This window comes from Cricetulus griseus, chromosome 7 (assembly GCF_003668045.3).
Source record: "Cricetulus griseus strain 17A/GY chromosome 7, alternate assembly CriGri-PICRH-1.0, whole genome shotgun sequence".
NCBI classification, from domain to species: domain Eukaryota; kingdom Metazoa; phylum Chordata; class Mammalia; order Rodentia; family Cricetidae; genus Cricetulus; species Cricetulus griseus.
Window position 1 is genome coordinate 99276613 of NC_048600.1, and position 232778 is coordinate 99509390.

Here is a 232778-nt window from a genome sequence, read left to right on the forward strand (position 1 = left end):
GGCTCCGAGGAGGAACTGACGAGTTCGGACTCCCGACCGCGGCTCCAGGAGACGTCCTGGTAGCGTTTGAAGCCCTCGGCGTGAGGGATTTGTACTTTGAACTTGGGAAGCCCTCGGCGTGAGGGATTTGTACTTTGAACTTAGATCTATGACTGGACATTTTCCCAGTCTCTTTGGAGAAGGCCCTCGTCTTGAGGGATTTGCGATCTTTACTGGGGACAAAGAAGGAGGGCCCCCTTCTTCGACCCCCTCTCAATTCTTACTTTCGACTCTCTGTCGAAACCGCGCTGCGAAAGTCTGTTCTGTGTTATTCGGTCTTTGTCTTGTAGCTATCATTTGTGTCCTCCTAAGTCTAGAAACTATGGGGCAAACTGTCACCACTCCTTTGTCCCTAACACTCTCGCACTGGAGAGATGTACAGGAATATGCTCATAACCAATCTGTTGATGTGCGTAAACGCAAATGGATTACTCTTTGTTCTTCAGAATGGCCGACCTTTGACGTAGGCTGGCCGCGAGATGGTACCTTTAACCCCCAGACTATATTCCAGGTAAAAGAGAAGATTATGGATCCTGGACCACACGGGCATCCCGATCAAGTGGCTTATATCGTCACTTGGGAGGCTTTGGTTCAGGACCCCCCTCCCTGGGTACGTCCTTTCTTACATCCCAAGGGCCCCTCTCTCCTTCCCCCCTCTAACCGCTCCGACCGACCCATTCCCTCGGCCCCTACACCTCCCACTCCTTTGACACCATTCCTCCCAACCCCCCTTCCCATTCCAACCTTTACCCTACCGCGGTGAAAGACACTAAGGCTAAAGAAAAGAAGACACCTAAGGTACTCCCCCCGGGAGAAGACCTGTTGGTTGATCTATTAACTGAGGAGCCCCCGCCATATCCGCCACTGCCGCCCCCACCAGAGGCAGAAGCGGACTCCGCCGCCTTGGCGGAAGCGGCCCCTGACCCTTCACCAATGGCTTATCGATTAAGAGGTCGCAGGGAGCAGCCCGTTCCAGATTCAACCACTTTGCCCCTCCGAACTGGACTGAACGGCCAACCTCAGTATTGGCCATTCTCAGCATCGGACCTCTATAACTGGAAAAATAATAATCCTTCTTTTTCTGCAGACCCCGTGAGGCTGACATCTCTCATAGAGTCGGTCCTCACGACTCACCAACCCACCTGGGATGATTGTCAGCAGCTGTTGCAGGTCCTCTTAACCTCGGAGGAGAAACAGCGCGTGCTACTAGAAGCACGAAAGAATGTCCCAGGAGCCAACGGGCAGCCCACCCAGCTGCCCAATGAAATTGATGCGGCTTGCCCTCTTGAAAGACCTGAATGGGATTTTACCACCGAAGCAGGTAGGACCCATCTGCGTCTCTATCGCCAGTTGCTTGTAGCGGGTCTCCGGGGGGCAGGACGCCGACCCACTAATTTGGCCCAGGTGAAGCAGATAATACAGGGTGCGGAGGAATCACCTGCCGCTTTTCTAGAGAGATTAAAAGAAGCGTACAGGATGTATACTCCCTATAATCCGGAAGATCCAGGTCAGGCCACCAACGTTTCTATGTCCTTTATTTGGCAATCAGCCCCGGACATAAGAAACAAGCTTCAAAGGCTAGAAAATTTACAGGGATATACACTCCAAGATTTGTTGAAGGAAGCAGAACGTATTTTTAATAAGAGGGAAACACAGACAGAAAGAGAAGAACGCTGGAGGAAGGAAACCCAGGAGAGAGAGGAAAGACTAAGACAGGAAGCAGAGGAAAAAGAGGTTGCGAGAGACCGTAAGCGGAATAAAGAAATGAGCAGGCTATTGGCCACAGTAGTGACAGGCCAGAGACAGAATAGACAGAGGGATGACAGAAGGGGGCCCCACCTGGACAGGGACCAATGTGCTTACTGCAAAGAAAAAGGACATTGGGCAAGAGAATGCCCTAAGAACCCCCGGGCCAAGCTTCCACGGCCAAGGGCTTCTGACCTCCTGAACCTAGAAGATTAGAGGAGTCAGGGCCAGGAGCCCCCCCCCCTGAGCCCAGGATAACACTGCAAGTCGGGGGGCATCCGGTCACCTTCCTAGTCGATACAGGGGCACAACATTCCGTTCTGAATCGGTCACCCGGACCCCTGAGTCACCGGACTGCATGGGTACAGGGAGCTACAGGCGGAAAGCAGTACCATTGGACTACAAATCGGCAGCTCCAGCTCGCGACCGGTAAGGTTATGCATTCTTTCCTCCATGTGCCAGATTGCCCCTACCCCTTACTAGGACGGGACCTATTGACCAAATTAAAAGCTCAAATACACTTTGAGAGGTCAGAAGTCAAAGTCACAGGGCCAGAGGGAATTCCCCTTACCATCTTGACAATGTCCATAGAAGATGAATATAGACTCCATGAAAAGAGGACTAACTCGAACAATCAGGAAACCCTTGACCACTGGCTTGCGGAATTTCCCCAAGCCTGGGCTGAAACAGGAGGAATGGGCCTTGCCATTAACCAGGCCCCAATTATAGTAACCTTAAAAGCTGCCATCCTTCCTGCATCCGTCAGACAGTATCCAATGCCTAAAGAAGCCCGCGAAGGAATTCGGCCACATATTAAAAGGTTACTTGAACAAGGGATTCTGGTGCCCTGTAAATCTCCTTGGAATACACCCTTGTTACCCGTTAGGAAGCCGGGAACTAATGACTACAGGCCAGTGCAGGATCTGAGAGAAGTCAATAAAAGGATAGAGGACATACACCCTACTGTCCCCAACCCTTACAATTTGCTGAGTGGATTGCCACCTAACTATACCTGGTACACAGTCTTAGATCTTAAAGACGCTTTCTTCTGCCTCCGCCTGCATCCCACCAGCCAGCCTATATTTGCCTTTGAATGGCAGGACGCGGCCCTTGGAATCTCTGGGCAGCTGACTTGGACTAGGCTACCTCAAGGGTTTAAGAACAGCCCTACCCTTTTTGATGAAGCTTTACATCAGGACCTGGCAGAATTCCGGGTTCGGTACCCCGCTCTAATCCTCTTACAATATGTAGATGACATTCTCCTGGCAGCCAAAACCAAAGGGGAATGCAAGGAAGGCACTCAAGCCCTCCTCCAGACTCTTGGGAGCCTAGGGTACCGGGCATCCGCCAAGAAGGCCCAGATATGTCAGAAACAGGTGACCTATTTAGGATATAAGATAAAGGATGGACGTCGATGGCTAACGGAAGCCCGTATGCGAGCCATCTTAGACATTCCCACCCCACAAAATCCCCGCCAACTGAGAGAGTTCTTGGGAACGGCAGGCTTCTGCCACCTATGGATCCCCGGGTTTGCCGAAATGGCGGCTCCCCTCTACCCCCTCACTCGGCCAGGGGTTGCTTTTAAATGGGAAGAGCCCCAAAAGAAAGCCTTCACCGACATCAAAAAGGCTCTCCTTGAATCACCAGCCCTGGGTCTACCGGACTTAGCTAAGCCATTTGAACTCTTTATAGATGAGAAAGAGGGCTATGCTAAGGGAGTCCTCACCCAAAAACTGGGGCCTTGGAGAAGGCCCACTGCATACCTCTCCAAGAAATTGGATCCTGTGGCATCGGGATGGCCACCCTGCCTTCGAATGATTGCCGCTATAGCCCTGCTGGTAAAAGATTCTCACAAGCTAACCTTGGGGCAGCCTTTGACCATACATGCCCCTCATGCAGTTGAGGCAGTCATCAGACAGCCTCCAGATAGATGGCTTACTAATGCCCGAATGACTCATTACCAGACTATGCTGTTGGACAAAGACCGGGTCCACTTCGGGCCTTTGGTGACTCTGAACCCAGCCACCCTGCTCCCCCTCCCTGGGGAGCCCGAGGCTCATGATTGCTTACAGGTACTGGCCGAGGCCCATGGGGCGAGACCCGACCTGACTGACCAGCCTCTACCCAGCCCGGACCACATCTGGTTCACGGATGGAAGCAGCTTTTTGCATCAAGGAGAACGAAGGGCGGGCGCGGCAGTCACCACAGAGAATCAGGTCGTCTGGGCCCAGGCACTCCCCCCTGGAACTTCCGCGCAGAGGGCAGAACTCATAGCACTCACGCAGGCTCTAAAGTTGGCAGAAGGTAAGAGGCTCACCGTGTATACAGACAGTCATTATGCCTTCGCCACTGCCCATATACATGGAGAAATTTACAGACGGAGGGGGCTGCTTATCTCCGAAGGGAAAGACATTAAAAATAAGGAGGAAATCCTCGCTCTCTTAAGGGCTCTTCATCTGCCCGCCGCCTTAAGTATCATACATTGCCCCGGACACCAAAAAGGGGATTCTTTTGAAGCAAGGGGCAATCGAAGGGCAGACTTGGCTGCCCGAGAGGCGGCCCTGACCACAGACACCACTAACCTCCTGGCTCTAGAGCCCACCAACGACCATCCCTCCCCCTCATGGGACTATGAACAAAGAGACATCCAAACCCTAGAGAAATTGGGAGCCACCAAGGAACCAAACGGGGATTGGACTTATGAAGGAAAGACTGTCATCCCCTACCGGGTAACCAAGTACCTAGTGACATTTTTACATAAGATGACACATCTGAGCTCCAAGAAGATGCGGGAGCTCCTCGAACGAGAAGAGGAATTCAATTTCCTTTTGGGGAAGAATGATATTCTAAAACAGGTAACTGAGCAATGTGATGCGTGCGCCCGAGTCAACGCATCCAGACTGAAGCTTCCTCCCGGGAACCGGGTCAGAGGCTACCGGCCCGGAACACATTGGGAGATAGATTTCACTGAGATTAAACCAGGTAAATATGGATACAAGTATCTATTAGTTTTTATAGACACCTTTTCAGGATGGGTTGAAGCCTTCCCTACTAAACATGAAACAGCCAAGATCGTTACTAAGAAATTGCTTGAAGAAATCTTTCCCCGTTATGGGATGCCTCAGGTACTGGGAACAGACAATGGGCCCGCCTTCGTCTCCCAGGTAAGTCAGTCAGTGGCCACCTTGTTGGGGATTGATTGGAAATTACATTGTGCTTATAGACCCCAAAGTTCAGGACAGGTAGAAAGGATGAATAGAACAATCAAGGAGACTTTAACAAAATTGTCGCTTGCAACTGGCACTAGAGACTGGGTCCTCCTACTCCCCCTAGCACTCTACCGCGCTCGTAATACCCCTGGACCACATGGGCTCACACCCTTTGAGATCCTGCATGGAGTACCGACTCCTATCATTAACTTTCTTGATCAAGATGTCTCAGATTTTGCTAACTCCCCTTCTCTCCAAGCTCATTTACAGGCCCTCCAACTAGTACAACGGGAGGTCTGGAAACCCCTTGCTCAAGCTTATAAAGACCAGAGGGACCATCCTGCCATTCCCCATTCCTACCAGATCGGGGACACAGTCTGGGTCCGGCGTCACCAGACCAAGAACCTCGAACCCCGCTGGAAGGGACCCTACATCGTTTTGCTTACCACCCCCACCGCACTCAAAGTAGACGGCATTGCAGCTTGGATACATGCTTCTCATGTAAAACCAGCCCGACCCACCGATTCAGCCACTGCATCAGAATGGACCGTACACCGCACTCAAAATCCTTTAAAGATAAGACTCTCTCGTACACCCTCCTATTGATTGTTTGCCTGTTTACTCCCCATGTAGCAACCAGCCCCCATACCATTCATGCGTTAACTTGGCAGGTTCTTTCCCAGACAGGGGAGGTCATTTATGAGACCACCAAAAACCATGCCCTCGGTGTATGGTGGCCTACATTGACACCCGATTTCTGTGACTTGGTCGCTGGTCTAGATACCTGGGACATTTCACATTGTTACCCTAAGGCTTGCAGCAATGGCAACAGTTTGCCACGAATGCGCAGGTCACTCCAAAGTTCGAGAGAAACCACTCCTGGATGCAGCAGTCAATGGGCCAAAGACCAACTGTCGGGCAAGGACTTTTATGTCTGCCCTAGAGACGGACGGGCCTGGAAGCAGACTCAGACTTGTGGGGGTCATGGACAATTTTTCTGTGCCGCTTGGGGATGTGAAACAACAGGGGATGCTTACTGGAAGCCTTCATCCTCATGGGACAAGATTCAGGTAACCAGAGGATGGCAAAAGGGCTCCACCGGTACCACCTCTATGCCTCTCCTCATTTCCTTTACGGATAAGGGTAAGAAAGCAACAGAATGGCAGAAGGGATATGTTTGGGGCCTTCGCTGGTACCTGTCGGGACCAGACCGGGGGGCCATCTTCAAAATTCGACTCAAAATAGAAACTATCACCAAAACCATGGGCCCAAACCCAGTTCTGACAGACCAGAAACCTCCCACCAAGCCTCATGGGCTTCGGCCCCATAGGCCTCTACCCCATCTCCCACCCTCGCCAACGCCCTCATCCAAAACTACTACTCCAGTTCACATCCCCACATCCCCATATCCAGGGACAGGGGACAGATTATTTGAACTAGTACAAGGGGCTTACTTAGCCCTCAATTTCTCAGACCCCAGCAAGACTCAGGAATGCTGGCTATGCCTAGTTTCCCAGCCCCCATATTATGAAGGCATAGCAGTATTGGGTAAATACTCTAACCAAACCTCAGCGCCTACCAATTGTGGAACTGCTATGCAGCACAAGCTCACATTGTCTGAGGTCTCAGGAAAGGGGCTATGCATAGGCAGGGTTCCTCCCTCATATCAAGAGTTATGTAACCAAACAGAGCCATTATCTCAGGACAGCCGATACCTTGTTGCCCCCTATGGAACTTATTGGGCTTGCAGTACTGGTTTGACCCCCTGCGTCTCTACTACCGTTCTCAATGCCACTATTGACTTTTGTATATTGACAGAACTTTGGCCTAGAGTCACGTATCACCAACATGAATATATTTATAGGGTACTAGAAAAGTCAACCCGATATCAGAGGGAGCCAATGTCCTTAACCATGGCCCTGTTATTAGGGGGAATAACTATGGGAGGTATAACAGCTGGCATAGGGACCGGTACGGTTGCCTTACAGGAAACTAGTCATTTCAAACTTCTACAGCAAGCCATGCATACTGATATCCAGGCCCTAGAAGAGTCAGTAAGCGCACTTGAGAAATCCTTGACATCACTCTCTGAGGTAGTCCTGCAGAACAGACGAGGGTTAGATTTGTTATTTCTACAGGAAGGAGGACTATGCGCTGCCCTCAAGGAAGAATGCTGTTTTTATGCAGATCATACAGGAATAGTTAGGGACAGCATGGCCAAACTTAGGGAAAGGCTAAAACAGAGGCAACAGCTATTTGAGTCTCAACAAGGATGGTTCGAAGGATGGTTCGCTAAGTCCCCCTGGTTGACTACCCTTATATCCACGCTCATGGGACCTCTGGTTATTCTATTTTTGATCCTCATATTTGGTCCCTGCATTCTGAACAAAATGACTCAATTCATCAGAGAACGACTATCTGTTATACAGGCCTTAGTCTTAACTCAACAATACCACCAGCTAAAGCAAATAGATCCAGAGTATCCAGAGACCTCTGAATGAAAGATTCCATTCAGTTACAAGAGAAATGGGGGAATGAAAGACCCCTACCCCTTAGCCCTTTCTTTCTCAAGTTTGTCTCCTCTTCCTCCTGTTGGCGGCTTCCCTGATCCCCACCCCCGGCGGCTTCCACTTCCCCCCGCCACCCGCCGCACGCCCGGCCCGAGAACGAGCACCAGGTGGGCTGGCACGAGGGCGAGCACCAGGTGGGCTGGCACAAGGGCGAGCAACAGGTGGGCCAGCACGAGAACGAACACCAAGTGAGCCGGCCTGGAGCCCTGCCCCTGAGCCCCCGCCCGATGAGAAACACTCCGTCCCAAGGTCTCCGCCCCCAAGGTCAGCCATCTGGACGCGGAGGGGGGGAATTGAGTCTGTTGCACCAGACACCAGACCTTGAGAATATACTGATCTGGAATGGCTCTGTGTCTCATTTGAACCATCCAATAGAAATGATTCTGTATTTCGCCTCATTTGAAAGACTCTGTGTTTCACCTCATTTGAATAACTCTGTACTTCGCCTCATTTGAATAACCCTGTATAGCGCCTCATTTACATTGACCAATGAGAATAGCTCTGTACAATGCCTCATTAGAATTATCCAATAGAATCCCTGCACCTAGCTTGCGCCTTTTTCCCTATATAAGGACCCCTTTCCCTTGGCTCGGGGCACTTAGCCACACAGAAGCTAAGTCGCCCCGGGTACCCGAGTCTCTAATAAAACCTCTTGCGGTTTTGCATCCAAGTCTGTGGTCTCGCTGATTCCTGGGTGCGGGTCTCCTTCTATGCAAGTACCTCTTTGGGGGTCTTTCAACATGTTGCTGTCCTCGTAGAGGTAGGTCATGGAGGATTTCAGTGAGGGCTGCAGAGTGGGGCTGATGATACTCAGAAGAGCTACAGCACAAGTCCTCAAATCACTGCAGTGTGCAAGGGGAACGGGTCCCACCTGAGCTTAGGGATGTAGCCCTTCTCCATACCCAGGTGGCACAAGGCAAACAGGACATGTTGATCTGGATATTGATGTTATTGTTCTTTCTAAACACCAGGAGGCCCTTGATGAAAGCTGTCAGGAAAGAGTGCATCTGGTGGGTCTCGCCTTGCGCATGGGACTGTAGGGCATACAGACTCTTATAGATGAACACAAAGCAGGCCAGGTTCCGAGAGTGGGTGTTTGTGGCTTTCAGGATGGCCTGTAGCTTCTCAGAGACTGCCACTCCTGAAGAGAAAGTGCATGAGGCGCCAGATTTTGACTCCATAGCTCCTAAACAGCTGTGCTGGATTAAAAGTGTGAGCCATTGCACTTAGCCAAATTCAAATTTTTAAAGAACTTAAATCTGGTATAAAGAAAGAAAAACCTAAATGCCTACCAATAGGTGCTCAGCACTCGAGAGGCAGAGGCAGGGAGATCTCTGTGAGTTCGAGACTAGCCTGGTCTGTAAGAGCTAGTTCCAGGACAGTCTCCAAAGCTACACAGAGAAAACCTTTCTCAGAAAAAAAATCCAACATATTAAATAACAAATTAATGGTTATTTATGTGTGATTTAATTATTTCTGAACTACCATGTCATCACTGAGACCCAGGCTAGGGGTGCAGCGCAATGGTGGGACACTTGCTTAGACTGTACAAACCCTGGGTTCAACCCCCAGCACTGGAAAGAAGAGAAGAACAAAGAAAGTTGAGATCAGCATATGTTGACATGGAAAGACATCCATTAAGTGCTAAGTGGCAGTTTAAAAAGTGCTACAGGGAACTGGGGTGGTGGTGTCACTCTCCTTTAATCCCAGCACTGAGGCGGCAGAGGCAGGTGGATCGCTGAGTTCAAGGCCAGCCTGGTCTACAGGCTGAAAAAATTAAAAACAAAATTCTATCTGGGATGTATAGCAAAGGGTTAACCATGGCGACATTCCATATGGAATTTCTGCTCTTGAGGTTTCTATAACATATGAGTTTTATGAAAGAGAAATTGTATCACTTTTAAGTGTGAAAAGTTAGTAGATGAATTTCATTTTGGAAAAAAAAATCTGGCTTAATATATCCATTAAGAATTTTTTAGTCAAATTCAGTCAGGCCAAGGGTTTTAAATAGTCTATTTTGTTCACTGAAAGCTTTTAGACAGTTTCTTCTACTGAAAGATCACGAATAACACTCTTGAATGGAGATTTTAGGCTTCACGGGCAGTGCTTCTTAGGCAAACAATACTGAGCATAAGAAGTACGAGATGTTGGACTAATATAAACGCCCCGAGTGAAACACATCTATCATCGCATTTCGAGATGACAACCCACTAAACAAACACCTGCGCTAGGAAAATTAATGGATAAACCAATATTGCAAGCCCAGGCTATGTTCATATATATTGCATTAGTTTACATCCTCATCATTATTCTTGTTGAAAAGCATTCCACTTAGTTTGAAAATTCACTTTTCACAATATATCGTCACATTTAAACACAGAATGAAAATGCTTTTCGTAGTGTAACACAAAACTTCAAGACCCCATAATCATGTTTGAAAAGATATTACGTAAAAACCAAACACATGGTGTGTTCAGACACGCAAGCCAGTGAGTACTCAGAGGAAGACTGATTAGTGGTTTGTCTGAAAGAGAACCATCTCCCAACCTGAACAATCCACACCGGGAAACACTGCCATGTGTGAGGAGTAATTAAAGACAGTGAATTATATATCAAACATTAATTGCCTCATTTCTCTGCACCAAATTTGATCACTGCTGCCCATGACAGTTTCAACACAAAACCCCCAAACACATCATAAATCACCTACTCCGTCCACACTCTCTTAAGTCAAACACCTACCGGGTGCACCATCAAATTAAAGCTGGGGGAGAGATTTATTAGCAGGGAGATGTTCCTAATTATTTGAAAAACTTGTCTCAGGTTCACTCACTCAAAAGCACACTTCAGTCTTAGGAAATGGAACCTAGTGAGCCCCAGCATGATCATCGGGAAGGTTAAATCAACATTCCAGGACAACGACCACCTTTGGTAGGTAGAGGCATCTGTGTTCTGCATCAGTCATGCCCAGCCTTGACCATTATCTAAGAGAGTCGCTGGGTTTAGGAGATAGAAAAATCCAGAAAGGATGGTGGAGGAGGGGCACACACAGGGAAAGGAGTGGGGAAGATTTATTGCCTTCAATTATTTTTGTTAAAGACTTTCCTCGGGGTGCAGGCACATAATATATTGTACTTTCCAATACTTAGTGCAAATGTAAAACATATCTAAAAACCACATTTCATCCTCATAGCATATTAAAACAACAAGTAGGATGTCGTGACGTTAATGTGACAGATGGACTGTCATTTAGCAACATTGTACAACATTAGTTAACAGTAAGTTAATATCATCATACCTATTTTTTTTAACATATAGAAACCATTCAACTGGGGTAAGATTCCTAGGAGGAATCTTGTATTTGTGTGCTAAACAAATGGAACAAGAGTTAGCTAAAAGTGTGCAAATGAAATCTTCACTTAATTTTAACATCCTTTAAAAAATGGGTAGAATAATCCAAAAACTCTGACCTTAGAACCTCCTTCCACCCAATTTACCCTCACTAAAATACTGATTTTTTCACAAGTTCACATGTACATTATGAATTGGCTCATAAACATTTTCAGCATATTGTACTGGGTTTATATAACCATCCTTGCTATATATTAAGACCAGTGTCTTTTCATCAACACCAGCTGTTAAGCAACATGCTAGATTCATGGTTAGTTCATAGGCAAGAGAGGAGCGCGACATAAATTTAACTTCATTACACTTTTTATACATTACCGACCACAAATGACTTCCCCATTGTAAAACATTCTTGGTCTATACAGTCCTAGAAGCAATGCCATTCATCACAATGCTAATTCTAGTCTTTGTATAAGGGTTTGATGTTAATACTATTACAGTAACTCGAGCAAAATTTCTCTGCAAATTTCTCTTCATCGATAAATTAAGCAACTCAGTTGGTCCTCCCTCCTAATATTTTCTTTGTCCAATGGAAAACAGACAGATGGGGAAAAGAACAAGGGTGTCTGTCTAGCTACTACCAGGGCTTGGATTAAAACAGCAGGATGACTTTCTTTTTCTGTTTCTTACAGTACACTCATGAAAGGATGCACAAACAAATCTTTAGGTGCTCCAATATAGGAAACATAACTGAGTAACATCACAGCATTGGAACAGACCCGCTTCTTCACACAAGGAGTTGTGACATATCACACTTGTTAAGCAAAAGAGCTAAAATTTTCTAATGGAAGCAGTGAGGAGCGGATTGTAGGAACGGCTGTGTGCAAAATATACCTCCTTTGAAAACTGAACTCTTTGTACAACAACACTATGAAAACTCGGGCCTCTTGATTCTTAATTGTTAATTTGTTCACATCTACTCATCTTACATTCTTTGAAAGTGAAGCTCAGGGCTTAAACTTCCTTCAGTTCCTTTATCAACATCCCGCTAAGCAGTGTGCATTTATAACATTGTATTTTTTTTTCCCCGAGACAGGGTTTCTCTGTGTAGTTTTGGGGCCTATCCTGGCACTTGCTCTGGAGACCAGGCTGGCCTCGAACTCACAGAGACCTGCCAGTCTCTGCCTCCCGAGTGCTGGGATTAAAGGCATGCGCCACCATCAAGTTATCTTAAGTTAATTTTCACCCCTAAAAAGAAGTTCCTTTCTTCTGATGGTGGTTCTACATATCCAAAACTGTAACAATGATTCTATGAATATCACATTCCCTGCTCAGGACATCTAATATCATTAGTTCTTTGTAAAGAATGCATCACTGTATTTGCCAATCCCATAGAAGAAAAATGGTTGTTACTAACAGGAGGATTTTTTTTTCTTTGTTTTTGAGACAGTCTCACTTTTGAGCCCAGGCTGGCCTCAACTCACAGAAATCCCCTTGCCTCAGCCTCCTGAGTATTGGGGTTACAGGCAGGAGCCATCAAATTCAACTACATTTTTTTAATGAAATGTAAAAGTCAAAATTTAAGTTGTTTATTTCATCTTCTTGTGGTGGTGTCAGCAATCTTATCTCAACCTAACTCCCAACCCTCTCAGAACACAGGACTTGAGACTTCTGAATACTGGGAACATTTATCTAGCATAAAAATTCAGATAGAGACCGAGGACTTGAGCCATCTCTCCAGCCCAGAGCATAAATGTATTTTAAAGTTTTGTTTCTCAAAGTTTGAACTATCCTACTGATAAGCACTTTTCATATGAGCTGAAACAAAGCTGTATTCTCTGATCTGAATTTTTGGCTGTATTAAGCAGCTTTCTGTCAGTGTAACAACAGGCCTGAGGTAATTATCTTAAAGAGAAGAGAGGTTGGTTCCTTTTGGCTCACAGCTGGTTTCTTCCTTTATTTGGGGCCTGCAGTAAGGCAGACCATCACAGCAGGAAGTCTGTGAAGGATGTAACTATTCCTCTCATGACCAGGAAGCAAAGATAAAAGGAAAGCCCCAACCATCCCTTGAAGACCTGAATGACCCAATGACCTGAAGACTTGCCTCTAGGACTCATGTCTCAAAAGTTCTATTACCTTACCACAGTGGCACCCTGGGGACCAAGCCTTTGAAATACATGCCTTAGGCGAGACAGCCAACATTCATTCAGACTATGACACTGGTACCAAGAGTGTGTGCCTGAAGAAACAGAGGACTTTACACTGGCAAACAGCAGTGACAGAGATACCCTGTGTCTTAGTTACCTTTCTCTGTTGTGATATGATGCCAAGGCAAATTATAGAAGGAAGACTTTGAGTTTACAGTTCCAGGGGATGAGTACATGCTTATCCTGGTGGACAGCATGGCAGCAGGCAGGCAGGCAGGCATGATGGTGGAGCAATAGCAGAGAGCTCACATCCTGAGGCAGCCATCACAAGGCAGTGAAAGGTAACTGAGAACAGTGTGCTCTTTGAAAGATGAAAGTTTAGCTGGGCGTTGGTGGCACATGCCTTTAATCCAGCACTCAGGAGGCAGGGGTAAGGTGGATCTCTTGTGAATTCTAGGCCAGCCTGGTCTACAAAGCTACACAGAGAAACCCTGTCTAGAAAGAAGGAAAAAAAGAAAGAAAAAAAGAAAAGAAAAAAAAGAAAGATGAAAGCTCACCCCCATGACACAGCTTCTCCAACAAAGCCATAACTCCTAATACTTCTCAAACAGTTTGTTAAACCAACAGGGGACCAAGTATTTCAAATACATGAGCTTGAGGGGGCCATTCTCATTCAAATCACCACACCCTGGGTGAAATTTGGCTATTGATAAATAAATTTCCCAGCAGGCAGAAGTACCCCAAATCATGTTTGGTGCTTGCTCTAAATTTAAGATTAAAAAAAAAAATAGAAAATAGAAATTGGAAATCAGAATGCCACTTTCCATTTCAAAGTAAGTAACTATTATCTATTTATTATGGGTCTTTAAGGCCACTTTTAATGTAGGAAATACTGAAACTCTCCCTAGAGACTTATCCAGTGAAACTACCTTTAATTTAGAGATAACCACTGAATATAAAATTCCCTTGCATTATATATGTGTGGGAGCGCGCACGCACGCGCGTACACACACACACACACACACACACACACACACACACACATAGTCTCTATTTTTTTTTTCCAAAATGAGAAGTATTTTTAATTGTAACCATTGTTAAGACAACTGTGGTTTTGAAATGTGTTTATGTAGTGAGGGGTGCACATTGCTTCTTTTCCCTCAATTTCTGGCTCAGACAATGCTGCCCCACCACCGGCCTTTCTTTTAAGAGACTATTTGTTGAGTTCATTGTATGACTGCTGGGTAGCTTCAGGATGAGGTGTGGTCATCAGAGAGACTAACCATTGGTTCAAAAGCTACACCTGCATGGTGTATATACCTGTAATCCTAAAAGGAGACAGGAACACCCTGCATCAGAGGCTCAGCCCTGGGATACAGATGGGGATGCTGTCTCAAAAGAGGCTGTAGCTTTGAACCACCCCAACCTTTCCGGAGTTGTGGAGGCAGCTGGAGACTGTATGCCAATGACCAATAGGTTCAATAAGTCTGTAATGGTTCAGCCCCGAGAGACGTGGATCTCCCAGCCTGTGAATTCACAGAGGTACCAGCGGCACACCTGGTTCCACAGGGACAGAAACTCCTGTACTCCTGACCCTCTTAGCCCCTGTCCCAAGCATCTCTTTCCCTGACTGGTCATTTGCACTCATTATAACAAAACACTACTTTAAGAGCAACGCTTTCCTGAGTTCTGCAAGCCATTCTGGCAAACTATGGAACATGAGGGAGGGGCTAGAGAGATGGGTTAGAGGTTAAAGAGCACTGGCTGCTCTTCCAGAGGTCCTGAGTTCAATTCCCAGCACCACATGGTGGCTCACAACCATCTGTAATGAGATCTGGTGCCCTCTTCTGGTGTGCAGAACATGAGGGAGTTATGAGGAGCTCCGTTTGCAGTTGATAACATCCCAGATTTGTGACTGATAATTAAGGCAAGGACAGTAAAGGACTTTGTTCTGTATCTGTTCATTCTAATGGAGCAGCCATAGCTCTCTTGGAGTCCTACAGGACTCCTGCTACAGAAGGGATGGAAGAACCACTCATCTTGTGTCACCATCACCCAGAGTCAAGTCAGGACTCTTAGGGTGTGTGTTGATCCTACACTCACTGTTAGTCCTGCAAGAGAACTGTCAGATTTCAGTACACCACCCACCTTTAACCACTCGGCAGCTGAAAGGCATGTTACCAACAAGAAGAAAAAGCCTAGTTCCAGGGCCCAAGACACTAGGCTCCCAAGCCTGACCATCTAATCTGATGGCCTCTGGATCCACATGACAGACACAAAGACCTGACTCCTGAAAGTTGGCCTCTGACCTCCATTCATGCAAACTCACACATGACAAACAAATGTAAAACCTTTTTTATTTTTCCAAGACAAGGTTTCTGGCTGTCCTGGAACTTGCTCAGTAGACCAAGCTGGCCTTGAACTCATAGAGATCTGCCTGCTCTGCCTCCTGAGTGCTGGGATTAAAGGCATGCACCGGCAAAACCTCTTTTTTTTTTTTAAGCCTACTTTTCAAAAACCCATTACTTACTTGGGATTCCTTAGACACGGGATGAAGAGACATCCTGTAGAATAGACTGAACCCATTTGCAGTTCGACAGCAACTCCAAGAGTGGCTAAGGCAGCTCCTGGGCACGGCAGGACTACACAGCACATGGAGCTCCATTCTGGCTTAATGGCAGAAGCCCCATATGAACACCTGCAGGGAAGACACAGTGAGCCTGGGGCTAGACTGGCATGTGTGAGCAGTTTTTAAAAAGCTCGATCATCAGGTTCTGCCAGGGTCTGTGAGGGGGTCCCGGGCTTAAGCTCCCTGAATTACTTGACCCACCCAGCCTTGAGAGACAAGCCATTGCCCAAGAGTGCTTACTCTAACAGGGACTCAGAGTTTGGATAGCAGCATAATTCTCAAAGTAACTAGGCCAGACATCCAGGCCTGGTCCCCCAGCCTGCAGCAGCTGCTGCTCCCACCAAACAGCCACTAAAGGAGGCCCATGAAGCAATGTTTGGCCAACTCACATTTGAGACACCTCATCAAGTTTCAAACATGCTGTTGAAACTATGGCTTGGTGCTATCTCTCAGAACTTCTCATTATCACCCACCACCATCAGCTCTCTTGTATGACCCTGCCCCAGCCATTTAAAGATTTACATGCATTGTTTGGAGGAGGGCCTATCTGCCGATCTTTGAAAGCTAGAATTAAATACTTTAATTAACCTGGAGATGACTTTAAAGACCCAGGGTGCACTGCTAAACTCAGCCCCTCACTCCTCATTAGGCTCCACAAAGTGGGCTACAAACCTGGAAGTTACTAGACAAATCTATTTGTATAGACCTCACCTTTTAAACAGCCCACTGATTCCTGCGGGGAGTACAAATGGCCCACTGAACCACAGATGGAGTAGCTATGTTTTGGAAGAGCAAAGACAGCGGGTTGTATGGTGTGATAATGGAGAAAATGGCTGATGCCAGGGCCTCCCCACAGAGACCTCAACACTGAAGATTCAACGGATTGCTCTCTGATGTGCTAAATAGGAGAAAGGGGAAACAGAGGCACCAATGGAGAGACCCATGGAAAATAACAGCAGGCCACGCACAAAAAGGGACTTCCGATGGTGTCTGTGTTTCTTCACCCCAAATCCTGGGACTTCCGATGGTGTCTGTGCTTCCTACACCCCGAATTCTTTGACCTATCAACCAACAAGTTCACACCGAGAAGGAAAGCAGAACCGCCCCGGGACTTAGAACAGCCGAAGCTCTGCGTGGTCTGGAGACCAGCATGGATGAGGGTTTAAAGCAACAGCCACCCAGGTTACCAAGGCAGCACAGAACACTTGGTATAGAAAGGAGGCACTGGACACCCAAGCCACACTTCTGTGACAACCCTTAACCACCCAAAATAGCACAATGGCCTTCAGAGAGCTGCTCTTCATGTCAAAGCAACTATCACCCCTCACTCTTTCGAAGCATCAACCCTGTCCAGGTAAGTGGCTTACCCAGGAGAATATGGTCAAGTTGACTTTGTGCTGCTGGGCCCTGGATCCCCAGAGACCTAGGGGACCTCCTGGTACTTAAGGAAGCTTTTTTCCAGATGGACAGAAGGATTCCTGACCTGCACTGAAAATGCAACTCAAGCAGCCTGGCAGCCGTTAAGATAGTTTGTCTTCCGCTTCCTGCGTTGCACCCTGGGATCACGTGTAGGTCGACTGGACATCTGGTGTTCCACCTGCAACTTATTTGTAGAGAAAAGGCCTCTCAGCTGTGTGCCCACCTCATGCCTCGGTGTTTGAAAGAAACCCCGACACTTGGAACGCAGACAAGGAATCTCCAATAGCTGGCTAGATCTCACTCAATTTCCTCCGTTCTTCCACTGATGTGCCTCCTCCAGGCTCGTGTGCCACCTGGGACCTCCAGCCTTCAGTGGTTTTTGTATATTTATCTTAGGATTGGGCATACAGCACAGAGCACTTACCCGTATAGTCTGTTAGCCCATTAGGCTTTATGTTAATCATCTGGGTGATAGTCCAGTCAACTGGCCATCTCTTGGCTACTGATATATCTAAACAAACAGCAGGAGCTACAGCTTGGTGACACCCATACCCAGGATGAGCCAGGGAGAAGTTTTGATCATTAAGTTGGGAAAGGATGGCACCTACAACCAGAGAAGATGGGCTATCACTTCCCAATGTCCCCCGACGAATGAGGAGAAAAGAGAGGAGGCGTTTGTTACCAGCTGAGATTACTAATCATTAATTGTCCCATGGACTGTTTTTTTGTTGTTGTTGTTGTTTGTTTTTGTTTTTGTTTTTTTGGTTTTTTCTTTTTTTTTTTGCTGGTAGGAAGCTACAGTGGGGGTAGTGAAAACCCAATACCCACAACTGCTCACCATCAACTATCACATATTTCCAAATGCCAAAAAGTTGGGGCTCCAGACTGGTTCGATCTTGTCTGGACCTCGTGTTCATACCCCAAATGACCCGGGGCTCATTATAATGCTGAAACGCACATCCACCAGTGCTATGCCAGATCTGAGCATGCTCAACTGGAGAGAGTAGAGGTGGCATCCTGATTCCTCCCTTCCCTGTAAGCAGTTCTGATGACAGTGTCCACATGCTCTCACAACCAAGCCCAAGCCCTGCTCAGGGAGCAGTGGCTTTTACAGTGTGAGTTCTCTCCATTCATTGGGCCTTTAATAAAATGTCCTGCCTATTGCTAGCACTGATGGGTTATTTGTCAACACTACAGAGTAGGAAAAGACCCTGCAAATTTGTTAAGGGCGTCAGAGTGTGACTGGAGAGTACCCTGTAGTGTCACAAAACTGAGGGATGGAAGGCAGCAGCAATTCCTGAAAAACTGTTAATGTTAGGATTGACTTCCATTCTGCCTCTTCAACATGTAATTAAACATTTCAGGATTTTTAGTGGGGATGGGGAAGTGGCTCGAGACAGGGTTTTTCTGTCCTGGAACTCACTTTGTAGACCAGGCTGGCCTCCAACTCACAGAAGTCTGCCTGCCTCCAGCTCCCATGTACTGGGATTCAAGGCATGTGCCAATACTGCCTGGCCATTTCAGTGTTTTTTGCTTGCTTGTTTGTTTGTTTTTTAAAATATATCAGAGTGATGTCACAGTCCTTATTGCATTTTCTCCTAAATGTTATTCTCATCTTTTTTTTGGGGGGGGGTTTCAAGACAGGGTTTCTCTGTGGCTTTGGAGACTGTCCTGGAACTAGCTCTTGTAGACCAGGCTAGTTTCGAACTCACAGAGATCCGCCTGCCTCTGCCTCCCGAGTGCTGGGATTAAAGGCGTGCGCCACCAACGCCCGGCGTTATTCTCATCTTTAATACCAAATATCAACAACAAAGTCCAATTAGTTACCAACATATGAAGAATGCACTGGACACACACACACACACACACACACACACACACACACACACACACACACACAAAGCCATTGGATAATACCTAGTGATCTTTATTATGACAATTTTTATGGTGGTCAGAAGTTGAGCCCAACAGACTATGATTTAGTGAGAAGGCAAGAGCTGTAATGACCCCAAAGGGAGACATTTTAAATTATGAACTTGTTTCATTAATGTCATTATAAAATTCTTTGTGCCAGATGCAATGGTAATTCTATTTAGAATAGAATTTACATTAAAACACAGAAAAAACAGTATTCTCTTAATTTATGTTTTTCATGTATAAAATGCACAGCCATGATAAAGATTGACTCATAAGTGAAGGGAGACTGAAGATAAGGCTATAGTGAGAATTAAAAATCATCATAAACACTTTGAATTCCTTACGTCTTAAAGAATTAGTGATTTTAGAGACGGATAAGAAACAGATGAAGTACACAGTAAAGCTGCCACTAAGGCTAAATAAAAGTCCTGGCCTCTATTTTTACTGACATTTAATAGTCAACAACCTTAAAGCATTTGGCTAAAATGGACTTTTCAGAAATGGAGCTAGGTGAGCGCTCTTGACAATGAAAAAATCTAAAGATGCTTTTCGTTACAATGCATTTTTCACAACTGAAAGACTTCGTGTGGTGGCAAGATTTGAAAACTACATTTCCCAGCACACCTTGTCCACTTATTGTAGTATAGGAAAGTAAGTGGATTTCAATTTGGTGACTTAGCCTATAGCTTTAAATCTTCAATAAACAAACTTGAAACCCCAAGCTCTAATAATGAAAAGGCCACAACTGAAATGATGTCAGAGCTGGCTATGAATCTCTTAGCAACACGATGAAAGCCCACTTGTAGAGCTGCACTTCTGGGCAGCAGCTGCATTTCTGTTTTAATAAACGGAGAAAGGGTACCAGCACGCCAGCACAGCCCGAGACATGGCTGCTGCATGAGTAGTAGGACTGATTGCTTTTCCAGAAAGCTGGAGTAAGCTCTCCTCCTTCCACTGTCCCTTCAGGGTCAGCTTCCATAAAATGAGTGTAATAAGATAATGTATTACACACGCTGGGAACTCCTACCAGCAGTACTCAGCTGAACAAAGCCAAACATGTGTACACCAATCAATAAAATTTCAGTACAGCATAGAGCTCAGAATCACACTTTACGTCTTTACTGTAGAGATAAGGGAGGCTATGGAGAATCGAAGTCTATTTCCTTATTCTCTGGTGGACCCATCCACCTTCCACTAATATTTTCTTATTTATGATATGATGAAAAATAAACATATATTAGGGATTTTGAAAAAGAAAACCCAACTGGGCTCCATAAGATAGATCTAGTACGCACATATATACACATAAAGACATACACATGTATGTCTGTGTATGCACACAACACACACACACATGCATACATACAAGTACATACATACACACATGCATACATATATACATACACAGACACTGGTACACACACACCTATAAACATTTTAATTAACATTCAAATGGTTAATGGATGATTTTGTGGTTGACGGGATTTGGATTATTTGATTATCCCCTTTGCAGCATGAGAAGGTACATTCGGGTTGAATCTTGTAGGTTCACACTATCCTTTTGAAGTGAGCACAGAGGGGAGAGTTATTTCTAAATGTAAGAATAACACAGAAGAGAGAGTGACAAAGGCCACCCTCCAAACAGAAAAAGAACTCTTTCCTTTTGGCTTCTAGGTCTGGAGCTTATCCACTAAATCACTTGGATGTCAACCTAAAATGTCCCTCCTCGAGGTGATATACGGGATAATCAAACGATCTCTCCAGAACCCATCAATCACAGTGAGACTATTGAAAAGCCTAAAGCCCATAGTAGACGGAGGTTCCTTTCACAAGTACAAGAACCCAAGGCTCATATTGAAAGCCTAGCCTCTGAGTGCCACACAGTTATCACTAGAAATGAGAGGTTTAGACGGGAGAGGGTTTTTTTTTATTTTTATTTTTTTTTATTAAAGAATGGCCCTTCATCTTTAAGTGGGTGGGTAAATTATCAGTGGCTGGAAATCTAAGCCAACCTCTTTATTCAAATGATGCAAGCTGAAGTCGGGTAAGCAAACTAAAATGGTGATATTAATCTGCACATTTTAAACTTTGCATGCCTCCTGAAAACAGTCTTAAAAAGACATTTTCATTTTTTCTCTGAAATTTTTTCATGATGGTTTTAGAAGCAATAATACTATGGAATATCATTTTTAAGTAAAGTCTTGAGGGGCTTAACTTCTAAATGCTAAGAGCCTAGCATTCCCTAAATTCTTAATGAGATTATTTTTTGTGACAGCCTTTACCTACCCTAAGAATAGCAAACAATAGTAGTCATCCTTCATTATGATGTCTCTGATGGTTTCCAAATGTTCCTCTGCCGTGCGGCTGTGTATGATTCCTGGTCCAGATGCTTTTAAAAAGCAATTCTAACAAAGAAACTTAATCCGAGCTGAATTTGGCACAGATTCCAAAAACCTATAGGATGATGTTTTGGAAGCCGCTCAAACAAAGACTGAAACAGAAATCTGCATCCACAACCGTAGATGCCTGGCTGTTGGCAATAAATGGAGGATGCAGACTTTTTCCGTCAGTGTGGGTGAGTAGCAGCTAATGCTTGTAAAAGACAGTTTAAGTATGAAAACAGCATTCGAGATTGATGCTTCTTTTCTTTTTAAAGCAGAAACATCCATTTAATTCACAAGAAGGTAAAAAGTCAAAGACATTGTACACTGATTCTTTAAAAGCTGTGCAGAAACTTTGGGGTCCATTCTTAAGTAAGGGATTGTTTTCTATATGATATGCAATATATCTATGGTATAATGGTCTAAAACATTAATATGGAGAGACAGGGGACCTTTGAGATGGGTTGTTCTAGTGAACATGGAGTGTGTGCAAAGTTCTAAGACTCCTGTAGAAATTCCAGAAGTAGAGAATGCAGATGGGCCACAAGCAGTATGTTAAGGGAAAGTCTGAGGATGCTCTGTGAGTGATCAAAAATATCAAAGTACTCACTTAGGAGGAGTTGTATTCCCCGAGAGCAATAAACACAAATAAATGGCAATAGTAACATCACAGTAAAAGGACTGAAAACTAAAAGCAAAGAGAAAAACTTAAGAGTAGCTAGAAGAAAGGACACACGACATTTCAATGAAAGCAATGGGAGTTGGCCAATGATAGAGTATTTTTAAAGTCAAGAGAGTCACTCCAAGATCTGGGGGTACAGCCCCGTGGTAGAGTGCTTGTCTATCATGTTCAAGGCCCTGAGCTTGTTCTTTTCCCAGCATTGAAAAAAAATGATGTTGATGATAACTTAAATCTAGATTTATTAGCTTTTTAATTTTTAAAAGTTTGTTTTATTTTGAGTTTGAGGCCAGCCTGGTCTCCAGAGCGAGTGCCAGGATAGGCTCCAAAGCTGCACAAAGAAACCCGGTCTCGAAAAACCAAACCAAAAAAAAAAAAAAAGTTTGTTTTATTTTATGAGTATGGGTGTTTTTCTTGATGTATATCTGTGTACACATGTGTGCCTATTGCCTGTGAAGGTCAGAAGAGGGCACTGAATCCCCTGGAACTAGATTATGGACAGTTGTGAGCTGCCATGTGGGTCTGGGAATTGAACCCAGGTCCTCTGCAAGAATGAGAAGTACTTTTAACCTTTGAGCCTTTTCTTCAGCCCCCTGCCCTATGCTACCCTTGACTTTAATACTAAGTGAAAATATACTTTTAAAAATGAACATAATGAACCAGGTGGGGGTGGCACACGCCTTTAATCCCAGCACTCAGAAGGCAGAGGCAGGCGGATCTCTATGAATTCGAGGTCAGCCTGGTCTACAGAGTTCCAGGAGAGCCAGAACTACACAAAGGTTCCTTGGGAAAACAAACAAGCAAACCCAAAAATCCCCCAGGAACTCTTAACAGATAGGAACTTGGGGAGCACCTCATCAGTTGGGAAAATGGGGAAGTAGGCCTCACAAACCCTTAAAGGATTAAAAAGAGCAAGGAAGGCCTACAGTCCACAGGGAACATAAGTAGAGGAGGGATGTCCCTAGGGCAGGGATGGGGTTGGGGACATTGGCACCTGGGTAGTAGAAAGATGGTTGTTTTCATAGTGGAAGCTTCCTTTATCATGGAATGTCAACAGGTAGGGGCATTTGACTTGGTAAATCATTCACACTATTGTTAAAAGTGATTTGTACACCAGTGAGATGCCTCATCCCATAGAGGTGCTAACACACAGGCCTGACAACTTGAGTTTGATCCCTGGTTCTCACAAGGTGGCAGGAGAGAACTCCTGAGAGTGGTCCTCTGACTTCCATACAGATACCAGATACTGAGGCATGCATGTGCCTGCCCGTGCATATGTGTGTGTGTGTGTGTGTGTGTGTGTGTGTGTGTGTGTGTGTGTGTGTGTGTGTGACACACACGTTAACAAAAGTGATTTGTTTTCCAGTGTAGTATTAACTAATATTCTTGGGACAAATCTATTTTCAACTTTAAAGAGTCTGAAACTTTATTTAATTCCTTTGGAATTTAAATAAGACCATATAAGACAGTTGTGTATCAGTTAAAAACAAAATAGCAGAGTCTATAGTGATGGCTCAGAGTTAAAAGTGTTGATACACCAGTGTGGTGGCTTGAATTGGAACAATGAATGCTTGGGCTATAGGGAGCCGCACTATAAGAGGTGTGACCTTGTTGGAGGAAGTGTGTCACTGTGGGGGCGGGCTTTTAAGTCTCACATATGCCAAGCCAGGCCCAGTATAGGACAGTTCACTTCCTGTTGCCTTTGGATCAAGATGTAGGACCCTCAGCTCTTTCTCCTGCCTGCATGAGCTGTGTTTCCCACCATGATGATAATGGACTAAATCTCTGAAACTGTAAGCCAGTGCCAACTAAATGTTTTCCTTTAGAAGAGTTGCCATGGTCATGGTGTCTCTTCACAGCAATAGAAACCTGAATTAAGACAACAAACCTTGAGGACCCGAGGTCAGGTTCCCTGAACCAACATAAAAGCTGGGTATAGTGGCACAGGCTTAGAATCCCAGAACTGGGAAGCAGAGACAGGTAGATCCTGGGAGTTTGCTGGCCAACATTCTAGCCCATGGCAAGCTCCAGGGTCAATGAGAGACCCTGACTCAAAAAACAAAACACAAAAAAGCAAAGTGATGGAGGACGATGCCCAAAGTCAAACTCTGGCTCCCACACATGCACACAAAGGCAGGTGTACACATACAGCATAGATTTACAGCATGTACCATGCCCTCCACCCCCACCAAAAAGAAGAGGTGAAGGAGGAGGAAGAGCATTCCCACAGACGTCATGCTTCAACACTTGGATGGAATAAACTTCCAACTGCCTTTGGGTCCCTTCTCCACCCTGGATCATCTTCTAGTCTTTCTCTGGCTTCCATCTGCACTCACACTGTTCTGTGTGATTTGTTCCCCACTACCCTCTAGCCATGTCCCCCGACAGTCAGAAGAATTACCCCACTGAAGGAAGGCCCCTGAAAACTGCCTAGTCATTTTGCATCAGCTGCTCCATATTAACAACTGTTTGTTAAAATATGCAACAACTCAGGGTTTAGTTCAAATTTTTAAACTTTACTTAATTTTTCCTCCTTCTAACAAGGTCTCACTATGTAGACCAGGCTGGCTCAATTATGTTGTTGCTGTTTGCTTTACTCTAATTTTTTGTGGGGTTTTATTTGTGAATTTCATATATGTATATGATGAAATACAATCATATCCATTTTTCTATTTCCCTCAGATTCCTTAGTCCTGTGACTATAAACATGCAACACTATGCATACTAGGCTGTCTAATTCCTAATTTTATCAGCTGTTTTATAATCTTTAAATATATCCTGATTTTTAATTTAATTTTATTTCTTGCTCAGAATTACATAACCCTCTCAGTTCAGGAAAGCAGAGACGGGTTAATACTCTAAAGACAATATGCCAAAAATATTTTAGCATTCTGTTGCAAGCTATATGTGACCTATTAAATTCTGTATGATAAAATTTAAAAATGAAATGAGCTTTGCTTTTTATTCCAATGAAATTGGATCATATCATAACTTAAGATATTATGAGGCAAAATTCATCAGCTCCATTTTCAAACAGTTTATAAAAATTTTATTTATAAATGAGTTTATAATGGTTGGAGCCAAATGGTGGCCCCAAGTACAACTATGTATCTACTAGCTAAAAAAAAAGGACATAAAAGTTTCAGTCAGAATATAATGATCAAAGACAAATTACATACATATTCATGCACAAGGTTTTTTAATATCCATCTTTTCATCTAGAAATCCCAAACAAATGGATATATAGTCATAATAACTGAGCTAAGCTGAAAGGGCCTTGCTAGAATTTTGAACGCTGGTCAAAACTGTTGATGTCTGGGTTGTATAGTATATATTTTTAGACAGTAATGGTTGTTTAGCGTACCAGTAAATTAACTTTACTCCTCATAGTTTCAGTTGTCTGTATAGTGAGGGATCTATGCCACTAAATTTGCCTTAAGTTTCTTAAAAGACAAAACAAAAACAAAGCATATCAAAGTCTTTGAATTGGCATAGTCTTTCGAAACTATACTTCTTAAGTGGACAGATGTAACTACTTAGAACATTCCAAAATTTGTGCTTCAGAAACTTATAAAATATTATACTTTGCCCATTTAGTATTTTGACAATGCTTATCTTATCAGCATTCTCAATAATCCAGTGTTGCTAATACAGATGATCTGGAATAGTGAGCTAGTTTGCCAGTTCTGGAATACAGGCCAGAAATGACCTTCTTAACAGTCTATATGGGATTTTGATTTATTTATTTCCCATAAAGAAGTGTACATAGGAGCTGGAGACATGGCTTAGACATTAAGAACACTTACTAGCTCCTGCAGAGAACCCAGATTTGGTTCCCAGTGCCCACATGGCAGCTTGAAACCATATATAACTCTCCAGTTCCAGAGGATTCAAGCCCTTTCCTGACCGGCCACAGGCACTAGCCACACATGTGGTGACATACTTAGGCAAATAAAAACTCACATAGAAAATTTTAAAAATATATTAAAAACCTAAGTGTACAGAAAGTATACCTAAAATCTAATAATCAATCTGTACACACATGATGCTCAGACACACATGCAGGCAAAAAACCTTATACACACAATAATAAAAATAATTTTAAAAATCAGATGATGTTCATCAGTTGTCTAAGTGTTATGCCCAAAATTACACCAATGAATCTGAGGACCAATTAGAATTGATCTTATGCATTGTGAAAACAGTAATATAGGTTTCCATTATTGACATTTGCATTTGTGAATATTATTTTAAACAGTAAAATATGGGTTCGGTGCCATGGACCCATAGTCCTAACTACTCAGGAGGTTGAAGCAGGAGAGTTGCTTTATTCTCAAAGCTTGAGGTCAAGTTGGGCAATTGAATAAAAACAAGACCAAGAAGCTCCAAGAAAATAAGAACAGGAGGTGGTTTGAGGTGTAGCTAATTTAGAGATAAAGAAGAGACGCTGTGGGTATGAAACTTACCTTGATACATGCTGAGTACCATCTATCTATCTATCTATCTATCTATCATCTATCTATCTATCTATCATCTGTCTATGCATTCATACATCCATCCATCTACCCACCCACCCAGCTACTTATCCCTCCGTCCTAAAGTAGCTGTTTCTGAGCCCCATGTCTCAAAGAGAGCAGAGAGCCTTACCATTTAAACCTGGAATTTAAGGCTGCATGTGATTAAGTTGTTAAATGTGTAGAAATCACAAAGGAGATGAGTTCACTAAGGAAGACAAGAGAGTTAAACAGAAGAAAAAGTATATCGTAGAGATAAACTTAAACAGCAACAAAACCTGTAAAACCGAAACAAGGGAACTTATTGAGTGGTATTTTGTTTAGACTATATTGACTAACATTTGCTTTGTTTTAATCCTCTTAGCATTTCATCAATTTTATGTACCATTTGCTAACCCACAGTGAGTTCTTCCAGCATCTTGGCAGCTAATCGCACTTAGAATCCAAACACAATATCCACACATTGGTTCTGTTAAACACAACTGTGGAAATGTTTGGTTCAGATAAAAACAAAACAAAAACAAAAACAAAAACGAAAACTTCAACGAGAGGGTGAATAGTCTTGCTTAAGTGGATATTATAGCAATAATTTTACAGTCTACAGTTATACTTTATAAGCTGATTGACAAAACCTTATCTGTGGTCCACTTGAGAGGATTTGGCTCCTTGGTAAAGTATAAAATCATAAATACCTTTCCTGGAGACTTACTGGTCAGGAAATAAGGATAAACATCTAAATCTGTCTACTCAGAACTTTTAAGCCAGATTATAAAGCTAAGCCTACCTGAACCCTTACTGGGCCAGGATTTCATTGCTAAGGCTGCAATAACTTCATCTATGGCCAAGTCTCAGCTCAGGGGCAGACAGATTGCAGAGACATTCTGGAGGTCACCATGAAGCACATCCCACTCAAACCAATTATGCTGGAATTGTTAGATCACTGGTGACAGTCAATTTCATGTATTGCATTTCCACCAAACTTACATAATTGCAGCAAAAGAAATAAAGCAAGAAAGATGTCACTACAAGTCAACTCTGTGGGGAAGCTCAAATCTTAAATGAGCATTTAGCAATGAGTATTTAGCTGTGAGGTTCATATCTAAGAAAGCTCAGCAGATATGGCCTTCATAAACATGCTTAGAGAAACAGGATTTAACAAGTGCATCGCTTACAGTCATACTCCCGTGGTTACTTCCCATTTTTCTATCTCATTGATTCATTTTATGAGAAAACCAACAAGTAACATATTTAGACTCACTTTCCCTGAACCACCCTATCAATAAAAGTAGATAACAGACTAATTAGAAAAACAATGCATATTTCTCACATTAGTACACTTTTAACTTCTCACCTCTAATGGTGTTCTGTAAGACACAGAATAACTGGGATAGTTTAATAATAAAGTTATAATTTCATATATCCTTCAGCGTAAAAGCTTTTCTTCAGACAATTCTCCATAGTGCGTTTGCATAATGAGGCCTAATCTGTTGAAAACCAAACAAAAGACAAATTAATATGGTCATCATTTTGGTCTAATGATGCTTAAAGCAGTTTTAGCAATCTGCTGAAGACAAATGGCGGTCCCTCAGACAGAGCCAATTATGCATTCGTGTAGCAGATGAAACCTTTAATGAGGAATCTGATTAACACTCCATAGTAAACAAGCGGGTAGAGAAAATGACCAAGCTAACCTCCTGCAAACACCATCAACTAGGGCTTTGTTCAAATCGAGGTCAGACTGGACTTCCAGACAGACGCATTAAAGGTCATCAAGTGTGTTAGCGTGGGTCCCTGGAAGCCTGTACAATCAGTACCTCACAAGGGCTACCTTCAATAGCTAACATGCCTGATCAGACGTGATGTTAACAGACCAAATGTTTTTTACAAGTTGCATGCATTTAATTGTTAAGGTAGCTTAAAAATGACTTGACTTGCTCTCCAGACACGGAGAGCATGGTAATACCGTGTCACAGACTTAGCAGCTGCATTCTCCAGACCTTCCATCAATGACACACTGTGAACAGCTTGAAGGGACTGTTTTACTTATATTCCTAGAGTATTTGGGATCTAATAGGATTTGAGAATAGTTTCCTATATAAATAAATACTACTTAATAAGGTACAAAGCCAGTTAGGCAAGACTATGACATGTACTTTAATCACATTTCACAGAAAACAGATAGATGGCTCAGCAGTTAAGGGCACTTACTGCTCTTGCAGAGGACAAGGGTTCAGTTCCCAACACACACATTGCGGCTTATAATCAACCAGAACTCCAGTTCCAAAGGATTTTATGCCCTCTTCTGTCTTCTGCAGGCACATGGTGCACTAGCATACATGCAGGCAAAACATTTATACACATAAAATAAAAATACATTTTTAAAGAATACAAATAATTTTGAGTTCAATGGATTTTTCAGTGAGTATACCTTCAATCCATAGCCAGATAAAATAAAAGAACACCAACTGTGTCCTGCAAGCCATTTCCAACTCTAGACCCCCACCTAGAAGCCCACTAACTCAACTTTAAATACTATACATTAATTTTGTCTATTTTTAAATTTGTATCACTCTTTTCTCAACATGCACAAGCATGTGCACACACACAAATAAATAAATGTAGTAATTCTTTTAAAGAAAGAGAAAACATTCAGACATTCTCTGCTTCTTGATGGACAAATATTAACAGTACTCACGAAGTCGTATTACTGAAGTCACGCATGAATCTAAATAATCGTCTACATTCTACCTGTAGCTATCAACTTATGAACAAAAGTTGTTAGAGTGTCCCATTGGTCAACAGACAGCCAGTTCAGATTGGCTGGAGTACACTATTCCTCCCTTACCTGCGGTTTTGCCTTCACCATTTTAGTGACTATATAAAAAAAAAAACATTAAAAAGTAAATTCCAGCAGTCAACGATTGATAAATCTCAAATTGCACATTAGTCTAAGTAATGTAAATGAATCTTGTATGGTTTCAGTGAGCCGTCTCATCCGTAGCTCAGTGTATCCATACCATACGCTAGCAGCCCACTGGTGACACATCAATCTCTGTTGTCAGATCAAGCATCACAGCATCACAGTGCAGAGTGCCAGTAGCCCTTCTTTTACCTAACAGTCCCAGAATGCAGGAGTAGTGATGTTGCAATGTAGAGACGTTGAAAAGAAACAGCATCTAGATTCCTTTATGTGAAAAGTCAAAAGTTCCCAACAGTAAGGAAAGGAAATTGTGTTAGAAATCAAACTTCTACATTAGTTTATCCTTCGATAATTAACTGCCTTTTAGAAGAAATCTGAAATGCTTCAGAGGTCTGATAGCAGAACAGAGTCTCTATAATATATTATCCCAATTTTCAGCATAAAATAAAAACATGAAAATAAGCTTCAAAGAGAAAAGAGATCCATGGGCAATCAAATGTCAGAATTACCAGACAAAGGCGTTAAATTAACACCTATAAATGAGTTACAGATTTTAAAGGATGGATATAATGACTGAACCAATGGGGGAATTTCAGGAAGTATTTCAGAGTGGGAGAAAATAGACCCACGGGGATGAATAATTTCTGAAGTGAACATTTTATTGGATGATCTTTGACAGCATGGCAAAAGCAGTAATGAGCAAACCTGAAGACAAGGTAATGGAAATTCAAGGAGAAAATACAGAGGGAAAATGAGCAAACCTTAGTAACCTATAGGATGATATCAAGTGCCCAACACATACTAAAGTAGAGTCTCAAAGCATGAGGAAAGACTAAAGTAGAAGAAAAATAATTTCAAGAAATATTCACTATGATGGTTTCAAATTTCACTTAAAATATCTACCATCAGTCGCAGGAAGTCCAACCAATCCCACAAGAGATTGCATAGAAAACCATACCTAGAAACATCATAGTCAAACTAGTGAAAATGAGAGGAGAGGAGAAGTCCTCCAGACAGGAAAACCTAAAGGCAAACACCATACAGAGAATAAGAATGACTGCAGACCTTTCATAAAAACAAGGACCAGAGCGGATGAGGTGGCCCAGCAGGTAGAGGCTCTTGTTGCCCAGGCAACGACCTGAATTTGATCTCTAGGGCCCACATGGAGGAAGGAAAGAACAGACTTCTGCAAGTTGTCCTCTGACCTCCACACAAATTACCTACAGGGCGGGCACACGAACACACACACGTACATGTACACACACACACACACACACACACACACACACACACACACACACACACACACACACAAATAAATAAATGCAATAATAAGCTTTTGAGAAAGGACCAGAAGATGTGTTTTATCTAAGTGTTAAGAGGGAAAAGTCTTGTCAAGGTAGAATTTTATAGCCTGTGAAAATGTCCTTCAAAAATGGTGAGACCAGATGCAATCCCAGCACTTTGGAAAGCTGAGGCAGGAGGACTGCAAGCTTGAGGTCAGCTTGGGCTAAACACAGCAAGTCTGAGTTTTTCAGTTTTGAAATCAGGAGTAAACTCTTCTTGTTTTTAAGTGTCGAGTTTTCAAGCAGTCATCATGAAACAGACTGAAGTTATCTGTTCTTACCAGGGCCTGCCTTTAAGAGAAAGGGTTCATCAACGTCTGTGATGGTTGCTTGGTTGTTATCCTCAAGAGAAACACACCTCTGCTTGTCAGTAAAGATGTTTCCAGAAAGACTGACATGTGGCTGGGTGTTGGTGGCCCACGCCTTTAATCCCAGCACTCGGGAGGCAGAGGCAGGCGAATCTCTGTGAGTTCGAGGCCAGCCTGGTCTCCAGAGCGAGTGCCAGGATAGGCTCCAAAGCTGCACAGAGAAACCCTGTCTCGGAAGAAAGAAAGGAAGGAAGGAAGGAAGGAAGGAAGGAAGGAAGGAAGGAAGAAAGAAAGAAAGAAAGAAAGAAAGAAAGAAAGAAAGAAAGAAAGACAAGCGGGACAGTAATGAGGGACAGTAATGAGGGTCCCAAGACTCACCCTGATGTGAGCAGTACCTTCCCACGGGCTGGTTGGTGGCCTTCGTGAAAAGGAGTTCTGGGAAGACAATGAACACGTGCACCAGCAAGCCCCTTCTCTGCTGAGCGAGTGTATGCGCCCGTTTCCAGGGTCTCCTTACACCAGACTCCAGCTTCTTGACCTCACAGCAGAGACTCAATGCTAGGGGATCTCCAGGAGCCTCCAGGTCTTCAGTGTCGCTGAGTTAGCACTGTGAGATGCCAGGCTCCTAGAATGGACAGCTACCTAGTTCTTTGCCTCTCAAGTGTGCAGTCAGCCATTGCAAGGTTACTAGCCACTTGTTGTGGAAGCCAATACAAGAAGGCCATTTTATAATGCATTCATGCATCCTTTTGGTTCTTGTGCAAGAAAAATATCACCACAGGTTCTGTTTCTCTAGAGAGCCCAACTTAATTTACTAAGCATGCTTTTTTTTTGAAATTGGAGCTTAGCTGATCTGTGGGGAGGGAAATATTGGACTATAACTCGTTCTAGCCTTCCTGGCTAACCCAATGGGGAAAGCAAAACAAGGCCAAACTGAGACCCACTTGTGAAGGCTGTGCCTCAGGGGTACGGCTTATTAAAGGACAAAGATTCATAAAACTGCAGTTATTTCCTTCCCACAGACCTTACCCTACTATATTAGCAGGGTTCCTCTTTGATAACAGGGAAATAAGAATGATAGCTGAATGATAGCTTACATGTATCATTTAAGAAGTCTAAAACCAGCCATGGTGACACACACTCGGAACACCAGCTACCCAGAAGGCTGAGGCAGGAAGAGCCCAAGTTTGAGGGCTGTCTGAGCTATACCACAATTTCAAGGCTAGCCTACAACTTAGTGAGACTCTATGTCAAAAATTAAAACACCTAAGAAGGAGATAAGGATGAAGTTTAGTGGTACAGCACTTGCCTAGGATATACAAGGCTCTGAGTTCAATCCTTGGGACCCAGAGGGCACAGGGGAGTCTACTGAGAAGCCCAAAAATAGCAGTGGAGACAAAACAAGGGCACTAAAGGCAAGCTGACCCTCTTAATATCTACAGTACAGCTATCAAAAAACACAGCCTGACCGTTAGCAACAGGAGCATGAAACCCTATTTATTCAATCCCTTTTGCCCAATATATCACATGCAATTTGCAATCAAAGCACCACAAAGAATATTAAATAATAATAAAAAGTTCTAAAACCACAGAGAAAGAACCAAAAGAGGATTCAGATGTGGCAGAGATGTGGGAATCATCAGATTAGGGATTTTAAAAGTATGTAGCTAGGGGCAAGAAAGTGACTCAGTGGTTAAGAGCACTGGCTGTTTTTCCCAGAGGACCCAGTTTCGATTCCCAGCATTCACACAGTGGCTCACAACTATCTGTAATACCATTTCCAGAGGATCCAATGCCCTCTTCTGGTCTCCCCGGGCACCAGGCACTCACACGGTGCTTTTACACACAGGTGAGTGAAAACCCCCATATGCATAAAATAATAAAATAATGAAAATATAATTAATATATGCTAATGGCTATAGTGTGAAGAGCAAAACATGCAAGGATAGGCCATATGCAGATGGATGAAAGTTCTAAGAAAAAAGAGGGATGACTGACACCAAGAGCACTACAAATGAAAACCGTTTTCGATAGACTCACCAATATAGGGGTCATAGAGGTGGGAAATAACCAGTGAGTTTCAGGAAGTGTTGATCCCAAACCTTTAAACCTGAAATACAAAGATAATAATGAACCAGGTGTAGGAGGAAAGGGCCAGCCAAAGAAACACATCCCGAACAGAGCCAAAGAAACACACTTTGGCCCTGCAAACAGGGCCAAAGAAATGTACCCTGACCCTGAACCCAGTGCCAAAGAAACACACTTTGGTTCTAGAATCAGAGCCAGTGAAAGAAATACACCCTGGCCCTAAAATTAGAGCCAAAAGGCTAAAAAGTACCAGTGAAAGAAACACACTTTGGCCCTGAAACCACAGCCAAATCTGCTCCTGACCTGAGCAGAAAACCAACCAGTCCCTAAGCACGAGATCTAGCCAACCTGAGCTCAGGGACTGAAACCTGACCAATCCCCACTATGGAAATCTTCTCCCTGGAAAAACTCTACCCCTAAGAAGCCCTATATAAACCCTATGCCTGTTTGGTTTGCTGTTGTCTTCTTCCACCCTGGCAGAGGCAGCCATTCTCCTGCATTCTTCGCTCCTAATAAATCTCTAGAAAGAGGTTTGGGTGAGACCTTCCTTTGCTGGAATGGAGCAGAGGAGAGAAGTAACAACTTTTCATGGAAGCCAGAGCAGAGCTGTAACACTTTCACCCCCTCCAACAAAGCAAGTGCAGCAGTCTTGGTTCGATCCTGAGTGCCAGAAATGAAAGAAGTTAAAAAATGAATGAAGGAAACAGAAAAGAAAACTCTGGGACAACTACAAGATATAACATAGGTGTAATGAACACGAGAAAGTAAAGGGAAAAAGAAATAGAAGAAACATTTGAAGCAATGATTGAGACCTTCTCAAGCTGAATGATCTATGCAGGAAGCTAGAACGTGGGTCAGAATAACACCAAAAGTTCTATAGCTAAGACATAATGTGTCCAAACTGTAGAAAGTAGATACAGTGGGAAGATCCTGTAAGAAATTGGGGTGGGTGGGTGGCGTACATTGCCTAATGGGGATGAGAATTTCTCCTCAGAAATCATGCAAATCAGACATATCTAAAATGCTCAAAGAATAACTCACAACTCAGAAATCTATATCCAGCTAAATTATCCTTCAAGTAAAAGAAAAATAAATACTTCCTCAGATTAAAAAAAAAAAATGGAATTTGTCACCAGGACACCGACCTGGCAAGGAATTCTTTAGGAAGAAGAAAATGATATAAATTAATATTAAATTGGATCATCCTCACAAAATCCTTATGTGGATCCCCAGTGTGCAAATGCCTCGGGATGTGACTATAATCAGACATAGGATCTTCAGAATTGATTAGGTTAAAATGAGGTCATTGATCTAATCTGATGTCTTTAGAAAAGGAAATTGAGATATGTTTGGAGACACCAGACATGCAGTCATATCAAAGTGTGACTACCTTAGAACATGGGGAAGACATGTGCACAGACGTATCAAGGTGTGACCACAATAGCACACAGGGAAAACACACACACAGTCATATCAAATCATGAGCACATTAGAACACGGGGAGGACTCATGCACAGGTGTATCAAAGCATGGCTAAGTTAGAACACAGGGAGAATGAATGGCGGCATCCAAGAGCAGGAAAGAGGCCTCCGAGGAAACCAAACTCACTAAAATGTTATCATGGATCTTTAGCTTCAGGAGCTGTGAAGGAGTGATGCCTATTACAAAAGAAATCCAGTTTGCGCTGATTTGTTATGAAAACCCCAGCAAACTAGGAAATAGTGGGTTTGAAGTGGAATAAGAGAAAGCCACGACTGAAAAGTAATTCTCACTAGTTTTCACTTCGAAAAGGTTATGTTTACCCTCTTATCCAAATTTCATATCAGGCAAGACAATGGAACAAAACCTTATTATGCATCTTTATTACATTTCCAGTTGGGAAGGGTAAATTTCAGAGAATGAAACACACAGCCCTATGAGAACATTTAAACATCCCACACTGCCAATTTCCCCTTCCTGGGAAGAAAGACGAGCTCCATTTTTTTTTCCCACAGAGAAGTATTAATTGTAATATATAATTCATCAACCCACAAAGGACTAGTACTTAATTGTGCTCTTCCTTCGAACACTCCATTAACTGTGAGCTTATAAACAGCATTTTCCCCAAATGTGTACTGAACCTCACTTTCTAAAAAGTCCCAGAAGTAGAGCTTTCCTTGTTGCTCAGGGACTATGATGGTCACTCACGATGTTAAAATAGGAGTATTAGACTTTAAATTGTTCATAGTCTAGTTATCAGGAGACGATTTAAGTATCGAGATGGTAAAATGCTCTAAACTTTAATTAGAGTATTTAAAGCTGGGATGGATTAATTCTGAACACTCTTAGGACTAAAAGGCTGAGTTTAAGGAAGTATCAGCAGTGATAATTACAAATCGCCACAGTCACTGTTGCTAGTAACTACAGAGCGATTGCAACACACCAGCGCTACTCTAAGTGGTTTCTATGATGAACTCTTGGAATCCTCATAACACTTCTGCTGAGGCATTATTTCCATAATTTGTACAAAAGTAAAGCAAAAAGTTAGCAGCCTCCCTACAAAGCCTTGCAGTCTATTAAAGGGCAAAGGCAGGAGTTTATCCAAGCAGTCTTACACACACTATTACACCCAGAAAGAATTTAAATCTTAACATAGGCAATGGTGGCTAGAAAGATGGCTCAGAGGTTAAGAGTATTGGCTACTCTTCCAGAGGGAGCACATGGCAGCTCACAACCAGCTGTAACTATAGTTCCAGAGGATCTGACACCCTCTTCTGGCCGCCCGAGGAAACCAGGCACACCAATGATGCATAAAGTGCAAGCAGGCAAAATAACCATACAAATAAATTTTTTAATTAAAAAAACATAACTGAATTTAGTGTCGTTATTCACAAAACTCTAAGAACAGACCCATTTTGTTTTTCAAGGCAGTGTTTCTCTGTGTAACGATCCTGGCTGTCCTGGAACTCACTTTGTAGACCAGGCTGACCTCAAACTCTCAGAAATCCACCTGTGCCTCCTGAGTTCTGTGACTAAAGGTGTGTGCCACTACCACCTGGCTTGAACAGACCCATTCTTATCCATAGGAAACATTGCCTGATGGACCTGTACTCATAACCAAATAGTTAACTACTATCACTTTGAATGTGCATATATATTGAATTGGAAATCTGATTCTTATTTTACCAAGCCAATCTTGGGTCACACCTTTGTTTCTTATGTATATTCAATCTCAATTAAGGTTAAATGAGCAGATTAAAATCTGCACACGAAGAAATGCCTGAATTATCAATGCAAGTTTTTTTCAAATGACGCTTTCATTTGGAGTACAGTAACTTTTTTTAATTTTTATTTATTTATTATGTATACATTGTTCCTGCCTGCTTACCAGAAGAGGGTGCCTGATCTTATTATGGATGGCTGTGAGCCACTACGTGGGTGCTGGTACTTGAACTCAGGACTTCTGGAAGAACAGCCAGTGCTCTTAACCTGTGGGCCATCTCTCCAGCCACCAATGCAGGTTTTTAAAGTATAATTTCATTACAGTGTAGAGGCATGCATCTAGATGTGTTATGTTGCCTCATGAGGTGGTTTTTTAGCTTTGACTTTGATAGTTATAGTTTAATTACAAATCCACTGAAGTGCTCTAGCTCAGAAAAGCTCCTCTTTATTAGTATGTTACACTCTATACTCCTTTGTACCAATAAGAGAAATAGGCCAGGCTAATGTACCGTATCTTGTCATTACATATAATAGCTATACATAAGTAATTTCATGTGAGACTTTGAGAACAAACATATATAAACTCACCTTTTGAAGATCAGTTATTTCAGCCCTGGTAAAAAGATACAGGATGCACAACTACAAACTGATTGATGCAATTTCTACACTGTAAGTGGCTATTCCATATGTCACTGAAAGATACACCTGTCTGCATACCTAGAAAATATTTTTAAAAACTTTTCATAATAGATTCAACAACTCAATTTCCCTTGTAATTGTTCAACAGAAAATGGATTGGATGGTAAAACTGTAAAATGTTTTTGTTTGTTTTTGGAAAAGCAGAAGCTTATTATATTTTAGTGAAAAGTTGTAAGAGGTTTGTAGTTTAACATAGCACAAAAGACTATAGACAGACAGGTTCTTAAAAATGCCTATTGTATAAATTTTATCCTCACAGTCACTCTATGAAGTATTTGGTTTCATTTTATGAATGAAGAAACTGTTCCAGAACACAAAAATTACAGTTACAAACTATTAGTCTGGGTTTAAAATAGACAAAGCTAAATTCATGCTCAGGTCCCTTTGATTTAGGAATTAGGGTTTGGGGGTTGGGGATTTAGCTCAATGGTAGATTGATTGCCTTGTGTCAGCTCTAGGAAAAGAAAAGAAAAAAAAGGAATTAGGGTTTTGTTGTTGTTGTTGTTGTTGCTGTTTTCAAGAGAAAAGAAATCTTTGTTTTCAAATAAAATTCTCCTAAAACTAACACATTCTAAAATAAGAAAATTTGTGCATATCGCTTACATATGAAATGAAATCTTTCAATGCTTTATTTAGGGGCTGGAAAAGTTGCTCGGTGGGTAAAGTGCTTACTGTGCAAATGTGAGTTTGGGAGTTTGAATCCCCAGAGCCCAGGGAAAGCTGGGTGTGGCAGTGTAGACCTGTAATCCTAGTGTTTCTGTAGTGAGACAGGAGGCCGAGGCATGAGAACATCCCGAAGCTCGTGGACCAGCTAGCCTGGCTCTGAGCACCAGCAAACAACAAAAAGACCCAGCCAGTCTCAAGCAAGGTGGAAGGTGAGGCTGTCCTGACCACCACACCCACCATGGCATGTGCATAACCAGTACTCATACACAGCAACACGCACACTCATACAAAGACAAAGACAGCAGTTTTTAATCAGAACTTGATCATATTAAAATGAGGAAGTGATGTTTCCCATGATAGAGGCTGTAATAGAAATAACAGATCCCAGAAATATGTCATCCAGGAAAAGTTTATTTTAAAAGAAACTTTAAAAATACCACTATTTCCTCGGAATTTAGAAACAGCTAAGTACTTTTGCTTAAGCATCCACCTGGGCACACATCTGTGGGAGCATCAGTTCCTCGACAATACTCACCCGACAGTAATGAGGATGACTGTTGGGCGTCTGGCTTCAACACAAGAAGTTTCTACATATTCTTTAACTGAACAGTTAACCACATGACTCAGGTTCCAAACGCACAATGACCACCTTCTCCATGTGTGCTCCTGTGTGCATGCAGGTAGGTGGTCATTTACATATGTGGGTGGGTATGGATGTGGAAGCCAGAGGTCAGCTCTGGATGTTCCTCAGGTGCCATCTACCTTGTGTCTTTTTGTTGTTTGTTTGTTTGTTTGTTTGCTTTGAGACATGCTCTCTCACACTCCCGAACTTGCCAAGTAGGGTAGACTGCAGGGTCTTAGCCCCACCACATAAGGCTGAGCTGGGCTGAGCAAGGGTAAGTGCGCTACTCGCCTGTTCCCCAGCCTCCCAGGATCCCAGAGACAATTAGACGAAGCAGGGAGTCTAGTCAAGCAGGAACTACTTGTTTATTGTCCCAAGGCAAGCATCTTTTAAAGCAAAAAACCGAAGAGCTGGTGGGGTGGGGGGAACAGCCAGCCAATAGTTTTAAAGGTCAGCCAGCCTATCACCCGCCTTGGCTTCCTGTGCTTTACCTAGTGAACATGAGCCGTTCATGTAGTGACCTCATCTGGTTCAATCTTGGTGACCAATCACCCTTTTTGCAAACATTTCAGGACTTGCCCTCCTGACTTCCCCTCAGCGCCATCTTTAACTGGCTTATGTGGCAGTAAACCTCAGAGACCTGTCTTCCTTTGCCTCCATAATACTGGAATTACAAGCACGTCACCACACCTGGCATTATTTACCTGTGTTCTGGAAAACAAACTCAGGTCCTTATGCTTGCAAAACAAGCATTTTATCCACCGAGCCATCTCGGCTCTTTTCCTACCCCCTCAGAGTCACCTTTTTTATTTGTGTAATTATAATCTGTTTTTGACACAGAGACTTGCTTTGTAACCCAAACTAGTCATCAATTTGTGACCCTCCTACATTAATCTCAAGAGTGCTAGGAGTAAAGGAATGCCCTACCAAAATGTTAACTTTAAAAAAATGATATGAGTTTTGTGCAGATGTTTGTGTCTGTGTAGGGATATGTGAGTATGTGAGTGCAGGTGCCAGTAGAGTACAGAAGGTTTTGAATCCCCTGGAAGTAGATTCCCACCCCCACCCCCCACCCCCCCTGCTTGCCCTGACAGAGTCTCACTATGTAGCTCTGGATGTTTTGGAATTCACAATGCAGACCAGGCTGACCTTGAACTCAGAGATCCACATGCCTCTGCAGGTCCCACCATGCCCGGCTTCCCTAGAGGCAGATTGTATTGTGAAACACTGGGAACCAAATTTTGGTTCTCTGGAAGAGCAGATTTTAACCGGTATTACCCTTATAGCCCTGGTGACAAGGATTCATGGGGATGTGAGCACTGCAGATACTGAATGACTGAGCGATCCAAGTGCACACTTGTGCAGCAATCGATGCAATGTAGAATGATAGCGCTCATGCAAGGGAAGAGACAACAGACCAATAGGAAACCTCCCTTATTTACACTCACCTCCCACCCCCTCCATTTCTTTAAGCTGGAACCTCCTTTATGTTTGGAAGTCACCCATGTATTGATTAAAAAGAGGAGTGGAAGTTCAGAATTGAAGGAGACCTTGGAGACTCAGAGAAAAGTTAACAACGTAGCCTTCTCTTCAAGCTCAAGGGTACACAGAACATGGGATGGATTTGTGTAACTATGAAACTGTGTAAAGTTGTAGGTCTCAGAAAAACTTCTTACAATCTTCCATATTGCAATAAACCAAAAATTCCTTACAACCACATATTCATTTTTTGATAAATGAGTACATTACCACAAGAAAGAATTCCCAATTCCAGAAAAAATATTGAAATTGGGCAAAGCTGCAAAGTACTAAAGAGAAAATGATTAGAACCATATGATCTGACCATATGTTTCTGCAGGCATTTGTAACCAAAGTAAACACTGAAATTTGTCATGAATGGGTCACTTTGGAGAGGAAGGCAGCAGGGAAAATTTAATGTTTTAGCTGAGTCTTTGATGTAAAGTGTCGAATGGTAGATAGTACCATAGAACTTGTTATGTTTGTTTAAATGGACTCACTGAGTTTTGAAAACTGGGACATAATAGCCACTAGACATGCATGGAATGTAGCATTGTATTTCAGGGTACACACAGGGCCTGGGGTCCATCACATTGCATCTCTTAATCACTTCTAGCCAACATTAGGAACTGGTATTAGCAGGATAGAAAGTAACATGATGAGCATTCTAGAAATTGGTTGGGAAATTACAAAAGGGCAGTAGGTGACGTGAAAAGTCCACATAGAGAGGATGAGGTCATTTATCTATAATCAGCAGTCATTGATTTTTCAGAACAGCTGTTAGAATTCCCTCCCTTTTCTGCAAGCTGTCTCCATGAGCTACTGCTCATTCTCCACCCAGGTTGAGCCTGCTAACTCAGGAGTGGATGCGCATGCTTTTGGAGTATTTTCTTTGCAGTCATTATCAGACGGACGGATGCTTGTCTGTCCCAACATGATGTAGGTATTTGTACATTTCTTTGTTTTGTGTAAACTGAGTTTGAGATTCTGTTCTGGCTTTTAACTTGAAATTCTTAAGACAGTGAAACTTGTTTTCTGTTTTAAAGATTTATTTTTACATGTATAGACACTTTGCCTGCACTGTGTCTGTGTACCATGTGTATGCCTGGTACCCGCAGAGGCCAGAAGAGAGTGTTGGAGCCCTTAGAACTGGAGTTACACATGATTGTGACTTGCCATGGGGGTGCTGGGAATCGAACCTTCTGGAAGGTTCAAAACCTTCAAAACCCAGCTCTCCAGCCCAGTGGAAATTATTTTGTAAGAATATCAATATTGAACTTGGTGACTTATTCACTTAAAGACTAGAAAATAATAAGCAATCTAGCCATTAATTTACCTCCAGTCTTCAGGAATGGCCAGGAAACAGCCAACACCATTTCAGGGTTTGAGCAGCCCCATCGCAGGTAACACACATTCCCTTCTGCTCTCTACTGACTCACTCCCGAGCTATGACAAAGGGACTTTGTTAAACAGTTTACCATTCAGGGACACTTTGAATTTTTATCAGTCTCAAACTCAGACAAAGCTTTAAAAATATTTCTAAAAATAAGGTTAAATAAGACTTAGAAAAGGTGTGTCACAGAAATAACCATATCTTCTTTAAAAGTAGTGCTTACTACATGTAGGTTTTGTTGTGAGACAGGGGGGCCTTAAATCCCAGGGTTCAAGTGGTATTTTTTTTGCCTCAGGCTCCTGAGTAGTTAGCAATATAAACAGGCACCTTCGTTCCTCAGAGTAATCTGTTAGCGTGTGTTTGTACATATATGTCCATTAATCAGAGAAAACTCTATAGTGGGAACAGTAAATAGGCAAATTATCATTAAAATTTATTAACAACATGCAATGCTTGTCACAATAAATTATGGCTATATGCCATCACAAAGAATGTGAGTGTCTTTATTAGTAGTGTATCAATTCACTTTTTGGTTATTTGCAATTGCACTTTAGCCTAATAGTGTCTTGAGAAAGCCACTATGAGGTAAACTACATTAAAAACAATGTGGTGTATTGCTATGGCTATAACTGTGGTCTAAGCATTAAGTCTCTCTGGACTCTGGTTACCTCAAATCTAATATAATAAAAAATCACCTGGGTTACTGATTCTGGCAGGCTGTTTCAATAAACAAACAAGCCATTGTTGTGAAAGTTTAGTATATCAGCATTTCTACAGGGAGGTGTTTTAGATGTCCTATTCTCCTGCTTTGTTCAGTGCAGTGGGGGCTACAAGTTCTGAAGGCAGAATCAGGGAAAATAGTGTATTTTGATTGGATTCAAGAACATATTGCAAGACTATAAGCACTATATTCAGTTTAAAAATTACAGGAAATTAAGGGCTGATGAGATGGCTCAGTAGGTAAGAGCACTTGTCAAGTCTGACAACCCCAGTTTGATACCCAGGATCCATACAATGGAAGGCTAGAGCTAACTCCTGCAAGTTGTTCTTGAACCGCTGCATTCCCAGCACCAAACACACACACACACACACACACACACACACACACACACACACACACAGGCGCGAGCATGCGCCCGCACCACATGCACACACACAAAAAAACATGTAACTAAATAATAAAAAAGAAAATCTGTTAAGACGTTTCCTATGTTAAATTGTTTACAGACCTAGTATGTATGTATGTATGTATATATATATACATATATGTATATATATATATATATATATATATGCCCACACTCAACAAAATAGTATGAATACCTTGTATTCATTACAACTTTCATCATGTTACTTCTATGTGAACTTCCTAGTAGAGATGATCATTTTTAACTTATCTTTGCTATTCTGGGTGTAGCGCAGCTTGAGATGCAAAATACATTCTCAAGATGGATGAGTGGATGGATAAATAAATGGCAGTCATATGGAAAGCTATCCATTAGGAGAAGAATCATAATATATAGGACAATTAATTGTATATCACACAATGAAATAATGAATTACATATCAAAATATTTTCAATATGTAAACTACAATATATGATATTTTCTTTGGATGTAAACAGGAAAAATTAATTTTGTTGCAGGGTAGTAATAGGAATGCAAAGCTTTTACAAAAAGGCTGGTATCATGGCTAATCAATTAGTTGAAATCCAATTCATAGTTTAGAATCCAACTACATCAGACTACTACTGTTTATCTCAAACAAACACAACATCCTTTTGTAGATACAGTTGATTTCTAAAGATACATTTTTTATTGTAAAGAAAATTATGGCCCACATTAAAGAGATAAAGTTTTAATATGTTTGGAGAAAGAGTCGAAGAATTAAATTTAGGGTAAGAAATCGGAAAAACAGAAAAGTTAAGATTCCAGATTTCTTTCAAATGAAGTAAGTACAAGCAAGAGGCAAGAAACGCATTATTACTAGATTCTTCTACTCAAGCTGGGTGTGGCGGCACATGCCTATCAACCCTGCACTTGCTACAAAGAGGAGCTCAGGAGTAAAGTCAGCTTGAGCTGCATGAGACTGTCCGAAACTACAAAACAGTAGAAGTCAGCAACATTAAGGAAAGCAAAACCATTGCGAATAATAATTAATAAAATCTTGAGAAGGAGAGATGGCTCAGTGTTTAAAAGCACCGACTGCTCTTCCACAGGATCCAAGTTCCAGTTCTAGCAGCCATGCATTTACACACACACACACACACACACACACACACACACACACACACACACACTTACACACACTTTTACTATACTTCTGAGTGCTGGGGATAGAACCTAGGGTTTCACATATACTCAGCATAAACTCTACCACTGAGCTACACACCCAACTCTGAAAACAGTGCATACCTGAGATCTTAACTCTTGGGAGGCTGAGGCGGGAAGATCCTGTGTTCAAGCCCAATCCAAAAATTTAGTGATATTTTGTTTCAATAAATAAATAAATAAATAAATAAATAAATAAATAAATGTGCTAAAACTATTAATTATTGAAAATATTGTTTTAGTCAGTATTTACTATTAGATTTTCAAAGATTCATTTCTGGAACAAGCAATTTCCTCTAATTTTCCATTCTAATACAATGAAACTTGTTTATTAGAGTATAATTTGGTATAAGATGGGTTATTTTAGATCTAGTCCAAGAGCACTGAGTTACCAAAGGTAAAAGGTGGCCTTTCTAATAAGGTGATCCAGTGGCTCAGATCCCATGAACATTATAAACTCCAAGTGAGACATAGGAAGCCAGGCCACTAATGGTCCCATCAAATGAAATCTTGCTAAACAACTCATATATATATATATATATATATATATATATATATATATTATATGTAAAACCATGACAATCACTTAAGCCTAGTGGATCACAGTGTTGGTCATTTTTGTAGCAAATGCATCTTTCCTGTATATTCTTTATTGTTTTATAGGATGGATATTTCACAAGACAGCTTTAGCTTCCTTACACATGCACTGTCTAATATAGCCTTACATTTTAAAAAATTATGATATATTTCATTAAAAATACTTCTTTACAAAAGCAATCAGTGCCTTTACCTGTGTAGATAGACAAGATTACCAAAAATTCATAAAAAAATCAAATTTCTGTTTAGCTCACTGAAAAAGCAAAGATTAAAGAGAGGTGAGGGAATTGTGTGGCATTCTAGTATAAAAATAATACTATTAGCTCCTGATCAACACAATAGCCAGTCCTTCAAGTGATGCCACAATGATCACCACAATAGCCAGTCCTTCAGGTGATGCCACAAGAGGCACTCTGCACAGAAACATCTATAAGCAGTTCTAAAAGATTACATACTTTGAGTGCATTTTATTATAAGTAGAAAACATGACAAAATCCTATTTTAGAAAAATGTAGAAATGGCTCCTTTTAAATAATTAATGTATTGAATAGAAAAATCATGAGAGAAATAAAGCCTTATGGAAACACAGAAACAATATCCAATATCAAAACCACATAATAATAAAATGCTCAGTAGGAATATAGTTAAGAGTTCTCATTAATTTCCTACACAATTTGAGAAAGCTTTAAGTGGATTGTCTAAAATTCTGCTATTGAGTCATAAAAAGAATCTACTTTCATGAACAATGGCCATTCTCCATCTGGTAGAGTTCATGGTGAATGGCCTATATTAGTATATATCTTCAACCCTTGAACAAATGCAATGTTAAATAATTTCTTCATGTATATTAAACATTTAAGACAAATTACTTGATAATTTCTATTACATATTTTAAAAAGTTTGAGTCTTTAACAGTTATTATTGCCAGCTGATTTGTCCATAGTCAGGGAAGACAGCAGAGAAGCCAGGGGGTGCCACAGAGGCACAGTGACCTTACTAATGACTGCGACTTGCTATGTGTTAGGTTCTCTTTTACATGACTTTCTATGTCTCAATTTTAACTTTGAAAGTATCTCTTGTTATCGCTAGCATAAATGGCCTACCTCTTACTCTCAAAAGTCCAGTAGCTTACTTTTAAGATGATCATCTTGTTCAGAATGATGATCTGAGGTGACCCTCTGATCTACTACAATGTTATCCTTATATAAAAATTTTCAACAGTTTTTGAAATACTGAGAGTTCGTGAAACACCTCTGAAAACTACTTAGTAGTGTGCAGAGAGTATTAGATTTTGGGAAAAAAATCATGTAGGGAAAAAGATGGTATTTGTGACTAAGTTGGGTACCTAACTGTAAAATGATTGGATGTTTCTCATGAAGTTTAACTGAGTGTGATATAGTACACTGTAAACACAGAGCTGGGAAGAGACAGGAGGACTGAGAGTTCAGGCTGGAGTGGAACACATGAAATCCTGTCTCAAAAAACAAACAAACAAACAAACAACAACAAAAAGGGAAAAAGGAGGACAACTTCAAAGATATTTAAAATATCAAAAATGTTTAAACTGAGCTGGGCGGTGGTGGCGCACGCCTTTAATCCCAGCACTCGGGAGGCAGAGGCAGGTGGATCTCAGTGAGTTCGAGACCAGCCTGGTCTACAAGAGCTAGTTCCAGGACAGCCTCCAAAGCCACAGAGAGACCCTGTCTTGAAAAACAAACAAAAAAATTTTTTTAAACCGCATCAGTTAAAATACATACCCTGGCTGGGTGTAGGTGGTGCCTACCTTTAATTCCAACACTCGGGAGGCAGAGGCAGGAGGATCTCTGTGAATTCGAGGCCAGCCTGGTCTACAGAGCAAGTTCCAGGACAGCCTCCAAAACAATACAGAGAAACCCTGTCTCGGAAAACAAAACAAAACAAAACAAAACAAAACAAAAAAACCATACCTGGCTTTCTAAGTCACTATACATACATATATATTCCCAGAATCTGACTCTAAGTTACTATTCATATATGCATGTTCCCAGAGTGTAGATAAGTCACCTCACCTTTTCTATACAATTGTATGCTTCATTTTAAGCATTTTGGAACAAAAACTGACTCAGAATAAAATACCAACAGATATTCCTTTAAATTACTTAAAGGGATTTGCAAGTCTTTATAGTATTAAAGTCCATGAAAGGCATGGTGCTGCCATGTAAGTATCAAGTCTGAGGCCTGGCCAGGATGGAGGCTGTGTTTCCATCTTTTACTGCACATTCTTTCCCAGGACCCGACTACTACCCTATCTATGACTTAAGATCCACAACAGGAGAAACGGCTTCTTTCAAAACAATGTAGAAATCACCTTCTAAATCCACAGATAAAATCCTTACTTGGTAAGCTGTCAATTCAAATTTCATGTACCAAATCTAAATGCTACCAAATGAAAGCAAATACATGCATACATGATAATTCACTTACTCAAAAGAACATAAAAATGTAATGACTGGGATTTTGACTTGATAATAAACCATGCAGAGTAGCTGAACAGCTTATGAAATTTCAGTTCAGGCTGGACACAGCTCAATGCTAGAACATCTGATTAGCATGTGAGGCCCGGGGCTTGATCTCCAGCTGCCCATACACACACTACCCTCTCTCAATTCAAATCACCATAAAAATCCAAATATCCATTCAGTGGATGTAATTTTGGAATGTCAGAGGTGACCATTTTTTATAAACATTTTTGATCAGATATACAGTTTTAGTTTCTAAAACTTTCACACACTCAAAATTCACACTAGATTCCTGTTCTTTAAGGGAACATATTTCAGAGACTGCTTTATATATGTGTATGTGGATATGCAACATCTGCTTATTTATTAAATTAACATACCAAGTTTCCCATCTTAATAGTTACAGAATTAAAACTTTATAGCAGAATGTATCACATCTTTGGCACTGCTAGGATCTGTGTATTATTTCTGTATGTGTGTACATGTATATGTGTACATGAGTGTGTGTGTACATGTGTACATGTTGTGGTCTGTGCATATGTGTATGGAGGTCAGAGGTTGAGGCACATCACTGTCTATGATGACAGTGAAGCTAAAAAATTAGAATTGAGTTGATATTTTGAGTATTTCAAATGGCATTCTATAACTGCATATAATTTTATTTTTGATATTTTAGTTTTAGAAAACAAAAAACCCTCCAATTTCAATGAAATATGCATACTCTTTCCTTTTGTTCTGTAACAAGCTAGTTCCAACCCATTTTTTTTTTCTTTTGACTTTGAAACAGGCCCAGAGCCTGAGTCTTCCATGTGCTGGGAAAGCAGCTGTGTGCACTATGCCCAATCGAAGGCAGTTTAAAGAGACAGCAAGCTTTTGGAGATAAACTATGATTTCTAAAAAACATCTTGTATAAATTTGAATTAAAATATACAGTATCATTTGGCTGAAGTGTGGCTAGATTCAACTGAGATTAATCTTTGTATATGAGTATGAAGTCACATTAAGTGAACCATAAAATATGAGTAATTGTGTGAAACTGGAAATGCACCAGGAAACTAAATATTAGAGGAAAGTACTTTGTATGGATTACTTAATTAAAACTCTAGAATAAAACTTGTATTTCTGAACATAAAATAGACAAATCTGACAATGAATTAACAATGAAAATATATCCAAGGAATTAAAATTACAACATTTACCTAATGTATAAATTATTTACACAAGGAGGCTTAACAAAATCCTGACAGCATTACCTAACATCAGGGAGCCCCTCCCACTACCGCTCATAGATCCTCATGTCTATGCAGGAGTTTCCCAGCTCTAATTTGCTTATACAAGTTGTCAGCTTTGTTCTCTTCCACTGGCATGACTCTGTTCAACTTTGTGCCTGTGCAACCTCTGACTTTCATTTCTGGCTGAAGTCAGTTACACTTTCAAAAAGGTCTTCAGATGAGAAACAATCTGAATTATTACTGGATCTATCAGTTTCAACTGGTTCACTGTTTTCTTCATCAGTATCAACAGGATCAAAGAGTTCAGGTGTGAGGCTCAGGGAGTCATCTCCTGCTTCTGTTTCTATAGCTGCGCTTGAACTGGAACGGTTGGCATCTTCACTTACTGGAGACGACTCAGTACCCGGATGCACGTCTTTCTCAGAGCAGAACAGCTGTTTGGAATGGTTCTCAGCAGGAGTAATGTCAACCTTCATCGACGATAAGCTTTCTGACTGAGGGCAAGGTGCGAATGGTGCATTCACTGTTTCCTTTGAGGACACGCGTTTACCTGTGTGTGGCAAAGCAGTGCTGTCTTCTGTTTTTTCTGTTTTGAAGGTGGAAGAGCCAGAGGCATGGCTCTTTGATGACCCGAGCACAGGTGTCTGATTCTTTACTTTCCTAGTAAAGTGCTGTCTCAGGGACTTGAAGACAGGCCAGCTGACTGGCTCTGTTTGCTTCCCGAAAGTTGGGCTTGAGGATCTGGAAATGACATTTTTCTCTGTTTTCATTGTTTGAACAGACTCCTCTCTTAGTACTGGATCACCTAAGAAAATAAAAACTTGAATTAGTGTTAACTCTGTGCTCCCTGGTAACATCACCTATTATGGTAAAATGGTTTGTTCTTAAATTAGAAATACTTTTTAACAGCAGTATAAAATACACAGTCATCACCTACCACCAGCAACATTGAACTTTCATCTTAGAATTTAAAGGAGAGACTGTCAACTCTAAAGAAGCAGTGGTTTTCCAGTACTTCCACAGCCTGAGTTATAATGCTATGTGCAAATGATCATATAAACACTATGGAGACCACAATACTGCACAAGAAGAGGAAGGGTAAAAAGGAAGAAGTGACCAAGTGGAGAGAGAAAAGGCCGTTGTCTTGTGAGTCCTGCAGTGTAGAGCACTGGCCCAGCATGTGCCAGACTCCAGCACTGGAGAGGGAGAAGAAAAAGGAGAAAGTTGCCATAGAAATCCACTAATGAGTGACCTATTAAAACACTAGTCCTCTTATTTGAAAAGCAAGGACACAGATGGTTGCAAGGCTATGTGTGCTATTTCTCAAATTATAAAACTGGTCAGCACACAGGACCAGAACTGGATCCTGGGGTTCCTAGTTACCACTGTAACAGCCCTGAAGTCACTCTAATGTTTATTTAAAGCACACAACACAAAAAATTTGAAAACAGGTATATTAAGCTATACTGATGATTAAAAATAAAATTATACCCAATCCAGAGTCTGGCTTTTTTTTTTTCCTGTTACAGGCCAGATGACAAATATTTTAAGTTTTATGGTCCATATTATGTCTACTTCCACTATTTAGGTAGGTTATTCTAGGATAAAAATACAATTACTCAACTTTGTTGTTTTTAGATTATGTAAACAAATGAGTATGACCTAGTTGCATTAAACTTCAAACATAAAACAAGCCAACAGGATGGCCAGGGTTCAATCCCCTAATAGAGTCCTGATGATTTCTTTCTTTCCTTTTTTTTTTTTTTTTTTTTTTGGTTTTTCGAGACAGGGTTTCCCTGTGGCTTTGGAGGCTGTCCTGGAACTAGCTCTTGTAGACTAGGCTGGTCTCGAACTCACAGAGATCTGCCTGCCTTTGCCTCCCAAGTGCTGGGATTAAAGGCAGGTGCCACCACTACCTGGCTTGAGTCCATGAATTCTAACATGTTAAAACATTATTTCTTATCATTTAGAATAAATGACTCACATTTCAGGTTCAAATAGGGAGCAGTCCAAAATGGGACCTTCCAATTACAGAGCCTTGCTGCAGCTAAGGCTGGCTGGCCTTGAGATTTTTCTTTTTTAATTTAATAATTCTGTGTTACTTTTATTCCTACTTCTAAATTTTATACTTATTTATTGTGTATATGGTGATGGGGTACATGCACACCAAACTTGCAGGAGTAGGTTCATTCTTTCCAGATTCTAGGGATCAAACTTGTCACATGACAAATACCTTTACCTGCTGAGCCAGTCCTGGCCTGGAATTCCTGATTCTCTTACCTCTGCTTCCAGCATGTTGGGATTATGGGGTTACAGGTCTGTTCCACGATACCCAGTTTAGCTCAATTTTTTTTTTTAAAGCCTTTAAAATGATGTCTACCATTTCTATAATTTTTTTTGTTGTTGGTTTTTCAAGACAGGGTTTCTCTGTACTGTTTTGGTGCCTGTCCTGGAACTCCCTCTGTAGACCAGGCTGGCCTCGAACTCACAGAGATTTGCTTGCCTCCTGAGTGTTGGCCGGGCAGTGTGTACTACCACTGCCCAGCCGAGTATTTTATAATGTTATCTTTATTATCTTATTTGAGTTTTACAATCCAACTAGGTGGGATAGGTAGGCACTTTTTCTATTATAACTTAAAAAGGTCAAGTAGTTTATTCACAATTACAATGTTAGGTAAGTGGCAAAGCTAATGGAAAACCAGAAAATACACTTTGGTATTCTAACAAAAGTTTGTTCCCATTCAAACATACTGTATTATCTTATGAACACTTCATGTTAATAACCAACATATTACAAGAAATTAACCTGTACCCAAAACATTATCATTTCCTTAATATATAATGAAACTGAAATGGGCAGAATTCAACATACTTTTCTTCCTTCTGGGGATGTCGTGACTCGGCACTGATGGGTTTTTAGCAGTCATCTGGGGACATTGCAGCTCCTGGACACACAGTTTTGCTTCTTCTTCTCTAGAATTTTCTGGCGATAGATGACTTGCTTTTGACACACCTGTAAGAGTGCTATCCTCCAAACAGGCCACGTTCAGGGTAGACTCCTTGTCTTTCTTGGATCTATTAGTAACTTTCTGGTGTCTTCTAGAAAACTCAGTCAGGGACTCCAGGGCACTTGCAAAGGTTGAGTGGTGCTGAATCTGTTGCCTCACCCATTTAGAAAGTCCTAAAATACAGTGGATCCAAGTGAGAAACTGGTTAGTTAGTTACCAAAATATTTATGCATTAAGATTAACTTTACTATTTCTAGTGAAACAATTTAGTTTGCATTTGAACATATGGAATAGTTTTCAATCTTTTATTCTATATACACATACATGTAATAATATGAACTATGAAGGTATCATGGCCTGAAAAATGCATCATTAGTTTCAAAATACTGAAAGATAAATATGCAGGCAATATACCTAACCCATCCACTCCGAGTTTAGCCACAAAGGGAGCTGTAGAGAACCAGCGGTCGCTGCTGAGGTCATGGGACACACTGGGGGCTGCAGCTCATTGCTGGTGCCAGCATCTCAGACACAGTGGTCATCAGCTGGGCAAAGAGCAAACTGCTTTGAAGTGCAGTTTCTGCTGAATGTCTGTTGCTTTCACAGCACTGTACATTGAATCACTGTAAGTTGAAAGTGTCTATAAATTTAGTTTTATCAAAATTCCTCAAAATTGGGCCAGTGGGTATAAGTGATCATGTAAGCCTGACGACCCAAGTTCAACTCCTGGAACCCATGTAAAGGTGGAAGGAGAAAGTGACTCTACCAAGTTGCCCTCTGACCTCTACACATGCACCAGAGCGCCCTCACTCACACTACATCATACATGCTCCTGTACAACAATAATGAATGAAATTAAATTAAAAATCCCTCAAAGTCTGCCTATTAATACCATGCAGGGTAAGAAGCTGTAAATAACACAATTTTCTATGCCATCAATCTAAATTTATTTCCTTTTCCAAAAATAAACTCAAGATTACAGTCTCAAAAGGTTTTCTTCTTTTTTTTTCTCCCATCCTCCACTGGTTCCTTAAACTACTCTGGGACTGGAAAAAGCAACACTTTCCTGGAGAAAATCATGTCTATCGAATTACTATTTATTTACACAATAATGAACACAAGAGATATGACTCTGATTGGGGCATGTTAAAATGAAACTGGATAAAATTAACCACATTAAGAGCTTAAGGTGTTTTGTAATATGGTTAGTTTTACACCAAAATAAATAACATTTGGATCTAAAAAATACCTGGATTATCATAAAACAAATATTCCCTGGATAACGCTGCAAAAAAACAAAACAAAACAAAGAAAAACCTGGCATTGTCTTTTGGAACAATTAGGTTTTTAAAAATCATTTGTGTATCTACTCGAGCGCCTGTGCATGTGCAGCACACACAGGTGGGTGTGGCTTGTGAGCTCATGAAGGTCAGAGGACAATCTGGGTGTCTCCTGTCTTATTCTCCACCTTATTTTTTTGAGACAAGGTCTCTCCTTGTTCAAGCTAGAGCTCACAATTTTGGCTACGTTGGTTGGATAAGCAAGCCCCCAAGACCTGCTTATATCCTTCCTGCATTTCTGGTATTACAATGTATGCAACTGAAGCTTGCTTTTACTGTATGCTGAGAACCTGCACTCGGGTCCTCATGCTTGAGCAGTAAGCATTTTTATCCACTCAGCCACCTCCTCAGCTCTGTAACACATAGCTTACAAAGTCACCATGCTTAGAGAAGATAAAACAGGGCTACATGTAGCCTATATTATTAAACTGTGATTTCAAGTACATTTCTTTAGTTTTCTTAAAATGGAATTTTTCTGAGTTACCTATGTAGGAAAATTAAATTTAAACAAAAAGTTGCCCTTGAAACAAATTTATGCATCATGTTAGTATTACCAAAGTAAAGAGACATTTCATAATTTATGAATGTCTGAAAATTAAAATAATCCATAAATTTGGGAATATTTGATTCTAAAACATTAGTAAATCTAAGTTATGAAATAAAAATTCGCTTTTAGTTTAAGAAAAGCACTAACGTTAACTTTATTTTGAAAAAATGATTGTACCAAATGAAAATGTAAAATTCTCTAAAACTGAAAAATTTTAGTACTATCATTTCTTCATGTTGATTTTTTTATAATCAAAGAAAGTCTTTTTAGGAAAATGTCATTGCTGGCCTTTGAACACTCGGCAGGGTCTGAGCTCCACCTGCTGACTAAACACTAGTACTTAGTATTTTTGCTTTCAGTTACTGCTTAATCTGAGCTTTGTTTAGACCAAAAAAAAAAAGTAGGGAAGAAGCCCTAAGAGCAATATGCTCTGCTTTAAACCTTGACAGCAAGTACATTTCTGGCACTGTCACTGCTGAATGAAAACCATAGCCTGTAAAGCCTGTTAAATGACCACCTACTTATCTTTCTGCCCACTGGCACTTTATTTCCTTTTAAAAAGTACTTGCTTTAACTAACATGTGTAGCCACTTCTTGCCTTTGAACCTGTAACAGTGGCCATACTGGTTTGGGCATGGTACAGGTGCAGACATGACCCGTTTAAGGTAGAGGAGCAGGGGACAGAGAACCCATTGTGTCTCGGAGAGCATGGGGAGGCAGGATCTGCAGCCTTGGAGCAGGAATGCTGTGACAGTTACTTATTGTTATCTGTGTAAGTTCATCCCCAATAAACACCTATTTATCATTCATCTTGGTTTGGCTAATTCATCATAACTCTACGCCTTCAAACATGAACTTTATTTTCTGTGTATGCATATTGTATATACATGTGCACACCTGCATGCATGCTAATGTGTGGATTCTGGAGATTTAAGTTAGGTAACTTCCTCAGTTATATTCTACTCTATTTTTTGAGACAGGCTCTCTCCCTGAACTATAAGCTCCAGCAAGCTCAGCAACCTGTCTGCCTCCCTTCCCTACAGCACAGGAGTTATAGAAGTGCTCCCCTGAGCCTGGCTTTTATGTGGGTGCTGGAGATTTGAACTCTGGCCCTAATGTTTGCATGACAAGCATTTACCAACTGAGCCATCTCCCTAGCCCTTTAAATAAAACTCAGAAGAATGGAATCATATTTAAAGAAACAAGTAAATAGATACAATAGCAAACTTGAAAATTAATCAGTCAAGTAGCCAAGAGATGTAATTACAAGTGAAAAACAATATTTATTGAAAAATTAATTTTTGAGAAAGAACCTTTTGACAATGATAAACAAAGTACTGCTACATTAAATTATGAACTACATTCTATAAAACTAAAAAGTAATAATTGATTTAAGAGTTGATGACTAAAATTTTTTTACTCATGAAGAATTTTTATAAACACATGAGAATTCAAAGACTAGCTTTCCAGTTAGTGGAAATTGTTCATGTTTGATCTCGTGATTCAAATTCAAATTCTAATTCTTCACTTTTAAAAATGAAGCTATAGAGGTCTGGCGAGATGGCTTAGTCAACACAGTGCTTCTTGACAAATATGGAGACTTGGATTTGGTCCTTAGGACTCACATAAAAAATCTGGGAGTAGACCCAGTGCTGAGCAAGTGGAGCAGGCAGATCCTGGGGACCTTGTGGCTGTCAGCCTAGTCAACCAGTGAGCCCCACAGAAAACAAGCTGATGGCTCTTGAGGAACCATGCATACGCACACACATGCACTTGTATGCCCCCCCACACACACACACAGAGGAGCCATAAAATATAAAAAGTTTATGATGGCAGAACAGGAAACCCCAGATCCCATGCTCCTCCTATAGAAGCATGGATCCAATAATTCATGGGCCAAGCCCCTTTATGAGAAACCCAGAGACAAGTTAAAAAGTTCTGGAACCCAGGCTAGAGCAAAAACAATTTTATCAAAGCAGGCAGGAAAATGTGTGGAACCTTCTCACCAGAGACAGTGCCACAAGACGAGGAGAGACATCTCTGGAAAGAAGAGTAGAGAATGGCCACAAAGTCCTGAAGCATTTGCTTCTGTCCTCTCTGACTTGAAGTGCTGGCAGCAGGCCGTTGCTGCAGAACTACAGTACAGGCCACCGAGGCTGCTCCAGCTTAGCGGCACTTCAGCAAAGAGAAGACTAGTGTGTAATGCATGCCCGCTTTTAAGTGAACTGCCTAGGACGGGATTGTCTTAGTCTTTAGGGAGCACTCAGTGAACTGCCTAGGACGGGATTGTCTTAGTCATTAGGGAGCACTCAGTGAACTGCCTAGGATGGGATTGTCTTAGTCATTAGGGAGCACTCAGTGAACTGCCTAGGACGGGATTGTCTTAGTCTTTGGGGAGCACTCAGTGAACTGCCTAGGACAGGATTGTCCTAGTCATTAGGGAGCACTCACATCACATTCTCCATGCCTAGAAGCTACTGAGAACAAAAGAGTTGGATGGGAAGCATGGTGTTGCTTAAGACGCCTCACAACACAAGAGACAGAGAAGCACACACAACAGGCTCTGATATCTAGGGAGAAAAAGGGACAAAGAAAGAAACTGCAAAGCTCTCTAATTAGGTATCCACATAGGGAATGCAGAGAAACTAGATCCATACAGAAGATCAGAGGGGCTACGAGCTGCCTAGCAGGGCTGATGAGTGAGGGTATTTCTGTGTGAAGCTGCTGTAGTAAGAACTATTAGAGGTGACTTTTGTCAAATGTGTGTAGAGATCAATTACAACATTACAAAGACACATGGGACATAGCCCCATCATAGAAACAAGCTAACTTTGAAGGATGAGAGCAGGAGAGGGGGAGAGGAACAAGTGAAAGTATGAGAATTAATCAACAACAAAAAAGGTTCAAATTCTGGAGCTGAAACATTCACTCACTAGAAGGGCTAGACCACAGATCTGATCACGCAAGGAAAACCTTGGGTTAAGATGATCTGCAATTACATGGTTAGATGAGAAAAAAAGAAAAAAAAAGAAAAAAAAAGTGAAGCAAATCTAACGGAATAATGGGACAACCATTAAGCAGAACAGGGTATTTTGGGACTCCTAGAAAAGGTGAAACAGTTAGGAAGCTTATTTATAGAAAAGTGAAAGAAGGATCAGGGATTTGAGACTAACCTTGGCTACATAACAAGTTTAAAACCAGGCTAAGCTTCATGAAGCCCTCTAAAACACAAAATAAAGACAGATGCATTCCTTTAATTAGAGCACTCTGAATGCAGAGTTGGGTGAGTGGATCTCTGTGAATTTGAGACCAGCCTGTTCTACATAGGGAGTTCTAGGCCACTCAGAACTGTAGAGTTAAGATCCTGTCTCAAAACAAAAACAAATAAACAAACAAAAAAAGTTTAGAGATGCAAAATGGCTTCATGCTTGTAATCCCAGTATTTGGAAAGCCAATGTAGAGAATACTCTTTCTTTAAAAAGGGATAAATTAAAATAAAACAAAAGATAGGTCATAGTCAAATTGCTAACCACAAAGCAAAAGAAAATTTAAGAGCAGCAAGAGAAAAGCAATCCATCATATACAAGTAAACTTCCAAAGACTGTCAGTGGATTTCTCAGGAGCACTCTTACAGGCTTCAAGGGAATGAGATGATATATTCAAAGCGATGAAAAGAAAAGCCCCAAACTACTAACTAGGAATGCTGTATCTGGCAAAACTGTCCATCAAAATGCAGGTGAGATAGACTTTCTCAGACTACAAAGGCTAAGGGAGTTCATGACTGCTAGATCTGCTTTATAAGAAGTGGTAAAAGGAACATAATAGCACGTGAAAGTGTAGCTTGCCCATAGAGGTAATTATACAGTTACCAAATATTTAAGTACAGAAATGACACCCCTCCCTTTTTCCAGTGCTGAGAATTGAAGCCAGGACCTATGCAAGCAGGGACATACTTGACCACTGAGCTATATCCAAGCACCACAAATCACTTTTAATTTTGAGACAGAATCAAGATAAAAGTATACAAAACAATAATTCATATAAAATATGTAGGTAGATACATAATTTAAAAGGGTAATTTGTGACTTTAACACCAATGTTGGTGACAGAAAAGTAAATATTTGGACAGGGGAGATGGCTCATTGGGTAAAGCACTTGCTATGCAACAGTGAGGAACAGAGTTTAAATTCCCAGAACTGATGCAAAAGCCAGATGAGTGATCCCAGTGCTCCTATAGGGATAATGGGAGGCAGAGAGAGGAGAATCCCTTGAAGCCTTTGGTCCGTAACCTAGCATACACAGTGGGATAACAAGAGAGATCTTGTTTCAAACAAGGTAGAAAGTGAGGACAGATATTCAAGGGTGTACTCTAACCTCTACACATGCACCATGTCATGTGTGTGTGCCCACGTTCATGAATCACCCCCACACACACACACACAAAAGCAAATGTTTAGTAAAGTGACAAGTGCTGTGTAGTAATTTCCTCAGAGATAAAACCTTCCATCTTGGAAGGAAGCTCATTAAGATATGATATGTTCTAAAGTAGTGGTTCTCAACCTGCAGTCATGACTCCTTTGTGGGAGTAGAACACCCCTTTCACAGGGTTACCTAAGATCACTGGAAAACACAGATATTTACATTATGATTCATACCAGTAGCAAAATTACAGTTATGAAGTAGCAATGAAAATAATTTTATGGTTGGAGGTCACCATAATATGAGAAACTATTAAACATTAGGAAGGTTGAGTGTTGAGGGATATTTGATCACATTGTGTGAAGATGTGTTTATCCTTCCTCACCTGCCTAAGGCACCTTCTGATTGGTTTAATAAAGACCTGGATGGCCCATAACTAGGCAGGAGAGGCTAGGCAGGATTTCCAGACTGTGAGAGGTGGGAGATTTGCCAGCAGGAGGCTAAGGAAGTTGGATGTACTGTACTGAGGAGAGGTAATGTGCCACATGGCAGCACTAGATTAATATAAACGGGTTAATTTAAGTTTTAAGAGCTAGTTGGGAACAAGCCCAAGCTAAGACCAAACTTTCATAATTAATAAGAAGTTTCTTTGTCATTATTTGGGAGCTGGTGGTCCAAATAAAGTGACTACAGTTGAGAAACACTGTTCTAAAGGGAGATAAAAGATTCCATCCACTCCAGAAGTGAACAACTCAAAGGCTTCTCAAAGTTCCTGAAACTGACCAGATACAACAGCTTCCTCCTTCCTTAAGTATATATAAGCAGTAAGGACTGCTGCAAAGTACTCAGAGCAGCCAAGCTGCCTGGAAGAGGCATAGCCCAGCTGAGCTGCTTGAAGAGGCAGAGTCCAGCCAATGTGCTTAGAAGAGGCTCAGACCAACTGAGGCACCTGGAAAAGACATTCTCCAGCCTGTTGAGCCACCTGCAGGCTATACAGTGTGCTCCAGCTTTTGTGTAGAAATAGAATAAGAAAAAGAGGGGAAATCTTCAAAATATTGATCCCTTCATAAATATCTGCTGGCCTAGAATTTACATATGATCCAGTGACTTCATTTTAAGTATGATAAAGTGTCCAACCACTCATGCTCACTGTAATCCCCAACAAGTAGAAACAATCTAAATGCCCACTTAGAGATGAACAGAGAAATACGCCCAGCACAAACTGTATTATTCAGCCATAAATAATAAGCAAGTCCTGTTGGATATTTCAACATGAATGAACCTTGAGGATAATATACTAGTGAAACGTGACAGTCCCAGAAGGACAGACACTACATGACTCAAGTTTACTTGCATTGTCGAAGCCGCTGAACTCAAAGGAGAAATGGTGGGTACCACTGTATGGGGGAGAGCAAAAAGATGGTCAATCAGTATAAAGTTCAGTTTTAAGATTACAAATTCTGGTGGCTCACGCCTTTAATCCCAGCTCTCAGGAGGCAGAGGCAGGCGGATCTCTGTGAGTTCGAGGCCAGCCTGGTCTCCGGAGTGAGTGCCAGGATAGGCTCCAAAGCTACACAGAGAAACCCTGTCTCAAAAAAAAACAAAAAATAAGATAAAATAAAATAAAAAGATGGGTGTTGGTGGCGCATGCCTTTAATCCCATCGCTTGGGAGGCAGAGGCAGGTGGATCTCTTTTGAGTCTGAGGCCAGCCTGATCTACAGAGCAAGTTCCAGGATAGGCTTCAAGGCTACACAGAGAAGCCCTGTCTCAAAAAACAAAGCAAAACAAACAAAAAAATTACAAATTCTGCCGGGAGATGGGGCACACCTTTAATCCCAGCACTCAGGAGGCAGAGGCAGGCCTGATCTATAAAGTGAATTCCAGGACAGCCAGGACTGTTACACAACAAAACCCTGTCTTAATAAACAAAACAAACAAGAAAAAGATTCCAAGTTCTACAGACATAATACACAATATTCTTTATAGTTAGTACTATATTACGCACAATTATATCACACAAATAGGCAGATTGTATGAGGCTTTTTCTTTCTTTTTTTTTTTTTTACCACTAAGAAAGAACAAAGCCTGTTAGTAATTCTTACTCTGACCTGAGAATCTTACCTGATATATAGCGGTTTGGATTGCTGTTGAAACGATCGTCCACCAGAATAAGAGCTCCCCAATCATTTTTGTGTCGAATACACCTATGAAAAAGGGGAAAATAAAATGTGTATAAAACATTGAAAATAACGCCAGATTTCCAGAGGAAAAGTTAAGAAAATGGTGTATCAGCTATGCATTACTGTAATCTATTCAGTCTGTTAAGTCATTTAGCTCCTCAACTGATTTTCAGTATTAAAAATGTGATGACATCTCTGCCTGCCATTCTTTCTTTTCTCACTCTGGAGTCTGGCGTTTTTACTCCTTCACTGAGATGGGATTTTGAGGGAATGAAGACAATAAATGTTCAGCTTTTACAACTTAGAAATTTTAATTTCATATGACACTCTTCTTTGACATTATGTTAAAGTAAGCTACAGATTCCAGGACAACAGATCATATAACATAAGGCAGAACAGGAAGAAGTTATATACTGTCATTATTCTAGAAGGGTGCTGAAAACCAATAGGAAGTCAGGGAAATCTATTTTGGGTTCACTTTGTGTTTAAAGTGGATTTTGGTAGAGAGGTATTTAAATTAATAAATCATTAAAAAGAAAAAGGATTCATCTTTTCCACTGTTTTTACTGCCTTGCTCACATGAATCATGCTTGCTTGAGAAATGATACTGTACTTCAAGTGAAGCAGACGGTGAGAAACTCTTACTTGTGACTTAGCTGTAAAACCATCTGGTGTATTTTTGAAGGCTGTTATTATATTCCACAGACTTTACTACTCCAGATAACTATAATGCCCATGTAGGCTTTAGAAGAGATGACAATGAGGGGTTGGAGAGGTAACTCGGGTGGTAAAGTGCTTATGGGGCAAGCATGAGGACCTGAGTTCAGATCACCAGAACCTAATTAAAAAGCCAGGGTTGCAGCACACTCCTGCAACCCCCGAGCTGAGGGGCAGGGCCAGGAAGATCCTGGAGTTCTCTGGCTGGTCTGTCTAGCTAACTGTAAGCTCCACATTCAGTGAGAGAACCCTCTAAAAGACACAGTGGGAGTGACAGAGGAAGACAAGTACTGCTGACCTCCACGTAGCCTATACCCTCATGCTCCCTGATGTGCATGCAAGACATTAAAACAAGTGATTGGTTTCTGTTCATTCCAGTTTTCTGCATGTGTCTCTCATAAGAGTGCTTCAAAGTACAAACACCTTTATATCAATTAGCACTCATGATACAAAACATTCATTTCATTGTTATTTTTCCATTAAAAACATAATTATTAAAAAATATGTTCTTTGTGACAAATTGCCATTTAATGATAGTGTCCCCGAAAATCAATAAATGACAATACAACTAATAAAATATCAAAGGTACAGTATTGTGTGCTGATATTTCAAATGCACGACTTTTGTGGTACTTTGGAAAAACATACTTTGAATCTCTAGAAGTTGGCTAGCAATGCAGAATGTGACAAAGCAGCAAACTTTACATTTTTCTTCATTTGCCGAGCAATTCAGAAGCATCCATGTCAAGCTGAGACACAGGAGTTTGGTGAGAATGCAGTGTATACATATGCCGGGAAGGGACACATACACATAAACAAGATGATAAAATATATGCTACAATAGAGAGCATGTACATAATCTGGGTTTACCAGGGTATAAACAGCTCTAGGTGAAGAAACAGAAGGGATCCACATAGCACACGACTCCAACCAGGTTGTAACTGTCACTATGCCATATGAATAGCACGGAAGCTTATTACCAAGGCAGAAAGGGCATGCCAGAGTATGGTAGGTTTCATGGTGAGAATGTTAGTGGATAGAGGTAGATGAAAAAGCAAGTTTGTGGTTTTAAAAGTGTAGGTGGGGCTACAATGTGAAGGGCCAATTAATAACTATCTGACCACAACCAGGTAATTTAGTTTCAGATTAACCAGTTTGAAAATGATTAAGAAAATTAAATTATGAGGTTCCAACTTGCACTGCTATTAGGTATTATTCAACTGAAGAATCAAACATGGTAATATGTGGAGTTTATAAATCATAAAGAATGCAAGTGAAATTTGTACTTCACAAGTTTTCTTGAAGTTCAATGTGTTATATTAATATACAAAAATCAACAGAGGTAAGATTACTTAATTTTATAAAAATAAGTATAACAAGTAAAAGCCAAGAATTTATAAAATATATATTCAAACTTTCCTAGGGACTATTAGCTGAATATTATACTTCAAACAGAAACAGGCAGTCATCAGGAAGAGAAAATGAAATGCCCAAGAAAAAGGTGCAGTGCAGTTGGGTGCCAAGGAAAATGGGATGTTGGACAGGATATGCAGCAAGACAACAGCAGCTTAACAATATAATTGGCTTGAAGAGAACAACAAAAATGCTTAAATTAAATTTTTTTTCAATTTTTTTTTTGAGATGATAATTTAAAAAGTTATCCCCCAAGCTGGGAATAATGATGGTTCAATTGGTAAAGTGCTTGCCACAATTCTTAACTCCCACTTCTGACATCTATGAAAAGCATACTTTCCTAGAGTTAAACTAAATACAATTTTAACACATAGATTTTTTTTTCTTCCCAAGGTAGGATTTCTCTGTGTAGCTCTGGCTGGAAATCACTGGTAGAGCAGACTGGCCTCGAACTTACAGAGATACAACTACTTCTTTCTTCCTGAATGCTGGGATTAAAGGCGAGTACCACTACTGTCTGGTTTTCCACATTGATTTTTAAAAGTATCCAACATTACTTTTTCTTCTTGGGCACAGGCAAAACTACACACAGTACACTGTAGACAATTTTACTTTACTCACCTGCCTAGAGCCTGATTTAGGGCTCTGTATGCTTGAATTTCATACCATTGACGGCCAGGCAAAAGGCCTCTTAATTTTGAGTGGTGGTCATTGTATTGTCGTTTCAATTCAACCTAATAATTTAAATATTAAAAATGTAGTGAGTAAGAAAGCTTATTTAAACATCATATGAATATCTAACATTTTAAATTTTATTTAGAGTATTTTGTTTTTCAGTTCTGAGTTTTTTCAGTTTATTCAAGTCTTATTCATTCTTACATTTCCACAATTCTCTCATGTGTATCATTATTTGTGTGACAACATTTCCATAAAATGAAATTCACATGTTCTCAGTGTATAACATAAGTTCTAGCAAATGTAACCATCAGGTTATTATAATATAGATCATTTCCTTCTTAAACTCCTGGCTGTAACAGCCACAGACTTGCTTGTTTTTGCCTTTTCTGAAATTTCATGTTAAGTGTTATTAGATATTCTGTACCCATTTGTCTGTACTGACTTCACAGCATATTATTTTGGGAATTCATCCATATCAAAGTACATAAATGAAACACATATATATTCCATTTATTTATACATGCTGCGTGTGTGTGGTTTGAAAGAGAACAACCCCCATAGGCTCATATATTTGAATGCTTCCTCACCAGGGAGTAGAACTGTTTGAAAGGTTTAGAAGGATTAGGAGGTATGGCCTTGTTGAAGTAGGTGAGGCTTTGTTGGAGGAACTATATCACTGGGGGTGGGCTTTGAGGTTTCAAAAGCCCATGCCAGGCCCAATCTCATTCTGCTTGTGGATCAGGATGTAACTCTCAGCTACTTCTCCAGTACCATGGCTGACTGCTGCCATGTTCTGTTCCCTGCCATGATGATAATGGACTAAGCCTCTGAAACTATAAGCAAACCCACAGTTAAATGTTTCTTTTATTAAAGGTTATGGTCTCTTCACACCAGTAGAACAGTGACTAATAAACACACACACCTAGCTCACTTTTTGGTATTTTTTTCCAGTCTCACGATCCTTGATTATTGAATGGAATGGTTATTCCATTTATATTTAATGTAGTTATGGTGATAATCAGGTTTAAGACTGACATACTGCTATTTTTCCTATTGTCCCATCTAGAATTCTTTTTTTTTTTGGTATCAATTTTTTTTTTTTTCCTAGAGAGGCCACCGGCTCTGTCATTACAATGAGCAAGTACGTGATGGAGAGATGGGTGATAAAAAGAAGTAGAATGATTTGTGCATTATGAAGAGAGGCGGAACTTGAGGTCTGGTTGGTGACGAACAGCCTGATATGAGCGGCCTGTGCTGCCACCTGAGGCTATGGTGATGTCTAGGCCTCAGGCATCCATGGCTGAGTTGCCATCTGTGAGGATATGTTGGTATCCAAGTGCCATGCTGAGCTGGCCCAATCCCTCACTAGGGCTATGTGGGAGAGCTGGCCCTGATGCTGTGAACAGGGGAGAGCTGGCCTTGGTGGCACTGGTGTGGGAGAGATGACCAACTCAGCTACCACCCAAGCTCAGATCCAGGGTCTTGAGCTGGTCCACCCCAAAATCTACCCTGACTATGAGCTTCTGAAGCTTGTGAAGGGGCTGGTCCTGTAGAACCAAAGCTGCAGGACCTCCATGACTTGGCAATAGCAGGATAACCGAGAGGAGTCTCGGTGAGGGTCCCGTAACAATGGTATAGCAGAAGCAGACCAATGACTCACTGCAATGAACATTTGCAGGTAAAGCTATTTGAACAAAAGGATATATTGTGTGATACACAGTGAGACACTGCAGCTTCCACAGCAAGAATTTTTTTGTTGTTTGGTCTTAATTTAATTTTTATTTTTTATTTTTGTGGGAAGGTTACAAGGGTGGAAAGCAGATATAGAAGGACTGGGAAATGAGTGTGATTGGAGTACATGATGTGAAATTCACAAAGACTCAATAAAAATTTTTAAGAAAAAATTTTTTCCTAGTGTTTCCATCTTTAATTTCTTCCCTTTTTAAAATTTATTTTATGTGTATGATTATTTGCAGTATCCCTGGAGGCCATAAGAGGGCATTCAATTCCCTGGAACTGGAGTTACAGATGTTGTAAACCATCACGTCAGGGCTGAGAATAGAACCCAGGTACTCTGGAAGAGCAGTCAGTGAGCTTAACTGCTGAGCCATTTTTCCAGCCTCTAGTGGTTCCATTTTTGTTTTTAGATATTGCTCTAGAGTTTACAACATATATCTTAACAACACAACTTACCTTAAAATAGTATTATACTACTTTACAAATGGCATAAGAACATACTACAATTTAATTTTTTCACAAATTTTATGCCATTTTAGTTTTTTAAAATTTTAGTATATGTTTTGGTTTACATGAAAGTAAAAACAAAAACAAAAACAGCCAGGTGGTGGTGGCACTCACCTTTAATCCCAGCACTCAGAAGGCAGAGGCAGGGGGATCTCTTCGAGTTCAAGGGCAGCCTGGTTTACAGAGTGAGTTCCAGGACTGCCTGCATAGCTACTGAGAAACCCTGTCTCAAAAAACAAACAAACAAACAAAAAAACAGAAAAAAAAGTACAGAAGTTTCATATGCTTTTTACTAAATTTTCCCCAATGTTAACTCATTATATTACTGTGGCACATACTTCAAATTCAGACACTAGAATTGGAATAGTACTTTATGTGCTTTTCTCAAATTTTTACCTTTGCAGTAATAAATATCTCTTTTTTCTAACTGTGTAGATTATTTACTCACAGATTTGTGGTTTCTGGCACTTCTTGTTCTCATCTATGGATTTAAGTTTCCAAATCACAACAAAGCAGAGAATGTCATGTGTGTGAAGATGCCATGAGGAAATCTACTGCTTTGTGTGCTAGATTACTTTAAAAAGGATTCTGCCCAGGAGTGGTGGCAAACCCCCTCAATCTCAGCATTAGGGAGGCAAGGGCAGACTGCTATCTGTGAGTTCCTGTTGTGAAACCCTGTCAATAGATGATAAGATAGATAGACAGATAGATAGATAGATAGATAGATAGATAGATAGATAGATAGATAGATAGATATAGATGATAGATAGAAAGATTTGCAGGGAGAACCACTACTTAATACAGGTTTGTGGGTAATTCATTTTAGCCAGCCTTCCTTGGGGGATGGGGGTTGATGACACAAGGTCCTTCAATATGTAGCCCAGGCTGGTCTCAACTCATGATCTTTTTGCCTTAGCCTCCTGAGTGTTGGGATTATAACTACATCTTCATTTTTGAGTGAAGAACTCCAAGTTGACATATTTTCTTTCAGTATGTTAAGACAGAACTAAGTTATCCTTACTGGCACAGGTTTAGATAGAAGTCCGGGGTTCTTCTTGCCCTCCCTATGACCTCTCGTTATTTTCTGACTTTGTGTTGAATTGCAGTGCACCTGTTTGTTTGTATCTTCTGCATGAGTGCAGGCCTGGAGGATCAGTGGGCTTATGGTTTCCTTTACATTTGGAAAATGTTTAACTATTACTTTAATTCTTTTTCTGCTTCCACCCTGTCTCTACTTCTTGGACTTTAACTGCACAGTTATTTAGCCACTTTATATTATTCTACAATGGCACTAGAGCCCTGTTCAGTTATTCTAGTTTTTTTCACACTATACTTCATTTTCAGTAATTTTTACTTCTGTGTTCATGCTCACACATCTCTCTAAGATGGTACCTGACTGACCCAGCACATCTTTTATCACAATATATTTTTCCATATCTGGACATGTCACAGAAGTACTTAATTTTTATTTCTCTTTCCATCATGGTCATGCTTTTCTCCATCTTCTTTGGCTATATGAAACAAAACGTAAGATATTTTAAGTCCTTATCTGCTTGCTTTTACATGTCATTTATGGTTTTGTTTCTCTAGTGTTACATTTTCCCTACACTAGACGCTGTATTTTTCTCTTTCAAGTCTGCTAATTTCTGATTGGATATTAGACATTGTGACTATTACATTAATGGTTATGAACTTTTGTTACAGCAATTTCCATAGTGCTGTGTTTTCTTAGGTTCAGACAGGTGACTTGGAACCAGCTGATTCTTTTGAGGCTTGTTTTCAAATGCAATGAAAACAGCTCCAGAGCAGCTCATGGTCTAGGGCTAATTATTTCCAGAAAAAAAAAAAAAAAAGGTGAAACTTTTTTATGTTCTACGCCCCATGTGTTATGAGCTGCCCTCCAACCCATGGCTAGTGAGAGCACAAACCAGTCCAGCATTTTATAAGGTTAAAGAATTGTCCACCTACTCCTTCCCTGACTTCAGGAGGTTCCACTCATGTCTGTGCCAACCACTATCCCTTTAAAGGTTCAAGGTGGTTCCTTTGCAGATATGTGGTGCTTTCTCCCTGCACAGTTCCATCCTCCCTGGAGCTGTGCCTTGCAAATCCTCATAGCAATGAGACATTTCACATCAGTGAGATCACTAGGCTCTGGCTTTATTCTTCCTACACTGTGTTCTGTGACCAGGGACTGCGGGGCTCATTTTCTTTTCTTTTTTTCATTTTTCCAGACAGGTTTTCTCTGTGTAGCCCTGGCTGTCCTGGAATTTGATTTGTAGACCAGGCTGGCCTCGAACTCACAGAGATCTGCCTCCTGAATGCTAGGATTAAAGGTGTAGTGTTGAATACCTAAAAGCAGTGTTTCACCATAACATTCGCTTTCCTAGTTCTTTTAAGCAGGTGGGCATACCTGGTGTGTTATTCCCTTGAGACTGAATTTTATATTAAAAAATTAAAGAAAGATTTGCCTATACGCCAGGAGAATTGTTTAATACGTCTCCATTGTGAAACCCTGAAAGTGTCCTACCCACCTTGCCCACTATGTAAACTGCGCAGGGTTGGTAACTTTGCCATCTGAATCCTTTCACCACAGATGAAGACACTCTGGTTAGAAGAGTTATTCTTTCTAGGATAGGAATTCAGACTCCAGTCTGTATATCACTAGGGGCCTAAAAGACTTCTGCAGTGTTGAAAGCTTTGAGTTACCAGAGTTCAGAGCTTCTACCCCACTGCACACCATCATCAACAATATAGTCATTTCTTTAAGTTACGTTGTTAGGAAAGTTTTACTGAATGGGATAAAATAACTCCAAGGTTAATTGTTAAAAATAAAAATCTATGCAATAATGACTGACCGTGTTATACCAACACAGGACCTGATAAATAATACAGAACAGAATCTGGAAACAGATCACTGTGTATTTGGCAGAATGAAGAGGGGATTTTAAATCCAAGGGAAAAGGACAAACTATCAAATACTGTTAGGGACAACTTTTGGAAAAGCAAGGAAACATGTAATAAAGTTCTATCTATTTATACAGATACATCTAAGACATTTTGAAAAAAAACTTATAAATAAACACAAGAAAACACAATAAATTATAATTCCTATGTGGGAAATGCCACCCCAACCCAAGCAAGCCTACAAAAAGAGGCCACAGGGGGAAGCCTTAACCAGCTGAGCAATCTTGCCAGCTCCTGGTTAAACATTAGTGAGTATTCAGGGTGACTCACCCACGGTTTACCACACAGCACCTAACTCAGGCTAAGAATAGAAAAGACACATAAATGTCCAAAGAACTCTTAGGGTGTTATAATTGCCAGACTGGTGATAGCTATAATTACTGGTTTAACCCCAACAGCCACCTGAGACGTCAAAAATGCCATTTGCCATGTTAATAAAGGCAATTCAAAGTAATGCCCATTCTAAATCAACTCCAACAAAGGATTAAGCCAAACTCTGACAAGGCCCCCAAATGACAGTTTAAAGTTTATGAGATCTCTGTATCAAATCATCAAATCACGCCCACACAAGTTCAGGATGATCAGGTGCTAACTGAACTGCCTATAAAAACAAAAATCAATATTCCACAGAAGAGAACAGGACTTAAAATTTCTATAATGCACCATCCATAATGTTTAGTATACAATTAAAATTACTAACAAAACATGACACACATTAGGGAAGGGGAAATACAGGCAGTCAGCAACAACAGTTGGGAAGCATGAGGGGAGCCTTGAGAATGACAGACAAGGACTTTAAAGCAGACATTGAAAACCTAGTTAAGTAGCACAAAACACACAGTTTAGGGGGATGGTGGCTCAGTGGTTATAAACACTTACTGTTCTTCCAGGGGACCTGGGTTCAGTTTCCAGCACCCACATCAGATGGCTCACAACCTCTTACAAGTTCAATTTCAGGGGATCTGACTACCTCAGACCTCCAGCAGCACCTACATCCAAGTGGTTCAAAAACCCCACACAGGCACACATGTGCATGCACCCTCACACACACATGAAAAGAAATCTTTTTCTTTTCATGAGAGTTTAATGAATGAACTAGAGATAATCTTAGCAGAGTTAAATTTTTTATTACTCTTTACAATGTATGTGTGTGCATGTGCATGTCTGGTGTATGTGTTGCAAACATGTGAGTATATAGGTTTGCACACCCATACAGAGACTACAACAAGACTTAAAGAGTCTTCCGCTACTACTCCATGCATCATTGCAAGAGGGTCTATTACTGAACTGAAGCATGACATTTAGGCTAGACTGGTTGGCCATACAGCTTGGGATCTGCCTGTTTCAACTCCTCAATACTGAGATTACAGACATATGAGTCCAGGCCCAGCTTTTTAGATGGATCCCGGAGATTCAAACTCAGGTCCACATGCTTGCAGAACAAGCACTCTTACCCAATGAACCATCTCCTCAACCCTGGAAGTAGAAATTTCACAAATTCAAATGGGAATGGTACAATTGAAAAACAAGGTAACAGCAATCAGCAGTAGGCACACCAGTAAGAGCAAAGTAAATACAGGCACACTAAAAAGACACTTGAGTAAAAGAATCAATGCACATAAAATCATTTAGTGACAGTCTAAGCAAACTACAGGGTTAAAATATTACTAATGAATTTAATACAATATACCATGGGCTGGCAGAGGGCAGCCCAGTGTGGAGGGCTTAGCTGACATTTGTGAGGCTCTTGGTTCAATTCCCAGTACTATTAACACACCCCACCATGTGCCTCATAAGTCTTCACTGCTTAATATTGGTATCAGCCCAAGAATGAACTGCTTTTTTTTTTTTTTTTTTTTTACACACAACAAAGAAGTTCTTCTTTGAAACAATTCAAGTCCAAAATATTCTAGGAGAAAGTTTTGTCCTTCCATACTGATACGTCCCAAGTGGAGCCAACCAACCACTGATAGAAAACATCTAGAGCAAAACAAAAGCACCCTGGGCTACCTGGAACATGTGCAACTTTTTGTCAATATCCCCCAAGTCCTGCAGTAAGACAACATACAGCATTTACACCACACTAGGTATTGTGAGTAATTTAGAGATGATTTAAAGTGCACAGGAGAACAGGCAGAGATTAGATGCAACACTACACTATTAAGGACCCTGAGCATCTGAGCATGTTCTTTCTCCATGTTTTCTGGAATCAATCTACCACAGATGCTGACAGGTGACTGACTGTATTACAATTTCAGAATGTTTACACTAATTGAGTGAAAAAAAAAGGAGCTAGTCTGAAGTAGCTCTTAAAGATGATGCAGAAATGTAATAAAAAAAAACCATTTAAAGTATGAAAACTGAAACAGTGCAGAGGAATTGTGGAAGCTGAAATACTGAATTCGGTTGAACATATGCAGTTTGGGCTGGTGTAAGCCATCATGCTAGGTGAGGAATGCAAAAGTGAGGTGGAAATATTTTCCAGCCTGACAAGAACTTAAAAAAACAGAAAGACTCATATATATTATATTATATATATTATATTATATATCATATATTATATATATTATATATATTTGTTTGATAGCACAAATGGCTATCAAACAAACATGCTAAGATGTAAATGTCGACTAATGTATGGAAGAGGAGAGCTGAGAAATGAAGATAGTTCATGAATGTGGTATGAAAATAGTGAGGGCCTGGCTTGGAGAAGTAAAAGAATAGAAAAGAGGTCTAGTTTGTAACACAGTGTCAACCTACAGGACTGGCATCACCAATTAGAAGTGAAGGAAAAATGCCAAGATTCTCTCTAACATTCCAGCTAGAGAGAAGTCCAGTAGTCACCCAGAGAAGATAAGTATGTTTAAGGAGTAAGATAAATTTGACTTAGCTCAAGTTAAATTTCTAAAAAAAAAAGTAAAAATTGATGGTAAGCCAGGTCCAGTAATGCACATCTGAAATCCAAGTGTGGGGATTGCATCAGTAGGATAACTAGAGGTAGGATAGCCTAGGAGTTTAAGGACAGCCTGGCAGCATTAACAATACCCTGTCTCAAACAAACAAAAGTGTAAGGAAGGAAAAAATTGAAATAAAAATTGACATTAAGAAATAGCTAAACACTCAAAATTGGAAACTCTGAGAGTCAAAGTTCTTAGTATAAAATAATAGCACTCAGTGAGTTTCTATATAGATCCATGCACAGTGTAATGACTGAATGACTAACAGATAACACACAACTCACTTCATAATTTTACAGGGAAGATAGTACTTCACGCTAAAGATAAGAAAATTAGGCATGAAAAGACTAATGTAGTGCTAGAATTCGGATCAAGTGAGGAGCCAGCTCTCTTAAAGAGCGAAAGCCACAGAGCTGAATACTTGCACACCTTTTCTGAATGACCTTGTGCCTTACTTTTCCTATTTAAAAACAGGAGTAAAGAAAACTAAGTTAAATGTAAAGTGTTCTAGAATTCCATCAAATGTATAATGATCTTGATCAAGCATGAAAACCAATGCCCAATTTAAAATGACACACAGCATATGTGAAAAAGCCAGTTTCTCCTGCCAGCAAATAGCCTAAATGCTAAGTAAAGCAAAGGCTGGAAGGGATTAGCTTAAATGTCAAAAGACAACCTTTTACTTTTACCTGCTCATCCTTACAAGCATTCTCATTCCCCAGGCATGCTTTCCAAACAAATAGTTTCAATCTGAAGCAGCACAAGGCCCAAGGCAAGCTCTGCCATCCAGTAACTGTCAAAGAGATTACTCTTTCATCTACTTGGGAGGTCATGCCCACATTCACATCAGCTACACAGCCAAATAATATTATACCTGTTGACCAATGCTTCTTCAATGCCTAATGAGACAGACAGTTTGCATTATGGATGTTAACTGTGAATGTTTTTTCTAAGTTTTGACAGCAAGTAAACACCATAAATTGAGCTCAAGTGTGGTTCGGAAAGATGACCTTTTATATCATCTACCATAACTTTTCAAATACATTTACAAGCCTTGCCCCAAACAGAAAACTACAATCAGCTATGTTATTTGGAAGGAGTGTAAATCACTCCCTCCCCGTTCTTAATAAATTATGTATGTGTAATTTTGGAAAAGTGGGTAAACAGAAGTGAGAGGGTCAGTTACTTTATCAAAGGATGCAAATTGAAACCCTATGGACAGACACACTTAGTATGTCTCTTAGTCATGGCTAAGAATAGTAATAACTATTTGCCAACATGTAAATATTTGGCTTTTTCACTGTTTTCTTCAGCTTGCTTAGTCATTTAAATAACCTGCTTATTATAGTTGAGAAAGTGTGTAACACACCAGGGTCAGATGCCGCATGGATTTATTATAATTATTATGATTATTATGATTATGATTATTATACTGTTAACAGATTTTAAAGTTCATTCAGAATGAAAGGTATCCTTATTTTGGTAATTATTAGAGAAATAAAAATGTATCTAAAAGATGTATGCATGTCCTCAAAATTTAACTGCCACAAGCAAGCGAATAGCAAGGCACAGCTTCAGATTTGTTAAACAGTGAAGGCACTGAGAAGCAAGAGTGGGGCGCTATCTACAGAACAGTGTAAAAGGTGCAGAAAGACAGCACTCAAGCACAAGTTATAAGATTTTGTGTTTTGATTTACAACATAATATACTCAAGATCAAACAATAAGTTCCTTAATTGTCCATGTCTCAATTTTATCAGAAGCAGCAGTAATTCACAATAAAAGAGCACTTAAAGCCTGGTGTGGTGGCACATGCCTTTAATCCCAGTGAAAGGCAGTCAGGGACAGGTCAGCCTCTAAGTTCGAGGCTAGCTAGTCTAAGGAGCAAATCCCAGGACAGCCAGGGATATACAAAGAAACACTGTCTCGAAAGACAAAAAGCAAACAAAACCCTTAATTAAAAAATAATTATTCATATATAGGATATCACATATCAAAAAGTTTCATCACAGTTTTGAACTTCACATTATTGTTCAATTTTCCATTATCCTCCAACAAAGTTAGTCTCAATAAATAAGCCCCGTGTAACAGTAATCTTCTATGAGATTTTTAGACTTATTTCTAAATTTTCATTTGTGTGTGTGTGTGTGTGTGTGTGTGTGTGTGTGTGTCCCTGCAGAGGCCAGAAGAGGGCACCAAAGTTATAGGAGGTTGTGAGCTACCCAATGTGGGTGATGGGAACTGAACTTGGTCCTTTGGAAGAACAGAACATGCTCTTAAATGTTGAGTCATCTCTCCAGCCTCCTTTTATTAGTTTTGTAATTAGTTTCTGAAGAAATAAATGGTTTGACAAAAATGAGTTAGAACTATAAATGCATCTCTTCATTTTACCACTACCCTACATGAAAGAGTAGATTTTATTCAAATTCACAAATACGTATATCATGATTTCAGCAATGTATGAATTCAGCAACCAATTCAAGTAGATTCTTTTTTCTTGTATGAAAGCTTGAAGACCAATGTTCAAGCTTCCAAGTGTGGTAGTACATACACACTTGGAATCTTAGTATTCCAGAGGCTGAGACAGACTTTAAGGCCAGGCTGGGCTACATGAGACTCTATCTCAAAAAGAAAGTTAAGACCTAATCAAATTCAAATCCTTCTGTATAGCAAAGGAAACAATCAAATAAAGAAAGCCTTCATGATGGGGGCAAAATCTTTACTAGCTATATATCCAGCAAAGGATTAATATGTGAAATACACAAAGAGCTAAAAAAAATTAAATAACAACAAATAAAAACCCCAGTTAGTAAGTGGGCTAAGAAAATGAACAGGCAGTTCTCAAAAGATGAAATGGCCAATGAAAATACAACACCCCCATCTTTCCAGCCATTTGACAAATGCAAATCAAGACTACATTGAGATTCTATCTTGCCTCAGTCAGAACACAAACCACAACAAATGTTGGTAAGGAGACAGATAAAAGGGAATCCTTATATATGGCTGGTGGGAATGCTAACTAGCTCGGTCACCATGAAAAACAGTGTAGAGGTTTCTCAAGAAAGCAAAAGCAGATCTACCATATGACCTAGCTATACAACTCCTGGGTATTTACCCAAAGGACTCTGAGTCAATATATCACAGAAATACTTGTGTATCAATGTTGACTGCAGCATAACTCACAATGACAAAGCTATGAAATCACCCTAAGTATCCACTGACAGGAATGAAGAAAGAAAATGTGGATATATGTACAATGCAACTTTTCCAGATATAAAGCAGAAAGAAGCTATGTTATTTGCAGGAAATGTATGCAAGTGGATAATCATATTAACTGAATTAAGCCTGTTTCAAAAACATATTGTATGTTCTCTCTCAGTTGTAATTTCTAGATTTTTATATACAGTTAAATAAAATCATAAATGCATATGTAAGATGAAAGTGGAAGTGAAAATGCCTATGGCAGCGGCTCTCAACCTTCTTTGTGCTGGGACCTTTTAATACAGTTCCTCATGTTGTGGTGACTCCTAACCATAAAATTATTTTCATTGCTACTTCATAACTGTAGTTTTGTTACTGTTATGAATCATGATGTAAGTTTTCCGACAGTCTTAGGCAACCACTGTGAAAGAGTCTGTTTGACCCCCCCTCCCCCCAAAGAGGTCATGATCTACAGGTTGAGAACTGCTGATCTATGAGGCCAAAGGAGACAAACAGGTAGAGGGAGGGATTAGAAAAGTCAGGGTAGGAGGTATGGGAGAATATATTCAACATATAATATTTACCTGTATGAAAAAGAATTCAAATTAAATTAAAGCTCAAACTTCTAAATAAAAAAGAACAATCACCCGAAGCCACTAATTAATAATATTAAAAAGGAATCCTTCAGGAAAATAAACATATTTTTCTGGTAAGGCTCTAGTGAAGGTAGGGCTTAAAACCATGGCATTTACAGCAAGCCCAAGCTGGAGACAAAGACAGTGCATAAGAGACATTTACTGTTCAGAGTTACACTGCAGTGTAAACACTTTTATCATTGTATCACAATATAAATTCCAATAGTTCAAGCTCTCAACTGAGCCTAAGACCTTGTAATGTGGGATAATTTGGCTAGATAAAAGGAGTGTAACTGATTTTATTTCATTTGGCATATTTTCAACATTTCTGAAACATCAAGTTAACCAAATATAGAACATTTTTTTTTAAATGAGGGAAAAAGTTTCTGCCAAGAGTTAAGAAGCCAGGCTCCCTTTTAAATAATAAAAATATAAAAAAGCACATTAGAAATGGTTTTCAATTGTTATTCTGTTACATTAGGACTTACCCACAATAACCTACCAAGAAACAAGAACTAAGACATAGTAGCAGCAATATAACTTACTTCATATGTGCTTCAAAACTGCTTTTGAATAAGATACTTTTTTTAGAGGAATGTACTAAACTTTGTGTCATAAATTGTAGCTGTTGAAAAAACAAAACAAAACAAAAAACACCTGAATAATTTGACATTTAAGAAACAGCTGGGCTGAGGCTCAGGGAAAGATGCTGTCCAGTATATACACAGCTCTAGGGTCAATCCCCAGGAAAGACACCAGAGAGAAGTCAGGTATCTTCTGTTCTCTACATAGCCACCACTGCTACTTAAAGCAACTTAGCTGTTGTTACTCCTCGAAATATTTAATTGGTTACTCCCAAGTAAATCTCTTGATAACGACACAAAAACATCCCAGATGGAATAGAAGTGAGATCTTAGTTTTTCATTATCCAAACAATTTGTCAAGATAAGAGCACAAGGCAAAAGAGGAAATGAATATTTTTCTATTAAAAGGAAAACAGCTAGTTCTTTAAGTCATGAAGGAAACTTTCATATGCCTGTTTTGGAAAGATCTTAGTTTTAAACTTTATTAGGGTCACAGGCATCATAGGCATTATGGCAATTTAGTAAGGCTATCCATGTTAAGATATTGCTTGGATAGACTTGCAAATGCTTCAGTCATCATCTTAGAAAGCTATTGTCTATTCTGAGGAGGGAAGCACACGGCCTGTAGTCCGTGTGTAACCACAGTTCTCCCTGCAAGCTTCATTTCTGAGGTTCCTCTCTATAAAAAAGAGGAAATGGTTTCTGCCAATCCTCATACCTCATACACTGATCGAATAAAAGGACAATAAACACGAAGCTGGAAAGCATATATGAAGAGTGAGTAGGCAAAGGGCCTGGTGGTGCAGGCCAGTAGTAATCCCTACTATTCAGGAGGCTTAGGCAGGAAGACTCCAGGTTCAAGGCCAATCTGGAGAGGTTAGCAAGATCTGTTGTATCAAAAGAAAAAGGAAAAGAGGGAGGAAGGAGGCTGGGCTGTAGTTTAGGAATAGAGTTCTTGCCCATGGTGTGTGTGAGGCCCTAGGTTCCATATCCAGCAATGAAAGGGAGGGAGGAGCATGTGGGTTCAAGTCTTTACTTTTCTTATATCTTCTAAGACCCAATATAGATATTCTGTGGACTTTACCATCAACTGTAATACACTGTTGCATGAACATGAAAAAAGTCATAGGACTATGTAGGTTATGTAGTCATTGCCTTACGCTCTTCAGCCCAAATCAGGATTTTAACACCTGGTTTTTAACTACCACTAATGAACACACACACACACACACACACACACACACACACACACACACACTCACTCACTCACTCACTATTTTAGGTGACTTATAAATTTCTTTAGTTTATGGCACTTTCATAAAAAAAATCAATTAAGTTACAGAGGCTTTATCCAGTTCAGTGGTCCTTCCTTCCTTCCTTCCTTCCTTCCTTCCTTCCTTCCTTCCTTCCTTCCTTCTTTTTTTTTTTTTTTTTTTTGAGACAGGGTTTCTCTGTATTGCTATGTAGACCAGGCTGGCTTCGAACTCACAGAGATCCACCTGCCTCTGCCTCCCAAATGCTGGGATTGAAGGTGTGTGCCACCAATGCCTGGCCAGTGGTTCTTTCATCTAGGTGATTCTATGCACTTGGCAGTTTGTGGTTACATCACATTTGTTAACAGGTCAAATACAAAACTTCATGAAGACCCTGACTGGCAAGATGATCACCTTAGTGGTAGAGCCCAGTGTCATCAAGAATGTGAAGATCAAGATCCAGGATAAAGAGGTCATCTTCACTCCCACCAGCAGAGGCTCATCTTTACAGGCTAGCAGCTGGAAGACGGCTGCACTCTTTCTGATTACAACATTCAGAAAGAGTCAACCCTGCCCCTGGTCCTCTGTCTGAGGGATGGCTATTAATTCTTCAGTCTGCATTCCCAGTGAGCAATGATGGCACTATTCTGCACTATAGTCATTTGTCCCAATTTAAGTTTAGAAATTACAAGTTTTAGTAATAGCTGAACTTCTGTTTAAAATGTTAAAGGTTTTGGTGCATGGTAAGAAAATAATCAATGAAAATAGGTACAACGGCAGACTATATAGAGAATACTGTTGAGTTCTGAAACATCTTTTTCTCAATAACTTCTGCAATTGATCACAAATATTCTAAGAAATTATGGTTTACATAACACTCTTTAATATGCTTTCTAATACTTTTTGATCACCTTGCAATCTATGATTTATTTTTGAAAGCAGCTACATAAAAATATAGGAATGGAGAGACATTTGAGAATGAGTGTATAATTAGCCTGTATTAATTTAAACATTGTTTCTTTTAAGTATTTTACATTCTAGTGTTTCTATAAAGTCACACTAGTGGAGAAAACCTAGCACCCACAGTCATGCAAAATGAAATCTTATGTGAGAGAAGTGGCTCCATGGTAGAGGGTATGCTTAGTTGAGGTGCATTTCCTCGCCAGCCCCTGCATTCTTCACACACACAAAATAATTCAGTAATGATACCTTACATAAGAAAACGGCGTGAAGTTGTAAAGATTCACAGGTTCTTAAAGTGAGGCAATGTTATTTGCTAAGGGAATGAGAGTATTTTACTCGGCGTGTTACAGAGACCTACATTTGCCTATATTCACAACTATTAACTGTCTGGAGGAAGGCAGGATCTCTTATGCAAAGGGCTTGTGAATACCATAGGATGCAGCAATGGGCATAATGAACCTGGGGAGTTCCAGTGACAACAGACCAAACCCAGAGTCACATTTTGCAAGAGCAAATTTTTAAGAACACAAGCAAGAAAAGATAACAAATGTAAGAAAAATATATTAAATGAATACTGTTAAACACTGAGGCTAGCAGCATCGGAGTTCACATCTCTAGAGGCTAGGCAGAAGGATTCTGAGTTCAAGGCATATAGTAAGACATTGTGCTCTCCTGCTCCCCATTAAATACACAAACACATTCTCTGAATATATTGAAAACTCGGTTTATGAACTCTATAGTCTAGGAGTTAATGAAGTAGAACACTGCTGCTATTTAGATCCCTATTATACACAAATTATTTTCTAAAATAAACTGGAGATACCACTCAGTGGGTAGAATAATTTGCCTGCAAGCCTGACAACCCAACTTTGAGCCCAGGGAGTCATAAAAGGCCGGATGCAGTGGCTTGTATCTGTAATCTCAGCACTCTCACAGTGACCTGAGGCCAGCAAGCCAGCAACCTGGAGTACACAGTATAGCAGAAGAAACAAGACAGATCCTGTTTCAACAAGATGCACAGTGAAAGTCAACTTTTGAAAGTTGTCCTTTGGCCTCCAACCATGTGCCATGGTGAGCACACATACGCACAAACATACACACAATAAGTAAAAATCAACAAAACTTTTAGAACCACCAAAACCCTGAAATGAAGGTCTTTAAAAAGTGTGAAAGTTTAAAAGTTATTATTTTCTATTTTCTGCCAGGAATGGAGGACTCAACGCTTCTTACGAACCCGTGAGTATGGAATAAGATATATAGAATTAGAGCATTTTGAAAACTTATGGTTTAGAGTAAAAGTAACAGAGACTGTGAGTTTTTAAAAAGTTAAAAATCAAAAGCAAAGCCAAAAATATTCTCTTCCCTTGTTTTTCAAAAACTTCAACTTAAGTTATGTTAAAATAAACCTCACGCCAAATCCCACATAGAAAATGCAGATGGGCAACTGATAAATGATTACATGAAGAAGAAGAAGTTCAAACCGATGCACCCTTAGAGCCCCTTCTAAAAAACAAGCCAGTAAAACCACAGAAGTGCCGATGGGACTGAAGGTTAAGGGACTAATAGAGAAAAATGTAAGAAAATGTATAGAGCACAGAGTTGTGAGAGAAGGTTGGGTACAATGCCACGAACTTAGCAGTTCTGTCTACTTGGAAGGCTGAGGCAGGAGGATTATGACTTCAAGGACATTCTGGCAACACAGCAAAAACCCTGTTCCTTATGGCAAAAATATGGGTGTTGTGAGCAAAGCTCAGTGGCATTGTACTTGCATGAGGATTAGGCTACATCCCTAGAAACGCAAAACAAAAGATACCAAGTTTAAGGTTAGCCTGGGCTATATAGTGAGACCAGTAAGAAATAAAGGGGATTGGTGTACGGGGACCGAAAATATCAATTATGGTATTTCAGATGCAGGCCTCTCAAATTGTCTTTTAGATGGCTTGGCCTCAGTGGAGAATGTCTCCTAGTTTACATAAAAAACAGACATAGGCCCTGGGTGGGCCCACACCTATTCTGAGGGCTTGTACCTAGGGACTGGTGAGAGGCTGGTGAGGACTTGCATTTTTAGGGTTGCCTCTAGGATTAAAGGAAGTATTTGATATCAGTTTTATACATGATAATAGATGTCTTCTGATATCACCCCCATGGTTGGAAAGCAATAAGAGGATGCTTGAATAAACTGTGGACTCCAGACTCCAGCATGGACTGAGAGCCCTCCTGAAATGATAAGATGTCTGTGTCTTGCTCGTCCTCAACGCCATTGGGTAATTAGCTTCCCCAGGTCCACACTCTCCCACTCAGAGATGGACCCGGGGCTGTTCTGCTGGTTTTGATTATAACCCCAAAGACATCAGTCCAAAAGAGATGGCCTCTGTAGCATGGTATTGATACAGGCCAGACCCCAGCAGATGGGAAAAATAAAGTGTTACCACCTCTCAAGTGAAACAGGAAGCAAAATTTTTAGTTGTGATGTGACTATTCACAACAGATTTAAAAACAAAAACAAAAAACTTGAGGTGTTATATATTATATTGAGAAGATACATAAAAGGGAAAAGTAGGTTAATAGAGCTAAAATCCATATTTCAAATAGGAACTTAGTAAACTCCCTCAATAATGCTAAAATATAGTTATAGATGTATGATAACACAGCTCAAAAAGCCTGTGCCTCTCAGAAGCAGGGCTGTGACTGGGAGAGACACAGAGAAATTATTATAAGAAGCCACCTATTGTATTTCGTATGTATTAGACTCTTAGTAAAAGCTTTATTCAACTGTTCACCCAACTTGATAAAATGCAGTTTAACATAAATATAGGAGCTAAGAAGATGGCTTAGAGGGTAAAATGCTTGCTTGCACAGCAAGCAAGGACCTGAATTTGGATCCCAAGTACCCTCATCAAGACAGCAACAACAACAAAAAACAAATAAACAAAAAGGACAGGTGGCAAGTGCCGGCAAGTGCCTGTAATTCCAGTGCTGGGAGACAGAAATGGAAGAATCGGGGGATGTCTAGCCAATCAATGAGCTCCAGATTCAGAGAGAGACACATACACATGCATGTACATGCACTAATAGCATACATTGCTCATTTTAATTCATGATTTACATGTATGTGTGCTATATGCAAAGGAGTGTGCTCAACTAAATGTTGCCCACAAGAAGCTATTTGCAACATGGATGCACTTTTGCATTGTCACATCTGGCAGGTGAGGGCAGGGAATGGAAGATGGGCTGGCACATAGTGGGTCAAGGCAGAGGTTTGACTAAACATTCTACAGTGTAGCCGCCAAAAGGTTGACAGTGACAAGATTGACAAACTCAGATATCAAGGCTACGAATCTACTAAACTGATGCAGTAGGAGATTGAGTCACCGTGCAGCTCACTACATTCCCTTGCACACTGTTTTTATGCCCTATGTTAGAAAGCATGACACCACCCATTTCCATGGATTCAAGCTTGTATGTATTTATTGAAGGTCTTCTTATGTAGGTAAGGCTGGCCTTGAACTTGATCCTCCTGTTTCGGCCCCCAAGTTCTGGGATTATAGGAATGTACCACTCCTGTTTTCATCAAGCTATTAAATTCAGCCAAAACTAGGAAGACTGATTATTGTAAATAGTGACACATATTACAGCCCATATTATCTGATATGCCAAAATTTTTATAATTGGAAAACTTGAGCGACACACCTGAAGCCCATCTATATGCCTGTAACCTACAGTTTTAGAGATCTGACAAAATGAATGAAGTGATTAATCTTGGTCTTCTGGCTAAGATTGTGTAGTTAAAACCCACAACTCAAATTTACCTGAGGACCAAATTATACTTATTTTTAGAGAAGTTAAAAACCAGTTCCAGAATGCCCCTTGAGGAGTGCTATTAATTATGTCATGTCAACAAATCTATCTGAACACAAGTCCCAATCAATCTTCCATGTTCATAAGTCCAAAGACTCTGACCCAGTTTGAGAGCAAAACCAATTTACAAGGTTCCTATGTTTGTAAAACCATCATACAAATGAAAGAAAACAAATTTAGAATTTTTCAAAATATCAGACATTATTGGTCTTCATCCCTTTAAGGAATACAGACAACTAATCCTGGGGATGTGGCTCTGTGGTAGTACTTGCCCAACATGTGCAAACACCTGGGGTCGATTGCTAGCATGGAGGGGGAGGGGAGAGAAGTAACTGCAGCAACTCATCTATTTATTGTATGGATCTTTCTTGTATGCATCTGTCTTCTGAGGGTATTGTTTCTATCACTTTTACTGCCCATGGCAAAAATATAAGTGGCAACTTAGGTTGCTTACTTAAACTACTTTTTTAAAATTTAAGTTATATTTATAAACTGCTTTTCAATATTTTTGACCAAGTTATCCTATTTTCCCCCTTAAGCTAGAAAAGGATCTTCTAAAAAGTAAGGTGTAAGTGATTGAGGATGAACTCATTTGGCCTAAGTATTTCCAACCATTTCCACATAAACTGCTGGTTTCCTAAATGTTACTGAATTTAGTATTGCAGTGCTTTAAGTTCCTATATAAGGCCATCCCCCCATGGGGAAGTACATGTTGCTATTAGGGCCAGATCCAGGTGGCTCTCAATAGCAGACGCTACACTATAACCACCAGAACTCCACTCCACTCTGACCTTAGGCTCTGTTCCAGGATCTGCTTTCCCATAGTACAGAATAAAATTCCCAAACCTGAAATTGGCATGCGGAGCCTTAGGTGACTTGACTTCTAAATATCTCTCCCAGTTTGAGTTCACAGGCTGTTTGTCCTAGCTCCCCGAAATCTGTGCTTCTTGCAACTCCTAGAGACTGCTGTCCCCTGAGCATACTGCTGTCACTCTGTTCACCTCCACCGTTCTTCCCTTCTTTCCTGTGTCAGATTAAACACCACTTCCTCAGGAAGCCTTTCCTGACCCATAAAGATCATAGCATTCCGTAGTTCTTGACTTCCTTCAGCACAGCTGTGACTGCTTTGACTTTCCCATCAGTATTCCATGCTAGGCTGTGATCTTCAGGAGAAAGGGCTATGGATGGTGTGGTGCTGTGCTCTCAGAATCCATTACAGTAGCTTGTGCTTCTGGCTAGGTAAAAATAGAAGGTTGCTTCATTATCCTGACTAGTTTTATAATCTGGACAGTTTTGTTGTAATCTGGTATCTATGTTTAAATCACCAATTTGAGATGTGGGTGACTGAATTTTAAGGCTGCAGCTTTTGTAGTTGTTTCAGATACCCATTTAAAAGGTGGTTTTGTTATATGGGACTCAACTGCATTAAAAGAAAATAATGTTCTTAGTTATGCTTTCCCACCAACCTTTAGTCATAGAAAAGCCTGAGTTCCTTCTCATGCCCCTCAAGTACCTCAATCTAGTGTGCAGAAAGTTTTCTTTTAAACTATTATATGATTAAAAATGTTCTTACAGAATGATCAGAAGCATCTGGGAAAGGTGGATGTGAAAAAAAAAAATCCTCACCGGGAAAGTTAGCTTAACGCTCACCCTTCAGAGTGGCCCATTATCTACATTTCATAGTGGGTTTCTTTATTTCCAGGTCCCTAAAGAATGAGTAATAAATTATGACTTGAACTAAACAAGTCACACTTGGCTCCAAAATGAAATTTTCCTACCTCTACTTTCTAGTCCCCAAGGTGGCAAGAGGAAATCCTGGTCACAGCCAAAGAAGTCATAATTTTGGCTCTAACATACATTTTCCTGTCTCTCTAAAAGCCAAGCTCTGCTAGCAAGACTGTAAAGTCTGAGGTCAGTATTTTAAGCTGTATTTAAATTTTTACTTCCATAATCTTCCTAAACTTAAGAAAAATTAGTACCATAAAATTAATGTCATTGCCTTCTTTTCCTCACTCAAATCACTTTTCTAACTCAAACATGAATCTGAACTTCTAAAAATATGAATTCAAATGAAAGAAAGAAAATAATGCAGAGGTTAATCTGTTTCATTTCTAATAGAATATTGAAACTGTTTTAGCTATAGATATATTCCATTCATTTCTGCACTACAAAACTACAAAGTTCTACCTTAAAGTCCAGCAATTCGAAGCAGTTTTGGAGGATGCCTTTATAAGAATCATTTATTTTGTTATTTCCTTTTATAGAAAAAGCATGTGGCAACACACTCCAGGGAACAAGTGAAGAGTCACATTTATATATTCTCTTGAGAGACAGCAAGGAAGCGTATAGCAAGAAGTATGGGTTATAGGACAACCACTCTCTTGATATTGTATGGCAAAGGAAGGGAAGTTAATCTCAAGATCTAATCTCAGCCTGTCTGATCTGACTAATACAAGGAAGCACCCTACCAAACCTGAAAAAATAGACTGCCATGATGTGAGGGGACCTCCAAGATGGCTCTACAGCAGCAACTCAGAAACTAAAGTGGTTCTCAGTCCTCTAACCTCTGAGCCATCTCTTAAGAGCACTGGCTGTTCTTCCAGAGGTCCTGAGTTCAATTCCCAGCATCCACATGGTGGCCCACACCACCTACCTGCCAGAACACTGTATACATAATAAATAAATAAATCTTAAAAAAAATAGTTATTCAATCTTAAGTGGCCAGTCCTAAAACAGGTTCAAATAACACTAAACAGACTCAGGTAACACTTGCATACGTATGTGTGTGCACATATATAACAATAATAATTAAAGAATATGAGGTCATGAGTTTAAAAGGGATGGAGGGGGCATTTGAGGGGTTGGAGGAAGGAGATGATATAATTTTATTTTAATTAGAAGAAAAGACAAATTAAAAAGTAATAGCCAGGGGTGGTGGCACACACTTTTAATCCCAGCACTCTGGGAGACAGAGGCAGGTGAATCTCTGTGTAGTTATAACTCTCAACATAAACATTAACAAAATGACTAAAACCTACAAAAGGAAGGAGGAGGAGATTAAAATACAGGCTGGGATCCCTGAAGTCTGAAACATGATAACTGATAAGGAGTCCAGGAAGTTTCAGTGTTCAGAGCATTTCAGGTTTTCAGATGAGGGATACTCACAGTAAAGTCTGAAAATATGAAACACCTTTAGTCCCAAGCATTTTGGATATAGGACATTCAACCTCTAGTGTACTACAAGCAACTGAACACAAAAAGGGCAAGAGTGAAGGTTCTACAGAATAAAACCACCAGACACAGAAAACAAATAAATAGCCAATGCAAGTTCTTCCTCACTATTAACTACATTAAATACAAATGGGTTAAGCTCTGTAATTGAAGGACAGAGATTGGCAGGATGAATTGGAAAAATATTTCTATCACAATTTGTTGTCTATAAAAGACTTACTTTTGATATAAAAAAGTTGGATGTTTATTTTGTATTGGATATAAAAATCTATTCACCAAGGATCATATGTCTAAATTTAAAATTTACATAAAAACAGAAAATATTTGTGGCAAACTTTTCATGACTTTGGATTTGCTAGCAATTTCCTAAAACAAAAAGTAGTTTAACTGGATTTTACCAAAATGTGAAAATTTTTATTTCTTTTATACTCCATTGTGGTATACAAATAAATATTTTTCAGTAAGTGGAAATGGCGAGCCACACTCTGTAGATGTGTGATCTATAATAAATAATTACTGCTTTACGTCACTAGGCTTGGATTTGTTACACAGGACTGATCCAAACATATGACCATGTGAAATATATTTCCTTTACATCTGATACTGTTGAAAAGGAAAATACAACTGGAGCTGGGGAGATGGTAAAAGCATTTGCTATGCAAACAAGAAGACCTGAGTTGGAATGCCTCGCACCCATACAAAAAGTCAGGCATGACCACACATGCCTGACACCTAAATGCTGGGGGAGACAGGTGAATCCTTAGAGCTCTGGGGACAGCCAGCCAAAACAGTGAACTTCAGGCTCAGTGAGAGACCCTGTCTTAAGAAAGTAAGGCAGAGAGTGATAGAGAAGACTCCTGATGTCTTCTGTGGCTCCTGAATATGCAGACACGAGCATATACTCACACATGCATACACACCATATCACACCCAAGAAGAAGGAAGGGAGGGGTGGAGGGAGGGAAAACTGACTAACAGAGAAAGAAAGCATTAACAACCCAAGTTTTGTATAACAACAAGGCCAAGAATTACATTTGTTGGAGTAAAGGTAGACAAAATAAAAAGAAATAATATAACAAACATGTTCAGCATTTTTGAAACCTTTTTTATTTTACTAAAAATTATGGGAAAGGATAAAGTACCTTTTGATAGTTACTTTCTTTTCTTAAATGGATTGAGTATTGTTAAGTCTGACATGAATACTTTTGGGCTTCACTACTTTGTAAGTATAATACTTAGCATAGCCTAGTATTAGCCATGAAGTTTGTCATCTTTTCCATTTCTGAAAAATGTGTGAAGGTCCAAGACTTAGGAAGAGTATGAGCAAAAATGGAAAGACTCTGTTTAAGGGGAAATACATTTAAGATGCTAGAAAAGGAATATGTAGTGTATGAGATGAAAGAGGCTGTCCGCATGTAACAAAAGTGCATTCTTACAATACTGCAGGGCCAGGGTAAGACACCTGTAGGCTGTCAATACGCAACCACAACGTTGGGCCAACAGCAGAGCTGGGCTTCTGCAGAATTTAGCTTGAAAGCTGTTGATGGTGAATACAGGGTGTTCCAGAGCATATGTCACCCCACAACAGTTGTCTGGGTAACACCAGCCATTTCAGAATAGCAGACACAGCCTAGCATGCTGGCAAAAGGAACACTGGTATTTGTGGGCTGTCAAGGCCAGCAAACTCTATAAGATTTTATCATGAGTGACTGGATGACACACCCTCCTAAGGATGTAGAAATTTTGAAGAAGTGCAGAGGTTTTCTGAAGACTAGGAGCTGATTAAAGAACTCCTGTTTATTTATTGTTAGTTACCCCCAAATTGCTCTACCCTAGAGAACTGAATGTAGCATACATAGTTTATAGTGCGTATTAACACACTAACAATAGTGAATACTGCAAAAGGAACTCCTATTTTGGCCTGATACCTTAACTGGCTGTACCCTGAGAGTAGAGATACAGATCATACTCAGTGGGCCAGCTCAGTGGCTAGGAAATGCCAAGTCTTGCTCTCATTGCTAGCACCTTCAAATGCCTGTGGGAAACAAAAGGAAACTCTGCCTGAGAGATGCTAGTGCCAGCTGTGGTGCTAACTTTGGATGCTGACTTGAGTAATTTGAGGGATGCCTAGGAAGTCACTATTTCTGGGTGCCTGACCTATGTCCAGATACTGGTTTATGAGTCACCAAATTCAGCGAGGAAGAGGTTCAGTTGTGGGCCACCAAGAATTACAGGCAAAGAGAGAAAACCCTCTAGCTGTCCCTCTGAAGCTGATACATTTTTCCATTACTGTTGCCTTTGGATATCAGATGGCAAGTTCTTTGGCCTTTGGACCCTAGAACTTGCATGGACTGATCCTGGGGGTGAGGGGTGGGATCGATGGCCTTTGACCTTGGATGGAGCTACATCATCAACACCTGTGAGTCTAAGTCTTTCAGCTTCTTGAACTGAGCCATGCAATCAGCTTGCATTTAGCCTTGGTTCGCCTTTTTAGCTAACTCCTGTAACTGACTGAATATAAACCCATGCAAGTCCATATGTGCACACATACAAACGGGTACATGCACATTTCAGGAGGTTCTGTTTCTCTGGAGACACCTAACACATCCCCTTAGCACTTACTATGAATAAACAATGCTGTGACCCTTTAATACAGTTCCTCGTGTTGTGGTGATCAATCCCCAAGCATAAAATGATTTTCATAATGTAATACTACTTTATAACAGTAATTATTAATAACTGCTACTGTAATGTAAATATTTTTGTAGATGGAAGATTGTCAAAGGGGTTGTAACCCATAGGTTGTGAATGCTCGTCTAGAAGAAGTAACTGCTTTAGGAATGACTCTTCTGTTTAGAAAAACAGTAAAATTAGAGCAAAACAGAGAAAACATTTTCAAGGTGCAGATGCCCAAGCTTGGCAAACACGGCAACAACAGGGTTTGTCTCTTATCCCTCTCCCTTTGCTAAAAATTGTTAGATTACATTCCTAAAGCTAAACACCAATGTCTATTCCCTTATTTGATCACTTCCTCCTGAGGCTGACAACTAAGGTTCATCTTTTGAAGTCCAGAAATCAAAAGCAAGCCCCCTTTTGACTACTCTAATTAACATGCCCAATCAAACCAACTCATCCTAAAGATATTGGGTTATTTTTGTTCTTTTTGTTTTTTTGTTTTTCGAGACAGGGTTTCTCTGTGTAGCTTTAGAGCGTGTCCTAGAACTAGCTCTTATAGAACAGCCTAGTCTCCAACTCACAGGGATGCGCCTGCCTCTGCATCCTGAGTGCTGGGATTAAAGGTGTACGCCACCACTGCCCGCTCCTTCTTTCCTTTTATAAACTGCCTTTTGCCTATGGGCTGTCTCCTTTCTAACCAGAGGCAGTCCTTTGTCCTTCTGGGGCAAACATTCCTCCCCTCTCTCCATTGTTCCTTTCCCTTATACTGTATCTCCTGTCTTGGTCTCTTACTCCCTGCCCTCTGTCCTTCTAGTGCAAATAAATCTCCTCTGTGCTGAGAACTTGTCCCATCCTTTCACCAAACACAAGGCTGTTGAGGAGATCATTTGGTGAACTCCACTATTCTCAGCTTCCTGTCGGACGTGAACAGTTTTCTGCCTACAGCACACACCACTGAAGCACAAGTTCAATGCAGAGGTCCTGCTAAGCTCAGGTGGAAGACACTCACAGGATTTAGAGTGGCTAAAACCACGAGATCTACAAGACAGGAGGCTAGAGAGCTAGATAAAGAAAGGACCCTGGAATCCCCAGGGGAATGTGTGAGTATCTTGCTAAGAGCTTTGATGAAACACAAATTGTGGACCTCTACAGCACTGAGTTCCTAACTCAGAAAATTATGATAGAGACCAGAAAAAAAACCAACTGCTGTGTTCTCATCAAGTTCACAGGTGATACTGATGCTCCCACTCAGAGGCTACACTTTCAAAATCGCTTTTGTTGAACAAAACAATATGCTACAAGTAAACATTTCCTCCTAAAACACTCTGGTTCATTCAGATTCTCCAGAGATTTAAATATCTGAGGATTGAAGAAAAACATAGAGTTAACTCTACATACAGCACACAGATAGAGCTCCTCGAGGCTTTGATGACTTACCTGAAGATCTTTCACATTTGGAAAAGGAATTCCTACTGTTACGACAGCACGGGCATTATCATCTGAGAAATCCAGACCCTCGCTCACTTTGCCACGACAAACCGCTATGAGAAGGGCTCCATCTTAAGCAATAGGAAGTAAACGTTTTTTAAAAAACACACTCAAAATTGTCTGAAATTGCTTATTCTTGTCCTAAGTATTTTTAGTAAATTTAAAGCAACCAGGGATCACTTTATGAGACACAGGTTTTTAACTCTCATCTTTAAATAAATAAGGAAAAAATTAGATAGAAACGGTAGTAAATCAACTTACAAACTGTTCATTTTTAAAGTTATTTATAGCCAGGTATGGTGGCGCTTATCTTTAATCCCAGAATTTGGGATGAAGAGGCAGGCAGATATCTGGATTCATGGCCAGCCAGGTCTGCAAAACACAAAGGCAAGTTCCAGAACAGCCAGCCAGGGTTGTTACACAGAGAAACCCTGTCTAGAAAAACCAAAATAAAATAAAACAAAATAAAAGGTTACTTATACACAGTACAGAAGCAGCAGCAAATTAACTGAACAAGCATTAACTAAGAAATTGAAATCCAATCATTACTTTTACCAGCACAAATACAGCCTCCTCTTTGCAACAATTTTGCAACAATCCTGCAGCAGCCTCTGCAATGTTGTGCCTGGAGTTTTTGTTTGTTTCTGGTTTGTTTTGAAAGAGGATCTCAGTATGTGAACCATGCTGGCCTTGAACTCGTAATCCCCCTACTCCTTTGTTCCCCAAAAGCTGAGATTATAGGCTCCCATACTTGGTTATAATATTGGCATTAAAAATGTATTTAAATTTTGCTATTTTTGCAGAGAACTCAGATTCAGTTTCTAGCACTCACATGGTACCTCAAGCTGCCTGTAACTCTTGTTCTAGAGGATTTAATGCCCTCTTCTGACTTCCTTGGGCACTTGTAGACATGGCATGTGCACACATATACTCAGGACCATATACATAAGATTATAAAATACATCTTTAAATTTTTATTAGCAACTATGTTACAGTGTCTTCATTGCTGCATTGTTCCTAAATTACTGCTATGAACTTCTACATCAAACCCTTTTATTTTTCTGGTTTTTCAAGGCAGGATTTCTCTGTGGCTTTGGAGGCTGTCCTCTGACCAGACTGGCCTGGAACTCACAGAGATCTGCCTGCCTCTGCCTCCCAAGTGCTGGAATTAAAGGCATGTGCACCACCACAGCCCAGCTTCAAACACTTTTAAATGTGGAAATCGAGCACTCAGTTACTCTCTGTTGTCTGAGACAGGATCTGAGCCCAGGTTGGCCTGAATGTACCACCCTCCTCCTCCACTCCTTTTGAGTACTGAGATTACAGTCAAACACCACTACTGCTGCTTTTTAAGTTTAACTCAAGAGGCAGACTTAGGTGGATCTCTGTGAGTTTGAACCCAGCCTGGTCTACATAGTGAGACCCTGTTTCAAACAATACAAACAAAACAAAGCTAAAAACAAGCAACAACAACAAAACCCTCTAAGTTTATCTTATTTGGTAGATTATAAGCACCAACTACATTATGTGTGTAAAATCTACACACCTTATTTGGTCAGTGAGGAAGATACTTATACCTACCCTGCCTTCCTTCTTGAACAAAATATTTCAGGTAGTATAAGGCACAATGTGGCTTAATATCTGAATATATATATATATATATATATATATATATATATATTCTTTTTATCTAACCTACTTTCTATTTACCTAAGATTATAAAATATAATTTTTCCCAAATACAATTCACTTAAAAAGACAATATAAAATGATATCTTAATAACAATAAATTCTCCTTGCTTTACAGTTTAAAAAGCCTTTTCACTGACCATGTAATTATTTCCAATTACTGTGGTGATACATATTTATGATTTATTAAAGCTTGCCTGAGGGTACTGAAAGCAAAGCTAGCCACAAGCCATAGAGTCAGGCAATGGTGATACACACTTCTAATCCCAGCAGCCATACTAGCTAGCCATAGAGCCAGGTGTTAGTGGCAAACACTTTTAATCCCAGGACTCAAAGAAACAAGCAGATGGATCTCTGTTAGTTCAAGGCCACTGAGCTACATAAAATTAGTCCAATCCTAAAGGGAAACAGCTCACACAAAAGTGATCTCAGCACTTGGGATCACACGTGCTGAGAATCTTAGAATCTGAGAGGTATAAAAGGAAGAAGCAGCAGTCTGAGGCTTGGTGGAGAGATTTATTCTCCAGCCACGCTGAGGACCTAACAGCCCTTTCAGCCTGAGATAGAGGTAAGAGCTGGTGGCTCGGCTACTTTGCTTCTCTGATCTTCAGTTTGAAAGCCTGAACCCCAACATCAGTCTCTGAGTTTTTATTTTTAGTGTTACAAATTACCTTTCTCTCCTTTGAACTTGATGGCATCATAGTACACCTGGAGCAATTCATCAAAATCAGTTTTTTCTCCTCTTTGGGGTTCTGCAATGACTGTCTTGACTGACTCCAAACTATGCCATAAGCCAGTAGAAACCCAACGTTCTCTTAATTTCTCTAATAGCTAAAAAGAGATGGGGAAAATTAATTCTGCAGGCTAACTGAACAAATATCTTTATTTCTAAATTACAAATGCTAGAATAAAAATCAAATTTCGACCTGTATCATAATGAATACACATTCTATTAATGTATTGTTAGATTAAAAATAAGAGTCAGTGACGAGCCCAACCTTAAAACAATCTTAAAAACATGGATGAGAGAGGACTACAATAAAATGTATGCAACAAAGCAAGAATAATACTTGGAAATATATCAATAGCTTGAATATATGTTATTTAAAAAATCTGAACATAGAGTTAGGCATTGTTTCCAATATGGTAGGAAATGAAATACAGCAAATGCAAACAAGCAAAAATTAATAAAGAACTAAGTAAATGAAAAAGACGAAAGTCAGGTGTAGAGACAATAATTTTTTAACTATTTTTGAATGTCATGAGTTCTACTGCACTGTGGACTAGTTAATACAATGTAACTAAGTACCAAGAAACCAACTGAAATTCTCTATAATGAACAAAACTTCATTTATTTTCTTAGGATAATTTATTGTTCTTACAAATAAAATTTAAAAGAATGTAAACCAAATCCCTCATCAGTGCTATTTACTCAATGATTAGGGCTGATCAATAACTTAATTTCCCTATAACATTATATTATGTTAAAAACTACAGGACTGTCACTGGCAGTGATGGCACTCCCCTTTAATTCCAGCACTCAAGAGGCAGAGGCAGGCCTGTGAGTTCTAGACCAGCGTGGTCTACAAAGCGAGTTACAGGATAGCTGGAGTGACACAGAGAAACCCTGTCTCAAAAAAGTCAAAAAACCAAACCAAACAAAACAATAATTATAGGACTGTCATCATCTGAAAGTATTTTTTATTTGAAATGTCTCATGAATTGGCTGCTAGAATTTGATTTTTGAATATAAACTGCTTTCAAATAAAAGTCTTGTGTTAGGAGCTGGAAAGTACGAAAACCCTCTTGACAAATTCAGAACAAGTGTGTATGGAGGGGTCAAAATGGATCTTTAATTGGTAGGAAAAGATTGATATTTTAAAAAATTCAATGAAGTATAGAACAATATTAAATTACTTAAATTTCTCTACAGAATAGCTAGTGTAGAACTGGATAAAAATACCATCTCTAGAGTAAAGGAAACCAGATGAAATGTCTGACAAGTCTCCGTAATTGCTGATACTTAATGGAATTTAACACACTGATATACCATTTTCCTTGAATTTAAAAACAAAGATAATATTTCATCCTTGATTTCTGGACTCAGAGATAACAACAACTACCAAACTTCAGGTGATAAGTGTCCCAAGATCTTGGCCAAACTCACTCTACTCAGGTAAGACGTGTGCACAATGCACAGTTAAATTAGAAGAGGTCTACTGAAAAAAGCCTAAGAAACAACAAAGAAGCAGTCAGTGTAAAATTTCCACTGAAGACTTTTTTTCACATTATAAATAAAACATTCACTTGTGTTTGGTGATACAGGCCTTCCATTCTAGATATCAAAGAGGATGAGGCAAGAAGATGATGAGTTCAAGGCTTGCCTGGATTACAGGATGAGTTCAAGGTCAAACAAGGCAGTTTAGTGAGACTGTGTCTCAAAATGAAAAGTAAGAAAAGGGTGGGGGAAAGGTTCAGAGGTAGTGTTTGCCTGCCATGTTCCAAGATCCAACGTCCAACCTCTCGCACCACAAGAGAGTAGTGTTAAAACTTGTCTGAAAAATAAGGCCGCTGAGCTCACTGACATATCTGAGTTTACTGATTTCATGTGATTTTTAAACAAAATTGTCAGTTTATCAAAACTATATGACTAAAATTGTAATTCAGAGACTAGGTGAGAGAAAAAAGGAGAAACAGAGCACACCAAACATAGATCTCATTTTTCCAGTTTGCATTAAAACCTTATTGTGGCTGGGTGGTGGTTTTGTGCCTTTAATCCCAGCACTTGGGAGGCTGAGGCAGGCAGATCTCTGTGTGTTTGAGGCCATCCTGGTCTACAAAGCTACACAAAGAAATCAGAAGAAAAAAGAAAAAGAAAACCTTACTGTTAGTGAAAAATTTGTAACTTGAACATACTATTTTATGTTACAAAGAAATTAATCTTGAGCTGGTGAGATGGCTGAGAGGGTAAAAGTGCTTCCTGTGCAAGCCTGAATTCAATCCCCAGAAGCCAAGATGGAAGGAGAGAATTGATTCCCAAAAGGTTGTCCTCTGATCTCCATACACTGCAAGCACACATGACATACACATATCACATTAAACACACACACACACACACAAATCACACACACAGCATGTACAATACTTCATACACTCACACAGCACATGACACATACAGAGCATCACACACACACATGCACACATCACATCACATAGCAAAACACACACACACACACACACACACACACACACACACACACACACACACACACGCAGCACATGCAAACATTATCAATATTGCCTAGGTACTGTGGAACTAACATGTAAGACAGAGGCATTTATATCAGTTCAAGGCTTGTAGAATACGTGAAAACACACGTATTCTAAATGAATACTGACAGAACATAACAACATGGTAATAGGAGATTGAAATACCAAAGCTTCAACAAATCAATAAGATATCCAGACAGAAGATCAATAAGGAAATAGAAAACCTTAACAACCCACAATCTGGAAGTCTAAAGAGGCATATATAGAACATCTCATAGAACAGTAGCAGAACTCTAATTCTTCTGAAATATATACATCCAAAATGTGTTAGGTCACAAACAAATCTTGACAAATTTAGTAAGAGCCAGAAAGATGGCTCAGCAGATAAAAGCACTTGTCCCAGGGCCTGATGACTTGGATTCCATCCCTGGGAACTGGTTCATCAAAACTGTCCTTGGACCTTCACTATACACACACACACACACACACACACACACACACACACACACACACACACACACACTAACAAGACTGAAATGACATCACATATTTTCCAACTGGGAACTGGTTCATCAAAACTGTCCTTGGACCTTCACTATACATACACACACACACACACTAACAAGACTGAAATGACATCACATATTTTCCAACCACAAAAGAGACTGGAATTCAATAGAAAACTAAGGACTTTAGGAAGATGTAGAAATTAAACAATATACTTCTGATCAGTGAGCATGAGTCAAAAGAAGAAAATTTTAAAAAGCTATGAAATTATATTGAAATCAACAAAAATAAAATTTAACATACCGAAAGTAATGAACACAACAAAAGGGTACTAAGGAAGAAGTGTATAGGTGAAGCAAATGCCTACATTAAGAGAAATACAACCCTGAAATCCCAGCTACTTGGGAGGTTGAGGCAAGAGGATAGCAAGTTCAACATCTTCCTGGGCTACAGAGTGAGACTATCTCAAGATAACAAGTTTAAAAGGTGCTCTACTCGCCTGGTGGTGGCGCAACGCCTTTGATCCCAGCACTTGGGAGGCAGAGGCAGCCTGGTCTACAAAGCAAGTTCCAGGACAGAGAGGAAAAAAAGTGCTCTGCTTAGTGGAAGGACACTTACCTAGCATGTTCAAGGCTCTGAGTTTGATACACTGAATTACAGAGTAAAAAAAAGTTAGTAAAAGAAATCAAATATTAAAAAAAATAAAAAAGAAACATTAGAACAGAAATAAAATAGAGGAGAGTAAAATTCTGAGTAACTGAACAAAATGAGAGTTGGTTTATAAAAAGATCACCAATTCTGAGGAACTAAGGATAAAGATATGATGACATAAGACATATTTTAAAACTATATAAGCACATATGAATCCAAAAAGATGAATTTCAAAACTAAACATGTTGAATAAAAAAGTAAATACTATTTCATTTAAAGCTGAAAACAAAGTCCTATTTAAGAAAAAACTATTGGGGAGGCCAGAAGTCACTCAAGTGCCCACCCTTGAGCAGCAGGTGCCACTATGATGAGATGGGAAAGATAGAGTATATGGTGGAGAAATGGAGGAGAAAGAGAAGTGGTTCATGCAATGTGCAGAGAGTTGGATCTGGAGATGCTACAATGGTGAGGAATGTGCAAATATGAGAAGCCTGCATAGCCACCTGAGGCCATGGTAATACCCAGGCCTGGCTACTGCCTAGGGCCATGTCTGGGTCCATGGCCCTACTGCAGCTAGGATCTGTATTGATGCCTGAGGTCCATCCATGTTACCACCAAAGACCACAAGGATGTCTGTGGTCTGGGCTGCCACCTGAAGTCATGTTGATGTCCAAGCTGGCCCTGGCCCTTGCCGGTCACAGGAGAGCTGGTCACTCCAACAGCAGCAGCATGGGATGGGGTGTGGAGACCTGGCTGACCAACTTAGCTACCACCAAAGCCCAAATTCAGGGCTTTGAGTTGGCTCACCCCAACATCTATCCCATCTATGTGCTGCTGGAGTACCTGAAGAGGCCCATCCTGGCAAGCCGTAACTGCAGGACCTCCATGACACAGGGCAACAGGAAGATACCCCAGGTACAGCGAGGGTCCACTCACTGCGATGAATGAATATGTGGGGGAGATGAAGGGGAGGAGTGGTACAAGCATGGAGATGAGACAGCTGTGACTGACAGAGGAGAAAGTCATTACCCGGAAAGGCTGTCAAGATTTTTTTTAATTAAATTAAAATATTTTCTTTTCTTTTGCAGGGCAGGTTACAATGGTGGAGAGTGGATACGGAAGGATGGGGAAATGAGGGACACTGGTGTGCATGATGTGACATTCCCAAAGAATCAATTTAAAAAATTATGTTTAAAAAAAGAAAAAGAAAAAAAACTATCAAATTTACATATGTGCGCTCAGGTGCCATGGTATATACATGTAGGAGTTGGTCCTCTCCTTACACCATGTGTGTTCCAAGGATTCAACTTAGGTTGTCAGACTTGGCGGCAAGCACCTTTATCTGCTGGGCCATTTCCCTAGCCACTATATACACACTTTAAAATACTGGGGTTAGAGAGATGGCACAGAGGTTAAGAGCTCTGGCTATTCTTGTTAGAAGACCCAGGTACAATTCCCAGGGCCCACATGGCAAATCATAGCCATCTGCAACTGTGGTGATATTTTGTTTATGATCTAACAAATAAAGCTTGCCTGAAGATCACAGTGCAAAGCTAGCCACCCTAGTTAACCATAGAGGCAAGGCAGTGGTGCCACACACCTTTAATCCCAGCACTCAGGAGACAGAGGCAGATGGATCTCTGTGAGTTCAAGGCCACCCTAGCTACATGAGAGTGAATCAGTCTAAAAAAGAAACAAAACTCATAGCTTTAACGCCAGCACCAGGGAGGTGGAGACAGGAGTGATATGTCTGGGCAGAGAAAGGAATATAAGGTGAGAGGAGACAGGAACTCATAGTAGTCTGAGGTTTGGTACAGTGCAGTCTAAGCAGTCTGAGAACAGGATCCCTTTGGTCTGAGCATTGGTAGAGGTGAGAACTCTCTAGTAGCTGGCTGCTTTGCTTCTTTGTTCTTCAGTCTAGCTTTATTTGTTATATCATAAACAAAATATCAACACATGAAACTCCTGTTCCAAGAGATCTGACTCCCTTTTCTGGTTTGAGGGCACTAGGCATACAGGTAGCATACACACACACACACACACACACACACACACACACACACACACACACACACACACACACACACACACACAGGCAAAATATTCATACATATAAAAATAACTTAGAAAAGAAATAGTTCCAACAAGGAAATCTATCTTCTCTTTCTTTCTTTTTTTAAATTTATTTTAGGTGCACTGGTGTGAAGGTGTCAGATCCCCTGGAACTCGAGCTGCCATGTAGGTGCTGGGAACTGAACCTGGTCCTCTGGAAGAACAGCCAGTTCTCTAAACTGCTGAGCCATCTCTCCAGCCCTGAAACCTACCTTCTTACTATCACTGAGCTTTTAAGCCACTAGCAAATCCTGCCAGAATTACCTTCCAGCAATATTTAGACTTGAAGCATTTCTTATTAGCTTTGTTGCTACCATGTCCCTAAGTCACCCCACTTCACTTGATTTTGTTAAACCGTTGCTTTGTTTCTTCCTATGTTTTCTGAAGCCCCTCCCCTCCCCCAGCATCCAGTACAATCCTTTAAAAACTAAGGCTGGGTAAGGCTGGGCACATGGCTCAGTTGGCAAGATGCTTATCTAGCATGCACGTGGATTCTATCCCCAGAAAAGCATAAACCAAAAACAGTGGTGCACACCTGTAATGCAAGTACTCAGGAGGTGGAGACACAAGAAGATCTGAAGCTTAAGCTCATCCTTTAGCTGCACAACAGTACAAAGCCAACCTGGGATACATGAGACTGCTCCAGACAACACCAAAACTTAAGCCAAAGTCTCCAAAAGGCTTCCTATTGTACTTAGAATCAATTCCAAAGCCTTATTGCATTATAGTTTTACCCTGGCCCTTTCACTGACCCCCTAGTCCTCTATTCATCTCCCACACTGCTACAGGCAGGCACACTAGGTTTTCCTACTACAAGGTTCTTCCTCCTGAACATTCCCCGAGCAATCAAAACTGTTCCTTCCTTCTTTCTCTCTTTGACCTTTATTCAATGACACCTTCTCAAACAAACTTTCCTAAATCATCCTATCAGAATTATAAACCATCTCTCTATATCCCCAGAATTCTTTTTCCCATTCTCATTCAGTTTTCTACATAACTGTATCAGACCCCTTGAACTGCTGTAACAAAATGTCACAGACTAAGTGACTGAACAACAAGAATATATTTTTCACAATCCTAGAGAATAGGAAATACAAAATTAAGATGGTGGCCAACTTGATTTCCAGAAAGGGAGGGTTCTCTTCCTGACATGCAGATGGCCTCCTTTTCTCCATGTCCACACATGGCCTTTTGCCTGTGCCTATGCAGAGGAGAGAAATGGGCTCTCTGGTGCCTCTTTGTGTAAAGACACTAATGCTATGAGCCCAGGTCCCATCCTCAGGTCTTCATATGACCTTATGTACATCCTTAGAGACTTGTCTCATCTTCAAATGTAACCACACTGGGGGTTAGGGCTGCCACATACGTTGTTAGCACACAAACATCCAGTCCATAACATTATCTAACATTTCCGTATCTTCTTATACCCAGTTTACTTTCAACCTCTCATCCCTGGAAACATAAGGAAGACAATAATTTTTTTTTTTTTTCTGTTTAGCTCTCTGGTGATTGTCTAATACTAGAACACATCACACATAGAAAATGCTCAATAAATACGTTACACGAACTTAATAATCAACAAAATTCAAACCAATGGCCAATCAAGGAGAATAAAGAAAGGCAAAAACAAAAACAAACAAAACTCCACAACTATAAAACCTGGGGCCAAAGTCTTCTATGAAAGAATATTCAAGTGATTAACAAGCTGACAACAGAGATGGAAGGGAGAAATGGTATATTAAAGGACACAAACTCAGGCTGGAGGTTTTTGTTGGTGAGTTCCATTAGCCTCTCCCCTCCCTTCTCTTTACTCCCTCCTTCTTTTCCTAGCATCCTCTCCCCTGACCCCTGGCTCTCTTCCTCCTTTTCAAAACTTAGGTCTACAGCTTTTCTGTTTTCATTGCAGGTGACACTCAAAGGGAGCATGTACACAGCTTAATTGTTTCCCACTTGCTAGAGGAGTCTCCGGAGTGACTGGGCACACAATTCAGTTGCTATGGTCTCTTAAACATCACAGCTAAGTACCTAGCAATCAAACAGCTTAAAGGAAAGTACTTGGACACAGACCTGCCTCTGTTTTACATGAGAAAAAAACTCAAGGTATTTCTAAGTTATTTTTATAGCTCATAAAAAGTAAAGAATAGGCATATTCAGAGACTAGCTGACACACAACGACAGAGACGATTTAGTTTACCAACTGCTGTTCACATTGCTTGGACTCACTAGCCTTAGGGGCAAGTTTTTGAGAAAGCCACATCTCACAAATTAAAAGAATACTTTGGAATGCCTGTGTCTTTTCTGGATATTGTCATTTCACTTTTTCAAGCTTCTTAAAACCAGTCTGTCACTAGGGAGGCAATAAGTTAGAATCCTGCATTTGTTCAACGTCCATCGCTTTTACGCAGCACCAGATGTTCAGTACATTAATAACGCACTAACTCAGTCTCTTTTTGAAACTTTAGAAAGTGCAAATTGCATTAAGACCTCTTTGCCCTCATTACTGGTATTGTTACAATCCCAGCCTTTTGGAAAATGTTTTTTGGCATGTGTTTCTCTTCATAATATTGCCATTTACTCACTTTAATAGCCAGTACTCAAGTCCTAATGTATTTAATAGTCCTGCCTAAATAGACTATCTCATATAATCCTATTCACATAATTTGCTTCATAGGTAAAAATGTAATCATATTTTTTCCATCTGAAGATGATTCTTTGCTATTCATTTCATGAGGTATTAATATTTGAGAAACATTTTCTTTTATTCAGATGATACATATCTATGGGTAATATGTTAGAAATAAGAGTATTTTTAAATACTAATAGAAATGAAAAATTAATAGTTTTTCTAAATAACATGTTTAGGTACCATAAATTGAGTAGAACCTTAATTTTCACTATTCAAACCTAAACTATAAAAATACCCCAAACAGTCATTTTTACTTACGCACCTCCCCATGTGAACCCATTTGATTTAGTACTCTTTAGTTCAACATTTCAAGGTTAAAACTCAATGAATACTCATACAGTCAGGAGAATACTTGGAGAAAGAATATGGGCAGATACTAACCTGAAGTGAATATAAGATTCACTGCAGGTTTTTGGCAATCTACAGAGAAACAAAAAATCCTGTAATTCTCTGAAAAGGATTATTCTTCTTACTAGCGGGTTAAAAGACCAAGGGGTCTGAAGATGTCAGAGCTGCACTACTGACAACAACTGATTTTATACTTTTTCACAGATACATATGAAAGCACAGTATTTACAATCTGAACTTAAAAAAGCAAACAGCATTTAAGAAGTAATTCATACATTTTGAGGGACAATCCAGTTAACTGAAATTTCTTGAACAGAAACAGGAACCTATAACTATTTATGCATGGAAGAAATTTATAACTTTGAAAAATGGATTCTGAATTTTTGTTGACTCACCAACATTGATAAACAGCAGATTCATCAATGCATGGAGAAAACATAAGTTAAAATATACACATTTGACCATTTTTGTTATTTAAGAAGTGATAGCTTAATAAATGTTGGATGAATTCTGTATGTATAAATTCATTCACACAAAAATCAACTGTATAATTCTGTGAGATTAAGTACAGGCTAAAATCAACTATATTTCTATACTCCTGTAAAAGACAAGAACAAATATTAATTAGAATGAGATAGTGCAGTTACATTGTGAGAAACAACACAGACTATAGGCTGAGAAAAAGGGGTGAGGAAGAAGCAAATACTGCAATGTTTCCTAAGTTATAGCAAATACTGCAATGTTTCCTAAGTTCCAGCAAATACTGCAATGTTTCCTAAGTTACTGCAAATATTGCAATACTTCCTAAGTTACTGCAAATACTGCAAGATTCCTAAGTTACAGCAAATACTGCAATGTTTCCTAAGTTACTACTGTCAGATATTGTTAGACTGAATCTGCTGCAAACCTGATACTATGCAATCTGAAGGGACAATACTTGGAAAAGCTTCATTTCACAAAGAAAAAATAGTGAAAATACTATATGAGGAAGCATCAAAGCATCTTGCCAATAAAGAGAATCAAAAACCACAAGAGGCATTAGCAAGAGACAGAGAGTCTGCAAATAACCAGACCAAATCAGGAAATGACAGCAGTTGGTCCTAAGACACTGTGATGGCTAGAACATACTTGTCACCCAAAAGGTCAGGTGTTGAAGGTTTGGTTGGCAGCATGGAAGGCAGCAAGGCCTAGCTGAAAGAAGTAGGTCACTCCTTTTACAACCTTGAAGAGCATGCTGGGTCCCTGAACCCTTCTTTCCCTAGTCCTTGCTTTCTACTTGCCATGAGGTGACCAGCTTTCTATCAAGTGCTTCTTCCATGAGACCCTGCCGCAGGCCTAAGAGCAATCTGGCAATGGGACCACAATTGAAACCTCTGAAAGCCTGAGCTTTTTCTTCTTTAAAATAATTTCTCAGTTATTTCATCACAGTGATAGAAAGCTAACACAAGTACCAATAATTACCATGAATACAAATGAATTCAACTAAATTATAAAAACTCATAGAGAATGAATGCATAAAATATGACCCAGGGTTCAGTATGACGGTGCATGCCTTTAATCCCAGCATTCAAGAGGCAGAGACAGGCAGCTCTCTGTGAATTCAAAGCCCTGTTTAAAAGAAAAATTAAAAGAAAGAAATTAAAAGAAAAAACCCTAACTATATGCTACATAGAAGAGAATTACCTTCCCTTAAAGGACATATAAAAATAATGAAGGGACCAGCTCCCCATTTTGGCAGCCATAACAGCCGAACACATGCTTGTCTGACCTTGTCTTAGTCACTAGGAGGTCAGACGCCTGCCCCTTTCGGCAGCCATAACAGCTGAACACTTGCTTGCCTGACCTTGCCTTGGTCACTAGGAAGTCAGATGCATGCCTCGTGGCAAGGGACCAATCAGAAGTTAGGTGGTGGTGCTATGCTTTACAGCTCTGAGTGTGCTTTATGGACAAGTGCACAGCAAGATGCACAGAGCATAGCAATCACCCTGGGAAGGCCTAGGGGCCATAACAACCAGTTGACCAATCAACACAAGGCAAACCCTCCAAGCCTGGAGGCACACCAATCTTGAGCCTGTGAGTACCCCTAGACACTCCCCTTACGCTGCCCTATAAGATCTCTATGCAGTGGCTTCGCAATGGCTTTTCTAGCCATCTGCCATGGTGGGTAGATGAAAGACCCAAGCTAACATGGGGTTAGCTCGTTAAACAACTATAATAAAGCCTCATGCAGTTTGCATCAAGTTTCCACCTCCGCATGGTGATTGCCACTGTCCTGGGCTGAGATCCTGGAAGCCTGAGCTTCTGGGGAGTCTTACAATAAGAAAGGCTGATTCCCATTTTCCTGAGAAACCGCCATACTGATTTCCAAAGTGGTTGTACAAGTTTGCACTCCCACCAGCAATGGAGGAATGTTCCCCTTTCTCCACATCCTCTCCAGAATAGACTGTCATTGGTGTTATTGATTTTAGCCATTCTGACAGGAGTAAGATGGCATCTCAGAGTTGTTTTGAGTTGCATTTCCCGGATGGCTAAGGATGTTGAGCACTTTCTTAAGTGTCTTTCAGCCATTTTAGATTCCTCTGTTAAGAATTCTGTTTAGTTCTGCACTCCACTTTTTAATTGCATTGTTTGGTGTTTTGGTGGCTAGCTTCTTGAGTTCATTGTATATTTTAGGAAAATTGGAATTAGTCTACCTGAAGAAGATCCAGCAATTCCTCTCTTGGGCATATATCCAAAGAATGCATATTCATACAATAAGGACATATGTTCAACTATGTTCATAGCAGCATTATTTGTAATCCTCAGAACCTGGAAGCAACCTAGATGCCCCTCAACTGAAGAATGGATAGAAAAAATGTGGTACATTTACACAATGTAGTACTATTCGGCAGAAAAAAACAATGGAATCTTGAAATTCGAAGGCAAATGGATGGAACTAGAAGAAACCATCCTGAGTGAGGTAATCCAGTCACAAAAAGACAAACCTGGTATGTACTCACTCATATATGATTTTTAGACATAGAGCAAAGGATTACCAGTCTACAATCCACACTGCCAGAGTATCTAGGAAACAAGGAGGACCCCAAGAGAAGATTTCATAGTCCCTTGAAGAGGAGAGGGGGACAAGAACCCCTGAGCAAAATGGGAGCACTGGGGGGGGGGAAATGGAAAGGGAAGAAGGGGAGGGGGGAGGAGAACAAGAGGACTGAGACAGGGGAGGAATAGAGGAGGCAAGAAAGGAGATGCCTTGATAGAGGGAGACAGCACAGGTTTGGAGAGAGGTCTAGCACAGGGGAAATGTTAGAGGATCCACAGGGATGACCCCAAGAATCTAGGCAGTGGTGGAAAGGATGCCATTGATGCCCTTCCCCTATAATGAGATTGGTGTCTACCTTGGTTACCATTCCTAGAGTCTTCATCCAGTAGCTGTTCTAAGCAGAGACAGGCACCCACAGCTAAAGCACTGAACCATACTCCTGGAATCCAGTTGTGGAAAGGGAGGAGGGATGAACAAAGGAGCCAAGACGGTGCTATAGAAACCTGTAAAACAGCTGACCTGACCTAGTGAGAGTATGGAGACCCTAGTCATAAAGCTGGGGAAACAGCATTGGACCAAACCAAGCCCTCTGAATGTAGGTGCCAGCCAGGAGACCAAGACAGTCTATGGGACCTCTAAGAGTGGAGCCAGTCTTTATCTCTAGAGCACAAATGGACTTTGGGAGTCCATTCCCTATGGAGGGATACTAATGCAGCCCAGCTACAGCAAGAAGGGCCTAACCCCTCCCCAAAATGATATGACAGACTTTGAAGGTCCCCTATGGAGGGCCTTACTACCCCTGGGGAGGAGTTGGGGGATGAGATGGGGTTGGTGGGGAACATGGGAGGACGGGAGGGCAAGGCAATGGGGGGATGGATATGTAAATATGAGTGCCTCTAAAAAAATAATTAAATAAAAAATAAGAAAGGCATGCAAAAAAGATCCCCTTCTTCCAAGGCTAGGGGATAATTGCAGAAGAGGGGGCAGAAAGAATGTAAGCATGCCAGATATAGTGGATGAATACAAGGAAACAGTATCCTTTAGACAGGGCAGCTGTAAATATGAACTTAGTAACTGTGACAGCAGGCACAAACCACACATGAGCTCAACCCAGACCAAATCCCAGTATATAGAAAGAAAGTGGACATAAAGTCCCACTCCTAGCTGAGGAACTATTGGCAACCGATAGAGGGAGAGTCAGTGTTCTCTGAGTATTGTTGCCTCTGGTAAGTTGACCAAGGGAGGGGATGTCCTTCTGTATATATGTTTTTCTTATTGGTTGATGAATAAGACACTGATTGGCCAGTAGCCAGGCAAGAAGTACAGGTGGGGCTACCAGACAAGGAGAATGATGGGGAGAAGATGCAGAGAGAGGCCACCAGCAAACACCATGTAGCTGCTGAGGGAGCAAGGTTCTCTGGAAAGATAAGACCACATGGAAACACTTAGGTTAATAGAAATGGGTTAATAATTAAGAGAGCTAGCCAATAAGAAGCCTAAGCCATTGGCCAAACAGTTAAATAATTAATATAAGTCTCTGTGTGTTTATTTGGTGCTAAATGGCTGTGGGACCGGGCTGGAAAGAATCTGCATCTACAAAATAGCACCCTAAACTTGGGGCAAGGCAAGATGCCACTACAGACCATTATAAGGGAAGATCACATACCTAAAAATACATGAGTAGAAAAATTGGACTTCATAGGTTTAAAAAAAATAAAAAAAGACACAAATTTAGGTGCATAAGAAGGGTGGGATACCAGGGAGGAGTTGGGTAGGGGAGGCAGAAATGATCAAAACATATTATATAATATAAAATTACTGTAATTTACTAAACTAGCATATCCCTAACTACATTCTAAACATTTGTTCTTATACCCACATATAAGTGCAGTTCTCACCTCTCATCAAGAAAATGTCTCTTTAAAACAGAAAGACCATTACAGAAAAACCACAACCAATCAAAATGCAGAGCTGTGGAATACAGTATCAATGGATATATCCATAAAACAACTCCTGTATCTAAGGCTTAGGGAACATTACAGAATTGGGGGGTGGAAACCTGGTAAGAGTCAGAGGATCGGGGAGTCTGCTGTGAGATTGTGTCTCCTAGAAATGTCACAAATTACACCCATAAAGTCTTCCAACATGATTGCTTAAACATCAGCCAACAAGGACAACAGACATTCCAAAATGGATGGTGAAAGACCACAAACAACTAAAGAATGCTGAGAGTGGGAGAAATAGTCTTTCATTTAAAAAAAAAAAAAAAAAAAAAGAGCACACGAATTAATTATCCAATACCAAATGGTCATCTCTGAAATCACACACAGAGAATTGATAATACACAGACCAAGCAGGCTATATTTAGGAACACATACATACATGCATGAAATAATTAATGAAAAAAGATGCAATGAATTTGAAAGAGTGTGTGTGTGGAGGGTTGTATAGGAAGGTTTGAAGGAAGGAAAGGGAAAAAATGATATAATCGTAATGTAATCTCAAAAATAAAATTTTAAAAATACTATAAAGAGACAGAGATTAAAGTGTGTGTCTGTGTGTGTGTGTGTGTGTGTGTGTGTGTGTGTGTGTGTATCCAAAATTAGACACATAAAAATATAAAGTAATGTCAGGAGGTGGTGGTGCACACCTTTAATCCCAGCATTCCAGAGGCAAAGGCAGGTGAGTTCAAGGCCAGCTGGGTCCAGGACAGACAGGGCTGCATAGAGAAACCCTGTCTTGAAAAACCAAACCACACCACACCAAACCAATGTACATGTGCACAAGCAGGATTATAGCTCTTGTGATAGAGTGCCTACCTTGCATTCTTAGGCGCTGAGTTCCAGCACAGCACTACTAAGAAAGGGAGGAAAAGGAGGAGGAAGTAAGTAAATTCATTACTAAACACTGCTTTTTAGAAGCATAAAAAAAAAAAAATCAAAGTTGCAGGATACAAAATCAATATACAGAATCTGTAGTATGGGCTGAAAGGGACGCAGAGGCATGTTGCCTGCTTGCCTAACACATGCTAAGTCCTGGGTTCTATCGCCTCCCACACACAAGGAAAGAACAATGTCTGTGTGTTTCCATATGCTAGCAATGATCTATAAAGACAGAAGGAAGGAAACAATAAAGAAACTTTTGACTGGCCAAAGAGACAACTTACAGATTTGGAAGGAAAAAGTTGCATCCACTTAGGGCTTGAAAATCAAAATATATACTCAAATAAGAGATGGAAAGAGGGAGGGAGGGGGCAGGGAAGAAAATGAGAGAGAAAAATTTTAAATAAGGGAAAAGAAAAAGAATTCAAAAAAAGAGAAAAGGAAGAGGAACAAAGAAATCAAGCAAACAATCAGAGGCCACCAAAAGAGACCCAGAAAGGACAGAAAACCCTTGGATAAGGGAACTGGGAAGATGAGAGATGAGGGTCATGGGATCAAGGTGAGGGACCGAGGTCACAGCTCCTACTTCAAAGTCTTGGTTGACAGTCTACAGCAGGGTCAGAACTCAGGCTGGGGACTGCACTTAAAACTAGGGCTTCCCTCTTCTGCAGGTGGGATGTCATAAAGTTCCTTTCAGTGAGGTTCCTAGCAGCCTGAGTGAGAAGTGCCAGGGACAAAGGTTCAGTCTTAGAAGCCCCTAAGCAACCCCTTAACCAAGCTATTTTAATTATTTACTAAAATGAGGTATGTGTTCACCAACTATTTTCCAGTGACCACAAGAAAGAACACAAGTGTGCAAATGTCTATGGTTAGGTAGCAGATAAGTTGAACAACTATTTATGCCTAACCTCTAATTGTCCTACCACCTTATCACAACCCTAAGGCCTCAACACTATATTTTTTTTTCTACCTAACACAGAAGAAATAGTGTTCTACCTACAGAAGTTTCAAACATCTAAATAATAAGAAAAAAAAAAAAACCTTGAATGTAGCAATTTAGTTTCTCTTTTAGATTAGTTTAAAATGACAAATACCAAGGGAACTGGGATTGACATGTAAAACAATCTTGTTTCTAATTTAAATTAAAAAATGGAGAAAAAATGACAAATATCAAACTAGTAGCCTTGCTATTTCTCAACATAAAAACTTAATGCTAAATTATACATATAAAAACTCTTAATAGAGACTGAAGAGAAAAACTGCATTTTATTCTTTATCTGTTATTTAGGGGTGAATGAAAAGATGTTCCTCAAGAAAAATGGGTCATGCAACTTAGTCATAAAGACAAAAAGAAACATCAAAGTCTGCAACAGAGAGAAAAATATTCAAGCTTCTTTTGGCACCAGAAAATTTCTTTTCAAAGTTGTTCTATGGAATCTTTCCAGCTATAAAAAGAGAGCCAAGTCTTCAACCTATTCAACCCACAAACAAGATCTCTCAGTGACTTCTAAGGCAGGGGTGCTACCAAGTTAAACAATAGAGTCAAACCAAATTGATCTTGGGAGAAGAATGGCATTCTTCACAAAACTTGAGATTTCAGCAGGCTCTAAAAACAACATGCATGGGAGGGGTCAGAATGATGCTCTAACCTTAACCCTTATACAAGTAATTCAGTTTAGAATTCAGGAAAAAAATATTTACCATTAAGATGTCTGCTTCGGAGGCTTTAGACGTCTTTCTATCTTCCTTCTATGAAAACCTGCAATCTCTTTTCAAGTATGTTTCCTTTCACATAGGCTAAGTTAAACTGTAACCATGAGAAACTTGCTCTGGGCTAGAGAGATGGTTTGGCAGGTGAAGACACTGGACGCACAAGCCTGGTGACCTGAGTCTGATCTTCAGAACTCATGTAGGGTGGAAGGAAAGAAAAGACTCCACAAAGTTATCCCTTGATCTCTCCATGTATACTGTGGCACATGTACCCACCAATACATATCATACACATGTGTGTGCACACAAACACACAATAAGTAATGTTTTAAATTTAAAGCATTTTCTGTGACTTTGCTGATGGTGTCTCCTTAGTCTAGAATGTCATCCTCTCTACTTCCCAAGATGTCTCCAAGACACTTAGATAAATAAAGCATCACTTTGGATGAGTCTATGAGGGTATTTACAGAGTCATAATTAAGGTAGAAAAGTCACCCTAAATAGGGGTCATACCATATAGTAAACTGGATGCCTAGATGGATACCAAGAAGGAGGAAGCTAGTCACAGCAATCCAAACATTTCCTCTTTGCTTCCTGTAAACAGCTTTCCTCTACAGTGCCTTTTTCTATTTCTATACTCCAGTGGCCCCCAAACAATGCAGATAGCCAGCTATGGACTGAACCCTCTGAAACCATGAGCACAAATAAATCTCCCTCTTTCTAAACAGTTTCCTTAGGCATCCGTCATGACTATGAAACACTGACTAACATGTCCCCACACCCACAAGTGGAAACCCTCCTTACTATGCCAGGGGTCAAATGGATATATAGGCGCCCATTTTATACTATAATAAAACGGAAACCTCCAAGAGACAGTAACTGGTTCATGTTTGAATATTTTTGTTTGTTTGTTTTGTTTTTTGAGACTGGGTCTCTCTATGTAACCCTGGCTGTCCTGGAGCTTGGTATATAGACCAGGCTAGTCTCAAGCTCAGAGATCCACCTGCCTCTGCCCCCCGAGTGCTGGGATTAAAGGCATCAATAGTGCCCTGAAGGAAATTCTAATACAGACTTTGTTGCATGTTCAGGGTTAAACTCCATTGAAAGGACAGTACATTTGTTGACTTTAGTACTGTGCTGTGTGTCTGAGGAAGTGCACTAGTCTATGAATACTATGAAACTTAGCTAAAAAAAAATGCGTTTTTTCCCCAAAGATAAAAATTAGGATTTACAAATGTAGCTCCAATGTATAAAGATCTTGTAACTCATTACCACCTGCCTTATGATAAGAGAAAAACAAAACACTAAACATGAACAATTTTTGTGGAACTCAATTGAGAACTAAGGTGAGAGAGAACAAATTGCCACCTGGAAACTGAGCAAAAGGCACACACAGAGAACTGCAACTGAAGTTTGTTTAGTAGGAACAATAAACTAAAAGCATAAGCTGACAGAACAGCTGAAAAAAGACTTTGAGAAACTGCTGGGGACGAATGAAGACTGTTTGAAAGCAAGAAACTCCAGGGGCTGTAGTCTGGGGAGACTCACATTTTTTTAGCTATTACTTCCAGGAACCCCATAGCTCTGACAATAAAGAGCCAAGAAAAACCTTCTTGTTCCTGGCAAGAAAGGGGGAACGTAGCCATTTTGAAACAGGCTCAACGCATCTCCCATAACTAAGGGCAGTCCACTACTAAGAGAGACTTTATAAGTGCTTCATCCCACATATGGGAGAGAAAATTACCTAAAATACAGCTCCCTCCAGGCCCCTATCTCATCTAATGAGACCTGTGAAGAACTGTGAAGCATTTGGAAGGTGGCAGCCCAAGGACACAGTCCCACTAAAAGATGACACCATGGAAGGTCAAATGACGCTCCCTTCCCTAACCTTTCTTCCCCTACACCTACCACTGCAGCAGAGCCCTGAGTGACAGCCCTAAGACTGACTCTCAGAATCTATTTTAGGACAGGGGAAGCATAGTTCACAGGGAGTGTACAGCACATGTGAGATCCTGGATCAGGTGACTTTACAGAGCAACTCAAGTCTACATTAAGAATTAAAAAGCTGCCAGGCATGGTGGCACGCACCTTTAATCCTAGCACTCAGGAGTCAGAGATAGGCAGATCTCTCAGAGTTTGAAGTCAGCCTGATCTATATAGAAAACTCTAGGCCAGCCAAGGCCACAAAATGAGACCTGTCTCAAAATACCAAAAAGAATTTAAAAGCACTGACACAGATAATTACTTAAGTAAACTTAAAAGGCAGTGTAAGTTAGTGTCTGTAACTCTTCTCCTGGTTTCTATAACAATAAAGTAAAGGGAACAGAACGCAGCTAGTAGAATCAAAGCTTTTACATATTACTGACAATAAATTAGTATTAATCTAAGTAGTATTAAAATATAAAGTGTTAACTGAAATTTCCAAAACTGCTACTAAGTGGGCAAAAGACAGACAGAAACACACACACACACACACACACACACACACGCATATAATCCAAGGGTTTGAACATGAGAACATGCCTGTTACTCCAGCATGTAGGAAGCTGAGGCAGAGGACGGCCCCAAGGCCAGACTGAAGGGACCAGCTCCCCATTTCGGCAGCCATAATAGCCTAACACATGCTTGCCTGACCTTGCCTTGGTCACTAGGAGGTCAGACGCCTGCCTCGTGGCAAGGGACCAATCAGAAGTTAGGTGGTGGTGCTATGCTTTACAGCTCTGGGTGTGCTTTACAGACAAGTGCACAGCAATGATGTACAGAGCATAGCAATCACCCTGGGAGGGCCTATGGGCCATAACAACCAGTTGACCAATCAACACGGGGCAAGTCATCCAAGCCTGGAGGCACACCAATCCTGAGCCTGTGAGTACCCCTAGACACTCCCCTTATGCTGCCCTGTAAGATCTTTGTCCTGTGTGGTTTCTCAGGACCTTTTCCCAGCCATCCGCCATGGTGGGTAGATGAAATGCCCAAGCTAACATGGGGTTAGCTCATTAAACAACTGCAATAAAACCTTCTGCTGTTTGCATCAAGCTTTCGACTCCGCCTGGAGATTTGGGTCGTCGAGGTCCTGGGCCGAAATCCTGGGGGCCTGAGCCTCCGGGGGTCTTTCAAGACCAGTACATAGACAGTTCCAACTAGCCAGAACTACAGGGAGAGTAAGTCTTAAATAAAAGAAGAAACAGGCCAAGGGAATCAAAATTGCACATTAGAAAAGTTTACTTGGCACATTAGAAAATACCCAGTTAGCACAGAAGGGAAAAGAAACATCAGACACAAAGAAAACAAACAGCAAACGGTGTTCATAATCAACGCTCCATTAGTAATCGAATTGCACAGAAATTGAATATTGCTCCTGTAAAATCACAGGTTAGGAGAATTGGATCAAAAAAATCCAACTATATATTATTTACAAAAGGAACACTTAACATTCAAAATACAAATATACTGAACTAAGCAAGTGCTCTACTACTGTGCTAAAGGCCAACCCTTAACAAGGTGAAAGTACAAAGTATTGTCCAGCCACTAAAAAACACATTGACATTCTACCATTAAGAACTCTGCAAACATGCTAAGCCAAGAATCCAAACACAAAAAAGCCACTTGCTATATAATTTCATTTATATGGAAATGCCAAAAAAGGCAGTTCTGCAAAAACAGAAAAAAGGAGAGTTTATAGGGGACAGGAGGTGGAACTAGAGAGTGACTGCTAACGATTATAAGGAAATCCCTTTTGTAGTGAGAAAAAAATATTTTGTAATTAGATAGTGGAGATGACTCACAATTTTGTGAATGTAAGAATAACTACTGAGTTCTACACTTTCTTTTTCAGATTTATTTTTTATGTATGAGTATTTTCCCTGTGTATACATCTATGAATTATGAGAGGGTCTGATGTTCATAGAGGTCAGAAGAAAGCATCAGATCTTCTGGAACTAGAGTTACAAACGTTGTGAGCTACCATGTGGGTGCTTGCAAGCTGAACACAGTCCTCTCCAAGAGCAATAGGTGCTGTTAATCACTGAGACATATCTCCAGCCTCAAAGGTTTGCTTTTTTGTTTATTTCTATGGTTACATGTTCATGCCTGCATGAGTTTATGTGCACCACATTCACGAAAGTACCTGCAGAGGCCAAAGAGCATCATATTCTCATGATATTGGTGCTGGGAATGGAGGACAGGTCTTTTAAAATAGCAGTAAGCATTCTTAACCACTAAGCTACCTCTCCAGCCCAGAGTTCTATACTTCAAAGGAGTGAATTATATGGTTGAGACTTATACAAAAGAACCTTTTTTTTTTTTTCCTTCCCAAGACAGGGTTTCTCTTTGTAGCCCTGGCTGTCCTGGAACTCACTCTGTAGACCAGGCCGGACCTGGTGGCTTCTGTGGTTTGGGACTGAGACATGCTGGGCCACGACACTTTTTTCAACTGTGATCAAAATAGCTGAGAGGACAGCTAAACTGCTAAAAAGGAGAATTACTCTGGCTTATAATTTATAGTTTTGGAGGGTTTAATCCATGCCTGTTTGGCCTCACGCACTTGGGCAGAACATCATGGCAACAGGAATGTGTGGCATGAGGGCTGAAAGGAAACAAGAGACAGGGAGAGAGGCCTACTAGGCCCCACCTCCTAATGTTTCAAAAACCTACAATTGCATCTCCAACTAGAGACCAAGTGTCCAAAACATGTGCCTTTAGGGGAATTTCACTTTAAGATCATAACATTCCACCCCTACTCCTAAAAGACTCAAGACCATGTCATAAGGCAAAATGCAATTAGTTCATCCCTAAGGAACTGCAGTCTTAACAGTTTCAACATTGTTCAAAAATTCAAATTCAAAGTTTCCCAAGAGTCAGGCAGTCTTAGCTATAAGTGCCTACACAAATCGTAAAAACCAAGTACATACTATCAACATACACAATACTGAGTTAAAATTCATACTACAAATGGAAGGAATTTGGGCCTAGAGAGGAAGGATGTGACTTATATAGGACAGAAACATTAAATTCAGTAGTTCCATGTCCTATACCTGGGGCACAAAGTGTCATGATGTCAGCTCTAAAGGCTTTGGGCAATTCCAACCTAATGGCCTAGCTGTCTGCAGCCTACATGACCTCACTTTTAGCCTCTCATGTGAATGGCTATCTTTGGCAAGCGTTTCTGTTCTTTGAGTCTTCTCCTAACATCTTGGAGCTTCCACTGCTTAGATTTCACATTCTTATCTGCACACATCTCCTCCTCAGAGACTGCCTAACGGATGCAACTCTACTCACATGTCGTACTTTCCAGGGCTTATTTCGAAAGACAGGTAGGTAGAAGAGGCCAGATGTGGTGATTGATGCCTGTAATCCTAGTATTTAGAAGGCAAAGGCAAGAGAATCACAAGCTCAAGGCCAACTTGGTCAAGAACCTGACTCAAAGGATATAGTGGGGCTTCAGTGAACAACTACTTACCTAGCACAAAGTCTCTGGGTTCAATTAGCAGCACCACAAGAAAACAAAAACAAAAACAAACAAACAAACAAACAAAAAAAAAACCAAGCATGGAAGAATTCATGACACTGTACTCTTGCATTTTGTATGCCTACAAAATGAGTATCAAATCAGCAAATGAAGCCATGGTCTGCCGGCAGCTGCAGCAGTAGCGCTCCCTTGGACTGTGACAGCAGTGGCCTGAGAGGCTGTGTGGTTGAGCAGACAAGATACTTTCTCTGGCAGCCCTTTCTTGAGTAGTGCTGTCTTCTCAAGATAGAGTTTTACAGATGAGTTGAAATTTCTACTTCCTGGAACCTAGCTAATTTTAGCCTGGTTAACGTGGGAATCGAGAGTCCTTCTTTCCATGAATTTAAATGTGCTCGTTTTCTGACCGAACTGAGCATTTTTCAACTTTCTACTACACTTTCTGCTCCCAATTCTCACTGTAAACCTCTCATTGTAAAGCTTCCAAGAGTAAAAATGCCAGAGCCTGAAAGCAATTCTGTCTTGAAATTTCTTCTACCAAATTAATTTCTCCATTACTGTCACAGTCAGACAAAAGTCTCAGCTCTAGTCCAATTCCCACCACAGCCCTTCCCACCTCTATTTCTAGTAGGCATTCTGGTCTTCTGAGCCCCCACTGGAACTGTTCACTGAGCTGCTTCCAAATGTCTCCTACAAAAAAACTTCAGAGGATGAAGACCCACATGATCAGAGTCAGACAAAGCAATTCCCTGGTTCTCTGATACCACTTTTCTATGTTAGCTATTTTTTATGAAGCTATGGCTAAAATACTTGAGAGAATTTAAAACGAGGAAGATTTCTTTTAGCTCCTGGTTTCACAGGTTGCCTGGCTTTATGTGCTTGGGCAGAACCTCCAGGCAGCAGGAGGGGGCCTTTCAAGGCAGAATGAGAAAAGCAAAGAGAAAGAAGCCCAAGGCAAGACAGTTCCCAATGATAAGCCCCGGAGAGACCATCTTTCTCCAGCTAAGCTCCACCTCCCAAAGCTCCCAAAACCTCTACAAACAGTCCCACTGATTGGGAAATGAGTGCTTAACACAGAGCCTGTGAGGCTCTATTTAAACTCTAACAGGAGATTGATGATATTAAAGGAAATTTATAGGAAAAAGTAGTCAGTAGACTTGACAAAAACAGTAATTGAAAAGAGTAGTTAAGAGAATAGGAACTAGCTGAGCAGTGGTGGCGCACGCCTTTAATCCCAGCACTTGGGCGGCAGAGGCAGGTGGATCTCTGTGAGTTTGAGACCAGCCTGGTCTACAAGAGCTAGTTCCAGGACAGCCTCCAAAGCCACAGAGAAACCCTGTTTCCGAGAGAAAAAAAAAAAAAAAAGAGTATAAGAACTAGCTTAGGCTTAGGAATTAATGAAGCATATTATTTTCTTCTGACAGAATACAGATTCCTCAGAAGGAACGCCTCTGTTTAAAACACAAGCAACTGCTATGAATATGTCACCATAATCTCAAAGCTTCTTGAATTTTCGTTTTATATGCTTATGGATGAATTAATCTTTAGCATGCCATTTAGTCTCCTACACAGAAAACAAAGCAAAACCACATACTGTGGGCTTTTTTAGACCAACTGTATAACTATATTACAAGGAAAATATACTTAAAAGTAAAACTTACAAGTGCAATGGAATTTTAATCAATATTTATAAGCTTAGCTTTTATTTTGATTTATTTGGGAAATGTATTTGTGATGCACATCAACTTGCCTAGGCCACAGGAAGCCCAGGCATCTCTGCATGCTAATTTCCCAGAAATTAGCATTTAAATTATTAACCCTGGTAATGCAGAAAGCCTTCTTAAAATGTGGAAGCAAAGCTTTTAAGTACAGCACAGGGCCATCATTTTCCTCTCTGCCCCTCCTCAGCCTGGTCTACTTCTCTGGAAAACCCTAATAGTTAAAAGTGTCAGTATTCAGTACAGATTATAATATTAAAAAGTTATTTTTTGTTAGATTAATACTGAAACACTACCCGCTTGTTTTAATGGATGTATTAGTTTGTACACGTTTTAAAAAGAAAGTTAAGGTTTATCTTATTTTTGATTATGTTTATGAGTGGATACGTGCATGAGTGCAGGTGCCCGTGGTCAGAAAAGGATGATTTCAGGAAAAGAACTGCTTTCAGGATCCCCTCGAGCTGGAATCACAGGTGGCTGTAAGAGGCCAGATATGAGGCTAGGAACCAAACTCCTGTCCTCTGCAAAGCAGTACATGCTCTTTAAACCCTCCGCTGACTCTCCAGTCCAGTACTTTTGGAACAGGAAAAGTAATTAAGGTATTGTTAGATTGTTGGCTTAACTATTTCATTTTAGTAAAGTATATAGAGGTGCCATGTAATAAAAAAAATACACCATGTTCCTAGGTAAGAAGATCTTAAATCCCTTCCAGATAAACACACTGTAATGAAGTTTACAATGCAAATTTTTGTCATATTTGGCCTGACATTTTGCTATTTGAAAAAAAATGACTTCCTTAAGACACAATTTACATACTAGAAAATGCATTCCTGTTAAGCTTAATGAGTTTTGACAAAATGCACCTAAGAAATTCCCACCATAAGTATAATACATAACATTTAGAACTCTCAACCCCAGTTGTTTTCACCAGCTCCAGGCTGTACTATTTCAGTAAGTTTCTACAGTGAAGCCTGAATTCCCACTACCTCTTTACAATGAGTTCTACAGGGAGGCTCCTACTCAATTTAACTAATACTCATAAAAAGAGGAAATTTGAACATTTAGAAATACCAGGGACACTAAAGCACAAAATAAGTTCTGTCTAAGAACTCAGCAAAAAGGTCGCCGCCACAAGTCTAGGATAGACATTTCTGAAGAAAGTATAATGCCCAATATCTGATCTTGGGTTTCAAGCCTCCCAAGTGGAAAGACAATGAATCTCTTCTGTGTGAGTCAATCCCACCTGGGTACCTTGTTGTTCTAAAGATGGAGAAGAGTATGTTACTCTGTGTAGTCAGTTTCCTAGTAGAAAACGGTTCTGCAAATTTTGGGTTACATCTGTGGTGATAACTTGCTTATACAAAGAAAGCCTGTCTGAAGGTCAGAGAATAGAGCTTGCCACTACCTAACCACAGAGGTCTGGAGGTCTGTACAGACAGACTGGAAGGAGATGGCTGTGCGGAGAGAACATAAAAGCAGGCAGAAACAGGAACCCACTCTCTTGTCTGCTGAGGCTCTAAGGAAGTAAGGTGTGGCTGTGGCTTGCTTCTTCTTCTCTCTGAGGGCTCAACATTTTTCTCTATATCTGACTCTGGGTTTTTATTTCTTAGACCAATTAAGAACTCGATTTACAACATCCATGATGCCAACTATAGAGAAGAAGGATAAAAACTGGTGTCCTCTTCTGGCCTCCTTGATCACCAGGGACACACATGATACACAGATACACATGCAAATAAAGCATTCATTGACATAAAATAAATCTAAAAATGTTACTAAAATATACATAAGACAAAACAAAAAGGAAACCACTGCATGTCAGTACAAAAAAAAATTAAAGAAAGAACTACCAATGATGTAGCAAATAATAAGGGGAAAGACAGAACAAAGAAAACAGGGAAATGGCTGAAGTAATTGGGACTCTTGGCACACACCTTTATTCCCAGCCTAGACAGGCAGAAGAAGTCTGAACTCTGGAAGTATGAGGCCAGCCTGGTCTACAGAGTTCAGGATAGCCAGGGCTACAACAGTGAGAACCTTTCTCAAAAAAAAAAAAAAAAAAAAGAAAGAAAGAAAAGAAAAGAAAAAAAGAAAAAAGAAAAAAGCAGAGTTCCTTGCTTAATTACTATTGCTTAATGCTTTATGTATAAACATAGTAAACTTTTCAATCAAAATACATTGACAGATCTGGTTTAAACCACCACGGTCCAAAAATATGGTGATGACAAAAGAGCCACGTTAAAACAAAAGACATAGAGACTGAAAGCCTTGGGATGCAGCTCAATGCAATGATACATGCCTAGCATCACCAAGCTCTGGGACTGACCCCAGAGCAATGAAGAGGCAGGAGAGGGAGGAGAAAGCACTACAACAATTACTACCAGATGCAGATGCAGGAAGCAAAGCCACAAGCAGCAAAGGATGCTTAGATTCATTTTAATAAAGTTAAAAAAGAAGACCCTGTCTCCTTCACTATGAAAATAACAAGCTGCCTGTAAGAATAAAAACCACAGATAAACAGTCCTCTTATAGAAATAACATTTTTATAGCAAAACAAAATGGGTCTTATCTTTGTTAAGCCATGTAAGACTTTTAAGTGAAGCAGTAGTAAAATAATCAGGCAACCATCATCATAGATAAGATAACATGATACTGACAGAATCATAATTACCTTGTTTCTCACTCTATGAAGTTTATCATGGTAATCCTATATCTTTTTTAGAGAAAAAAAAAAAAACAGTAAAAACCTCCTTACCTTGTAAGATGGCAAAAAGCACAAAATTCCTTGGCTCACAGTCTGGCACACAGATAACAAAAGCATTCCCACTTCATCCTGGAACTCAAATGTTTCAGTATGCTGGAAGGTAGCACAGAGATTCCGACCCTGGGGTCCTGAGCCAACAGTACCAACCCAAACCTAGAAATGAATATCTTAGTATTAGAGTTATGCCTAAATAAAGCAGGAAAATTAGTATTTAGTTGGGAGTGATTTACAGAAAAAAGATGACCAAACAAACTTAGCAGAAATTTATTTTGAAACTGAAAATCTTCAATACCTTTGATTAAGTGAATAGAATTAGGTTGGCACCTATCCAAATTATTGTAACTCTTGGATAATACTGTAATCCTTACAGTAACTACAAACATCTAGCCATCAGTAACTCAAGCTCCAGAGGATCCCATGCTCTCTTTTGTCCTTTATAGGAACATGGTATTTACACATCCAGGCAAAACACTCAAGCGCATAAAATTAAAAAAAGAAAGAAAGAAAAAAAAATCCAGTATGGATGGAACTAGAAAAAACCATCCTGAGTGAGGTAACCCAGACTCAGAAAGACAAACATGGCATGTATTCACTCATAAGTGGATGTCAGATGTAAAGCAAAGGATAACCAGACTATAATCCACAGTTCTAGAGAAGCTAGGTAACAAGGAGAACCCTAAGAGGGACACATGGATAACCATGAGGAGGGAAATTAGATGAGATCTATGGGGCAAATGGGTGGTGTGGGAAGGATTTAGGGGGATGAGATGGTGGGGAGGAGAACAGCAGGGAACAAGATGGCCAAGGCAGGCAGGGATGCAGTGGAAGAGCAATGAAAGAGATATCTTAATAGAGAGAGCCACTATGGGCTTAGGGAGAAACCTGATGCTAGGGTAACTCCCAAGAACCCACAAGGAGGATCCCAGCTAAGACTCCAAGCAATAGTAGAGAGGATGCCTGAACTGGCCTACCCCTGTAATCAGATTGATGAATACCCCAATTATTATTATAGAGCCCTCATCCAGTAATTGATGGAACCAGATGCAGAGATCCACAACCAAGAACCAGGCTGAGCTCCGGGAATCCACTTGGAGAGAGGGAGGAGAGAACATATGATCAACTGAGCTCAAAATCATGATGGAGAAATCTAGAGACCGCTGAACCAAGCTCGTGTAAACTTATGAACTCTAGACCTACAACTGTGGAGACTCCTGGGGACCCAACTAGGCCCTCCATATGTGGGAGACAGTTGTGAAGCTTGGACTAGCTGAGGGGCCCCTGGCAGTATAAGTCAAAAAGTCTGAAACAGAACATAGGGGCTACACCCTTCTACCATGCATTAAGGTTGAGGATGGCATCCCACCATAGGGAATGGGCTCCAACAAGCTAGCTCATGTATCAGGTTTGTATCATGATTCTACTGCCAGGGGCCCCTCTGATAGTCTAAGCTTCACAACTGTCTCTCATATATGGAGGGCCTAGTTTGGTCCCCTGGAGTCTCCACTATATAGCAAGTTTAATGTTAACCTGGACCATAAAAGACATTGTCTAAACAAAACAAAAAGGTGATGGAGAGATAGATGGTTCATTGATTAAGAATGTGCACTGTTCTTACAGAAGACGATGGTTCTCATAAGCCACATCACCTGGCTCACAAATGCTTGCACCTCCAGTTCTAGGGATGCCTCTTCTGGCCCAAGCAGGCATCTGCATGAACCCAGCACACATAAACTCATGAAGGTACAACAAACACCAATTTTAAATATGAATAAACAAAATAAGAATATATTACAGTCTAATGGAAAAAAGGAAATAATTACAAATAGGAACTATAGTAGAAAAGTGAATATTTTCTTGTTTTTAGATTTCATAGCGAAACTAAAACTTACTCAAACGAGGAACTTTTAGTAGTCATTGAGTCCAAAGCAGCAAAGCTGCCAGGACAGCATCAGTGTTTCCTTCCACCGAATTATACTCAGGTGAAAAACCTGAGAGCGTCAACAAAATCAAGCAAAGCAGCTCACCTGTGAGTTACTGACAACATGGTTAGCCTCTAGTTGGATGTTAAATGTAACCCCAAGCTCAGATGAAAAGGATTTCAGAGGTGACAGTGTTCCTGATGTTAGAACAATGGTTCGTACTTTGTCATTAATATCTGAAAAGGCCTACACAGAAACATGGAACAAATGAGATCATCTTTTTAAAAAGCCAAATACAGTCACTAAATTGTTGGTTCTGGTCAAGATAAGTTTGCACTTAGGACAGAGTGAACTTACCACAGCTGGATTTAAGCACCAAAAGTTCAGCACATTAACTCCAATTTTCTGTCGTGAATGTTTCTTATTTTTTGGTACAGCCAAGACCCCACTTTTATCAAAAATAGCAATCTGATTTGTCCAGGAGTAAGTTTGTTGAATGGCAATTTTATAGTCATCTGCGAATCTAAATGCAAAGACAATGATAATTGAATGACAAAACATTATAAAACAATGATCAAGCTATATAATATCAAACCTGATAATTGTAAAATTCAGCCTGCCACGCCTTCCCACACAAAGAAAATAAAGTCCTCATCACTAAAGTCAGTAATTCTGATGTAAATTATGAAATCACAGAATTCAATAAATTCTTACAAGAAATATTAAAATTATCCAATTGGCTAACCTCATTAGCCACTTTCAGATTTCACTTTAAACATGACATAACCCATGGCAGAACCAGAACTCACATCATGCCTTCTAAATTCCAACTCCAGATCTTTGAACCTTATATTACTTAGATTGTTAGTTATTAAGAAAAGAACCTAAATTATCATTAAAGAAAGTCAAGGACAAATTATGCTTTTATACTGTGTGAGAAAATAAGTAATTTTAAGAAAGTTTTAAAAGTGTTAGCAATTAAAATTATAAAACTTAAAAAACTTTTTCATTTGATTTGTGCATGTGTGGGGACATGCCCTTTCCAGGGTGTGCACATGCGTGGACACTCATATAGAGGTCAGAGGACACCTTGCAAGAGCCAGTCAGTTCTATGGTGGTTTCAGAGATCAAAGTTGGTGCTGATGGCAAGCACCTTTACCTGCTAATCCATCTCACTGATCTGAATTATAAAATTTTCATCTGGGTCTTCCCCTGAGTTCCTTTTCCTGAGGTTACTGAATCAGGGTACACATGATCCCACCAATCTGTGTCACTAAGAATCTATAAAATGCTTAGGCTCACTCAGGATAAAATGTGGCATTCTCAACTCTGCTCTCATGACATTTCACTCCTAATTTCATCTTTGGAGAGATCAGATCTCTAAATTCAAGTCAAGACTCAGTAATTGTGAAGAGAATTTTATGAAAATGCTGAAATCCCAAAACTATAAAACTCTATGGTACATTTTAAAAAGAGAGATAAGTAAATCAGACTTCATAACTAAAAAAATTCTACTGAATTGGGTGGTTCACATATATAATCCCAGCGTTCAGGAGGCTAAGGCAGGGTAATCAAAAGTATTAGGAAAGGCTTGGCTACACAGTGAGACCAAAAAAAACCCTCCAAAACCAAACCAGAACAAAATAAAAATGATCTTACATTAAAAAAATGACACAGTCAAGGTGTGAAAAGACAACTCCCAACACAGTAAAAATGACCTGTAAAGCATTTTCTATCTGACAGAGAATTAGTATCCCAATGGCATGAATAAGTACAAATCAACAAGTAAAAGAAACATGTCAACTAAAAATGGACACTAGACTTTAGATAGAGTATTTCTACAAAGAAGACATACAATTGGCCAACAGGTACATAGAGTCATAGGAGCATTAGTCATCAGAAAATACACATCAAAACCATGAGGAAGAATCACTTAATACCCATTAGGAGGACTATTAATTTAAAAAAAAATGCCCAGAGCAGAAAGAATTCATGAGCAAGGACATGGAAAAGTCAGAGCCTCAGAACTTGCTAAACAGCAGGTCCAATGCTGTGCAAAACACCAAGTTAAAGAGGACTGTCACAGGATCTTTAGTTCCACTGCCAGGTAAAACCCATCCATCCAGAGGAATGAAATGAAAGCAGACTCAAACAGCCACCTGTACACAAATATTCATAGCAGCAAAATAAATAGTAGGCAAAGGGCAGAAACACCCAAACACCTAACAATATAAAAAGATTAATTAAAAAATGTGGCATACTTGTGCAGTAGAATATTATTCAGCCATAAAAAGGAATGCAGTTTGATGTATGCACTACACAGATGAGTTTTGAAAGAATGATACTGAATGAATTAAGTCAGACCCAAAGAGGCAAACATTGTATGCCTGCTTGTGTCTGAAGTAACAAGAAAGAACAAAAGGAAAGAGAAATGACTAGGGATAGTAACAAGGGGAGGAACTGCTTTATATATGTAAAATCCTTGTCTGGAACAACAAAAGTTTCTGGAAATGAATAGTGGTGATGACTGCACCTTGCAGGAGTGCTTATGGCACTGGTTAAGATAGTAGTTTCATGAATTTTTGACATGATAATATAATTTTAAAACACTCAAACATCCCAGAAGCTAGAACTATAACTATAAGCCGGGCACAGTGACACAGGCCTGTAATCCCAGCATTGGGGAAGTGAAGGCAGGAGGATCAAGAGTTCAAGGTTGACCCAGGTGGTGGTATCGCACTTTAACCCCAGCACTTGGGAGGCAGAGGCACGCAGGATCTCTGTGAATTCAAGGCTAGACTGATCTACAAAGCAAGTTCCAGGACAGTTAGAGCTGTTACACAGGAACACTGTCTTGAAAACAAAACAACAAAGAAAGGAGTTCAAGGCCATCCTCTTCAGCTTGGTAAGTTTGAGGCCAGCCTGGGATACATGAAATGCTGCCTCAAATAAAAAACAAAGCGTACAAAGAAAAGGGCTCTCAAATACTGGTAGACACAGACCCAAATTATCCTTAAAAGAAAATGAAGATTTTTAAACGTAGCACTGGAGGACCAAAATTCAAATAGTTAATTAAGTGCACTGATTTACTGATTTCAATATTTATTTTCATTAATGAGAAAAAGACATTTTAATGGATCTGAGTCTGTGTCAATAAGAACAATCTATACATCTATATAGCTGTAACATTTAAGATTCTCTTACTAACGGGCGGTGGAGGTGTACACCTTTAATCCCAGCACTCAGGAGAGGCAGACACCAGCCTGGTCTACAAGAACTAATTCCAGGACAGCCTCCAAAGCCACAGAGAAACCCTGCATTGAGCCCCCTCACCCTCAAAAAAAGACTCTCTTACTAAGGTAAAAATAGCACTCATTAGGCTGATCTTTTAAATTTTCATTTATTACTGTGTTTGGAGGACAGAAGACAGCCTTGTAGAGTTGGTTCTCTTCTTTTACCTTTATGTGGCTCTGGGATGGAACTCTTGGTTGCTAAACTAAAAAAAGCACCTTTACTGGTTGAGCCATTTTGCTGACCAGTAGGCTAAAATGAAAACAAAACATCAAAAAAGCCAACAAAACAGGTATCCTCACTTACCTGCTATTTTCTCTAAAGAGATAGTCTAACACCATAAAGAGTCCTTTGAGCATTATTTGAGTTGAAGCACTAATGATAGGTATTTGTATTGCTTCCTCTTTGCCATAGGCTTTTTCTTCTTTTTGAAGAACAGCTGAAAAATGTCTCTGTAAGAAATTACCATATTATTCATAAAGGGGGTGGAGAGGGCAACAAAAGGAAAATCCTTTGCAAAGTATAAATACAAAATGAAGCTGGTATACATGACTGCGGAAACGCAAATCATTTTGCATTTCTATTTTGCCTCATATGAAACTCAGGCCTCATACATTCATTCTGTAACTGACCTACAACCCAAGCCCAGCAATGGAGTTTGGATCTCCATGTCCTCTGAGTCAAAGACACTTTAATAATAGGATGCTTCAATAAAGACATTTAGGAGGATAACTTCTTCAGGCAACTGGTGTGCTATTTAGTACCTTTCAGAAGCAATGAACTTAAAACATCCAATTGACTTTTAATAGAGTTTGTATTTGCCTAAATGCCTAAATTATATATAGGAAACAACTCTTTTTTTTGTTTTTGTTTTAGTAATGAGACTACCATATGACAAAGTTTATTAGTATCCATTTTTGTTGCTGTTGTTTTAGTGGATGAATCCAGGTACTCAAGAATACTAGGAAGGGCCAGGCATGGTGGTGCTACATGCCTTTAATCCCAGCACGAGGGAGGCAGAAACATGTGAATCTCTTTGAGTTTGAAGCCAGCTTGGTCTACAAATCAAGTTCCAGGATAGATTGGGCTGTTACACAGAGATATCCTGTCTAGAAAAACCAAACCAACAACAAAACTAGGCAGGTGCTCTATTGAGACATACCTCAGGCCTGGCAAGTAAAATTTTCTTTATATTTACTCTTAAAAAATAAAGTCCCTTCGTTTAGATAATTAAATAGGAACAACAACAAAGAACAAAATATTCTTATCCCTCCTGCTAAAGGGTCTTGAGAGTCTTGAGACTAAGAAAAAAGTATGGAACCTCTATCCAGAAGAATGTGTAAAAGCGATACTCACAATGAGGTTCCTAAAGGTCTAACCACCTCTCCACAAAATTCCAATCTGTTTCCAATGAACTTTTTATTTTCTGAAATTCTAATTATTATAACTGACACAAAACATTCACAACCTAAAAATATTGGTTTCTTTTAGCTGTAAATAAAGAATAACACCTTTAAAGTCTTATCTTTTCAAACTAAACAATAATCTATTTGTATTATCACCTAATGGTTATCAGATTTGCATAGAAATTTCTAAAACAGCTTTTAAGCTGTTAAGTTTTTAAATTCCTGGATGTGTTATGGCTTTTATCACTAGGTGACATGTAGTTGACTAAATGAATGCCATGGGGAGGACCATACCTGCAAAACAGGAAAAGTAGCGTTGGTGATGCCCATTCTGTACAAACTTAGGAGCATTTCATTTCCACTCCATATTTTACAAGATGATTCATAGTCCCTTTCTACAAGATGTTCAGAATTCGTTTCTAACCAACTGGAATAAGAAAACAACAAACAATTTTGTCAATCTGTGTCACCATATATGTATTACCTCAAGAGAACTGGAAAATTATCATTGTCATATATGGGTCTGTATACATTCCTTGAAGTTGTTAGGACATAACCATGGATCAACACACCTCCAAGTCATATTTCATACTGTAAAATAAGCACTTACATAAGCATAAGTAATTGTATTAAGAAAGCAACAAGTGTGAAACTTTTTGTGGATTTGCATTACTTTACTTACATCTAACAGCCAGGGATGAAGTGTTCATGTCAAATCACATAGAGATAAATACAAAACAATTATTTATGCTGCGTATTAACAACAAAAGAATAACCTGAAAATATATAAATATATTTATTGATATGTATACTCACTTAATAATTACTTGAATGTCAATTTTATACCAAAGATCCAAGTAGAAGTTATGGCAGTATACAAAGTAAGCAAAATCCTATTCTTATGGAAATTAAAGTCTACTAAGCTCTGTTTCCGCTCTGCTTCCTCTCCCTGCTTTCTCTCTACTCTGTCTCCCACCTATGCTCTCTCTCAGTCTGTCTATGGCGACCGGCCATGGCAGTCAGCCATTATCCCTGTTCCTTTCCTCTTCTTAGTCTCCCTACTCTGCTGGGCCTTATAAACACAAAAACAAATACATAAGGAAGTAAATTTCAGGGCAAAAGATAGAGCTCAGGAGTAGAGTGCTTGCTTAACATCCATGAACTGGGTTCAATTCCCAGTACCACAGGAAGAAGTAGTGATATACACAAAAATAAAGTTCATCACAAGTTGGTGGCTACTTAACTACTTTAATCTGAAGGTCTGTGATACTCGCCCAGAAATGAATTTCTAACAACTGAATGCAGAAAAGTGGCCAATCTCAGAGGGGATTTAAAAAAAATGCTTCAAAACACAAGGAATAGCTGGTGCAAAGTTAGCAAGTTCTGCTCCTTTGAGGGCCTGAAAGAAATCCAGTATGGTCATCACAATGGGCAATAATAAATAATAGTACAAACAACATTACAGGGATAAACTAGAATCAGATTAGTTAGAACAAGGATAAGAAATGTAGGTTATACCCAAAGCTTGAAGTAGAGTTTTAAATAAGAAAGTGAGTATTTAAGTGCTTAAAGGATGATTCCAACTTCCAAGGCAGAATGGATTATAAGAGAGAGAAAGTCAAATTGGAAGCTATCACAATATTCCAGATCACCATAGACACAGAGTGAAAAAAACAGATGGATTTGGGACACGCTGTACAAGCAGCACCTGGAAGACTTAATGACTAGCTGGCTGATGCGGTGAAACAGTGATCAAAGACAGTGTGTAGAAATTTGATTTGAGGAACTGATAGGCTCTATTGGATGTGAAAGACTGGATGTAGAAGGTGAAGAGACAGTAGACAGAGGAAATGGAGGAATCCTATTCTGGATTTAAAGCTGAAATATATTGGCTATCTTAACAGAGATATACACATAACTGACTATGAGAATCATACTCCAGGGAGAGGTTAGGGTTAGAGAGACAGATTTAGGCCTCAGCAGTACTGTAAATAATAGCCAATCCCAAAGCTCTCAAACTGGGTTACAACCCCATATGGAGGTCAAGAAACTGAACATAGAAGTTGTGAAAACTTTGGTAACAAGTAAAGGATGATCAGTGGCCAGGAACTAATCCAAAATCAAACACAAAGAATATAAGGAATGAGATGGGGGAAAGGATAACTTAGTGGCTGAAGTATTGATTTGCACAAGTACGGGGACCTGAGTTTGGGTCCTTAAGCACCATCAAAAAGCAATCATGGCAGAACATATCCATAACCCTGGAGCTAGGGTGGCAGAGATACACAGATCCCAGAGGCTAGCCAAATTGGTAAGCTCTAAATTCAGTGACAGATCATCTCAAAAATGAAAAGTCAAATGCAATAAGTACCATGTATAACATGCCATCATTTGGGAAAAAGTAAGGACCAAGAGCATTTATCTATATTGACTCATATAAATAAAAAATTGCCCTCAATAACCTTGTTTAGGAGAACAAGGACTAAACAAATAAGGGATGGGATAAAAGGTAGCTTTTACTAAATATGTATAGATTATGTTCAAACCATGTGACTGTACATTTAAAATTTTCAATGTATACAATGAAGGAAGAAAATATAACAATGTATGCAATGAGATGTAGTCAGAAAACTTTTAAGATAATATGATTCTACAACAAAGTATGAGAGAGAAATTGTCTAATGTAAATTTTAGTAAAATTTATACTAAATCTGTTTTTAAAGATTTTATTTATTATGTATACAATGTTCTGCCTGCATGTATGCTTGCAGGCCGGAAGAGGGCACAAGATTTCATTATAGATGGTTGTGAGCCACCATGTGGTTGCTGGGATTTGAACTCAGGACCTCTGAAGAGCAGTCAGTGCTCTTAACCTCTGAGCCATCTCTCCAGCCCCTAAATCTATTTTTTTAAGTACTGAAATCTCCCCATTAATTGAAACCCACCAAACTAGAATCATATTTGAATTGGAGGATGATGTGATAAATAAAGCCACGAGGCACTGGAGAGTTGACATAGCAGTTAAGAGCCCTTGCTGCTTACGCTGGATAATTTAATGTCAACATGACACAAGCTAGAGTCATTTAAGGGGAGGGACCCTCAATTGAGAAAATGACTCCATAAAATAAGGCTGTAGGAAAGCCTGTAGGACTTTTTCTTAGCAATTGATGGGGGAGTGCCCAGCCCACTGTGGATAATGGTGCCATCCTTGGGCTGGTGATCCTGGATTCTTTAAGAATGTAGGCTGAGCAAGCCGTGAAGAGTAAGCCAGTAAGCAACCCTCTATCCCATGACCTCTGCATCAGTTCCTGCCTCTACCTGTCTGCCCTGTTTGAGTTCCTGTCCTGGCTTCCTTCAATAATGACTATAATGTGGCAGTATAAGCTAAATAAACCTTTTTCTCCCCAACTTGCTTTTTAGTCATAATATTTCATTGCAAAAATCGAAACCCTAACTAGAACCCTATTCTTGCCCAGGTTTAATTCCCAGCACCCACATAGTGGTTCACAACTATCTATAACTCTAATCCCAGGGGATTTAATGCTCTCTTCTTCCCTATGTGGGCACTCATGCGATACACTTACATAATACATGCAACCAAAGCACCCACACACATAAAATAATAAAATGAACCTAAAACAAGACTATGACCCAGAATTTAAAATGTTTAATTTCTGTTAATAATTCTACTGAATCAAAAATGGGTTCTTGAAATTATTAACTTTTAGAAATCAATTACTTTCATTAGTCTTTTGAATAAGACAGAAAATATGACTAACTTAAAAAAAAAAAGTTAAACTGGTAAAGAACAACCCATTTCCCAGATAGTCTGGTTAGTCGAAGTCTACTAAATTAATTTTATACTTATATGTTTGTGTATGTATCTGTGTGAATGTATGCCACATGTGTGCAGGTACTCAAGGAAACCAGAAGAAGGCATTAGATCCCCTGGAGTTGGAATTATAGGTGATTGTGAGCTGTCAGATGTGGGTGCTGGGTACTGAACTCAGGTCCTCTGCAAGAACAGCAAGCACTCTTAACCACTGAGTCATCTCTTTAGTCCCTAACTTTAAAATGACCTGACATAAAACATATCTTTAATACAAAAAGACAATACAAAGCACTGTCAGACAAAAATGCTTACTTAATGAGGTTATAGCACACATCTCGTAGGGGCTCATGGTTTTTCTTCCTTACATTACTGTTGATCAAACTGTCCAACTCATCCCGAGCAAACCTAAGCTGAACTTCTGTTACACTGTAGCTTGCTGATTCCCGAGCACACTCTTCAATGTTATGAGCTTCATCTAAAATGACAACTTGGTCTTTCAGCTTTATATCCATCTGTAAGATAAAATAATTCTCTATTAAAATATTTGACAGGGCTGGAGAGATGGTTCAGTGGTTAAGAGCACTAGCTGGTCTTCCAGAGGTTCTGAGTTCTTTTCTCAGCAACCACATGATGGCTCACAACCATTCATTATGAGATCTGATGCCCTCTTCTGGCATGCAGAGATACATGCAGACAGAATACCATATACATGATAAATAAATTTTAAAAAAAGAAAGAAAAGAAAACATTTGACAAAATGAATTTAACAGCAGCAGACAAAAGATTTCATTGAAAAATTCACAATACAGGCCAATATTGCTTGTGTAATTTACATTGAAGAACTGATACACTCAAGCCTTAAAACAATTTCAGGAGCACTAACATCTACCAGATACCAGTTCTACACCACAGAGCTCACCGTTTTCACTCTAAGAAAACTTGGCAACCAACCTCTCAAGAACATGTGCCTATCAACTGAGCAGGGATGAAAGTACCACTGACAACACAGAGGGTATATGATTATACAGTAAAGAAGCTTTCAGTACAGTGTTAACACTGATTACCAAGTGTGTGTGTGTGTGTGTGTGTGTGTGTGTGTGTGTGTGTGTGTGTGTGTGTGTGTGTGTGTGTATATGTTGCTTGTTATGTAAGCTGCAGCCCTATTCCTGAACAGAAATCCTTTAGAAGGGAAACAAGAATGCAGACTCAATGATTCCCAAAAAACTAACATGAAGTAGTGCCGTACATGTCTGTCTCGTTTTTTTTACCGGACCTATCAACACTGCTCTTCACCAACATGATGATGGTAAGGCCACTAATCTCATGTCTCTCACAGCAAGGGTAAAATAAAGCTCAGAACCAGGCTCATCAGCTAAAGTATTCCCATCCTCTATGGTCAGAAGCTGGATCAGATTTAGGAATGGAAATGCCATCTATGCTGGGCCAAACAGAGCAACTGGAGGGGATGCATGCAAGCTCATATTCTTTCCTCCAGATTAGCTAACTGCTTGTGGTTGTTCTTGGTCCCACAAGAAAAGGACTTCCTAAGAAAAAAGCCATCACAATAAAGAGAAAGTTGACTATTTCTTCTTAAACACTTTTCAAGTTTGGTTTGTTTAACTTGCAATTGAAAATCTCAAGTAACAAAACAAGGACATTTTATTAAAGTAGACTCCAATAAATTATTTTGAGAAAGTAATAACAGACACAGGTCTGGGAGTGGCTGAAAAAGAATTATGGACGAACAAAAGTAGACTAAGGGTAAAAAGCAGGAATTCCGAGGAGGACAGGAGCAAGGCAGAGCATTTCAGCAGGTGAAATCAAAAGCAGAAACACATGAATCCCTGAGCAGTTCTAAGGCATACTCAAGGGCTCTAGTTGGGAGTTTTAGTAAAGGCTGAAAGGGCAGTTCTATGTCAGACTACTGAGCATCTTGAAAATGGAAGTTAAATATGAACTCTATCCCAGAGCAAAGGGAGAAATAAATTTTCAAGTAGAGGAATGATAGAATAAAAGTAACATTATGAAGACTACCATCACTAACACTGTTATATCTGATGCCTAATAAAGAGTTAACCAATAAAAGGTACAGCAGCAGAGTAATAGTATGGTAGTAAATAAAATTTGCTTATCGAGGCTGGAGAGAGAAAGCTCTGTGGCTAAAGGCACTGGCTGCTCATAAAAGACCTGGGTTCAATTTCCAACACTCACATGAGGGCTCAAAGCTGTCTGTAACTTTAGTTTGTGGGGGATCCAATACCCTCTTTTGGCTTCTGTGGTCACCTCACACATATGCTATATAGGCATACATTATGTATCTGGCAAACACTCATATACATAAAATAAAAAAATTAAAAATATAAAAATTTAAATGTCTATTAATTCTGAACTTTAAAAGCTGGAGCTGGAGCTATGACTCAGTTGGCAGAGTACTTGCCTAGCATTCATGAAGCCCTGGGTTTGATTCCTAGCACCACAAAAGCTGGTATGGCAGCATGCACCTGCAATCCTGACACTTGGGCAGTAGAAGCAGAAGGACTAGAAGTTCAAGGTCATCCTCAGCTACCTAACAAGTTCAAGGCTAATCTGGGCTACATGAAATCCTGTCTCAACAAGCCTAGAAAAGAAACAGACAGCTAATATGAAGTCTACAGTGACACCTAAGGAAAGCAGTAACTGATTACCGCAAACTGTTTACTCTTTGTCTTAGGCTATAGCAATGATAACCTCTGTAAGAACAAGGCAAATGAATACAATATAAAGTTGACTACTAAAAAATTCACAAAGCGGGCTGAAGAGATGGCTCAGAGGTTAAGAGCACTGACTGCTCTTCCAGAGGTCCTGAGTTCAATTCCCAGCAACCACATGGGGTGGCTCACAACCACCTTGAATGAGATCTGGTGCCCTCTGTTGGCGTGCAGGGCATATGCAGACAGAGACTGTATACTTAATAAATAAAATCTTAAAAAAAAAAAATTCACAAAGCCCAACTTTCATAGTACTTATCCTCTTAATATAACTTCTTCAAAAACAGTTATTTTTCCCCCAGAGAAATGTTTTTAAATAATTCTCAACTTCATAAATGGAGAGAACAACAGTTATATAATGGTCTTCAATGGGGACAATTTTGTTCCACGGGGGTAATTTGGACATTGGGCAATGTCTAGAGGTATCTCAGACAGTGACAACTGTAAGGATTCTAAACATCACAAAGCAGAGACATCCCATCACAGCCAAGATTCCTCCAGACTAATGTGAAGACTCAAGTCAAGCCTAAGGAACACACTACAGTTCCGTTTCAGTCCATTAGAGCCTTAACTGTTTATTACTTTGGAAATTAGAATAACTGGATTTAAAAGTCACTTCTTAATTCACCTTAGAACATGTTTTCAGTGCACTACATAAATTCAATACAGAGGGGGAAAGGCATAAAACATCTAAAAGCCTTTACATTCATCACTTTTATCCCATAAGTAGGGGAAAGTTCTAATTTTCACATATACTCACACTTTCCCGTATTTGTGCATCCAAGAGGTAGTTGTAGGGACAAAATATTATGTCAGCCTCATCTATCAGTTCCCGAGCTGTGTAGTAGGGACATGCCTTCAGTTTCCTCCCGAGGCTGACAAGCTCTTCTATGTCCCAGGCTTTGGACATTCCCGGAAAGGACTGCAATGTGTGCTGATTATTAATTCTATGGACACCATGATAAAAATAGCAGGATTTACCCTGAAAACAGACAAAACTGAAATGTGAGCCAATTCTGGAATAGAAGGAATAAAGTTAAGATTATCTCAGAACTGTAAAAAGATCGCTAAAGCCAAAAGCTAATACTTTATAGAGAAAACAAATACTTCTGTATTTATAATCACAACCTATCTTCCTGCCAAGACACAGGAATCTCACTATGTTGCCCATATTGACTTTGAACTCTTGGGCTCAAGTGATCCCCCGCTTCACCCTCCCAAGTAGCTGGAATTACAAGTTATATTCAAAACCATTATATTCAAAGAAATTGTAGTAGTTGACTCAGAATGAGAAAGAACTCCCAATACAAAATAAACAAGAAAAACATATTTATATTGTTTGATGTAGCTGTGCCATTAGCCATGAAGCATTTCTAGAAGGATGAACAAAGCAATGGCATTTCCTGCTGCTTTTAGATTAGAATTAGGTGACAGGCATAAGGGGAAATTTCTCTTGATTCTCTTGTCTTTTCAAATTTAAGCCATGTGACAATATTAGAAAGAAGGAAATAAGAAAGGGAGAGGAGGGGAAAATGGAAGGGGAGGAGAAAGAAATAAGGCAGGACTATCTTGAGGGAAAAAATAAAGAGGGATAACTACAAAAAAAAATCATAAAATATAAGAGTACCCCCAAAATTCCAAATTATATTAATCAAAACATATACTATTGACATCTTCATGTATCTCATGTTTTTCTTATATACATGTACAAAAAGTTACATCTATATAAAATGGCCCAATATTAAGATAAAAACAAACTGCTATCAAGAAAACTTCATTTCACTGTTGTTCATATCTGTATACTGAGTTAATGTGACAGGACTGAACTAGTTTCCCTCATACCAGGCATGTAGACTGTCCTCATGTCTGCAAGACAAGCACCTCAGCTGAGCCAACTACCCAGTCCCCATCTTTGCCTATGTGAAAAACAAAACCTTTTGATTTGTACTTTCTATAATTTCTGTCTATCAAGGTATAACATTTCTTTGAATGAACACCCTTGTGTGTGTGGTACTGGATACTGAGTCTGGGACCTCACTGAGTCACAATCTCTAGTCCTTGTATGAACATTCACCAGAAGGACCACAGTGATTTCTATTGCTTGCTTGCTTGCTTTATTCCTTCCTTTCTTTTTTTTTCCGGAGTCAGGGTTTCTCTGTATAGCTTTGTAAACCAGGCTGGCCTCGAACTCACAGAGATCTGCCTGCCTCTGTCTCCCAAGTGCTGGAGTTAAAGGCGTGCGCCACCACCACCTGGTAATTTCTATTTCTTCATGTTATCTATTAATGTCTTTGCTAGTATGTTGTTGGAAGTAAAATATATATTACAAGTATCAATAAAAAATTAAAATTTATAAAAAAAATAAAATTTTGTTAGCTCACTCCGAGTATGAATATGTCATATATCAATTTTCACTGTATGAAAATGGGGGCAAGAGAGACATCTCAGTGATAAAGAGTACTTATTGCTCTTGCAAAAGACCTGGGTTTGGTTCATAGCACACACATGGCAACTCACAACCACCTTAACTCCAGTACTGGGCATGTGATGCCCTCTTCTGGCCTTCACACATGTAGTGTGTGCATGAAGGCTCATCACATACATACACATTAAAAAAAAAATCTAAGTTGCCTAAAATTAGCTCAGCATGTGGCAGGTGCCAGTAATCCAACCAAGCACATGGGAAACTGAGGCTGGAGGATAAATTTAAGGTCTACTGAGCTCCATAGCAATATTCCCAATTAAAACAATAATTTAATTAAATAAGAGAATGAATAAATAAAACGCATGAAACTAATAGTCATATTACAAAAAAATTAACAAAAGTTTAAGCCTTGAGTAATAAAAATACTAGAAGCTTTGAATAATAATATACAATTTGCCAAAACATCAAAGTTCTGATTTTTATTATCAATGTACACTGATGACAAAAATTAGATACACGACAGTTTCATAGCAAAAAAAAAAAAAAAAAAAAAAAAAACCAAAACTATAACTAAACCCAATTTCTATGACCAATAGCAGACATGTTAAGTAATTTTTAAAAAGATACACCCTTTTAAGGGCAGGTTCAGTTGCATTTGCCTTTCATCCCAGCACTCAGGAGGCAGAGGCAGGCAGATCTCAGAGTTTGAGGCCAGTCTGATCTACAGAGCGAGTTCCAGGCCAGCCAAAGCTACATAATGAGACTTTGTTTAAAAAACAAATCAAATGATATACACTTTTAAGTGAGTGTGCTATTTGTTAGGTTCTCTAATGATGCTATGATGAGAAAAATAGTCACCAAATGTGTAAAAGTATGACTAAGTTTGTGTAAAATGTCCTTGCTTAAAGAATAAATATGCATATATACTCTAGCAAATAATATCTGTTTTTAAACTTTCTGGCAAAATACACACAGAAGTTTACAACAGTTTCCTTGAAGGGTTAGAGGACAGAAGGAGCTGGATGACCGGAATTATACTGGGCAAGCTTTGACTCGTATATGCATGTACCTGAGTTACTCCATGTGTTACTTTTATTTCTTTTCTTTCTGGGTAAGGGAAAGCAGGCTCTTCTTTTTTGTTGTTGTTGTTTTGTTTTTTGTTTTTTGGAGATAGGGTTTCTCTGTGGCTTTGGAGCCTATCCTGGAACTAGCTCTTGTAGACCAGGCTGGTCTCGAACTCACAGAGTCTGCCTGCCTCTGCCTCCCGAGTGCTGGGACTAAAGGCATGCGCCACCACCACCCAGCTAAGCAGGCTCTTCCTAAGTCTGCTATTTTGTAGGACCCTCTAGAGCACTGGTATTACCAGTGTGCGCCACAATACCCATATCATTTTCCTTAAAAAATTATTATTCATTTTTATTTTATATGCAAGTGTGTGCTGTCTGTATGTGTGTGCGCACCACATGCATGCCTGGTGCCCACAGAGGGTGTCAGATCCTCTGGAACTGGAGTTACAGATGGTTGTGAGCTGTCGTGTGGTGTTGGAAACTGAACCCTGATCCTCTGAAGGGCAGCTCCTGTTCTAACTTCTGAGCAACCTCAGCTGCTTCGTTTGAATTTTTAAAGAACAAGAGAGTTTATATCTAAAACTCGTTAAAAAACTGGCATTCCAGGCTCAACTTTAGTTTTCTTCATTGAAACAAAAAAAAATAATTTTAACAGACTATCTTTCCAGTATGGTGGGCACTTTAAAAGAAATCATGTACAAAAACATGTGTACCTTCAGATCAAGCCAAATAATCAGAAAGTTTACACTTTAAGGGCTGTTAGACAGCTCTGTGCAGACTGATAGTGAAGCCAAAAACTCATCCCTTTTAGCCATGTAACAGAACCCAGAAGGGAGTCTGTCGGCTGCAGTGTTATCACACTTTAAGCTCTTCTCACTCAATGTCAGTTATCTATTTATCATTTCTCTTTGGTAAATCAGCCATAGTAAACACAGACACCTATGGTGACTTTGTAATTGGTCCTCATTACAATACCAAATTACTCAGAGGGCTTGGGAACAAGAAAAAGAACACTCATGTACACCCAGGAGGTAAGCACTCTGACACAGAGCTAGGGTACAGCACGCCACAAGCAGCTATCTGTGCTTACTTACAGCACTAATATTCAAAACCAAATCAGTTATTCATTTCAAGCCAATGGAAAGTTCTCAGCATCCAAGTCTACTAAATTATTTTATATGCTTCATACTTCTGAGAATAAAAATCAAACACAACCAGTACTGCAGGATTCTAGAATATTATACAAAATAAGACTATTTGCCTTAAACTTTTTCATTGCTTTCATCAACATATTTTAACATGTATTTCCTACAAATGTGTAATAATTTTGCTAAGAACAAGTAAAAAAATATTTTTAAAATGTGAGATGACAATAGTAGTCAGCACTTGAGTTTAGCAGAGCAGTTAGTAACTCATGGAAAAAGGTTTATTTAAACATGGTATTTGTAGTTTTACCACAAAACCCTTTTCCTGGAGTACCTTTAAAACATATACAGTGAAGATATTCCACATAATTCTTCATCTAGTTAGAAAAAACTTAAATGGCAACAAATAAGACTATAGAATTCCAATAATGATTTTGATTGACTAATTCTATATTGTCTTCTTTGTTCTGAATAAGCCCACAGAACCCTTACTTACACAGTAAAGTCTCTCCTATTACATACAACTAAGTAGCTATTAAAATAGATCTTGACTGGGCATGAAAAAAAGAAAAAGAAAAGACCAAGGAAACTCTCACCTGGTTAAAATAAAAAAACTAAGCAAGACTAAACAATAAAACATAATTTATTCATATTACATGATAGGTAATCCATCAATGAAACAAAATCTTGGGACTGTAACATATAGTCTTTTATGTAGAATCAACTCTGATAAAATAATAGACAAAAAAATCCCAAAATATAATATTGCTCACTTTATATACTGACTCACTGACTATTTCAGAGTACAATCTCATAATTGCAACTTCAATTTTCAAGCAAATCAGCTACACCAAATACAGACTCCCAAAATATACTGCCCAGTAGTAAAATGGTATTTACAAAAGCATGTCTTTGATCATTCTACCCATCCTAAAAATTCATACCATTCCAATTTCCTTAGAAATTGTGTAACATGGCTTTAAACCTAATAATCTTATATAATTTAAAAAAATCTGTACTAATTAGAACTATAAATTAGAATAATCATGGATTTCAATATTAAAAATTCTAAATTGGCTGTTTAAACTATCTTATTTTGAAGTTTTTAAATATCAAATATGTTCATTAGATCTAATTAGATAATATTCTTAAAATATTTTTATCCCCTCATCTGACATCACTCATGTTCAACTATTGGGTAGAAGGATTTAAAAGAAAAAAGATTACATCTGAATACAACAGAAATTAATGTCATGGAATTAAATATCTATAAGTTTTAAAACCAAAATCTATCAAGTTTAAATGTGAATTAAGATTTTCTTATGGTAAAATATGTTTCATGAAATAATCAAAGGTGGTAATTAATTTGATTTTCATATTATTTAATCATCACTAGAAAAGTACACAGAACATGTATCAAGAAATTTGAATCTTTTCACTTTATTCTTCTTTCATCAAAGTAATTCTACTCACCTGTTTTACATCCAGCAATTCCATGCACTTTTCATTTCTGTTGAAGTTGCCCATCACTTCAGGATGAACACAGGTATGATCCCTACTGGAAAGAATAGTCATGGGGACCCCTGAGTAAGCTGTCTTTTGGAGCTCTCTAGTAATCTGAGCAATCTGCTTGTGCGTGCGTGTCCCAAAATAAATTTTGGGTCTCTTGGATTGTCCCCCGTGATCTTTCTTAACAGTATTTGCAGACTCTTCACTGTTTCCTTGTTTGGTAGAACAGCAGCACCTAGAACAGAGGCCATCGAGCTGAAACAAGGAAAGAAAACAGAAACTGTCTGGGCCACCACAACAAACACTGTACCACCTTTCAGAATCAAAGCCCTTCAGTAATGAACCCTCATGGTCCAAGCAGCTCTCAGTACAGTCTCTAAATGCATCACTGAAGAAACTACACACTACCCACAGATTAGTTCTCTATCTTCTCCAAGTTATAAACAATGCTTCCATATTTACATTCTTTCTGACATTTAATTCCAGATGTTTAAAGTACATCTTAACACGTCTCTTTTATAAAATTATAGTTTTTAAATGATATGACAGATTGGAAGACCATTTCAATTTCTCTTGGGTCACTGTGACATTATAGAACTGATAATTTTTCTCACAGCATGGCTCAAATATTCTGTTTGTAAAAAGTATTTGAAATGTGTTTAACAAAAGAATAGACATAACAAGTCGAATCTTAACCACCACTACAAAATAAGTAAAGAAAATTCTTCTCCAGCAAAGGCATGAAAATGAATACAAAAACATCAACATTTAACAGTGAGTGAAAACAGGTTGCTTGCATGGAACAAGAATGTCTGAAACCCAATTACATGTGCAAAATGAAAACCCACCAAAAAACTGTTAGCAAAATAGCTCATCCTGGACAAGCTCACTAGTAACTCAGTATTGTAAATGAAATCATGCAAATGCCTCTTTAAGCACAGCAATGGAACCTCAAGAACAGTCTAAAATTTACCTGATTTTGTTTCCAAAATCTGCCTATCCCCCTTTTTTGCAAGTTTAATGCTATGAGAATTCACAGATTCTTAACAAATATCCCCTTTAAAGCTTCAGTTCCTCTCCCAAATGAGACAGAATGAAGCTCCATTTAAGAGAAATGCTGGGAAACAATCGCTGATAGGGAAAAAGGCAAGCAGCACACTCATTTAAAAGAATTCACACTGGAAAGATTCAGTTTTGTAGAACACATACTCTACTTACTGCATTAAAAATTGTAATCAGTAAGATTAGCCTTCATAAACAAATGATAAGTCATAGTATGTTACACCACAATACTGGAGATCAAGCTGTCTTTTAGCCTCTGCTCAGTGGAAAAGCAAGTTCAAATTACTCCTAGTCTCGCTCAACCTTGTCTACCATTAAATATTACAATACATGATAGAATGGATGTAAATGTGACCCTTCTGGAGCTGTCACTCACTGGGATAAAAGGTTCACTGATGTGCCAAATAAACATTCAGTCAAAGCAGATAAAGTTACAGTCATGCTGGAATTGTTACATTCCCCTCTCAGGTTGCCAGTAACAGCAGATTTCATTACAGAGTGCTGCCACATTAAATAGCCAGTTCCAAATATCCTGCCTTCTATATTGAATAATTACTTATTCACTGAAAGGATAAAAGAAGAGTTATGAATGGGGCCCTTGTCAACAGTGAAGCAGGAAACAGCTGACTTGTGGTTTACGTTACATATGTTGCAATATCTAACAACTTACACTCACAGAGAAAATGGAATGCAAATTATATCATGATATTTGCACCAAATTGCTTTTTGGTTTCTGTGGTGATCACATTAATTAATTAACATACTGAGAAACTAAGATAACTACAGGTACAGAATTAGTTTTTCATATCTTCAGACTTTTTACTCAATTACACTATCTCTCTTTTATAATGCTGCTGAATTTACTGGACTATCAGACTGCTAGGACCTATTAAATCATTTTGTCCTAGATGGATACATTATGTAGAACCCTAAAAGTAAGTCATTAAAATGGCTCTCAAGGCTTAGGAAACTCCTTTTTTGAAGAAATACTTCTCAAAACTAATTTCACTTAATATTTACTACTGACTTCTTTTAAGTCCACCTTTTTTCCTGACTCCCTTTCAAAAAAGAAAATACAGAAATATATAAAATAAATCAACTTCCACAAATATCTTAGAATTTAACTTACAGACCTTCACGTACATACAAACATATCTTTTTATATAATTATTTTCAAATAAAAAGGAAACACTTCCATATAGTTTTACAACTTGCTATTTTGATTTCAAAATTTTACATTTTAAGATGGGTGGATTTGGCATCAATAAGTTCTCAACTTAAAATGTTATATAGTAGCTATACTAGCAAAAGTTCATGATTAAAAATTTTTTAACTATGTAGATTTAGATATGCCAATTTTACACCATTGATTCAGAAAAGTATAAGTCACAGATACTTTCATATAAAATATGTTTTGTTTGTTGACTTTTAAAGTGAACTGAAATAATCATGCATCTACAAACTCAAGGTAAATGTCTTAAGACAGTAGTTAAGCAAGGAAAAAAATAAGACTGAAATTAAGAGTCATGTCTTGTTCCTGTGTACTACTAAAGAATAATAATGTCTTCAAATCTGATCTTCCATTGAGGCTACTACTTAAAAGATCTGAGAAAATCATATCTGAAGACAGAAAAGTGATATGACAGGAGAATAAATATCAAATTTATTATCTTTTAAATATCAAAATTATTAACTTCAACGCTGAAAGAAAACACAAGATAGGATCTGAATAATAGCAATGAAAGGAGATTAGAATACCCCTTGGCCCATGAAGAAGCTGCTACTTCATGGCCTTTCTCTAAAACCTTTGGATTCAGGAGTATTGAAGCAATCAGATGAATAAAATTAAGCAACTTTGCAGTTCTCATTAGCTATTTCTCCTACTAACAAATAGGTTTATTTTTCATAGGATGGTTGCTCTTTTGCCTATGCTCTTTAAATTTATAGAATTTTTATCAGGATGCTACAAAACAAATTTTAAAACCATTAGATCTCATCCAACATATTAAAGGCCAATAGTAAAACACATGTTTGTCAATAAGTTATGATCAAGCTCTGTAAAAATAGCTTCCTTTTGCCTTCTAGAAACTACCTTTACTTCAACAGAGGCAAGAAAATGCAAGATCCATAGCAACACAAGCTGAGTATCATTAAAAAAACAATACAGGAGATACATGTGGATAGGACAGGAGTCACCTGCTCAAAAGTTCTCCTCAATTCTATAATGGCCAACACTGTTCTTAGAAAGCTAGCAACCAAGAACAATTAGAAAATTTCCCATGTGTTTTTATTAATAATTTCTATTTCCTCTCTTGTCCTATTGTATAAAGATACACCTAAATTCTTTGAAAGGGCGGAGGAGTAGAAGTTTTGATTTTGAGATGAAGGCCAGCTCCTAAGTCTTTCCACTATTCCTTGCACAAAGCTGTAATAAGCAACCCCAAGTGTAACTAACTTTTGTTTGTTTGTTTGTTTTGTTTTTTTGTTTTTGTTTTTGTTTTTGTTTTTTTTCGAAACAAGGTTTCTCTGTGTAGCTTTGGAGCCCAGGCTGGCCTCGATCCACCTGCCTCTGCCTCCCGAGTGCTGGGATTAAAGGCGTGCGCCACCAACGCCCGGCTGTAACTAACATATTAAAACATCAACTGCTGAAACATCATTGCTGTCTCCAAGCTTTCCCTACACACTCCCTGCAAACAGTATACCTACTTACTTGAAAAATAAAATGAGCAAGGCCATGAAATAGTTTTAGAAAAGCAAAACTAGGAAATACAAATTAATTTCACTGTCAACAGCAAGTCAGGAAACAAACAGCATTGGATGATGTTTCTTATACTGAAACATCTAACAACAGGATCACAGAGAAAATGGGAAGTGAATTATATCATGATATTTTGACTGAATTCATCAAGTTACACTGCTACTGTGTGTATCACACACAGGAAAAGGAGATTATGGACTGGATCCCCAAAGCAGACCAAAAAGCACATATTTATTATAGACAAAATAAATATTTAAGCCAGGTGTGGTGGCATACATCTGTAATCCAGCACTTGGGGAATGGAGGAAGGAGGATCAGGAGTTCAAGGGTATCCTCAGCAAGTGAAAAGACTGTCTGGATTCAGACTTAGTCTGAAAATGCAGAGGAGAGGAGAATAAATAAAATAAAATAAAAAATACAGTAATTCATATTTTCCCTAACTTTGAACATGTATAGCTACTTTTTTCCAGCACACTACAAATTCCTTAAGTATGGCAACTCACACTTCTTTGCATAACTCATTCACTGAGTGTGTAACTTAAACTGTTTTCATTGGAGGACTATGACTTAGTGTCCCCAAACAAACTACTGTTGCCTAATATCACATTTTTAAAGCCTGATACTTAAGTTCTAATTTAAAGTGATTTAAATGTGATAGTTACTTCAATGATCAAATGATTAGCCGTTAAAAGCAAAAGCACAGGATAATTTACTACTTTCTGAAGTTAAAGGATCATCTTATGCTAATATTTGAGCCACTCTAGCTGTGAGCAACAAATACATGGTAAGAGGTTCAATATTAATAACTGCCACTTACTAAAGCTGCCCCTGAATGGGGTGCTGCACACCTGGTATCCCATTTCATTCATCCATTCAGTCAAGAAACATTAGAATCCTTGGTTCTACCAAGCCAAATAGAAGACAATGACAAGGGTCACCCAGCCTCATCTACAAAGAGGGCTTCTCTCTTTAATCGTTCTTCAAGGAATAGTCTGGAGAGTTTATCAATACCAGTTTCATGAATTAAGGAATTGTTTCTAGTTTGTTCTGTGTGCAAAATTTTTGTGATGCAATTACAAAACATTCCTAGAATAAACTATATTCTTAAATTCAAAAATCACTTAAACTTGTTATTTGAATTAAATATTTTCTATCAAGGCCCACATTAAAGTACAATATAGGATGGGAGAGGAGGATCTTTCCACTAAGAGACTATTTACAGCAGGAGTCAGCAAACTTTTTTCCTACCAAACATTATTCATCAAGGGTCAGAGAATAAATATCTCAGGCTTTGCAGGCTATAAGGTCTTATATAAGAAAAAAATTCACTGGGTATCTTTAATCCCAGCGCTCAGGAGGCAGAGGCAAGTGAGTCTAAGGCCAGCCTGGTCTACAAAGTGACTTCCATCCAGGACATCCAGGAATAGAGAGAAACTCTGTCTCAAAAAAAAAAAAAAGAAAGAAAGAAAAGAAAAGAAGGGAGAGGAGGGGAAGGGAGGGAGGGAGGGAGGGAGGGATCTATGTGATTCAAATGTGAGAAAAGATTATTTTGTTTGAGACAGGGTCTCACTTTGTAGCCCAGGCTAACTCTGAACTCTCCTCTGTAACCTAAAATGGCCCCAAAGCTGATCCTTTGGCCTCAGCCTCCAGAATGCTGGCACTGCAGGAACACATCTCTACATCTACACCCTGCCCCTTGGGAAAGGATTTTTTTATTTATTATTTATTGTTATTTTATGTGTATAAATTATTTGCCTGAGTGTAGGTACATGCATCACATGTGTGCCGGGTGCCCAGGGAGGTCAGAAAAACCCCTGAAACCAGAGTGCTGGAAATTAACCTGAATCTTCTGCAAGAAAAAGTGCACTTAACTGCTGAGCCATCTCTCCAGCCTCAAGGACAATAAACCAATGGCAAAAATAATTAAAAATGTAACTTCATGAACATGTAAAACTTCTATTTAAAAAGAAACCTTCCTTAGGCCCCTGGATTCCTACAGCCTCTAAATCCCATTTACCTCTGTAGCTGAGGCAGGAGTACTATAAATCAATTCAAGCCCATCTTGGCAACTTAGCAAGACCTTATCTCAAAGTAAAACTCTGAAAGGTCTGGGTGCTTCAGTATAATGGCAGAATATTTGCCTAGGTTCAACAGTCAACACACAGAATCCAGCAACAAGAAGATGCCTCCCGAGGTAAAAGGAAGGCAGAGATAAGATATCTAAGATATTTGTAATACATAAAAATAAGTAAATGTATCTTAAACACAAGATTTTGATAAACACACTTTTAAAAGGCAAACATAGTGGATAGCTAGGAACAAGGAAATCAAACTACACAAAAGTGGGAAGACCAATCAATACTTGAAAAGATTAACAACCTAATGCTTAGCCCATCTTAGGAATTAGGAAAATGCTAATTAAGACCACAATTTCCCTTTTATACCCATCAGACTGCATGTTGGAAAGAATATGGACCAGCTCTCATACAGGATAGTCCCAGGCACAAACTGACAGATCTACTTTGGAAAACACATTGGTGACCTAGTGAAATAAAAAAAACTTAAGTTCTTTGGGGCTTGAGAGATGGCTCAGTGCTTAAAAGTGCTTAAAAGTGCTCCCAGAGGGCCTCAATTTGGTTCCCAGCACCCATTTTAGTTGGCTCACAGTGGCCTGCAACTCCTGCTCCAGAGATCTAATACCTCTTCTAGACTCTGCATGCAACTGCACTCATGTGTTGTACCCACACATGCATACATATTCAAAATAAATCTTTAATAAAATACTTTTAGGCTCAGTATGGGTCTAAGTATACATGTTAGAGGAGTTCTTAAACATTAAGACAGTTACAAAGGGATATGATTTGCCCCATTGTTTTTTTTGTTGTTGTTGTTTTCTGAGACAGAGTATTTACTCTGTAGAAGAGGCCTGGAACTCACTATTGGCATATGCTGGCCTCAAATTCACAGTAATCTTCCTGCCTCAGCCTAAAACCACTTCACTGTTTTAGTGGTAAGAAAACTATGTTAAGTCTTTCAACAGAATGGACAATTAATAAAGATTTTCTTTACCAATGAAAAATATATACATATATAAAAATCAACTAGAATTTTATGTATGAGCATATACACAACATAGCAATGCTGAACCAGTTTAGTATGACCTAAATGTAAGTCTCTCCAAAAAATTCCAAATACATTGAAGGTAGAGATAAAAATATGGAACTTTAAGTAGAGAATTAGGAAAGGCTACTATAGTAAATAATCACAGTGGTAAACAATATATGGGTGCGGGTAGGACTGGGATAGTAGCTCAGTGGGTAGAGTACTTGCTTGGTATAAACAAAACTCTAGGTTCAAGCCCCAGCACATACTCCTGTGAGTGTACAACTTGGGAGGGAGAGGCAGGAGGATCAGAAATTCACGGCAATCCCACTGAGGGGATTTGTTTTGGTTTTGTTTTTTTGTGTTGTGGGTGGGGTTATTTTTTTTTTTTGTCTGTTTTTTTCTGAGACAGGGTCTCACTGTGTGGCCCTAACTGGCCTGGAAGTCACTATGTACAGATCAGGTTGGCCTCAAACTCAAAGAGATCTGCCTGCTTCTGCCCCACAAGGAGTAGGATTAATGGTAGGCACACCCATGCTGTGCCTAGGAAATGTTTATTTTTAATTTTTAATGGTTTATTTATTCTTATTTTATGTGCATTAGTGTTTTTCTTACATGTATGTCTGTGTGAGGGTGTCAGATCCCCTGGAACTGGCAGTTGTGAGCTGCCACATGCTAGGAATTGAACCCAGATCCTCCAGAAGAGCAGCCAATGCTCTTAACTGCTGAGCCATCCCTCTAGCCCCAGAAATCAGTTTTTAAAGTAGTGATTCCATAACTGTTATCAGGAGCTCAAAAAGAACTATGGCTAATTTGGGTGAAGCCTTTATTGCAAAATTTGTCTGATTTTATAGTGGGAATGAAATGGCAACAGCACTTCCAACTTGGCCATACGTTTATTTTACACAGGGATAAACAAGGCAATAGTCAAAAAAAGATAATTTCATATAGGCTCAACCACTGCTTTTAAACTCATCTCAGTGTTAATATTCATTAATTATCTAATATAGCATAAGGCTAAAAAAACTTGAAATATTTCTAATTCTATTTTACAGATCAAAAAGACAATCAAAAGGAATTCTTCAAGTCACTGGAAAACCCACAGAAAATAGTGGTTAAATTCAAAACCTTAAATCCTACCACCTAGCCAAGCAAAAATACAAAAACCTTTCTTTTCAAGAGTTATTTTTTTTATCTCTCTGTGTTTGTGTGTTTATGAATATTTGCCATGTGTGTGGATACCTGAGGAGGGCCAGAAAAGGTCCTTGGAGCTGGAGTTACAGGCTGTTGTGACCTGCCTGATACTGGTATTAGGAACCGAGCTCTCTCAAAGACCAGGAAGCCCCTCTTAAGCACTGAGCCATCTCTACAGCCCCTTGCCCTTTTTTATTACCATTTTTATTAAATGTATTCTTTGACAATTTCACTCTTGTACATAATATACCTGGTTGCTACACACACACACACACACACACACACACACACACACACACCCTGCTTTCTCCTATGTCCCTTTCACTCTGGCAGCCCCCCTCCTCCCTACAAGCCTCTTTCTCACACTCAGGGCTGTGTTTTGTGACCCAATTAGTTTTACCAGGGCCATCTGTGTGACTATGGGTTTACTTTTAAAAAGCCACGCATATAAAGGGCCAGTAGTAAAAGGACAATTAACATAAAATTATAATACAAGCTGTGAGGCATAAGAAAGAGGGCTTACTGATCAACCATTTGCTGCTTTCTAAGCCATCTAAACAGATATTGAATGCCTGTTGTACAAAATCTCACATAAGCACACACTTCAGTAAGACAGTGTGACATAACTACACCTTTTCAATCATTCTTTTAAAAAAATTAAATAGTAGTACTCTACTGCCAGTTTCATGATTAAACTGCACAAAGCAGCTGTTTATCCACTCACAGCAACCAGCAGGTGAACCTGATTCAATATTTATCACAGGCTTTCACAGATCACTGCTAACCAAGCAAACGTTTTAATTAAGTTGGAACTTGCTTCAAAGAGCTCATTCAAGATGTCAATCAGCAGGTATGGGATCAGATACAGTGTCAGGTGAGAGTGTGTAATACAAATCCACAACTTTCTTCATCCCATCTCTGTAAATTAGCCTGCTCTAAAGTTCAGACTCTGATTGTAACAGACTGCCAGTCTCCTGGAATGTGTAACTGAAGTCACTCAAATTCTATTGTGAAGGTTGTAAGCAATATGTTAAACTGCAGTGGGCTAGCACATTAAGACAGATCCTTTTCACGGTTGGTTTTTGATACCGTAAGTGTTTGTTACCCTACTCTCCACTTACTGTTTACTTTCTTGCCTGGTGTAAATGGAAATTCCTCAACACAGTAGCCCTAGTTTCTGAAAAGTCTTGTTTCAGTAGAATTAATCAAAAAGATCCAAAGTAGGATAATTTTTATCTAAGTTTACATAAGAAAAATTCGTGCAATATGAAGTCTCAGTTTAACAAACATACCGAAAAGACCAACCTGTTATAACGTAAAACTTCTCCCTGTAGCATTATATGTAGATACAGTTATAGCAATAGTCCTGAAATCCTGATGAGCCCCAAAGACCAACTTCATGAAAAATACCTGAGGTATTAAAAAAAAACAAAAAACTGGCATGTTTGGTGGCATAACCCTATAATCCCAGCATTCAGGAGACTAAGGCAGAAAGATTCTAAATTCAAGGCCATTTTGGAATATACAACCAGACTTGAACTCAAAAAGCCAGGCATAGTAGTTCACACCCATAATCCCAGCACTGGGAAATTAAAAGCAAGATGATCAGGAATTCGAGGCCAGGCTGAATACAATAGATCTTATCTAAAAAGAAAATGAAAAATGAAATTTTTCTTTACAGAAGACTGCTACAAATTTTAAGTGGAGTGGGTTTCTAAATTCATCATTTTTCAACTCTCACAACTGATTAAGGGAATCAAGCAAGCTGCCAAAGTGGATGTTAAAATATTGGGCGAGCAGAGCATGGTGGCCCATGCCTGTAATCCCAGCACTCGGGAGGCAGAGGCAGGAGGATCTCTGTGAGTCAGAGACCAGCCTAGACTACATAGTATATAGAATGAGACCCTGTCTCAAAACAAACAAACAAACCCACCATCAACAACAAAATCATTGAGTGAAAAGCTGTTGGGAACAAAATAATCATAGAGTCTCAAAGATCACTCCAGGGGCTAGAGAAACAGATCAGCTGCTAATTACACTACTGCTCTTGCAGAGGACACAAGTTTAGTTCCCAGAAGCACACTGGGTGACTTACAACCATTTATAATTCCACTTCCAGGGTATCTGACACCCTCTTCTGGCCTCCTCAGACAGCAGCATGCACGTGGTGCACACACATACTTGGGATCATATATATATATATATGCACATGAAATAGTCATGTGTAGAGGCACATGACTTTAATCCCAGTACCTGGGAAGCAGAGGTAAACAGAAAACAGTAAGTTTGAGACCAGTCTAGTCTAATAGCAAGTTCTAGGACCAGCCAGGAATATATAATGATATCTTGTTTTGAAATAAACATTTTTTTAAAAGTCACCCAAGGATTAACCATTAATTACAAAGAGCTTTAACTAAGTGGATAACTCAGCATTAACAGTGTTGAAAGAAGCCAGGTATTCATGCTCATGCTCTAAAGAGCTAGGAAAGCTAAGACAGGAAGATTAAGTTTGAAGCCAGCCTGGGCTTAGTAAGTTCTAGGCAAGCCTAGACTACACAGTGAGACCCTACCTCAAAATAATACAAAAACAATGGTGAGATAAACTGGTTTCATATATATCTTGATATAAGAAATGTAATTCTAAGTCCACCTTGATTCTAAAGCCAACAATCAAGGATAGGGTGTAGATCAGTTCTTGCTTAGCACCAGTGAGACATGTTCAATACCTACCAAAGCACAGGAAAATTCACACAAGGCATGAGAAAGAATGTAGGAATGGAGACATCCATGTATTAAGTTGGTGAAAACTGATCCGACTATGTTTACGACATGTACACCTGTACATTTCAAAAATACTTAAAAATACCACCCCTCCAGACTGGAAGTGATTGTTATTTTCTACTTTATGATATGTCGGTATTATAATTTTTTCTGTGTATGAATGTTTTACCTGCATGTATGTATGTATACCATATGCATGCAGGAGACTGCAGAGAACAGAGGAGGACATCAGATCTTCTGGAACTTAAGTTACAGGCAGTTTTAAGCCTCCATGTGCGTGCTAAGAATGGAACCCAGGTCCTCATCGAGAATAGCAAGTACTCTTAATTGTTAAGCCATTTCATACCCCCATTTTGGTAGTTCTCAAACTTCTTCATTGAATCTTTTTAAATTAAATAAGAGAGCAATACTATGCTATAAAGTCATCTTGCACACACTGACCAAAACACTACCAACAGAATTTATACAAAGTAATTTTGTGAGCTGGGAAGCTAGCTCAGTTGCCAAAGAGCATGAGGACCTGAGTCTGATGTCTAGAACCCACATAATAAAGCTGGATATGGTGGAGTGCACATAGAATCCCAGTTCTGAACTGAGGCAAACAGGATCCCTAGGGTTCACTAGCCAGCTAGCCTGGCCTAATCTGAGCACTACAGGACAATGAAGACACCTTATGTCAATAATCAAGGTGGATGACATAAGACAAATGATACGTGCATGCACACACATTTGCAGGTGCACACGTACGCACACACTCAACACACAAAATTGTTTTGCTTCTATCATGGTTATTGAAAATTAGCTGTCAGCAAGAGGCATGGACTCTGTGATGTCTTGAGGTCTACTGAGAGCATGATAAATATGGTTAATAATATGCTATATTTTAAAAGTTGTGAGATAGTATACTTTAAGTGTTCTCAAAACAAAAATGATGAATATGTGTGATATAACATGTTAATTGGTTTAATTTAGCCATGCCATTGTGAACATACTGTATTATGTATCATAATTGTGCATGACTTTATTTATGAGCTAAATAAATGAATGAAAAAAAAAGAAAATTAGCTGTCAGGGCTGGAGAGATGGCACAGTGGTTAAGAGCACTGACTGTTCTTCTAGAGGACCCGGGTTCGATTCCCAGCACCCACATGGCAGCTTACAACTGTCTATAACTCCAGTTCTAGGGGATCTAACACCTTTACACCAATGCACATAAAAAAAAGTTAAACAAATTATTCAAAGAAAGAAAGAAAATTAGCTGTCATCATCCACACACTAACCTCTAACACAGTGCCTTCTCCAACATAATCTTCTCTAATGATGGATGGTTCAATATCTGACTATTCAATATACTTGCCATTAGCCAGATGACAACATTGAGCACTTGAAAAGTAATTTAGTATACCTAAGTGAATTTTAATTAATGGAAGTAGCTACAGTTGTTATCCAAGTCAGTGTTCCTACACCAAGCACAAACCACTGGAATAAAATGTGAAAGCAATCCAGAAAGATATTCTTGATGATCTGTGTCTTTTTGTTGTAATGGCACACTGGGGGGAAATTCACTCCTTTAATAGCATGGACACACACTGCTGCCTGTCACAGCAAGTGAGTCAGGACATCCCAGCAGAGTTGTCCTTGATACTCTTGGTCCCTGTAAGGCTATTCATCAGCTGTAAACTGGCATATTTTGGATCACAGCATCAAAACAGGGATGTTTCATCAGCATTTATGGACTTGTTCTGATGTCAAATTTTAATCAACAAAAACTATGTTCAGCAGCTGCATTTACCACAAAACTTGGAAAGTTTAATATCTTCTTTTTCCTAAGTTGCTATAGTCAGCCTCCTGAATACTGTCTCTTTCAATACTGGAGTTTGTCAGGACATCTTTGCTTCTTTCACTCTCAGCTCAGCATACCCTAGCGCGGTGTGTGTCCACTTTAACAGAGACAGAAAACTTTAATACATCATCAAGATCTGCACGTTAGCTCTATGGAATGCTTTTCTGTATTTAACTTCTGTTGTTCACTTTCGGCACAGAATTTCAACAGTTTCTTTCTGTTTCTTCACAGGTCATTCTAACACCATTCTCCATTGTCTACTCTCCAACAGCTTCAGTCCTTTTGCTATAAATATAAATGTTTCCTCTTTGTCTAATCACTGTGACTCACAGGAATATTTGCAGAAATTTCTAGACATTTCCAACAACAAATATTTATGCTACATAAGTGAAGAAAACAATGAGTAATACAAATAGGCTCTTGGCTTCATGCAAGCTCTCAGGAGGAACCTGCATTTGTGCACCTCCCTGCCCACTTCCCAGTTTATTATTCTTTGTGGGCCTGCTCGCTTGGGGTAATGTGGACATACATGGAAAAGATGTATCATAGTTGAAGAGATATAGGAGATGTGTCATGCTCCCTTCCCATGCTCTGCCCTGCCAACTTGAAAATACTGAATACATCTGTAGTTTCCTTTTGTTTTCTTGTCAGTTCCTGGTCTTTAACTCACACATACTTATTTGTCTTCTGGTTCACTGAAGCAGTAAGTCAGACAAGATTGCCTCCATAATGTCTGTCCAGATGACTGGCCGTAAGGAGGGCATACTCATACAAGGTGACTAATACTGTCATCTTCATGTACCTTATAGTATGTTAGGACAGCCAACTCAAGCATCTTTATCTTAAGCTCATTCTTCTTGTGAGTGGTGTATGACCATAAAGTCTCAACACAAAATGACACAAAAAGTCCTTCTGAATGTAGTGGTCAAAGTACACTCATTCTCCAGCAAAGATCAGCCTTTGCTGATCAAGAGAAATTCCTTCCTTATCCTGGATTTTGGCCTTTGGTCTTTCCCTAAGGGCTTTGCAAAAACTTGCATCTTGGGACTAGAGAGAGGACTCAACCACTAACATTGCTTTCTGCTCTTTCAGAGGTCACAAATTTGATGCTTAGCACCCATGTTGGTGAGGGGATTCCAGAAGAGGTTCTGGTCTCCACAGGCACATGGCATACATTCACACAAACATATAGATAAATTAAAATAAGAACTAAATCTTTAAAAAAAAAATTACCTTACCACACTTGGTAGCACACAGGCAGAGTCAGGCAGATCTCTATGAAGCCAATAGTTTCTGTCTTCAATTACTAAGACTGACATAGAGTGGAAGAGTTGGGAAGTTGACAATATTTTCTTAAAGGGCAAAGAATGAATACTTAGGTTTTATGGGCTTTAGAGGCTACTCAACTCCTTTTATTCTATTTTTTCTTTGATTGAGACAGGGTCTCACTATGTGCCAGAATTCCCAAATACTAGTATTGGGTGTAACACCATGTCTGGCCCTCAATTCTACTGCTAAAGAACAAAATAAAAGATAATGTCTAATGTAAACAATCCCAACACACACACTTGTGTGCAAAAATGCACATATGTGCATTTGTGCACACACACACACCCAAATTAACAAAAAGAAAAAATTCTTTATAACAATGGGCATCAGGCTATCATTAGCTCAATAAGCTACCATGTCACAGCCATTAGACCATACAAAAAAGAAAAGTAGATGTGCCAAAATAGGGAAGCAAAAAAAAAAAAAAAAACAACTGAATTTTAAGTCTTTATTATGCCCATACTATATCAAATAATAAAACAAAAGCTATAAACTATAATTTTGTGATAAAAGTATACATATAATATACACTAAAATGCAAAAATAACTACAGATTCCTGGTACTTTCTCAGTATTACTCAACTCTTCTCACAAAGACAAAAAAACTCCACACCTTGCATATGTTCTTGTGACTTGCATTTGGTGACTGTAACATTAGCAAACCACACAGAGACTCGGAAAGCACTTGTACTCTGTGGTTTACTCTCTTACTTCCCTTGAAACTTGTGGCCACTAAGTAGATAGAGCCTTCTAGATAATGACAGCTACCCACACTATCATCCTAGCTAACCAACAACAAACTCCTTAAACCAGGGATGATTTCCTGACCTACTGCTGATCATAGAACAGAGGACAACTAACATTGGTAGAAAATATGCAAAGCTAAGGCCAGCCAAAATGCAAACCCCAAAAGTAAGATAAATATTTAGTTTGTTACACAGCAATGGACAATTATGTATATGTTCATATACAAGTATACAAGTACACATACATAAAAGCAGAGCACAGGCAAAATATCAGGGGTTGACAGAAGGGATAGTTGAGTATGATTAATGTTACTAACTTACTCATATGTTTTGATGGTTTCTGAATTTTCTTTAATAAATAGATACTGCTTTGGTATTCAGGGAAAAAATATTGTCTTCCAATCCCAGGTACTTCGGATTACTGTGCAGACATAGACAAGTCCAAGAACCTCACCACACACAACCAATCCCCAAAAAGAACTGGCATCAAGAAACCCCAGTTACAAAGGAACTAATCTCTTAATGAGGTTGACCCCAAGTTCCTAAGGAACATGCGCTTTGCCAAGAAGCACAAAGCAGGCCTAATGAAGACTCAGGCAAATGATGAGAAGGTGACGAGTACACGGACAGAGGCCATCAAAGCCCTTGTGAAGCCCCAAGGCGGCTAAGTCCAAAATGCCAAAGCCCCCCAGCACACAAACTCAGCCATATTGCTTTCATCACTCCCCCAAAGCTTGGGAAGCAGATTCAAAGTTACATAGCCAAGGGATGTAGGCTATGCCAATGAAAGTCCAAGGTAAAAACCAAAGCCAAGGCCACAGCTCCAGCTCAAGCCCAGGCTGCATCTCTAGCTCAGAATCCCAAAGGTGCCCAGGACCCTGGGAAGACCCACAGAAAAGGTTTCTATCTGCCAATGTGAAGACATATGGACTGGTGTGACACACCTACACTCTATTTGCAGATAATCAGTGCCCTATGCTGTTTTTATAAATGAACTTGGGGCTGGAGAGATGGCTCACCAGTTAAGAAGAGCACTGACTGTTCTTCCAGAGGACCTGGGTTCAATTCCCTGCAACCACATGGCAGCTCACACTCTGTAACTCCAGTTCCAGAAGATCTGACACCTTCACACCAATGCACATACAATAGTTGTTTAAAAACAAACAATGAAAAAATCTTGAGGCAAGGGGCAAGGTCTGTTAAAAAAAAAAAAAAGGAGAGGGAGAAAAAGAGAGAGGGAGGGGACAAGAGAAAGCGTCAGAGAGAGAGTGAGAGAGAGACAGTGAGAGAGAGTCATCAAAAATACAGAATTCTAGACCAGTAAAATGACTCACTGAGTAAAAACATCTAAGACAAGCACAACATACACACACAAACATAAATAAGTATATGTAACAAAAAATTAAAAATATACAAAATTCAGGGACTAGAGAAATAACTCAGCAGTTAAGAACATATACTGCTCTTGCAGAGGATCCAAGTACGTTTCCCAGCCCATGTCAGAGGCTTACAACTGCCTGTGTCTTCAGCTTCAGGGGATCCAACACTCTCTTCTGAACTCCTTGGGCACCAGCACTCACATACACATTCCCAAACAGGCACAGGTATACACAAAATTACAAAAAAAAAAAAAAAAAGAAAGAAAAAAGAAAAAACCTTTTTTAAAAAATACAAAAATTAGTTCATGTGGGACTTGGTGGAACAAACCTCTAGTCCCAGCACTTGGGAGGCAGAGGCAGAGATGGAAGGATCTCTGATTTGAGGCCAGCCTGTTCTACATAGTGAATTCCAGGGCAGCTAAGGCCCAGGGAGACCCTGTCTCAAAAAAAAAAAAAAAAAAAAAAATGTCCAGCATGGTGGCACACACCTTTAATTCCAGCGCTTGGGAGGCGGATCTCTGCAAGTTCAAGGCCACCCTGGCATACAAAGCGAGTTCCAAGACAGCCAGGGCTACACAGAGAAACCCTGTCTCAAAAAAAAAAAAAAAAAAAAAAAAAACAGTTCAATTTCAAAAAGTATTTTTCATTATTTCCAAGAAATATTTAAAGTCAAAAATATAAACATTCTTGACTTAATATATTTGAATAAATGAACAGATTTTAAATTCCAACAGACAGCTTGAGGATTATTATTATTCAGAAAACTAAGAAAATGATAATAAATGAGAAAACACCATGGATTGAGGAGATACTAATCAAAGTAAAGTGGTATTAAATTATAATAATTTAAACACCAAATATTGGAAGGCTCAGGAGAGAAGTAATGAGAAAGCGGGAAGGACAATATGAAGACAACAAAAATACATAAAACCAATAACTGAAGGGAAAGGCAAAATAAGCAAATTTCAAAAAAAGATAAACATCAGAATAAACAAGTAAGATGGTTGGAAACCCTTAGCTTAGATATAAAAAAAACGAGCCAAGAACACAAGCAGGACAGGGTCTCTTGGTGTTCTTCTATGAAGCTATGTTGGACTCTTTGGTTTTTACTATACACATATATATGGCAAGGTGTCAGAAACCAATGCAAATATATATAACAACTTAGAATAGGGTAAGAGCAGGAGAGATTATTCTTTAAGTCATCCCAGGAAAACTGGACTTCTATTTAAAAAACACACAGTTAGAGCCTGACCTCACACATTAAAATAAACATTAAAAGAGAAGGTTGAGTGTGGTAGCACTTGCCTTTAATCCCAACACTCAGGGAGGCAGAGGCAGGAGAATTGCTATGAGTTCCAAGCCAGCATGGTTTACATATACAGTTCCAGGCCAATACAATGTGAGACTCAGTCTCAAAAAAAAAAAAAAAAAAAAAAGTTTAAATGAAAAAACAAAACCTATGGAAACAAAACCAAGAAAAATATGTTGTATAAATAAATCTTTAAGAAAAAAAAAAAAAAAAAAAAGGACTGGAGAGATGGCTCAGAGGTTAAGAGCACTGGCAGCTCTTCCAGAGGTCCAGAGTTCAATTCCCAGCAACCACATGGTGGCTCACAACCATCTGTAATGAGATCTGGTGCCTTCTTCTGGTGTTCAGGCATACATGCAGACAGAGCACTGTATACATAATAAATACATAAATCTTGAAAAAAAGTGTTGTAAATTTGTAGGAAAGGATCTAGGAAGATTCTCAAGAGTCTATGGTGTTTATTTGTAGGAAGCCAAAGCAGGACATCTAGCACTAGGGAGAACATCTTACTTTTACTCTGTTAACTTTCACTGTTAGATTTTTTTTTTTAAGAATAGATATTATTTATCACTTCTTTTAAAAACTGAGTTTAAACTGGGTGGTGGTGGCCCACACCTTTAACCCCAGCACTGGGGAAGCAGAGGCAAGTGGATCTTTGTGAGTTCGAATCCAGCCTGGTCTATAGAGCAAGTTCCAGGACAGGCTCCAAAGCTGCAGAGAAACTCTGTCTCAGAAAAAAACAAACAAACAGAAACAACATTAAAAAAAAAAAAAAAAAAAAAACAACCCACTGAGTTAAATCCAATCATGAAGGTGTATACTTATAACTCAATCATTCAGAAGGCTAAAGCAAGAGAATTAAGAGCTGAAGGGCAGCTCAGGTTGCATAGCACTGTAGTGTCTGGGGAAAAAAGACAGCAACAAAACTTTTTTTTTTTTTTAATGAAAATCAAATCTAAGTCCACAGATGGCTCAGCAGTAAAAGCATTTGTTGTGCAAGCCAGGAGACCTGCATTTAATTCTCAGAACCCAGGAAAAAGTGGAAGGAGACAACAGACTGCACAAAGTTGTCCTCTAGGGACTGGAGAGATGGTTAGTTCAGTGGTTAAGAGCATTAGTTGCTCTTCCAGAGGACCCAGGTTCAATCTCTAGTACCACATGGTAGCTCACACTCACTCACGTGTAAGTTCAGTCCTGGGGATCCGGCACTCTCTTCTGGGTTCTGTAGGCACCGTGCACATGTAGTACACAAACATACATGCAGACAAAGCACCCATACACATAAAACAATTTTTTCCTAAAACAAGGTTATTCTCTGCCACACAGGCATTGTAACCATCTCTCTCTGATTCACAGACTAACTACTAAAGATCAGTTGATTCTATTTTGTTCTCTTCTATTTTATTATACAGAGGGTCTCACCAGACTGGCATCAAACTAGCTATGGAGCCCCACAGTTGGCCATAAATTCATAATCCTACTGACTCAGCCTCTTGCATGGTTAAATTATAGGCCTTAGCTACCTTAGCTAAAGACATTTTAATGTCAGGCATATTAAACAATAAAATCTATTTTCTCTCACATTTTTTAAATCACCAGCTAACAACAAAAACTTCCTCTTCCTTTTCTTTCTTTTGTTCTCTATTAAAACCCATGAATCTATATTTTAGACCTAGATCCTAATCATGATTTCACAATTTACCTGTATGAGCATGGTCAAACCTATTATCTTTTAAAATTATGTGTATATGCCTGAGTGTATGTATGTTCACCACAGTTGTATGGGTGCTCTCAAAGACCAGCAGGGAGCCTGAGAGCCCCTTGAACTGGAGTGACTGTCAATTATGAGCCACCAATGTGGGTGCTGAACCTGGGTACTCTGCAAGAGCAGCAAGTGCTCATAACCCCTCAGCCTTTTCTCCAGCCCCTTATGCAGTATCTTTGGCCTTCACTTTCTCAACTAACAAATTAACATCTGCTCTATTTCCTTCACAGTGCTGAGGTTAACATCAAACCAAAGAACACATAAATTATTTGGTACAAGTATAGATTCCAAAAAAGCTATTAGCATGTCATAATTCCTTGAGAGATCAGGCTACTATATGTAAGTGACTGGCAAAGGTTTTAAAATTTTGTTCCCTATATTATGTTTCAATTAGTTATAACATTATTTAACAACTTGTTCTTCTAGTAGATACAGAAGGCAAAGTTGTTTCTAACTTTTTAATTTATATTACTTATCAACTTACTTCCTAACTATTGAAACTTATTGCTTGGTATCTTCCTTGGGTATGCTAATATATAAAAGCTAAAATGAAATGTATTTTGTTTTAATACTACTACACCCCTTAAGTATGTGGATCTGACCAAAAGTCATAAGCTACAAATAATGGAGAATCATGCATTTCTTTAACTTAGGCCTTAAAAAAATTAATTTATTCTACAAATATGTGAGTACTAAGTACAAGCTCTGTGCTAGATGCTGGGCATAAAAATGTGAAAAAGAGATATTGTACTTGTTCTCAAGAACAACCTGCCAATGAGGCAAACAAGGCAGATAACCATGCACGTGACGGTAAACTTTAGAAAACACTGTGAAGAAAACAGACAACTATCTTAAAGCAGTACTTACGAAGTACTGCACACTGTATGACCTATGACGGCACAAAATGAACCGCCTTCCACTCCAACTCTGGAGGATTTAACCATTCTAGCCCAGCTCCTCTACTCATCAACTCTGTGAGGTGAACAAACTACTTAGGGCTGCACCTCAATTTTCTCCTGTAGAATTAGGGGAAACAATACCCTCCCCTAAAGAATGATATAATACCTAAGTCAAATGCTTTTGCTTTATTTTGAAACTAGGCACAAAGAAAAATTAACATAATTTGACAATAAAAATTCACTCAGATGAGTCTGTATTTTCAAAGTGAATTAACATTCCTAAACTACTTAGAGAAGTGTCCTAGCACACAATAAGCATCATCATATGAATATCATCATCAGATACCAGATATATGTAGTTACAATACAGCTAACTAGTCATTTTAAATAAAAGTAAAACTGACAAAATGACTTCAAAAAAACTTTCAGAGAAAATCGGTCATTTTTCTCATGAGACACCTTTAAGGAGAAAGACAGAGACATAAGGAATAAGGGAGGAAAAAGGAGGGGCAGGGGTAAAGGAAAAAGAAAAGGGGGTGAAGAAGCCCAAAGGTTCCTGGGCCTCAGCTTTTGACAAAGGTCAACAGCGCACTCTGCTGGACCAAAGCCTTTCCTACACACTGAGCAAAAAAAGCTGCTACTGCGGTGCTACATTAAATCAAAAAGAATTACTATAATTAATGTATTTGATGCTATCATTTATTTAATAAACACCAAAATAAGCATAGAACATGTCTGTAACAAGACCTTACTCATTATAAAGATTTATGTAAAAATATAAGTCAATTCCTAAGAAAATGATTATGAATTCTAGAACAAAGCAGTATTAGATTATTAGTGTATTCTCCCAAACACAATGCTTCTCTTGACAACACTCTGATCCTGTGAAGAATGATGACTTACTAAACTGCTAGTATATGAATTATTACAAGAAAATGAATCTAAAAGTCAGGTGTGGTGGTACACACCGGTAATACCAGTACTTAGAAGTTAGAGGCAGGCTGAGTTCAAAGGCATTGTTAGGTTACATAAGAAGCTGAAGACCAGCCTGAGACACATGAGTCCTGTCTCAGGCAAACAAACAAAACAAAAGGACAATTAAAGAGAAAAGAATAGGGGCTGGAGAGATGGCCCAGCAGTGAAAAAGACTGGATCTTCCCAAGGACCCAAGTTAGATTCTCAGCACCCACATGGCAGCTCAAAACCAACTGTACCCTCAGTTTCAGGGGACTGGATGACACCTTTTCCTCACACCTATGGGCACTGCTTACCCATACATACATGCAGACAAAATACTCATACACATAAAAATAAAATAATTAAAGACAACAACAAAAGTAACTTGGAGCTACTCCCACTCTCCAGAGTTCTTTCTCACTGTTCTTTAATAAATTTACATTCAGGGCTGGAGCAAAGGCTCAGAGGTTAAAAGCACTTGCTGATCTTCCAGAGGACCTGAGTTTAGTTCCCAGCACGCATTCAGGCAGTTCACAACCACCTGTAACTCCAACTCCAGAGGATCTTACACCCTCTTCTGGATTTCACAGGTACCAGCACACAGAGAAACACATATACATAAATAGTTAAATTTTTAAAAATAAACCTATGTTACTTTGCTTTAAGAAAAGGTCAATTGGTGGAGCATGCCTTTAGTCCCAGCACTTGGGAGGCAGAGGCAGGCGGATCTCTGTGAGTTCAAGGCCAGTCTGGTCTACAGAGCAAGATCCAAGACAGGCACCAAAACAATACAAAGAAACCGTGTCTTGAAAAACAAAAACAAACAAACAAACAAAAAAAAAAGAAAAGGTCAATCTACAACATTCACAAAGTGAACCAGATGTGGGTAATGAACTGTTATTTAAGAGAGAGAAGGTATTGACTCTATTTTCTTTCCTCTTACTCCTACCTGTATTTGACCCCCAAAAAACTGAACTTCTGGCAGATCTCACATCAAAGTTAATAATCCCCCCTTGAGAACATTTAATACTCTGTACTCAGCCTTTTTAAGTTTAACCTGCCTTTTAGAAAACAATGGAACCAATTTTGCTATGCCCGGAATGTCCCACACAATCAGCACATTCACTAAGACCACACATTTTATGATTGTTTCTATTGTAATTACTTATTCTATTATCTGCTAAGAAAATATAGATTATTTTAACTTAAGAATTTGTGAACTGGGCTAGAGAGATGGCTCAGCACTTAAGAGCAGTGGCTGCCCTTCCAGGGAGATTTGGGTTCCCAACACTTATATGGGTCTCATTACCAAGACATCTCATCACATAATGTCTATGTAAATATTTCAAAATCTGGAAAACTAAAATATGTGAAGTTTAGCCGGGCGTTGGTGGCGCACACCTTTAACCCCAGCACTCAGGAGGCAGAGGCAGGAGGATCTCTGTGAGTTTCAGACCAGCCTGGTCTACAAGAGCTAGTTCAAGGACAGCCTCCAAAGCCACAGAGAAACCCTGTCTCGAAAAACCAAAAAAAAAAAAAAAAAAAAAAAAAAAAAAGTGAAGTTTATTACCAAGCATTTCAGATAGAAAAGGACTAGTCAACATATATATATATATATATATATATATATATATATATATATATATATTAAGAAACATTTTAAAATCTGAATAAAATGTCAAAACTCCTTACAACCCTAACCCTAGGCACTGAAGATAATGGTTAGTCAACAAGCACACTGCTGCTACTGTGTCTTCTCCTATGTACCACCTCAGCTCCAAAATACACTGACATCTCTGTAATGATTTAACCCTCACGCCTGTCCTGTGAGACAGACACTTGTATCTATATTTAGCAAATAGGAAAGTTAGGTACTGTACCAAGAGTTTTAAAAAAAATTAAGGATATATACACAAATAAGAGTTGTGTTTAATTCAGGCTCTTCAAGGTAAGACAGAGAGCTAAAGTTGTATGTAGGTCAGTGGTAGAGCACTTGCCTAGCATTTAAGAAGTTCTAGAGCCATCCTGAACTCCAATACAAAGAAAAAACTTTTTATAAGTTTTGGGAAACAATAAAATCAAAAGAGAAAACAACAACAAAAAAGAAATTTCAGGAGCCAGGCATTGGTGGTGCACGCCTTTAACCCCAGCACTCGGGAGGCAGAGGCAGGCAGATCTCTATGAGTTCGAGACAAGCGTGGTCTACAGAGCGAGCGCCAGGATAGGCTCCAAAGCTACACAGAGAAACTCTGTCTCGAAACCCCCCCCCCCGCAAAAAAAACCAACAACAAAACAAAGAAATTTCAGATACCCTTTTAGTACTTTAATTCAGATACCCTTTAGTACTTTAATTCACATTATAAAGGAGAAACTGAGACAGACAGAGAGGAGAGGATTTACATCTCACACATTAGTGAGCACAAATACAGTGGAGTTGTTTAGGAATTTGAGCTCTTCTGTTACTCAAACCATGCTACTCTTTCTTTACTTTCAAAATAGACTTAGAAAATTCCCTATTTTCCTTCTTTAAACTAAGCAAAGGCATAATACGTACATTTTGGAAAGAGGAGCTTGTCTTTCCTACAGGAGACTCAGGTTTTACTTTCTTTTCCGAAGCTACCCGTGCATCCAAATGGTGGACATCCTTTTCCAAACAATGACGTTTTCTCATCTATAAACAGAACCAGATGAAGAACAGCTAGACTGTGGATGTTTCTACCTTCCCTCTTCTTCCTTCAAAAGGCAAGTTCTAATTAGTAATAATAAAATCTTGAAGCTGGAGAATTGGCTCAATGGTTAAGAACACTAGCTGGTCTTCCAGAGGTACTGAGTTCAATTCCCAGCCACCACATAATGGCTCACAACCATCTGTAATGAAATCTGATGCCCTCTTCTGGCCTGCAGGGATACATGCAGACAGAACATTGTATATATAATAAATAAATAAATCTTTAAAAAAAAAGTAAAGTCTTAAAAAGACAAATAGAAACCTTATAACACCAATAAAGTCAAAGAGAATATATCGTAACAATTCTTGTGTCCTAATCAAGTATTAATGCATAAAAATTATTTTATTACAAAAAAATGTACTGTATTACAATGATCTTCCTATAAAATTGTCACACCATGTAGAAAAAAAATACAGCATTACAGCAAAGCCAAAACACATACCTAAATGGAAAAAAACATTAATAATTAAGCCACATTCTAGATTCTAGCTTCATTTATAATTGGTACTTTTACAAAAATAAGCTAGTTTATTCTATTTCTAAAAACAAGATTTAATTGCAGAAATTGTTGGTAGATTTTAAACTGTGTAAAACTAGAACACAAGGAATTTAAATATAGCCATGTGAAAGTACTCAATTATTTACATAAGTGGCATGTTAATTAATAATCCCTCTTCTGTATTTATAACTAAGTGTATTAAATTCCCAATCTCCCTATCTCTGTGGCATACATTTCAAAAAGTCTGTGTTCTTCTATGTTACATTCCATATGATGTATCTGGTGATTCAGTTCTTTAAATAAGTTTTAGAAATAGTCATGACTTATCATGCATTGATCTTAAAAACTCAGTGGGCTGGAGAGATGGCTCAGAGGTTAAGAGCACTGGCTGCTCTTTCAGAGGTCCTGAGTTCAATCAATTCCCAGCAACCACATGGTGGCTCACAACTATCTATAATGAGATCTGATGCCCTCTTCTGGCATGCAGGGATACATGCAGGCAGAGCACTGTATACATAACAAATAAATCTTAAAAAAAAAAAAAAAAAAAAACTGCAGTAAGTAGCCAGGCATATGGGTTCTGCATGCTTGCAATCTCACTATGCAGAAAGCCAAGGAAGGCTAAAATCAGTCTGGGCAACTCAGAAAGATCCTTTCTCAAATTAAGTGACTGGATTATAAATTCAGTGGGAAAGAGTATTTGCTTAGCATGCTGGAGGACCTGGGTTCAATACCTGTGCAGGCACACACACACAAACACCAAGAACACCACTAAAACAACATTAAATCCCCATAAATAAGAGTAAACTTTGTAATTCCACTTACAATAACAACACCAAAATTATCTATAGTGTGAAAATCTCTATCAAAGGTATTTGAACCAAAAGAAAATGCTATAATTTGGTAGAAAGTATTGAAGAGTTTTAAAAGTACAATAATGGGGCTGGAGAGATGGCTTAGCAGGTAAGAACACTTTCCCAGCACCTACATGGTAGCTCACAAGCATCTATAACTCCAGTTCCAGGGGATCCAACAACCTCTACTGACCTCTGCTGGCATCAGGCATGCACATGGTACACATACACACATGTAGGCAAAACATTCACACACATTAAAAGAAAATTGTAAGTACAATACTCTTCAACAGCATAGATGCTAAAACTGTAACAATATAAAATAGTGTGGCCTCTGTACAAGAATGGCCAAAGAGTCACAAAGCACTCTACATTTTTAACACTTTCTCATATGAAAGATCTAGTTTAATAAAAAAAAAAAAAAAATCAGATGAGAAAGCAGAAAATAAGCTGTTTGGGAAAAGGAGACCAACAGAGTGGGAAGAATAGGAGAATGTCACTATGTTCAAAGCATATAATATCCATGAATAAAAATGTCATCATGAAACCTATTATTTTATAATGAATTATATTAGTAATTTTGAAAATTAATAATTCTGAAAAATTATAAAGTTGCTATATGTTTAGGCTATGCTTTAAGTAAATACCATCAAATTATTCATGTATAAGAAAACATCACACGGGGCTGGCGAGATGGCTCAGAGATTAAGAGCACTGACTGCTCTTCCAGAGGAACCCAGTTCAATTCCCAGCAACCACTTGGTGGCTCACAACCATCTGTAATGGATCTGGTGCCCTTTTCTGGTGTGCAAGCATGCATGCAGATTACTGTATACATAATAAATAAATAAAATCTTAAAAGAGAAAAAGAAAACATCATGCAGTTGCATTATATTAGTGTAAACAACCAGCTACACTAACAACTTCCTTGGCAGCAATAACAACAAAATGAAAACGACCATTTACTTTGTAGCTATGACACAACTATTCTCTACCAGTGCCACCAACTTCACATTCAGCTATGCCTAACTAGATAACTAGATAAAATATTTTAACAGTCAATAAACTGCTTACCTGCTGTGCAGTTTCTAAGGGTCGGATTCTTTTCTTCTCCATTTGAAAATCATCATCTTCATCTCTGTGTTTAGATGCCTGTTTCTTGGCAGATAACTTTGCAGCCAGAGTATTTTTTTCAGGAGAATCTTATATAAAAAGTAATTTTACAATAAATATGGTAAATTTATAATAAAAATATTACAAAGAACTTATTCTAAGGAATTTCAGAAGAAAACAAATATTTAAGACATTAAATATAAATGTAAATTTAATAACACAGTTTAAACCTATGATTTTTTTTCCATTGGCTGATTGATTGAGACACAGTCTCACTATCCTGGCTGGCCTGGAACTTCCTATTTAGACTAGACTAGCCTCAAACTCAAAGAAATCCACTTACTTCTGCCTCTGAGATTAAAGATATACATCAAGACATCCAGCAAGATATTTTTTAAAAACTTTTTATTATCCAATTTATTTTTTACCATAAATACAAAAAACATTTCAAGAAACATACATTTAATAGGGCTCATGTTCTATACGGTATACTCTATTACATGGTTTAAGAAATACAACTGTGGCCGGGCATTGGTGGCGCAAGCCTGTAATCCCAGCACTCCAGAGGCAGAGGCAGGTGGATCTCTGTGAGTTTGAGGTCAGCCTGGTCTCCTGAGTGAGAGCCAGGATAGGCTCCAAAGCTACACAGAGAAACCCTGTCTCAAAAAACCAAAAAAAAAAAAAAAAAAAAAGAAATACAATTGTAAGGGCTGGAGTGTCGCTCAGCTGGTAGAATAGTTGTCTGGCATGTAAGAAGCTTTAGGCTCAATCTTTAATACAAAGGATGCTGACAAAATATGCAAATTGAGTCCCTCAAGACACAATCAATATTATTTCATTTCTATGAAAACCTTAACATTCCTGTCCTGCTGAGCTTCATCATGTTCTTTAGACTAAAGACACTCACAGAATAAAACTCGTGCCTTAATCTCACAACTCTGAAAGCTCAGCCTTAAAGCCATCAAAAACCTCTTAACTACTAAATTATAAAAATTATTCCCATTTTGCCAAAGTGAATTTTAAAGAAATGGTCAATATTACAAAGTTAATAATTTGTAGAACTTGGGTGCAAGAGATTTGCCATTTTACTTTAATAGTTCAACAACAGGGATCAAAGACCCAGCTCTTCCATGATCCAAAAGACTTTTCCATAAAACCCATTAAAAACAACAACAAAAAAAATGAAGACAGAAGTTTTCTTTATATGCCATAATATGATTTTTATTGTTTTGTATTGAGCTTATTATTCTTTCTTAGTACATGGTAGGTTAATTTTCTGAACTACATTGTTTTTGGTACAGTTCCTAGTCTTTTTTTAAGGCTTCGTTTATTTAAACATTATGTGTAAGAGTGCTTTGTCTGTATATTTGTACCACATGAATGCAGTGCTTGTAAAGGCCAGAAGGAAGTGTGGGATTCCCTTAACCAGGTTTACACAGGGTTGTGAGTCACCATGTGAGCACTTTTAGTCTAAAGAACATGATGACACTCAGCAGGACAGGAATGGTAAGGTTTTCATAGAAGTGAAATAACATTGATTGTGTCTTGAGGGGCTCAATTTGCATATTTTGTCAGCATCCTTTGTATTAAAGATTGAGTCTAAAGCTTCTCACATGCCAGACAACTGCTCTACCAGCTGAGTGACACTCCAGCCCTTACAATTGTATTTCTAAAACCAGGTAATAGAGTATACCGTATAGAACATGAGCCCTATTAAATGCATGTTTCTTGAAATGTTTTTGTATTTATGGTAAAAAGTAAATTGGGCAATAAAAAGTTTTTTTTTTAAATATCTTGCTGGATATCTTGATGCATATCTTTAACCTCAGAGGCAGAGGTAATGCCTTATTTTAAAAAACACCTTACTGCTTTAAAAAAAAAATGCTTTTAGAAAAAAAATGGCATCAAATGTGGAATATTCCTTTACACTATGTGAGTATATGTCACTGTAATTGGTTTAATAAAGAAGCTGACTGCTGGGCGGTGGTGGTATACGCCTTTAATTCCAGCACTCAAGAGGCAGAGGCAGACAGATCTCTCTGAGTTCAATAACAGCCTGGTCTACAAGAGCTAGTTCCAGGATAGCCTCCAAAGCCTGGAGAAACCCTGTCTCGGATGGGGGATGGGGAAGCTGACTAGCCAATAGTTGGACAGGATAAGGTTAGGCAGGAAAACCAAACTAAGGACTTTGGGAGGAAGGATGGAGTCAAAGAGGTTGCCAAGAGACATAAGGGAGTAAGACATGCTGGAGGACAGGTAAAGCCACAAGCCCATGTGGCAATACATAGATTAATAGAAATGGATTGGGCTGGAGAGATGTCTCAGTGGCTCTTCCAAAGGACCCGGGTTCAATTCTCAGCACCCACATGGCAGCTCACAACTGTCTGTAACTCCCAAGATCTGACACCTTCAATGCACATAAAATAAAAAGAAAAACGAGCCAGGAGTTGGTGGCACAAGCCTTTAATCCCAGCACTCAGGAGGCAGAGGCAGGTGGATCTCTGTGAGTTTGAGGCCAGCCTGGTCTACAAATCGAGTGCCAGGATAGGCTCCAAAGCTACACAGAGAAACCCTGTCTCGAAAAACCAAAAATAAAAGAAAAAGAAAAGAAAAATGAAATGGGTTAAATTGTTAGAGCTAGTTAGTAATAAGCCTGAGCTATGGGCCGAACGTTTATAATTTATATATTAAATCTCTGTGTCAGTTATTTGAGAACTGGCAAGTGGGAAAGAAAAGTCAGCCGACAATCAACAAATTTGCTCAATTAAGAGTTACCACAGACTTTTGATTTGAAAAGAATACAGTATCCACACAAAGTACCATAAAGTAAGGTATGCCTGCATTATTGAGGGAAGGCTAGAGGAAAGATCACAAAAACTGGGAAATTGTTGGCAATATCTACTACAGCTGATAAAAATGTACATGCTATAACCATCCTATTCCTAAGTATGTATACAATAGAAAAAAATCTATTTGTACTCATACAAACAAGAAAATTCCTCTTACTAAACAAAAATGGAAACAACTCAATTATCTGACAACTATAGAATAAATGAATATATCCTGGTATATCAATACAAGGAAATAATATACAGAAGTGAAAGAATGAAAGCAATAGATTCTCAACAATACAATACCAAGACCAACATAAGACCATATATATAACTCTACTTCCATAAGGAAGCGAAGTGCATCAATGTGACAGAAGACAACACAGAGGAAAGACTAATGTGGGGAGGGGTGAACTCAGCGAAATATCTCAGTAATTACAGTGAGAATACATCTCTGTGATTTCGAGACCAGCCTGGTCTACAAGAGCTAGTTCCAGAACAGCCTCCAAAGCCACAGAGAAACCCTGTCTCAAAAAACCAAAAAAGTTAAAAAAAAAAAAAAAAAAAACCAAAGAAGTGAGAATACAAAAAAGCCCAGAAGTTTTTGGACAGTCAATAATATGGTAAAATTATTCCACTAGGGCACATTGTTCAGTTCAAAGCACATTCTTTTACATACTTCAAGTTTCATAACCAGCACCGAAAATAAATATAATTTAAAGGATTTCAGAGAGGCTCAGTGCCCAGGACCAATGACCTGAGCTAGGACCCACATGGTTATCCTCTGGCAACCACATGAGTGCAGTGGCACATATACCCATACACACACACACACACACACACGCACGCACGCACGCATGCACACACGCACACTCACACACACACAAAGATAAATGTAATTAAATAAAGAATTTCAGGGGACCTGAAATTCCAGTCCCAGGGTCTTCAAGGCTGTGAGGTATACAAAGGAAACAGAGACATACACAGACAAATATATACACAAAATAAATTAAGTTTAAAAAAAGGAATTCCAGAAAAATTAATTATACTAGCTAAATGTATCCGAATTAAGCTTCAGAGTAGTAATAAGTAAGGAAGGATCCAATACAGATTTCAACAGACAAAAGCAGCATATAATTTACCTTGACAGGGTGGTGAAGAGCCATTTCTCTCAGACAGTTTGCTTGGACTACTGAAATGAGGGGAAGTACCCATGTCCGTGTTGCTGTACATAAAGCTCTTTGAATGGCATGCACAACAGCATGATGATGGCACCTCAAGCTTTTTATTCAAGCCCTCATCCACCGGCTTTCCTAAAAAAACAAACAAAAAAAAACCCCTCTATTTACAATATAACTTATAGACAGTAATTCTCCTTTTAGCTAAGTAAGCAACCACCTCAGTTCACCAAGGATTGGAAGTTTCCCAGGTTACAAGATTAAATTAAGAGAAACAATCTACCTGAACCTTATCTACAGTATCAAATCAGGATAGAAGAGAAAAGCTATGCCTGCAATGTGTTCAGAAATGTTATCAGTGTATAAACTATAAAAACATAATAATGAAGATTAATAATGTAATTAAAAGTATAACCACTCTTGTATTCATTTATATTCAGATTTATTTCGGAATTAAGCAAAAGGGGCTTCATTACTGCTATTTCCCTATAGGAAGAATTTGAAATTTCAGTATCCTAAATATTAAAGATAAGGATTGTCACAGTTCACATTATACTTATATTTTTATTTACTTTTTAGGGTGTTTGTTTGTCTGTTGAGACAAGTCTTTCTGCAAAGCCCTGGCTGGCATGGAACCAAGTAGACCAGGTAGGCCTCAAACTCATAGAGATCCACTTGCTTCTGCCTCCCGAGTTCTGGGTTAAAGATGTGAGTCACCACATCCAGGCTCACATTATATTTCTATTTCAGATAGAAATATTCAGGTTTGGTGAGGTTGCCCACAGCTTTTAATGCCAGCACTCAGGAGGCAGAGGCCAGCCTCCACTACATAGCAAGTTCTAGGACAGCCAGGGCTATGCAGAAAAACCCTGTCTCAAAAAACCAAAAAGGAAAAAGAAAAGGAAAAGAAAACAAACTAAAAAAATTTTAAACATACTGATGACATTGTTTACTCATTTGTAACACAAAAACATTTCCCAGATAACTATCATTAAACTTTTTTCTTTTTATTGTATTTTATTGAAAATATTTTTCATACAATATATACTGATGATGCTATCATCTCTCAGCTCTCCCCACCTCTGCATCCACTTGACTACATAAACACATACTACATAAACTACATAAACACATTCCATAAACACACACATTTAAAAATCACACAAAAATGTAAACTAAAATATGCACTCAAAAGACCAGTAAGATAGAAAAAAATGCCTAAATAAAGCAATAAGAGACAAAAAGTCTACACAAGTATTATTGAGTTCGTTTTGTGTTGGCGAACTACTCCTGGGCATGTAGTCTACCATGAAGCATGTGTAATATACTCAGTGAGACTCCATTGAAGGAAACTATTTTTTCCTTTGCGAGCAGATTATCAGTTGCAGATAGCTTTTTTGGTCAGGGGTGAAAGCTCATGTCCACTTGTCGTTGTCAATACTGGGATTCCTGGCTTGAACCTGTATGCTACCACAGTCACTGTGAGTTTATATGTCTATCAGTTCTGCTGGAGCTGTAAGACACTGCTTTCTTGGAGTCATCTATCTCCTCTGGCTCTAACAATCTTTCTACTTCTTTTTCCACACAGATCCACGAGCCTCAGGGTGAGGTGCTTGATGAAGACATCCCAGTTAGGACTGAGTGCTCTAAAGTGTCTCGCTCTGCACACCGTCCAGTTGTAGATCTCTATGTCAGTTCATCTACTGTAAGAAGACGTCTCTCTGATGGCTGCTGACTGACACCAATAACAACCAAAACGGACAGCCAAAAGATCATAAAATTTCTACTTTTTTTTTAGCAGTATTTATTTCACTATTTGTCAGTGTTTCTGTCGGGAAGCGGGTACACACACTATGGCATGTGTGTGGAGCACAGAGGACAATTTGTGCCTCTCCCCTGTGGTTCCAGGGATGGAACTCGGGTCATCAAGATCGGTAATGAGCATCTTGACTTCGGAGCCATCTTGCACACCCCTTGTTACCATATTTATCGGTAACACAAACATTTCTTTTTTATTACATTCATGTATGCATATGTGTGTATATGCCACAGTGTGCACGTGGAGGTCAGAAGATAACTTGCAGGGTCAGTTGTCTTTTTTCCACGAGGTGGGTTTTAAGGATTGAAGTCAGGTCACCAGTTTTAGAGGTCAGCTCAAACATTTCCTTTAACAATGCATCTATACCCATATATACACCTGTGATTAACTTCACATTCTCCTAATACTTTGTCATACTTATCTACTTATATACCTGAAAAATATTCAATACTATATTTCAGATTTGTTATTAAGATTACGAAGTCTTGCTGGGTGTTGGTGGCACACGCCTTTAATCCCAGCACTCGGGAGGCAGAGGCAGGCGGATCTCTGTGAGTTTGAAGCCAGCCTGGTCTACAGAGCAAGTTCCAGCACAAGCTCCAAAGCAAAAAGAGAAACCCTGTCTCAAAAGATTACAAAGTCTTAGGGCTAGAAATATGGCTGAAGTTGAGCGCTTCCTGCTCTCCCAGAGAACCCAAGTTCAGTTTCCAGGATAAGCATGGGGAAATCCACAACCCCCCCATCACTCGAGGGCTAGGTCATCCAACAACCTCTTCTGCCCTCTGTGAGCAGCTTACATAAACCCATGCACATGTAATTAAAAATAAAAATAAATATTTTTTAAAAAATTAAAAGTTTTTCATCAAGTAAATATTAATAGCAATTTTGTGTTTACCCAGATGATGTCATACTCTAATAAAAAACAATCATACAGAAGCTCTATGAGCAAATACATGGAACAATTACAAATAGATTTTTGCCTCAAAACCTAGTTTTTACAAACAGAAACATTAACTCAGGATTGCCTGTAGGAATTTACAAAAACATTTAAGTCCAATACTCACCATTGGAAAGGGGTGCAATGGGAATCAGTACTCCGGGACCTTTTGTTATATGGGTATATACATTTTTCTTTATTTTCTGGCAGTTCTGGGTACTGAACCCTGGACCTTATACATGCTAAGAAAGTGTTACATCACTGAGCTACACCCCTAGCCCAGGACTCGAGTTTGTTTGTTTGTTTGTTTGTTTTTTCAAGACAGGGTTTCTCTGTGAAACAGTCCTGGCTGTCCTGGAACTTGCTCTGTAGACCAGGCTGGCCTCAGAGTCACAGAGGTCTGCCTGCCTCCACCTCCCAACTGCTGGGATTAAAGGCATCTGCCACCACCGCCTGGCCAAGTTTGGTTTTTCGTGACAGATTCTTGCTGTATCCCAGGCTTCCTTTAAGCTCTAGACTCTCTGGCCTCAGCTTCCTGTGTTAGGAATGCAGGGGCACATGCCCAGTCCCACCAAATTTACTTTTTGAGACAAGGTCTCATTTTGTAGCTCTGGCAGCAATTAACATAATAGGACATAACAGAAATGAGCTTCTACTTATCTGGTATTCAAACAAGTAGAGCAATAAGTATCTTTTATTTACTTATTTATTTAGAGCTAGGGGCTTGCTATATAGCGCAGGCTGGCTTTTAACTCACTGTCCTCCTCTTTAGTCCCCCAAGTACTAGGCATACTGGCATATACCACTATTCCAGTTTGATATGTTTTCTTCTTCATATATTCCACATTTTAATGTTATAAAAGTCAGATAAGCAAATATATTCAAGGATATATTCAAGCATTTAGTATATATATCAGCATCATCAGAGCTCCAGCTCCTATTTCTTAGATACAAATTATCATCTACTTATTTTCATAAGAACTCCAAACATCTAAAATGTTCACATACACTCTGCATGGTAAAGTAAAAGGACTAAATTGTGTTAATATTATTTAATAAATAATTTTGATGCATTCCAGTTCTCTTGAAAGACTTACAATGCTTTGTTTTGGAGGGGCTGCTATATAGCCTTGGCTGGCCTGAAACTTCTAAGTGGACCAAGCTGGCCTTGAACTGTGGCAATCCTCTTGCCTTTGGCTCCTGAATGCTGGAATTATATATGTGCACCACCCTGCCTGGCACAGATGATGCATCTTGAAGAAATGTCTTGACAGAGATTATTTTGGTTTAACTGATTTGTTTGAACAATGTTTGAACCAGTCTAGAGAAAGTGTATTATACTGTATTTTTCTCAGGTCCCAACTAGCAACTTGAAGTTCTGAAGATGTCAAGAACTTACCTGGGGCTGGCCTAATTGTTCAGCAGGTATAGACACACTTGCCACTGAGCCTGATGATCAGAGTTCAATATGCTGGATCCACATGGTGGAAGGAGAGAAGTGATTCCTACAATTTGTCCTCTGACGTCCCTACCATAGGACATATGCCTACTAGACATATATGCACACACAAAATAAATAAAATAATTTTTCATAAGAACTACTTACCAGTAGAAGATTGTTGCCATGCCAATGCAGAACAAAGTAAGGCTAAACTTTTTCCACTTCCTGTGGGACTCTCCAACAAACAATGCTGACTACTGTTTAGTCCTCTGACAATCTGTGGGCAAAGAAATCAATTTTTAAAAAGATAACAATACACGATTACTTTATCAGATCTCGCTCCATCGAATAAGAACTGAATAGAATAGCACAGAAGAGTTCGGACGCACCCCAGGAAACACAGCAACAGCATAGGGGAGAACTGGAATTTTGTTAAATCTAGACAGTCTATTGGTTTTACAAGCACGTCAAACACACACACACAAAAAAAATTAAATAAGCAACTTATATTTAATTATACAAGCACAAACTATTTCTATAAAATTGTAATATGTGCTGGAGAGGCGGCTCAGCATTTAAGAGCAGTTGTTACTGTTACAGAAGATTCAGGTTCAATTCCCATAGCCACGAAGCAGTTTACAACCACCTCTAACTCCAGTTCCAAGAGATCCAACTCCTTATTCCGGCCTCCTCAGGCCTCTGGTACACAGACATATCTGCAGGCAAAACACTCATACACATAAAAATAATCTAGAAAAACAAAGAAAAAAGGGACTGTAATATACTAATACACGTATGTATAAGAAAAAGTTAGTAATACCACTAACGTAAGTACTAATTGTTTTAACCCTAACATCTACCCCATCTATGACCAGCAGGAGTACTTGAGGGGACTGATCCTGTGAAACAATAACCACAGGATCTACATGACTCGGGGCAACAGCAGGATATCCGAGAGTTCAGTGATGATGGTGTACCAGAGACCTTGAACCAGACCAATGACTCAGTGCAATCAGCATATTGTTGGTGGGGCTGATTGGACCAAAGGTATACTGCATGACACACGGCAGCTTTCAATGCCACAAGGATGAAAGAAGTGTTGGAAAGACAGAGGAGTAAGGTGGTTTTTTCGTTTGTTTTCTTGAGTTGATTTTTTTTTGGGGGGGGTCTTTTGGGGAGATGCTTTGGGGGAGGAATGAGGTACGTGTTGTGAAACTCCCAAAGAATCAATAAATAATTAAGTTAGAGAAAAATTTTAAATGTAAAAGGAAGATGCCCAAGTTCGCTAAGTCCATCACTAAGCACATACCCTAAACCCTTCCTACGTAAACACAAGAAATATGTGTGAATTGATTCATAGTATCAATTTTTTGCTAATTCCAAGAGATTATGAGCAACCTAAATATAACCAGCGGGAAAATGGACAGATCATGCTAGCCATACAATAAAATGCCATAATGCAATTAAAATGATTTAACAACCAATTAGGACATATTCAATATAAAGTTACAACAAAAACAAAAACAAAAACAAACAAGCAGTTGTTAGGGATACAGCTCAGCGGAAGAGTAGGAGCCTAGCATTATGAAGCTCAGTGATCATCCCTACCACCACTATTCTAGTTTCATTTCTGTGGCTGTGATATCATACTTTAACAAAAAAACAACACATGGGAAAAGGAATATATTTTCTATTTACAATTCCAGGTGATAGTCCATCAGAGCAGAGCAGTCACAGTGGCAGGGTCTTAAAGCAATTATCCGCAACCTTAGTCAAGAGCAGAGAAATTAATGCACATCTTCATTTCCTTGTGCTTAGGTCTATTTTTCCACCTCTCACAGTTCAGGACTCCCTGCCTGAGGAATGGTGTTGCCCACAGTGGGTTGGGTCTCCTCACATCAGTTAAGACAATCCCCTAGAGGGGCTGGAGAGATGGCTCATCAATTACAGACTCTGTTCTTACAGAGGACCTAGGTTCAATTCTCAGTACACAGCATGGAAGCTCACAACCATATGTAATTCCAGTTCCAGGGTATCCAATACCTTTGTCTGGCCACCTCAAACAGCATGCATGTACGTGGTGCACATATATACATGCAGGCAAACTACTTGCATGCACACATGCACGCACAGAGACAGAGAGAGAGAGAAAGAATAAAATCAAAGTTTCAAAGGAACTGAGAATGGCTTCAGATATTCTTCCTTATATGCTAACCATATACAGCTTAGGAGTTATCAATACTACTTTCCTAAAATTACATGCTCTTCCAAATGAATCCAACAAGTATCAACCAACATTTGGTACCTGAGAATAGTTACAAAATCAATGTATAGTTGGAATCTTAACTGCTGTAAAAATACTTACAGAGTTCATCATAGCAAGCTGTGCTGGATAAGCTTTACAAGGAAAGTTAATCTTCACCCCACCAATGGTGTATTCAGAAGACACTGAGGACATTGTGCTTTCTTCTTTACTTCAGATACTTCACTGGAACAGAAACAGTAACATCAATATTGAGGAGCTGGAGAGATGGCTCAACAAGTTAAGAGCACCCACTGCTCTTCAAGAGGAACTAAGCTGGATTCCCAGCACCCACAAATGCCTGTCACTCCAGTTCCAAGGGCTCTCACACCCTTATCTGGCTTCTGAAAGCAGCTGTATTTACCTGGCATACATACACACACACACACCCATACACACAAAAAAAGTATTTATAGTTTAAAATACTGAAATAATGTCATTCAAAGAAAGCCAGACACCTAGCAATAGAACAGAAGTCTGATAATAAAAACTGGCATAAGCATATAAACAAAAGTAATGGAAACAAAAACACTTTCTTAGTTTTATAAGTAAATCACAGGGTCAAGATCATGTACCGGAGTACATGACAAATCTGGATTGGCACTCCTACTCCACGATGCATTAGTTATGTGACTTTAGGCAAATCACTTAACTTTTCTAGAACTCCATGTCCTCAGGTACAGAATAAGAATAGTAACAGGATCACCCCTACAGGATTGTTGTAAAGGTTAAATAAAACAATGTAAAAACACACAGTTCTTGGCAGATGAAGCACAAGCTCCTGGGACAACGTAGATCACATGTAATCAACTTACAGAAACACAGATTTCTGAAGCAGCTCTGCTAGCCCATGGCCCACTTTTTTCTCTTATTCTGCACATGCCTGTTTCCCCTTTTCACACAGAAGAGGAGCAGGCAAGAAGTCAAGAAGCAGAGGTTGTATCTTTGACCTATCAATTTACTTCTAAAATTCTTCTCTGCAATGTGTCTAATTTTAAAATCGTTGTAAGGGAGAAAGTATCTTTCTCCACAGTAATTCTTTTAATTTTTAAATCATCTAATTTACTGGAGGAGAAGGACCCGCATGGCATGGGACATGTGTGGAAGTTAGAGGACAATTTGCTGAAGTCAGAGTAGGTTCTCTCATTCCACCATGTGGGTCTCAGGAATTAAACAGAGATCTTCAGGCCTGGTTGTGCCTTTATCCGCTGGGTGGATGGGGCACCATGAAGGTGGAAGAGGGCATCTGAAAGGGTTCAGGGGAGTGTGAAGGAGATGGCAATGATCAAGATACACAGCATTACATGTATGAAACTGCCCCGAGTAAATAAGAGATTCTTAGAAAAAGTATCCAATCATTGATTCTATCTGTATACCTCTGAGGATTAGTGGAATCTAATTAATTTCTTAACGTGAAGCAAGAACTCAATTCTGTTTTACTAAAATTAACTTAGATGGAATCTATGACTGCAGCTGTGACAACATTCAAAACCTGGGAGCTTCCCTTACAGAATGCATCAAAGAGAAACAAGTTTCCGAGGGCTGGAGAGATGGCTCCGCCATTAAAACGGCTAGGCTCACAACCAAAAATATAAGAGAACAAGCTTCCGGATGTGGTGGCACAGATTTTTGACCCCCAACAATCAGGAGGCAGAGGAAGGATCTCGTGAGATCGAGGCCAGCCTGGTCTACATAGCGAATTCCAGGAAAGGGGGGAGGAGTGTTCGGGTGAGATCCTGTCTCTTAAAAAAAAAAAAAAAAAAAAAAAAAAAGACGACGTTCCGTCTCCCGCCAAGAAGTATTGCGGGGGCCGGGGCCACTTCCAGGCCTGCATTACAGAAGGTAGGGACAAGGTCCAAGCTCCCCAGCTTTCCTTACCCAGGCTCCCCAGCTCTAGCACAGCAGAGGATGCCCCGGGCCGAGTGATTTGGTCACATCCAAGAGCCTGAGAGCCCGCTAGCGCCGGACTGCAGGCGCCTGCCCCGCGCCGTCCTTCCCACTCGCCTGCGGCTGGCTCCAGTTCGGGGAGAAAAGGAGCCACTGGCGCTCCAGGAAAGTTCCGGAGTAGGAAAGCTCTCCCTCACCTGCTGCTACGCCGCTGCCAGGTGACGCGCCACCGCCACTCCTCCCTCTAAGCGCTGCAGCTCCGCCGCTCCACACGGTCAAATTCGCGCCTCCCGCCCCTCAGCTCCTGATGCCCAATCGCCGAGCACGCCAGCCAATCACATGTCGAGGCCAGAAAATTAACAGCCAATCATCGTGCGAAGTCGACGCTGTAACGTCCAATGGGAACCTGCGAAATAAGAATCGCCCCCAAAGTTCTCGGCGGCACCGGAAGGCATCAACCTCAGCGAGAAATCCTGGAACACATCTTGCAGGTTTCCTTGAAGGAAAAAACTCAGGGGCCACTTTTGGAAACGGCTGATCTAACCTAGACAGCCAGTTCTCCGACGACTGGAACGTTAATTTGCAAGGGTCCGCAACCAACGAAAAGGAAACATCTTTCCTCAGTTGTCTTATCACGAGTAAAATTTCCCAAGGTTACATCTAAAGACGGGGGCGGGTGTGTGTGTGTGCAAACTGAGTCAGAGTTGCCACTGCTATGCCAAAATACGTGAGAAGGCACATGGCAACTGGTACAGTATTCCGTGATATTCAAGGCTTCTTAGGATGTTAAAATCTGCTGTGGATAATCTCTCCAGATCACAACGACCTAACACTAAGGCTTATGGATCTAATATACCATTTTATTCCTCCCGAGAAATAAAAGTTCCTCAAAGATAAGAGTTAATCATGACCTTGATAAATTAATTTTTGGCCATTAGATGTTCTACTATTATATTTATTTTTTAAAAAAGATTTATTATATATATATATATATATATATATATATATATATATATATATATATATAGTGTTCTGTCTGCATGTATGTCTGCATGCCAGAAGAGGGCACCAGATCTCATTACAGATGGTTGTGAGCCACCATGTGGTTGCTGGGAATTGAACTCAGGACCTCTGGAAGGGCAGCCAGTGCTCTTAAGCTCTGAGCCATCTCTCCAGCCCTATAGATACTTATTATAAGATAGATAGATAGATAGATAGATAGATAGATAGATAGATAGATAGATAGATAGATAGATAGATAGATAGATAATGTTGTGGTCATAGTTATTTGTAGCCTAAACTTGACTCAACTACTAGTGACCCTAAAAGGCAAAACCATGAGGTAGTTTTAGAGGAGCAAAAGAAGATTGGTTGTTTGCCTTGCTTTCATTTTTTAATCTTCCTAAAATGATGGAATTTGTAATCATAAAAAATAAATTTACCTTTGACCTAGTAGCATAATCTAAAAGTGGTAATTCCTCAGCTGACAAGTATCTTTTTGTAACACTTAAAAGTCATATAGTCCTTAGCCCAGTAACAAGGAGAGAGTTCTGATTTATCAATTCAATAGATAAGTCAATATAATGATGAAAAAATTAAGCTGCTTCCAAGAAAAAAAATGCATTGTGAAATTTTGTGTTTTAAAAACGCACACGCCTTTAGTCCCAGCATTGGGGAGGCAGTGGCAGGTGGATCTCTGTGAGTTCGAGACAAGCCTGGTCTACAAGAGTGAGTTCCAGGACAACCTCCAAAACCACAGAGAAACCCTGTCTCGAAACCACCACCACCACCCCCAAAAAAAGCAGACTCCAGGAGCTGAAGAGGTGGGGCGGTGGTTAAGAGCATGCACTGCTCTTGAAGAAGACCCAGGTTTGATTCTGGGAACCCATGTGGTAGCTCACAACCATCTCTAACTCCAGTACTTAGGATTCCATAGCCCTCTCCTGGCTCCACAGGCACTGGACAGACATAAAAGGAAACATCAAAAAATAAACTAAAAAGAAACAAAAAGCAGACTCCAAATTGTGTTAGGAATTTAGTAAGACAGTATGTCAAAGATGGAGTGGTTTGCTGTTACACTAGTGAACTGAAGAGTCATCTATGAAATCCTTCAACCTGCAGATTGTTACTTTCCCCTTCTTGGTTTCTGTTCCTTGGCACTAACACAAGGGCTTACACATGCTCAGCAAGTGTTTGAGCAATGACCTACATCCCTATCCCCACCCCGGGCTGGGATTAAAGGTATGAACCACTTAGCCCGACACCCTCCCAATTGTTAAATAACTACCCTCATTTTCCTCATCTGAACTCCTAAGACTTTCAGTTGACTCCCAGCACTTACTTACTGTCCTTTGGTGTGTGTGTGGCCTTACAGAAAGAGATACATTAAAGCCCTGGAACCAGGAAGTCCTAGGGTCTAAGTCTGCCCTGATTCCCTTTAACATTAACATTCGTGGAATAAAACACAAAAACTACAGTCTGTTGATAAAGAATGAATATTTATAAATCAATATTCAAAATAGTTGTACACATCTGTTTTGACTTCAATAAAAAAATCACATTGTGACAAAGTTTATAACCTTAACTTAAAGATACATGAATATTAACATTTACTAATATTATTTACAGGTTTTATTTACATCATCAACAAATCAGATGAAAAACAACCTATGTTATTACTTTAGCACAGTAGGTTATGACCAGTCTTTGAAAATTGATCCACGAAATGTGTACTGCATTTCATTACAAAACATACTTTGAACATTTCTGAATTCCTAAAGGATTTTACTATTCACACAAAATATTCCAGAAAGGCCTCATTTAAAAACAAAACAGGAGCGGTTGTATTTAATCTTAAGAGACTACAAAACTGCCTCATTTAAAAATATGAAAATTTTTATGTTATATCTTTAAAGCATATTCTTTTACTCTTTACATCAAAATTATTTAATTGAACATTAAGCATCTAATAAAAAGTTATATATATATATATATATATATATATATATATATATATATTCCATCATGCATGATACATCTATGCACTTCATGATTGGAAACGGCTATAAACTTGTTTTAATAGAACACCTTCATGAGGTAGGGTCAGGAGTAACAAAGAAGGAAAATGAGATTTAACTGTGTGCTGGCGGAAAGGATGAAGCTAAATCTCTTTTTGTAAAAAAACAAACTGATTGAGGTATTTCTCAGAGAGCAAAGAAGTACCTTCTATGTTGGCTACTTAATTTTAAAAAATGATTATAGTTATCTGAATGCATACTTAATCATGAAGTTCCTAACAGAGGACTGCAAACTCCAGCAACACAGTATTTTCCACATTATAATTTTTCCTGAGGTTCAAACACTGTATTTTCTTACTCAAAGATCTCCTCAAAGTAAAATATGAGTTATAATCCTGATAATGAACCAAGAGCTCTATTGGGGTTTATTGCTCTAAAATGCATTTAATTTGGTACATCTTTGCTCCTCTGAGAATTAGATAATACAGCATTATAAAAATAAATTTAAAAAAGGATAAATGAAATTTACTTTCAGGTTATTCTTTGCACAAAGATGTTTCCGTAACTACTTTACAATCAGTATCTTAAATTTCCGAATTATTCAAGTATCTCCTTAAACATATGGCTTCATATATTAGGAAAAACTGAAGCAGACATGTGAAGTCTTTTTATCTTCATCTGTAACTCCAAGGCAGTCATTTACTTGTTTTTTTTTTTTTTTTTTGGACAGGGTTTCTTTATGTAGCTATGGCTGTCCTGGAATTCACCATATAGACCAGGCTGGCCTCAAACTCACAGAGATCCACCTGCCTCTATCTTTCTTCCTAGGGCTAGGACCTAAAGGCATGTGCCGCTGCACTTGGCTTACCTGCCTTTTTTTAAAACCTCCTTACTACTGTTTCTCTCAAACCAGAATTCCAACCTGCATTACTCTTACTGGCATTACAAGTCTGAGATTTTTGTGTATTTAACTGGTAATTTTTCCTGAATTATTCCTTCCCTACATTCCTCTTTTTTTCTTCCTCTCATTCCCTCTTTGTTGAAATTTGTTAAAAGATCACAAATATGAGGGACAACCACAGGCTCACTTTTTATAAGAAATTAAATTAAAGGTCTGGCAATCTTTCTTCACTAAGTGCATGGCCCAATCCTTTTCTAGAAATGGGTTTCTTAAAGTATTCCCAACGGAAAAGAAGTTCAGCTGCTACAATATAAACATACCATCAGAGCAGATACAAAGATATGCCAATCAAACATAAGCAAATATTATTCTTAGAGTTCTAATTACACTCATCTCTGCAATTTCCAAGATCCCCCTGTTTCCATTCAGTTTGGAGTTGCCATAAAATCCAGGTTCCTGTTGAGTATAAGCAGCAAATAGATGCATCTTTTTTATTTTTTTTTCAAATTCCACTAACACTCATGTTTATTATTTCAATTATTGTGCTTTCAATACAGTGACAGAGCTGTACATCAGGATCCATGCTCCCAGTGTCCCTGGATCCATTTTTGTAAGAAGGATCTTTACAGATTTGAGACCATCCACTTGGTTTCTCCTTTATTTGTTGAAGACCTACAAAATAAGGGGCAAGGGGGGATAACTAAGAGAACATATTCTGAAATGAATATGGTTTTGTCTGAAACATTAAAAAAAAAAAAAAAAAGAAACAAAAAGCTGGGCAGTGGTGGCCCACACCTTTAATCCCAGTACTTGGGAGGGAGAGGCAGGCGGATCACTGTGAGTTCAAGGCTAACCGGGTCTACAAAGCAAGATCCAGGACAGGCTTCAAAGCTACACAGAGAATCCCTAACTGGGGGTATGGAATGGGATGGACAAACAAACAAATAATGAAAATGAGATACCACTTACGTGTGATGACTGGATCAATGTCTCTAGTCTGAGTGGCAACATCAGAGGCACACACTTGGCCTATTTGAATTAGCAAAGACATAATATCCTCGTACAGTGGAGGAAATGCTCGACAAAAGGAGACCAAACTTGGAAGAGTTGGCATAAAGAAAGCATACCGCTTAGCCTGGGTTAGGACTGTTGGAAAGAAATAGAACAGAATTGTTTGTTTTACACAGATATAAACTCAACACAGACAACCTACAAACAAATTAATATTATGTGTTGTACTGGGAAAACTTCTATAGGATGCTCCCACCCTAATTTTAACAGTCCCTACTCTATTAATCAGTCATCATCCACGATCCATATTTTTATTATGTCCCAGCACTGTAGTAAGTACACTGCTTTCATGACTTCACTTAGTTCTCAAAACTGTATCACAATAGCTGTGCAGATGAGAAACCTTTAAGCAAACTTTAGAGAAGTTATAGAAGTTGCTGAAGGCCCAACATAAAGGCACACTTTTCAAAAACCCCAGCCCTCAAGAGGTAGAGGCAGGCAGGTGTCTGAATTTGAGGACAGCCTGGTCTACAGAGTTATACCAAGGCTTAAGAGGAGAGTAACTCAGTGGAGAGTTCTTGCCTAGCACATGCAAAGGTCTTTGTGCATAATCTCTAGTTGTGAGGGGAAAATAATGCTGTTCTAAGTCACACAACAGTTAGTGGCAATCTAGAACTAAATGCACATGGACTTTTTAAAAAAATTATTTATTTTATGTGCATTGGTGTTTTGCCATGAGTGTCGGGTCCCCTGGAACTCGAATTAGACAGTTTTGAGCTGCCATGTGGGTGCTAGGCATTAAACCCAGGTCCTCTGGAAGAGCAGTTAGTTCTCTTAACCTCTGAGCCATCTCTCCAGTATGAACTTTTAACAACTATAGCTTATTATAACATGATAATAGAAAAGAAAATAGAAAGAAAATGAGCCAACTATTGTGAAACACTGTGAACACTGGCTGAGCATAGCCTTTTAATGGACTGAGTGCAGTCATATCTTTTTAAGTAATTTATTTTTCCTCTACTTCACAAACCAGAAGGTAGTTAAAATATAGGATAAGGCCAGGTGGTGGTGGTGGTGCACACCTTTAATTCCAGCACTCAGGAGGCAGATCTCTATGAGTTCTAGGCCAGCCTGGTCTACAAAGTGAATTTCATTACAAAATTAGCTAATATATTTATAACTTTTGTTTTGTTTTAGACAGGGTTTCTCTATATAGCCCTGGCTGTCCTGGAACTCCCTCGGCTTCCTAAGTGCTGGGATTAAAGGGGTAAGCCACTACTCACTGGCTGTCTATGACATTTTCAAATATTTTTCTTCTGAAATTGAATACACTTAATAATTTCTAATTTGTGTTCTAGTTCTACAGATTTTATTAAAAATGTATTATAACATACACACACAAATATATATACACACACAAAAAACAAAAAAAACCCACAAAGGTCTACCTATACTTCCACACTATAAGTCATATTTGTAAGTATTAAATTTTTAAAAGAATAATAATTCAAAGGAAGTCACAAGTTAAAATACAGTGTAGTGTCATATTGACTCATAAAAACACCAAAAAGCAGAGCAAAGGGGCACACGCCTTTAATCCCAGCACTTGGGAGGCACAGGCAGTGGATCTTCATGAGTTCGAGGCCAGCCTGATCTACAGAGTAAGTTCCAGGACAAACAAAGCTGTCTGGAACATATATCTTGAGCCCTGTCTTAAAACAAACAAAACACACACACACACACACAGAGGAGTCTTAAAGTTCAGAAAACAGATGTAGGAATCATTATTAGATGCTTTTGTTGATATTGATTGGCTACACACCTGTTAGCAAAGTTCCCATGACATTGACAGCTAATCGAGCCACACTAAGTGACTTTGGTAATGCATACTGGATACACAAATGAGAAAGCAGCTGTATAGCAAATATCTGGAATGCAAAATTCAAATGTTACATATTTCTTTAGAAAAGTTTAAGAGCTAAAAATTATAAAAATGTCTTCTCAAATAGCCAACTGAAAAGCAATCAAATACTTCTTCAAGTTCTAAAACAGTCACTACCTGTTTTTCAAGTTCAGGCTGGGCAATAAGCTCCGGTATGAAATCCAGACAGATATGCATAGATGGGATCCCAGCAACCGTCAGAGACAGAAGTTCACATGGATAGCCCTGTCTCAGGAAGAAAGGAGAAGTCAAATACAGAAACACAAGTGAAGCTGCACTTCCTTTCTGTAGCATCTGCTCCGAATACCAAGTGTCTGTCTCTGGAACTGTACTTTCCTGATACATTAGAACAGAGAACAGAGATAAAGTATTTGAGTATCTTATCAATATTCAGAATTTGGACCATGATCCTTTCTCATTTTCAAATGATTCATATTAATTTAATACATAAAGTCCTCAAGAAAAACTAAAATTCAAACACTCAACATTACTCTTTGAGCACGCACCTGAAAGTGAACAAGTTTAGCAATGTTGGGATCTGCGATGTACATTTGGTGCAACAGGCAACAGATAAGGCACTGGACTTCACGAAGGTTACAGAGCAGGTTGTCTTCTCCTTCCTCCATTTCTTTATTTGGAGTGTTGGTGGTAATGACACTTTGAGTATTCCTGAGGGAGATGTCTGGGTTGGCACCTTTTGCCTTTTCCTCATCAGTAGGCAAACAAATCTCTAAGAGAATCTGGACAGCTGCACTATCCTACAAGAAGATAAGAAGTGGATGTAACAAGTCTGAGAAGTTGTGGGGAGAGAAAGGAGGGGAAACTGGGGTCAGGATGTAAAATTTAAAAAAGATAATAAAGTCGTCACCTTAGAACAAACCAATATATAATAAACCACAATAAGACAGACTAAAACAAGTCTGAGAAGTTGACATGAAAAAGAAATCTTTTGGGCTGGAGAGATGGCTCAGAGGTTAAGAGCACTGACTGTTCTTCCAGAGGTCCTGAGTTCAATTCCCAGCAACCACATGGTGGCTCACAACCATCCGTTATGAGATCTGGTGCCCTCTTCTGGTGTGCAGATATACATGGAAGCAGAATGTTGTATACACAATAAATAAATAAATTTTTAAAAAAAAGAAATCTTTTTTCATATGAACAGAAATGGCACAATAGCTCTTTTGAAACACAAACACCATAAAGGTGGTAATTCTTAGAGCAGAACTGAGCGATTCACAATGCAGAGAGTGTCTCATACTGCTAGGGTTACAAACTCCTGAAAAGTCAAAAAAAAAAAAATACACTTTTTTTCATAAAAATAAACATATGCAGGAGGCTAGAGATGGCTTGGTTAAGAGCACTGGCTGCTCTTCCAGAAGACTGGAGTTCATTCCAAATGTCAGCTCACTACTGACTGGAAGCAACTCCATTCCCATCAGATCCAACACTCATTTCTGACATGATAACAGACATAAATGCAGGTAAACACCCACACAAATAAAATAAAAATAAGCATGTAAATAAGCACCTGGATACTTCTGAAGGCTTATATACCAGAAGTGAAGACTTGAGTTCACAAACATCTACTGGACAGGTAAGTTAATCTGAACCAACAACCTCCAAAGCAGACCCACGTCTAATTCCCTTCCTTCCTCTCACTCTCCTACTTTCCTCAGGATCCTAACAGGTGTTTCTCCATTTTCCTCTGTCACTTCACAGAGCAGTACTTGAGAAGTGACCTGTTTGAGGGTCCGATACGGGTAGACACTGATACTTTATAATATTAAGTATTAAGTATTCACTTACTTTTCTGTTTATAGTCTGTCTCCAACGTCTGATTTCCTTTTCTACCATCTCATCTTTAAAAACAAGTAACCAAAGATTATATCTCCTTTACTACCATGTCCAAGGTCCTTAAATAGTATTTGACACGCAGGTGTCCAATAAATATGTATTGACCAAGTGAAGATATAACTTAAGATTGGTTGAAGGTTTAAATTTGTTAAATACAAATCTTATTAAAATATGAATTAAGTTTTCATAATGGAAGTCCACCTGATACTCAGAAGCAAAGATGATATTATTTAGACTCTAAAATAAAAGGAACATACAATGTCAACAGTGTATATATAGGGCACAATGTGTGATCTATTTATTTAGTTAAAAATAAACAAACATTGCTGCATTGTGGTGGCGGTGACAGCCTTTAATCCCAGTACTCAGGAGGCAGAGGCTGGTGGATCTCAGTGAGCTGGAAGCCAGCCTAGACTAGAGAGTGAGTTACAGGACAGCCAGAGAAGTTATACAGAGAAACCTTGTCTCAAAACCCACCCAAAAAAACAAACCAAACAAACATGCCATTTAACTAAATTTAAATTTAGCAAATTTTACCTGAGCAGCCAGTAATGCATTTTTCAGCTCTTCTCTGGTGACTTCTGGGGCATCAGTCTGTCCAAGCAAACCTACTGTATTGTTCTGGGAAGGCCTATCTTGCTCTGCTGTCTCCTTCAGATGGGCACTAAGGTAAGCTTTAGATGCAAGGAGATACCCATTCAGCATGTGTAGAGTAATGTCCATCAGTGGGGGACACCTAAACAAAGAAGAAAATATATCAGAAAGATTATAATTTAAAAGTTAGAGAGACAGGTGGTGGTGCATGCCTTTAATCCCAGCACTCAGGAGGCAGAGGCAGGAGGATCTATCTCTGTGAGTTCGAGGCCACCCTGGTCTAATGAGTGAGTTCCAGGAAACTTAGCCAATTCAGTTTAAATGATTTGAAAAGCATGGTTTAACAACTCTTCCCAATGAAATACTCATTCTAGAAGGTCGAAGCTGGATGTGCTTGTGCTTGCCTGTAATTTCAGCACTGGGGAAGCTGAGCTGTGATTCCTCACTGCAGGTGGATGATGAATACAAGCCAGCCAGGGTCACAGAACAGGACCAATATTCCTCATCTTATCAGCTAAAATAAAATGTAATTAAATTGAAGAGAAAGGGAGCTGGAGAGATGGCTCAGAGGTTAAGAGCACTGACTGTTCTTCCAGAGATTCTGAGTTCAATTCCCAGCAACCACAAGATGGCTCACAACCATCCGTTATGAGATCTGGTGTGCAGATATACATGGAAGCAGAATGTTGTATACATAATAAATAAATAAAATCTTTAAAAAAAATTGAAGAGAAAGATATTAGGTTTTTTATAGAAAATGATAAAGCAGCAAATCTCTAAGATACAAACCTTCAAAAAAACATATTCTATTACTGATGAAGATTTAGTAATATTCTATTACTAAAACAGATTATTTATTCTTTCTACTCCCATTTCTTCTTTGATGCAGGAAAGCAAGGCACTTCTGTATTCTAAAGTGAATAAATGTCCATTTAATCTGAGCAAATTATTTACTGAGCTTCAGTTTCCTCATCTATAAATTGGGTACACATCAGGGGCTGGTGTATTAGTCCTGAGGCAAGATAATCACAAATTCAGGACCATCCTGGGCAACTTGGCAAAAGTCTAGCTGAAAATAAAGACTATAAAGGGGACAGGGAATACAACACAATGGCAAAGCACTTGCCTAGCATTCACAAGGCTCTGGGTTTAATACCCAACACTAAAAACAAATAAAAAACACAGTGAAAACAGTAAGAATGGCCCTCTACCTATGCATGATTAATAAACTGTAGCAATTTTTCCAAAAATAAAAGACAAAAATGACTTAAAATCTGAAGTGTCATTGCGAATCAGAGCTTCTGGGAAGTAGTCCTGTGATCCACGTGTGGCCCCACCCACACAGAAGACAGAACTGGAATTGGTCAAAAGCAGCCAACAAGAAATTTGGCTTTACCAATGTCAGAATGACAACTACAAGAGTAAGACTTTCATTGTATACCTTTTCTTCTTGCCAGTCTTTTTGTATGTTATAGAATATTTGCATACGTGCATAGAAAAAGTTTCAGAAACCCCATTCCTCAACTCCCAAAGTTATCTACACAAGGCTTACTTGAGATCTAAGTCCAGCCACTTTCCTACCACCACCACTAGGCAAATCGTATGAAGAGTTTTGTATTTTTGTTTTGTTTTTCTTTTTTTTTTTTTTTTTAAGCGATAACAAAGCAATGGGGCTAAGGATGCAGCTCAAAGGTAGGGTACATTCAGCATGCTCAGGGCCCCAGGTTCAATCTCTGGCATCCAAATAATGTAAAATTACAATATATAGTCAGACAGATATCATTTTTCCTGGGTTTTTTTTTTTTTTTTTTTTTTTTTTTTGGCTTTTGAGACAGGGTTTCTCTGTATTGTTTTGGAGCCTGTCCTGGAACTCGCTTGGGAGACTGGGCTGGCCTCGAACTCACAGAGTTCGATATGTCTCTACCTCCCGAGTGTTGGGATTAAAGGCATGTACCACTAATGCCCAGCCCATTTTTCCTTTTATTTATTTTTTTGTGTGAGTTTTAAAAGCAAATTCTTGATAATGAAATGCATTATTTTGTATGCTAACTTTCAAATCGTTCCAAAGAACTAGAGGTGAAAACAGAGCCATAACCCAGGCTGGCCTAAAACTCACTATGTAGTCCAGAGTGGCCTCCAATTCAGGATTCTTAATAGGTATGTATTACCACAGCTGGCCTTTGACAGTCTTTATAGACTTTATGGGTGAAGCCTATAAATCAATTTAAAAAACAAAACAAAACAAAACAAAACAATACATTAGCAAAGCGTTTCTAAGGGCTGAAGAGATGGCTCAGGGGTTAAGAGCTCTAACTGCTCTTCCAGAGGACCTGGGTTCGATTCCCAGCACCCACATGGCAGCTCACAACTGTCTGTAACTCCAAGATCTGACACCCTCACAAAGACATACATGCAGACAAAACACCAATACACATAAAATAAAAACGAATTATTAAAAAGAAAAGCTTTTCTGAAATAAGAAATTACAATAGCCAACAATCATATTAAAATGTTCAATCTAAGAAAAATATAAAATAAGGAAAGAATCCATTTTTCATTCTCCTATAAAATATAAAATTAGCCAGGCAATGGTGGCACTGCCTTTAATCCCAGCACTCAGGGAGGCAGAGGGGCAGATCTCTGTGAGTTCGAGGCCAGCCTGGTCTCCAAAGCGAATGCCAGGATAGGCTCCAAAGCTACACAGAGAAACCCTGTCTCAAAAAACTAAATATATATATATATATATATATATATATATATATTAGAAATATACAAGAAGGTATACAATACAAAACACTATAATGGAATATACATTGGCTGAGTCCTTCTGGAGGGCAGGAAAACAACATGAACCAACATTCTTAAAAATGAGTATGTTGCCCAGCGGTGGTACAGAGGTGGATGGATCTCTGTGAGTTCGAGGCCAGCTTGGTCTACAGAGTGAGTTCCAGGACAGCCCTGGGCTACACAGAGAAACTCTGTCTCAAAAAACAAAAATAAAAACAAAACAAAACCCATGAAGGAAAGAAAGGAAGAAAAATGAGTATGTTGCTTTTGTCAAAATTCTATTTTTAGCAATCTGATCTAAGAAAATAGCATTGAAAGAAACATACACTGTAGTATATACAATGTAGTTTATAGTATATAGAGTCCCACTGACAACAGCAAGACTGCAGATGAAAGATGCAGCCATAGGGGATTGCTTAAGCACAGCATAGCTTTAAGATGAAGTACTATGTAGCCAACTGTTTTAATAATGTGTACCTACTAACTACCATAAGTAAAGGTTCTCAAGCAAAAGGTTCAATATATGAAAACACCACATACATTCCGATAGCAAACTTCAACAGAAGGAACTGAGGGGAAGTCATCTACTTGGGCAGATTTTTAACACAGATCATTTTGCAAATCAGCAGGCAAAGGTACTTGCCATATGTGAACTGGAACCCACATAAATGTAGCATGAGAGAAGGAACTTCATCAAGATGTCATCTGACCTTCTGACACATCATAGTATGCATGCCATCCCCCACACAGCAGCAGTTTGAGACTTGAAGAGCTCATGTGTGCATCAGCCCTTTCAGCCTGAGCTACAGGTGAGAGCTAGTAGCCAGCTGCTTTGCTTCCCTGATCTTCAGACTGAACCCCAATATCAGTCTCTGGGTCTTTTATTAATTCATGTTACAAGCTCCAGCCCAGCCTAGACAAGATAGTGGCAGAGTCTCAAAAGAGCAAAGACCAAACACAGAAGTTTTCCTTGATTGTCTCTAACCCCGTTGTCATCCTCTTGACTCTTGCGGTTATCCTGTTGAGGTTCTTTAGCCGGTGGGGGTTATTCTTGTTCGTATTTTTATTTACTCGTCGATGTTGTGTGCCTGTGTATTTGTGTGTATGTTTGGATACCTGTGTATCAGTTATACCATGTCAGTCACAGGAGTCACACTTAGGTCATTTGTCTTGGCAGCAGGCACCTTTTCCTGCTCTGCCATCTCACCACCCCATTTTTGGTTTTACAAATAGAGTCTGATTCTAGTCCACAATGTCTTCAAACTTGCAAAGCTGAGGACTATAACCCTGAATTCTGATTCAACTGCTTAAACCTACAAAATACTGGAGTTACAGGCATGTGCCATTATGCAACACTACCTGTTTGTTGAAGTTAGCCCTGTGTCCATCTTTTAAAATGCTATTCAGGCCCCAATCTCCTCCACATATTTCCTAACTTTTTATGTTTTCAATTATTTAAAGGCTTTTTTTTTTTTACTTTTTTTATTTAACAAAGTTCTTTTTAAAATTAATTTATATTAGATTTTTTTATGTGTATGAGGGGTTTGCCTACATGTATGTCTGTTTACCATGTGTTATGCCTGGTACTCAAGGAAGTCAGAGGAGGTCTGAGTCCCTGAACTGCAGTTACAGATGGTTGTGAGCCGCCATGTGGATGCTGGGAACCAAACCTGGGTCCTCAACATGAGAAAAAAGTGGCCTTAACTTCTGAGCCACCTCTCCAGACTCTTTTTGGTTTTTCAAAACAGGGTTTCTCTGTGTAGCTTTGGAGCCTATTCTGGCACTTGCTCTGGAGACCAGGCTGGCCTGGAACTCACAGAGATCCACTTGCCTCTGCTTCCCAAGTGCTGGGATTAAAGGCGTGCGCCACCAACGCCCGGCAACTCTTTATGTTTTATTTTTAATGTGTGTGTGTGTGTGTGTGTGTGTGTGTGTGTGTGTGTGTGTGTGTGTGTGTGTATGTGTATTCATTCACATTGGTACACGAGTACAGTGCCTGAAGAGGCCAGAAGAGGGCCTCTGATCCCCTGAAGCTAGAGTTATAGGCACTTGGGAGATAGAGGCAAGTAGATTTCTGTGAGTTTGAAGCCAGCCTGGTCTACAGAGTGAGCTCCAGACCAGCCAGGGCTACATAGTGAAATCCTGACTCAAAAAAACAAAACCAAACAACAAAAAATCATGTAGTACATCATTCATCTGCATAAACCACACTATTTTTTTTTTTTTTTTTTTTTTTTTGGGGTGATTTTCCAGACAGGGTTTCTCTGTGGTTTTGGAGGCTGTCCTGGAACTAGCTCTTGTAGACCAGGCTGGTCTCAAACTCACAGAGATCCGCCTGCCTCTGCCTCCCGAGTGCGCCACCACCGCCTGGCTATGACGACACTATTTAAAGTTTAATATATCTATCTTCTTTCCCCATGTACATGAGGATCACTAAAGGCAGGTCAATAGACTTATTTATCGTTAATGTTATTTATAACAGCTTGAAATTCAAATATTAATGTCTGCTAATTAAATTCTATCTTTTGAAGTGAGCCATTTCAAAACAATTAGCTAGGAATTAGAGACAAATGAGGAATCAGTGAAATTACGTCACAACTGATGTCAAACAGGTCACCATTTTAAAGTATGTAATGGCTTATAAATATATTGGTGTTTTAAAATCACTTTTCAAGCTGTATGTGGTGGCACAGACCTGTACTCCCAGCACTAAGATGAGTGAGGCAGGAAAATCAGGCAGTAAATCAGGAGTTCAAGGTCACCCTCAGCTATACTGTGACATCGGGTTTCAAAATATAACACAATAAACAAAATCAATGTCAATGAGCTAGCAGAAATGTCGATGTTCTTTACTGAGCTTCATTTTATGAGACAGAAGAGCCCTACAGATGACTACCAAAGCCAAGAATGCCTTTGCTCTAGGGCTAGCTCTAGGGCTAGATTTATTGTCACATACTAAATATTACACTAACTATAATTTATAAATATATGCTGCTAGAAAACCAAAAAGTTGCATAAATATATACCATATATATAATATATATATATATATATATATATATATATATATATCAGAAATCGGATATTAAAATGATTTTCTTCAATTTCTTTTGATTCTCCAAAGTACGGCTCTAATAAAAAAATGAAATTCAAATAACTTACCTGTGAACCCTCCGGTCACACCTCAAGACAATGAGAGGATCTATCATCAAATCATTCTGGGTATATTTTTGTTGTCGTATAAACTTTATGGAAGGTTGGAGTGCATTAACAGTCATTACCCATAGCCTGTTGAGAAAACAATCACATGTTCATAGTAGCTATGTTTTAACTCACATCTACAGTAATTTAGTCCTTTGTATCTAAACAAAGGAAGGAAGGAAGGAAGGAAGGAAGGAAGGAAGGAAGGAAGGAAGGAAGGAATTTTCAATATAGACAAAAAAAAAAAAAGTATCAAAAACCTTTGAAGTTCCTTTGTTGTTTGTTTCTGAGAAAGGCTCCCATGAAGTTCAGGCTGGCCCCAAACTCACTACATAGCTGAGGATGACCTAAACTTCTGATTCTCCTGCAGGCCTCCCAAGGGCTGAGATCAGAGGACTGTACCACCATGACAGTTTATGCACTGCTGGGGGTGAAACCCAGAGTTTCATGTATGCTAGACAAGCATGCTACCAACCAAGCTACATCCCCAGCCCTAGGAATAAACTCAGAGAAATTAAAAACTAGACATCTATAATATATTATTATGTCTCTAAAATAAATACAAGTTAAACAATGAACACAGTAGTCACACATCTACAGCTGAGGTGGAACGAGTTCCAGGAGAGCCAGGGCTACACAGAGAAACCACGTCTCAAGAGAAAAGGAAAAAAGGAAGCGGATTCACAGAGAGGAGAGAAAGAAAGTCAAACTGCTAAACTTCACAAACAATGTCTAAGTTGGAGAACCAAAAAAAAAAAAAAAAATCTTGTTATAAGCCTATTACTGAGCTAAAATGAAGAGATGTAAATGCTATAATTTTTGTTTGTTTGTTTTTTGAGACAGGGTTTCTCTGTCTAACAGTCCTGGAAAACCTGGAACTCACCATGTGGCTGCTGGGAATTGAACTAGGACCTCTGGGAGAGCAATGAGTACTCTTAACCGCTGAGCCATCTCTCCAGCCCCCAATAGCTTTTATTTCTTAAAGTATTCTTTAAAATGTAACAAATCCTTTTTTTTTTTTTTTTGAAACAATGTCTTACTATGTAGACCAGTCTGTGCTCAAACTTTAGCGAGATCTGCCTGTTCTTCATCCCAAATGCATGCTGAGATTAAAGATTAGCACCACTGTACACATCTTTAAATAGTCATCTTCAGAAAGGAATTTTATTATTACATACTCAAAAACAATGATGTGAGTGGTCTTGTGAATGTTCTTCCAACAACTAAATTTCCTGTCTATTATCAACGCTGTAACTTCTCTAGTGCATATAGCAGTACACCAAACTCACCTTCTTGGCATCACAGTATTAAGAACCATCCATAACTTATTGACAGTTTGAAGAATTCTCCGTGGAACCCCTGAATTCAGTAGCTGGTTCATATTCGATGTTAGTACTTCTGCATATGGTATGAGTTCACTGGCGGAAAGTAGAGTCAGGTGCTCCATAATCTGCATCACTTGTGTGTGACTTACTGGAACAGCTGAAAATGCTAACAAGAGAATTTTGCAACCATTACCTAAATTCTGTAATGTTTACCACGCAGAAATAAATACTGCTTTCTTAGAATAGGGGCCAAACAAATCAAGAAAGCAATGGTGTTAAAAGTAAACTTTGATCATAGCTACAATTTCCATTAAAGCTAATTTACTCATTAGAAAACTTCTTGGATGGCAGGTGAGATGGCTCAGAGGCTTAGAGCAAGTGAACCCTGATAACCTGAGTTCCATCCCGCCTGAAGGATAGAATCAGCTCCCACAGTTGTTCTCTGACTTCCACATGTGTAATGTAGTATGTGCAAGGCCCCACACAAACATACCAAACAAACAAATTAAAATGTAATAAAAAATAAATAAAAATCCAAAAAGTGCAAGTGGTGTTTCATAAAGTTCAGACCCTGTTCCCCATGGGAGAGTTGGCCCTACCCCTCACCACAGGCATGGGAGGACTGGCATCGATGGCAAGGGCCTAGAAAAGCTGGTTCTGCCTCTCACCTGAGGGGGGCAGTCCCAGTGGTCCAGACTGACCAGCTCAGTTACCATCCAGACCCCCATCTTGGGCCTTAGGTTGGCCCACTCTAACATTTGCACCATCTATGACCTGCTGGAGCATGTGAAGGCACTGGTCCTGCAGAACAACAGTTGCAGGATCCCCGTGACTTGGAACAACCACAGGATATCCCAGAGGAGTTTCAGTCAGAGTCCCATGATGATGGTGCACCAGAGGCCAGAGGCCTTGAACCAGACCAATGGCTCACTGCAGTGAACATTTTGTGGGCGGAGCTGGTTGGAGAAAAGAGTATACTGCCTGACACACTGCAGCACCCAAACCACTAGGATGAATGAAGAGGTACCAGAAATACACAGAAGTGAGGTAAATTTTTTGTATTGTTTTGTTGTTAATTTTTTTTTTTGGGGGGGGGACTACTTTTGGGAGCCATGCTGCAAGAGTGAGGGGTGGATATAAAGGGACTGGGAGGTGAGCATGATTGGGGTACATGATGTGAAATTCCCAAAGAATCAATAAAGAATTATATAAAAATAAAATTTAATTCTTATTGAAAATAAAACTTAGAAAATCTATCTAACTGCCATTCAAATTTGCTTTTGTCTTGAATAAATGGTGAATTATATGTAAAAAATCATATTAGTGACACAAGGCTAACCTCATTTTCTTGGGTCATTCAGGCTGTTCTTAAAAAAATAGCACTGAAATAGGAAAAGTATTGCTTCTGCGGCTTATTAATTTGGAAGTTTCAAACTCCTTGATACTTTCCCTCTCATTATAGGTGATAAGTATCTAGCAGATTGCTGTTATAAAATGTCTAGAATTATCTCTCTACTAGAGTGGTCACTAACTGCATCTGGCTAGCAAACATAAAATAAATACCAAATGGGAAAACTGAGTATGTATGAAAAAAAAGCCATCCCAATAATATTCTTCATTTTGGTTACATAATGAAACTATGAAATTAAATATATATATATATATTGGTTTTTCGAGACAGGGTTTCTCTGTGGCTTTTGGAGGCTGTCCTGGAACTAGCTCTTGTAGACCAGACTGGACTCGAACTCACAGAGATCCGCCTGCCTCTGCCTCCCAAGTGCTGGGATTAAAGGCGTGCACCACCAACACCCGGCAAAATAAAAATATTTTTAAAATTTATTGTTGCCATAATGATCACAATAACTATCTGCACCTAGATGTTCATGATCAACTGACTACTTAGAGGCAAACAGATATCCATGCATGTCTTTCCCATGATAAACCAATAGTACCTAAAAGAAATATAGAAAAAAAAAAACTATCCAAAGCTGGTAAGAACACACCACATGTCATCTGTGTATGTGGGTTCAAAATCCATGTGTCAAGGACAATTGGCTTTGGATAATTTACAATTCCTTCAATTGTGAACAGAAAACAAAAAGGCTATAACCTCAAGGGCTGGCAAGAAAGCTGAGTTGTAGAGCATTGGCCCAGCATGCACAAAAGGCCCAGGTAATCTGCAGCTCCAAAGGGAAAAGAGAAAAAGATTTAGAAATAACAGCAAAGGATTCAAGAACTACAACAACAAAAATTCAGAGTGGATCTGGGTGGGGTGCCAAGGCCAATGCTGCCACCTCAAAGAGGAGTCAAGATTGTGCAATAAAAATCTCTACGATGATTGTGCAATTGTTTTCAGAAAGCTGGAATTTTTTAATACAGCTAATGCAAAGTTAATGTGTGGCTCACACTATTTGTGTTTGGGGTTACTAATCTGGAACATTACCCACTGAGAGCAAGTACACTGCCATGTTCTACTGTATTTATTTCTAACCAATTTGGGATTTTTCTAAACCTTTTTAGTGCTATAACACAGAATATGGAAATGATACAAACATGTCAACTAGATACCCAGCACAGCAAAGAATTAGTTCACAACTCTTACCCCAAACACAATTGCTTATAATACAGAATTTCAATTAGCCTAGCACTGTTGCAGAATATTTGTTTAACTATGAAAAGATGTGTTGCATTTATTTAATTATGTAAAGATGTGTTGCTGTTTTACCTTGCCTGCCTAAGGCACCTGATTGGTCTAATGAATGGCCAATAGAGAAGGAAGTATAGGTGGGACTTCCGGGCAGGAAAAGTAAGTAGGAGGAGAAATTTAAGCTCGAGGGAGAAAGAAGAACAGAGAACAGGGAAATGCCAGGGACCACCAGCCAGATATGGAGAAAGCAGGAAAGTAGGACATACAGAACGAAAGAAAGATAAAAGGCCCCAAGCCAAAATGTAGATGACTAGAAACAGGTTAAGTTAAAAGAGCTAGTGGAATAAGCCTAAGCTAAGGCCAAGCATTCATAATTAATAATATGTCTCCGTGTCTTCATTTGGGGAGCTGGTTGACAGACCAAAGAAAATTCCAACTACATAGCATCTCTTTACAGTAGTAATAAGAGGTAAGATGAGCAGTTACTGTACCTTCTTGCAGTTGTTTCGGAGAGTGGTTTTTAGCATTGCTAGTCAGAAGCATTCGCCTTAACAGTGCATCAGTCCCTGTGATTTCTTCTTCACAGATCCAGTCATCCACAATACACAAATGTGGGTAATTAGTTGCTAGAAGACGTAGTAAAGCTGAATGCAGCCCTAAAAAAACAAACAAACAAACAAACAACAACAAAAAACAGTAAGCTAACTGGCCTCTCAGTCTCTCTCACAGACTCTTTAGTGCTCCTATATTTTTAGCAGCCAGCAGTCATAAAAAACAGAGGTGCTGCAAACAATGTTTCTCAGCACTGTTTGAGCCCTCTAGCATCAGAAGCTTAAAAAACCTAATGCATATTCAGAGGAAAGATGCCATGCTAGCTAGGAACTAGGGCAGCAACTACAGCCTGGAGCACTTGTGCAGGTGTGTACCACACTTTTTAAGAAGGTCTAGATAGGCCTGGGCAGGAATTCTAGCTATTTAGAAGTTGAGGCAGTAAATCCTAAATTCAAGGTCTTGCCTCAGCTACACTCTAAGCTCAGGGCCAGCTAGGCAACTTAGTGAAACATTACCTCAAAACAAAGACTGAAGTGTAGAAAAATGACAGAGGACTTGCCTCACATGTGTTGAGGGCTTAAATTCAATACTAATGGCAGAGTATTTATAATTTAAGAAAAACGAATCTTGTGTAGCATTTTTAAATAAAAGTCCCCAAGAAAACTAATTCACAGTATGGCAAGAATGACCCCTAGTGGCAGGCAAATCTTCCCCAGCTTTCTTTACTTTATCCCACTGTGTGACTCTCATCATAATAGCTGTTTAATATAACTTGTTTCTGGAACTCAGGGCTGAAAAAAAAACGAAAGCAAAAAGCTTCTCAAGAGCTAAGGTTATCATGTGCCGCCATACCTGACCTAGGACTCTGCTTAGAACTGATGTTTCTACACTCAAAAGGCACTGTAACAACCTAAAGTGAGGCTGAACTTCAAATCTCCAAACATTATGTACAATTAGAAATACTCCCAATAGTCACAGAGAAACACAAACCAATCTACATATTGTACTGTTTTTAGTAAACCATGTTAATTGGCCAGTGCTGCCAAATACTGTACAATCTTTTTAGAAGCAGACTATATAAAGCTATAATAAATGTAGCCATCTGGCCAACCATGTCCAATGAAGGCTCATGTTCCCCTTCCATACCAAACAAAAAGAAAAATCATAACTTCAAAGACAGGAGGAAACCACACTGAAACGTGAAAGATGGTTTATTAAGAACACATCAAATTTCTAGAATTATTACACATCTATTTAATGATATTTACAATTGAACTATTGCATCCATGTTAATACTTCATGGAATATTAGGAGCAGTTTCAAACAATAAAGTAGATCCACAGGAATTGATATGATACATATCCAAAACTCCAAGAAAAATGACCTCAAAAGAGGCAAAGGGCTGAAAATGTAGTTCAGTGACATAGTACTAGCTTAATTCATGTAAGGCCCTCGGTGCAAATTTCAAATAATAATAAAAGAAACGTGAAAAAAGGGAGTCAGTGTATATTATCACTCATGTTTTTAGTATATTATTATGTGAATATCTATTAGATTCAACCACATGAAACTGATGTTCTCTAAGTCAAAGACAGCTTGCAGCTTTGGACAGTTCATCAGTTTGGACTGATGAGTTCTTAGATTTATGGTACTGTGGAACTGATGGACACACGGTAAAGACTGTACTCTGAGACAATGACATGGCTAGCAATATCAGACAATCTCTCCTGCCACTGCCAGGCAGCATCAGTGGGCAGCTCATCATGAACCTTACAATCACAGGAAAGACAGGCAGTACTCATTGCTGAGCTGCAATGTCTGTAGCTTAGAGGGAGCAAATGTTTAATTGTTTTTGAAACAGGATGCCATATGTAGCTTGGGCTGTCCTAGAACTAAATCTGTACACCAGGATGGCCTTCAATTCACAGAGATCTGACTTGCCTCAGTCTCCCAACTGCTACAATTAAAGGTTGAGCCACCATACCTGGCCACAAATGCATTTTAGACTTGGCATAATTGCAGCTTACAACAGGGTTATATCCAAATAACTTCATCATAAGATGAAGGGAATTAGAAGTAGAGGGCATCCATACATCATATGTGTCTATGTGTGTCTGCACCCCAATGCCCAAATATCAGCAATTGTATCTGGGTCACCTTAAAGGGAAAAGTGGCTCAAAATGCATGTCAAACTGCAAGCAGCTGGGGTTCTCTAGGGGAGAGGTGATCTGCAGGGGTAAGGTAATGGATTTGATGAGAGAAGCAAAAAGCATCTTCATTTTTGAACTGTTTACATTTTTAACACTGAACACTTACTACAACTTATAGCATAAGCAGTAACACTTCTTAACAACAAACTTTATCAAAGAAAAATGAATAAAACAAATACCTCCCAATTCCTGCTGCAGCCCTTGAGCCTGTCGAATAAGGAACTTGATAGGAATCTGGTCCATTAAAGAAGAAGAATATGATTTGGGTTTCCTTTGCATGGAAGCTGTCAGCAAAAGACAAAAGTGTAAAATAAGAGAGTATCAGAAAAAAAATCTTAACTCTCAAAACAAATGGGAACAAAGACAATGTGAAATTACTTTTCATTCACTTAATATATGATTGTTTTAAAGATGAAAATAGCTACCAAAATAGTGACTATACGGAAAAAAACAAGGGCAAGATCTAGAAAGTGCCCTGGATTGAAACAAATGGAAAGGAAAAACAAATCATGGCATGTTTTAGTGCAGAAATGCACTACACTGAAAGAACTCAGTCAAGACTTCCCCACATCTATAGGAAAGCCCAAAGTAATCATGAACACAGACTAAGAGCCTGATGATTCCAGTGTTGAGAAGGAGAAAAAAGGGCTGGAGAAATGACTCAGGAATTAAGAGCACTGGCTACTCTTCCAGAGAACCCAGGTTCAATTCCCAGCACCCACATGACAGCTCGTAACTGTAACTCCATTTCCAAAGAATCCAACACTCTCATACAGACAAACATGCAGACAAAACACCAGTGCCCATGAAATAAAAATAAACCATTAAAAAACCAAAATATATATAAAATAAAACACCAGGCATTTCAGGCACACATCTGTAATCCTAGTAGATGGGAGGTAGAGGCAGGATCAGAAGTTTAAGGCCATTTTCAGCTAAATAATAAATTTAAAGTCAGCTTGAGCTACCTAAGACACTGCCTCTAAAAAACAAAAACAAAAACAAAAACAAAAGGAGTTTTGAATACATTATTTGAGATACCTGGTGACTATCTATTTAAAGGATGTTAAGAACTGTGAATTTGACTTCCTTCTTGACTATATCCTACCTTCAGTTAGCACCATCTATTCTTTTTCTAACAAGTCCGATTTAATTTCTTTGTATGCTACTCCATTTGGGGGGTTTCGTTGTTTGTTTGTTTGCTTTTTGGAGACAGGCTTTCTCTGTGTAGCCTTGGCTGTCCTGGAACTCACTTTGTAGACCAAGCTGGCCTCGAACTCAGAGATCCACCTGCCTCTGCCTCCTCAGTGCTGGGATTAAAGGCGTGCTCCACCACTGCCTGGCTAGAACACTTCTTTTGCTAATACTTGGTTTAACTCCAGTATTTACAGCTGTAAAACTTCAAATTGCCTAGCTGGGCATGGTGGTACATAAGTACCAATTTACTAAGTACCAGACAATGAAACAATGAATCTTGTTCTAATGGTGACCAAGAAGGAATTTTTTTTTTCTGCAGATTTGTTTTTTATTTGAATTAGAAACAAGATTGTTTTACATGACAATCCCGGTTCCCTCTCCCTTCCCTCCACCCACCAACTAAAACCCTACCTATCAAATATCCTCAAGAAGGAAATTTTACATACAATGGAAGGACAGAGAAGAAAAAGGCAAGAATTTCTTTTCAGGTGATGTGAAGCTGAAAGGTGAGTTAAGCCAGTCATACTTTTAGCTACTGAAAAATGAAGACTGTAATCAGGCACGATGGTTCACACCTGTAATACAAGCACTCACTTGGGAGGTGGAGGCAAGAGGATCAGGAGTTCAGGAAAACTCAGTTACACAGAGTTCAAGACCAACCTGGTCTATAAGAGACTGTCTCAAAAACATAAAAACAAATAAAAATTATGTATCTGATATTTTTCTTACTAGGTAAAGCAGCCTGTTTTGAGTTAATTTTGATCCAAGTGTGCAGTACTATACCTAGCTTAAAGCATGGTGTTTTAAGTACAAACACTTGAAATGCACAAGGAATATTCATTCCTGTTTTAACTAAGTATTAAGTATACAGAAAGTTATTCTTTATTACCACACATCTTCTTTTGGATGGATACTTAAATCAATGGTATCCAATAAATATGTACAAATTTTATCTCCTGTCTAAAAGATTTTTAAGTGAACATTTAACTAGAATTCACATACACATCAATGTACATTAATATACACATGTGCATATATTTTGTTTTTCGAGACAGGGTTTCTCTGTAGCTTTGGAGCCTGTCCTGGAACTAGCTCTTGTAGACCAGGCTGGTCTTGAACTCACAGAAATCCGCCTGCCTCTGCCTCCCAAGTGCTGGAATAAACTGCATGCGCCACCACCTCCTGGCTCATGTGCTTATTTTTAAACAATGAATACACTTGTGTGTACTTTTAACAGCTACAACATTCCAAAACTGGATTCTACCTCAAATTCTACCTCTGAACTTCTGTAGCCACCAGGTGGTTGCTAATGTTCACTATGTGGATTAACGAAAGGACAATTAGCAAAGTGCTGAAACTACAATACAGTATCACCGGTAGGAATATATTTGAGGCAAATAATCTTTTGGCTCCAGACAAAAACTGTTTCAACACTGCAGCATATTCTGAAGTTCTTCACACCCCTGGAAGACAAGAAACAAGACCAGAGAAAGCCCCCTAACCAAGGAAAGCTTTGTGAGGAACTAAAGGGCATCTTAGCCCCACGATAAGATACAAATGGTCTGAAATCTAGCCTAGAACTTCCTAGTGTATCTTTTCTACCTCGGTCACTAGATTTCCCTGGGCTATCAGATTCTCTGTGAACAAACTGAGCTCTGGTTGACTTACCTAAAGTCTTTGTGTTTGCCAGGAGCGCTTCCTCGTAAGAAAGGATATAATAGAGCACCAAAAGCTGCGCTGTGATACTGAAACGCTGATTAAGGCGGACACTGTCACCCTGAGAGGATATGAAAACTGTTAAAATAATAAACCACAAGAGCTGCTTTCTTTTTCAAAAGCGAAACAGACTATCCAGTGTTGCTGCACCAAGCACAGCTGAACTAGGAAGAGGACTGCTGGGTTTGCAGTAGGCTGAGACGACTTCCTGCTTCACTGAAAGCAAGGTCGTGACCATGAAAGGAAACATCTTTTCCTGGTCTTTAAGATGAGAAGAAAATGTCACAAGATTCCAGCCACTATTTCTCAACAGTACTACCTCCAGGCTGTCTGAAAAAGGCTTGCAGGAATCAAAGTACTACATGAAATAACCATGAAGAAAACAATTCATAAAATAGATCCTGTATATTTAACTGTGTCTGCACAAACCCCAACTTTTTCCTAGCAAAGTAAGGAAAAAGATTTTCACCAAACTTTGCATAATTGAATCCAGGTGTATTGTGATTCCCAGGAAGCTAAACACCACCAAGCTGGATATGTTGAAATGTCCCCCGGTCCTTTAGCAAATACATAATAACCTTCAAGGTACTCATTATACTTTAATAGAAGTCTTCAAAACAACTCCTTGAGCTGTACATAGTAGGGCAAGCCTGTTATTCCAGTATTCGGGAAGCTAAGGCAGCAAGATTATGAGTTTGAGACCACCCAGGCTACAAAGTGAGACACTCTCTCAAAAACTATTCATTTAGGAATATGCACACAAAAGAAAAATAAAATAAATAATTTTTTAAATTATATGTAGAAATCTTCAATAAGTGCTGCTTGAAAAACTACTGGGAACTAACACTACTATATAATTTTTGTTAGTGAGCTACTAAATTGAATATTATTTGTATGTACATAGTATGTATGTGTTTGTAAGTATGCATACCTATGCATTAATCTTATTTTGAAATAAGAATTACCTATAAGACTTCTGAGGAGAAAAAATATGGACTAAGCCGAGATGTAAAAGAAGCATTATTTTATTTACCCCAATAACTTCCTGGAAAATGTTGAGTATCTCCTGTTCTGTAACTGGCTGATTTGTGGCTTCAGGATTTGATTTAGAGGCAGGAGTAAGTATAGAGTTTATGTATACATCAATCAGAGGAAGTAGCTGAGGGTGGAGTGGAGTGGAGGTTTCACACAGCTGTCTGTAAATCCAGTCCTAGAAAAAAAGGTATTAAATCAGGGCAAAAAAAAAAAAAAAAGAGCAAAACTGTAGAGGCATTTACAGCTTTCCATTGTCTTTCAAATCATTGTACTCGGTATTAGTTTTGAGAGCTAAAATATACTGTCTCTTTTCATAATTACCTTTGGCTTAAAAGTTTTTATAATTTAACCAAAAAGACTGTCCAGAGAAAGATATGCCTAAGATGGTAAGAAGGCCAGCTTTAGGTGTAATCAGCTTTAGATCAGTACCAACTCCATCTATATTTAGAGATCTGTAAGTGTTGTGGAAGACTTTCCAGCAGAAGGGGACTGTGGCAGGAAGCTATTTCTTCTGAGAAACACCCTGATTAAGAAAGTGGCTTAGGCTGGACCATGCTTTTTATCCTAGTACTTGGGAAGAAGAGGCAGGTGGATCTCTGAGTTCAAGGGCAGTCTGGTCTACAGAGGAAGTTCCAGGACAGCCAGGGCAACCCTATCTCAAAGAGAAGAGGAGGGGAGAGGAGAGGAGGGGAGAGGGGAGGGGAGGGGGGAGGGAGGGAGGGGAGGGGAGGGAGGGAGGGGAGGGGAGGGAGTGGCTTACATAAGTACTAATACTTAACTACTGATAAGTAGAAGACATGTAGAAATTTGGGGTGTGTATCTGGACTCTTAATCCATACCTGTTTTACTTGATAAAAATACAAAAAGAAGCAAAAGATGCAATCTAAGCTGAAAAGAAATAACTTCACTAAATCATCAAAGCAAGAACACCTGAGGGGATATGCCATATATAAACTGTTAGTTGCTCTTTTTAAATAAAGAGAACTTTCATAGAAGGTTCAAAACTATTCATTTACCTCTTGGGTTTAGGACTTCTCTCTGGAATACCTTTTAACTCTTTGATATAAGCAAATACAAAAACTGAAACTTAGGCACTGGCTATATTTGTGACAAACTGGAAAACATCAACAGTAGAACCGGTGAACAAAAGTAAAATTTAGAAAATGGGCCAGACAAGTCAGAGCACACTTAGAACGTAGGAGGGGAAAGCAGGAGGACCAAAAATTCAAGGCCAGCCTCACCTACAAATCAAGTTCAAGGCCAGTTCAGGCTACACAAGAATCTGTAGCAAACAAAACAAAAATGTAAAAAAATGGCAATTTCTTACTTAGTGTTAAATGAAGCAGTTAAACGCTATTATTGAGAATTGACGTGGAAAAACAGTAGTATACTTTTTTTTTTGTTTTTGATTTTGAGACAGGGTTTCTCTGTGTAACAGCTGTGGCTATCCTGGAACTCACATTGTAGACCAGGCTGGCCTCGAACTCACAGAGATCCACCTGCCTCTACCTCCATAGTGCTGGTATTAAAGGTGTCAACCACCATCGCCAGGCTCTAATACTATACAATTTGTAAATAAGTTATAATATTGTTTTAAAATCTGAAATTGGGTTAATAATAATTAACTATATAATTAGTATTTAGCTTACTAACAAACATTATATATAAGAACCAGAGGAAAGGACAATAGTAAACAAACCAAGAACTAGTGAGGAAGATCTGAGTTACAGTTTAAAACCTAAAGTGTAAAGTCATACTTTTATTGACACTTTGTGCTTGGTAAATGATCGACTCCTGAGAAGCTGGTAAATACAATGAATGGGCAGAAACCCAGTAATGTTGGCACTCAGGTTGCTGGTGACAGGGACTCGAACTGCATGAGCTGTGACAACCTAAAAGGCAAAAATAACATTAAGACACATAAGATAATAAACACAAAATTAGTTTGAAAGAAGGTATAGTATATAGACTACCACCATTAGTAGGCCATCAGCACTTAAATGTAGTTTATGAGGATGAATGAGGAGAATGAACAAGTATAAGTTTTAATTTTTTCTTTTTTTTGCTTTGTTTTGAGACAGAGTCTCATATACACCACGCTGGCCCTGAACTCTCCATGTTGCTTAGGACCATGACCCTGAACTCTTGATTCTCCTATTTCTTTCTCTGAGTGCTAGGATTACAGACATGTGCCTAGATGTTTTCATGAGACTTTATCTCAGTAAGGATAGGAATACATCTATGTCAGTGTTAAGATGCTTGTCTAGCATATTCAAATTCCTGAGTTCAATCCCCAGTATAGGTCCTACATAGTATGTATAAATACTTAGTAACTAGTACAGATCTCTAATTTTCTATTTATTTTAACACAAACACATGTAAAGAGATTGAGATGCAATTCAGTGGTACAACAGTAGCATAGCATACAAAGGCCGATGGTTCAATTTCCAACACCACCAAAGAAACTACAACTAAAAACAAGTAACTAAACAAATGCACAAGTGATAATGTTAAAAATATAAAACTCAGTAGCTAGGCTGATGTATTCTAGAGAAGCCCCCTTACCTTTCAAATCATTTTTTACATGTGTTGAGGGTTGCTTTGAGGGCTAATTTTTTTCTAGTAGTTACATGAGCTGGGCCTGGTGGCATACTCCTGAAATTTCAGCACTCAGGAGGTTGGCTGCTCAGGAGGACGGCAGAGTTCAGAGAGTTTATAGCAAGCCTGGCCTATATAATAAGTTCCAGTCCACCCAGAGCTACAGAGTAAGAATCTGTCTCAGAAGGAAATATATATACATATACATACACATACATATACATATATGTATATGTGTATACATATATGTATATGTATGTGTATATATATGTGATTTGGCAAATGAATTTGAGAACTAATTTTTACATTTAGAAATACTTTATAGAAAAGAAAATTATTCTTGGATTTACCCACAGACAAGGGTACTGAAGCCAAATAAATGTAAACAAAAGAATAAGGAACCAGAAGCTAGCTTGTAATCTAACTACAAACACTTTACAACCTAAAGACTTCACTAGGGCTCTGTTTTCTCAAAGCAATCCAAATGGTCAGCCCACATGAGTACATCATCAGTATCTACAACCACATTCTCAAGTACCCAGTCAAAGTTCCCAAGAATATATAAACTCAACACATACTCAGAGTAGCTAAGTTACTTTAAGTGAATTATTCACAGAGAGTTTAAAGATGAAATCAATTATCACTATAAATTGAAATCATGAAAAACGACTTTATTCTTTGAAGTAGTTTAGTTAGTAACTAAGGACAAAAGGAAGTACCTGCTCAGTGAAGATTTCCTGTGTGAAGATAGTCTTCATTCTACTCAAGGAGCTTGGCTTAATCACAATCTAAAATAGTAAAAAGAGTTCCAACAGCATGTAAAACTGTATGAAATTCAATTACTCTCATGAATTTATTACCCAAAATGGGTATGATGCACAATATTAATGTTCAAAAGTTAAACTTTTCTTTCACACATGGCTTCTCAAGGATGACATTAAGGGACACATAAGCAGAACCAATGTAATATATACTTAGTGTGCATGCCTGTTGCCTCAGACACCTGGGAAGATGAGGCAGGAGGATTACTAGAACCCAGGCGATCAGGAACAACCTGGGCGATATAGTAAACCCTTCTGTCAAAAATAAAGATAAGACATAGTTTAAAATTACTTAATAAGTAGTGCTAATTATTGGCACTAGCTAATAGCTATTACCACTAACTACCAGTGGACAGAAGAGGTTTATCCAATGAATGGAGACAAAAAACATATACATTTCATAAACATATACTTTGTTATACACATGACACTACACACCAAGTACTTCGAATGGAATAAACCTTAAAATCAATGCAGAACTAAAGTACATATAACTCCGTGAAAGGGTGCTTGCCTAGTATAAGTGAAGCCCTGTGTTTGTTCACTAGTACTAAGAATAAAAATATTTAAATGTAAAGCATAAAGCCACAAATGAACTAAAAGAAAGTCTTGTAAGGTGAGTGTTATGTCTCACACATATAAACCCACACTCCTGTGGAATAGGCAGGGGATCACATGAAAGTCTGAGCCAGTCTGGGCTACAAAGCAAGACCTTGTCTCAAAAAAAACAAAACAAAACAAAACAAAACAAAACAAAACTAGTTTTATTAGTAATCAACAAAACATAAAATAAGCTGGATCATTCTCTACCAATCAAATTTGCAGGTCAGGCATGGTGATGCACACCTTTAATTCCAGCACTCAGAAAGCAGAGGCAGGTAGATCTCTATGGGTTTGAGGTCAAACTGATCTACATACCAAGTTCTAGGACAGCCCGAATTATATAGAGAGACCTTGTCTCAATAAAAAAAAATTAAAAAATTTAAATCAAAAGTTAAAACGAATGGTTCTGTCTAGGTATGGTAAGATTTTAGGAAACCAGGGGCTCTCGTGTATTAATGTGAACAGTGAAATGGGGAAGACCTCTACAAAAAATAATCTGACATTATTTAGCACACAAACACTTTTATTTGTGAGTCTCTTAAATAACATAGTTACACACAAATAACTGCATTCTACAATTTTATCTTAAACAGACCGAAAGTATATGAATATATAGATGTGTGATTTTGTGTATATTTACATAAATGAGTTTATAGAAAATCTACATAGGAAATTAAAAACCCATCCAGACTATCATGAGTTGCAGGCCAGCCTGTCTCAAACAACAACAACAACAAAGAGGGCTGGAAAGATGACTCACCAGTGGACTGCTCTCGAAAAGGACACAAATTTTGTTCCTAACACCCATGTCAGGTGGCTCACAACAGCGCCAGAGGTTCTCTTCCCTCTTCTGGCTTCTATGGGCAATTGCATACATGTGTATATATGCCCACACAGACATACATACACAAAATTTAAATAAATGTTCTAAAAATTCCTATTTTTCTAGAAATTCTTTAATAAAACATCAAACAAGCAAAAAACTAAAATTGCTTAAATGAACACAATGTATTTATTTTCTACTATGACAGAATGTCCAGTTTAGACACTCTTTCTTTCAGAAAAAAATATTCTTAAAAATTACCTTCATCCCCAAGGTGGAGCAGACTAAGTCAATGATAGCACTAAGCTGGTTGCTATGGAAATACATGGCCACCAATAACAACATCTCCCCAAAAGAAGCGGAGACACCTGATGTACTGTTAAAACAGAAAAGAAACTATGAATTTCCAAGGCGAGAATAAATAAGAAAGCTTTCTGACCCAAGCGAGCACAGGGCTGCATCCTTACCTCTCAAAGTAAGCCTCTTCTTTGATCATCCAGCTGAGCCACACCACCATCAGCTGCTCCTGCTCTGGTGTGCTGTGGAGACACCATGGCAGCACCCCATGAACCATCCAGCAACCAAGAACACGGTCTTCTGAAAGCATTTTACCCTTATTTTTAAAGACTTATTTACTCTTATTTTAAACTTATGAGGAGTTTGCCTGTATGTATACACATGTACCATGTGCATGCCTGGTGTCCTCGGATCCCAGAAACTAGAATTACAGATGGGATGCTGAGAACTGAACCCAGGTCTTCTGCAAGAGTACCAAGTGTTATTAACCACTGAGCCATGTCTCCAGCCCTGAAGTTATTTTTTCTAGGAATAATTTTTCTCCTCAATTTTAAAATACAAACTCAAATTAATGGCTTGCTAAATTGGATCACTGATTACAATTAAAACATGAGACAGTTTGAGAACTCAAAGTTGAAGGCGTTGGCTTCATGAATCTGAACTGTCAAAACCTCCTCAAGTCTTAATAACTATATCTGCAATCTAGAGACAGTGACATTCCCTCTTATTCCTTGGAAAAACAAAGATCTCTGGGGTTAAAATGTTGAAAGAACTACACTAAGAATTGATCACTTACTTCATATAGGAAAAAAAAATCTAGTGTTAAAACACAAGCATCAGCTGGGCAAGATTTGGCAGCTCAGTCTTTAGTTCCAACACTCAGGAGACAGAGGCAGGCAGATCTCTGTAACTTCAAGGCCAGCCTGGTCTACAGAGCGAGTTCCAGGCTCCAAAGCAATACAGAGAAATGGCTATAAAAAATATAAAGGTAATAACTTTTTTTAAATTTTCTTTTCCATTTATTTATTTGTGGGGAGGGAGATGAGTAGGTGTATGCACCATGACATGGATATAGATGTCAGAAGACAACTTTCAGGAATCAGGTCACATGTGAATCCAACTCAGGTCATCAGGCTTGGTGGCTAATGCCTTTACCCACTAAGACATCTCACCAGCCCAAAAACAGTAATAACTTCTTTAACACAATTATTAGATTTAAAACTAAAAGTCACACTTTGACTTGGACTTGGGCAAAAATGTCATAGTGCCCTTACATTTCACTGCAGGAAAATAAGTAAAACACAAAGCAACTAAACTGTGTTTTTCCCACTACTCCAAACAAAGAAAATGTAAAAGGTCATTTATACTTATAAATTATACTATAATCAACAATCCTTGAATCATTTCACTAAAGCAGGAGAATGCTATACAGGAGAATGCCTTAAGGACCAGCCAGACCCTGGTGGAACTCCCATCTGTGCAATTACTCATTGTGATCTTAGACACAAAAGTTTATCCTTCTGAACGTCAGTCCTCCTACCAAATAAGTATGACACTACAGAGTAATGAGGACTAGAGGTAATGGTTACAAAGACCTTGGGGAGGAAAAACCAGAGCATATAGCCAACATTTTTTTTTTTTTTTTTTTTTTTTTTTGGGTTTTTCAAGACATGGTCTCTCTGTGTAATAGTCCTGGCTATACTGGAACTGACTTTGAAAACCAAGCTGTCCTTGAACTAACTAACAGAGATCCGCCTGCCTCTGCTTCCCTAGTGGGGGGATTAAAGGCATGTGCCACCACCACCTGGCTAACATTACTTACTTTTAATTTTACTAACATTATACTTTCTTGAGAAGCACTAAAATTACATTAAAAGAAATTTTAGGCCAAAGAGAAGCCTCAGGGGCAAAGCTGAGCTTGATCCCCGGGACCTGTATGAGGAAGAACTGACTCCCACAAGTTGTTCTCTGATCTCAACATACATGAATGGCACATGGATGCCCACACACATACACATGTACACACAAAATAAAATAAATGCAATAAAAAACCTTTAACAAAAGGGTGTTAGAAAATATCAGTACCCCTTCAATGACACAGTGGCTACTATAAAGAAAAAAACAGTCAAACACCAAACAATCCCAATACTTGGGAGGTGGAAGCAGGAAAATTAGGAGTTGAAGGACAATCTCAATAATACAAGTTGTTCCAGAAAATAAAGAAAAGAATGAAAGAACAAAGTGAGAACCCTTAGAAATTAAACACTGCCGTGCTCGCTTCGGCAGCACATATATTAAAATTGGAAAGAATCACATAAGATCAGCATGGCCCTCTCGAAAGGATATTTTCGGGGACTTTTGAAGTAGGACTGTATATTGATTTATGAAATGAACATGAGACTTTGATGATAAGGAGTAGAGAGTTATGATTTGAAATGATGTTGTATTTGGGTATCAAGGTGACAAGAGGTGAGATTGTGATGACTAATCTCCATTTTCAACTTATGAAATCTAGAATACCTGGGAGATGGGCCTTTGTGTATACCTCAGGGTATTATCTTGAGTAAGTTGATGGAAGTGGGAAAGCCCACCTATTATAAGTGCATTATTCCTTAGTCTGGAGCAGCTGAGCTCTATACAAAGGTCAGGGTGAGCAGAGTGTAAGGATTTGTTGCTCTGCTTCTTGGCTATGGATGGAATGTGACCAGCTTCTTCAAGTTCCTGCTGCTGCTACAGTCACATACTGATGGACTACAACCTTGTATTAGGAAGCAAAATAAACTCTTTCTACTAAAAAGAAATTAAACACTGCACATGAAGACAAAGGCTGAACAATGAAACAGTTTCTTCCTGGAGTAGTGAAAGTATCCTGTAATTAGATTATGGCAACAGCTGTATAACTATTAAAATGCTAAGGACCCTTAATGGTAACTAAAGTGTACAACTATATAAATTTGCTGACATGTTTTATGGCAGCTTTTCAAAGCACAGAAAAGAGTATGGGATAAGGAAATTCCATGATCATCTCTGAAAGAAGTCACACAAGAAGGGTTGTTACATAAAAAAACCCCAAAGAAGGACTTTACCAAAAAATTAATTTAGGAACAGTTCCTAGAACTAAAGGATATCAGTTTCTAGTTGGAAAGGACCCACTGGGTGTGGAGAATGAAGAATCAGTACGAACTTGGGCAGGATGTGATGATGCAAGTGTAATCCCAAAATTGGAGGGTTGAAGCAAGAGTGCAGCAGAGAGGTCCATATCAGCCAGAAAGACTGTCTCAAATAAACAAAAATCAAAACAAAGCAAGCAAAAAAAAAAAAAAGAAAGAAAGAAAGAAACATTAAGAACCAAATTATCATCCAGGAATTTCAAAACCATGTGAGAAAGATCTAATCCTACACATTTGCACAATGACTATGACACCCAAAGGGACCAGGAATTAGGATGATTCTAGGCCATGACAACACTCTTAGTTAGAATCAACAGGACACACACTTTCAAAATCTTCAAAAGAAATTACTTCCTGATTAGAATTCTACATGCCATCAAACCATTGGCCAAATGTCAGAATGGAGGCATTTTCAGAAATCCACCCCTGCTCTGAAGAATTTGCCTCCCACATGTCTGCTTTCTAAAGATTCGAATGAAGAACAATTCCTGTGTACAGCTGCAGAACACTAGGTACAGAGGGATCAAGACAAGACTGGAGCAGACAACACTACCCTGGGCAAGATTTCTGAGAAAGATTAAACAAATAGACTGTCTGAAGAGTCAGATTAGGCCCAGAGGAGATTTAGCGACATTTTGTTTCTTTGTTGTACAGTTTTATGTGTCTGAGGGGTTTTGATTTTTTGGTTTGTTTTGTTTTGTTGTTATTAGTTTTTTGAGACAGGGTCTCATTATATAGCCTAGGCAACCCTCAAACTCATGGTCTCCTGTGGGCTGGGATGAACTACCACAACCAGCAAGATTTAGTTTTGCAGGTGGTGGTAGTGGTAGTAGTAGTAGTAGTAGTAGTAGTAGTAGTAGTAGTAGCAGCAGCAGCAGCAGCAGCAGCAGCAGTAGCGGCGGCAGCGGCGGCGGCGGTGGCACACGCCTTTAATCCTGGCACCCGGGAGGCAGAGGCAGGCGGATCCCTGTGGGTTTGAGGCCAGCCTGGTCTACAGAGCGAGTTCCTGGACAGGCTCCAAAGCCAAAGAGAAATGCTGTCTCAAAAAACAAAAACAAAACAAATTATAACTATGCTAGGATAATAGAAGGAAAAGAAGAAAAGGAAGATATATAGTGTTTACAGACAGTGAGAAAAACAAAAAGAACTAATTGTTCATCTTTGAAAATGGGAATTCAATTAGCTAATACCTAAAAGTATTATCAACTATGAAGTAGTGGGGCCAGTGAGATCACTCAAGGGGTAAAGGCATTTGCCACCAACCTGATAACCAGAGTTCCATCTTTGAAGCCAACACAGTAGGAGAGAAGTTACTCCAGTAAATTGTCCTTTGACCTCCACACATGCATCATAGCACTAGTGCACAAACCACACCACACCACACCACACACACACACACACACACACACACACACACACCCTAAGGAACTAAACACAAAAAATAAACAGGTAATAAAGATTTTTAAAACTTTTTAAACAATGTACTAGTAAGACCCAAAATTACTCAAGAACTAAAAGATACCACCTTCAAGGAAGGAAAAGTAGGGAAGAAAAATTATCAGCCTTCAAAATGATCTGACTCCTTTAAACAATGGATGGCATTCAGATGCTAACACCCTTCATTGAAGGAGACCATGATTGTCCATGCCTCGGCCAGTGTCTGTAGTAAAACTTTTTTTTTTTTAAAGATTTTATTTATTTATTATGTACACATGTATATCTGCACACCAGCAGAGGGCACCAGATCTCATTCAAGGTAGTTGTGAGCCACCATGTGATTGTTGGGAATTGAACTCAGGACCTCTGGAAGAGCAGTCAGTGCTCTTAACCTCTGAGCCATCTCAAACCCATGTGGTAAACTTTTAATAACATGCTATATACCCATTCTGGTGGCAGCACACACATGCTAGGCAAACTAACTACACTACAGGCTCACCCCATACATACATTTTGATAAGTAAATAAAAGCACATCTTGAAAGAGTAGAGCAATTTAAATAGTAAGGTACCTGACAAGTGTAGAAAAGGCCAGCAGCATACAGAAAGAGAGAGAAACAAATCGAACCCCAGCTGGTGTGGCAGGAGGGCGGCTGGTCATCAACTGCAGCAACTGTTCAGCTTCTTCTTCAGTTGGTCTGAAAGGGGAAACACAGTGAGGTTTTACATTTGCTTGTTTGTTTATCTACTTTTAGTTCAGAAGGAAGCAAATGAATTCTCCAACATTTTAACCTTTCAAGTACAAACTTTTTAATGTCACTTATAAAAAAATACATTCAATTACTTAGTGTGTGTGTGTGTGTGTGTGTGTGTGTGTGTGTGTGTGTGTGTGTGTGTGTGTGGAGTGTATATGTATTGTATGTATAAGGTGTGTGTGTGGTATATGATAGTACACATGAATGTATGGATATTCATGTCTATGCACACATGCAGGAGGGCACTCTGTCTTATTGCCTTGAGGCAAGGTGGGTCACTGATGCAGAAACTAGCTGTTCCCACTGGACTTGCTGACCAGAAAGCTCCTGGGACACTTATATCTCTACCCTCATAACAGTGAGGTTATAGGCATGTACAGCCATGCTCAGCTTTTTAGGTGAGTACTGGGGATTCAAACGCAAGTAATCATGAATGCAGAGTAAGCAATCCTTTTTTTTGTTTGTTTTTTGTTTTTTTTGTTTTTTGAGACAGGGTTTAGCCCTAGCTGTCACGGATCTCACTCTGTAGACCAGGCTGGCCTCGAACTCACAGAGATCCGCCTGCCTCTGCCTCCAAAGTGCTGGGATTAAAGGTGTGCGCCACCACCACCCAGCTAGAGCAAGCATTTTTTTTTTTCATTTTCTTTTTCCATATTCAGTTAGATAGAAAGAGCAAGCATTCTTAAGCCTGAGCCATTACCCTACACTTTCATCGTTATTGGTCAATTCTCTCTTTCCAACTGTCTGCATTTTAATGGCATATGGATTTATCACTGAGAAATAGAAACAGAATTACTTTGTCTCTACAAAAAAAAAAAAAAAAACAGAATTCAGTGAGCAACAGACTTTAAAGGCAGTAAAAGCAGAGGTCATAGACATGACAAGCTCATGTTACTTATGCATCCTGCTGAACTCACAGCAGTTCATACTTTATAGAATTATGGAGTTAATGGATTGTAACAACTTAAATTTGAACCAAACTGCTGGGCCAGCATTTGCTTAACTAAACTGTCAGAACTGAAAGGCACATGAGACACATACAGGAATGTTGCAATACCAGCTGAAACATTTGGTGCAGTGACTTAGAATCTTGTGCCAAGAACCATGTCCTGTCAATTATAAAACAGGAGTCTTCACCTGACCTAGGTGTGGTTGTGGGTCACTCACAGGTCTCTTACAGGTATCTTTTTAAACTGTTAAAAATCGCAGAGTCCTTTACACTATGATTAAAAACTGACAAAGTACTCTTATCCCTCCAATATCTGCATAATTCTATTTGTAATCAGAAACTATATCAAAATATTCCTTAAGGACAGTTGGCCTTAACACCTTTAATCTTGACATAAGCTAGTAAAATTAAAAGCCTGAGCCTCTTAATAAAGTCCTTTGGCTCACTTCTCTGAGATTAGAAACAAGAAGATAAAAAGGTAAAATATCAGATTGAGTACTTGAGTCCAGCAATCCCCATCAAGGCACAGTATAGACGTAAGAGTGCACTGGCTTTCACAACATGCTCTTCCTTCAGCCCCGAGTACACAGACACAGTGGGCTCCATCTCCACATCGGCTTCTTCTACAATACGAGTACTCCTCACTGTAGGAAGAATGCCCATCAACTCCAGAAGAAGCTGCCTCCTCATCTGCCAAAGGACAGAACCGCTGGTCTCCCTTTTTCTCTGTAAGAAGTGTGAATTGGCAAAGGAAGAGAGAATAGAGCCTTTACTAAATTAAAAGGAAACTAAACAGATCTCATCAACCTTGCAGTTGACCCAACATGAAAAGACTATCATAATTGTAGTTCCATTTTAACAAGTCAAGAAAACTCAAAATCTATTCATCTACTCACCCCAATTTGCACTGATTGCAGAGGAAAAGCTAAACTGATGCAAACTGAGTTGTAAATAGTTATTTAAATAGTACTTTCATTTGGGTGTAACTGTCTACTCCTGTAAATCATAGTACTCTGGAGGCAGAGACAAGAGAACTGTTAGAAGCCAGGGCAGTCTACATAGCAAATTCCAGTATAGCCAGAGCTACAGAACAAAAAGAAGATGGCTCTGGGGTTAAGAGCACCCACTGCTCTTGTAGAGGACCCAGGTTCAGTTCCCAACCTCACACTGGGACTTCCAACACATCAGGTGGTACAACAGCAGCACTTAGTGTCTGGAGAACCTGAAAGCCACAGCTTAGCTCACTACTAATTATGTGCATCGTGGTGTGTAAGTGAACCTCTTTGAACCTAAGTTCATTCCTGATTGACAAGGAAATAAATATTAGTATGATATACTTTTAAAGATAGCATAATAAAGCATTTATAGGTCTATAACCACCACCCCAGCCCCAGCTCTTCAGGGGGGGGATGTTTTAGTCATCACTCGCTCTTCAAGTCTAACACTGTACTTGTCATGTAGCAAGCATTCAATGCTTATTAAGAAATGAACAAAGAAAGATCATACATATGAAAGCAATTCTAAAACTATAAGAGGAGAGGCATTTCCTTAGCCAGGTATAGTGACATGTACCTTTAATCAGTGCTTTTTATTCCTAAGACTGTGATCAAGTAAAGTATAATAAACCTGTCTGAACAATAATGTTAAATTCCAAGAAGAAAAGTGTGTTGGGCACAATGGACTATGAGGAACAACATGAGCATACTGACTGCTCAGCACACAGCCATGCACAACAGTCACACAATGGACATGCATTTCCTTTCCTTTTAAAAAGCAAAGCTGAAGAGTAGTTTTCAAATGGACTGTAAATAAAGTAAGTCTTGGATGTAAAACAATGTGATTCCATGGCATAAAAGTAGTTTCTAAGCCAGATATATGTTATCCATGTGAAACATGTTAAAAGTCAGCCTGCTAATTAAAAAAAAAAAAAAGAGTCAGTCTGTACTAGCAATTCTACTCAGAAGCAAAAATTAAAGTATTCTCTAAGTTAAAAAACTGTTGGGGGGGGGGGAGTAAAGGCCATTGGCCATTGGACATGGAGGCCATGCCTATAATCAATCCCAACACTCAAGAGGATTACCTCAAACCTAAAATTTGAAGACAGCCTGGGCTACTACAATCCAGGGCAGCCTCAGAAACAAAGGAAGAGCCTATTTCAAACACACACACAAAACCTGTTGCAAAATATAATAACATACAAGACAAGCATGCTAGCATATACCTATAATCAGAGCTACTCAAAGGTAGAGGCAGAGGAAGCCAAGTTCAAGGTCAGTCTAGGCAACCTTAAGGAAGGAAGGAAATTCCTTTGCTAGGGTATTTTCTACATAGGGCAGGGTTCTCATCATGTAGCCCAGCTGGCAGTGAATGTGAGATGTACCTATCCCACAATACTGCTTCTAGCTACTGTGTGCTAGTATTAAAGATATATGTCACCATACCTGGCCAAGGAAATTCTGACACATGCTACAGGATGAACCTTGAAGTCAGTATATTAAGGAAATAACACACACAAAATGACAAGTATCCTGTGATTTGACATGTATGAGGTAGCTAGAATGGTATCCAGAATTCACCAAGAACAAAGCTAGAGCCATGATTATCAGTTTACAGGAAAGAAGACCAGGCAGTTTAAAGGGTTCAGAGTCTGTATACCACAAGGAATATAACTCAGTGATACAGTGCTTACAAGTGTAAAGCCCAGACCAAAACAAACAAACAAACAAACAAAAAATCCTAAAAATAGATAATGGTTACGTATGCATAACATTTCCAATGGTCCTTTTCTTTCCCTTTGTGTGCATGCATGTGCACACATGTGCACATAAGCTGCATATATGTAGAGCGCAGAGAAAAAAGCTGGGTGTCTTCTTCCAACACTCTCCATCTTCTTTGCTTTTAATGATTTGTTTACATTTACTTATGTCTTTGTATATGTATGTACAGGTAGGAAACAGAGGCTGCAGAGGGCATCAGATCCTCTGGAAGTGGAGTTACAGACAGTTGTGAGCTGCCCACTGTGGGTGCTGAGAACAGAACTCGGGCCCTCCATGAGAGCAGAAGTGCTCCTAATTGATGGGCCATCTTTTCAGCTGCCCCACCTTATGTTTTCAGACTGAACCCGGAACTCGACATTTCAGTTACACTGACCAAGGAAGCCTCCAGGTCATCTGTATCTGTCTCCCCAACACTGAGGATAGAGACAAATGTTGTCACACCTGCTTTTACGTTACTAGGGTTCTAAGCTAGGGTCCTTGTGTTTGTATAGCAAGGATTTACCACTGAGTCTCTAGCTCCACACTGTAAAGTTTTAATGCCATTGAATTGTATTCTTAAAAATGATTAAATACAAATTGTTATATATATTTTACCAACACACACACACATATGTATTAAATTACAGATATGACTTACTTTGATGATCTAATGTAACAGTATAGGACCTTAGAGAGTCCCCATATTCTTTCAAGGTGCCAGAAAGTACAAATAGCCCTTCAGAATATTAAGATAGTACCTGTCATCCCTCCATTCTCACTAGCTTACAGCACATTCTCCAAAGGGAGACACTGAAGAGATCTGAAAACTGTAAAGCAGTACAACTATTCTCACTAGTTTTTTTTTTTTCTTTTGGGGGGTGATTATATTTTTTAAAATGTAATGTTTACTAAGCATGGTGAGGCATTCCTATGATCTTTGTAATCAGGAAGCTTAGGCACAAAGATCAGGAGGAATTCTAAGCAAACCTTGACTAAATACCAAGACTGAGCTAAAAAATAAAAAAACAATATACACATACACATACACACATTTCATGTTTACATTTAACTGAAGTTATTTCACTTTCAATAAATTGCATATTTCAAAATTTTTAATTTCTAATATGGAAAATATCAAAAGACAAAAGCCACATAAACAAAATCTTTCATATTCTTCATGGTTCTTTTTAATGTAAAAAGGTTCCTAAAACTAAGTCTGACAATCACTGGTCTAAAGGTATCTTCTTTTTCTTTTACTTTTTCCCCTTTGGCCTTTTGTTTGTTTGAGACACAGTCCCTCTATGTAGCACTGGCTAGCCTGGAACTGTAAACCAGGCTGGCCTCAAATTCATAGAGATCCACCTGCCTCTGCCTCCAGGATGCTATTACATGTGTGTGCCACCACACCTGGCTCCCATGGTATTTAGCCTCGAAATCATAGCAATCCTCCTGCCTCAGTCTTCCAAGTACAGAGACTGCAGAAATGAGCCTCCAGGCCTACTAAACACATCCTTCTAAAGCAGTTTCTTCACTCTTAGTAACTGACCCTAATTATCCTTCGCTACAAATATATTTGACTCTCACCTGTTGTCCATTTCGAATAAAGGTTCCAAACCAAGTCCTGACTTTTGCATTTGTTCCAAGAAGCAAGCCACTAACAAAGCAAACCAAGTCACTCACTCCATCTTCACAAGTTTCAGTTTTAGTATGATCTAATGTCAAAGCTACTCCAAGTCCTGGCAAGTGACATTCTTCCACCTAACACAGCAGAGAAAACAAATTAAACACAGTAAGAAAAAGAGCCAGGACATTTGAAAATTGAATGCATCTCAAGTTCTGAGGAAGGGACCTCACAAAACACGAGACCTCAAAGGGAAGGAGGGCAGCACACTCAGCACTTCATTACAACTCCCCGTTTCTATAATATTCTCAAGCAGCCTCCAGGAAAATCTACTTATGGAGACAAGAGCATCTCTTACCACCACGCCCCGGACCTTCAGGGCCTGAGAAGGGTTCATTCTGCACAGGAATCGTAATGCATCTGTCCTGCGCCTCCCTCCAAGACTTTCTTCATCTTGTCGTTCTCCATTTTTGATCAGGCCCCTACAAACTATTATTTAAAAGTCTCTATTATTTTAAGCTTTGTTAAGCTTTTATAAGCAAGGTGTTATAAGCCATTTCTTCATTCTTGAAAACTAATCATTTATGCAGCTGGAACAGTGTAGAAGGAAAACATTGGGAAACTTGATAGTATAGCAACATAAACCAAGTGAAAAAGAATAAAGGAATGAAAAAGACCTAAGCTAATAACAACATGGAAGACAACACGTAGTAACATCTGCAACTATAAACCCAGAAGGACAAAGGTAGCAAACAAAACTAAATATATTTGAGCTGGCCATGGTGGTACACAACCTTTAATCATAGCACTGGGGAGACAGAGGGGAGTCTCAAATTGGAAGCCAGTCTGGACTACATATGCAAGATCAAGGATGACTCGAGCTAAAAAGTGATTCAGTGTCACAGGAAAATTAAATAAATAAATAAAAGGCTAGAGTTAAGCTTAGTGGAAGAGCACCAGACTAGAACCCATGTGGCTATGCATTCAATTCCCACAAAACAAAAACAACTAGTTCAGCCTAGTAGCACAGGCCTGTAATTTGAACAATCTGGGTATCTGAGGCAGAAGGAACACAAGTTCAAAACCTGCTTCAGCAACAAAGTGAGTTCAAATCCAGCATGGACATCTTAGTGAGACCCTGTCTCAAAATGAAAAAGTTAAAAGAGAGAGGGATGAACAACAGTGGCAGAGCACTTGCCAAGCCAGTGCAAGGCACTGTGGTCAATACCTAGTACTGAAAAACAATAAAAGTTAAATGGGGGAAAACTACTGCCAAGAAAACTACCCTTCAAAGCAAGTAGCTCTGGGTTTAATCCCAAACACACATAAATAAAAACAAAACAAAAAATAAGTTTGAATAGATCTACACTACACTAAAAACAATAGGTATGTAGATAAAACCTTTCCCCCACATTTTAAAAAGGACTTGAAAGTCAGGTGGGCATTGCAGTGCACACCTGTAATATCAGCACTGGGAAGGAAGATTACTTAAAAGTTCAAGGCCACCCAGGCTACACAGTGAGACTCTGTCAAAATACCAGAAAAGAGGGCTTGTGAAGTGGCTTCAGCAAGTTAAGGTGCTTGCCACCAACACTTACTACTGAGTTAAATTCCTCTAATCTCCACATTCTTGGGCACATGCACACAAGTGCATATGCACACAGGCACACACACACTCTAAATAAATAAATAAATAGAAGAAAAAAAATTAACTACTTAAAGTAAAAGCAAGAATATACTTTGGAATTTATAATACCTATGAATTAAATGTATGATTAAAAATTAATACAAAGGTAGAAAGAGAAAAAAGGAACAAGACATACCTAGCCACCACAATAATTACATTAAATGGCTTATATAAATTATGTAAACAATTCAATTAAAAGCCAGACTGGTCTGGGATGTAACTCAGAGGCAGACTACTTGCCTAGCATGCTAGCCACTGGGTTCCTGCCCAGCACAGAAGGGAGGGGACACAGCACTAAATACAGTGCCATGCACTTACAACACCAGTAACACTCAGAAGGCAGAAGCAAAAAATTCACAAATTCAAAGACAGCCAAGAATACAGAGCAAGACTCTATTTTAAAACAACAACAACAACAACAACAAAAATGCTCTAAACAAGTCAAAGCAATCTGATATGTCATTTTTAAATTAAATTATATTTACCTTCATTAAAACTATCAGGAACATTGGCTACCAAGAGACATAAGAACCAGGCACCATTTCTAACATGTAGCAAGGCTTCGGCTACATCGACTATAGGAAGCAAGGAAGGGAGCTCTGGAAGAAAAAAAGCCACTGTCACTACTAAGGCATGACCCCTAAAGTGTTACCTGTTCAATAACTGACATTTCAAAGATGTCACCAAATGTAACTCACTTAAAGTACTAGTTCCTTAGTCTCATCAGCTACACTTCAGTTAACCTACGACCACATGAGGCAAGGGGAGGGGCTACTAACTGGTCAATACAACACAGAATATGGCAGAAGTTTCCCTAAATAGCACTGGTCTAGAAAGTTATTTTCATAAAATCTTTACATTTCTGTATCTTTTTTTTTTTTTTTTTTTTTTCCCTGAGACAGGGTTTCTCTGTGGCTTTGGAGGCTGTCCTGGAACTAGCTCTTGTAGACCAGGCTTGTCTTGAACTCACAGAGATCCGCCTGCCTCTGCCTCCCAAGTGCTAGGATTAAAGGCGTGCGCCACCGCTGCCCAGCCATTTCTATATCTTCTTATTTTTATTTTATCATATCTATATCTATTAAAAAGAATCTGGAAAAGCAAAAAAAAGTACAAAGAAAAAAACGTATGCTAGCTCTAATCCTATATATATGTATTTAATATATTTATAATAGTAAATATATTTAGTATCTAATTTTAATCCTCTCATAGATAATTTTAACATTAAGTAAAGCTGAGATAATATTTACTTCCTCTGCCCTTTGCTATTTGACTGAACATATTATGAGCATTTATAAAGTCACTAAAATTATTAACCATGAAATCAAATATATAATGCGAATGTGCACAAAATATGGCATACTTATACAGTCTAAGTCACTGAGCCTTGTTCTAATACTAGTCATTTTTAACTTAAACTTTTTTTAAGAATTATTTATGGGCATGTGGGTGTGTCTATGTGAGGCTGTTAGATCCCCAGGAGCTAGAGTTACAGGCAGTTGTGAGTCACCTGAACCAAACTAGGGTCCTCCGGCAGAGCATCAAGTGCTCTTAACCATTGAGCCATTTGTCCAGCCCTTTAACCTAGAAAATAACTTTTACATTTTTAAGGATTTTGTTTTTGTTTTTGGTTTTTGGTTTTTTTTTGGGGGGGGGGCCGTTATTTGAGACATGATCTCCCTCCATAGCCCAAGCTGGTCTGGATTTTGTCACAATACTCCTGCCTCAGCCTCCCAAATGCTAGACCCCACCCAGTTTAGATAATCCTTAAATACCAAATTTGGGGCTATCGAGAAGATACTGCTCTTGTAAGGGACCTGAGTCCCAGCATTCACATCAGACAGCTGATAACTGCCTATACCTCCAGTTCCAGAACATCCAATGCACACTATCAGACACACACCCAGCACTGCAGGCTAAGGAGTCACACAGTAACACTTCACTTGACACTATATCTGAAATGTATCTTGGCACCCAGTCAGTAAAGTACCTACCTGCTTGTAAAATACAAAGAACATCTGCAGCTTCCTCCAAGTACACTGGACTCTCAAAAAGCTCAGAAGACTTGAAAAAAAACTCTCCATTAGATTCCGATACCTTAGAAAAAAGAGGAAAGAAGGCAGGCAAGAACTATTAATTTCAAGTCATTTTTAGCATTTTTTTTTATTGTTTTTGAGCTCACATACCATGAGTTTATGCTGTGATATTTTAAGGTAGGTTCTCACCATGCAGCCATGGCTGGCCTGAACTCAGTTCATAGATGAGGCTAGCCTTTAATCTACTGGCCTAAGATGGTATAAAACTGTGGATCTTCTTGTCTCTGCCTCTCTAGTGCTGGGATTGAAGGTGTGTTCTGCCATGCCCAGCCTTTCATCACTTTGAATGTGACTAACATACTGCAGCAAAGTCTGTAGGACCCTATCAATTTTAACCAGTCTAACCATGATTATTACTCAGACATAGCATTAGTCTCAGGAACTGCACAGTGGCTACATCTTATAATCCCACCATTTGAAAAGCTGAGAGAGAACCTCAAGTCACAAAGCCACCCTAGCTCCTAGTGAAATTCTGTCCCCCACAAAAAAAGAAGGAAGGAAAGGGTGGGGGAAAGTTTTGGAATTAAGGATGTGTGCCACCACCACCTGACTCAGATATACAATTTAGAGATACTTGAAATTAAAGGATAAGGCAAGCCAAGAAACAATATAGACATGTTATCCATATAAACTGTTGAGCAAAATAACCAAAACTGAGCCAGGTGGTGGTGGCCCATGCCTTTAATCCCAGCACTTGGGAGGAGGCAGAGGCAGGTGGATTTCTGTGAGTTCAAACCCAGCCTGGTCTACAGAGAGAGCTCCAGGACAGGCTACAAAGCAATACAGAGACATCCTATCTCGAAAAACCAAAACAAACAAACAAACAAACAAACAAACAAAACAACTGAGCTGCAAGATGGCTCAGCAGGCAACAGCCCTGGTCCAAGCCTGATAACCTGAGTGTGATTCCCAGAAGCCACAGTGGAAATAGAGAAAGAACCCATGAGTGTTAACCTCTGGCTTCTACAAGTGTGCCAACATATATGTATACACACACACACACACACACACACACACACACTATATATATATATATATATAATTTAAAACTGTAATTTTAAAGCAGTATAACAAATATAAATTCATTTCATTCTAATGACCAATGAAGAAAAAGTAAAAAAAATAACACAGGGACTGACAATTTTGAGGCTAGAAAAGTCGTACATCCCAGCAACTATAGGACATAGAAAGCTGAGATAGGGAGAACGGAAGTCTGATGTCATCCTAAGCACTCTCAAATTTACATTATGTGTATTGGTGTTTTCCATGTTTATGTCTGTATACCACCTGTGTGAGTTATAGATGACTGTAATCTGCCATGTGGGGGCTGGGAATCAAACCTGGGTCCCCTAAAAGAACAGTTAGTACTCTTAACTGATAAACTCTCTCCAACCCAAAGTGGTCTCTCTTTCTATTGTTTGTTGTGTACACCAGGCTACTTGGCCCTTGAGCATACAGGGATTCTGTCTCCCATCTCACCATGGCCCACTGATACTACAAATGGGCACCACCTCACATGGTGTTTATCGGTTCTAGAGACTCAAAGTCAGGTCTTCACATGTATTCAGCAAGTGTTTTACCTACTTGAGCCATTTCCCCAGCCAGAAAGAACTTTGGATAGTCTCCATTACTGACAATTAAACAGTCTAGCAGGTGAGGCAAGCTAATCAATCATCCTGTATAAAGTTCAGCTCTGATACTCCTTATTCCATGTCATAGGAGGTATTTAATACCAGTATCTTTACGAATTAAACACATTTTTATACTTTACAACATTTTATGGGAGATATTATTAACAAAACAAACCAACAAAAAGGTATTAACAAACAGCAATTTATATAAGTTAAATTTCTTTTTAACAGATGTTAAGGGGGCTGAAGAGATGAAATGGCACCCATTACTCTTGTAGAGAATCCAGGTTTGGTCCCCAGCACCTACATTGTGGCTCACAATCAATAACTCCAGTTCCAAGAAATGCTATGCTCTCTTCTGTACTCTGCAGGCACCTATCACTCATATAGTAATAGACATATAATCAAGCAAAACATTCACGCATATAAAATAAAACTTAAAAAATTTTTTAAGGATATTAAGAATCCATTATATAGATTCCAGACACACAAAAAAAATACTAATGATGATGAATACAGAATACCTGGGTATAGTGGTACACACCCGTAATCCCAGCACTCGACAGACAGAGGCAAGTGGATCTGAGTCTGAGGCCAGCCTGATCTACATAAGTGAGTTCTAGGACAGCCAGGGCCATGTAGGAAGACCCTTTCTCAAAAAGCCATGAATAAACAAACAAACAATCAGGATAGGCATAAATCCAAGAATCCAGTGGTGGCACATGCCTATCCCAGCACTCAAGAGGCAGACCAGGCCAGAGTGAGTTCTAGGACAGCCAGGGCTATACAGAGAAATCCTGTCTTGGGGGAAAAAAAAGTCATTTCAGTCTTTGAAAGAAACACACAAATCAAACAGAAATACTAGGGGAATGCATAACCTGACTGCCTTCTTGCTTATATGTTTTACTATTCTCTAGACGTAGGTATCAAATCATGAATGTTTCAGGCGGAGATTTTAAGCACCTTGTTCATAATTGCCAACAGTTCACTAAGCACAAGCCGCAATCGACGAGGTGAATCACTGTGTTCAAATTCTAGTGTCAGTCCATGCTGAAGCTGTGACACCAGGATGCTCTCGCCACTGCCTCCTCCAAGCTTATGCCTAGTAAAGTACAAACAAGGGAAACAAGTTACTGGCATGGCAATCAGTACCTGTTACTGCAATAATGTACTCACTGTAAATGTTTCCATTTCCTCTGAAATACTTAGTTTGTCTATGTATTCCAAGCGCTCACAAACTGTAAACTAACAATGATCACTGACTTCTGCAACAATGGCTTACTAACAGATAAATAAATGATGGGTCAGAAAGGAATTAACACCAGCCCCATCTCAGAGAATCAATTGTAATCTTAAAAAGCTCAGTGAAGCCAGGCATTGGCTTCACTGGTACGCACCTTTAATCCCAGCACTCAGGAGGCAGAGGCAGATGGATCTCTGTGATTTTGAGACCAGCCTGGTCTACAAGAGCTAGTTCCAGGACAGCCTCCAAAGCCACAGAAAAACCCTGTCTCGAAAAGCAAAAATAAACAACAACAAAAAGCTCAGTGTTTCCAGTAAAACCTTCCTAGATGTTATCCTGCTTACTTCCCACTAAGAGTAACTGAAGTAATATGTAGCTAATCCTCTCTATGTAACATTTTATAACACAGAGAGCTCTTAGAATTTTCACTATAAAAGGAAAAGACCTCTGTAAAAAGACCTCTGTAAAATGTACTCCAAACAAAAGCTTTCACTCTCTTTTCTGGAGGTCTGACAGCTGTGAACAACATGTGATTCCCTCCTTTGGAATATCAAGTACATCCCAAGTGACACAGAACACAACTTTACCTAAGCTGCTGTTCTTTGCTGGCATCTTGTTCTAAAGCATGAAAGTCCACAGACAGCAGTGCAACAATGGAGTTGACAGCTTCCACTCCAGACAGAAGGCGAAGAATAAGCTTCTTATCCTGAGCCCAGCTTTGACTCTGGTCAGCAGGAGCACAAAGTGCCATCCTCACCAAGCAGGGCAAGAGAAGTCTTAGTTCTGGATCACTTAAAGATGCCAAGCGAACAACATCCACCTTCTGCATGGCTTCAAAAGCAAAAGGGCTGACAAACTGAAGGCTTGTACACTCAGTCATCATCACTCTTGATCCTGATGAGTTAAAAACAACAAAATGAAAACAGGCATCTAAGTCCCACATGTATCAAAACCCTCCTTAAGAAAATCTGAAAAGGCGGCCAGGCAGTCGTTCGTGGCCTTTAATCCCAGCACTTGGGAGGAAGAGGGAGGCAGATGTCTGTGAGTTTGAGGCCAACCTGGTCTAAGAAGTGAGTTCCAGGCTACCTAGTGCTGTTACAAGATCAAACCCTATCTCTCACAAAAAATAAATAAACAAAATAAAATAAAAGGTGTGCTGCATATTTAGTAGGTCCCTGTGTTGACAATGTTGCTGGCACAATTAAACACCAGGTTTCTCTGTCTGCCTATGTTTCTACTGATATCTGGAATATGAGAAGAAAAACTGCTAATTAATGTCTCTTCCAAACTTAGGGATCCTTTGCCCTAATACTTATTTTTATGTAACTACAACATGAGCTCCAGAGAATGAAGTAATGGTAATATTACTCCTTGGTGGAAAAATTCCAGGCTGAACCCTTCTATACTAAACACCAGTTCAAGTCCAACAATTTCCTCCTCACTATGCTGGTTTAATGAGCTCCATGAAATAAAAAAGAAAATAAATGGCAGTAGCCAGCTCTTGTTGGTTTAACAAGATATATTTATCCAAAAGTCATATCAGATTCAAGGTTTTGAAAGTCACAACGTTGTCCTGTATCACCTGTGTTACAGGGGATGTATAGAGCAGATGTACAGGCATAATCAGCTGAGGAATGAAAAGAGTCTCACTTGGACACCTGTGGATCTTGGATAATTGTTAAAAGGCAGCAAAAAAGAGAGCTGAACACATAGCAGAAGCCACCCCGTCTCAAGACCCACTCACAGAGCTGGGGGTAGAGAGTCGTGGACACAAATGTTGCTCTGTTTTCAACTGTAAATTCTGGTCTTTAACAGTAGTAGAGTGAGCTCGAGGCAGAGGGGACAAGACCTGTGTGCTCAGGAGTCTCTACCCGGTAGCAATGAGAACCGAGTCCCCGGGCTGAGAAGATTCGGGCGGACTTCAGACAAAGCGGCACTTGGGCCGGAGAAGCCGACGCTTCGTACCTTAAGATCTACCCTCCAGCCTCAAGGGACCCACTCGGATTCCGCGTCCGAGCGCCGGACGAGGCAGAAGTCGAGAGCGCGGTCCGAAGTTGGGCCTAGGCGATTATCCGGATCCCCAAACCCCGGCTGCGCCCCCGGGTCGACTCGGGCACCAAGAATTCGGACGCTGGGACCAACCGGGTCGTCGAAAGAGCGGGGTTAGAATGGGGACACTGCAAGGGGGAGGAGGCAGAAACAGCCAGGAGAGAGAGGAAAGCAGAGAAGACTTATTTCAACCTGCACCCTGCACCTCCATTCATCGCCAGCGTCTGGCCCGCGTCGGCCACCGTACAGCACTGAGACGATATCGGCAGCAAGAGAAAAAACCAGCTTGAGGCGCCGGGGCCGCACTGCGCGTGCGCGGGACCGCCCCTTCCTCCTCTACGGTCCTCCGAGCTTCCGAAAATGTGGAGCGCGAGTTTTTATTCGTTCCTCTCCCGGAGCTTTCCGCTTGGGACCTGTCAGATGAGTCGCTTAACGTCAGAGCTAAAATCCCCGCTGGGATTATCGCGACATTTAAATGACAATAATGTATGTAAAAACTAATAGTACTCGTTGTCCCTTGCGTTCCTCCACCGAAACTTGCGTAATGGAACTCGGCTGTAGCCTCCTTGAAACCCCTGCCTGCCAGTGCCATCTCCGCACCAAAGTTCTAGAATCCCAGGACCTGTGTACAGGAGAATTTTTAAAGTAATGTGATGCAAGCCTACACACTAATGGCCAAAGTGTAGTATCTTGCTTAGGGGCTTTTCACTGTCTAGTTTTGAGATGTGTACCCCAAATAACAAGCGCGTGCCACCACTCCCGGCTAGCATTCGGGATTTGCTTTTCAGACATGTTCTGTGTAGTAGTCCTGGTTGGCCTGAAGATTATGTGGGCGAGGCTGACCTGCCTTGTCACAATCCCCGTCTCCCAAATGCTGGTGTTAGAGCGTCTATGCCTTTCTCCGTTCTTTAGGCTACAAAAATCACTTTCAGGAGTGTGAATTTTAGGAATTCACTGGAATCTTCTCAAAATTCCACTTCCCGGAAGAAAGTCAAAAAGTCAAAAACTTAAGAAGTTTCTAAAAAGAAGTCTCACGGTCTTTGAAAATCGCAAGCATATATCCCATATTAAATGTTTCTGGGAGCCGGGCGTTGGTGGCGCACGCCTTTAATCCCAGCACTTGGGAGGTAGAAGCAGGCGGATCTCTGTGAGTTCGAGACCAGCCTTCTCTACAAGAGCTAGTTCCAGGACAGCCTCCAAAGCTGTAGAGAAACCCTGTCTCGAAAAAACAAAACAAACAAACATTTTCTGGGAGACTGAACCTCACTATGTTGGTCAGGAACTCCTGCATTTTGGGATTGCAGATTATGCCACCTCGACCAGCTAGCTATGTAGTGACATTTCTTATGTGTATGTACTTACATGTAAATATCAGAAAATAACTTACAGAAGTTGGTTTGCTCCTTCCACCATGTGTGTCCTGGAGCTTGAATTCAGAATATAAGGCTCAGAAACCAGCCATCTTTCATGCCCCTACAGTATTTCAGTATTTTATAAAGATTGCTGCTCTTCAGAGGACCTGGGTTCAGTTACCAGCACCTACATATGGTGTTTCACAGCCACCTGTAACTCCAGGGGATCTGATACTCTCTTATGGCCTCTACAGGGCATGTGCTCTCTCTCTCTCTCCTCTCTCTCTCTCTCCTCTCTCTCTCTCTCTCTCTCTCTCTCTCTCTCTCTCTCTCTCTCTCTCTCCCTCCCTCTCACACACACAGACACAGAGGAACAGAGGAATAACATTCTTTTAAGGTATTTCTAGAGCTGGGGAGATGGATAAAGGGTTAGAAGCACTGGCTGGTCTTCCAGAGGATGTGGGTTTGGTTCCAGAGCCCACAGGGAAACTGACAGCAGTCTGTAATTCCATTTCCAGAAGATCCAATGTCCTCTTCTGGCCTCAGTGGGCACTGACAACATGTAGTACACAGATAGAACATACAGGCAAAACATCTATACTCATAAAATAAATGAATCTTAAAACCCAAAAAGAATAGAGCATAACTCAACTGATCATTTCTAAAATTTTTAAAACTATTTCTAAGGCTCTGATAAAGGGATAATCTCTGAAAAATAAACTGAACTCTCAGGGTAGATAATCAGCAAAGGAATAAAAAAACTGAGATGCAGTGTTTCTCAAAATTTTTCAATTGATTAAGAGTAATGCCTTTAGTACTGTGAACCAAAACATGCAATTTTCTGTAATATGTTTATATATCGCATATACTTTTATGCCATAGACACAACATGCTCGCACTGAGATGGTAACAAACGTTTTATCAAATACACATAGTACTTGCTATACATCCTATTATTGGGAGGTGACAGTGAGACTGGGTCTATCTATATACGAAGCCTTAGCACTCAGGATCCTATTACCTCAGATTCCCAGTTCTTGAAATTACAAGAACCAGCTACAAACTTTTTAAAAATTTGGCTAGTCACTGTATAATTGAAAGCAATTTCAAAAGTGTTAATGGGTTACAAAGTATACAATTACAGGCCTGACATGGTGGTGTGTGCCTTTAATCCCAACATTCAGGAGTTATAGTCAGGTGAGTCTTTGTGAGTTTGGGACCAGCCACATAAGAGACTTTGGAGAAAAGGGGGAAGGGATATAGAGAGAAGACCATTTATTTGTAATCTCAGTACATAAGAGGCTGAAGCGAAAGATTACAAATTGGAAGCTAGCCTGAGCTACATAGTGACTATCTAAGGGAAAAATAAACAGGAAACAAAAACTGAGAGATTAAGCAATTTAACCTTCCTGGGTAATCTTTTCACAGAAAAGGGGAAAGAGGATCCAAGCACTGGTTTGAGGGATTAATGAGAGGAGGATGGCCAGGAACCAGGTGGTCCAACTCTAATTGTCCATGAACTCATGGTCACTAGCAGGTAGGAGGGATGCAGATACAGCGTCTCCACCTCAAGCTACAGAACAGAAAATTAACCCAGCCTGAATGACTCAGAGGTGAGTGCCAAAACTTAGCTATCTCAATGTTCCCCTTATCCTTCCAGTAACTATGAGCAGAGGAATTCTCTTCCCCACCCCCCACAGGGTTTCTCTGTGTAGCTTTGTAGAGCAGGCTGGCCTTGAACTCACATAGATCTGCCTGCCTCTGCTTCCGAATGCACTGCTGGAATTCTTAAACCAGAAATGTGGAAGCCCTGGAAGATTGCATTCTTTCTCTTATTTGCTTGGTAAAAATCCTTCAAATCAGAGAGACACTACTTGCCAATCAAACTATTTGGATAATCATACAGAATTTGGCCACCTGACCGAAAAAAACACTTAGCCATGGACTTTGGAGTTCTAATCCGTCTCCTCAGTTAAACTCAGTTGTAAGCTTTTTACAAAACATCTTGTTTAACTAGACAGATTATATTCACAAATAGTAACTAATCCTTCAAAGTAGCACTAAGCTTCTAAATTACACTTTTGGTTATCACAAATTTGATTATCACAGGACAATCTCACAAGTTCAAAGAAACAATCTTTTAAGATTTATTTATTTATGTTTACAGCCTTTTGCCTGCATGTATTCCTGCACACCAGCAGAGGGCACCAGATCTCATTATAGATGGTTGTAAACCACCATGTGGTTGCTGGGAGTCCAACTCAGGACCTCTAGGAAGAGCAGCCAGTACTCGTAACCTCTGAGCCATCTCACCAGCCCCCAAAGAAACAATCTTTTAATGATTGTCATACAGAGCCCATTGTCAAATCCAACCACAAAGGTATTTCGTCAATTCTGTGATATTTTTTTCAAATGCTAACGTCCTTGAATTGGGCTGCTTTATAATCAGTAGTGATGGTTTACTTGATAATATTTTTCCTTACGACTCAAAGCTGTCGTAATTACTGATGGCTTGGATTAGGTGAAACATTATTACTTCCTTCAGAAGACTTTCCAGAAAAAGTAAGCATTCTTTGGACTGGCTGACTCTGATTTGCTTTCTCTCTCTACCCTTGGAGGAATAAACAACAAAAAAGAGAAAACTTCCACATCTACATTTTCGGGTGTAGCAGGTGCTTTTATGCATAAATGAGCTTCAAGAAATTAAAGGCAAACTAAAGAAGGGTCAGTACTCTTGGGAAATAAAGTTCCAGAAATATAAGGATCTTAGAGGATGTTTTCCTCAATGGGGAGTGGTAATCTCAGCACCCAGGAAACCAGAACTGGAGGATAGAGATCAAGGCCACCTGGAGCTCTGGAGCAAGAATGTCTCAAATACAGTAACAATCCGCACCCTTCTGAATGCATGTCCATTCCCATAACCCTCTCCTTTTATCTATGCTCCCAAACAGTTTGTGTGCTATTAGTTTCTGGTACCTACTTTGTAAAATCTTTAAAAGCTGTTCAGATTTAGTTTTATGTGTATGAGTGTTTTGCTTAAAACCTTGAAAACAAGGTAAGCACCGGCTTCCAATCTTTCATTACTTTGCAGTTTTCCCCAGATTTCCTGGACCCTGTGTGTCCACCACCCAGGAAGGGATTCAAGTAAATCCTGGGTTGTCTCAGGTTTGATTTCCACTGGGTGTTGGTTTTACATGTTAGAACCTATATAATCCTTCATGCTGACATTTTTGCTGGACTGGTGAAGGAATAAAGGAGGGAAAGGTGGATTGGTACTAATTTTTTTCTTTCCCTACGTATTATTCCTAAGAACTATCTAAAAGTCCTTTTTGACGACTTTAACATCTATTTTTTACAAGCTTTGAACTTTCAAAATAAGAATTCGAAATAACTATAATAACTTCATTAATAGGCAAAACTTACATTTTTCACTAAGTCTTGGGTTTATCATAAAAGGTTCGAAGTATTCAAGAATAGTTAAATGCCTTACTACACGTTAAGAGTGCTGGACCACAGCATGGTTAACAAAATAAATCCCATTTCTTCCCTTGTGAAAGTTTTTGGTGAAGATTAATAGTCATATAAGTACAAACTGGGAAGCAGTATAGAAGATGCAAACAGGGTGTTATAAGTGTATTTCAAGGGAAACTTGGTCAGAGCTGTATGTGGATATGAATTCAGATGCTAAAAAGGCTAGGAGGGAACACTGAGGATCCCCTTTGTGAGGTTACAGAAGCAAACAGGGCTTAGTATTGGTTTTCTTCCTCACAGCAAGGTGCAAATAAAGGGTTTTTGGTCACCAAAACCACTCCAAGAGCAGAAGGACCAAGTTAAGAGTATACTGCAAACCAGGCAGTGAGGGCACTCGACTTTAATGCAAGTACTCAGGAGGCAAGAGGGAGGTGGATCTGAGGTGAGGGAGGTGAGTTCAAAGCCAGTCTGGTCTATAGAGCAAGTTTCAAGACAGCCAAAGACAGCTAAGGCTACACAGAGAAACCCAGTCTTCAAAAGCCAGAAGTGTATATTGCAGGTGAGTTATGGTAGTTCATATTTGTAGCTCTACCACTTATTAGGCTGAGGAAAGGCTATGGTGTTCTTAAGGTCAACATGGATTGTAACAGGAGATTGAGACTATGTTTCAAAATAAGTATATTTTAATGGCCAAGCCAGATAAAGTAGTTTTACTTAATACTTGATAGGGCATTGAAAAGGGCTAATTTACAGATGCAGTAATCCACAACTAACCATTGGGCGGAGCTCCTAGAGTACAAAGGGAGGGAGAAGTGATAATATGAACAAAGGAGGCAAAATGATGATAGGGAAACCCACAGAATCAGCTGACCTGAGCTAGTGAGAGGTTCAGTCTGACAACTGGGGAACCTGCATAACACTGAACTAGACTCCCTGAATATAGGTGACAATGGTGCAGCTGGGACAATATATAAGGCCACTGGCAGTGGGTCCAAGATCTAACTCTAATGTACAAACTGACTTTGACTTAGTGGAGCACCTCCCCCCCCCTTTTTTTTTCGAGACAGGGTTTCTCTGTGGCTTTGGAGGCTGTTGTGGAACTAGCTTTTGTAAACCAAGCTGGTCTCCAACTTACAGAGATCCACCTGCCTCTGCCTCCCGAGTGCTGGGATTAAAGGTATTCGCCACCACCTCCCAGCAGTGGAGCCCATTCTATATGAAAAGATATCTTGCTCAATCTAGACACTCAGAGAGGGGGTGGGGATGGAGCAGTACCTTGGTCCTGCCTCAACCAGATCGTAGGACAGACTTAGTAGACTTCCTAGGGACTTACCCTCTCCAAGGAGCAGAAGGGAAATGGGGTAGGATCAAGAGGAGAGGAGGGCGGTTGAACTGTGATTGGAATGTAAAAACTAAATAAATGTCAAAAAAAGGGAAAAGATGGCTAAAGTCAGGCCAACAGATAAACATACATAGGCCAATAATTACCACCATCATCATTACTATTATTTGGGATTTAGTTTTCCATACAAAGTCTTGCCATTTAGCTTAGGCAGACCTCAAAGCCAATGTCCTGCTTAGCTTAAGTAGTCACAATCCCCAGGTATTTTTGTTTGTTTTGTTTTTGTTTTTTGAGATGGGGTTTCTCTGTGTAGCTTTGGAGCCTGTACAGGAACTCGCTCTGTAGATCAGGCTGGCCTCAAACTCATAGAGATCCACCTTCCTCTGCCTCCCAAGTGCTGGGATAAAGGCGTGTGCCACCACCACCCAGCTCCAAGTTATTATTTTTGATTTTTTTTGAGACAATCTTGCTACATGGCCCAGACTGAACTCAAATTGCCATCCTCTTGCCTTCACTTTCTAAATGCTAGGATTACAGATCTGCATCACCATGTCCTTATAACCAAGTAAACTGGCTACAAGGAAGAGATTTTTTTTTAATGGTCTATACAACCAGACAGACGGTAGTCTCATTCAATGACAAAAAACAGTATGAGAACTAGTTGGATTTTTGCAAATAATTCATGTAATAACGACATGAATTTTCTCAAAACAAAAAGAATTGAAGATCCAAGTCTATACTATACTTCCCATTCTGAACACAAGTCTATAAAACACTATATGCTTTGAGAGCTGTTTAAATTACCTTTTTTCCCCTTTCTGTATA

General features: G+C 39.4%; 2 protein-coding genes, 1 non-coding gene and 1 pseudogene across 8 annotated transcripts; 2 read left to right on the forward strand and 2 right to left on the reverse strand.

Annotated features, from left to right (window-relative positions):
- Positions 1-46957: 46957 nt before the first annotated feature.
- On the reverse strand, positions 46958-175572 carry Brip1 (BRCA1 interacting protein C-terminal helicase 1). Of its 3 annotated transcripts, none has more exons than XM_027426373.2 (20): positions 175465-175572; positions 173444-173566; positions 171244-171355; positions 166846-167016; positions 162834-162961; positions 160232-160348; positions 136515-136805; positions 131165-131386; positions 127970-128169; positions 124120-124252; positions 122726-122871; positions 119486-119651; positions 119234-119374; positions 117201-117362; positions 90732-90891; positions 88321-88442; positions 62262-62374; positions 59453-59535; positions 50889-51197; positions 46958-48821 (listed from the first exon to the last, which is right to left on the reverse strand). In XM_027426373.2, the coding sequence occupies exons 2-20, from the start codon at positions 173534-173536 to the stop codon at positions 48190-48192; spliced, it is 3501 nt and encodes a 1166-aa protein (XP_027282174.1). In that variant the 5' UTR covers positions 173537-173566; positions 175465-175572; the 3' UTR covers positions 46958-48189. The 3 variants fall into 3 exon arrangements, with proteins under 3 accessions (XP_027282174.1, XP_027282177.1, XP_027282175.1); XM_027426374.2 differs by lacking the exon at positions 175465-175572 and adding an exon at positions 175259-175444 and having other exon boundaries at positions 48190-48821; XM_027426376.2 differs by lacking the exon at positions 160232-160348.
- LOC113836826 lies at positions 150020-152284 on the forward strand (annotated as a pseudogene).
- Positions 175573-177746: 2174 nt separating the features above from the next.
- On the reverse strand, positions 177747-226097 carry Ints2 (integrator complex subunit 2). Of its 4 annotated transcripts, none has more exons than XM_027426370.2 (25): positions 225981-226097; positions 224327-224633; positions 223460-223598; positions 220764-220866; positions 219258-219371; positions 217444-217574; positions 217049-217222; positions 213208-213434; positions 211577-211702; positions 206569-206640; positions 206363-206477; positions 204574-204642; positions 203014-203148; positions 201255-201431; positions 200174-200282; positions 197488-197592; positions 195038-195202; positions 191864-192065; positions 190536-190661; positions 184530-184728; positions 182645-182896; positions 182256-182363; positions 182019-182124; positions 180155-180331; positions 177747-179857 (listed from the first exon to the last, which is right to left on the reverse strand). In XM_027426370.2, the coding sequence occupies exons 1-25, from the start codon at positions 225997-225999 to the stop codon at positions 179688-179690; spliced, it is 3627 nt and encodes a 1208-aa protein (XP_027282171.1). In that variant the 5' UTR covers positions 226000-226097; the 3' UTR covers positions 177747-179687. The 4 variants fall into 4 exon arrangements, with proteins under 4 accessions (XP_027282171.1, XP_027282172.1, XP_027282173.1 ...); XM_027426371.2 differs by having other exon boundaries at positions 225994-226070; XM_027426372.2 differs by having other exon boundaries at positions 225705-226067.
- Positions 208669-208776, forward strand: LOC113836876. Its single transcript, XR_003487398.1, has one exon. It is a non-coding gene; the product is annotated as a U6 spliceosomal RNA (small nuclear RNA).
- Positions 226098-232778: the final 6681 nt, after the last annotated feature.

Excerpts from the sequence above, each read along its gene's own strand:
- Brip1 (XM_027426373.2), bottom strand. The coding sequence starts at position 173,536 with ATGTCCTCAGTGTCTTCTGAATACACCATTGGTGGGGTGAAGATTAAC. Across the intron at positions 119,652-122,725 it reads CTCTTTAGAGAAAATAGCAG|ATTCGCAGATGACTATAAAA; the intron begins GTAAGTGAGGAT and ends CTTTGCATTTAG. Across the intron at positions 59,536-62,261 it reads CTAAATCAGGCTCTAGGCAG|GTGTATTCGACACAAAAATG; the intron begins GTGAGTAAAGTA and ends CCTTTTTCATAG.
- Ints2 (XM_027426369.2), bottom strand. The coding sequence starts at position 224,682 with ATGTGGGACTTAGATGCCTGTTTTCATTTTGTTGTTTTTAACTCATCA. Across the intron at positions 223,599-224,326 it reads AGCAAAGAACAGCAGCTTAG|GCATAAGCTTGGAGGAGGCA; the intron begins GTAAAGTTGTGT and ends GTACTTTACTAG. Across the intron at positions 201,432-203,013 it reads AGCACAAAGTGTCAATAAAA|GACTGGATTTACAGACAGCT; the intron begins GTATGACTTTAC and ends CTTTTTTTCTAG.